This window comes from Equus caballus, chromosome X (assembly GCF_041296265.1).
Source record: "Equus caballus isolate H_3958 breed thoroughbred chromosome X, TB-T2T, whole genome shotgun sequence".
Lineage (NCBI taxonomy): Eukaryota > Metazoa > Chordata > Mammalia > Perissodactyla > Equidae > Equus > Equus caballus.
In genome coordinates this window covers 115,930,684-116,218,105 of record NC_091715.1, presented here as the reverse complement: position 1 = coordinate 116,218,105, position 287,422 = coordinate 115,930,684, and the positions used below count along the sequence as shown (strand labels likewise).

Below are 287,422 nucleotides of genomic sequence, written 5' to 3'. Positions count from 1 at the left end.
GAAAGCAACTCATAGATTTGGTCAATTCATTAAAAAAAAAAATAGTGATGAAGTGGTTGCTTCACTGAGCCAACTAGCCAAAGCCACCTCGTGGCCTTTGCTGGCTCCTCAGAGACCAGGCCCAGGCCCAGAGTGGGCCCCAAGCTTTCAGGCTTTCATTTTCAAAATGAACCCTGACTGACAAGCAGCTACTTCCGTTGCTCTGGAAACTCCCCTCCGCAACCCCAAATCTGTAAACACCAAACCGCACGCATGCACACACACTTCCAGAATATGCAAACAGCTGCAGCAGTATTTTTTTAAATCAAAATGCCAGCATGGAGAATGCAGGGTGGAAGAATGCTCGGACTATTAACTTACTTCGCCACTAAGCAGGCAATTCCCTTCCCCATAAGCACTGGTAATATCTCTTGTTCCAGTTCAAAGATGGCAAAGGCAGTCACCTGAGCAGCACCACAGACCCGTGACACACGCGCCCTTGCTTAACCGTTGCCGGAGACCAAAGCCACGGTGCCTCCCAGCAACGCGTTTCATCTTTACTTTAGCAAGTGCTTTCTGCTTTAGGTCACCAGCTGTACACACGGTTCCCCAGAACCACAGCACCCTTCTCTATTGCAGTAGAAAGGCTTTCTGAAATTTGATACCAGGGAGTGGAAAAGCAGAAGGGATAGTACCGACCCTCCTAAAATGAAGACGTCAGTCCCCGGAGGGGGCTGTCCCCCCTCCAAGAGAGTGCAGTGAAAACCCCTCAAGCCCTGGGAAGCTGCCTCCACAAAAGTTGGATGTTAGGTGAGTATTTGCCTTTTAAATGGTGATACCTGGTGTCTTTTCCCAATAGCAGCCTCTCTAATAATGTATTTACGGGTTTGTTTACAGGTCCTGGGCTATCCGAACTAGAAGAGATCTTAATGCTCCCCTGGTCCAGTGCCTTCATTTTCCAGATGAGGTTTGACCAACTGTCAGAGAGGACGGCAGGAGGCAGGGAAACTTAAAGCTGGAGTGTTAGGAGTACACTGAAAATCAATCTCCATGAAGAGAGAGTGGCTCAGAAATCTTATGGGAAGTCAGTGGGGAATCATAATTGATCTGTGAAGATTTAATTTACACGCAGCTTTTCAGGAACGTGCTCCTCGGGTGAAGCCAGAAGCACGTGTATCTTTGGTTCTCAATGGAGTCTGCCAGTGAGGCTTATGGATTCAGAAAAATCCAAGGATGCAAACCAGGCAAGAGGAAAATGTGTAGAATATGGGAAGTAGAATTCCTCAGGCTTCCATAACCCTTGCTGATGGAGAGAACAGGAAATACTCTTGAGGTTCTAGGTATAAAATGTTTTCTTTCTTCCAAAGACCTGTGCTGATATCATCACATGATTCTCAACGAGAAAGAAAGCCGGGAGAGAGAAGGCCCCTTTCCCACTGAGCGAAGGAGTATGTGGCTGTGCGAGCGTGTAAATGTGTGTGCACGAGTATATGTTTGAGTGCACGTGTGTGTGTGCACACACAATGCCAGATGTCACTGTCTCTGGTTGTCTGGTTTTCCTCTTTCCAAGTGTCAGGGCTTTACGTGAGGAGGCCCCTGTGAAAGGTTGAACATTCTGAATACCTTTACCTTATACTATAGAACAAATGCTATTTAGTAAACGCTTTAAAAATTCTTCCCTAGAACTTTGTAATTACTTTTCCCCACCAGTCTTTCAGGAAAGCGTGATGTCCTCATCAGAAAAAAACAGTTATGATCTTACTTTGGGAGCTGGGTGAGCTTGGAACAATAGAAGGTGGTAAGACCAAGTTGCCATCTGTGAACGATGAGACCAGGGTTTTTCCGAAATGACTGAGGAGAAAGGGGTGGGCAGGGAGCAGAAAGAAACCTTTAGGCCTGAGTGCAAGCAGGAAACCTACCTAAGACTTGGGCTGCAACTGCTTAACTTGGAGCCCAAGTGAGAAGCATGGGCCCTGAAGTGTGATGAGGAAAAAATTTCCATTACACGTTTTATTGATACTGCGATGAAAAGAATGTCACATCCTCGAAAAGACCTAAAGCATTACCATGTGGAGACACACGAGGGCACTCTAACCAACTAGTGATTAAGAAAACCAGAACGGTCGGTGGAGATCTCAACCTGGGAGGAAAGAGGCGTTGCAGGCCTTTTGTTGATGGGAATTCAGGTTCCTTACCCAGGATCAGGCTGCTCCCTCTTAGCCCTTAGGTAAATACAAGGAAGGAGATACTAGCATGGGGGGTTGTGGTGAGAAGGCCAGGGTGTCATAATGAAGAGAATGTGAACAATCTGGAGGAGAGGGAGGATGCTGAGCAGAACAAAGTGTTTCCTTACTTTGTTTGAGAAGAGTTGGCTTCTGTAATATGTAAAGCTTGGATTAATCCCTTATGGTTTTCAAAGTGCTTTCATATTTTTCGGTTATCACTTTGACCTAGGCAGTAAGCTTGTGAGGTATGTGGAAAAGACAGTATTTATATCCAATTCACACAGAAAGCTGAGAGAGGTTAAGTGACCTGCCCAGAGTCACACAACCCGAAAGTGGTAGAGGGGGCCAGCCTGGTGGTGTAGTAGTTAAGTTTGTGTGCTCCACTTCAGTGGCCTGGGGTTCCCAGGTTCGGATCCCAGACATGGACACACACACTGCTCCAGCCATGCTGTGGTGGTGTCCCACATTAAAAAAAAAAAAAAAAAAGAGGAAGATCGGCACAGGTGTTAGCTCAGGGACAATTTTTCTCAAGCAAAAAGAGGAAGATTGGCAACAGATGTTAGCTCAAGGCCTATCTTCCTCACCAAAAAAAATTAATAAGTGAAATGTATTAAAAAGAAAGTGGTAGAGCAGGGTCTGTGCTCATGCCCCTGTGCCATGCTGCCTTACTCGTTTGGGTATGGTGGGCACGGACAGTTCTCAGAAACATTGTGCAGAAAGTGAATGTTGTCCTTGGTGCCTTCCATCATCCATTTCTGACATCCAGACATCATGTGCCCCAAATCACCCAAGGTAACACTTCCTAATGATAAGGAAAACAGCTGCCTGCTGGTATGGAGCATTTGGGTGCCCGGTGGGCCCTGTGCTAAGCATTAAACATGCATTTCCATACACGAAAGTTCATAGCAGCTCTATTCACAATAGCTGAAAGGCAGAAACAACCCCAGTGTCCATCAGCAGATGAATGGATAAACAAAATGTGGTCTATCCACGGAATGAAATATTATTTGGTCATAAAAAGGAATTAAATAATGATACACGCTACGACATGGAGGAAGCTTGAAAGCATTATGCTAAGTGAAAGAAGCCAGACACAAAAGGCCACATATTGTCTGATTCCATTTATATGAAACGTCCAGAGTATGCAAATCCATGGACACAGAAAGTGGGTTAGTGGTTGCCTAGGCTGGAGACTAGGGTGAGTGAGGGAAAGAGCTAATGAAGAGTGACTGCTGATGGGTCCAGGTTTCTTTTTGGGCTGTCGAAAATGTTCTGGAGTTAGATAGTGGTGATGGTTGCATAACCATGTGAGTATACCAAAAACCACGGAGGTGTACATTTTGAAATGTTCAGTTATGTGGTCTTTGAATCATATTTCAATAAAGCTGTTACTAGAAAAGCACCTTCTGTCTCTTAATCCTTACAACAACTCTAAGAGATGGGGATAATGAGAAAGTGAGGCCCAGCGAAATTAACTTGGTCGTGTGCACTCAGCTAGTAAGGGGCAGGGGAACCCATCCACCTCTGCCTGCCTGCAAGGCCCCGGCTTTCCACCCGGAGTTTACACTGCCTCTAAGGCGTCCCTCATACAGAGGACGTTGTAAGAGCCAGCACTCGCTGAGGACTGATTACGTACCAAGCACACTACATTCAGGATCGTGTTCATACTTAAAACGAGGTGGATACTGTTAAAGCAGTGGTCTCTCAACTTTTATGATTGCACACCCTTCTAATAAAATTATTTTGAGCAGGTATTCTCAACATTTGAGTGTTTTCTAACTTCAAAATGATGTATGTGTATTACTCTGCTAATAATTATGTACATTTTAAAGCATCCATAAAAAAGAAATTTTAAAAGGATGAGACAAGGATGAAATAAACAATATTTTCAAATAATTTAAACCTTATAATACTTAGAGTACAAAAACCACTTTGACTCTCACTAAAATGTTATTAATACATTTTTCACAAGAGAACGTGTTTGCATATGCTTCATTTTTTAAAAATCTCAGGTTAATGCTACACGAAGGGGTGGGTCTAAGTGGCTGTCGTAGACGAGAACAACATCTCAAAAAGATACACAGCTCCCAGTGAAAGACAGATTCCATTGGTTGGGCTTACTCCGTCATGCTTCTCATTTTCCAGTTCCACCCACCGGTTATGCAACGATTTTTTATGAAATTCAGCTGGTGAACGGTCACCTTTCTGGGTGCTAATCATTTGTTCTTGCCAACCAATCAGCGCTTGTTGTACTTTTGTGTTTTAACAAACATGTTCAAAACCCACAAAAACTACATTTGAAAGATTTTAAACCAGGGTAGGCATTTTCAGCCTGGGTTTTTCAGTGTGCAGATATGAGAGGTTTCCTAGGTATGCCACTGACATCATTTTTGGCAATGAAATTACATAACGATGAAAACACAAATATCCGTTTTCTAAATGTTCTCTCCATGTATGAGTTTCCTACCAAAGCAGTTATTTTTTCACTCATTGTTAAAATATCAACTTAGGGGCCAGCCCCGTGGCCGAGTGGTTAAGTTCGTGCCCTCCGCTTCAGTGGCCCTGGGTTTCGCCAGTTCAGATCCTGGGTGCAGACATGGCACCGCTCATCAGGCCATGTTGAGGCGGCGTCCCACATAGGACAACTAGAAGGACCCACAACTAAAATATACAACTATGTACTGGGGGGGTTTGGGGAGAAAAAGCAAAAAAATATATATAAATATCAACTTAACCTTGAAGAGCTAGATCGACTGTGTTTATTATAATTGTTTTTTTAAAAATGTCTGCTGACTGCTACAGGACACTACGGAAAAGGTCAATAAATTTGAAACACATATCTTTTTGTGAAAGGAAAGTGTATCTTTTAGCTTGAACATTCTTTTTTTTTTTTGAGAAAGATCAGCCCTGAGCTAACATCTGCTGCCAATCCTCCTCTTTTTGTTGAGGAAGACTGGCCCTGAGCTAACATCCGTGCCCATCTTCCTCTACTTTATCCGTGGGACACCTACCACAGCATGGCTAGCCAAGCGGTGCCATGTCTGCACCCGGGATCCGAACCAGCAGGCCCCTGGCCGCCCAAGTGGAACATGCGCACTTAACCGCTGTGCCACCGGGCCGGCCCCTACTTGAACACCCTTTGAAGGACTTTGCCACAAAATTACTAGCCAACCCCTGTGTGGTACCAAAGTGACTGAGGGAGTGTTACTCCCTAGCTTGTTACAAAATAGAGTAGCATAAAGATTTTACTATCAAAAGTCTAGTTTCTACACCATATTGATGAATCCTATAATGCTGTGCACATTTCAGGCTTCTTTATCTCTGCTGTAATAGCTTGCCAACCTTCTCAAAAAACTTACCTTGAAATCCACCTCCATCTTAGAAAGAAATTCCTATCAAAGCAGCACTTCATCACTGTAAAAAACTGTTTCCAGTTTTTCTAGGAGACATTTAAAAAAAATTAAACCAGTCATTTTCTGTTCAGGCTATATCTTCTCCCTTACATTATTCCTTTAGTAGCCCACAAAAAAGTAATTCTTCATGGATTTCATTACTGAAGTAGAATCTAGCAAATACAAAGTTGAAAATGTTAGAAATAGTTTATCCAGCTGAACAGCAAACCTCCCACACTATATCATTTATTCTAATACTGTTTGTTCAAAACTTCAACAATGTTTCCGAGATGCATTCTGACAGTATTCGCTGACAAAGGAATGGATTTTAGTTTGTCACCATAATGCTTCACATGGATTTATTTTGACCATTTTTATCAAGATAGGAAAAACAAGTCTTTCCCCAAAGGGATCTGTGAACCGTCATTTTTCATTATTTAGCAAGAAACTTTAAATGAAGCTTCTAAACATGTATCTTTACATTTCGTGAGATTTAATAAAGTACTAGGTTGAAAATCACATGATGTTACACATCGCTGAAAAAATAGAGATTTATCTTTATGTTCTGGATGCCCAGTTTTTTAATGTAAACTTAAAAAAAAATTATGACATACATACAGGAAAGTGCACAAATCATAAGTGTACAGCTTGACAAATTTTTACAAATTGAACACACTTATGTAACCAGTACCCAGATCAACAAATAGCTCATCACAGCGCCCGGAAGTCCCCTTGGCACCCCCTCCCTTTTATTACCCCTCCAGTTCCTATTGCTCTGTAACAAATCACCCCAAAACTTAGTGGTGAAAATTAAACATTTTATTGTGTTCGTGGATTTTGTAGGTCAAGAATTCAGACAGAGCACATGAGGGTAGCTTGTTTCTGCTCCATGATGTCTGGGGCATTGGCTGGGAAGGCGTGATGGCTGAGCGTGACTCCATACCTGGGGGCTCCAGAATCGTCTGGAGATGTCTTTCCTCACACACCTGTCATTCCATGATGGCAGTTGGCTGGGACTTTACTTGGGGCTGCCGGCCAGAACACTTGCACCCGGCCTCTCCGTGCACTCTGCGATCTAGCTTTGGCAGGTGGGTAACATCACTTCTGCCATACTCTGTTGGTCGCTCAGATTCAGGGGTAGTGGACGTAGACTCCTCCTCTCCAAAGGAGGAGTGTCAAAGAATTTCCAGACGTGTTTCAAAACTGCCACAAAAAGGAACCACCATTAACGTCTACCAGCAAAGATCAGTTAAGCCCCCATTTTGGGAATGCTTAGATTTTAAAGATCTTGCTAATCATGATAGCCTCATATTATTATTAGCTGATATTTCAAGGCAAAGTACACACTTAAAGTGAGTTTGTTATTGACAAAGTTGATCTGAATCAGACTTTAAGTAGCTTTCTTTCTTTCTTTATATATATATATATATATATATATATATATATATATACACACACATATATATTTGGCTTATTTCTTATGAGAACCAGTGTGTTGGTTGTTGTTTTTGCTTTGTAATGGGGCCGAGGAAAAGCTCAGAGTACGAATGGGAGATGAATCAGTTCTCCCATTTTCCTATTGCCTGCTTGTATTCTTCACATTATCTTCATTCAGGCTGTGGTTTATTTGTAGGAATCTTTTCAAGCCAATTTTCCATTCGGGGAGGACTGGTTTAGTTAAAACCAGATGATATAATCTGTAAATTCACAACTTAACACCAAAGTTGCAGAACTTTGCTATAGGCTAAAAATAAAATGAAAGAGGGCAGGCAATGGGGCTGCCTAGTGATGTAGAAGTTAATTTCTCACGCTCTACTTCACCTGCCCAGGCTTTGCTGGTTCGGATCCTGGGCACAGACCTACGTACTGCTTATCAAGCCATGCTGTGGCGGTGTCCCTCATAAAATAGAGGAAGATGGGCACAGATGTTAGCTCAGGGCTAATCTTCCTCAAAACAAAAAAAGAAGGCAGGAGCCACCATCAACCCTTCTGTGTTGTGGAATTCCCGTTCCTCCTTCAGGAAATCCATCAGCGACCATCTTATAAATGGACCAAATGAGCGTGTGAGTGTCAACCCATGTCTTGTGTACATTACAGTTTAATTTCTCTTGTGTTTTTGTTACAAAATAAATTTAAATAGAAGTTCTAATATTTTCTTCCCACACCTCAATGAATCATCTTGCACATCCCACTTTGGAGGTAACTGGTTCATTGCCTTGGTTCCGTTTTACAAACGAGACAATTGAGGTACTGACTGGTAAAGAGATTTACTCAAGGATACACAGCTAGTATGTGATGGAGCCGGTTTTTAAACAAGTCTGTTTGACTCCAATGCCCATGCTCCTTCTATCACAAACAAAAGATTCCGGCTAGTTCAGTGACACACGGTTTCCGGTTTGAGACACCCAGAATGGGGGTGAATCTTATTCTCCCAGCTGGGTGCACAGTTTCCCTCTGAGTGGTCTATGGCAGAGTAAGGGTTAGGATTAGAGGGAGTATGTGGGCAAAATTGGAATCTAACTACCAGTCATCGGGCGCTTACTATATGCAAGATGCAGAGCTGAGCACTGAATGCTCCTCACACCCCTGTGAGGTAGCCTCTAGTGTTATCGCCGTTTTACAGATGACAAAATGGAGTAGGTGGCCATGCTGAAATTCCAAGCCAAAAATGGAATGACTCCTAAACCTGGGCTCTCGAGCAATACAGAGTGTTGCCTCTAGTCCATCTGCCTCATAGGCAATATTGTTATAGAAAGCACACAGGAAGAGTTAACAATATGCCAGGCACTGTGCCAACTGCTTTCCATGTATTCTATCTCCTTGAATTCTCACAACAGTCTCATGAGAATGGTACTCATTTTACAGATGCAGAAACTGAGGCTCAGAGAGATTAAGCAACTTGCACAAGGTCACGTGGCTGCCAGCAAGTGGCAGATCCTTTACCAGTCTGGCGTGCCTTCTGTCAGTGCTTTGGGTAGGGAATGGAGAGAATCTCAACAGAGCTAGCCTTTCTTAGGGAGTCCGCTATCCATGCTGTCAGCATCTCCTCGCTGAGCAAATGGAGTCCAGAGAGGCCTAGAATGGTGTGATCTGTGGACTGATGCCTGTCCAACAAGATAAGAAAAGAAATTGAGAGTTTAGAGACATTTATATAAATTCGATATTGCTGTGGCATCTCAGCACATGATTCATTTTATTTTTTATTTTACAAAAAGTATCTGCTTATTTATGACAGATTGAAAATTTTAAAAAAATAACCTACCTTTCACCACAGATAGCTTGAGAAGCACTGATAAAGACAAAACCTGTCCACTCTCCACCCCCATAGTCTGTCCTTTTGTGAGCAGGGGAAGTCAATTCCAAGCCAGAGGAGTGGTGAGCTGCCTGTAAATGGTTTCCAAAGGATGATGGGAATGACTTGACTCACCCCAAGTTGAACCTGATGCTGAGGGTTTGTGAAAGACAATAAAGATCTGATCTTATTTCTCTTGAGAGGTCTCCAAGAAGAATGAGGTGGTTGGCTTTAAATGATGATGATGCTAGCTTTAAAGATCCAGCATCATTTTTATTTCAAGTGTTCCCTCAGTAGTGCTCTAAGTGACCGTCCATCAACAGAGGGCATCGATGTGCCGTCCTCTGGATCCAGAGATGCTACTGCTGTCCTCAGTTTCGGTAGGCACTGCCATCTCTCCAGATACAGCTGGACATGACCGAGTTAACTGCTGTGGGACAGGACGGATGGTGAGGAGCTGGGCGCTGGAACTAGATTGTAAAGTGACTTTTAGGGGGCTAAGCTAAAGGTCTAGGTGGGTGATTAGACTCCAGCTTTCCCTCCTGCCTTCTGCCAGTGCAAATGCTGCCTAACCCAGCTCTTCTTCTACCAGGCAGCTCTGCTTGACTACTCCAATCTTAATCACTTTCCCCTTCACAGAATTCTTGCTGTCTGTACCAACCAACCCAACACTTTATCATATGTATAGTATCCTGAATGGTTCTCAAATGACTTATGTCTCAATTTCCCATCTAGGTTAAAGGTCCCCAAAGTAAGCACAGGGGAAAAGGCAAGGATTTAGCAACCACAATTGAGGCACGATGGAAGGGGGGCCTAGGCCTCAGGAGCAAGGGGACTGCTTAGTTATCAGAACTGAGGTCTGAAGTCAGGGCTGGCCCAGCAGTAGGGTGACCCCAGGCAGAGTCCCAGAGTGCTGGGCTGGAGCTGCTGATGTCCCTCTGGCCTAGAGCCTGGGGCAGGAGGCTGAGCTTCTACCTAGAGGACTGGTTGATCCTCAGAAAGCGGCTCCGGTCATTGGGAGGGGAGGAGCAGAGTCTGGGAACAGGCAGGAGCTGAGTGTGCATTGTTCCTTAGCCTGGCACGCAAAGCCCTTCATGATCTGACCCCATCCTAATGATAACAGTTAACACCCAGTGAGCACGTCCTACGTGCCAGCCGCTGCTCCAAGTTTACAAATACTAACTCACTGAATCCTCAGACTAACCTTATGCGTAGGTTCCTTTATTACCCCCATTTTACAGATGAGGAAATTGAGGCACAGAGAAGTTAAGAGGTTAAGTGACTGGCCCAAAATTGCACAGCGTGTGGTAGAGTTGGGATTGGAACCTAGTCAGTGTGGCTCAAGGGGTGGATGTTTAGTCAATAGCCTACAATTTGAAATATTTGCCTTGTGATAGGAGCCTTTGATGCCTTAAGCTGAAGGAGTGGCTCTAGTGGTAGACATCTCAGACGGGGGGTAGCCTGCTAGGGGAGAGAATTCTGGTCTTGGAGACCCTTCCTGGAGGCACACTCAACTCTGCCATCCGAGCCCTACGGTTCATGGCGGCTCCTCTGTGAGACCATACCTGCCTCTTGTGTGAAGTAAATGAGGGAAGATAGTCTCCTGCTTGGGCTTGTGGCATCTTTCTAAATGATCCAAGGCCTCCAAGCCTTGACTTCAACGTTTCAGTGGCCCTGGTACGGGCTGAGTTCACTTGAACATTGTTCCAACTCAAATGGGCAGAATCTGGTGAGACCTCAACTTGAAGCATCTTTGGTTGTATTTTGTATCCTACCTCATTATCATTCGTTCTGTTTCTGGAGATGGAGAAATGGAGTCTGTGCTTTTACTGCCACTGAGTCTGTCATTGTCATCTGCGCATTCTGTGGCCTTGGGGAAAGCACATTCTGTCTCTGTTTTCACCTATCAGTCAGGGCAGGTGTAGGCGGTCCCTCACCACTGATCTGCTAAGAGCACAGTCCCTTTGTCTGATGTGCTGAGGTGTTGGTCCAGGTTGGTAGAAGGGTCAAGCTGAGCGTGGGCTCTCAAGAGAAGACACTGTCCCTGGGTCAGCTCTTCCTGTGGGTGGCTAGTGATGTCTACAAACAGCAAGGAAAGGGAGGGGGAGAGAGCATTGCAGTTGGTCCCATGTTAATGGATTTGCACGCCATCTTTGGCCTGCATGCCACAGGTTGCCAACCCCTCAACCCCTGCCAGGACAGTTGAAGTATCAAGGTCTACTACCTGCTAGGTGCTCTAGGACCCTGAGGCCTACAGCTCAGCATTACCTATCCCGTAGTGGTTCCCATTCTTTTAGAAGTTTGGCTGCTCCCTTAAAGCACAAGGAAGAATTTGCTGCAGCTTGACCACCCCTTCCAGTTGGCCAGCTGGCATCATCAGGAGTTCTGTTCCTGGGGTCCCCTGGCAGCCAGTTTGGCAAGAGCAAGCTGGGAAGAATAGTCTCTTGATTTGTTTCCTGTCTGCCAGACGCTCAGAGCTGCTGGAAATCCATGCGGATGCAATAACTAGACATGGTTTCATTCATCGAGATCCAGAGGGAGGACACACTCCTTCCAAAGACAGAGAGGGCCCACACGCCTAATCTAGCAAGTGGGGTAGGTTTACACTTCTCCACACATTTCAAAGTATAATTAAACGTCGGGGCTGCCTCATGCATCTCCTTCTGTGCTCATATAACACTTGTTTCTCAAGGCTCCTGGGGACTGAAGATTTTGTAAACGAACAAAACAGACCAAACATATATGCAAATTATTCATATTTATGAGTGAAAAATGAGTAAGACGACAGATTGATGAGGCTTCCTTCCCAAGACAGTAGTTTGATTCCAGGCTGCGGGAATGGCTGGACAGCGTCCAGAGTGGAGGAGGTGGGGGCACAAGAAGGCTGCTCGGCATGGGACTGGCCAGGCCCCACCTGGAATATTGCGCTCAGTTTTTGGAGCCCATCTTTGGAGTGACCAGGAGTGAAGGGACTCCTGATGAGAAATGGTTGAAAGAATTGGGAATGTGTAGCTGGAGGAGGAGAAAACTCATAGGGAACATGACAGCTGCCTTTATAAAACGAAAGGGCTGGCCCGTGGGCGAGAGGGAGGGGACTCAAGGCAGAGTGGAGGAGTGGAAAGTGGGAGGTATGGACTCAGGAATCCCCAGCTGAATTAATGGCTCTGCAACTTACTAGATCTACTCTCTTTGGTAAGTCACTTAATCTGCTGAGCCTCAGTTTCTTTAGCAGTGCAACGGGGAGGATAATCCCTTCCTTGCTGTGCTGTCGTGAGGATTCAGCGAGAGGGAGTCTCTAAGAGTGCTTGAAATCTGCAAAACGCTTTGCAATGTATATTACTGTGAGTCTCTGTGATCCCAGAGCACAGAGCCTAGTCGAGCGGGTGAAAGTGACAGAGAGGCAGATTTGGGGGCGCTACAATTAAGAAGAGCTACCTAACAATTGTAGGGGTTGTAAAATGCAAATGGCTACTTTGGGAAAGAGCTAGTTCATCATCACTGGAGATGTTCCAGCCAAGGCTGTACCAGCATTTTCTGGGAGGCTCCATGAGAGAATTCCCACTTAGGGAAGAAAGTTAGAGTATGTCACTTCCAGGGTCTTTTCCAACATTTGGAGTTGAAGGTTCTATACAGAGTTTCTGCACAGTTCTGTTACTGAAACGAACTGTCCATGCCCCACTTCTGCAGTCCGTCCCATTTCCTCTCACCTACCCAAGACCTTGCGCCAGCAGTCGCCCTCTCTCTCAGATATCATCAGTTTTCCCCTCTTCACTGGATCTTTTCTCTGAGCACACAAATATGTTGTTTATTCTCCAACTGAAAAAAAAGGGAAAATGCTTTCCTCTAGCTATTGCCCCTTTTCTCTCCTTCCTTTTTTCTAAACCATTCGAAAGAGTGATCTGCATTTGCTGCCTCCTGTTTTTCTCCTCCAATCTTCTCTTTTACATAGTCCAATCTGTCTCTTGTCCCCACCACTCCACCAAAGTTGTTTTTTTAAGATCGTTGTGAGATAATAGGCGAAATATATATCAGTCTCTGCCTCTGGTCCCTGGCACAGAGCTCCCAAAACCCTTGTAATTTCCTACGTAATAAGAACACTAGGAGCATGTCTTGTTCTAATATTTGTCTTTGACCGTCTCCCCAAACCCCGCAGGACTCCCAAAACCATTGTAAATTCCTAAATGATAAGAGCACTAGGAACACCTTTTGTTGTACTGAGGTGACTCTGGGTGGGGTCCTGGATGGCTCCTGGACGGGGGCTGGTCACCAGAAAGACCGCTGTGATTAGAAGCTTGGGATTTTCAGCCCTGTCTCCATCCTCCAGAGAGGGGAGAGGGGCTGGAAATGGAGTCAATAACTTATCAGGCCTCTGTGAGGAAGCCTCCATAAAGGCCCAGTAGTAAAGGGTTCAGAGAGCTTCCAGGTGGGTGAACACATCCACACCGGGAGGGTGACGCACCCCAACTTCATGGGGGCAGAAGCTCCTGCTCTCGGGACCCTCCCAGACCTTGCCCTATGTATCTCTTCATCTGGCTGTTCATCTGTATCCTTTATCATATGCTTTAATGAACTGGTAAATGTAAGTAAGTGTTTCCCTAAGTTCTGTGAGCCGCTCTAGCAAATTCATCAAACCAAAGGAGGGGGTCATGGGAACCTGAAGCCTATAGCTGATTGGTCAGAAGCACAGATGACAACCTGGGCTCACTACTGGCCTCTGAAGTGGGGGGCAGTCTTGTGGGACTGGGCCCTTACCCTGTGGGATCTGATGCTATCTCTCAGTAGATAGATAGTGTCAAAATTGAGTTGAGGGGTCGCCTCCGTGGCGGAGTGGTTAAGTTCGCGCGCTCCGCTGCAGCGGCCCAGGGTTCGAATCCTGGGCGCGGACATGGCACTGCTCGTCAGGCCACGTTGAGGGGGCGTCCCACATCCCACAACTAGAAGGACCTGCAACTAAGATATACAACTGTGTACAGGGGGGTTTGGGGAGATAAAGCAGAAAAAAAAAAAAAAAGATTGGCAACAGTTGTTAGCCCAGGTGCCAGTCTAAGAAAAAAAAAATTGAGTTGAATTCTTGGACATCATGTTGGTGTCTGAGAATTGCTTGTTGGTGTGGGGAAAAACCTCCCAACATTTGGTGACCAGAAGTGTCAGAAGTAAAATGTTTTCTGTGAAGGTAAAGGAGACACACAGGGAAGAAACATACAGTGGGGAAGAACTGGGTTTTTTCCCTTCACAAGAAGGAAAAAATCCCTGAAGTTTTTCCCAATATGACCACCAACAACTTACATGCTGCCAAATCTAAGGATGAATTTTCTCCATCCTCCTCTGACTTGTTCCACCTAGGTAACTGACAAAGCTGACCTCTCCCTCCTCCCCCAGGGCACCATGCTCTCCTGGCTTTTCTCCTAACTCACTGGTTTTCAGTCTCCTTGGTGGGTCCTCCTCATCTCTTGACTTCTAAATGACGGAGTGTCCCAGGGCTGCACCCTCAGATCTCTTTTCTTTCCTAGTGTTTCCTAGTGGTCTCATCCAGACTGGTGGCTTTAAATAGATACTGGACATGGTTCTTGCGTCTATATACTAGACGACTCCCACATCCATTTCTCCAGCCAGGACCTGTGTCTTGAACTCTACCCCTGTATAACCAATGACCTCCTTGACACCACCATCTGAATGTCTAATTGCCACATCATATTTAGCAGGCTCAACACAAAATCCCTGATACTTTCCCCCAAAACCTGCTCCTTTCACAATTTTTCTCATTTCAGAAATGGCAACTCCACGCTTTTAGTCACTCGGGCCAAAAACCGTGGGGTCATCTTGCACCCCACATCCAATTCATCAGCAAATCCTGTCAGCCCTATCTTCAACAAGTATCCAGAACCCAGCCGCTTCTCACTTCTTAGTAAGACATAAATCAGATGACATCACTTTTCTTCTCAGGACTGCCCAACGGCTCCATATTACTGAAAGCAAAAGCCAAAGTCCTCGTCTCCAACCCTTTTCCCCATCACTCACCCTGCTCTGGGAATCAGCTGACCTCCTTGCCATTCCTCCGGTCTGCCAGCTAAGCTCCTGGCCTGGAATGCTCTTTCCCCAGACATCTGGCTGGCTTGCTTGCTCACCTCCTTCAGATCTTCTTGGTGAGGCCTTCCTTGATCCTCCGACTTAAAATTGCAGCCCCTCCTGCCATTCCCTCTCTCCCACTTTCCTTTCCTGGCTTTATTTTTTCTCCTTAAGTCTCATCACCACCTAGCATACTATGTGTTTTTACTCACTTATTTTGTTTGTTGTTGACCATCTCCTCCCATGAGAACATAAGCTCCATGAGGGCAGGGATTTTTGTGTTTACCCTGAGGTCTCTCCAGCTTCTAGATCAGTGCCTGCCACAGGGTAAGTGCTCGATAAAATGTTTGTTAGTCTCCCAGGCAGACTGGTGAGTGCCAAACGCAAGTTGCAGAACAACAAGAACTAGTGTGATCTAATTTATGTAAAAGAACACCCACAAAGCACCACTCTGTGTCTGTATATATCCATACATATGGATGGAAGTGCGTGGAATAGGCTCAAGAAGGATCTCAAAAGCTGTACCAGTGCTTATACACAGGGTTATCCCAGTGGGCTTGGGGGGTGGGGAGGGGGGTCAAACGAGACTTTAGTCATATCTGTAATATTTTCCTTTTTTTCCCAAGGAAGATGTATTCCTGTATTACTTTTGTGGGATTTAAAAGAAATAAAAATGAATCAATTAAAAATTATATGTTGCAACAGTTTCCGGAAAGTGAAGAGAAAGTGTGGAGGACTCTGTAAGTGCTAAGGGCCATTCTTAGGGCTGGGCCCCAGCACCGTGCTCTTCCTCCCCGCACCCTGCCCTGGTCCCCCATCACGCAGGATGTTTCTGTAGCATCATTTGCCCTGTGGTAGGCACTGTTCTAAGAGCTGGGGCTAGAGAGACAGAGGGAGCCCTTCTCCTCCCGGAGTTGGCTTTCTGGTGGGGGAGCAAGAGCACCCCAGCTGCCGAGCCCGGCCTCTGTAAGCGGAAGGTCTGGACTCTGCAGCAGCAGGAACAGTGTCCCAGAGGGCTGATGTCCAGGCCCAGGCTGCCTCCAGCCGTGTAAACTTGTCCTGGGGATTTTTCCTTCTAGAGCCCCAAAGGGGCTACCTCCTTCTCGCTTGGCTGGCGCTGGGGGATGGAATAACACGATCACACTAATCAGAGTTAACATATGTTGACAAGGGGTGTCTCTGGAATTTTCTCCTCCACCCCTGCCCCAGGCCCAGTCTTGGAGGAGGGGGGTCCATTCTGCTGCCTGAAGACAGCAGATCCAAGAGGATGCGACTTCTTGCCTCTGGCTGTCCTTCATCTCTTGTTCTCATCAGGAGAACCCCTAGCTTCTCTCCAACTCTCTCAGCTGGAGGCCTGGAGGCGACATTTCTCTGTTCAGTTCACAGTTACAAACGACAGGTACATGCACCATTTTCTCCAGAGACTGGACCGACTGCCCCCACTCTTGTCACTTCCCTCCTTCGGTCAGTACCTCAAACTGCCACTCTGGGCAGATGCTCCTTGATGGGGTCAATTGAAATGCTTTTAGCAGAGGCGAGGGCGGGAGTTATGTCTTGGTCTTCTCTCTGCCGCCAGCCTGGGCAGTCCCCAGCCCAGCCCTGCCCCTGTTTCCTCGTGCTGCCTGCTGGCTGCACTGGGCCCTGTCGAGGTCCCTTAGCTCAGTTCAGAGAATTGTACTCCCCTCCAACCCCCAGGTGAGAACAGGCTTCTTGTTAGCAGAGTGGTTTTAGAAGATGTAAAGGAAAAACTCAGCTTTTTCCTTCCTATCGAAGGGGAGCAAAATATACCACCCCAGAATATGCCTCTTTAGCATATTGATTATTTTAAGGTGACTATTTTTAAGAAACAGCAGACACAGGTGAAGCTCTGAAAACTGAGTAGAAGTTACCCTCTTGTAAGAAACATTTACTTTTATAAGAGAAATCTCCATTTGTAAAGGTGTCTCCCTCTCTGTACCAGGAAGAGAAGGATGACAATAAATCTCTAGAAACTCTTATCAGTGGAGAAGGCCATGACTCAAATCTGCAGAACAACCTTACCCTGGTTTGCTGTGCTTTTCCTGATAGCCTCCCATAACTGGCTACCTGCCGCCACCATCTTCTTTGGTCTTTAGCTGGAGATGGTTTTTAAGGCAATGACTTAGGCCATTTCAGAGAGTTACTCAGTTGTCCTGGGTCTCTCCCACGTATACAGGAGGCATACATGTTATTAAACTTCTGTTTGTTTTTCTCCTGTTAATCTGTCTTTTATTACAGGGCTGTCTCAGCCAAGAGCCTTAGAAGGGTAGAGGGAAAATTATTTTCCTCCCCCACGCTATGGAGGGAAAACCTCAGTTCTTCCCCGCTGTGTGTTTTTCTTCCCTGTGTGTCTCCTTCACTACTCACACAAAACACTTCACCTCTGGTCACCAAATGTGTGGACATTTTTCCCCACAACAAGCAATTTAATTCAATTCTGACATTACCATCTGGAGATAATGTCAGATCGCACAGGTTAAGGGCTCAGTCCCACAAGACTGCCCCCCCTTCAGACATCACTTGAAAGTCCAGGTTGTCACCTGTGCTTCTGACCAACTGGCTATAGATCGGAGGTTCCAGTGACCCCTCTTGGGTTTGATGAATTTGCTAGAGTGGCACACAGAACTCAGGAAACAGTTACTTACATTTACCAGTTTATTAAAGGATATGATAAAGGATGCAGATGAACAGCCAGATGAAGAGATACATAGGGCGAAGTCTAGGAGAATCCCAGGTGCTGGAGCTTCTGTCCCCATGGAGTCAGGATGTGTCACCCTCCTGGTGTGGATGTGTTTACTAGCCTGGAAGCTCTCCGAACCCCCTTCTACTGGGATTTTATGGAGGCTTGCTCGATCATTAATTCCCTTCTCAGCCCCTCTCTGGAGGCTGGGGCGGGGCTGAAAATCCCAAGCTTCTAATCATGGTTTGGTCTTTCTGGTGCCCAGCCCCCATCCAGGAGCCCTTGGACAGTTTGCAAAAACTGGGTGTGGGCCTCGTTCTACACCACTGAGTTCCTCATTTGGGAAGGAGGGTGATAACAATGATAATGCCTACTTTCAGGCTTGTAGTGACAATTAAATGGATACTTTGTTGCCTGGAAGAGCTCTTAGAACAATGTCTGGCACTAGTGGGTGATCAATACAAGGAGGCCGTTATTTTTACTCTCGTTAATATCGTATTTTATTTCATTTAATGCTTATAACAGCCCTGCAGGGGAGAATGAACAGAATGGGCTTTGGAGTCAGACAGACTTGGTCTGAATCTCAACTAGGAGACTGAACTCTGTGCCCTTTGTGAGGCACCGCACTGCTCTATGCCTCAGCTTCCTCATCTATAACGCGGAGGTTGTGATAATTACGTCTGCCTCCTGGGAGCCACGTAAGAATTGAAGTTGCTCTTCCAAAGACAGCACATAGCACAGTGCCTGGCATGTGGCAAGCCTCAGTTACTGGGAGCTGGGTTTGGTTTTATTTTACCATCCTGATTCGGCTGTGACCTCTCTGACTGGCCTTGGGCTCCTCTGCCCTCTCCCTCGAGCTCGTTTTCTTCGGCTGTTTTCAGAGCTACTGAGCCTCCCCACGACCCTTGCTCCTGCCTGATGGACTGTGACAGGTGCCCCGCGGGGCAGCTGCTGGCCCTGCCTGTCCTCTGGCCTCCTTTCTAGCATCCAGGCCACTCACCTCCTCCGGGGACGGGACTTTGGGGCTCCTGGTCTTGACTTTAGTGACTAAACATTGAGTGCCATGTCTATTTGTCACCAAGTTGTTGAGACGGCACAAGTCCAGCTACCTCACCCCGCAGCCCCAGCTCCTGACCGAGGAGGAGGCTGCAGCAGGATCACTATTGTGCCTCCCTGGCCACGTCCAGGCCCGCAAGTGACATTTCTCTGCTTAGTTCACTGTCACAAAGGAGGGGTCATGGGCTGTTTTCTCCAGAGCCTGGACTAACCCACTACCCCCTCCTGCCACTCAGCCCAGCTTGTCACTTCCCTCCTTCAACCAGCGCCTCAAACTGCCGTCCTGATACAGCCTCCACTCTACTGCCACTGCCCCAGGCAGTCTTCCATTTGCCCCCTCTGTCAGCTCCTGCTCAGCAGCCAAATGCAGGATTCTAGTGCTTTTTGAGGCAGCCCTCGCCTGTGGCTCTGTCTCCCCCAACAGCATTGTCTTGTCTGGGGCAGAAGCATGCCGCCTGAGCTTGTTGGATGCCATGTCCCTACAGTGCCCTTCACAGGGCTCTTGGCTCCGAGTGGGTCCTCTCCATGAGCCTGACTGGCTGCCAGCTGGCCCACTCTGAAGCCGACTCTGGGGAGGGAGTCCTGCCAAGGGCTGGCCTGGGTCACTGTTGTGAGAGAAGCAGACATCCCCCGCCCCCAGAGAGACATCGATTTCCACACCCGTGAGTGCACATGCCTCAGGAATTTGCTACCTCCACTCCTCACATTTGAAAGCTGGCTAAAATGGGCAGCCAAGGAGAGAGGGAAAGACCTTATTGTGCTTGGAGCCTTTGGTCTGCCAGCCACCAGCTGTGTGACCTTGTGCCATCACTTAACTTCTCTGAGCCTCTATTTTCTCATCTGAAAACTTGACATGAAAGGAATTACTTTATTGCTTCACAGGCCTTTTGTGAGGATCAAATGAGATCATGGATGTGGACACTCTTGATGACCAGAGATGCTGCTGCTGCTGTGTGTGCGATGTGGATGCAGCATTTCAGCTAAGACAGAAAATGCTGATTTGTTTTACACAAACAGATAAAATTTGCCATTGGTTCTACTCTGAAGTACTCAGGGACTTTGCTTGAGCAAGTGTCCTCTCCTGTTTCTGCATCGTTAACCCCCCAATGGAGCATTGCCACATTCAAGCGCACCGTACTGCTTCCTCTCTTTAAAAACACCACAACCTTCTTGACCCGATATCCCCATCTACCCACCGGCCCATTTCTGTGCCCTCCTCTACAGTAAGACTCCCTGGAATTCAAGTTGTCCTTTCTGGCAGTCTCTACTTCCTCACCTCATCTTGTCTTTTGAACATATTTCAATAAAATTCACCCCCCACCAAGCCTCAGAAGCCACACTTGCCAAGGCAGGACTGCTTCCACAGTTTTCAGGGCCAGCCAAACGTGAAAATGTGAGGCCCTTGTTCAAAAGTATTTATTTCCTAGAGTCATTGTAACAAGTTATCACAAACTAGGGCGCTTGAAACAACAGAAATTTATTCTCTCACTGTTCTGGAGGCTGCAAGTCCAAAATCAAGGTGTCAGCAGGGTGGGTTCCTTCTGGAGGCACTGAGGGAGAATCTGTTCCACGTCTCTCTCCTAGCTTCTTATGGTTACAGGCAATCCTTGGTGGTCCTTGTCTTGGAGATACACCACTCCAATCTCTGTCTCTGTCTTTGCATCACCTTCTCCATGTGTCTTTCCCCACTCTTCTCTCACGAGAACACTTGTCATTAGATTTAGGGCTCCCCCTAATCCAATAAGCTCTCATCTCAAAATCTGTACCTTAATTACACCTGCAAAGACCGTTTTTCCAAATAAGGTCACATTTCAGGTGGACATATCTTTTGGGAGAGGGGCCATCATTCAACTCACTGCAAAAAGTTATTTAAGAATTCAAGATGGTCACAGAAGAGCAGTAGATCAGGGCAGGACCCTGCTGCAAACAGGGCCCTGTCCGACCACACAGGCTACACGTCCACGAGGTGAGATTGTGCCAAGGCCCTCCATGGCTCTCCCTTCCTACTGTCACATCCAGTGGTGAGTTCTGAGTCCTCATCTTACTGGGCCTCTCAGCGGCATTTGACATGGTTGCGACCCTTTCTTGCCTTGGCTTCTGGGACACCAGGCTCTCCTGGTTTCCTTTGGTCTCACTAGCCAGTCAGTCAGTCCTCAGCGCCTTTTACTGGACTCTCCCTCCATCCTCTGGAGTCTGGAGGTTGGAGAGCCGCAGGGCTCAGGCCTTGGACTGCCTTTCTGTGCGTTCACTGCTTTGAGGATCTTCTCCGGACTCAGGTCTTTCACTGCCCCCTCTGCATGGGCACCTGCTGCTCTGATCCCTCCTCTGGGTTCCAGACAGACAGATGCAGCTGCCTCCTTGATCTCCCCGGGGAGGTCTCAGAGGCCTCTCAAACTTAGCCCGTCCAAACTGAAGTCCTCCTGAGCTTCCCCCAGGCTCCTCCGCAGCCCTCCATGGCATCTCCTTCCTTCAGCTGCATAGGGGAAACCTTGGGGTCATCCTAGCACCTCACTCTCCTCTCACACCCCAACATGCAGGCTCAGCAACACTTCCCATCCCACTTAGAGTGAGCTCTCCACTCCTTGCTGTAGCCCACAGGGCCCTACATGATCGGGTCCTCCTCTCCCTCACCCACCCCATCTCCTATCAACTTCACCCTCCACCCCCTCGTGCTGCTCCTGTCCTTCCCCACCCCACCTGCTTGTTCCCTGATCATGCCAAGCATGCTCCCACCCCAGGGCCTTTGCACCTGCCATGCCCTCTGCCTGGCATGAGCTTTCCCTGTTCATCCACAAGGCTTGCTCCCTCACTTCATTCAGTCCTGCTCAAATGTCGCTTGGTCAAGGAGGCCTTCTCTGACCACCCTGTCTAAAACAGCCCCTCTGGGCCCTCTCTCTTCCCATCCCCTGCTTTAATCATATCCCTTTGCTGTGTGTCGATCTCTCCACCCAGAATGTAAGCTCCATGGGTTTAGGGACTTGGCTTTTCCACTGCTGTCATCCCCACCACCTAGTGCAGTGTGTGGCACATATATATTGAGTCACAGAATGAATCAAACTGATCACGTTGTTCTCCCAGGTTAAAATCCTACAATGCCCCATGGCATCTCCATGCCTTTGCCCATGCTGTTCCCGCTACTTGGAAGGTGCTTCCTCCTCTTAGTCAGCCTGGAAAACTCTTACTCATCCCTCAAGACCCCACCCAACTGTCACCACCTTTGTGAAGCTCCCACGTCCCCAGGTAGTGTTAGCCAGGTGACCCTGCAGCATCCTGTACATGCCTCAGTTAATGCTTGACTCTCACGCAATTTATCTGTGTGTCTTCTTCAGTAAACTGTGAGCTTCCTGAGGGCAGGCGCTGTGTCTTCACATCCTGGATGCCCAGAGCCTAGTCCAGTGATTGCACAGCCTTAAGTAAGTATTCGGTCAAGTTTGCTGACTGACTGAATAAATGAACCAACAGATGAGGGCGGAAGGGAGTAGAAAGGAGGGAAAGAGGAAACCATCTCTTTCCCTGGAGATGTCCTCAGGGTGCCTGGGAGCCCCTTACCAGGGAACTTCTCCTGCTCCCCAGACTAATCCTGATACTCTGCCTCCTCATCCAAACTTTCTAGAGGCAGATGCTACCCTCTCTGCCACAATAACTTAGTTTCCAAACTCTAGAATTAGGACCCATGATCTGACAAGTTTGATCATGTGTTTCAGAGACAACATGACTGAATTTTTGAAATCTATTGCGTGCAGGGCCTACAGCTGCTCAGGTTTCTGTTAGGGTGAATGCACCCAGGAATCAGGGCTTATGGATCTAATGCATATTTACTGGAGAATATTTAGAAAATACAGGGAAAACCCATCTGCAGTCTTACATCCTGGACGCTAAAATTTGTTAACATTTTGACATAATTTTCTCTAGTGTGTACGTAGGCATCAATACATGTGCATGTGTGTACATGAATCATAATATATATCCATAACTGCATGTGTAAAGTACATGAGTGAAATCACTCTGTGCCTTTCATTTCATCCCAATGGCATCTTCATATTGTGGCAGACGCCTACCCACTATCTTAATTCCATGAGTGGCTGACAGTGGGTGTTCACACCAGACACCCTGGCAGGCCTGGCTCTGCCTAGGTCCCAATGCTGCCCTCATCCTCAAGCAGGGCCTCTAGGAGCGTTAAGGTGCCTGGAGGGCCAGGGCCAGGGCCAGGTGTGGGTAAACAGTGCCATGGTGGGCGGGACCAGGAGCTGGGCCAGCCCTCCCATCAGTCCCGCAGAGCCTGAAGGACCAGGGCCAGATTTCCTGGGAGCTGGGATTTGGGGATGGAGGGAGAAGATATTGTCACAGGGATGGAAACTGGGAGTCCTGCCTGGAGAAATCCAACAGTGGGGGCTCTGCAGCCTGAACTGACTGTCAGAACCCTCCACTTCAGCGTGGTCCGCGGCTGTGTTGCTCTTTTCCTGGGAGAAAGAGAGACATGCCTGGCGCACTACCCTCCTTGGTGTAAGAGACACTCATATTTTCTTCTCTATATTAAAAAAGGCAAGAAACCAATAACAAAAGTCAACTCCACTCATCTCTTTTCCTTGCCTCTCCCAAGGCAACACCTTTCTTAGATTACAGTAGTCCCCCCTTATCCAAGGTTTCAGTCTCGGCAGTTTCAATTACCTGCAATCAACCACAGTCTGAAAATACTAAATGGAAAATTCCAGAAATAAACAATTCATAAGCTTTAAATTGTGTGCTGTTCTGAGTAGCATGATGAAATCTCGCGCCGTCTTGCTCCGTCCCACCTGGGACGTGAATCCTCCTTTTGTCTAGTGTATCCACGCTGTGCACCCTACCGTCCCACTAGTCACTTAGTAGTCATCTGGGTTATCAGATAAGTTGTCATGGTGTTGCAGCACTTGTATTCAAGTCACCCTTATTTTACTTAATGATGGCCCCAAAGGCAAGAGGAGTGATGCTGGCAATTCAGATATGCCAAAGGGAAGCCATAAAGTGCTTCCTTTCAGTGAAAAGGTGAAAGTTCTCAACTTCATAAGGAAAGAAAAAAATCGTATGCTGAGGTTTCTAAGATCTATAGTAAGAACAAATCTTGTATCCACGAAATTGTGAAGAAGGAAAAAGAAATTCATGCTAGTTTTGCTGTTGCATGTCAAATATGTATGTATAGGAAAAAAATGTAGTGTATATAGGTTCAGTAGTATCCGTGGTTTCAGGCTCCACTGGGGGTCTTGGAGCATATCTCCTACAGATAACGGGGGACTTCGGTATTGTAATAGAAAAGACGATTAGTTTTTGTTTTATTTTGTTTTAATAAAGTAGAACCTGGAGGTAAGAACTTGGTGGGTCACAAGGGGGCAGCAAAGCGTTCCTACTCTTAGAGGAAGGCAAGAAAGCCTTTCTTCAGCAGCCGGTGAGGAGAAGCAGTCTTGAGCCATGGAAGCAATAAAGGATCAGCCAAAGAATTTACAAACGACTGGCCATCACCCACTCCAGCGTCAATATTTGAAAAAGAAATAGGAGTTTAAAATCTCAGCCCAGCCACTTAGTCTATGCCCTTGGGCCCGTCACAATCTATTTACCCTCAAGTTCCTCATCCGCAAGCTAGGGATTCCTGCTTCCCAATATCACTCCTTCCTCACGTGGTTGTCTTGATAATTAAGTGGGATAATTAACATAATAGGTAAAGTGCTCGGCATGTGGTAAGTGTTCATATGTTAAATATTATTATTACTGTATAAAGAACCAAGGGGACGGACAGTTATTGAAGACTTATTATGCGTCAGGCGCTTTGAATCCTTTGAACAATCAAGTGAGGAACAATGAGAAGTTAAATGAGAGGTTGAATCACAGAAGAGAGATTAAATGACACGGCCAAGGCCACATGGCTAGTGACAGTAATAGCAGCTAACACGTAGACAGCCATCCAAGATGGTTGTCTAACTGGTTCCCCTGCTTCCACTGACTCTTATCTAAAATACTCCAACGGTTCCTTTCCTCTTAAAATCAAGGTCACAATTCTTGGCACAGCCTCTGAGGTCCTGTGTAGTCTGGCTGTGCTCCCTCTTCAGCCACATCACCTCTAAGCTCCCCCTTGCTCTCGGGACTCTAGTTTCCCCTGCATGCTTTCGGTTCCTCGTGGAATGCCCCACTCCCTCCAACCGCAGGGCCTTTTCACATACGGTACCTCCCCCGTTTTTTTAAGTGAGGAAGATTGTTCCTGAGCTACCATCTGTGCCAATCTTCCTCTATTTTGTATGTGGGATGCCGCTACAGCATGGCTTGATGAGCAGTGTGTAGATCTGCACCCGGGATCCAAATCCACAAACCCCAGGCCACTGAAGTGGAGCACGTGAACTTAACCACTAGGCCACCAGGACCCCTCCTGACCCCTTTTTTTGAAACAAGCCTTCCCTCTATTCTTTGCCTAGTTAACACCCACTCATCCCTTTGATCTTGGCTCAATGATCAGTGCCTTAGAAAAGACCTGAGCATTCCTTGTATTGTGTGTTCTCAGCTAATTCTCCTTCCTGGACCTGACTATGGTTGCGATTTTACAAGTCTGTGTGTGATTCTTGATTGTTGACCTCTCCTAGACGGAGAGGAGGTGCACTTAAACCCAGTGTTGAAGAGTGAGTAAAATTTAGCCAGATGATCAGCGGTAGGGGACCATGAAAGAAGGCGCTGTGCTGGCTCTGGGGACACAGTGGTGACTAGGACTGACTCCCTTCTAGCAGGGAAGACAGACAAGCAGGAGATTACAGAACAGGAAGAGTCCCTGAGAGGTGTAAGCACTGGGGGCTGTGGGAGCACAGAGGAGGGACCCCTGACACAGCCTGGGGTGGAGGGGAGTTGCGCTTGAACCCAGTGTTGAAGAGTGAGTAGAATTTAACCAGGTGATCAGCAGTAGGGGGCCATGAAGGAAGGGTCTTCACAGCAGAAGGCACCACATGAGCAGAGGCACGGATGTGTGAGACTGCATGGAGTGTGGGGGAGCTGCGGGTAGTTCTGCTCGGCTGGGCAAGGTTGGCGGTGCCGGGAGAGGATGCTGGCGGGGTGAGACACGGTGAGGGGGGGAGGGCGCCACGGTGAGGCAATGAGGAGGTAAGGTTACTGTGGGCTTTTTCACAGAGGCTTGGCACGTTTGTGGTTTGGAAAGGTCCCTTGGCTGCTGTGTTGAGGACAGGCCGGAGCTGGACACACACAGGGAGGTGAACCTCAGCTGGACATTGGGGGCAGGGGCGAATCAGAGGGTGGCACTTCTGGGGAGCAGTCACGTATCCGGGAGACCTTTGGCCCGGCTATAAAGCACAGTCACATACCCTGGCAATAAGGTCTATACTGATTACTATTGGATTTTTCTAGAAACCTACAGTATTCAGGAGAGATTAACTCAGAGCAATAAAGAAAACTCAGGCCTCGCTTGCCCCCAAGGAGCACCCCTACCTCTCCGTCACAGGGCTGCCCCTCCCCTTCCCGGCCAGATGCCCACAAGGAGGGAAGGAGTCTCCAGAAGGCAATCATTTGTTTTACATTCAAATTTGTTTTATTTTGGAAATCAATTCATGCTTACGGGAAAGCCGCAAGATTCGTACAGAGGATCCCTGTCTAACTCCAGTTGAAAAAGTCTCTATTTCTCCAGGGCAGCTCCCGCCCTTTCTGAGCATGTCTGGCCACCTTCCTCTCAGCCACCACGGCCCTTGAGCAGTCAAGATAACACACTAGGTGGTGGACAGCAGCCAGTTGCACACAATCAGTAAGGCGGCAGGAAGATGGCGGCCCTCAACGGCCGTGCTAGGTCAGGAGGTGCTGCCCAGGGCTGAGGTCGCACTACTTAGCTCGGAGCCAGCCTGGGTGCTGTCTCACCTGACGCACTGAGACCTCCTTGGGGTTTGTTGGGTACACTCAGCCAGGCAGGGAGACAGCCAGAGTCACCTCAAAGAGAGGCCCAGGGGTCAGAGAGGTGTCATGCGGCCTCTAGAAGCCTCCTAGACTGTCAGTTGAAATGCATGCCCATCAGGCCTGGGACAGAGAAGGGACGGTCATTTTGTCCCCAGACCCCTGTGGGGATTAATGCAGTGTTTCATTTTGAAATGTTCTTGAATATGACCCACCCTGAGAAATGCATTTTTCATTACAACCCAGCACACACACACTCAAACACACAGACACACGACATTATTGCAAAAGTTTCAAGATAATACCCTTGTACATATGATATACTCTGATATTTTCTCTTCTCTTCTATTTTATCGAAAAGAAAATGCTTGATTTCAAAAGCCTCTAATGGGTTGCCACTTACAGTTTGAAGCACACTGAATTGGGGCTCTCAGGTTGCAGGCAAGAGAGACTCGCAGGAGCTGGTAACCCCCCCATTTATCTATGGTGCTACAGAGGTCGGAGGAGTGGTCACCTTTGGGAAAGATCTACTGGGAGAGGTCAGGAGGGAGGCTTCTGGGGTGCAGGAAATGTCCTACATCATGAATTGGATAAGTATACACAAGAGCAGGTAAAAATATGTAAAAATTCATTCATCTATACACTTGGGATGTGTGTACTTTATCATAGCGCCACAGGGATGTGTCCTGGAATCCAAGGACAAGAGTGTATCCTGGGCCTCAGGATGGGAAAGAGCCAGGGCAGCAATCTAGAACAAGCACCAGGAATACAGGACTGTGAATCCAGGCAGATTGGAAACTTTGCTCTGCTACTTAATAGCTGGGCAGCTTTGGGCAAGCAACTTAACCTTTCTGAGCCTCACTTTTCTCGTCTTTACAATGGGGGTAATATATGTTAACGTGATGCGATGAGCTGCCGGATGTAAAGCAGCTGCCCAGCCCCTTGCACATCCCCCGTAGTCGGTAAATGGGAATTGCCTAGACTATCAGCATTGCCTCCTCCCTGTCTCTCTGGGCATCTGCTTCCGTATTCCCTCTGCAGACTGGCTTTCTCTGCTTTTCTGGCCCACAGAGAAAAATAGCACTCTTCAGCTCACAGTTCATAAGGTGCAGTTCCAGCCACACCTGAGCTGGACATTATATCCGCCTGGGGAATGTTTTCCCCACCTACTATTGTAAAAGAGAAGGCATGTAAGTCCGCCCTTCAATCAATATTAACTGGACAAGCTAAATGGGAACCAGTAAGATTGCCTGAGCCCACATAGTGTAGAACAGAAGTTGGAGCGCTGGTAGGGACCAATTCTCTGTTCCATAGTCCTACGTGGAGCTTAGACTGGGGCTTATGGCAAGAGCCTGTGAGCGCCTCCTAGCGGCGACTGCTGGGACTTTGGACTAGAGAATTTCCATTTGAAGGGCATTCAGACATTAATTAAAGTTACCCAGATGACTGAAGGACATGAAATGATCCTGAAACCTGAAATACACACACTGTCTTGGGTGGTATTTAGAGAAATACTCTAATGGGGATGGCAGTGCCCAGAAGAATTCCATAATATAACGGAAATGGTTTATACAGGATCACGCCGCTTGGGGAATCCAAGGAGGTGATACTCACGAGCAAGGAGCCTTTTCTTCCCCTAGGACTGACTTTGGAACTGCAGGAGGAGCTGTTGGCTCCTATTGTTACCTGGACAGTGTCCTATAAGCAGCTCTCAACTGACCGACAGAGAGCTGCTTGGCTTGTGGACGGCAGCTCCATGGTAAACGGGCAACATCCCGTTTGGGTGACCACCACTCTGAACGAAGAAGGTAAAAACAAATCAGCTCAGTGGACTGAATTGTGCGCTGTTTTTAGCAGTGATGGAAGAACTGAACAGTGGTAAAAGCCCCAATGTTTGGGATTTTACTGACTCATGGGCAATGGCCAATGGCCTGGTCATACGGTCAGGCAGGAGGACAATGAAAATCTGGCCTACTAAAGGGATGCCCTTATGGGGCATGGCCCTATGGATATTTGAGGGGCGCATTAAAGTAGGACATGTCAATGCCCATCAGAAGAACCCCTTTCAGGTTTAGAAGGTGATTGGATCCCCGTGTGCTCGCTTGAAGGTGGCCATGTGGACCCATGAGGTGAGTGGACATGGGGGGGTCTGCAGCAATGCAGAGATGAGTTGAATCTAGTCATATTCCTCTTGTACCCTCTGAGGCACAAAATGCTAATAAGAACTGTTCTGTCTGCCAACAGGAGAGACAGAGACTGCAGATGGTTATGTGGCCAGTTCCCCGGTGGGAAGGCCCTGAACACAGCTGGGAAGTCAGACTGATGCTGGCGGCCCTGAGGGGCTACAAACGGGTCTTGACAGGAGTAGACACTGATTCTAGACTGGACTTTGCTTACCTGGTGGTAGACACAAATGCTCTGAGTGCTATAAAAGGACTAGGACAAAAGATATTGCACCAATTTGGACGACTGAGCATCATTTCTGCAGACCACGAGACTCGCTTTGCTGCCTATAATGTCCAACAGTGGGCACAAGACTGTCCTCCTCAGATAGTCTGATAGAGAATTGGAATGGGCAATTGAAATAGTGGTTGTCTAAAATAGGGCGCATGAAGGGCTAGCTTACGTGCCTTCACAAGTGTGTGCTCACACTCAACATGAACATGAGTGGGGCTAAAGGAGAGTCCCCTCTGCGTGGATCTCTGTTTTTCTGCTGGACCTGGGGAAGAGCAGCTGGGGAAGGATGCTGGTGTGACTATGCAGTTCTTGCCAAAGGAGGACACTGGTATAACGACTATACTTCGTCTTTTTCTTTCCCACATCGCCTCAACTTTTTCTTTCCCTACTTGATGTAGTGGTCCCAGGACCACGGCTGCGACTACAAGGGCTGGAAGCAGGGATGGTTCCTAAGCAAGAAACTAACTACTTAACCTTTATGCCAGACAGAATTCCTAAGGGCCTGATGGGGCAGACTGTGCCTTCACCTCATCTGGCAAAACTGAGATTAACAGCAAATGCAGCTCTGTGGCCTGGTCGTAAGGACAGCCCACTGGTTCTGCACCTGGGTCATCCTACCCTATGTGAACGGGAGTGGACTGAGGGGAGACACCTGCTAGACTAGTATTGCTGCCTGCGATCTAGACCAGTACGGCCGTCAAACCCAATGTCCCTTCCAAAGGTGGAAGAGTTTGGCTATAAATGGACAGAAGGAAAAATAGTAGCGGAGGGTAGGGGAATGAATAAATGGGTTACGTAATGAGGGAAATCCAATATTACATTAACACCTCCAAACAGGCTCAGAGCAAGAGATGATGCTTTCTCTTAGCTCAATTATACCAGATGCTTGAAAGGATGAAGGCATATGCTCGTCAAGACCACTCCTGTTTTTGGAACCTGACAAGATCGAATGGAAGGCTGCAAACCTGAGTGGCCTTGCCCTGGGAGACATTTTCATACAATATGATGATGGACTGAATAGTTATTAATGACTGCATGAGATTCTTAATGTGCCAGTATCCTTTGACTTGTTTATCATTTTGCCGTAAGGGGTCTGTGGCCAGAGACCAGGGGGTGGGCTGCGAGATAACAGAAAATAGATATATTGGTCTCTGCCCCCAGTCCCTGGCACAGAGCTCCTGAAACCCTCGTAATTTCCTAAGTGACAAGAGCACTAGGAACATCTCTTGTTCTAATATTTGATCTTTAACCCTGGTTCCTGACACAGGGCTCCTAAAACCCTAGTAATTACCTGGGTGATAGGAGTGTCTTTTGTTCTACTGAGGTGACTCTAGGTCGCCTCCTGGATGGCTCCTGGACAGATGGTCACCAGAAAGACCAAGCCATGGTTAGAAGCTTGGAATTTTCAGCCCTGCCCCCATTTGCTTGAGAAGGGAGAAGGGCTGAAAATGGAGCTAATGATCCATCACACGTACATGATGAAGCCTCCTTAAAATCCCAAAAGCATGGGGTTCTGAGAGTTTCCAGGCTGGTATAGCTGGGGGTGCGGGAAGAGTGGTGGGCCCAGAGACGGCATGGAAGCTCCGCACCTCTTCCCACATACCTCGCCCTCTGCATCTCTTCCATCTGGGTGTCTATCTGTATCCTTATCATATCCTTTAATAAACTAGTAAATGTTAGTGTTTCTCTGAATTCTATGAGTCGCTCTAACAAGTTAATCAAACCTGAGGAGGGGGTCATGGGAATCTCTGATTTATACATGATCGGTCAGAAGCACAGCTGGCAACATGGACTTTCGATTGGCATCTGAAGCGGGGGAGGGGCAGCCTGGTGAGACTGAACCCTTGACCTGTGGGAATCTGACACTATCAGATAGTGTCAGAATTGACTTGAATTCTCAGTCAATCTGCTGGTGTGTGAGGATTGCTTGTCGGTGTGGGGAAGCCCCCCACCTACACACACACTGGAATTGTGTCCAGAACCGAGATAATAGTTAATGAGGGTTTTTTAAAAAAATGTGGTCCCAAACTGTAAATACTGTTTTGCAATATATCTTTGAGTTCACTCCATGTCAGCGTACATATAGATCTACATGTAGAGAAAGTGCTTTAGAAGAACGTATGTCGAGCAGTGGTTACCACTAGGGAAGAGATTACATTTGGAGATGGCTGGTGAAGGGGAATTTTTACTTTTTTCTTAGCTTTTGGTGTCATTTTCTTTTTTTATGAGTGGATTCATGTATTATTTGTGCAATTAATAATAAATTTATATTTTAAGATTTGAACTCTAAAAGACTAACATTCAATGTTCCCACTCTGTTGTCCACATATCTTTTGCGCCTGCTTTCATTCAATTCATTCTTCCACTCAGCTATTATTGTGCACCTGCTACATGCATGGCATTGTGTTAGACGCTGAGGGTATATGATGAATTTAAAATATGGTTTGGTTTCTGTTGATTAGCAGCTTTAAATCTGTGTAGGAGAATTGCAGGACAATTCCTCCCTCAAAGTAATAAAATTAGCACATGATGGATATGATCAGATATTAAAAAGAACACTTTCAGGACAAAATATTTTCCAGGCCCAAAGCAGGAAGAGTAAGAAATTGATTGTAACTTAACGGAGAGTTATAAGCCAAGAAAGGATGTGTCCGTCGGAAGGAGAGCAGTCAACACTAGAAAGAGAAACAGGAATTAGAGAGAAAAAGAGTTGGCAGGGCCCACCCAGTGCTACTAAGTCTGAGCGCTTCACTCAGCTTATTGAAAAGTCAGGTGTATGTCTGAATCCTCATGCCCTGCCCCCATCTCAGGAGTGGGACAGGGAGTGGGAGGGTCCCCACTGGGGCTGTGCAGCTAGAGAAGCTTAGCAAGAAAAGTCAAGGAGCAAGTCCAAATTGAAATCCAGTAGGGAGAGGCTGCAAATTAAGCCTCAAGGAGACCAAGGGCGAATGCTAAAACAGAGGGTCAGACACCGGACCTCAAATGGATGTGATTGTGGACTTGAGAGCTACCGCCAGCCAGAGACACTGCCAGGTGAGGAGAAGCTGTGCACAAGAAGGGAGGGTCCAGTGCGACGGGATCAAACAATCTTGGGGTGCATTCTCGGGGCAGTAGGTGTGTTGGGCTGTTTTAAAGGCAGTTTATTCAGGGAAAGAAGTTTGTTACTGCAGTGGAGATGAATATATCAGGCTATCGTTGCTTGCAGTCTTTGGACATTACAGCCGTCCAGCTAAGTCCTTTGCTCTGGTTCTATGGTCACTAAGCAAACTTCTCCTTAAATGTGGCCCCCACATAGATCTGCCTACTGGGAGATAATGAGCTGGCTAGCCAGCATGCGTAGTCCTTCTCTCCTGGCCTCTATTTCTCATTGTAGTGTTTTTTCAAAATGAAATCTATTTTATGATGTTCTGTTATTACAGAAGTAATAGATGCTAATTATGAAAATATAAACAAGCAAAAATAGAGCATAAAGGTCACCCATAATCCCGCAGCCAAGAACAGTTACTCCTAACACTTTCCTATTATTAGTTCAGATCCTTTTTATATGTATATTTATCTAAAATGCATATACTCTTGGTCAAATATGCATATTTACCTTTGGTATTTTACCTTTATTTGTCTTTTATTTTGATTTGAAACCTCTTCAATTATGCAAGTGACACATAAGTTCATTTTCATAGAAGATTTTAACACGACATAGAACTCTATAGGGTAAAGCGTGAAAGACCTCAGAAGCAACTCATAGTAAATAGTTTCACATTTATGCTTGCAGTTCTTTTTCTATGAATTTAGATGTCTATATTACATACTATTAAGATAGAAAACCTAGGATCCTTCCATCAACTTGCTAGTAACTGCTTATTTTTACTAAAGAGTCTATCATGAACATCTTATCATGTCACTGAATACAATTTATATGATCATTTTTAACGGCTGCACAGTATTCCATTGTATGACTGCACCATGCTTCATTTAACTAATATCCTTTTTTTAGACTGACGCCTGAGCTAACACCTGTTGCCAATCTTCTTTTTTTTTCTTCTTCTTCTCCCCAAAGCCCCCCAACACACAGCTGTACACTCTAGGCGCAGGTTCCTCTAGCTGTGCCATGTGAGACAGTGTCCCAGCATGGCTTGATGAGCCGTGCCAGGTCTGTGTCCAGGATTCAAACTGGAGAAACCCAGGGCCAGTGAAGCAGAGTGCGTGAACCTAACCGCTCAACCACGGGGCCAGCCCCCCTTCTTTTTTTTTTTCTTCTTCTCCCCAAAGCCCCCCAGTACATAGTTGTACATTCTAGTTGTAGGCCCTTCTGGTTCTGCTATGTGGGACGCCGCCTCAGCACGGCCTGATGAGTGGTGCTAGGTCCACACCCAGGATCTGAACCGGCAAAATCCTGTGCTGCCGAAGCGGAGCGTGTGAACTTAACCACTGGGCCACGGGGCCGGTCCCCTAACTAGTATCCTATTGTTGAACACTTAGGTTGTTTTCAACCTTCTCCTGTTACAAACAGTGCTTCAATCAACATCCTCCTGTGTATACCATTATGCACATGAGTGATCATTTTCTTGGAATAAATTTTCATGGGTAGAATTGTGGGATCCAACAGTGTGAACACTTGAAGGTCCAATTGCCCTCCACAAAGGACACAGCAGTCTACACGCCCAGCACCCGGAGCACAAGAGTGCTCATTTTCCTCAACTCTTGCCCACGCTGGGTATTTTCAATCTTTTTAACCTTTGCCAATCTATGGGCACAATAGGGTAGATCATTGTTGCTTTAACTAGCATTTAAGATTGTTCCTGAGGTTTATTCATTTATTTAACAAATATAGTTCAGGACCTACTATGCGCCAAACACTGTATTAGGCACCAGAGAGATGATGGTGAACAAAAATGGCCACAAATGTTGATCTTATGGAGCTTACAATCTAATGAGAGTCAGACATTAATCAAATGATACCATAAATAAAGGTAAAACTGCAACTGTGATAAGGGTCATGAAGGAGAAGTACAAAGAGCTCTGAGAGCATAAAACAGGAGGCTCAGGAAGGCTTCCCTGAGGAAGTGATGATTAAGCTGGTAACTGAAGGGAGAGTTGGAGTCACCAGGGGAAGCAGGGAAGGAAGCATTCTGTAGAGGGAACAGCATGTGCAAAGATCCTGTGGTAGGAAGGAGCTTGATGAGGTACTTGAAAGCAGTTCAGTGGACTCAGAGCACAAAGAGTGAGGGACAGGTCAGGACCAGGACATTCAGGCTGGTCAAGTGGGTTAAGAATTTGGGTCTTTAACCTCCGTGCAAAGGGTAATCATTGAAGAGATTAAAGCATGAGGATGACCTGATGAGATGTGCCGGATAACAAGATCACTGTGGCTCCAGGGTAGAGGGTCGATTGGCAGGGAACACGAGTGGATGCAGGTCATCCAAGTGGGCAGTAATTGAGATGAGAGATGACGGTGGCTTGGAGCAGTGGAGCGGTGGGGTAGTTTTGTAGTTGGAGAGCAATGCACAGATACAAACTCTGGTAGAATCAGGACAGATACAGAGAATCAAGTCAAAAAAGAATCATCACTGGGGCCAGCCCCGTGGCTGAGTGGTTAGGTCGCACACTCAGCTTCGGCGGCCCAGGGTTTCGCCGATTCTGATCCTGGGTGCGGACATGGCACCGCTCATCAGGCCATGCTGAGGTGACATCCCACATGCCACAACTAGAAGGACCTGGAACTAGAATATACAACTATGTACCAAGGGGCTTTGGGGAGAAGAAGAAGAAGGAGAGAAAAAAAAAAAGAATGGCAACACATGTTAGTTCAGGTGTCAATCTTAAAAAAAACAACAAAAAACCCTGAATCATTGCCAAGTCCTGGACTATCTCCATCTGGAATCTCTCTTGAATCTAGTCCATAAACCTGGTTCCAGCTCAGGCCTCATCCTCTCCTGCCTGGACCATGCACCACTCACTTCTGTGGCCTCCAGTCTTGCGGCCTCCAATTTCTTTTCTGTACCTGTACCCACAGAGATTTTTCTTAGTAACAGTTTTATTGAGATATAATTCACATATCATACAATTCAGCTTTTTAAAAGTTACAAGTCAATGGCTTTTAGTATTTCGTGGATATGTGCAACCATCATCACTATCTAATTTTAGAACATTTTCATCACCTCAAAAACAAACCCCATAGCCATTAGCAGTCACTCCCCATTCCCTTCCAACCTTCCCAGATCTAGGCAAATGCTGATCTACTCTCTGTCTCTATAAATTTCCCTATCTGGACACTTCATAAAATTAGAATCATACATATATGGTCTTTGGTGACTGGCTTCTTTCACCTAACATCATGTTTTCAAAGTTAATCCATGTTGTAGCATGTATCAGAACTTTATTCCTTTTTATTGCAGAATAATATTCCATTGTATGGATATACTACATTTTATTTACCCATTCATCCATTGATGGACATTTGGGTTGTTTCCACTTTTTGGCTGTTATGATTAATTCTGTTATGAGCATTCACGTACAAGTTTTTGGGCGGACATGTGCTTTCATATCTCTTGTGTATATATCTAGGAATGGAATTGCTGGGTCATACGTTTAACATGGGTCATATGTTTAACATTTGAGGAACTACCAGAACTCTCACCAAAGCGGCTGCACCCTTATATAATACCACCAGCTGTGAATGAGGGTTTCAATTTCTCCACTTTCTTGCCAACACTTATTATATGTCTTTTTTATTGTAGCCATCTTTGTAGGTGTGAGGTAGGTGTATCTTGTGGTTTTGATTTGCATTTCTCTGAAGGCTAAAAATGCTGAGCATCTTTTCATAAACTTATTGGCCACTTGTCTACCTTCTTTGGAGAAATGTCTCTTCAGATTTTTGCCAATTTTTAAAGTATTTTATTGATTTTTTTATTGCAGTATAATTGACATATAACATATGAGCTTCAGGTGTACAACATAATAATTTGATATTTGTATATACAGTAGTCCCTCCTTATCCACAGTTTCACTTTCTGTGGTTTCAGTTACCTGTGACCTGAAAATATCAAATGGAACATTTTAGAAATAAACACTTCATAAGTTTTAAATTGCGCACCATTCTGAGTAGCACTGAAATCTCGCACTGTCCCGCTCCTTCCCACCAAGGGCATGAATCATTCCTTTGTCCAGCATATCCGTGCAGCATATGTTACCCTCCCATTAGTCGCGTAGTAGCCACCTTGGTTATCAGATCAACTGTTCCGGTATGGCAGTGCTTGTGTTCAGGTAATCCTTAGTGTACTTAATAATGGCCCCAAAGTGCCATTAATTTTTTACTGTGCCTAATTTATAAATTAAACTTTACCATAGGTATGTATGTATAGGAGAAAACATAGTATATATAAGATCGGTACTATCCGTGGCTTCCGGCATCCACTGAGTGTCTTGGAACATATCCCCGGTGGATAATGGGGGACTACTGTATGGTGTGTGGTAGAGATCCAGCTGCATTCTTCTGCGTGTGATATCCAGTTATTCCAGCATAATTTGTTGTTTTATTTTTTCCCAGTTTTATTGAGATATAATTGACATACATCACTGTATAAGTTTAAGGCATACAGCATAATGGTTTGATTTACATATATTGTGAAATGATTACCATAATAAGTTTAGTTAGCATCCATCATCTTGTGTAGATAAAATAAAAAGAAAAAGCAGAAAAAGAAAAACTTTTTTTCCTTGTGAAGAGAACTCTTAAAATTTACTCTCAACAACTTTCATATATATCACACAGCAGTGTCAGCTATAGTCATTGGGTTGTATGTATACCTTTAGGACTTATTTATCTTATAACTGGAAGTTTGTACCTTTTGACCACCTTCCTTTAATTCCTCCTCTGTCCACCTTTGCCTCTGATAGCCACAAATCTGAGCTCTTTTTCTACGATTTTGTTTTTCTTAGATTCCACACATAAGTGAGATCATACAGTATTTGTCTTTCTCTGATTTATTCACTTAGCATAATGCCATCAAGACCCATCCATGTTGTTGCAAATAGCAAGATTTCCTTGTTTTTTGTCAGCATCATTTGTTGAAAGGACTATCCTTTCCCCGTTAAGTTGTCTTGACACCCTTGTGGAAAATCAATTGACTCTGAATGGGAGGATTTATTTCTGGGCTCTCAAATCTATTCCATTGATCTATATGTCTATCCTTATACCAGCACCACACTGTGTTGATTACTGTAGCTTTGTAATAAGTTTTGAAACGGGGAAATGTGAGTCCTCCAACTTTGTTTTTCTTTTGAAAGACTATCCTGGCTATTCTGGATCCTTCAAATTTCCGTATGAATTTTAGGATCAGCTTATGAATTTCTGCAAAAAAAAAAAAAAAAAAAGGCAGCAGGGATTTTCCTAGAGACTTTGTTGAGTTAGTAGCTTAGTTTGGGGAGTATTGCCATCTGAACAATGTTGTTTTCCAATCCATGAACATGGATGTCTTTACATTTATTTAGGTCTTTGTTAATTTCTTACAATGTTTTGTAGTTTTGTTTTGTTTTTAAACATTGGCAGCTGGGCTAACAACTGTTGCCAATTTTTTTTTTCTGCTTTAGCTCCCCAAACCCCTCCTGTACACAGTTGTATATCTTGGTTGCACGTCCTTCTAGTTGTGGGATGTGGGATGCTGCCTCAACGTGGCCTGACGAGCGGTGCCATGTCCGCGCCCAGGATCTGAACCCTGGGCCGCCGCAGCGGAGCGCGCGAACTTAACCGCTCGGCCACGGAGCCGGCCCCTGTTTTGTAGTTTTAAGTGTATATATCTTGAACGTCTTTTGTTAATTTTGTTTCTAATTATTTTCTTCTTTTTGATGCTATTGTAAACGGAATTGTTTTCTTAATTTCATTTTTTGAATGCTCACTGCAAGTGTATAGAAACACAACAGATTTTTGGGTGTTCATCTTGTATCCTGTAACCTTGCTGAACTCATCTATTAGTTCTAATAGTTCCTAGCGGATTCCTTAGGATTCTCTGTATACGAGATCATGTCATCTGCAAATAGAGATAGTTCTATATTTTCCTTTCTAATCTGAATGTCTTTTATTTCTTTCCTTTTTTTTGCTTAATTGCCCTGGATAGAACTTCCAGTTCAATGTTAAATAGAAGTGGTAAAAGTGGACATCCTTGTCTTGCTCCCAATCTTTTGGGGAAAGCATGCAGCCTTTCACTATTAAGTATGACATTAGCTGTGCATTTCTTGTAAATGCCCTTTATCAGCGCATTGAGGGAGTTCGTCTATTCCTAGTTTATTGAGTGCTTTTATCATAAAGGAGTATTGAATTTTGTCAAATGCTTTTTCTGCATCTATTGAGATGATCTTTTTCTGTTTTTTATTCTATTGATATAGTGTATTATATCATTACTTTTCAGATATTAAACCGACCTTGCATCCCTGGGATAAATTCCACTTCGTCATGGAGTCGAATCCTTTTTAAATGTTACTGCATTCGATTTGCTATTATTTTGTTGAGGATTTTTTACATCTATATTCATAAGAGATATTGGTTTCCTTTTCTTATGATATCTTTGTCTGGTTTTGGTACCAAATAATACTTTATTAATGTGGTGTATTACGTTGACTGATTTTCATATGTTGAACCATTTTTGTATTCCAGGAATAAATCTCACTTGGTCATGCTGTATAATCAGTAAACTGTTGAGTTCAGTTTACTAGTATTTTGTTGAAGATTTTTGCATTAATATTCATAAGGGATATTATTCTGTAGTTTACTTTTCTTGTAGTGCCTTTATCTGACTTTGGTATCAGGATAATGCTGGCCTCACAGACTGGGTTTGGAAGTGTTCCCTTGTCTTCTATTTGAAAAGGTAGGATATTAATGCCTCTCTAAATTTTTGGTAGAATCCACCAGAGATGGCATCTAGTCCTGGGCTTTTCTGTGTTTGAAGTTGTTGGATTACTGATTCAAACTCTTTCCTTGTTAGATGTCTCTTCAGATTTTCCATTTCTTCTTGAGCCAATTTCTATAGTTTGTTCCTTTCTAGGAATTTTTCCATTTCATCTAAGTTATCTAATTTGTTGATGAACAGTTGTTCATAGTAGTTCCTTATAATCTTTTTTATTTCTGTAAAGTTGGGAGTAATGTCCTCTTTCATTCCTGATTTTGTAATTTGAGTGCTTTCTCTTTTGTGCTTAGTCAATCTAGTTAAATGCCAATTTTGTTGATATTTTCAAAGAACCAACTTTTGTTTTTTTAAAATTTTCTCTATTATTTTTCTGTTCTCTGTTTCATTAATTTCCACTCTAATCTTTATTAATCCTTCCTTTGATGGCTTTGGGTTTAATTTGCTCTTCTTTTTATAGTTTCTTAGGGTGGAAGTTTAGGTGATTGATTTGAGAGCTTTCTTCTCATTTAATGTAGGTGTTTACAGCTATATGTTTCCCTCTATGCATTGCTTTAGCTTCATCCCATAAGTTTTGGTATATTGTGCCATCATTTTCGTTCATCTTAAAGCATTTTATAATTTCTCCTGTTATTTCTTCTTTGACTCCTGGTTATATATGAATGTGTTGTTTAATTTCTATATATTTGTGAATTTTCCAAATATTTTCTGTTATTTATTTCCAATGTCACTCCACTGTGGTCAGAGAATATATTTTGTAAGATTTCAATCCTTTAAAATTTATTGAGGCTTGTTTTACGGCCTAGCATATGGGCTATGCTGGGGAATGTTCCATGGTCACTTGAGAAGAATGTGTGCTCTGCTGTTGTTGAGTGGAGTGTTCTATAGATATCTATTAGGTCTAGTTTATAGTGTTGTTCAAGCCTTATATTTCCTTTTTAAAATCTTTTCCTTATCCATTCTATCCATTTTAGGGATTTGTTATTAGGTACACGCAGAGACCTTTTTAATATCCAAATCTGATTTTGTCCTTCCTCTGGATCCTTTGGCGTCTCGCCTACCACAAGCTAGAGAAAGCGCTTCAATATGGCACTCAAGGCAAAGATCTGGCAACTGGCAATTCCCAGTCTCCTCAAATTCTGACTTTCAGTCTCATTGAATACCTTAGAGTTCCTTGAACACACAATGTTCTTTCTTCCTTCTGGTCTTTGTATGCACTACTGTTTTTTTTTGCCAAGACTATCTCTAATTCAACTCCCCCTTCCCCAGCTAACTCTTACTCATCCTTCAAGGCCTAAGGAGTCTTTCCAAACCCACATCTGATTAACTTGCTGCTCTTCTGTGGTCTCTCAGTATCCTGTGCTTACTGACCTGTGTTTACTGCACAGCACTTCTCTAAAAAACAATTGGAAGTTTGTCTGTTTCCTGTATCAGACTGGAAGCTCCTTGAGGACAAGAACAGATTGGGTCATCCCTATTTCTCCAGCATCCATCATAGGGCTGAGCAAAAAGGGAAATGTCAAATTTAATTGAATAAACAAACAAACAAGCATCCAGGCTCCACTACACAAGCCAGTAGGTTTGTGACACTATTACGTGAAAAGGCAAGAGAGGAGTTTGTATACATTGGTCATAGCTTTATAAAAACAGATGTGTGGGCTTCGAATATTTGAGAGACATTTAGGAGTTGAAATGGGCTGGTTTTGGCAATGGATTGACATGAGGGTTGAGGGAGAAGGACATGTCAAGGATGACTCTTATGATTTTGACCTGTGTGACAGGTGCCATTCTCTGAAAGGTGGAACACTAGATGAAAATCAGGTTGAAGGTCAAGAGGGGGGAGGAGATGATGTGTTTGTTCTTAGGTTTGTTGAGTTTGTTTCTTTTGAAACAGCCAGGTGGAGATGCCAGATGAGCAGCTGGATACACAAGGCTGGAGCTCAGAGAAGGGCTTCAGGCTGGAGATGCAAAATGTACTATATTGGATATTGTCCTCAACAATATATATGTACTTTTTTTTGAGGAAGATTAACCCTGAACTAACATCTGCTGCCAATTCTCTTTTTGCTGAGGAAGACTGGCCATGAGCTAACATCCGTGCCCATCTTCCTCTACTTTATATGTGGGACGCCTACCACAGCATGGCTTCCCAAGCGGTGCCATGTCGGCACCCGGGATCCAAACTGGCGAACCCCGGACTGCCAAAGCAGAAAGTGCGCACTTCACCGCTGAGCCACCTGGCCGGCCCCCCAACATTTTTTTGATAGTCATCAGAATAGCATTTCATATGGCTCTTTATTGTTGCGATCTTTGGGAAAAGGTGAAGGCATGGCATTAGAAGTAAAACTCAGGGAAGGTGATTCTGCAAGGGTGAGCAAATACACAAGTTTCCAGTGGCCTAATTTGACTGAAGAATAGAACTTAGAGTACCTAGGAGAGTGAGTGGACTGTATGTCCCTTATCCATTCAAACATGGCCTGGGAAAGGCAGAGAGGCTGCTTGTGACTGCCTGAGATTTTTAGCAAAAAATAACAAACATAATTTCCTTAATAACTAATACTTACAGCACTTATTATATACAAGTATTGTTTTAAGTATTTTACAAATTTAAACATATTTAATATTCGTAACAACCCCATAACATAGGTACTCATTATCATTATCTGAATTTTACAGGAAGAGAAGAAACTAAGGCACAAAGAGGTTAAGCATTTTGTCTAAGATCATGTAGCTAGCAAGAGGCATACTGAGATTTAAACCTAAGGGGTCTGGCTCCAGAGTTCATGCTTTTTTATGCCAACCCACATGAATTAGAGGTTCCAACCAGCTCAAAGTAAGGACTTTGAAAAGTTCTAACCACGGAAAAGTTCACTTGCTATACGTGGAGCATCTGCTTTGAAAGGCAAGCAAGACATAAGCAATGTATTCAAGCCAAGAGAAATTTGGTGGGCCCAGCTGTCATTGCCTTATGCTCCATGCCATGAATTTTGCAAGTCCGGTTCACCACATCATGTGATGGAAGAAGCCACAAAGATGATGAATTTTCTCTGTGCTCATGCCTTTAATCATGAACAGTTTACGAGCTATTTATAAGAGATGCATCCCAAGTATGGGGATTTACTGAGCTGCCATCTCCAATCAAGGACTTTTGGAATAAAAGAGTCCCCAAATCCAATTTGTCAGCCCTCCAGTGATTGACAAGATTATATTTTCCTATGGATGTGACAAGACATCTGAACACATTCAGCTTGAAATTGCAGGGGACAAACAAAAACTCTGTTGATTTGTTCAAAGAAATGCAGACTCCAACTGGACATGTGGATTGGGCAGATGGTCACTGGAAACTACTCATTTTCCTTTGTCGAGCAGCCTTGAGTTCAATGCACTCATAGATTTTGAAGAATGCTGCACTATATTTGGTGGAAAATAAGTCACAAGTGAGTGAGGATTCCCTTCCCTGGATGCAGGAGTAGGGGTGCGGAAAAGAATTTAGATTACAGGTTCCTGAGAGTCCAAGACTGAAGGAGAGAGTCTCTTAGCTTAGGCTAGACATGCAGAGCCAGGAATCTGCAAGCCAAAAAGACCAAAGCAATAACAGCAGGTCAGTGCCAACTCCCAAGCCTGGGCCATGCTTGGCAGGTGCCAGGCATGGTTGATTGTCCTGCACTTCATGTACCAGGCTCAATAGGGTGCAGAGAGCCCAGTTGAGTTAAGGTATGGTGATGGGATGGTCAGAGGGGCTTTATAGGTTTTGTTTTTTTCTAATATAACAGTTTCATTGAGATATAATTCACATACCACACAATTCATCTGGTTTGTAGGTTTTGACGAATACAGACAGTCCTTTATTTTCATAAACAAATGAAATATAATTTAAAAGACAGTTTTATGTTTGCCTTGGGAGTACAGATATTAGGTTGTCATTTATTTATTTATACGCTGCCTATGACTAAATTATCCAGCTCTCCTCTAGTGTGTGTCAACATTCAGCTCAGTGAACTGGATCCACCAAGAATTTTGCAGGTAAACATTATTTCAAGCTCTCAGGTTGGATGGCTGAGCTCTCGACAAGGTTAAGGTCTTTGTGATGCAGCTGAAAGTGTGTTCTATTTTTCAAAACTGCCAAATTTGAAGCCCCCACTGGGAATCTGTCTCTGGAGTGAGCATGAGACAGGCCCAGGCTGAATAGCACCCACTGTTCCAGTGCATTTTGTTCAATGTCAGTTTTCTACTTGATGGGGCTCAGGGCAGCCCACACCAAAATATGCCAAAGTGGCATACTGATTAGTTTGAATTAAAGTTACTTAAGAAACAGCTGGTTCAAGAAGGACACTCTGACCCTTCTCTCTGTCATCCTGAAAGCAGGAACTAAATCTCGCATGTGAAAGGTACCCTCCCTGTGCCAGGAGGTAGAGAGACATTCTCATCAGCGGAGATAGGGAATTCGGGGCTGAGAAGGCTGTGTAAACAAACTCTGCTTAGCTTTTTCACTCATTAGTACCTAAGTCTTCGCTAATTAGTACCTAAGCCTGAGTTTGTTTGTCTTGTCAGTTCTTCACAAATTTATTGTTTCTTTGTCTAAAAGGTATATCAACAGCCTGCTTTGGTCACTTCTTGGGTCCCATACCTATGAGACCTCTGTATGTATGAAATTAAATTTGTTTTTTTCCTGTTAATCTGTCTAGTGTCAATTTAATTATGAGACTAGCCAAAAGAACCAAGAGGGGGAGAAGGATATTTTCCCCTCCATGACTCTTCTTATTGAATCAATCAAAATTGACTAATGACCAGTAATTGGCCTATAAATGTGCACGTTTGAGTGAATGCAGTTGATTATACTTTTTTTGGATGCTTTTGTATTACTGTCCCTACAATCCATATTGTTGAATAGCCAACATGCCATATTTCACCATTACTATCAGTTTATGCCACCTGTATATATCTGCATCTTTTATCATGTGACCTATAATGGAAAAAATGGGAATGACCCGCTTTAAACAAACTTTCCTAAAATTTCAGTTCTCTTGTCTAGATTTGTGATCAGAACTACATAGCAGGTAATTTAAACCTGTGATCTCTGATAGGGGCTTAGAGAGCTAGTAGTTTATCTCTTTTGTTTACTGAGGGCTGATCCATTTATTTTGGACGTCAATAGAGGAGATGGTTGGTAGATATTCTGTTAAAAAAGTTGAGAAGCTTGACTTCTGGTCTCACCTAAATAGAAGGTCATAGGACCTCTGGAGGTGAGCCATGGAGCTACTTACAGTGAAGCCCGGACTTTCCTCAGAAAGCAGCTTTGGCTATTTGCCGACATGTCAAAAAGCACTCCACTGAGTCCCTGAGTTCCAGAATACGGAGCATGGCATTAACCAATAACATGCCTTGGTCGTAGAAAAACCTCAACGCTATTCCAGCTCCACAAAGGCCACATAGGCCCCCTTCAAAGAATGGAAGTGGGGTACACCATATGAAAGCAAGCTTCGATAAAGGGTGTTTGTCCTTTCTGACAAGATCCCACCTGAACTTGAGGTATGATTATTTTGGCTTTGCTTTTTTTTGAGGAAGATTGGCCCTGAGCTAACATCCACTGCCAATCTTACTCTTTTTGCTGAGGAAGACTGGCCCTGATCTAACATCCATGCCCATCTTCCTCCACTTTATATGTGGGACGCCTCCCACAGCATGACTTGCCAAGCGATGCCATGTCCGCACCCGGGATCCGAACCGGTGAACCCTGGGCCGCCGAAGTGGAACGTGCGAACTTAACCACTGTGCAACCGGGCCAACCCCTTGGCTTTGCTTTTTAGAGCTCTCTTCAAAGTCCCCATACCCCATGTCTCTGCAGGGACAACTAAAGGTTCTTAATTCTGGAACCTACCCCCACTCCCATCTATACAACCACGCTCATCCTCAGTTTCTGATGATGGACTCACAGCATTGGAATCTACCCCTGAGCGTTTGTTGACCATCTGGCATTTTTCAACTCATTTCTGGTTACTAGTGTTTTATTCTTAGACCTCATTCTGATAAGATGATCATTTCTTTTACCCTGTTCACTCAACCAACTCCTACTGCCATTCAGCCCTCAACTTAGTTATCACCACCTCTGGAAAGCCTTACTTAATTACCTGAATCTGATTAGGTACTCATTCCCAGAGCACTCCATTTTTCTCTTTATCACCCTGTATTATAACAGCCTGTATGTCTTTCTCTCCCTGCACTCCCACCTAGAATGTAAGTTTCACAATAGCACCTGTTCACTGCTGTATCCTCAGTGTTATGTACAGTGCCCAGCAGTGCTCCGTAAACCTTTAATGAATAAACAAATAAGTGAATTCATTCCACTGGCTCACTCATCCCTTTAAACCCTGGCTGTACCCTTCACTTGATCCCTCAGCTGGAGATCGGCTCTTCGGAACATCTGATTTTAAGTAAGAAGACTTCCCCATAAATTGGCTTGGTTGAATTAGCTGCAAGTCAATATGCCCCCAGGTGGCTGAACCTACTTTATAAAGTTATTTAATATTGACCAAGTGAGTACAGAAAATAAGTGCTAAAGTCAATGGTTACAATTTTATCTTAATTACTTCTAATAGGAGCAAAATACCACAACCGATTATCTTTTGAGGTACCTCTTGGCAGATGATGATAGAATCATGTCACCAGCTTACTAAGGGTCCCTGAATGACTATTTGTCATGGTAGGGAGAATTTCTGTCCAGAAGATTGAAATGTAGGTTCAAATCATTGGAGTAAAAATTTAAAAATAGGGGGCAGGCTCTTGGCAAGTACCTTCTGTCTTACCGTGATATTTGAAATAATTAATTGAAAAGATGAGGTTACAGGTGTCACCTGGCCACCAGGAGGACTCACAGGGTGGTAGTACCTTGGTGAGTTTACAAGATCCATAGTCTGTTCTTCACCTTTGCAATTTAAAACACCTCAGCTTCAGGAAAGCTAATTCATGGTGGCCAAATTCACATTAATCAAAGCAGAGTGCCAATTTACTAATTTGCAAGGAAACGCAGAACACTGGGGGAAAGTCATAAAGGGAAATATTGATAGATTTTGACTGTATAAATATTTTAAACTACTTTACAAGAAAATCCTCTATAAATAAAATTAACGACAAAAATTAATATCCATACTATATAGAGAAATCATATGAATTAAGAAGAAAAAGGAAAGTGTTTTAATATAAAAGCAGGCAAAGGACATGCACAGGAAATTCATAAAAGAAAAAATAGAGTTGGCTGATAACTGAACATTTCAATCCTTCTTCCTCCTGTCAGTGGTATGCTGGAACCTACTTGCAGGGCTTGAGACCTCAAATTGACAGCTCGAAATCAGTCATGGTGAGAGTATTTACACCATGGAAATCAGCAAATGCTGCATGTCCGGGTTGTTGTTTTTTTCTTGGATATCATAACCTATGATAAAGTTTAATTTATAAATTAGGCACAGTAAGAGATTAATGGCACTTTGGGGACATAGGTAAAATAAGTGTGACTTGAACACAAGCACTGCCACATGGAGACAGTAGATCTGATAACTGAGATGGCTACTAAGTGACTAATGGGTGGGCAGCATATATAGTGTGGATATGCTGGGCAAAGGGATGATTCATGTCCTAGATGAGACAGAGTGGGACAGCGCAAGATATCATCACGCTACTCAGAATGGTGCACAATTTAAAACTTATGAATTGTTTATTTCTGGAATTTTCCATTTAATATTTTCAGACCACAGTTGATGGCAGGTTACTGAAACCATGGAAAGCAAAAACTTGGATAAGGGGGGACTACTGTACTCATTTCTCAATCATTCCTCAACACACTTAAGCCGTTTTTTGCCACCAACATTCCCCTGAAACAGCTCTTGCTGAGATAAATGACCTCTGTGAACCCTAAATTCTATAGACAGTTCTCAGGTTCTTCTTCCCATTTCCCACCTCTCAATGTTGGGGTTTTCTAGGGATTAGCCTTGAGTCCTCTTCCCTTCTCTACTCTCTCCCTAAGTAGTCTCATCCATTCCCATCACTTTAACACTGCCTATACACCAATGACTTCTAGATTTATATCTCCAGCCCTGGCCTCTCCTCTGACCTCCAATTATCTACTTCACATCTTCCCCTTCAATGTCTCAAAGGCATCTCAAACTCAACATATCCCAAACTGGAACCAAAGACTTTCTCTCCCTTCTTCAAGCCAGAGTTTCTCCAGTGTTCCTCGTTTTAATAAAATGCACCACCATATAAGCCAAAAACTTAGGAGTCAACTCCGGCATCTCTGTCTTCGTCATCTCTCACACCATCAAATCTGGATTATCTTTCCCTGCTAAATGTCTCCCACATAAGTTCTCTTCTCTCCATCTCCACTTCCACCATCCTAGTACAAGCCTCCATGATCTTTCAGCTGGACTACTGCAATAGCCTCCTAACTGGTCTTCCTGCCTCCATTTTCCCCCCTTCAATACACTCTCCTCACTGAAGTCAAAGGGACTTTTCAAAACACGAGAGTGATCATGTCACACTCCTATCTTAAACCCCTCAGTGGCTTCCCATTGCTTAGGATTAAAATAACTCCTTACAAGCTGGCCCAGCAGCATAGTGGTTAAGTTTGTGTGCTCTGTTTTGGATCCCAGGCACAGACCTACACCATTCATCAGTCGTGCTGTGGCAGCGACTCACATACAAAATAGAGGAAGATTGCCACAGATGTTAGCTCAGGGCTAATCCTCCTCAAGAAAAAACCAAAATGACAAAAAAACTCCTTACGATGGCCCAGGGTCTTAAATTATCTCGCTCTATGCCCACATCTCCAGCCTCATTTCATACCACTCTCATCCCTCTATACTCCAAGCACAACAGTTTTCTTTCTGTTTCTTGAACAGAGGCTTCACACATGCTCTTCCTTTTGTCTGGAATACTCTTCCCACTCCTGTCCTCCCTTCACCTTGCTGACTCCTATTTAATCTTCAGATCTCAATTCAAACATCGCTTCCTCCATGAAGCCTCCTATGCTGACATGCTAGACTAAGTCAAATCTGCATCCCTCCCCTGTGCCCCACCTCCCCCAACCATTGTAGGTTCTCAGGGCATGATAAATCTCTCCTTAATGGCTTTAATTACAGTTTTTTTAAAGATTTCATTTTTCCTTTCTCTCCCCAAAGCCCGCCAGTACATAGTTGCATATTTTTAGTTGTGGGTCCTTCCAGTTGTGGCATGTGGGATGCCACCTCAGCGTGGCCTGATGAGTGGTGCCATGTCCGTGCCCAGGATCTGAACCAGCGAAATCCTGGGCCACTGAAGCAGAGCACACAAACTCAACCACTCGGCCATGGGGCCGGCCCCTACAGTTTTATTTTTGCATTTATGTGTGTGATTATTTGAGCATTGACTGTCTTGCCTACTAGACCATAAGCTCCATGAAGGCAAGGATCAAGTCTGTTTTTGCTTACCAGTGATCTCCAGCACCTACTCTAAGACTTGTCACACAGTAGGTACTCAATTAATATTCGTGGGATTAATGAATCACTTAGTGATCCTTGTGTATAGAAAATATACAAAACTAGCCCAACCAGTATTTCTCCTTTTATCATGGCTTCCAGGATGCTAAGAATCATATTTAAAGCTTGATCACAGCAATTATATCAACCTACTAGAAATAGCATATTTGACTTCTCTCTTTTGATCTTGATGTTCTATTCCTGGTTCCTCGACCCAGAAAATCTGTTTTGAAATAAGATGCTGGGTGTGTGTGTGTGTGTGTTGTGTGTGTATACATGCACACGAGCACACAAATACATGTGCACATGTGTATGGAAACAAAGATAAATCAGTACCTAAATGCAAGGTGTTGAGAGATTGATACAAACAAACACTTCATCTTAATCAATGATTAATGGTGGTGAGGGTGAAGCGAGTATCTCACCAAGGTGTCATTATCATCTTTTTTCCATCTCTGTCTTATTTCAATCCTTTCACAGTGCTGGTGGTTCATCTGTGGAGGACTGCAAGGTCACTGGATAGAGACCTTGTTTCTCTAGATTCTGTACCACGTCTATGGGCTGTTGATTAATGTCATTCAACTCACAGAACTTATTGTCTCTTTTACACTTTTTTATCTTGTGAAATGCAGCATATCCAAAAGAGTTCTTAAAGCATAAGGATACAGCAAAAATCAATGTTCATAAACCAAACATCCATATGACCACCATCAGGTTAAGAAATAGAGCATTGGTATTTCTTGTCTATACTGCATGTTGGATACTGCCTTATGGCACATTGATATACTACCTGACTTTTAGTGAATATATATCTGGTCTCCCCTCTTAGACAGTAACTTCTTTGAGAACAGAAGCCATACCTTATATTTCTTTATATCTCCCACAGTGCCAAGCGCAGTGCCCTAGATTTGGTAAGTGGGGAATGCATTTTACATGACTGTACATCCTTAGATTAACTCTGTGACTGGGAAGACCACTGAGGACTAATTTGGCCAAACAAGAATTGTTTGAGGAAATACAAAGTTGTATCATTTGTCTGAATCAGTATGTACAAATCAGGGTAGAAGGATAACGTATATCATGACGTGGGCAGTAAGCCCAGCCTTCTGTTGAGTTCTGGCTCTTGCCCAGTGGACAAAGCCAGCCTAGGACTATTGCAGTACAGTATATACTATATACACCATATACCATCATATACATATGTATATACGTACATACTGTACACATATACTATATACTATCGCAATCTAGTATATATGGTCTCCCTGTCTCTAGTTTTGTCCTCATTCAATCAGTTCTTCATGTGGTGATTCAAGTGATCTGTGTAAACATAGATGTCACTGCATCAGGCCACAGCTCAATCATCATTCACAGAGTGGTTCTCCAGCTGTGATGTACCTCAGAACCACCTAGAAAGTGTGTTAAAAGCTTATACCTCTCCCATACAAAGAGTCTGATTCAAGAGGTCCGAGGTGCCTCTGCATCCATAAGAAGCACTGCGGGTGATTCTGATGCAGCTGGTTCTGGTACCATCCATGAAGAAACACAGCTTCAAAGCCTCTTTATTCCCTAAAGGTTGAAACTTCAGCACCCTTAGCATGGCACACAAGGCCCTTAATGAGTGGCCCCTTTTAATGCTGACTCTGTTCCCTCCATGCCAATCTATCCCCATGTCACTGTCACCATCATTTCTTGCCTGAACTGCTGCCACAGTGTTCTGACTCCCAAGTCTTAACTGTTTTAATCGCACTGTGTTCCAATCTTTTCCCCAAGCTGGAGCCAGAGTGACCTTTCAAAACTGCAAATATATTCATATCACTCCCCTGCTCACAACCCTTCAGTGGCTCCTCACCATCTAAGGGATGGTTTCTCCAACTGGTTCAGGAGGCGCAGCATCTGGATGTCACAGTGTTCTTTCCAGAATGTCATGAAATAATTGATATATTAAATTGCACCATATGAAATAAAACACTTTTCAAAATAACACTTCTGGACTAGCAGAAAATATGTCTACATTATGTGTGTGCAATATAAAATCATAGCCACAAGCACAGATGCCCATGAAAAAATAAACTGTTGAATTAAGCATGATCAGTACTGGGATTGTCTGTTTAATATTCATTTGCTATTTGTTCATTCATTTCGTTGCTTGCTAGCAGATAAGCAGGAGCATCTGTCAAAGATTTAGGAAAAATTTATGGTTAAAAAAAGTTAAAATAGAGAAATTTCAATCCATTAACTGATTTTTTTCTTTCACTGTGAGCATCCTTCCCATTTGCACCGGGCATGCTTCCAGGCTGTGCAGGCATTGTCCCTGGAGAGCACAGCTTGAGAACCCCTATTCTGGAACAAAGGTCTAAGCTCTTTGGCATGACCAGTGATCTGACCTCATCTTATCTCTCAGCCTCATTTACAGCCAATGTCCCCTCCTCCACCAAGCCCTCTGGCCAAGACTTGGAATTCCCTAAGTGTTCTCCATCCTTTTCGTCTGTGATTTTATACATGCTGTTTTTCTACTGCCCCCAGGCCCCCACCTCCCACCCAGAAAAACTGCTACTCATTCTTCAAGATTCAATCCAAATGAATCTTCTTTGAGAGGCCTTCCCTCACCTCTCTGGGTCTTGCTCCTGACTGATTGTATCACTTACCACATTACTGGTTGTTTGTGGAGCTATCTGGCAACTGGCCTGGGAGCACTCTCAGGTCATAGAGTGGGTTCTTGTTATCCATTTTTTCTTGAGTCCTCTGGCGCTTATGACAGTGACTGATGAGTAGTGGGGACTCAGTGCGTATTTGTGGAATGAATGAGTAAAATTGCAAAGGAAGCAACGTCTGTCTTTAGAACCTTCCAGCTCCTTACAGGGGTCCCCTCTGCACCTTTTTTGGGACTCCTTCCTCGACCCTAGGCACTCAGTACCCTCATGCTGCCCACTGTAGAAATCCACCAAGATCTGCCATTGTTGCTACAGCCCAGGCTTCAAACATTTCCCTCAATATCCTACCAAGCCTTATCAGTCCTGTGTCCCATCCCTCTAGGGCTAGATTTCAGATAAAACAGTGGTTCTCAAACTTTAGCATAAATTAGAATCCCCTGGAGGACTTGTTCAAACACAGATTGCTGGGTCCCAGTCTTGCATTCTGATTCAGTAGATCCGGGGTGGGGCCTGAGAATTTGCATTTCTAATAACTTCTCAGGTGATGCTGCTGCTGCTGACAAAGCCCACATTTTGAGAACCACTGGAACAAACTAATGTAAAACCATGGCCAGCAGGTAATATTGCACAAAGGAATCCTTAGTTTATCTTGACTCAGCCCCTTAACTGAGTTTCTGAGTCTATCAGCACTGTCTGGATTTGGTTAATCCCACGTCACTTTCCCTCTGCTTCACTTTGTCCTCCTTTAACGTTCTGATCTTACTTTTCAGATTGTTCTTAGAGCTTCTCTACTTTAGACCAACTCTACTATCCTTCTCTTTCTCCTCTCATAAAGCCATGGTTTTAGGGCAAATCCCTTTCCTCAGCTCCATTTTGCTGCCCTCTTCCCCCTCTCTCTACCCCCCTGCTCCCCCATTCAGTCTTAGCATCCCTTACCCCAGCAGTCAGGGTGACCTTTCTAAAGCTTGGCTCCAATTAGGGCCCACTCCTATCTAGCAGCGGGAGCTATTTCCCCTTACTCAACAAACAGTGATTGAGCACCTGCCAGACACTGTACTGAGCCCAAGGACTCCACCAGGACACATCAAACATGAACACACGTTCATGGTCGTACCCGAGAGTCCACTGCACTTCTTCATGAAGAAGATATTTTGCCCCCACTCATCTACATGGGACAGACATTCAAGGAAGAAACTGACCACTCATGAATCCTCTTGCCTCAACCCTCCCATCTGCCCTGTGCCTGGGCAGATGACCTAGGACCAAAGACTGGGAGACACCAACCCAGTGAGTTTCCAAACCTCTTTGGTGAAATAAGCATTATAATCCACATTTTTCGGTTATTGGCCCACTGCATTGAGTGAAGTAAGGTATGTAAAGCCCAGAACATAGTGAGCTGAAACCTTACACACACACACACAAGCACACGACACATATACCAACACGTGTACATACTGACACACACACCAACACACAATACTGGCATACACACCTTTACATACATACCAACACACGCTGAAAATATACACTGACATGCACATTGATGCAGATCCAGACACACACTGAAACACATATAAGCTGGCAGACATACCAACAAATACAAACATAGGAGTAAACACATGCCAATACACACACACATTGACACATACTGAAACACACAGACACACAGCTGACACACACACTGACACGTACAAATGTAACCTACTCACACATCAACACCAACCCACACCCCACAGAAACCGGGAGGCCCAGGCCTCAGGAGGTGCTGCAGCCGCAGGCGGCGGTTCTTGCAGGGACCAAAGGGCTGCAGGAGACTTGAATTACACACTTGGTTCCAGTCTGCGAGGTCCACCCTTTTGGAGGGGGAGGCCTCTGAGAGGTTCTGAGGGTCTCTAGGGACAGGCCGGCCCAGTGGGGCGCGCTGGGCGGGTCCCCAAGGATTCTGCGCTCAAGCGCCCCAGGCTCCTTCGGGCCCAAATGCACAGAGCTTTGGTCAGCGCGGCGCGCTAGGCGGGGAGGGCAGCCCGCCGAGAGGCAGGCAGGATTCCCAGGGAGCCTCCGAGTCTGCCAGCCTACCTCCGCCAAGCCCTCCCCCGGGAACAAGCTCTCAGTTCTGGCTTCCAAATGCGCGCCTCTTCTCCCGTCACAACCCAAGCCCCACGTCCAGATCAGAGCTAGTGACCTCGAGCCCTTCCCGGTCCACCACCCCCAGCCTTTGCCGGGGAAGACCTGTCTCCCTCCCAGACACCCAACCAGGAAGCGGCCAGTCACCTCTGACTCCCCGCCCCCATCCGGTCTGGGCCCAGCTTTTACAGCGGTTCCTCATACAGAGCTCTGGTCCCGCGTGTCACTGCCACCCCAAACCAGGGCCTGGCACCTCTCCCAGGCCCTGCCCCGGGTCCTTGGCGGGCCTCGGAGACAAGGGCTGCCTCTCTTCCCTGCCACCACCGTCTGCCCTGCGGGCCTGAGCTCTGTCTACAGAACTCCCGTGTACCGGTTCCTGATTGTGCCAGGCTCTTCTCTTTCCGGGTCTCTGGGGTCTCCAGCACAATGATGGACACACAGTGGGCACCCCCAATGCTCGCCTCTTCATGACTGTCTCTACTGCTACCCCCTCGTTTCTCTTTTTTCTTCTACGCCCCTCTCCCGCCCCCCTCCCCCCAATCCAAATCCTCTGCCCTCCTGTTCAGGAACGCTTAGTTGGGCGCTTCCCCGGACTAGGCACTGGGGATGCATTTTGCGGAGTCCTTGTCCTCAAGGTACCCACCACACATAAGGAACTCCCTGAGACAGTAGAACACACATTGTGTCCACCTCGTTTCTCTGCCTTCCCTCCTTCTCCCCAGGCCCCGGCCTCTGGGTCGGGTCCCTTCTCCCTCTGGCTTCCTGGTTCCTGTTTTTCTTCTTTCCTCTCTCTCCTGCCTCCCCCTCAGCCTCTCCTGCGTTGGGCCGCTGCGGGGCCATCTCCCACGCGCCATCTCGGTCCCGTTGCAGGTTGCCGCCAGGCTTTTGCCCACGGGCTTGCCTCCTCCTGGGTCCCGGGCTCCACTAGAGGCTCTGGGTCCCTCTCCAAGACCAGGGCGCCTGCCCTTTTGAGGAGTGGAGTGGAGTGTCCCGCCAAGGTTCTGCCAGGGTTCACCTGTCACAGGGAGCTAGCAAGGGGCCACTCCTGGGAGACACAGTGGGAGGCGGCTGGGCTGGAGAGGTGGAAAGGTGTCGAGGGCGAGGGAGAAGACCTGCGGAGGCGGTTGGCCAAGAGGAAAAGGAAAGCAGCCGGGCACAGCCTCTGCCTTCAGAGGTTCCCGTTGCCCTCTCTGCGCACCGCCAGCCGCCTAGTCACCGGCTGACTGAAGGTTAAGAGGAAATCAGGGGGCGGGACGGAGCCGCCGGAGCCCGCTCCCCATCACTCCCCACTGTCCCGCTCGGCAGAGCTGGGGGCCTTCCCCCGCAAGCCCCTCCTCTGAGACTCCCCAGAGGTCCCGGCACCAGAAGTGGGTGGGTCGTCTGAGCCTCCGCTCACACGCTGAGCATCTAGGGCTTGGTGGGGAGAGGAGGCGCGGGGTTTCCCTGTACTAAGTACCCAAGGGCAGTGAGCTGGGTTCCACGAAATTACAGCCCGCAGCACCCGAGGATTGGAAATCCCAGGGCAGAAGGGGCGTTTCGTCTTAGGACCGCTGGACTCGGACTCGGCATGTCGCAGCTCAGTTGTGGGGCTGCAGTGCGGCTCCCCCCAACCGTCCGCTTTCTAAGCTCCACTGTGGAGCGGCAGGTGCCGCAGCTCCTCCCCTCCCGCCTCGGCGCACTCCCGGGTCATGGGGGCGGGGGGAGGGGAGGTGTGGTGAAGCATCTAGACTCAGCGGCGGGCGCTCCCATCCAAGCACCCTGAGATCTCGGTGTTGAGAAAGAGGGGGTACAGGAGGCGGGGAGGAGGGTGAGGAGGACTGCAGAGCTCAGGCGCTGAGCTGTGCACTGGAGGGGGGAGGGATGGGAGCTCCCTTCCAGCCTTGGGGGTCTGGGGACTCAGGGATGTAAGGCGAGAGCAGGGGGGGTGTGACAATTCAGCAGAGGTCGGGACGTACCACGGAGCCCAGTGGCGGGGGGGGGGCAGAGGACGTGGTCACCAAGGGGAGCCCCCGCCCGCCTTCGCAAAGGCCTACGCCTGAGGTTGCAGGGAGAACTGGAACTGGGCTCCCGGTAGGGGGAAGCGGTGTATTAAATCCGCCCCCTACTCATACCCCACTTCCGAGGGGGTGGACGATAGAGGGAGGTTGGGGTTGGAGCAGCGGCGAGGGGGCCCCTCCCTAGCACCTCCCCCCACCGGACTTGGTCGCGCCCGAAGTGTAACACTTTCTCTTTGTCGGAGGAGCTCCGCTGTTTCCTGTGCTGTAGATCCCGTTGCAGCGGCGCCCGTGGCAGCCCTGGCGGACGCAGGAGCGATGGCAGCGACCGATATAGCTCGCCAGGTGGTGAGTGCGGGGCTTGGGTGCCAGCGCCGGGGCCCGGGCTGGGGGCATGGGAAGGACCGAGGGGACCTGACCGCGAGGAGGGCAGTGGGCAGCATCCAGGAGCCAAGGCATGGCGAGACTTCTGCTCCCGGGATCAGCGGCTCAGTCCCGCAGCGTGTCTCCGAGAACGGTGGCGGCGGGGCGGGGTGGGGGCCTGGCCCAGGCTGCGGGCGGGCTGCTGAACTCGCCTTGCCCAGGAGCTGCAGTAAGCGCCGCCGCCTCCCTCGCTGCAGCTGCGGTCCCGTCGCTGGGGCGTTGCCGAATGAATGGCCGCGCGAGCCGCCGAGCCCTCCGGGTCCCCGGCACCCTGGCCTCGCTTCCTCAGACCGCGGGGCCGCGCCCCTGCGCACAGCTGCCTGCCCGGACCCGGGCCTCCTTAGGAAGAGGGGCGCGGGGCTCGGGTTAGCCTGGGGCAGGGGGCGGTGAGGGGGGAGGGGAGGTGACTGGCTGGGGTAGGGCTTCTCCATATGCATTACATATGTGACTGCGTCTGTGTATGTAGCACTGTGTTGCGTATGAGTGCACGCGCGCGCACTCGTGCCTCCCCGGACTGGCCGCGGCGCCCAGGTTGTCTGTGACCCTGGATGAGTGCGCCTGTTTCTCTGAGTGTGCTCACTTTCATGGTGTGTGTCCGTGTGTCTGCATGTGCTGTGTGCCTCTGGGTCCCATTTGTGCGTCTGTGTGGGGTGCAGTTGGCTGGCCAGTCGGTGGCTGGTTGCGTATTTTGGCATCTTTCTGAGTACTTGACTGGGGTTTTGCGGGCTTCTGGGGGTCTATCGCGGGTGCGTGTTCAGTGTAGCTGGGCTTGTGTGCCAAAACCTGTGGAGCTGGCTTCTTTCTATGAGGACTCAGGAAAATAAGTGTGAGGCTTGCAAAAGCGGTACCGTCTCTCTTTTTGTTGGCAACCGACTCTGGAAAAGAAAAATCTTCATTTAAAGAACTGAAGTTTTCCAGCCTGGGATGTGCAGAGAAATCATATTGAAGTGACCTAAGGCTCCATGTTTGTTTTTTTAGACCAGAAGTTCGATTGCAAAGGGAGGGGATGATTCCATTTGGGGGAACAATCTAGCCTTTCTATTCATCCATGGCTATCTGGGATTTTAAGAAGCCCACAATTACCAGCACCCTGAGATGAGGAAGGAGAGAAAAGCAGAGGTAGGTCAAATCACATGACACCACATACTACTTGATGAAAATCTCTGAGCCACACACAGGCGCACACAAACACACGCACACACTCAAAATGTCTTTAAACCTTGTGACTGACTTGTTTAGGGAAATAGTCCATGCAATGCAATTCCAGTGCAGAAAAAAACATAGCCTCTAGGTATATGGTGTAGTTGAAATTGATTTTTTTTTCAAAATCTGAGTTCAGAATCCGGCAGTGTTTTCTCTACAGGATATGTATGAATTTATTCCACCCTCTTGTCCCTGTTTGGAAGGGCAGGGTGATTTCTTTGGAAGCTCCCACACCCCCTGCAGACCCCAGCACAGAGCTCTTTATGCAGTCATGATATGGAACCAGCGGAAGGACCAGGAATAGATAGGAGACAATGCTGTGTGATAATGGAACTTGAGAGAATTATCTTCTCCCCAAGATTGGCACTGTAATATTTATTGCTTTAGTGTTTTGAGGGTTCCCAGAGTGCTTTTCTGCTCCTCGTTACTTGCATTTTAGAGATGGCAAGGCTTAAGTAGAGGAATTAGTCTCCTGGATTACACTTATTCCATCCTTAGTGACCACAAAGGATGTTAATGATTTTTTTGTCAGCTAATTAATTTGCGTCGACCTGTCCATAGTCTCTCACCAGTCCCCCTAGCCTTGATTAGGATTGCAGGGTGGATGTGGCAAAGAAGAACATTCCAAAAGGTTGTCTTTCACCTCAGGCACAAGTCGGGCAACCCAGAGATCCCCTTTGTTCTGCAGATGGAGGGGTGGGGGTGGTTTAGGGCCACTTGGTCTGCTTTGCATGGTTCCAGTTTGTTCTCTCTGGCCTTGCCACACTTTATGATGAAGAACATAATTGTACGCCAGATTCTGAAGCTGAAAGAGCGGCCCAAGCACTTGAGACCTTGTTACCATGATAAATGGGTTTCTGGGAAAACTGACGTCACTCTCCGTGCCCCCCTTCCCCAGCCAGTGAAGCTCTTGTTTATGTGTCATTTGTCTCTCTGCTCTCCTTTGTGTCTGCAAGAAGTTTTAATTCACCAGGGGAAGATGGAATTAACTCAGGAGACCTTGGATATCTGGTTGCTGTTTGTTTCTTCCAAGGAACGTGTATCCAGGGTTTGGGAAAACCAGACTGGAGAACACACCTAAGTGTGCCTAGCTTAGTTCTTTTTAATGAGCTCTGAGACATGCTACCATGCAAGTAGTGCTCTGGTGTGTGTGTGTTTTGGGGGGATGTCCTTTTCAGAGTCTGTTGAGGGTCACTCTGGCTAGTGAGGTAACATCATTAGTGACTAAAACAGGCTTTAGAGTTGTTGGGTAGGATCCTTATTTGGGCATGCATGCAACTTGGAAGTTCAGCTCTTGTGTACATAATACAGTCCTATCCCATTTGAATGAACACCACAAAGATTCTGCAGGACAAAACAAGTTTTTCATTGTGTCCATAAATATTTATTTGGTTGACCGATAAGTATCTGGCACTATTGCTAGCCCTGGTCAACTATACAAAAAAAAAAAGCAGTAGACATAGTTCCTGGCTTTTAAGCTTACAGTCTAGTTGGAGAGACAAATTTGGACACTGAAATAATTAGAGAACTATAGAAGATTCTTGGGATGTTCCCACCCACAGCCCGTGCTTGTGAGGTGGCTTGGATTGCTGTTAATATATACTCTTAGAGATTACATGACTTGTCCAAGGCAACCTAACAAGGCACAGTGCAGACCCCAGAGGCTGCATCTCCTGGTTCTTGCATTGAGCTGTTTCTTGAAATGTTGCATTTTGAGGTCCAGACCTTAAGTGCCATAAAAAGAACCACTCATTGATTTTGGCTTGAACCAACCCCATGAGGTGGACAATGATGCTTTCCTCCAGTGACAGCCAGGTCTTTCTCCCTGACGAAAGAGCTTGCAGGGGCTCACATAGTCCTAGCTGGGGTTTGCCTGGAGCAATTGTCTCAGGGCAACTGCCCACAGGTGGTTGCACTCCGGCCTTGCTATCAAATGGCACTCACTCTTGATTCCCCTTGAGGCTCCCCATCTCAGCCATCTCCCTCACCTCACACTAAAAGCAATATTACATCCCAAGCAGGGAGAGCAAAATCCCAGTATTCGCCCATGGCTCTACTGGGATGCAGCACTGAAGAAAACTTACATGACCCCAAATATTAAAAATTCTTGAATCAAAATCGAGGGTACGTGGATCATCATTGTACTATTTTCCAACTTTTCTGTGTGTTGGAGACTTTTCAAAATAAGAAATTGGGGAAACTATGACAACATCCCCCCCAATTGCACGTGGCCCCTTCCCTCAGGGAGTTTGTAATCTAGCAGTGGAGGCAAACACAAGTAATACTATAATTATCATTGTGTTAAGTGCCGCACGGTAGAGCTACTGCCTGCCGTGAGAATCCATCACGAGGGGACCTAATCCAGCAGTGGATGGGGGCGGTGGGTGACCCAGAGGCTTCCTGAAGGCTTCCACGGGGGGACAGGGTAGGTAGGAAGATGGGTGAGAGCTCACTTCTGCTGCTGGGCTGGAACATTTCACTTGTTAATTCACTTGCTTTTAGTTTCATTCATTCCTTCAACATGTGTTTATTGGGCACCGACTCTGCCAGTGTGCCAGGTGTTGGGGATATAGTGGTGACCAAGGCGCACGAGACTGCCCTCTCTGAGCTTCCAGAGGAGAGGTGGGAATAAGCCCCGCTTCCCCTTCATATCCTAAATCCTGGAAAGGCGAGTGTTGGCAGCGTTCTTATTACAAAACTGCATTATAGCTGAGCGATTTGTCTGTACAGTATAATGAGATTTTGATCTGCTGTCCTGTGCATAGCATTTACTTTGTGGAGTCTCTGCTGTAAATTTTCTGTTAATCGCTGGCTTTGCTACCCAGCACAGCCCCTCCCTTTGTGTGCTGTGAGGGAGCAAACCCGTTGCATTTGCCTGAGCAAAACTAATTAGAAAGATAAGTCCCCTGGAAAACGGTATTCCAAAACAAAATAAGGCTGATTTCTGGACTTGCCTGGGTTTCTGGAGTATCAGAGCTGTGGCTTCACATTAGCATGAACAATTGAGAGGGGCTTTTAATTGCATGTACATTAAAGCTACACTCAGAAAAGAAAGAGAGAGAGAAAAGAAAGAGAAAAAGAATGCCATGGATAAGTGTAACATGTTTCTTTCAGCTGTCTCAAAATGCTTCCATCTGTATGATTTCATTTTCCCCAACAGCTTCCTGGACAAGGGTTATTGTTCTCTTAATTTTATGGGCACAGGGAGACCAAGGGACTTAGTCCAACGTGTTATTGCTGGTCAGCAGACGAGACAATGAAACACCTACCAGATGACACAGATTCATATTTTTAAAAAACTTTGGCCTTTTCATGATGTTTCTAAGAAATATCAATCCTGCCCTGTCCCCTCTTACCCCTCTTTTCACTGTACTCCACCCCCACCAAGCACACTCATGGGGGTCAGAGAAAAATATACTCGGCTGCTTTGAAGACTGATGTTAAAATGATTCTCAGCTTAAATCCCAGAGAGCGCAGTCATGGCTTATGTGCGGAGTTTCTTTTTTTCCCCACATTGCTTTAAATAAAAATCTTGGAGCCAGCAGCCATGTAATGATGGATTATTTTAAGTAACAACTGGAGGAGGGGGCAGAATAAATTAGAAACACAGACCCTTCCTCCTCGGTTTGGCAGGATTTGGGATTTGAAACCGTGGGTTCCTCTGCTGCCTGCACAGAGGAAAGAGGCCACATGCTCCGGAGAGTGAGAAATCATGGTATCCTCTTCTTCAGTGTCTTCTCGTTAGAGGCAGCCGTCTGCTGAATTAGGCAGCCTGCTCTCGTCTGGCCCTGGAGTTGGGTCATCCGTTCCGTTCCCTTAAAGGTGACGGGGGAAAAGATTTGCAGGCCCTCTCAGGGACAGGACTCAAGGCTCCGGTTTCTCCTGCCAGGGCCCTCTCTGACCCCTGATGAAGGCCCTGGGGTAACAGGAGCAGAACTCTGCTTTCACGGCCTTGATGAGGTGTGAGGTAGTGTTGGGTTTCCTTTCACAGCGAGGCCCCCAGCTCTGAACACTGGCGCTGAGGCAGGAACTGGGTTTTTTCAGATCCCCTTTAAACAAGACCAGATGGAGGCAGAGGCAAACTCTGGCTCCCCAGAGGACAGTTGGGCATTCATCCAGAGGCCTGTGAGTAAACCTTTTTTCTTTTTTTTAACAGAGTGGAGATAACAATGGCCAGAACACTGAGAAAACTCTGTTTAAAGAGCCTGGCTTGAAGGGAATCTGTCTGGATTTTGTGGGAAAGTTGATCCACCCTGAGCAGGGTCGCCCCTGGCCTGAGGTGGAGGTATTTTACCTAGACTCTGGCTTATTGGGTTAGGCCACCCTGGGGATCTTGAGCAGAGCTAGGCAGCTGGCCAGGCGGAGGCTTAGGCCAGAGTCAGAAGAGAGGGAAGTGGGAGAGAGAACACAGAGGAAGGACACAAGCCCCTCCATGGCATCACTGCCTCAGTTGCCTTCCACGGGCCAGAGCCCCCTTGGTGAGCTCAAAGGCTTCTGGCTCATGTTCCGTGACTCTTCTCCCTCCAGCTGGCATCAAGCCACAAGCCTGATACCCCGGAATTCTAGCAGCATAAAGAAATATATCTGCCACTTGAGTCAGCATTTCCATTTGAGAGTGGCAGTCTGCTTGACAGGGCCTTGGATCCTAGCACCCCTGTCTGCCACTAAATCACTCTGTGACTCGGGACAAGTCACTTCCTCTCTTTGAGTCTCTGTTTCCCCTTTCGTAAAACGAGCGGGTTGGATTAAATGATCTTTAAGGGCGTTTCCAGCTCTAACGTACAGTTCTTCTGTTTCCTTATTCTCCAGCCTGATTTCTTTTAGGTCCGTGCCTGCTTCTGCTCCCGAATGAGGTGGCAGACTTTAACTCCACCCCTTCCCTGCTTTGACTTCTTGAGCTGGGTGGGGAGAGAGTTGTAGAGAAGGCAAGTCTGTGCTTTTAGCTCAGCAGGGGCTCTGTAAGTAGAAGAGAAACAACCCTTCAGATAGCGTCTGCTCCTGTAGGTGTATGCAGCTATTGTCTCCCTATAAAGGTACATGACAGCTGAATTTTTGTCTATTGAATCCCATTTTAAATGCACGAGGAGAGCTGGCTATTTAACGGAATCCTGCTGTGAATCCTTTTATAGAATGAAAAGCCACTCTGGAATTGATCTGGTGTATTAAAATCTGGAGTTTCATCCATTGGATTTGCCGAAAATGGGCCTTCTCCCTGTGCGGTGGCGATGGTCACTGCTGTGCTTCCCTGGGGTCCCTAATCTGCTCCCCCACCGAGGGCATTTCTGGGGCCCCTGAGGTGTGCTGCCAGCTTTTGCAGGCTTTCTTTCTCCTTGGAAAGGCCCCCAAGTTTCTCCCTCCCAGTTCAGGGCTCTGCCGCTGCTGTCAGTGTCTTCTTAGCCTGGCTTAATCAGCTCGAGGGAAAGCCTGACATTTGATGTGTTCGGCACATTGGAGGGTTTTATTTTTTAACCTCTGGGAATTTATCATCGCTTTTGTGGTCCTTAAGGCTGATAATACAGTGGCATCCACTCCCTTGACAACGCTGGAGGCAGCCGATAGGGCCGTCAGCCTCCTGATTGTTCCATCAAGACTCTGCTGCATATTTCAGGATATGTGATTTGAGTTCTGGTTCACATGAATCTTTATAATAATAAGTTACACTGTATAATAATAAGTTATGTATATATAATAATAATAATGTTATAATAAGGAGAATAATAGGGTTTTATTGTATTATTGGTAAAATAAATGTTTCATGTACAACAAAACTGCCTGAAAGCTGAATACTTAACCAAATTTTCTGATTATGTATGTAAAGCACCTTTTTGATTGTGGTTGAAGATTTTGCTAAAATATCTGAGGCCACTTTCCTGCCTAGGAGAGTACCATCCTAGAATCTTTTAAAACCATAACATTTTTATTCTGATTATAAAAGTGAAATATGCCTATTGTAGAAAATTCGGAAAATACAGAAAAGAAACAATACCTCCAGCCCCTCCAGCCAGAAGTCACCATTGTCTCCATTTTGGTGTATATTCTTGCAAACTTTTAAAAATGCGTATCTACTTTTTTCCCATGATTGGGATGATCCTGTATACACAGGGTTTTGTTTTGTTTAGTCTTTTGCCCAACAGTATTTGGTGATCATTTTCCTATGCCATGAAATATTCTTAGAAAATATTTTTCGCAGCTGCTTAATATCTATCATGCATCATGGAACTATTAATTGATTTTGATCATCCTGGAGATTTGCAGGGTCTATCAGAGATCAGTATCCAGGGCTGAGGATGGAGATGGAGAGAGGGAAGGAGAAAAGGAAAGAGAGATCAGCCCCACCAGTAAGTGACCCATGAGGCCACTGGAGAGACTCGTATTTCAGCGTTTCTGTCCTTTCTAGCCTCTATGTACAAAGGCCAGAGGAGAAAGTTTAGGGAAAGCCCAGTCATCGGCAGTGGGTTCCAGACATTTTGCTTTGGTCGCGTCCTTCAGAATGACAGCTAACTTAGCCACCTCAGTTTTAAACGGAGACAGGAAATTCTCCATTGACACAATGCACCCTCAGTTCCCGGAGGCCTCAAATACTGCTTGCTTACTATACCACAAAGGTTGGAAGAGGGGCGGGGGTGGGTAGCGGGGCACAGGGTTTGCCTACTTGGGTGCTTATGGGACTCTTTGTTTTCAGAATAACAGCAGTGGGAGAAAGATGCACAGCTGGAATGGCCATAACTGCGTTCTTCATAACATGAACCTTTGAATATTCAATTAAAAACCAAAATTGGTGTGTCCTCAGGGGAGGAGGCGGAAGAGAAAGAGAGTGGTGTTTCGGCCTGTGATATGAAATGTGGTGTAACGTATTTCAAAACCGCAGGTGACTGCAGATGAGGAGAAAACAGGAAATGTAATTGGGGAGGAGAGTGGGGGCTCTCCCAATTCTCAGGAGCACTGTTTGGTTTTGCCTTCCTTTTAGCTCCTCTCAGACTCTCTGCATCCTAATTACCTCTGCTGCAAAGCTGACTGAGCACTCTCTTTTCTTGTATTAAAATGTTTTTAAATTACACAGGTAATGTGTGAATACATTCATGTTGTAAAAGAATCAAACAATACAGAAGCATACTGCCTACCCCCCTGAGTAAGCCCCTATTTCCATTCCTCTCCCCTGAGGTGGCCACAGCTCTTGGTTTGGTGGATGTCTCTTCAGTCCCCTTTCTATGCACTCACATGAATTGATGTGCAAATACACATACAGAGGGCTTTTTTGCATATATGGGCTCATACTGTACTTACTGTCCTACAACTTCTTTTTTCTACATTATGATATGTCTTGGAGGTATTCACTTCAGTACATTTAGACCTACCACATTCTTCTGAATGGCTGCAGAATATTCCAGAATATTCATGTTCCATAATTTTGTCAATATTTTCCTATTCTCAGACATATAGGTTTTTTCCTAGTTTTTCAGTATTATAAACAATGCTGTAATGAATTTCCTTGTCCATGGATCCTCGTGCAAACGTGTGAGTTTCTGGAGAACAGATTGCGAGAGGAGGTTGCAGGGTTACGGGAGGTGGGCCATTTAACGTTTTGGGGACTGTGGCCTTTCTAGCATCTCAGTTCAAGCCTTGAATATGGCACCACCTGCTATTCAAGAGGATAACTTGAGTTTTTAGTGTGAAACGGCTGGGCAAAGTTGCCACTTCCGTCTCTTCTTGTGCACATTGTAATCCAGGGAACGTTCAATTATCTGCAATCAAAGTAATCAGGACCTCAATTAATCAGGCCACCTTAAGGATAAAGAGGAAAGAGATAAGATATCAGAGGTTTAGTGAGGGAGGGGGGAAGAAAATTCCAGAGATTGTCCTGGGGTCAGTGTACATTCAGTCCAATGTCCTATACTTTCTACCTCTACATATTTAGTCCCGAATAATGAGGACTGATATTCACAATAAGGACCTTGACATCTTATAAAATACATCAAAGCAAGAGTGAATGGTGCTTGCTAGACAGGATTTCCTAAGGCAGGAACTATATATACAAATGCATTTTTGAAGCTTTCTCAACTACAAGCCTTAAGACAAAAAGTTTGCTGCTTAAATCTTGGTTAGCGAGAAAAGCACATTAACCAGATCCCATGTCCTCTGTCGCCAAACCTTCCAGTTAATTTAGGCGTATTGGACACTGGGTGAAAATATACAGAAGAAATAAGGATTCTAGAAGTCATCCGCGACCTTCACCAAATCCCGATCAATGACTATTTCTCTGTAATTCTTCTTAACTTCAACCTTGGCCTCTGGCGATAGAAAACCATTGGGCCATCTCTTATTTTTGTGATCGTTTCTCCCTCTTGGAAGAATCCTCTTTGTCTTCCCATCCCTTACTTGTGGGCATTTCCTATATTCAATCTAGCTCTTTTCTCCGTGTACTTTCTCTTGGAGAACACATCCAGCTTCATACTCCTCACTCCTAAATTTATATCCCAGTCCTGAATTCTCCTTGAGCCTACAATCCCATATTGCTAAGTACTTATTGGATTTCTTATCCTGGATATCTCACCATAAAATCAAAACTAGCTTATTCAGAAGAGAAAGACAAACACCTATTATGGGCAAAGACATGAAAAGGAAGCTTACATATATGTATGAATATACACAGTACACATATATAGTTGAGCAATAAAAAATGTTCATTGGGGTCAGCCTGGTGGCATAGTGGTTAAGTTTGCATGTTCTGCTTTGGTGGCCCAGGGTTCGTGGGTTCGGATCACAGGCGTGGACCTATACACTGCTCATCAAGCCATGCTGTGGCAGGCATCCCACACATAAAATAGAGGAAGATGGGCACAGATGTTAGCTCAGGGCCAGTCTTCCTCAGCAAAAAGAGGAGGATTGGTGGCAGATGTTAGCTCAGGGCTAATCTTCCTCAAAAAAGAAAAAGTTCACCTTTACCAATAAAATGCAGATTTAGTAACACGATGCTATTTTTCAAAGATTCAATTCACAATGGTTAAAAAGCCTCAGAAACTCAGTGGTGCTCTGAGAATGGGTAAACAGACACTATCGCATATTGGTGGTGGAAACAGACATTTGTACTACTCTCTGTTGAGTGATTTCTCAATGTATATCAAAGTCTTTCGAATGTGTGTGCCTTTGGACCTGGTGGGCTTCAATTCTAAGAACTTAACTTAAGGAAATAATCAAAACACACACAAACCTGCAAGAATAAGAATTAATTGTTTGAAAACTTGGAAACATGCTAAATGTCTAGCAGTGGAAGATTGATTAAGAAAACATGGTAAATTCCTACAATGGAATGCTATGAGGCCAATAAAAATAATGTTTTAGAAGTATACTTAATTACTTAAGAAAATATCCTTATTATATTAAACATCAGGTTATAGAGCCAGGTTATGAAAAGGAATATACAGGATTATCCCTATTTTGTTATTAAAAAAAGGTATACAGACTGGAGGGAAATACGTAAATATTAACAGTGATTATCTCTAATATTTTTTATTTTCTCCTTTATAATTTTCCATATTTTCTAAAATTCCTACAGTGAACATTGATTACTTTTGTAAAATAAAAAGCCTGATAAATGTAATTTCTTTTAGTAATAGCTATTTAAAACCAGACCCCTCGACTTGCCAACTAAACAAGTTCCCTTTCCTGGCTTCCCTCTTTCTGTCCCTGGTGCCATCAGTCCAAGTCCCCAGGCTTAGACCTTGCAGCCTTAGACCTTTGATTGCTCCCCCACTCCCTCCGCCCAGTCACTCATTGAGTCTCGTCCCTTCTTTAGGAAGGCTCTCCAATTTGTTCCTCTCTCCTGAGTCCCAAGGCCGATCAGTTCACTTCAACCAGCATTTATTGTCACAGTACCTGGATGTCACTCTGCCAGTTCAACATTGTTGGAGTCATCTCCTAATATGTCTTCCTGCCCCTACTCTCTCCTCCAATCAAGTAAGCACCCTGCTTGTCTCATGGCCCTCCTTGCTGAAAACACTCAAAATCCCCTCAAAACCCATTGCCTAGGCAATAAAGCCCATACTCTTTCTTCTGCTATTTAGGGCTCTTTACAGCACTGTGCTAGGTGGGAGATAACAGTGTGCATATGGGAAATACTTGGTAAGCCTTTGACAATGAAGTAAATCTTCAAGAATAAAGTGTGGCCTTCTCCCCACTGCCCTCCACTGTCTTCAGTTTGAAAATTTCCCTTCTTCTCCTCTTGGCACTTGGACCAGAGGCTTTGGAGCACTTCAAGTTTCATGGTGCTGAATTTGGAGACAGGAAGAGGCAGCCACGGGTGATAAAATATGGCTCAGGAAACCTCAACTCTGTGTCCCTCCCAATTTCCGACGCCTGATACGTAGGAGGCTCCACTGAGAAAGCATATTGACTCTTAAATCTCCCCTGCAGTGTTGAGGACCAAGAATGAACAGTCGGACACATAATCTTTCTTTATTTGCTTTAATAAAAAGAAGGAGAAAGAGGGAAGGGGAAGCAGAAAGGAGTGACTATAGAACAAGCCCTGAGCGATGTGGGCCGCTCATGAAACCAAGCTGTCTTCAGATGTCCCTCTGGGGCTCAGAATACGCCCCCCCCCCCAGACTGAAGGATAGCATATGGTTGTGTGTCAAGAATACTCCACTGGGAGTGTGTGGGGTGAGATGTGTGAGGGTAATGAACTTGCCAGATGGCAGTCACTGGCACTAGCCTAGCCCTGTCACTCCCTCTTGGAGGATCTGATGACACCAATGGGAGTGGGATCCCCAAGCTGGGTGAAGCAGCTATCTGGGAACCAGTTCTGACAATGTCAGCTTCTGAGAGGCTCCCCCACCAACCCAGCCCGTCCCTCTCAGTGTGAAAGTATACCCTTATTATGGACCTAGTTGAAAAGTAGATCCAGTCCAGCCTAAGAGCTGCCTGCCAGTACAGCCTGGGATTCCAGCGCAGGCCTCCTGACATGCCCTTCCTGGATTGCTCTCGGCACCCTTCTGGTTACAGAAATCTTGGTGTAGCTCCATCCAACAGAAACTCAGGCTCCTTACATAGCCCACCCCTCTTGTCTAGCTCGGCTGTCTCCAGCTTCCCTTCTCCTCCCTTCTCCCCTCCCCTGTGGCCATTGGCAGTTAGCACATTTCTTGAGTACATGCAAGTCCCCTTGGGTTTCCCCCTTGGCTCCTTGGAAGCCCGCCTCAGTTTGAGGTTCTCCCTATTTTGTAAAACCATTAAGAATAAGAAGCTTTGGAACTTGCACCCGAAGGAAGAGTCCTCTGCTTTCCAGAGCTGTGAATGGCTTGGCTGACCCTGAGGGAGACAAGGGAACCAGAGGAAGCGTGGAGGCAGCTCTCTAGCTGGAAGGAGCCACAAGTGTTCCATGGTGTCACGTGCTATTTTGGGGGTCTGCGTGGAAGGGTAACCTCACAGTGCAATAAGAACAGCGGCTGCTGTTTGTGGCGTGCTTACCACATGCTAGGCACTGTGCTCAGTGCTTGAGCGGCATTATCCAGTCTAATCCTCACACCGGTACTATGAGGTAGTAAGCAGCTTCCGATTTTACAGATGGGGACATTTTGAGAAGTTTAATAAATTGTCCGAGGTCAGAAGGTAGAGGAGGTGGGGCCCTCAGACCTGCTTGATTTCAAGGCCTATTCTCTTAACCTCTGTGCTGTGCCACCTTTGTAGGTCCCCACAATGTCCTAGAGAGAGGAGTAATTGCTTTTCAAAGTTCCTGAACACTTATGCATGCACCAGGCATTGTGCTAAGCTCCTTACATGTGTTATTTCTTTTGAGTCTTCCAAGCACCTCTAAGATGGGTAATATTATCTCATATGATAGACGTGGAAGGAAACTGAGTCTCTGAGAGGTTACCCAGTGTGTAAGTGATTGAGTCAAGAGTTAACTCAAGTCTGTGAACCTCTGGGACCAGCGTTCTCATGCCCTGACCCCACCCTCCCACCCCTTGTAAGTCCTCTCTGTAGTTTGCTCTGTCTGGAACTATGACGACATTTATTATGGAGCCCCGAGAATGCCTGTACCCAAGAACCCATGATTTCTAAGCTGACGGCCATTTTCGATTTGGAGCAGGGAGTAGCTAAGGGAAGAAATGACACTGGGCCTGGGCGGGGGTTACTTCCCAGCATGGAGAGCATTTGGATGGAGAAGTGAGACTCGGATTGCTTTTAAGCACATTTCATTTTCTCCCCTCCCTCTCCTTCCAAATTAGGGTGAAGGTTGCCGAACTGTCCCCCTGGCTGGACATGTGGGGTTTGACAGCTTGCCCGACCAGCTGGTGAATAAGTCAGTCAGCCAGGGCTTCTGCTTCAACATCCTGTGCGTGGGTGAGTATTTCCATAGCAGGAAATTCTATTAAAGAATATGGATCCTTAATGACTGGATGTGGCTTTGCAGGTAATTAGGTTAAATAGTGTGTCATTCTGATCTATTTGCAGGTGTACCCCCCCTTCTTTTATCCCTCTGCTTGTTTTTCTAAGCAGCTGGCTGTGATTACATTTTTCCCTGGCCAGTCCAGAATATGAGGCCATACCTTGGGGGAACTGAGCTGTGTGACACCCAGTGGAAATTTTGTAAGGGAGCTGGCTGGCTCAGCTACTGCCGTCAAGCTCATTTTGGCTGCAGAAAATAGGAGCCAGGACAGAATTTGGAGGGAGGTGATGGCTGCGGAAAGATGCCTGCCCACCAGCTGTGGGCAGTGGATTGGGTCTGTCTGTTTCCTCTGCAGCCCTGCTGTGCTTGGTACAGTTTGAACTCAAGCGCAGGGCCCACACAGCTGTGTGCAAAGTTCTTTTATTCCTCTTAAGTATATCTCTGCCTGGACCTTTAGTCTCATCTAAGCCACATTTTAGTCACCTCTAATATGCTAATCACAGCAGAGTTCAATAATGTTTGTGAATGAATGAATGAGTTAGCCCCACAGGAACCACTCTTTATACTTCTTAAACACTTCCCTGTATTAGCAGTTTGGATCCTTACCAGGACTCTGTGAAGTGAGCAGAGCGAATAGCATCCGTAGCCTCATGGAACAGATGGAGACCCAGAGACGCGGGAGGATAAGGAACTTACCTGAGGCAACACGGAATACAAGGCAGAGCCACGACGGGGACCCGGGTCTGGCTGACCCGTTGTCCCTCCCACTACTTCTCTAACTGCTGCCAGCAACATCTCTTGAGAACACAAAAGCACTCTGGAAACTGTCACGCACCAAGCGAATATGAGGAAAGACAGTTCCTTGACGTTCTTTAAGAATCTCTCCTTAGACCCTAAGGAAAAATCCCGAATTTGCAAACGTGATCATAGTATCTAATTTTCACTCTGCAGTAAGGCATACCTGCATATTTTCAGTGATCCACGTCCAAAATTTAATGATTGTATAAATACTGTTATTATGACTTTATTAAGTCAGTTTTCACGCTGGCTAGAACACTCAAGCACTTGCTAATCGCCTTTTCTTATTTTTATATAGAGTGTGTGGGGAATCATTCATGTTGAGGATCTGAACAACCGAATTGGATATTTTTCTCTTTAATGTGGCCTAAAGTTTTGTTTTCTAAGTAAGGTCATTCATTTTCTTGGATTCTTTACTTTTTCTTCTCCTCCATCCCCAGCACTCTTTTTTTTTTTTCTGAAGAGGATTAGCCCTGAGCTAATATCTATTGCCAGTCTTCCTCTTTTTTTTTTTGGCTTGAGGAAGATTAGCCCTGAGCTAACATCTGTGCCAATCTTCCTCCTCTCTATATGTGAGTGGCTGCCACAGCATGGCTGACAAGTGGTGTAGCTCTGTGCTCAGGATCCAAACCTGTGAACCTGGGCCACCAAAGTGGAGTGCACCGAACTTAACCACTATGCCACGGGGCTGGCCCCCCCCCAACACTCTTTTCTAGATCACTTTCTGTAGGAGAAAAACTGCACACTCAAGTACGAGTAGAAAATAACAAAGCCACTTCTAAATATGGACTACAGGCAGTCAACTAGGCTCACTCACTAGCTAAATGACTCGCTCTCGCACACCAACTTTGGAACCTACGAAATGAAAATATATGCTTCACAGAATTATACATCATAGGCCTTAGAGTCCAGATCTAGGCTGTTAATTCTTCAAATGCCAAAAGTCTACTCATGGTTGTGATGAGGTGCTATTAGGAGAGTGATACAAAATAAATAGAAGTCATGGTGAGTGACATCAAGATCAAATGCTATCACATCCAATACTAGCACTGCCAAATCTCTCCAATCTTTGGCTGATGGCCAACTTATTTCACATAAGATTTGATTACCGAAACATTTCCGCAGAAACACATTGGATTCCCTTGGCATTCTTCCCACGACTCCGTATGACCTGTACTGGAGTTGAGGAGATGAGAAGTGAAATGACAGACCCACCCTAAGCAACCTTTCAACTAATTGAGTGGGCTAGTAAAGCTTTAGGAGGGAGGCCATGTAAATCAGAATGGCTGTCTGAGGGCAGAAGTGTAGGGAAATTGGACGCACAGACCACAGGCTTCCCTAGAGCCCAGAGGAAGATGAAGCCAAGCTCAAGGCAAAATAGGTGGGAGAAATAGTAACCCCCTATCTTTGAATTCCAACCCAGGCACTGCACAGCTACAACTGCTTCAAGTGTGCCCCTGCTGGGATGAATAATAGCTCAATTGCCCGGGGCAGACCACTCAAGAGGGGAGGGATAGAAAGAGAGAAGGCCCTTTCACCCCCAAGGAGTCACTGGCTCTCTTTCTTTCCCCACTTGTCAAGTTTCAGGAAATGGCTGCCCTAATATCTCCCCTCTTAGCCCTGTAGGTGCAACCGTTGGATGCACCAGCCTGGACCAGGTTAATTACATTCCCCATCCCTGATCCAAAAAAGCCTACAACTCGCATCCCGCTCTCTGGCTGTGCTCACACAGAGAACACACAATTTGGGCCAAGGTCATGAGTGATTTAGGGTTGCTCTGAGGCTGCAATCTCAGCCCAGCCATGGGGCTGGGTCCTGTTGCTGACTTAGCGGTGGGTCCATAGCTTGTCTGCTGAAGGTGATTTTTTCTCTCACAGGACTTTCAGTGACCACACTTTCATGCCTACCGCCTGTGCATAACTGTCAGGTTTGCTCCCTCAATGACTGTTACACAACAATCCTGTTTGTGCATAGAATATGTTCTTTTCTGATAGGGCGTTTTAAGTGTAAAGTTATGGTAGCACTTGCTTCGACTATTAACAGAGACCTAGGATATTTTTATCACACTATTGTTTGTCTTGGTGCTGGGCTGCTGATCATAGTCCCGAGCCCAGCAGAGTGAACACTCTACCTGCATTTGTGCATGTGTGCTTGTATGCATGTGTGTGTGTGGGGATTGGGAGAGAGAATTTTTACGAATCCAGAGTTCACCTTGTGTGTAAGGGTACCAAGAAATGGCACCTACAATGATTATTTTTAGAGGGTTAGGCACACGGGTGTGAGCATATTATGACTCCTCTCCAACAGATTCTCTAGGGTTGACAATAATTACTGAGTGGGGCGAGGTTCCCCTCCGCCCATAAAAAGCATCTACTAGTCCCTTAGCTTTGGGAATCGCTAGGATCTCATGATCCTAGATGCAGCACAGGAGACCTCAGAGGAACCACCAGAGCCAACAGTACAAATGTTCTGCTGGGAAAGAGCCCCACAGAGACTCAGCTCTCTGAATGTGCCAGCAACAGAAATGCCTGTGAAGAGCACAAAGGGTCATAATGATAATATTTACTTTGAAGCTGCTCAGGATTCCTGGGCTCTGGGCTCTGTTGAACTTGGAAAAAAATATACAAGAGACGCTGGATTGAGGCTCACTAAGGGAGAAGGGGAAGGGCAGCTAGCATTCGATCAAGGTCAGGGCTCAGTTGTCTCGTCCCCCCATCTCCGGGAAAGGCAGCTGTCCACCTGTCTAAGACACGCTGCCAGCAGTGGTGTGCTGGTCAGTGTCTCACAATCCTCTCTCAGGAGAAAACTCGCCATGCAGCAAACTAGCATTTGCCGATCTCCGTGGTGTCGTTACTTCCACCATAGCTGGTTTTAAGCTGCCAGCATGACGTCACCGCACATGGGCTTGAGAAGAGCTGCAGGAAGCAGGGCGAGCTGGCTCCAGCACACCACTGTTGGCCAGGCCTCTACAACATCAGGAAGGAGAAGAGGGCAAGGTCACAGAGCCAGACAGGACCCGTCCCTGTCCATAGGCTCCCTTGGCCAACTGGAGTTCCTGGAGAGTTTCCGTTTGGACACCTCCCTGTTGAACTGAGAGATGTTTCTCTTGGTTTATTCCAACATTTGGAGCCGCAAGAGACTTTAGCTCCATGCGATTGTGAGCTCCATGTGGCTATCTTGTTCATTGCTGTATCCCGGCCCCTAAAAGCGTGCCTGGCTCCTATTAGAGGCTTTGTAAATAGTTGTTGAATGACCGAATGAACCAACAGATCACACTTAATGGGATGCACCAGAGCATATTGGTGACAAGCATGGGCTCTAGCATCAGACTGCCTGGATTCAAATGCTAGCTCTGCCACTCACTACTTTGTGACCCTGGACCAGATACTTTGTCCACACTTTGTAGATGATGAAGGTAAGGTGCAGAGAGGCTGAGGAGCTGGGGCACATTCACACAGCTAGGAAGTGCTTTGGTTAACCCATCTGTAAATTAAGGACAAATAGTAGTTTCTCCCTCACAGGCTTATTGTGGGGAATAAATAAGGAAATATATGTGAAGTATTTACAGTGATGCCTGGCACATCGTAAGTGCTCCAGGAGCGATAGTTATTCTTATTACTCTAACCTGCTCACTTTGTGGAAAAGGAGACTGCGGCTCAGAGAGGGCAAAGAGCATGGCTCAGGTCACACAGTCATTTAGTGATAACCTGACTGAGACTTTGCATTTCATCACTTGCAAGAACTTAATTGCACAAGGTGCCAGAGGATGCTAATGTTAACAGCAAATGAGGAAAAGGACTAAGCTTTTCTTTCTTACAGTTGTGTTTATCTCAGAGTGGAGAGGTCAACACTGGACTATCCCAGGGAGTGTAGTTTGAAAAAGCATAATTCATGTTACATGTCTTAAAATGAAATTATTTTTTTAAAACTCTGATGTTTCCAGGGGCCAGCCCCGTGGCGGAGTGGTTAAGTTCATGCGCCCCGCTTCGGCCACCCAGGGTTTCGCTGGTTCGGATCCTGGGCCTGGACGTGGCACCGCTCGTCAGGCCATGCTGAGGTGGCGTCCCACATGCCACAACTAGAAGGGCCCGCAACTAAAAATAGACAACTGTGTACTGGGGGGCTTTGGGGAGAAAAAGGAAAAATAAAATCTTAAAAAAAAAAAAAAAAACCTCTGGTGTTTCCAGAATACTATCTACATTAAGCAAAGTGAGATGAAACCTTCTCGGCTGGTGGAGATGACTTTCAAAGGGTTAAGAAACCCCGCTGTCCACTATGAGGAGTGAAGAGAAGAGGGAAATTGACCCCTCGGGACTCCTCAGCTTTCCTAATTGCCAAGTCCCCACCTTCCTGCAGGGGTGTGGAATCTGCTGACCTGATTCGAGTTAGGCCACATGTGCTGCCCCCTCCCTCACCCCACCACCAACTCAATACTGGGCCCAAGGCAGCGTGAGAGGAGACAGCATCCTAGGTTCAGGCTGGGTCTGTGCCAGCTGTTGAGAGAGGTCACCCTCCGTCCCCCAGGCTCCACATTGATGGAAAACTGGAACGGGAGCCCTCGATAGCCACGGGAGGAGCCTGCTGGATTTTCTGCCCTCTTCTCGTGCTGCATTTATCACGATTCCCTAGACACCCACGGGTTCTTTCCTTCCAGACATTCATCATCGGGCATCTAATTTCCACAGCCCGTTTGTGCTGGCAGGCATCCGCGTGGTCATTTTTTCTGCTGCCTGGCCGTGCCCTGCCCTGATGCCTGGCCTCCATTTCTCCAGCTGTGCAAACAGGGCGGGGCCCCTCTCTCATAGTACGGCTCCTGAGGCCTCTGTGTGACCCTCGTGTTGGGCCCTCAGAGGAGCACAGAAAGATGCCCCATCCCCTGCTCTCTGAGAATTCTTAGGCTCAGGGAGGCAAGGAGCTAGCTCTGGGTGCCGCAGAGACAGCCCACCACTTTCTAGGAGCCACGGGGCATTGGGCAAGGAGCTCACAGAACAGAAGAGGGGGTGGTGGTGGGAATGTACTCGGAAAACTCCTTAGGCACATACAAAGGCAGGCCAAAATGTAGCCCGAACCTCAGCACCCAGAGGGAAGGTGAGTTAGGGTGAGGGGGCCACCCTTGTGCTCCCGCCTCAGCGGTGCTGGCCCCGTTTGCAGTCGAGCTGCCCTCCCACCGTGGGCGAGGGGAGGGTGATACATTCCCTCGCTCGGCCAAGTCTGCCACCTCCCACGGCAAAGGCCCTACCTCACCAAATTTTTCTTGGGACCCAAATACTTCCTGTTCCTTTAGGGAGGAAAATGGGGGCCTCTTCTGGGAGAATCTTTGCTGCTAATAGGTATAGCAGACCCTGGCTGGAAACATGATCTGTGTGAGGAGCCACTTCTCTGCGCCCTGGCAATCAACCATGTTAATCAGACCTGGCTATGAAATTGGGCAGGGGGTGGGGGGTGGGGGCGGGGAGTAGCCAGGCTGAGTTGAATGTTTTCCTTGTTCTCTCTCTCTCAGCAATCTCTCCATGCGCAGAAAGCTCTCATCATAGACAGATATTTTAAAAATCACCTTCTGCATCCATAGCTCATTATTCGGGATAAAAAAGGCATGGAAGATGCAAAGCCAGACACATCCAGAGGCTGGAGGGGAGACAGACTGTAGTAATGTGTTCTGCAGCTCTAACCTTAGCCCTGGATGCCTTGCCCGATGTGTGCTGTCGGTCACAAAGCGGGGTTTGCCAGGCCAGGATTTGCCCAGTGCCAACCCACTCCTGACTGGGAAGACATGTCAATGCTCACATCTCAAGGGTTGGGAGAGGGGAAGAGGGATGATGATAGCAGAACAGCAGGGTAGCCTCGGTCTTCAAAGGGCAGTCCAGGGTACTTAGCTTCTGAATCTTCTATTCCTGGTATTTCTGAATCACTTGGGGTGGGGGTGGGGACGAAATACAGTCTGGATCCAAGGAGATTATAAGCGTCTGTAGTGCTCAGCCCAGTTTGTGGCCTCATATCAGATTCTTGCTTGACTCCCATGCCACCAATTTCCCTCCCAAGTCTCATTCCCTGAAGACTCCTTGGCTCCTGGCAGTGGCTTGACATCCCTTGGGTCTCCCAGGAATAATCTCAAAAATCTTTACCAGTCCCTCACAGCCCTTCCTCCACTGTCTCCCCGGGGTGAAGGTCAATTTTCAAAATTCCAGTGGTTTAATTTATTAGTATCCTGTAGCCTGTTAGCTAAACAAACAAATGACCGGTTTGTTTGAAATTTAAGGGGAAGAGTAATTGGTGGCCTGCTAAATTCCCTCCTCATTAGCTAAAAATGGTCGCCCCACTGGGATGCGCATCCTGGCGTCTGCAGAGCTCTGTCTGGGCCTGGCAGGGAGTGAGGTGGGGATCAGAGGAGAGGATATTTATTTGACAGGGGGCCTGCTGTCCCTTTCTTTTAAAATTTAAAATAGCCCATTAATTTTTATTACAAAAGCTATGCATGTTCCTCGCAGAAAACTTGGAAAATACAGAAAAGCATAAAGAAATGATAACCCCACCGCCCAGAGACAACCAGAGATGCTGTGTTTCCTACCAGTCTTCTTCTAGGCATAACGCTGCCTCTCCGTCAGTGCCTGTAACGTAGTTTCTTTTCCTGACTATAAAAGCAATGCATACTCACTTTTCAAGTAACACAAAAAATATGAAGAATAAAAGGAAAATTGCCCCAATTCTACTATTCTGAGATGACTACTGCTAATACACGGGTGCAGTTCCTTTCGGTCTTTCTCACTTGACTGAGATGAAACAGTCCGGAGAGTTCTATACGCTCCTCACTTAGTGTCTTATCGTGTACGTTTTCCCATGTCAATAAATATGCACCTGAACTATGATGTGTGACAGCTGCATGGTGATTGTACGAATGGACCATAATTTATCTTTTTGCTTTTCAGGAGAGACAGGTTTGGGCAAGTCTACCCTCATGGACACCCTGTTCAACACCAAGTTTGAAGGGGAGCCGGCCACTCACACACAGCCGGGTGTCCAGCTCCGGTCCAATACCTATGACCTCCAAGAGAGCAACGTGGGGCTAAAGCTCACAATTGTTAGCACGGTGGGCTTTGGGGACCAGATCAACAAGGAGGACAGGTAAGGAAGGCAGCAGGGTAGAAAGGCTGGTGGGAGGCCACAGGGAGGGGCCCACCACGAGGGTCCTGCCTGGACCTCTTCTCAGAATGGTGTGGGCAGGCAGCAGATACCTCACAAGCCCCGCCTCCACCCAGGGCCCCTGTCTACAGCAACTGTCCTACTCCACATGCTTTGCCAAAAGAAGGCTGTCTTCCTGATATACAAGGGTGAGGTCTCCTTTCCACTGAGCTCCTGCCTTGTGCCAGGTACGCCTGTGCTCTGACAATCTACAAAGGAATGACTTTATCTCTGCCCTTGTGAAGACCGGTTTTAAGCAAATCAGTTCCATCAAGTGTGATATGCTCTGTAAAGGACAGGGTACAAAGAGGTAAAGGACAAGTTACAATGAGAATACGAAGGAGAGAACAGTCAGTTCCATGTGGGGAGGTCAGGGAGCCCTTCACAGAAGAGGTGTCCCCTGACCTGGCCCCTGCAGGATGAACTATTTTGCCAGACAGACAAGGGAAGGAAGGGAAGGGCGTTCCAGGCAGGAGAACCGCTGTGCAAAGGCAAAGAGATGTGGATGATTATGGTATGTTCTGGGGAACTGCAGCGTGCTCTCTCTGGCTAGTTCAGAGGCAGAGTTACTGTGAAGCTAACGAAGCTTAAGCTTCAGGGCTCTCACTTGCACAGGCCCCTTCCAAGGCCCTGTAACTAATTTTTAGTCATCATATTGAATTACCTATCTTGGAGGGCCTTCAAGTCACACACGCCTAAGGCCCCACAATACCTGGGTGTGCCCCTAGGCTAGTGCTTGGCATGAGTTAGGGGAAAAGTAGGGGAGATGAAGCTGAAGAGGTAAGCAGGAGCCAGATCGTGGAGGGATTGATAGAATGCGCAGATGTGGAGCCATTGAAAGGTTTTAAGAAGTAGACTGATGTCCGATTGGCCTTTGACGAAGATACTTTGAGATAGTATGGAGGTAGACTGGAGAATGGGAAGACCAATTAGGAGACTATTGGACCAGTTAGATCAAGGCCAGAGGTAAATCAGGTGTGGAGCTAGGGAAGAGGAGATAGATTTGATAAACATCGAGTAGGTAGAATCAACAGGACTTGGTAGAGACTTGGTGTGGGGATGTGAAGACAAAAGAATAATCTAGAATGAGGCCCAGATTTCTGGCTTTGGAGAGTGGACAGATGGTGGTGGCATTCAGTAAGAGAGGTAATGTAATAGAACCAACTTTTAGAGGAATCGCCTCTGTTTTGGACATGTTGAGTTTGAACTGTCTGTGAACCATTGAGAGACATGATGACCCTCAGTGGTAGGCAGCTGAATATACAGGGTTAGAGGTCAGGAGAGGTCTGGGCTGGAAATATAGATTTGGGTTATCAAGGTATAGGCGATATGTTCCAACCGTGGACATATGTAAGATTACCCGGGGATGGGAGTCGAGCGAGATGAACAAGGGGCTAAAGACAAAAACCTTGGGATGTGAAGTCGGCAGATGGAGGAAAGACATCCTGAAAAGAGACTGAGCAGGACTAAGCAGAGAGGTAGGAGGAGAGACCATGGGGGTTAGAGAATGTTGTGTGAGTGGAGAGCAGGGTGAGGCTCAGAGATGAGGATGTGATGGGGGCTGGGGCCAGGGAGGGGGTGGGGTCAGGCAGCATCTTCATTTAACTAGAAGTCACATGTTTGTCACACATGCCTGCTTGTCTCAGAAAAGGCCATTCATCATTTTGAGCGGTGTCTGCTCATCCTTTGAGGACTCTCCTACTTCTTAAATCAACTTCCAAATTCTCCTATTTCTCCCTTAAAGTTACTACAGCCATTCTCATTTCCCTATAATGAATAAATATATTGAACCTCTTAATAATGGAACTGGATTCTGCTTTCCATTTGGAATTCTAGATGAAGGACAACTCTGCTTTTTATTCGCTTGCTTATTGTGCTAATCTTGTTTGGTTGAGAATAATTAGACCCTGGGACAGGGGATGTTGGTCACAATATGAGTGCTTCATATCAGCTGCAGATTGCCTGAGATCTCCTCAATTAAATTCCTCCCGAGTCTCAGTAGCGTACATTCAACATATCTACCATTGGAAAATGCCTTGGTAATGGTGGTTTGGGAGGACTGAACTGATATGGCCCCTTAGAGGCTAATCTCCTTCCACTACATTTTTAATGTCTTTGTTGTTTTTCCTGATTATAAATATGATACATACTCATACAAAATCAAATAATACCAACTCAAATAAGCAGAAGTGAAAAGCCTCCCAGAAATTGGGTTGGAGAGCAGGGGTGGAGTAAGCTCTAGGGATCTGTAATAAAAAGCAGTGTTTTCTCCATACTGACAGGGCCATTTGGGCCTAGATATGTAGTGCAGCTGCCTTGAAATACCATCAGAATGCCCTGCTTTACCCAGGGTGCGTGGGTAAACGGGGAAGAGCAATGACTAAGGCTGTACCCTGGGAAAATCACCATTTAAAAGATGCTGGAGCAAGAAGAACCCAAGAAGGAGACTGAGAAGGACAGGCTAGAAAGGGCCGTGCTTGGGAACGTAGGCTTTGGCCTCAGACAGACCTGGGTTCAAATCCCATCTTGTCTACTTATTAGCCCAGGGATCTTGGACAAGTGTTTTGTGGTGGTCTTAGCCTATCGACAACCAATGTTGTGGCTGAACCAGCCCTTGTGGTTCTTATTGTAATTGCAAGATGCCCTCAGCAATAACCATCAGGAAACTCTGGGGAACAAAAGGTTTATTATTCACAGGTCCTGGAAAGCACATGGCCCGCCTGGGGCCACACAGCAAGGTCATGAGTAGAGAAAAAGAGAGAGCACATGGGCCTGGGGTTCTGCTTTTATTGGGGTTGAGTGTGGTGGCCTAGGGTTTCGCAGGCTCACTCTTTATTGATGAATTTAAAACATAAGAGCTGGAATTCAGAGTGTGGAAGGGAAAAAATCAGGGCCCAAATGGTCAGCTATGGAGATCAATCAAGATTTCTGAAACAAAGGAGCCTGAGGGGAGAATGTGGCCTGGCTCTTTGTCTTTGTGTGGCTGGTAATGGGTTTATTTGAGTTAGCCAGCTTTGAAGTGGGTGCCTCCATAACCAAAGCTTAAATCCGGCACTTGCATTATGAAAAAGAAAAACCAAGTGCCAGGGCTTACACTACAACAAGATACTTGAATTCTCTATGCTTCAGTTTTCTTACCTATAAAGTGGGGATGATGATAATACTAATATCTACCTTGGAGGATTGTGGTGGGGCATACTTGACATATGTGCGCTATGAAATGCTTCAACAGTGCCTGGCACAGAGTAACTAAGGAACAGAAGATATTGTTATGATCATGACTTTTATTGTTAGAAGAAATTCAAGGGAGTGTTGTCTCATGTAGCATATGGGAGGAAATGATAAATGGTGTCCAGGAAGATAAGAACTGAAAAATATCCATTGGGCTTGGCAACATGAAAGTCATTAATAATGCACTTAGGAATAATAATTCCAGGGAAATTGTGGGTGGAAGCTGGACTGCCATGAGGGAATCGGAGGTAAGTAAAGGCATCAGAATAGCAAAAAGAGCAATAGAACAGAAAAGTGAGCTCAAGATAAAATTCATATTTATATGGGAATTTAGCATTTGTAAGTCGGTGAGGGAAAGAATGAACTATTCAAGAAAATGTGCTGGGAAAATAGGCCATCCATTAGGAAAAAATAAAATGAGACCCTCCCACACGAACATCATTCACAAAAATAGATTCCAGTTGGATTAAAAACAAATTCTAAAAATATAAAGAGAAAATATATGAGAATATTTTTATAACTTGGGGGGCAGAGAAGCCTTTTGTAGTCATGACACAAAATCCAAAAGTCATAGAAGAAAACACAGATTTAAATTCATTAAAATAAAAAAAAGCTTTGTATATTGAAAGATACCATAAACAAAAGTAAAAACAAACTACAGATGGGGGGAAAATATTTGTAACCTATATAACAGACAAAGGATTTCTCTAAAATGTAAAAAGAGCTCCTACAATTGAATGAGAAATAGACAGGTAATTGACAGAAGGGGAAATAGGAATGGCCAAGCAATATATGAAATGATGCGCATTCAACTTCACCAGTGATTAGGGAAATGCAAAATGAAACAATGAAATATATTTTCATCCATCAGATTTGTAAAAATAAAAGATGAAAATATAACATCCACTAAGACCAGGTAATTTCATTCATGTCGCTGGGAGTGTAAATTGCTAAGAGATTTTTTAGAGGGCGAATTTGGTGGTATCTATTAAAATTGAAAATGTGGGTACCTTAGGATCCGGTGGTTCCACTTTTAGGTATACCGCCTAGAGAAACAATTGCATATGTTCATGAAAAGCATACGGAAGGGATGTTCATTGCAACTTTGGTTATGGAATAAAAAAAATTTTTAAACAGCCTAAATTTCTACCAACAGAGCAACTAAATGAGCTGCAGTACAGCCATACAATGGAATTGCATTTGGCAGTGTAAGAGAACGAGGCAGAGCTGTATGGGTTCACAAGGACATGTTGTTAAGTGAGAAAAAGAAGCTGTGGAGTGATCCACAGATCATGATGCCATCTCTGTAAATCTGCCCCTTCCCAATAAAACAATAAACATTTCTCCCCCTCTCTCGTTATTTGTATAAATGCACAGAAAAGGTCTGCAGCGAAAATCAGCAAACTGAAAATTCTAGTTCTTTCTGAGGAGGGGAGAATAAGTACATCTATTACTGGCATAATTAAAACTAAATTTTAAAAGAATGATGTTTTTAAAAAGGAAGCAGATAAAGTGGGTGTAGACTACTGACTTAAGAAGCTTTTCTGAGCTGGGAAAAAGAGAGAAAGCAGTGTCCAGAGGGAGGCAAGGAGGTCATGGGTGACGTTTTTGAACAAGGGGGAGATGATGGGGGCTTGAACAGGAATAGAAGCTTCGAGGATAGAGAGGAGGGGGCAGATGTCCGAGAAACAAAATCCACAAGTGATAGTAACCAGATTGACGTGGGGGATCTAGTCAAGTTTATAAATACTAAACGTCTGCTGTGTGCCAGGTACAGCATGAAGTGCCAGGGATACTAAGAAATAAGGCACGGTCTTTAGTTAAGGAGCTTGCAGTTTAGTGGAGGGGACAAATCCGTTTACAAATTCTAGGTAGTGCGGTAAGTACAATAACAGAGGCATGTGGAGGGGGACTGTGGGAAAAGGAAGGGTAGCAATCAGTCGAGCCTGGTGGTGGGAATGTAGGGTGGAGGTTATTGAAAGGGGAGAGGAGGTGATCAGGGACAGCTGTGCTAAGGCTTGTTGAAGTCTTGTAGGACGAGTAAAAGTTAGCCAGCTGGCATATAGCGGGTATTCAGTACACATTTGTTGAATGAATGAATGAATGAATGACATATACATTGATGGGAAAAATAAAATAAAGAAAATACCTCTAAGTTCTCATTCAAAACCAAAAGTATCCATTGCATGTGTTAACTACGATGCTTGTGAGGGTAGAAAAGAGTCTACAGTGTGTTGAGGAGTGAATGAGAAGTAAAAAATAAGTAGATAAATGAGTTGATTATTCTTTCAACAAAATCTCCATCCAGCCATTAAATATTTATTGAGCACCTATTACATGCCAGGCCCTGTGGTAGGTGCCGAAGACAAACTTCATTGCTAAGGGAAGAAAAGACATAGGGTAGTAGTTGGGGAGAAATGTGTGGTTGAGGAAGATTGGGTTGAGGAAAGCTCTCTTTTTTGAGACGAGGGAAGACTTACACATGCTTGCAGGTTAAGGGGAAGGAGTCTGCAGGAGGTGAGGAGCTGATAGAAGAAAGAGATTCTCAAAGAGCCTGAAAGGAATGAGATCAAGTGCCCAAGGGGCGATGGGCCTTGAACAGGATGAGGGACCCTTCATCCTCAGAGACTAGAGGGAAACAGAAGGGTTGATTCATTTTTTTTTTTTTTTTTAAGATTTTATTTTTTCCTTTTTCTCCCTAAAGCCCCCCGGTACATAGTTGTGTATTCTTCGTTGTGGGTTCTTCTAGTTGCGGCATGTGGGACGCTGCCTCAGCGTGGTCTGATGAGCAGTGCCATGTCCGCGCCCAGGATTCGAACCAACGAAACACTGGGCCGCCTGCTGCGGAGTGCGCAAACTTAACCACTCGGCCACGGGGCCAGCCCCGGGTTGATTCATTTTTAGAGGAGAGGGAGTGAGGCGGGAAGTTGGCGTGGTTGTGTTCAACTACAGTGTCTGTGGCCAGTCCTTGTCTTGAGAACCCTGACTAATGTATCAGGGAATAGATATTTTATTATCTGTTATAACTCTGTGGTTTCCTTGTCTCTAAATAGAAAGATAGAAAAGTCTTTGTAGGATGAAAAAATATATGGTTCATAAGTCCATGCCAGCAATATAAGAAAAAAATATTACTAATTAGTTTATTAATTGACTGATTAATAATTACAAGCTTAATGTGTGCTTGTGGGTTTCCAGCAAGAGAGCCTCTGATGGCTGTGTTTGCACAGAGGACTGGCACATGGGAGACGAAGGAGACTAGGATGACCTCCAGGGGTCCAGGAAGTGTGATAGGAAGACGGTGATAACTAAGGTGGTGAGAGTGAGTGAGACCGCTCAGGGATAATGCACCTGTAATGTGTAGGATGACAACAGAAGATGGTCCAGGATGGAACCTCAGAGCCCAGCCAAGAATTTAAGGTAAGGCAAGTGAGAAGGAAGAGTTATAGAGGTAGGAGATATTGGTGGCAGTGAAGCCAAAGGACAGTGTTTCAAGAAGGGACTGGTCAGCATGATCAAGAGAGATGACAATTGAAAAGTGTTTACTGAGACGTAAAATAATTATTTTTCTTTATTATGGCTGTTTAGGAAACCCAAAGTAATCAACTGGAAAACAATTTTAATGAATAATCCTTTGGGGGCTGGCCCTGTTGCCGAGTGGTTAAGTTCACCCACTCTGCTTCGGCGGCCCAGCGAGTCGCTGGTTCGGATCCTGGGTGCGGACATGGCACTGCTCATCAGGCCATGCTGAGGCGGCTCCCACATGCCACAACCAGAGGCACTCTCAACTAGAATATACAACTCTGTACTGGGGGGCTTTGGGGGGAAGAATAAGAAGATTGGCAACATGTTAGCTCAGGTGCCAGTCTTTAAGGAAAAAAAATATTTCGGTAAAGTGGCCAGTTTCAAAATAAACATGCAGAGAGCCATAGACTTCTTATCAACCAACAAGAACCAATTAGAAAACGGTATGGAACAGAGGACGCTATTCACAGTAAAAACCCCTTTATACCTTGCCCGCAAGACCCTACGTGATCTGTCCCCTGCTACCTCACTTGCTTCATCTCTTATTCTTGTTTTTATTGAGGTGAAATTCACGTAACATAAAATTAACTATTTTAAAGTGAACAATTCGGTGGCATTGAATACATTCACAATGTTGTGTGAACACCCCCTCTGTCTAGTTCCAAAACACTCTTATCACCCCAGAAGGAAACACATTAAACAGTAACTTCCAATTCCCCACTCCCTTCCGCCCCTGGTAACCACTATTCTGTATTCTTTCTCTATGACTTGACTATTCTAGGTACCTCATATAAGTGGGATCATACAATATTTATCCTTTCGTGTTTGGCTTCACTTATGGTGTTTTCAAAGTTCATCCACGTGGCAGCAAGTATCCAACTTTTCTTCCTTTTAATGACTGAGTAATATTCCACCTTTTGTTTATCCAGTCTCCAGTTGTCGGACATTTGGGTTGTTTCCAAATTTGGCAATTGTGGCTAGTTTATTGTTCTTCCTTCATTCACCAACTCCAAGCTCCCTTGCCTTGCTCCTAGTGCTCAAACTTGTCAAGCTCATTTCTGCCTCAGGACCATTACACTTGTTATTCCTCTGTCTGGAATTCTCTTCCCCCAGATTCTCCATGACTCTCATTCTTATCCTTGCAGCTCAAATGTCACATCCTCCGAGAAGCCTTCCCTCCCTGATCACTGTATTTAAAGTAGCTGAACTCTCAGTCACTTTTTATCCCATTATCCTATTTGATTGTCTTCATAGTATGTATCACTATCTGAAATGAATAGGAGGTAGTGTGTAGACCAGGGGTTGTATGCGCCTTTGGCCTCCTTAGCAATCTAGTGAGGCCTATGGGCTCATTCTCAGAATAAAATTTTTAAATGCCTAAAATACACCAATTATACTAAAAATACAGTTACAGAAATATTTTAAAATTGCTATTTAGCAATCCATGTCCTTCTCTATTAATTCCTAAAATAGTAATATTTATATGCAGGTCTAATAACTATCAAAATTTAGAAGTTGTGACAAGTAAATGATATTTTGAGATATTTGCAACAACTGTAATAGGAAATTACAAAAATATTGGTGATTTCTGTTGGTTGTGAAAGCACAGGTACTGCTAAAATTCCTGTAGATTGTTACCTATGTTCGTACCTGAAGAAACTGCTAAACCTCAGTTCAAGCTTAGTGAAAAAGATGTGGCTTTTTTCTATCCAAGTTCATGCGTCCTATGAGTTCTATCCATAGACCCCCTGGAGGTCCGTGGACCCCAGGTTAGGAACTCCTGCTCTGAAAAGTAAAAGATAAACAGTAGTGATGAGGAACGGGAGAGTATGCTGGAGCTGGGTTTTGTAGGAGATTTAAGAGATCATAGCAAGCCAGGGAATAATGAGCTAAGAAGAAAGTTGTCCTCCCTACCCCTCCATGGAACTCGGGTGTGAGAGATGTAGAAATTCCCAGTTGAGAAGGATATGAGGGAGAGTCAGATATCACTTAGAGGAAGGAGGCATTTTGTGAGAAGGTTGACTATAGGAGCAAGGGCTTTTGCTTATCGTGGACTGGAATCCAGCGAATGCAACAGAGTGTGGTGGAGGAGATGGCCACCGCGGGAAGATGAGCCATTGGGAGTGGGGGTGAAACTCTTACTGTATTCCAGATACCGTACTGGATACTGAGGACACAAAGATGAATAAGACAAAGATGACTCACCCATTTAGGATTAGTCTACATGAAATCCTGTTGGTTGATTGGCTGGTTTGGCTGGTCTGATCCATGCACCTCTTCAGAGACCCTAAGAGCCAGAGGCGGCAGCAGAAAGATAGGCCCAGGGTATCACTAGAGATTCAGGGGGGAACAAAAAGCTAAAAATGTCCTCTTCTCTTTCCTCCTTTGATTTCTTTTGCAGAACGAAAAATAAAGTAAAAAAGGTTGGGGCCGGCCTGGTGGTGTAGTAGTTCAGTTTGCACACTCCGCTTCAGTGGCCCAGGGTTTAAGGGTTTTGATCCCAGGTACGGACCTACATACCTCTCATTAAGCCATGCTGTGGCGGCATCCCACATACAAAAATAGAGGAAGATTGGCACAGATGTTAGCTCAGGAACAATCTTCCTCAAGCAAAAAGAGGAAGATTGGCCACAGATGTTAGCTCAGGGCCAATCTTCCTCACCAAGAAAAAAAAAGTTAAGTAATGGAGAAAAAAAATGAAGCAGTGCCTTGATTAGATAATTCAAATGAGCCAATCATCCAAAAATTAATTAGATTAACCTAAGAGATGCATCCTCCTCCCTCACTCCTAATTCTTCAGGAACCTTCTAAGGATCTCTGCAACCAAGAGATTATTTAATGCTATTACCCTTCAGAACAATATTTGGCTCAGAGGGATCAAAGAAAGAAAGAAAGGACCGTATTTTTGGATTTTTCTCTGGGGTTGCAGAGATACCCTGCACCTGGATCTCTCCTCTGTATGTAGGTCTCAGAATATAGGATTCTGTGATTCATTTTTTAAAAGCTATTTTCCCTTCTCTACTAGGGGGATCTTTCAAAAAGGCCTAAGTTGGGGGCTGCTGCAGGTGGGAGGCAGTGGCTGGGCCCTGCTCCTCTTTTGATCATCTTCCCTTCTGGCAGTGGTATCTGCAAACTCACGGCCCCTGGGCCAGATAATAAACCTCTTCTAGCTTGAAGGGAGGAAGCCCCGGATGGAGAGGCAGCGAACAGACAGGGAGGTGAGAACAGAGGCACGGCTGAAGCTAAACTGACCTAGTTAGAGCAGAAAGAAGCTGCAGGGGCGGCAAGAATGGCCGAGAAGAGAAGTTTCCCAGGACAGGGAGGAGCAGAGGACTGACTCTTGTTTAAGACGCCCTAGCAAGACTTGGGGCTGCAGAGGAGAGCTGGGCGTGGAGACTCAGAGAGCTGCGCTGCATGTGTACATGTGTACATGGACGGTGTAGGGGGAGTATCTTTACCAAATTTTGCCTGAATACTTAGATTTTAAAGTCACAACCTTGGAGGAAATGAGAACAGGAAAAATACCTGGACTTTGGAGGAGCCAAGTGAGGAGCGCCGTTGAACCCAGCAAGACTGAGCAGAACCCAGTGTTCTGACGAGATTCCCCAGCAGTGGGTCAAGAAGTCTTGGCCACCACTGGGTCCCCGGCTCCCATCCTAGGCACTGGGGACCCAGGAAGCAAAAAGACATGGGCCCGGACTGGAGGACAATCAGCCCGTGCACAGGTGCTGCCAGTGGGCTCCACACTGTATCGGGGCCCCAGGGGGAATAGAGAAGTGCCATTCACAGACCGTGCCCTGCAGAAGGATGCAGTTTATTTGAGGGAACACCAGTCCTTGTGAAGTGACAGTAAGCGATCCAATAGCATAATTCTTTTTTATGCTCCTGGGTCATAGAAAGGATTTCTGGCATAATTGGGGAAGGTCATATGGAGGAGGTAGGCATTCAACTGGGCCCTGAGGTCTGGGAGGGCAGGATTGGGATGAGAAGAGAGAAATGGACATCCCAGAGTGAAGGCGCACTGATTGGCATAAGTTTGGCTCATGTGGGGACCAAGGAGGTGGCCAGCCTGACAAGATTGGAGACTCACTGCGGGGAGATGGAGAAATCCAGCTGGATGGGGCAGAGTCAGATTACTGAGGGCATTTTAAACTTCTAAAAGGGACTGTATCAAAATCCCAGTTTTTGAAATGCTCTGGCCATTTCCACACTCTCCCCTTTAGCTACAAGCCCATCATGGAATTCATTGATGCCCAGTTCGAGGCCTACCTGCAGGAGGAGCTGAAGATCCGCAGGGTACTGCACACCTACCACGACTCCCGCATCCACGCCTGCTTGTATTTCATCGCCCCCACGGGTCATTCCCTGAAGTCTCTGGACCTAGTGACGATGAAGAAGCTGGACAGTAAGGTACAGAGGCGAGGGGGAGAGCGGGTGGGAGGCTGGGCAAGCTGGACGCACTCTTTCTGGTCTCTTGTGCAAAGGAGATGTCAGATTCCGGGAGAGCATTTGGGGCATCCTCATCCTCTCCTTCATTCCTTGGCCCTCCATAAGGATGGTGTTATTGAGCCAACACCTGCGTCAAACGTTTTGTTTTTCCAGCACCGGGCAAGGTTTTGCCCTGAGCTGGCTTTCTGCCCTGCTCCATCTTGGGAATAAGGGTGGATGCAATCAGGGTGGCTGTTCAGGTCTAGGCGCTCAGGCCTTGGCAATGGAAAGGTGTCTTTTCTTTGTTCCAATATTAACTGCTAGAATCAGGTGTGTAAACTTGACTTTGAAAGTTATTATTCTTATTATCAATAATAATTTTATGTGTGTATGTGTGAGGAAGATTGGCCTGAGCTAACATCTGTGCCCATCTTCTTTTTTGTATATGGGATGCTGCTACAGCATGGCTTGACTAGCAGTGCTAGGTCCGTGCTCAGCATCTGAACCTTCGAACCCCAGGCCACCAAAGCAGAGTGCATGAAGTTAACCACTATGCCACTGGGCTGACCCTAATATCAATGATAAATTTATTTTTAAGATTAGCACCTGAGCTAACATCTGTTGCCAATCTTCTCTTTTTTTTCTTCTTCTCCCCAAAGCCCCCCAGTACATAGTTGTATATTTTAGTTGTAGGTTCTTCTAGTTGTGGTATGTGGGACGCCTCCTCACATGGCCTGATGAGTAGTGCCATGTCCGCACCCAGGATCCGAACCCGTGAAACCCTGGGCTGCTGAAGAGGATCGCACAAACTTAACCACTTGGCCACAGGGCTGGCCCCAATAATAATTTTTGTAATAGCAGCTAACATTTGTTAAACTCTCACTATATGCCATCACTGTGCTAAACACTTCATGGAGTATCTCACTGAATCCTCACAGCAACCCCATAAGGCAAACACTATCATTATCTCCCATGTTACAGAACAGAAAACTGAGGCTCTGAGTGGTTAAGTGATTTGCCCGTTGTCATATAGCTAGCTACTGGCAGAGCCTAGATTCAAGCTCAGATCTGTGGCACCATGTTATATTGCCTCCATATCCAAGAAAGACGCCTGTGGGAACAGGCGTGTCCTGCTTTAAGAGAAACTGAAAAATCCAAGTCCCACACCAGATATAAATTTGATAATGATTCTTCATGTTAAAGGATTATTTGCTGTACAAAAGAATAGACCACAGAATTCTTTAAAAAGCCCAATTACTGAGCCAGCCCTGATGACCTAGCGGTTAAAGTTCAGCACCCTCCACTTCGGTGGCCCCGGTTCAGTTCCCAGGTATGGAACCACACCAGTCGTCTGTCAGTAGCCGTGCTGTGGCAGTGGCCCACGTAGAAGAACCAGAAGAACTTAGAACTATACACAGCTATGTACTGGGACTTTGTGGGGGGCTGGGGGAAGGAAGAAAAAGGGAGGAAGATTGGCAACAGATGTTAGCTTAGGGCAAATCTTCCCCTGCAAAAAAAAAAAAAAGCCCAATTATTAGTACATTTTTTCCCCTAACATTTTGTATGTGTCTGGCACTATGATGAGTCCTTTCTATGCATTATTTTGTTTCATCCTTCCAATAATGCAGTGTGGTGGATACTTTCATTATTACCATTTTACACATGAGGAAACTGAGGTGCAGGCAAGTAGCTTGCTCAAGGTCAGACCACTTGTAATGGATCTGGGATTTGGACTGAGCTCTTTGACTCCAACGTAGTTTACTTTACAAAAATCTAATTTATATGCAGTTATTTAGCAGCACATCCACTATAAAAACCGAATTTCAGCTATAGTCAAAATAGAAGGAATTTTTCATTTTTTGCAGCCCATGAGTAACGGCTGTTCTGGAAATGTTGCTGAGCCCTGCATGCCCTGTGTAGGGCGGCAGAGAGCCGTGTGGCTGGCAGCCTGGTAGGCGGGTTGAGTGAGGCACGCAGGCTTTGGCATATGTTTATAGTGTGCCAGTGGTAGGTACGTGGTGAAAAGCGACAAGGAGAATGGCCTCTGCCTGCTGCTCCACCTTGGCAAGGGCTTTGACCCCCACCCCACACAGACTTCAAGAGAGGTGACTCCAAGGTCCAGCCTTCATCTTTCTTTGACCTAGCACCTGAAGCTGAGAGGGCAGCCTTTAGAGGCACTCTTAAGGCAAAGCACGAAGGAGGTAGAATCTGTCTTCCAAGCCTGGAGCTCCTTTCAGGGCCCGAGCACCATCCACGCCACCCCGTTGCAGTCTGCTGGCAGGAGCAACTGTGCTCTCTGCGTGAACCCGAGCTTAGGTGTGCTCTGTCTCACTAAGCCCGTGCATTTCAAGTTTCTTTACCTTCTGGCAGTAAAAGCTTTGTCCCTTCTTGGAGGAATTTCAAGGATCAGGGTTCAGGTGGGGTTGAACTTTGGAGTGGCATTAGGCCTTTCTCCTGCTGGCTGAAATTGGACATTTATGGCTACTTTCTTTACGCAGAAATTCATCATGAGACTCAGGCAGTATAACTCTTTCTGCATAAGTCTCAGATCAAGTTGGTAAGTGAGAGGGTCTTCTTTGCCTAACTGGTTGGTTCATCAGTGTTTGCTGCCAGAAAGGGGACCAGGTGTGCATCTTCACCGAGCTCTGCCCTGCCTCCCCTCCCTCCATCGCCCATGTGGGTCCCTCTCACACTGGCTGGGGCGAGCCAGCACTGGATGGGTTGGGACAGTTTACTGTTAGCAAGGGGTGGCCACTTCTCCCCTTGTCAACCAAAGATTCCCAACTGTCATCTTTCCCCTTTGAATCACCCAAGCAGTGACCTTGATATTCAGATATCACACAGCTCATCAATTTGGGTCTGAGCTGGTAGACAGCTCATGGTTAAGACTATGGACTTAGGAATAAGGCCAAACTTGGATCCCGTTCTGCTGCTTACCTGATCTGTGGCCTTGGACAAGTTACTTAACCTCTTTGTGCCCCAATTTCTCATTGGTAAAACAGTGGCAATAATACCTCCTGGGAGGGTTGTTGTCAGAATTAATTGTGTTAATCCATGTAAAGCACTTAGTTCAGTGCCTAGCACATAGTAAGCACTCATTGTTTATTATATTGTTACTTGGCCACAGGGGTGGCCAGTCCTAGATCACTGGGTCGAGCTGCTCCCTCTGGCAGCTGGTGGAAGTCCTAGGTCATGCCGTTGTCAGTTGCAGATTACCAACAATGATCCCACTTTGCTCTTCCCTTCCCAGGTGAACATCATCCCTATCATTGCCAAATCCGATGCCATTTCGAAGAGCGAGCTAACAAAGTTTAAAATCAAAATCACCAGCGAGCTTGTCAGCAATGGGGTCCAGATCTACCAGTTCCCTACAGATGATGAGTCGGTGGCAGAGATCAACGGAACCATGAACGTGAGTGGGAGCACAGGGTTCAACTTTCTGACCATCTTAGTGTTGTCAACTCTTGGTTATCTGAGTCTCATCTACTTGTGAGAAAGAATCCAGAACCAAAACAGCTCCTCTCTCCTAGCGGTGGCTGCTCCAAAGCCTCGGAGGTACAGAGATGGATAGCCCGAGACTGAGGGAAGGAAAGGCTGACTCCGGAAGAGTCTGGAGCAGGGGATCCAGACCTCTCCTTCCACTCTTGTCTTTGATGCTGCTCTGGTCTGGGCCAGGCAGCCCCAAGGAACTGCTGGAGAGGCAAACAGTCTTTGTCTCTGACCAAAACAATGCTGTGACATTTACAGAGAACAAGCTGCCTGGCTTCGGAGACTCAAGGATAATCTGTACTCAGATAATCAAGCTCTCTGCCCCTGGGAAGAGAAATGACATATAGCCTCCAATTTTTCTGGTGATTAGAGAAACGTTATTTTTATGTTTCAGGGTTATGCTTTGCTTTATTAAGTGTGAATGAATCAAAAGAAAAAAAAGAAAACCAACTTGCCATCTTTCCTTTCCTCCCCCACATTCCCCAACTAGAGAAATGAGTAATGGAGAAGGCAGAGAGTCAAACAACTCCTCATGCTTCTTTACAATGTGTTGATGCTGTTGCTGTGAAATCTTCAATGTTGTGATTTCAAGGAGACAGCTAATAGCTTTCAGAAAGCCTCTGCTTTGGGAACAGATTTCTTTTTTTCTATTGAGAGACATCAGTTTTTCCTAATGACATAATGCCTGGGTATAGCCAAATTCAGGAAAGCCTTGTAATAAAAGCCATTTTTAGAAACCTTTCCTGCTGTCGCTGCCCCCTAAGTTATCATTATAGCATCAGCTGCCACCTCGTATGAATTGGCCAACAAATTCGCATAGCGGGGCAGCAAGTCATCGTCTCGCCTGACTTCCTGCCCATCAGACACCCGAGATCTGTTTGTTATTAGAAGCCCCTCATCATCTTTGACAAATCTGGCCCAGGAGTAAGGCTGTGTGGATTGTGGTAGGTGGAGTTATATCCTCTTTGACTCGTTGTAAGCATGAAAACAAAAAAGATTCTTGCTTATCCTCTCAAGCAGGCAGGGCGTTTTGATGGAAACCAGGCTTAGCCATGAGGAGAAAACCTGAAAGGGTGCCCAGCCTGCAGAAGAAGGGGAGCTGAGAGAGAAGTGATGTCTGGTATCACTGGTACTCATGTCTGGAAGCGCCTCGTCACCTCAGAACATTGGGCCCCATAGATCCCTTCCCAGCTCAATTCCCTAAGTCACCAGGCAGCCTCCAGGCTTGCGGTTTGCTTTGCTAAGAGTAAAGAGGGGCTTAGAGTCCTCAGCAATCCCAGATATCAGACAAAACTACCTCTCACTACCTTGTGGATCAAGAGTGACAATCACCCTGGCCTCCTGCTTGAGCCTAGGGCAGGCTCAGCCTCAAGCCTGGAAACTTCCTGTGCTATAATAAAGCAGCAGTTCTCAGCCACACTGATTTGTCTGTGAAGGGGTTCTTGGTCCTTTCTTACAACAGTCCAAAGTTTGCCAGTGTTTCACTTGGAAAAACTACATTTGAGTGGATTCAGGGTTTGCCCTGTAATAACGTCACTCAGCACTCACTCTCTGGCATTCCACCATGCTTTTCTGAGTGGGAAAGAGGGAGGTGGCCTCAGCTAGTGTGCCTGGAATTGGGTGTGCCCAGGGGAGGGGGGCATGCATGTGAATGCTGTGTGTTACGCATTGTTTTGGGGGAAATGTGGGGATTCGCTGCTATAAAATACACACACAGGATTGCTTAGCCTGCCTGCCACCAGAACAACTGTGTCGAAAGTCCCCAGAGTTTCCAGACAAGCTGTGGTGCATGAAGCTGCATCATCAGAGACCCAGGCTTGCGTGGTAGGAGGAATGGGTGCTGGCCTTTCAATTCTGAATTTGACTCCAGCCCCACAGCCTCAGCCACCTCAGCCGATTGTCATGGGAACTGGATTGGAAGAGGTGGAAGAAGCCTCTTGCCTAAGTGGAGGAGACCATACTGCCATCCCGCTGCCCCCCACTAGTGATTTTCATGGCAGAAAATGAGAGTGATGAGGTCTCAGTCTCCTCCTTGCCTTATGGCTGCCTCTGAGAAAACTTATTTCAGATTGAGGGTGCAGGAGGAGGGAGTGAGAGGTCTTGTTGCACGCTACTTCCACCCCATGCTCTGACAGCTCTCAAGGTTGTAGACTTGAATACTAAAACTGCTGTTCTTCAAATTGAATGTTGTTATTGGAATGGCTCAAACCATGACCAGGAACCAGGGCATAGGCCCAGTTACTCGACTCAGCTCAGTTGGTTGGCCATCTGCGAGGTCTTGGGTTTGGCTCCCACAAAGGCATTTTGGCCCAGTGAGAGCACACGGTGACCAGGAGGGTCACAAGAAGACCCACAGGCACAAGCCTGTCCCTTCTCCCGAGGGGGCAGTGCCATTTCCATTGTTTGCACATCCTTTTGCGGGAATCACCGAAGGCCGGCCTGAGAGAGGATCAGGTGATGCTCTTGCTCAGTGTCCAGTAGGAGCCTGAAATGGGAGGGAGCCTCGCCCCGTCAGGATGTTGTCAGAGGAGGAGTAGAGTCCTGACAGCCTCTGTTTTGCCGGGCTGAAGGGAGGTGTCGTCTAACCTCCCCAGTATAATGGATGTAGTGGGACCAGAATAGAATAATTCACGCCAGTTGGATTATCAAACACTTTAAAATGTACCAAGAGGAATTTAAGGCGCACACAAGACCGTAAAGGTAGTGAATCTGGGAACAAACTCCCAAGAGGAAGCTTAAGATTATCTCTTGCTGGAGTTTTCTGAGACTGGGACATCTGACATCTGAGGGCACCTCATCAGAGCTCTCCTGGCTGAGAGCTACACGGACTCCCCTTAGGGGCCTGTCTGTGTTTCAGCAGCAGCACTGTCCTGCATCCATCAGAGTCTCCTCCCTGGGCCCACATGTACAATTGTCACCCCTGGGAGTGTGGCTGGAGGGTTTGCCTTCTCCCTGCTCTGCTCGACACCCTTCTGGTTGTCATAGCCATCAGTCTCCCAAGAGCAGCAGAAAGAGGGCCAGAGCCTGGCCCCATGATTTCCTGCCCTTCATGGTTGGCTGGCTTCCAGCAGATGCCATTTACCCAGGAGGCAGAGCGCAGGCTGCCTCGGGGGGCTGGGGGAGGCTGGCAGCCACAGCGCTGTGTCCTCCCTGCTCCCTAGGAAGATTTGGACATGGAGTTAGGGACCTGGGTGACTTGTTTAACCTTTCTGTATGTCAATTCCTCCAAAGCACGAATGGGGTCTATAATAACCGCCCTTTAAGGCTGTTGTGAGAATCAAATGCAGTCTGTCGGGGAGCACTTGGAAATGTTATCCTTGCATATACTTATCAGAACAGACTTTGATGCCAGTTGCAAAGGAGTGCACTGTGGGAGGTCCCGGGAGCCCTCTGAAGCTGGCTTGGCAGGGGCTGTGTGTTTTAGAGCGGGGAGGGATAAAATGACAACAGTTTAAGGAAGAGGGGAAGCAAGTGACCCTGTCATTCTAACTAACACCGTCTTTTGGAGATAAAAATAACAGACTCATGGGAATACTGACATTTTTTATGCCTTTATTCTCTTGGGTTTTTTTCTCCTCTCCTCTTGAGCCTAGAGAAGTACTTCCCACTTCACACACCCTCCTCCTCCATCACTTCCAGCTGGGAGCCCAGGATGCGCGGGAATGATATAACACGCTTTCTCTTTCCCACCTCCTCCCTCGGTCTAGCCCTCTGCCATCACTGCCCCTTGGCTCTTTTGTGTCATGTGGCCAAACTTTGGGATCTCTGTAGGAGGAGCAACATTTTCCCAGAAAGTGTTTGGGGGTGGATTTGAGGCTCCCGACATGTCTTGGGTCCCTGAGTGGGAATGAATTGTGCCCAGATGATCCCCCTACAAAGCCGGCTGGCAGAGGTCAGAGATACTCCAGCCCTTGGGCAGGGTTCTCAGGACTTCAGTGCCCCCTATTGTCCCATGTGGCGCATGCCCAGTGACCCTTTTGATCATTGCCCACTGGAACTGATGAAACATTTCCCACCTCCACCCCTCACTCCCTTCCATATCCGTAATCTCCTCTTTCTCGCTTTCCTATGTCCCTATTTCAGGGACAGTCAGCAGAGGGGGAAGGGGTGGAGGGAATACTTGAGATGATACTCTGAGAGCAGCTGGCGGGGGGAGAGAGAGCCACTTCAGCTGGGCGGCCAAGCACCTCGGGGGCTTAGCGGACCTCCTAGAGCTGAGCTCCTGATTAAGTCTTGTGTTTTTCCACTCTGAAGAACATTCTTGGGGCGCAGAGCTAGAAGAGAATGGAGAGGAACTGGCTGTGAGATCAGTGTGCAGATTAGACAAACAAAAGACATTTGCTGTGCGTCTCCCAGAATTGAGCTGCCTCTTATAATCCAGCCTTGCACAACCAGTTCACCCCAGGGTGTAGAGTGCTCCCCTCATCTGCTTCTTAGACCCCTAAATGGGAGTGGCACACCAGCAGGGGTGGGCTTTGAAGTCAAAGAGACCTGATTCCATGCCTAGCTCTGCCCTCTTTACTACTGTGTGCCTGCTGGCAAGTCACTTGGTCCTTCTGAACCTCAGTGTCCTCGTCTAGAACATGAGGATAATGAGAATAGCTATCTCGTAGCATTGCTGTAAAGATTCAGTGAGATCATGCAATGTAGAGCACCTGGTACATAGGACATAGAGCTGAACAAATTGCTGCTGCTAATGCCAGTTCTATAGTTTCCAATACTGTTAGTACGACTGCACTTACCTACTCTGTGAAGCCTGCTTGGCTTCCCACAAAGTTAGCTGCGCCCTCCTCTGTGTTCCTCCAGCCCTCGAGCCTCTGTTTATAGTCTGGGTCTTACTGTATTATCATCATGGGCATGTGTCTCCCCTAGCAGACTGTGCGCTTTCCAGGGGTAGGCCCTGAGCTTCTTCAGCGTTGTATTCTTCTTAATGCCTAGCACACAGTGGGAGCTCAGTAAATACTTGTAGAATGGATGAATGAGCAAATGGGCCAAAATATCTGCAATCGAGGTCTGTTTCTTCAAGCAGCCCAGTGGACTTTTACTTGTCCGTGTAAAGTCCTTTTGAGCAAAGCCCCGCCCAGATTGCCTGGTTTATAGACAGTATTTATTCAGTGGTTCCATTCGGCCAGCGCTCACTCAGCACTTACCACCTGGCCAGCTCCCTGCGGAACGGGGCTCTGTGAGTGTTTCCCAGGCCCCATGTGACCAACTGGAAGCAGCTGCCACTTCTCTGACCCACAAAGCCTTCATCGGCCAGGCCTAGCTCCTCATCCCCCCCCAAGCACCAAGCTCACACCCTGTTTGTACATTGCCTTTCTTTCCTCTCTACTATTCCCATGGCCCTGCCACTGCCGTTCAAGGAGTATTTAGTAAGCACCTACTATGTGTGGGGCACCAGACCATTTGAGCCCTTGGTCATAGTCTGTCTTTTATGATATTGAGTATGTAATTCAGGCTTCCTCCCCAAGACTATAAGCTCCTAGAGGGTGAGGGAGTGTGTCTGCTGCTTCTTTTGTCCCCCTTACAGCACCTAAAATAGAACCCATCACAGTAGTGGGCAGGTGGCTCAGAACTTTACTTCTGGGCTTGAGAGTTCAGTGTGAGTTCTTGCTCCAGGGGAGGATGAGAACAAGGAGAGCACAGCTCAGTCAGCCGTGTGGTTTCAGTATGTACCCATCCTTGGGGCTCTCACACTCTGGGGAGGGGGAGGGCCAGTGATCCCAGCCCCCTCGGTTCTCTCTATCCACACTTAGCCCCGCATCCCACTCACCCGCCTTCCAAAGGCTCCTCCCCTCAGCAACTGTGAATACCGACTGGCTAGCTAACCTGTGCATCCGCTTCTTATTCTGCTGAGTTTCTGCCTCTCTTCCCTATGCATTCAGCCAGGTCATTGCTACCTTCTATTGCGAATTTCTGAACAGTGGAAGCTTGGATTGGGCTTCTTATCCCCACATAGCTCGGGAACGTAAGAAATGCCTCTTGATGATGACGACAGTGAGGGACATTGCAGCATGAGGGTCCGAGGCCCGAGGGCTGAGCAGCAGTTGTATCGTGGGGCACTCAGTGCCTTTCCCTGGAGTTCTGAGCTTTTGTTTGCCTTTTGTTTCAGGCCCACCTGCCGTTTGCTGTCATTGGCAGCACAGAAGAACTGAAGATAGGTAACAAGATGATGAAGGCGCGACAGTATCCTTGGGGCACGGTGCAGGGTGAGTGAATCTCCTGGAGACAAGGAGAAGGGAGCCCCTTCTGTCTGTCTCTTTGCCTGGCTCCAGCCACTGTGTGACCCGTCCCTAACTTGTCCCCAGTCTACTCATTTGGCTTGGGCCACAAACAGCCACAGACATCACCAGCAGGCAGACTCTGGCTTCATACCTGGATTCTCTGCCGTGAGTAGGCTCTCTTTTGTCTCTGATGGAGAAAGCATTCCTAAAACCAAACAAACGCACCTGGAGCAAGGCAGGCAGGCGGGTGCTAGAAAGCATGTGTACTTGCCCGAGTGCACCAGGAGACCCACGAGAATGTTCACAGCAGTGGTGTTCATAATAGCAAATAAGTAGAAACAACCCAGACACCATTAAAAATAAATTGGCTGAATTGCAAAATGCTCATATGATGGAATATTATGCAGCAGTGAAAATGAGTGGACTATAGTTACATCTCCATGAATGCATCTCAGAAACATAATGTTGGGCTAAATAAATCATAGTAGAATACATGCTGTATGATTCCATTTATATGAACCCCAAAAGTAGACAAAACTAAACAAGATATATATTTTTAAAAATTCATATGTAAGTGGTAAAACTATAAAGAAAAACAAAGGAATGATAACCCAAAAGTCAGTATAGTGTTTAAGTCTCATTGTGGGGAAGGAGGGGTGTGAGATGAGAAAAGGACACAAAGGGACTTCTAAGGTATAGTAATGTTTCACCTGGGGCATGGATACATTGGTATTCTTCTTTTTTTAATTCTTTAACTTGCACATGTACATTTCATGCACTCTTGCATGTATGATTATTTCTCAATGTAAAAGTGTATTTAAAGATGTACATACACTCAGGAAAGTTCCTTTTGTGGTCTGCCTGACGTGTGTTGTTAGCCTCGGTGCCATCAGTGCAGTGGCTAAAACAAGGCCTAGGACACTGCCATGGGTGGAGGAGGCGTCTGGTCCTCCGAGTCTCCAGCTGTAAGCGAGGTCTCGGAGCACAGGGTCGCGGTGTGTGAGAGCGCGGCTGTCCACTGTAAACTCAGCCCCACCACTGAGCAAGCAAGTGAAAGCGGGGGTGAGGGGGTGAGCATCACACCCGAAGACCTGCATATCTTAGGGCACGCCAGAGACCTCTGGCCATAGCTGGATTTTTCCATAGGTAGGACAAGACTGTCATCAGAGCTCTGCTAGGTTTTGGTCTTCTCTGCCATTTGGGGCTGGCGATGCTCCACCAGGAACATTTACAAATGCTTTCTGGACCAACAGTCCCACCCTGGGAATGAATTTGTGTTCTCAGAGGCAGGAACCTGAGGTGAAATGAGGAGAAGCCAGCAGACGGGGTTCCAATGACTTCCTCCAATTTAGATCACCCCGCACCTACCCAACAAAGGGATTTTTGAACACTTTTCTTGCAAGTCGTGGTTCACTGTTCTTTTAGAGTGAGGAAGAAGCTGCGGATTGTCTGCACAGCCTGCAGGGGTCTTGGAGTCACTCCTTCCAACTGACCACCGGGGACCACTGCCTGGAGATGGAGAAGGAGATGGTCCTGCGAAGTCACCTGACTGATTTGACTTTTAATATCACCTTCTCTTCTATGACAGCAAGGGCCTTTATCCCAAAGGCAATGGGTCTTTTTTTTTTTTTTTTTTGATGAGGGAGATTGTCACTGAGCTAACGTCTGTTGCCAATCTTCCTCTTTTTGCTTGAGAAAGATTAGTCCTGATCTAACATCTGTGCCAATCTTCCTCTGTTTTGTATGTGGGGTGCTGCCACAGCATGGCTTGTTGGGCGGTGTGTAGGTCTGCACCCAGGATCCAAACCTGCAAACCCCGGGCTGCCAAAGCGGAACATGAGAACTTAACCACTACACCACAGGGCCAGCCCTGGCAATGGGTCTTAAGCAAAGGGGTTATGGGAGCTGATTTGGGCTTTGGAAAGATTATTCTGATGACCACAAGGCAGTCTGCTGCAACTATACCCCACTCTGTCATCACAGGCCCCCGCCCTGCCCCCACTACCCTCTCGCAGACCTCGCAAGACAGAATCTGGGGTGACTGTGCCTGTTCATCATCTCAGACACCACAGTCCCCTCTCCACAGTGGAGCCATGCCTGCAGACACGCGCCAAGGCACTGCTCACAGCCTTGTGTTCCATCCAGAAGTCCATTTTGCTATGGTCCACATCTCTGCCCTTCTGGGCCACTGCCCCAAATGCAGAGCTTTGCTGCACTCTTCAGAGGAGGGGGCCTGCTCACTCAAGCTGGAAAGTGGGGTCCACTTTGTCATTGTCACCATTGCTGCTGTCAGGCCATTATCCACCCTCCAAAAAGCTTTGAAGCTTCTACCATCCAGATGGGCCCCACCTGTGGTCCATACCTCTCCTTGTCACTGGGTCTGTTGATGTCCTAATTCTTCCCCCTTATTCTTTGGAAACTTTGGCCCCTGGTCATAGCCTTTGCCTCTCCTCTGCTTAGATTGCCTGGATTTAATAGTTTTGTGTTTTGTTTTGTTTTTTTTAAGATTTTATTTTTTTCCTTTTTCTCCCCAAAGCCCCCCGGTACATAGTTGTATGTTCTTCATTGTGGGTCCTTCTAGTTGTGGCATGTGGGACGCTGCCTCAGCGTGGTTTGATGAGCAGTGCCATGTCTGCACCTAGGATTCGAACCAACCAAACACTGGGCCGCCTGCAGCAGAGCGCGCGAACTTAACCACTCGGCCACGGGGCCAGCCCCTAGATTGCCTGGACTTAAATCCTAACACTGCAACTTACGAGCTGTGTAACCTTGCCTAACCTCCTCAAGACCTTGCAAGGACTATTCCCCTATCTGCCTGATAAATTCCTAGTCTTCTTTCAAGAGATATCTAGGGGTTACCTCTTCGGAGAAGCCTGCACTCTCCCAGGAGGTGTTAGGCCCCCTCTTCTGGGCTTTCATTGCACGTTGTCTATCTACCTCCATTTTGGTAATTTTTGCATGATATTATATTTGTCTATTTGCATCTCTTCTTCCATGAAACCGTAAGCTCCTAAGGGCAAGACTCCATGACTTCGTTTCTGAATTCTCAGTGCCTCATACAATACCAGGAACAGAGGTTCTGCAAATATTTATTGGGCGGATGGCTGAATGTGATGGCCACTGTCCTAAAAGTGGTGCAGAGCAAACATTCCTGGAAGAGTCTGAGTGGCAAATTTGAGTTGAGGTGCTACTGAATGTCTTCGTAGATTTTTTTTTATGGTATTGCAGTTTTCCATTCCTGTCATTCTTGTAACTTTTCATTTGCCTTTTCAGTAGAAAAGTGAATTAGGAGGCAAATTCGCAGGCTCAATATACACGGATTGAAAGGCAATGTGGCTTTTAGACATTTCACCTCTCATTTTGTCCATTTCTCCTTCTTCTGGCTTTCCTTTCCATATACTTTCCCAACCCCTGCTGTGCAGTTGAAAACGAGGCCCACTGCGACTTTGTGAAGCTGCGGGAGATGCTGATTCGGATCAACATGGAGGATCTACGGGAGCAGACGCACAGCCGGCACTATGAGTTGTACCGCCGCTGCAAGCTGGAGGAGATGGGCTTCAAGGACACCGACCCCGATAGCAAACCCTTCAGGTACCTCTCCTGTGAGCCCAGCCCAGCTCAGCTCAGCCCACCCAGGAAGTGTGCAAGCCTTGCCCTGGAGAATTCACAGGGGAGGCGAGACACAGGTGCCGAGACCCAGTGCAGCAGAGCTAAGGCCCTTGCCAGTTCCACTTGCCTGTTCCCTCTCTGCCTCTGCACACCTGCCAGGGGAGCTGTGGCAGGGCGGGCTTGGTAAGCACTGGGCCAGGGAGGAGGCCCAGAGGACCAGCAAGGCCGATGGTCTCACGGCCAAAAGCACACACATGGCAGCTGCTGTCAGCTGTGCTGGAGGGGAACCCTGAGCTGCCGCCTTGTTCTGCCACGTGGCAATTTATGCGTGTCCTCTGCCTGCCTAGCTTCATCAGGCTCCTGCTACTCTGGTAGGTTTCCAGTCTGTTCCTTACCCTCCTCCCCATTATCAAAATCAGGCGGGACCAGGCAGCAGTCACCGCACAGGTATTGATGAACTTGAGCCTCTTCATTCACTGGCCTTAGTGTTTGCATTCAAGTGCGAGCTTTGTTTTGACCACAGGATGTTAATAATCACTGACATACTTCTCAAGTCAGAATCTAAGGTGCTTTCCGAGAAGAAGAAGGTTTCTGAAAGCAGTTTACTGTGCTGATATGGGCGGTACGCCAGGTATAAGTGTCTGATTTGTATGCCTGAAGTGTGACATAAGCCCACATTTTAAAGCACCATGTGGCGCACTTTGTTGCCGCTCAATCTCCTTTCAGGGAATGTTAGGCTTCGATAAGCAAGTGAGGAGGACGCTTGTGGGCTAAGAAGGCTTTCAAAAGGCCTCTGAGATCCCACAGTTCCTGTTCACAGCAGAAAGCCAGCCTGAGGGCAGAGCATAGCCAGTCCTCTGGGGCTGCCTGGTTCCAGAGGGGCAGACTCGTTTCCCTTCATAGACAGGCAGGGACGGGGCCACTGGAGCTCCTGAGGCTGGAGGAGGGCATGCTTGCCTTTCTGGTGGGCACTCCCTTAGCTTTGTCCTTCCCCTCCGACAGCTTTAATCTGCATCTGTGGAGGAAGAGGTGTGCCTCTACTGTTCATCTAGTCCCCTCCCCTCCTCCTGCTCCATCCCTGAAAACCTCCGTTACCTGCGTCTTCACCCTCTGCGCGCCTCTGCTGGCTCCTTTCCATATTGCGTGCAAACATTCTCATCCTAAAGAAACTCTCCCTTAACTGCTCCTCCTCGCCAGCCTATCCCTGTCCAGAAGTTTGGCTCTGACGGGAAGGAGAAAGAGTTGTTGTGTATTTACTGGCTTCTGCCCCCACCACTCCACTGAAACACCTCTGTCCAAGCTCAGCAATCACACACTCAAAGCCAATCGCAGTGTGCCTTCTGAGTCCCATCTTTTTTGATCTCAGCGTTTGATGGTCTTCCCCGCTGCCTGTTCCCTGAAGTTCTCTCTGCCTTTGGCTTTTCTGACACTGGTCTGGCTGGTTTTACTCCTATCTCTCTCAGTGCTGCTTCTCAGCCTCATTGGCAGGCTCATTTCCTTCAGCGTACTCCTTTGAATGTTGATATGCCCCAGGATTCTTTCCTAGGGCCCTGCTCCTTTCCCTCTCTCTTCTCTTCACACTGGTTCTTTCTACTCTCACAGCTCTAATACCACCTAGATGACTCCCAAGCTAAAATCTTACGTTTGACCTCTGACCCCATTGATCCAACTGCATACTGGATACTTGCACTCAGACCTCCCAGAGAGGACGTACCTGAACTCAGGCTGTCTAAAATTTAAGTCATCTTCTTCCTTCTTAAACAGACTCTTTCTCCAGTGTTCCCTGTCACGGTTCATGGTACCGCCATCCACCTGGTTACCCAAGCCAAAAACCAGGCATCATCTTTGACTCCTCCCAAGTCCTGGGAGTTCTGCCTCCCTTAGTATTCTCCCACATTCCCTGTCCCCCATTTCCTTAACATTAAAAGTAAGACCCTGTCATTTCTTACTTGGATTGTTGCAAAGTCTGTCCTTCACGCAACAGCCAGAGTGGCCTTGCTCATTTTCAAATTGGATCAAGTCAGTCCTTCTACTTAGAACCCTGCAGTGGATAAACTCATCTCCCACTACTCCACAGCCTACACGACACTCTCCAGCCATGTCGGACTGTGCCTGCCTCCCCAGGCATGCCATTCTCTCTTCACACGCGCCTTTCCACCTGCTCCCCTCATCGGAGCACAGTTCCTCCTCTTCACCAGGCCAACTCCTATTTCTCTAAAACTAAGTTCAGGCTGGGGGTACAGAGACTTAGCCCAGGCATCTCCCAGGAGACTGTGAATGCCTTGATGGCAGGCACAGTGGCTGTTGGCTCTAGATGTTGAGAAACTAGCACAGTGTCACTTAGTCCTGTGCCTAGCACATGGTGGAGTCTAATCAAGTGTTTATTGAAATAGTTCATTCATTAACGTGATCAGTTTCAGAGCCAGGAACTGGCAGCACAGTGCAGTGGGAGGACCCAGATTAAGAGACAAGCGATCCAGTTTCTTGTCCCCGCTCTGCCTCTAACTAGCTGTGTGGTCTTGAGCAAGTCACCTCACCTCTCTGGACCTATGGCTTCATCTGTAAAAAGAGGGTATAGAAGCAGATGTCCTAAGCCACTCCCAGTTCCAAATATTTCTCCATTTCACCAGGGCCACCCCATCCCCTTCAAGTAGCCCCATGACCCTGCTGTCACATGCCAAGCCAGCTGCCCACAGCTTTGTGGTTCTGTTTTTGCACCTCTCCCAGAATTGGGGAAGGGAGGATGGGGGAACACAGGGAGCATCATTGGGGCCAGTTTTCATCAAATGGGAGCCATTCTGAAGGCAGGGGAAGTAACCTGACCATGTTCGCAGTTTACAGGAGACGTATGAGGCTAAAAGGAATGAGTTCCTAGGAGAGCTCCAGAAAAAAGAAGAGGAGATGAGACAGATGTTCGTCCAGAGAGTCAAAGAGAAAGAAGCTGAACTCAAAGAGGCAGAGAAAGAGGTAAGAGAGGGGGGCTTCTGGGCTGGAGTCTTGCAGCCTCCAGGCAGGAATGGGCACCGCATGTGAAGCCCTGCCTTGGCTGGCACAGAGGGCTTCCAGATCTGTGACTTCTTGCTCCCTCATTCCTCAGTGCCAGGATGTTTTCTCTTTCTGTTACTTAATTCTCTGGAGCTGCGCTGTCCCCTTTGGTAGCCACTAGCTCATGTGACTATTTAAATTTAAATTAATTAAATTTAAATAAGATTTAAAACTCAGTTCCTCAGTTGCATCAGCCACATTTCAAATACTCAATCCTCGTGTGACTAGTGGCTATCGGACACTGTGCCTATTGGACAGCACAGATATAGAACATTTCCATCGCCAAAGAAATTTCTATTGGCAGTGCTGCTCAAAAGTCAAGACCTGACACAGCCCCTCGAGGTCAGGTGCAGGCTAATTCTTTTCCCTCTTCCTGGGAGTTCGGAGCTCAGTAGGGACAGTTGATCACTTTCTTGGCTGTCCTGCCCCATCCTCCCTTCTGTGATGGCCACGGAGAAAGATGGTCCCAGACAGTCTTGGGGACCTTGCTGAAACCTAAGCCAGTGACAGCTGGAGCATTTCTCCATTCACTTGGATATTCTGTTCCATTTCATTTTATCCTTAAAGAAACAGCTGTGTGGCTCTAGCAAGTTTTTAAACTAAGGTTTGATGGTCTGTCTGGGGTTTTCATTACTTGAGCCATGTCTCATCAAGTGCAGTTGGTCCTCTAACCATCGCCTTGGCTCCCGGGTACCCCTACCAGTTTGCTCACTGCTGCCCAATTAAGTGGCCTCAGCTACAGTTTGGTCACGTCAACAACTGCTTCACCTCTCTAGGCCTTGAAACCCATAAGAAGGGAAGCACTTCATTTCCCGTCTCTTCCTCCTTCGGTCTGCTATGACTCTCTAGGGTTATCACCAAAGCCTGTGGTGACGGTATTGGTTTTACTTCAGTTTCACTTTTCAAAAGAAAAATGTCACCCAGGACTTTTAGGAGGAGAGCTGAGGGGATCTCAAACATAAATGAATGAAAGGCCAATGAAGGGAAGCCAGGTTAAAGCAAGTGACCGGCCGAGCTCCCACCACCCTGCCCCAAGTGACTAGTTACAGCTGGTTTCCACAGCAAGTCTGTCACACACCACTCCCTACTAAGTGACAGTCCCAAATCCCTATAGGACCCGGAGACCTGATCTCCTTCATGGTGCACTGCAAGGGCTGCGGAATCCTAAGCTCCCTCGTGAGTCCCCAAAAGAGAGTGAAATTATGCTTGTCTGCTCTTACTATTCAGGCTAGTTTATCACCACCTATAGACCCCTTGCTCTCTGATCCCTTACCACGATGGCATGCCAGAATATTCTTGCTGTTCTCCTTTGGGTCTCTGGCTCTCTTCATGGCTAGCTCAGCCTCCCTTTGGCCAAGGTGTCTGCACTCATTCCATTGTATGGAATTCTCTTCTCTCCTTCTGTGTCCAGGGACAAGTATTTTCTTTGACCGGCTTTGGCATTGCTGAAGTTTGCTCTGTGATCCATAGTGAGCCTTCCTGATTGGAGGGGATAAGAAAAGGCAGGTGCTCCTTTCATATTGGGAGATTTCATTATAGAATCTTCTAAAGAATGGATTGACCTTGGGCAAATTCCTTAACTTCTCTGACCTTCTGTTTCCTCATAAAGTGAAGATAATAACAGAACCTACCTCATAGGATTGTTGTGACAATTAAATGAGTTCATACCTATAAACTGCTTATAAAAGTCAGTGCCTGGCCTAAAATAAGCACTCAATAAACGTTATGCTATTGTCATCGATATTACTGTGAACCATGTGTGGTACCTCTTTTAAATAAAACATTTGATGAAGCAGAATGCACGGTGCCATGACCATATTCAGTAACAGGAACTTGGAAATAAAATGGCAGGAGAAGAGAACTATCCAGAACTTGGTGCCCTTTGATGCCGTCGTAACTGTCCCTGGCAGAAATGTCCCCTAAGGTCCCAGGGTCCTGCAGGGTTACGACCCTGCCAGTCCCCACCCGCCCTGGGCTCGGCTCAGCTGGGAGCTGCTCGCGAGGACCTCTCCTCAAACTCCTTGTGCTTCCCTGCCAGCTGCATGAGAAGTTTGACCGTCTGAAGAAACTACACCAGGACGAGAAGAAGAAGCTGGAGGATAAGAAGAAATCCCTGGATGATGAAGTGAATGCTTTCAAACAGAGAAAGACAGCAGCCGAGCTGCTCCAGTCCCAGGGCTCCCAGGCCGGAGGCTCACAGACTCTGAAAAGAGACAAAGAGAAGAAAAAGTAAGTGGTAGGCTGCTCTGGGGTAGCGGCTTCCTCCTCCTGCTCATCCCCTCAGGGCAGGGCCTGGAGGCTAAGGGCCGGGGACCAGAGGTGAGCTGCGGGCTGATAGACTCATTTGGCTACCTATAACTGGTCTCAGCAGCCCCATGAGACCTTCGGATTCCCTGAGTTGGGGAAACTGAGAGTAGGGGAGGGGTGTGGTCCCAGAGGCCTAGCCCCTCTGTTCCGCCACTTAGGAATGTCCTGCAACCTTGAGATAGGAGAGGAAGGGAAAGGAGAGGGAAAGCAAAAGAAGTGTGAGAGTAGGAAGAAGAAGGGAGGAAACAATGAGAAGCTGCAGTTACAAGAAAGAGATGAACAAAAAGAAGGGCAGATAGAGAGTAGTGGGAGAAAGAGAGAACCTTAGCAGAAGCCTCTGGGCGCCCTCTTTCTCCTGGAGAGGTTGGGGCTGACCCGGCTTACAGGCCTGCTTGCTCATCCTATAACTGGGGTGTTCACCTCTGTGCCTGGAGGCCAACCGTCATCCTGCCTCAGTTCTCACTAGTGGCATCCAACAGATGCTGAAGGCTGCAGCCCAGTCCTGACCTCCCACCTCTTCTCTGTCCCTCCTTCTTGGCTGCTTAGTTGTCCTGGGCCTGGAGTGCTGAGAACTTGGTGGGGAACCCTCAGATGCTAGAACAGCTGGCCCTCCATATCCACGGGTTCCACATTTGCGGATCGTGCGAGATTAGTTGAATCTGAGGATTCCAAACCCACGGATACGGAGAGCAGACTAAGGGACTTGAGCGTCCCCGGAGTTTTGTATCCGCAGGGGTTGGGTGGGAAGGTCCTGAAACCAATCCCTCCGCAGATACTGAGGAATGACTGTATACTCCGTGTGCCCCATTCTCAACCTAGGGTTTACAATCCATCTGTGTCCTCTGGTATTTGGTAAGGCAAGATAGCATGGCTCCTGGTTACCATGTAGGTCAATAACCCCAATCTAAACCCAGGCTTTGCTTGCTGACGTTACCCATTCCTCATCCTAGAACCAGAGCAGAGAAAAGCATTTCCGATGAGACCTATACAACACCAGGAAAACATCCCATGGTCCCCTGTGCTCTATAGTGGTTTGAGCAGTGTGACTCGAGGAGCCCTCAGGTGGAGTGTTAGGCAATGTCCTTATTAAAGGGGCCTGAGGACCCAAAAGATGTCCATGGTCAATGCCTTCTGCTCTTAGCCGCTTGTTCCTGGACTCAAGTATTGGATATTTGCCAGAAGGAGGAAATATCTTCCTTTCCTCTGTGTCTGGCTTATCACTTAGGAATAAAATAGTGACTTTTGTACAATATTAAAATATTTTATATTTGAAGGCACTCAGTTTTGCAATCCGATTATTCTTTATTCAAAAGTACAATTTGAACATTTCCACCAATTAGTTCAGAGATTTTTGTTACGGAATCCTAACACTATAGTATGTCAAATTCACTGACTAATTAACTTTTTTGGGTATTACTTGATGGATAAAGTTCAACTAGCCAGAAAAAAAGCCCCTTTGGACACACTGTATGTTAACCAATCTGTCATGATGTGTTAGTTGCACCAGCAGAAATGGATTTTCTTTCTTTTTTTTTTGTGAGGAAGATTGGCCTTGAGCTAACATCTGTTGCCAATCCTTCTCTTTTTGCTTGAGGAAGATTGTTGCTGAGCTAACATCTGTGCCAATCTTCCCATATTTTGTATGTGAGATGCCACCACAGCATGGCTTGATAAGCGGTGTGCAGGTCTGCACCCGGATCTGAACCAGCAAACCCCGGGCCGCCAAAGCAGAGTGCACATGAACCTAAACACTACACCACCAGGCCAGCCCTGGATTCCTATTTTTAAGATTAGAAAAATCTAAATTTGTCTTCTAGCTCTAACCCGCTGCCTTCATAGTCCTGTGGTATTTGTTAACTCAATCCCCAGGGAAGTTTCACAGCCTTGCTTGAGATTCATTTGTTCAGAGCCCACTGACACTGAACTATAAATATGCCCCCTTCAGATGTTCAGTGGAAGTTCCTCTCAGATCAGGCTTTCTCCTAGTTGCCTCAAATTAACTGACCCTCCCCCGTCACCCCAGGCAGAAGACCCTACATAAGGAGACACCTCTCTCCAGTCTCCAGGGTTATTTGGGATTGGCGATGACACCCTTTCCCAATTCTGAGATGGGCGAAAACTTTGCTGGCATGTGGCACCTCATGTGAGCAATAAGGGCCTGACAAAATAGACTGTCCTCTTCCATACTTCCAGATGTATAAGTGGCTCCAGGCCTGGGCTTTTTATGTAATTCCACAAACGGTTAGCTAACTTCTGGAAACCCCATCATTAGATCTGTGCCACTCTGCTCCCATAGTGATGATGGTGGTGGTGGGTTTTGAGGGTAGAAGTGGTGACAGTAGCATTCCTTCTTAAGAGATGACGATTGGATCTAATAGAGTCACACAGTCAGAATGTCCTTTGGCTGCCCTTCAAGAGGTTAAGAAGGAGTACCAGTGTTCTAGGGGGTCCCTCTAGCCCATCTCGCCCTCTTCCCCTCCCCACTCCTCCTAATCTCCTTTGACCTCTAACTCTTCATTGTTTGTGTCAACTCATAACATTTGATTTCTCCTCAAGCTCGCTCCATCTTCATCAGCTCTTACTGTTTTACAGTTAACTCTGCTGTTTGCTGCATGCTGCATGAGACCCAGGGTCCTGGTAAGCTTTATTAACTCTAAATAGAACTGGCAGTGGCTTTAGAACACCTCTCCCCAAACCCTGCCCCCTCCCCTGCCAACACACATATCTAATCATACAAGAAGCTGCTTTGTGGTCCCAACTGGTTTCCTCTTGTGACTTACAATATTAAGAAATAGTCTGGTGTGGTTTCCAGTGTACATGTGGAACGTTTGCCTGCCTGATTAAAAGGGGGGTGTTTTTAGACTTGCTGCCAGAACAGCTGGGTAGCATAGCCGGATCCTGTGATCAGTATTGGAGCTTTCAGTTTTGACCATTTTTTCCTTAAAGAGCCTTAATCATTACTTTCAAAATTAATTAAACAGTAGTGATTAGGGAAGTTGTTGGGGTTACAAGCCCTGTCTTGCAATGTCTCAGTCAATATGACCCCCAGGTTTGAGAATGTTCTGAGCCAACAGAAACTTGCTTCCCTGTTTACCTCTGGTGGCTGTTTCTTATCTGAGGGGTTCAAGTCTCAAATTTCCTTTGGCTATGTAACCCCCCAAACCCATCATAAACGTGAGAGAAAACGAAGAGCTCTCAGATATTATAGAGAATTCCTTACATTTAATTCTACGAGTATCAGCTTTATGAACACCTTTGAGAAGGAGATAAGCAGGTCACCTTTGGTAAAATGGATTCCTGAGGGCTAGGTGTTGTGTCTAGAGAAGTGAAGAAAGCAGCCCCTGACGTCACATAGTTTATAGGTTGATTAGAGCAATGACCGAGCACCTTCTTTTCTGTTTTTTTAAAGATTGGCCTTGAGCTAACATCTGTTGCCAATCTTTTTTCTTCTTCTTCTCCTCAAAGGCCCCCAGTACATACTTGTATATTCTAGTTGTGGGTCCTTCTGGTTGTGCTATGTGGGACGCTGCCTCAGCATGGCCTCATGAGTGGTGCTGGGTCCGCGCCCAGGATCCGAACCAGTGAAACGCTGGGACTCCAAAGCAGAGCGTGTGAACTTAACCATTTGGCCACAGGGCGGCCCCCTAAGCACCTTCTATTTATTCTGCTAGACCCAGGTGGTGGGTGGAGAAGGAACATAAATATTTTTAATTTAACATAATTAGGCTTATTACTATTTTAAAAACTTTACCATAGAAACTTTCAAACCGGAACAAAAGAGGAGAGTCTAGCAACAATGCAGCCCCGTGGACCCACAACCCAGCCCCCAAACAACTATCAACATATGGCCAATCCTGTTTCGTCTATTACCCCAAACCTGCTGGATTATTGTAGAGCAAAACCCCTATCATTTCATCTGTAAACACTTTAGCATGTATCTCTAAGAGATAATGACTCTTAAAAAAATTGTAATCACAATGCCACCATTATCACACCTACAAAATTAACAATTCGTTAACATAAAATTTCTAGTTGGTGTTCAGAATACCCCTGTTGTCTCATAAATGCCTTTTACATTTGGTTTGTTTGGATCAGGGAATATAAAATATTAAGATGACTTCTCTCCACTCACCAATGTAGTTTATGATTTAAATGGAAAGCCTGCTGTTAATCAGCGAACTGATTGCTCCAGCGATTGCACTGGGGACCTTGGGCAGCTGGCAAAACATCCTACTTTCAAGCAAATCCCGAGGAGGAAGTCCGTAGAGGCTTCTGAAACATAAGGCCCGTGAAATTGAGCCAAAGGAAACAACCCTAAAAGAACAATGAAATGATTTATTGTCTGGCTTCAAGGCAAGTCTTGGAGCCCCTGTTCATTGACTTGAATCGAACAGCAGATTTCCATTTGGGAAGACTGAATTCCCAGTGTCTGCCCACTGCTGTAGTCCCAGCGCCTGGCAAAGTTTCTGACACCTGTCTGAGCTCAGTTCATGTGTGTTTTCTTTGTTCTCCCATTTTCAGTGAGGAGAGCAAGACAGATGTATCCTGGTAAGTTAGATTTCAGTTAGTTAATTCAGGTGTCAGTGCACGTAGTTTGACACAATTTGGTTCAGGTTTCCCTGAGTAAATCATTGTTAGTGGCCGTTACTAAAATGAATTCTGGCAAAACTGTAATTAAAGCCATACTTTACAAGCGAGAGGCAATTGGCAAACAGCGGGAACAGCCAACCTCAGCCCCAAGGAGGTTGGGTTTTCCTGGCAGGCTTCTCCCCAGCAGACCACAAAAGCAGTTCCAAACCAAACAGAGGAGGGAGGCCCTGGCTCCCGGGGATCTGAAAGCAGCAAAAACAACCCGTCCCCTCCGCAAAGCCCTCATTCCAGGGGTGGATCACAAAGGCCACCCCTCATTAACCGGAGAGCAGGCGGAGCCAGGCTTGCTGCTCCTCACTGGTTTGAAATTGCTCGAGGCACTACTGGCAGCTGTGTGCAGTTGTAAGAGAAATTCCTCTGTGACCTGTACATAGTTGCAGATACCATATCTTAATGGTTACTGGTCCCTTGACCCTTGGAGGGCTGCACAGTATACACATAACAAAATATATGAGCCCCCCATGAAGCCCAGAACATAGGCTGGTGCACTGTTGGTCAGGTCTCTTCCCCAAACAAGTAGACAAAGCATAAAATAAGAGGTGAGCATTTGTATAACATTTGACTACGCTTCAAAGCAGTTTTCCATATGATACCTCATTTTCACCTTACAACAGTCCTGTGAGGTAGAGAAGGAGAGAATACTCTTCAGTTTTTAAGATGAGTAAATGGAGGAGCAGGGAATTTCAGAGACTTACCAAGGATCACCCAGTGAGTTAGTGGCAGAATTGGAACAAGAACGCAGAACTCCTGATTCCTGGTATAAATTGCTATTCACATGATTGTGTGTGTGTGTGTGTGTAGGTGTGTGGATGTATTCACTCTGAGGAAGTGACTGTACAAACATACTCACATATGCATGTGCTTTTAATTATCCCTCCCAAATATCTAATAGTCTTTATTTAATGAGATAAATATATTCTTCAGGTAAAAAACAGGGGCTAAGATCCACAGGCAAGGAGTTCTCAGGGACACTGCGGGGTGATGGAAAGAGTCTCAATTAAACAGCCAAGGGATGTGGGTTCTGATCCTGGCTGCGACTCTTTCTTTGTGACCATGGGCAAGTCAGTTGGCTTCTCTGTGCTTCTCAGTCGAATGGGAATGGATAACTACTTGCCCTATTTGTATCCCAGGCGTGAAGTTTAAATGGGAGAAGGGTCAAAGTGCTACGTGACTGCAAACCAATAGCGGATTTCCATAGTTCAGATTTTCATGTAGCTGTGGTCTGGACCCTAGTGCGGAGCCCAGCAACCATCCCCAGGCCCTTCTCACGCAGATCTTGCTTCAGGATACCATTAGGTGATTGGGACTGCTCCAGGGCTACCTGAAGTAAAACCTCAGCCCCCTCCGCTTTCCCTATGGGACAAGGCAATCAGTGGCTGAGAGCCTGGCACTCTATCCAGTGGCCTGAGGCCACCTGGAGATTTGTTGAAGGTGATCCTCCACAAAGCGTCTGGATAGGGGAATGTTAGAAAGGACCTAGTAATTAAGAAGAGAGGAAAAGTATTCTTGTGGCTGTTGATTAGTTTGCTAGCTGATGCCACCACTGCTACCACTCAGAGGTGTGTGTGGGCGTATGAGAGAAAAAGCATGTTCCCAGCAGCCAATGCGATAAGACCTTAGACCATCTAACATGGCTGTATTCTAATTTACCCATTAGTCATCACTACTTAAACAATTTTCTTCTAACCTTTTTTTTTTTTTGTACATTAATCCATCCATTCATTAACCCAACTTCTCTTTTCATTTTCAGTTTGGGCTTCCTGTAGACACCCTTTTCCTGCGCAACAGAGCCGGGCCTCCCTTTCTCTAATTCCCCTTTAACACGTGTGGGGGGCACACAACCCGTGTCCTCCTGTCTCTTCCTGCCAAGGTTTATAGAAGCCTGAGAGTCTGAGGATGGCGCCTGGCCTCTGGTCAAGAAGCCAGCAGCCACATGGTTTGGAGATGCATTGTGCATCCCAGTTCCCCTCCCAGCACCCCCAGCCACTGCCCCCCATCTTTGCCAGACTGTAAGACATTCAGGGCTCCCATCTGCTACTTGCCACCACCAGCTTGCCCGTTTGAACCCTTATTGCTGCTTGTCTCCCTAAGGTATCTGCATCCACCACGGCTGGGTAAGCACCAGTCGGCAGGGCTTTCCCCTTCAGGCTCCTGCACCCGGGCACGGGGCTTCCCTGACAGCACTCCCCCGGACAGGAGCCGCAGCCCCTTCTCAGAGGGCTCAAAAGGAGATCCTGTGGTAACTTTTCCTTCGGGACACCCATCCCAGCCCTTTCCAGTTTTGATTCACTCAAAGTAGCTGCACTCAAGCTGTGTTAAAAATCTGGAATGAGTTTATTTACTCCAAGCCCTTCCCAGAAGATACCACTGCTGAAGAAAATGGCATAAGTTTCCCCTCTTTATAATTCTGGGTACCCCACAGATTCAGAAGGGAGAATAAACCTGACTGTTATTACCAGCCTAGTGTCTTGAATGGTAGACTTCTGGAAATCTTCTGAGATGTCTCGGCATCTCCTCTGTAATTTCTCTTTGGGCTCCACACCATCCCAGTGAGGCAGGGCCAACAGCAGGTGTGATAATCCCACGTCATAAACTGCCCCACTGAGCAGTCAAAGAGTCGGTGTTTTCAGTTTTGCTCTGATGAGCCTTCCAGTCTGTTTAATTGGTAAATGTGATGATGAGTTTTCATCTGCATTTTGCACGTGTCCGCCAGTAAGAAGAGGTGAGAGCATCAGCTGGAGAGGAGAAACAAGGTGTTGTACCTTGAAAGGTCCCCACCTTTACCTCCAGGCTGAGGATTTGATATTTTAAAAATCTTCCAGCCCTAGTTTTTATAATGGGGCCCATTCGATAGTGGCTTTGGGAACCCCTTTGAAGTAGAGAGCCCCCCATTGTCAGGGCCACGAGGCACAGTGGCCTGTGGTGTTTGGCCAGTAGAGAGGGAGAGCTGGAGGTGACCTGGCGATGATCTGTGGCTAACATGCCGTTTCTCTGCCCTTCCTTTGCAGTAATCCATGGCTGTGTACTGAATAGTATTCCCCGCTACAGCTGGACTGGACTCCACTTAGCCTTTTAAGCCAAGGTTCTTATTTTAACCGACAGCTTTCCTTTGGGGTGCCAGGCAGCCGAGCCCCCAGCCCCTGCCACATACTTTCCCTTCAAGCCCCACTTCTTTTGAGTTCTGCCTCCCAGTCCCACTGGCGCTGACCATGAGCTTCTTCTTTTTTATTTCTTTGAGGTTTTTTTGGTCACTTTCTTTCAAAACGCACCAACGAGGCTAAGCCAAATTTTCAGGCCTTTTTGAAGCATTGAGAATGGGGAGGGGGTTTCTCTCTTCAACAATAGATAATAATAGGAAGCGAAAAGTATAAAGAATGCACAGCAGACATGCACACACTTTATCTTTTCTTGTTGGCAAAGCAAGAGGGCAGTTTTGATGAGATATATTGTTTGGGGAGTCGCTGATTGGTTAACGGCCAGAAGCAAGTGATGCTGCCGAAGCACAAGCTAGTTTCTTGAGAAAATCCAAGTCTCAGAGTGCAGCATTTTAGGAGACCCTGTGCTTGGAGGTTTAAAAAACAAACATGGCTACTCAGCTAGTAGCTCAGAAAGATGCTAAGTTTGGGCTGTCAGGTCTCCTTGAGCAAGGCATCTTATTTGCAGTTTTGATGTTTCTATGGCCAGTTTCTCTGCTGCTTCCCAAGAATCCCAAACTTAAACAACCAACTGGTCTCCATCCCCCCCCCCCCCGAATAATTATTAGCATTACAATTAGGCCCCCTCATTTGCATTTGTTTGCAGATTAACTACTTGAGGCTTGAGGCGCTCTGTAAACTTCAAAAGAATGAGAGCCACCAGCCTTCGAGAGACCTTCAGGGACTAGGCAGGAATTTTGTATTAAGGGAGAAATTTGGTCTGTAGAACAGATATGACCCACTTTTTTCGGAAGAGGAAATTGAAGCCCAGAGAAGTGAAGGGACTTGCCGGAAGTCCCCGTGCTGTTTTGTGGCAAAAGCCAGGTTAGGTTCACGAAGTCTGTCCTACTCCGATCTATTTCACAAATGGATCCAATCTGTGCATATATGTTCCTGGAGACAAGGTCTTTTGATGGTCGGAGAAAGAGAGTAGTTAGTATTAGAGGGCCTTTGAGGGGTTTGTTCCTATAGAAAAATACCTGGGAATGAGTGGGGAGGGGCGGGCACAGCCGAAGACTCCAGGCCAGCTCCTGAACTGAGCGTTTCTGCTGACGATAGGAGTCACCAGGCACCTGTTAGCCCGTCAGCTTTCCTGGAAGTCTGGAATGGGGCCCAGGCATGCATATGTTTAACAGTGTCCTAGAGGAGCCTTGTAATCAAGGAAGTTTGGTAGACAAAAATCTAACCTGTGAGTGAACATGAGATCCTTAGAAAGTCAACCAAGGCTATTAAAAGAATTGAAATGCTTATTTTATTGGGTGGCTTTCCTCAGTGTAGACAGAAAGATTTTTCTCCTTCAGTGAAAAGGCTTTTTAATTAGTACAATTGTTACTATTTTTAAAAAATATCCTAAGTACTCTGTTTACTTCCGGTGAAACAAAACCAGTCATTAGAAATGGTCTGTGCTTTTATTTTCCCAAACTGGAATAGAACGGCTTTCCTGAAAAATCCCCATGTGTACACACACACACACACACACACACACACACACACACACACACAGAGCCCCCATTTCTCTTAAGCCAAGAAGTTTGCTGTTCCCAGCTGCAGGGCAGATCACTTTTGTTTTTGTTTTTGTTTCTTTGTCTTAATCATTTGGCATTTACCCGTGGCTGTTAATATGTGCTTGTTTTTAATTAAAACAAGAAGCTTTAAACCTGTGTGTCGTGTTCTTAAAACCTTCTCCGCAGATTTCCCAATGGTGATGGTCGTCAGTGAGCCCATTTCTAACCTGTCTTCTGCAAGTATAGTCTTTGCTACCTCACACTGCCCACTCCCCTTGCCCTGTCTTCCTTTGAATGTCCTTTCTCTTTGGCTAATTTCATGTTTTCTTTCTCTTTCTCTCTCCCTCTCCAGCTTTTTTTAATCTTGTCTTCAGCAGCTGCACTAAGTCTAAAGGAGAAGACTGCCATTATAGAAGAGTTAGGGTTCCATATTGTCTCAAACCAGAAATCAACCAATCCCCTCCCCCCCAACTGCGTGCACACACACACACACACACACACCACATACTCAACAAGTTTTCATGTGTCCCTGTGTCCAGGCAAGAAGCTCTCTCCTGACTTACATGGTATTTTAAATAGAAGTGTCTTGTCCTAACCTAACAAGGCAGGAAAAGAACCGTCAGAGCTGGAGAATGGACCAAATGTAACCTCAGAGAGACAACTGCAGGACGACTCACCCGAGTGTAAGTGACTGGGGCAGGAGACCTCAGCTGTGGGTGTGGAAGTGCTGTTCACAAGTTTTCGTTTGAGTTTTCTGTTTTTCTTTTTAAACACCAATTCTCCGGTTCACTGGGTTGACTGTCTACGGCCACTATTAAACATTTCTGAATTTGGAAGAGAAAGTCAAGTGACGTTTGTATCTTCAGAATTCACAGACCTCCTGCAGAACCCCAGCAAGGGGAAAACGGATCCACTAACACTCAGGTGGAGAAGGGAGAGACGAGAGGGGGGTTTAAGCTTAGTGAGAGCAAAGTTACTCCGTGCAACCTTCCGAGGCCAGTTGGGGTTTTGAGAGAAGTTTCTGCTCAACCTGGGATTTGGAGGGAGAGCTTTGATGTTGATAAATCTGCCTTGAATTCACTGGTTTAACTTGCATCAAAATACCATATGAGTGTGTCCATTCCCATATATCCTTATGAACATCGCCATTCCACTGTCCAGTCTCTTGAGAGAGCCTCTTTGCATGTTTTCCAGAATCTGTGTTTGTTTTTCCTTTCTTCTCCTTTGTTCTTTTTGCTCAAAGGTGTGACCAGTCACTGGCCCTTCGGGGCTTTCATTCGCCAGGAGAAACATCCCGAAACCAGCACTGTTTCGCTTGATACCTTTCTAATGTCCATGTCAATTTTCAATAAAATTCAAAGAAATGCTCAATGGCTGTGTGATCTGATCTTAAATCATTAGGTGATCCTCAGGGTTTGCCGTAGGAGGAGTGGGTGGTTGCCTTCCAAGTGGGTGACTTGAGGGGCTCAGGAGGGTGCGATCAGCCCATATGCAATCTTCCCAGGTGTGCTGCGGTGCCCTCCCCCTTCCTCCATCTGGGTCTGAAATTCCCATGGGGCGGGCTGGAGGGTGGACAGGAAGTCCTCTGCTTTTCTTCTATTAGCATAGATTTAACTGATCCCTTGAGCTCATTATCATCTAAGATAATAGTTGGAGGAAGTGGAGTGCCAGATCCTACAGAACAAGATTTGGGTGAGTTTTAAATTCCGAGAGAAAAAGAGCTCTATGCTGCGTGTCTTCTCTCATTTAATCCTGTGGTGTGAGCATCGCGAAAATTCATTGATACAACTGTTCTTTATGACTCGAAAAGCATTCTACAGATAGCAAATAGTATTTTGTGTCCTGGGTCTGCCAGAAAGGGAAGCCTCCTGCCCCGCCCCAGCCCCCAGCATTAAAGTGGACAAGAGGGAGTGTGATCAGTTTTCATAATTATAGTTGCGGTCAAGGTGGGGTTTCCTTCCCTCGGCTTCATTTCCCGAATGGCCAGATGCTGGAGACAGGAGAGTGGTCCGTATCCTCTGCGTACGGAGGCCTGGAGGCCTCTGAAAAAGTCCCAGAGAAACAACTCTGGCCTGCATCTGCGCAGCTCGAACACTAGGGGGCAGCCGAGCGAGCCAACCATCGCCTGTGACGTCACTGAGCAGCGGTAGGCACTGAGGTGCGGAAAAATACAGGCTCAGAACGCAGAGAGTCTTACTAGGCGTGTGTGTTGTGGGGCAAGTTGAGTTAAAAACTTCTCTGTAAAAAGAGAATATCAGTAACTCCCTTGCAGGGTGATTGTGAAGGCTACATGAGCTAACGTAAATTAAAGAGCTGGGTGCTCAACAAACAGTATCGCTTATTAAGGATGAAACTTCCCCTTTACTAGAAGTATCTTAGATTCCTCTAATTCACGGTTGGTTTCCCAACTTCAGCACTACTGACATTTGAAGCCAGATAATTTTTTGTTTTGGAGGTTGGCCTGTGCATTGGTTCATCTCTACCCACTAGATGTCAGTAGCACACCACCCCAATTGTAACAACCAAAAATGACTCCAGACATTGCCAAAAGTCTCCTGGAGGGCAAAATCGCCCCATGTTGAGCACCATTGCTCTAGGCCAGGGGTCAGAAATTTTTTTCTGTAAAGGGCAAGCTGGTAAATATTTTAGGCTTTGTGGGCCATATAGTTTCTGCAACTATTCAACTCTTACTATAGCACAAAAGCAGCCATAGGTAATATGTAAAAGCATGAGAGTGGTTGTGTGCCAATAAACCTTTATTTATGGACACTGAGATTTGAAAATCATATGTGAATTTCATTTTCACATGTCTTGAATGATTATTCTTTTGGTTTTTTTCAACCATTAAAAAAATGTAAAAACCATTCTTAGCATGAAGGGTCACACAAATACAGGCGGTGGGACGAGATTTGGCCTGAGGGCCAGATTTGGCCTGAGGGCCATAGTTTGCTGACCCTACCTCTGATGCATTTTAGTGCTGGTGGATGCATCATCGAGACTAAAGGTGTTAGAACTGACTGGCCGATCAAAAGAAATCAGAAATGAAGACAAATGTCTGAAGTTTTAATGCAAATTAGGGGGGAGAATGGGTTTGATTAAAATTTGCATACAGTTTCGCTAGAGCGTATGTGGGGGCAGGGGCCTGCTGTGGCGGTGAAAGCCTGCTCCTGGGGCCTTGCTGAGAAGGTGAGAGAATACCAACTGCTTCTAGGGAGAGAGCTGGGCCTCTGATACCTTCAAAAAGGCCAAGCAACCGGGGCTCCCATTGTCAGCACTGAGGTAAAGCAGTGTCCTCTCCTTTTTGAAAGGTCCTCATTCAGGAGATTCATCTTTTGCGATAAGCGCAGCTTTCTTGCAAGGCCATTGTGTTAAAATGTGGCCACCCCTGGAAAGAGTTCCGCATTAGAACAGTAATACTTCACAGTCGCTTTGCCACCTGGACCTACCTTCCATCGGTGTCCATCCAGGTCCTGCGCTACCTCTCAAAGTCCCTGCCCTGGGCTCAATACCTATAAAAATTATACGTATATCTGTTATGTATAGGATTAGGGACAAACTCCTTATCTTGGTTTTGGGCTTAAATTATGTTTCCTTAATCAAATGATAAGGGTATATTTAACACTTCCCGTGGGTTTGGCCCAGTGCCCTGTGCTATGGGAGACACTATTGCATGAGATCTACTTAGACACTGCTCTTGAGGAACTTACACACTGGCCCTATCTTATCTACTCAACCATATTTTCCAATACTTCCTAATAACCAGTCTCTGTTCCAGTCCCTTCAGTCTCTGCACAGGCCTCTCCCTGAGTTACACAAACTACTTATTGACATTGTCCAAAATATCCTCTACTGATTTAAACCCTGACTTCCAGGCTCAGGATGCACCTTCTCCCTGAAGCCTATCTTGACTCCATCCACCTATCCTGATCTCTTCTCCATTTTTGAACTTCCTAGTTGAACTTTTATATTATTTTCTGCTTCCCTCCTCAAGAGATGTAAAGCTTTCTAAGGGTAGGAACATCATTCACAGCCCTCCAGGGAGTCCGGGAAAGTGCTGGACACACAAGAAAAAGTGATTAAGAGATCGCTAGATTGAGATTCTTCACCAATGTAGGGAGCTATTGCACTTTTCAAACATTTAATTTTGAAATTAAGTTATAAGAATTGTACAAAGTATACCCACATGCTCTTGACTCAGATTCACCAATTGATAACATTTTGCCCCATTCAGGCCCTTTCTCTGTGTGTGTGTGTGTGTGTATACACAGATAGACAGACATAGTTTTTCTAAATCATTTGAAGGTAATTTGCATGTATCATGGCCCTTTACCTATAAATATTCCAGTGGGTATTTCCTATAATAAGGCTGTTCTCTTACATAACCACAGACAGTTAACTTCTGTAAATTTAACATTGTTAGAATACTTTAACCTATTGGATAATATGCTTTATTGCATTTTTTTCTTGCCGTTTAAGATTTGCTCTAGGATCACATTGTATCCTGTCTCTTTAGTCTCCTTTAATCTGGAACAGCCTTTCTTTGTCTTTTATGACATTGATATTTTTGAAGTCCCATTTAAAAAATAGATTGTTTTCGGGGCTGGCTCAGTGGCCGAGTGGTTAAGTTTGCGCACTCCGCTGCGGCGGTCCAGGGTTTCTCTGGTTCGTATCCTGGGCGCGGACATGGCTCATCAGGCCACGCTGAGGTAGTGTCCCACGTGCCACAACTAGAAGGACCCACAACTAAAATATACAACTATGTACTGGGGGATTTGGGGAGAAAAAGCAGAAAGAAAAGAAAAAGAAGATTGACAACAGTTGTTAGCTCAGGTGCCAATCTTTAAAAAAAAATAGATTGTTTTCATTTTAGGTCAAGGTCTTGCCCAATTTCTCCACTACATAATTGCTGGAGGCTTTTTTCTTCTTTGTTACTAATAAACAATCTGTGGGGAGAAACTATAAGTCCTTGCAAATATCCTACTCCTCATCAAAAATTTCCCCTAGATTTAACATCTATTTATAATTCTTGCCGGAACCAATTTACAAAATGATGATTTTCCAACTCCAGCAGTCCCTTCGTATTTACCAGTCAGCACATCGTATTCTTTTGTAAGCAAAGGCCCTCCCTTCTCCCTGATTATTTCCTTATCTACTTAGTGTCACTGTGGACTTATGGCTTCCTATTTTTTCAGTAGTTCATTATCGTTCTAATAATTTTGGTGCTAAAATTACCAAGATTTGGCCAGTGGGAGCTCCTAGCTACTGCTTTTAAATCCACTAGTAAACATTCCTCAAGAGGATATTGTAGTGCAGAGCAGTCTGGCCAAGAACTTTTGGTGATCTAATTTCTGGGATAGTTTATGGGGGTGGTGCTTAGCCAGGCTGCAGGTTTTCCTCCTTTCATCACTCATTGACTCCCCAGTAAGAAAAGGCAGAGAAGGAAGCTCAGAGCTGTCAGCGTGTGTGTGTGTGTGTGTGTGTGTGTGTGTGTGTGTGTGTGTAGTGTAAAGGCAGTGGCAAGAGCCTGTGTTAGAATAGAGAAAGATGATGGAGGGGAGGAGGATGGAGACTACAGGAGGTTTCTGGATTGTTTTAGGGTTACAATGGCCACCTTTATCATCACTCCCTCCTCCACTTCTCTTCAACCATTATTCAGATAATCTACTTCTGCTTAGCGGTTTCAATTCCTGCTCACTGAGAAATCATCTGTGACTTCTGAGCAGGGAATGGGGTGAGAGAGGTTGGCTGAGGGATTTTTCAATCAGAAGGATTACCAGGGAAAGAAGGTCATGGAGAATCATGCAAATTTTTGTTTTGTTTTCTAGAGGTGAAACTCTTTATTCCATAGTGGGAGTTACAAATGGAATCCAGTTATGGCTGTTACAGAGCAAATGGCCTGACTTTCATTTTGTAACCCAAGTTCAAAAGTCAGGTTGCAATTTTTTGTTCCTATGTGATGGAAAAATTTCCATCTAAGCTGAGGGGAAGTAGTTTTTATTTTCTCAAATATTTTTCTAGGAAAGATGTGTATTGATTACAATGCAGATTTCCATGAAGGTTGGCAGCTTAGGCTGAAATTAATCCAACAGTATAACAAATCAGCTTAAAATGTAGGCTCCAAGAAAATGAATTTCACAAGGTTGGGACAATGGGAAGAGACTGCATCGATTCAATCATTTATTTAATTCAACAAGTACCTATGGACTGCCTACAGGAGCCAGGTGTAGGTACTAAAAGCAAGATACATGTGTTCCCTGTTCTCATGGAGCTGACACTTGGGGGGGGCAAAGTATAAAAAAAAGTTCAAAAGGTGATACATGCTGTGAAGAAAATAAATAAAACAGGGCAATACGGCGGCAAATGACTGGGGGAGCACTGGATGAAGAGCCAGGGGACCCGCAGTCTAATCTCAGCTTTGCCACAAACAGTCTCCACAGCCTTCAGCAAGGCACTTCACCTCTCCGGACTTATTTTTCTCACTCATACAATGATGACTTTATGATCTCTAGGCTTCCTTCCTACTATCGTGTTCTTTGATGTGACAGTTCAAAGACTACCATTACTTCAATAAACATGAATGCCTACCATCTCTAGAGTCAAAGACAAAGCACACCCGGTGTAATGGGAGAGAGGAAATAAATCATTAGGAAACGGTGTGAAAAGTGCTGTTATCTTCTGCTCTTCTCAGTCCAATACACCCCTACACATAAGATGTGCCATATAAAGAGAAATATGTCATTAAAGAGTGAAAGAGGGCAGTGGGTCAAAGTCACCTCATCCAATGGTCCTGCTGCCGGTGGGACATTGAGTTCTATGCAGGACTATTTCTCTCACCAAGATTATAATCAGTTCTGGGACAATAGAGAAGACCCAGTTTCTTTTTCCTTTGTATCCTTACTATACTGAGCAAACAATAGGTGCCGTGTAAATTCCCGCTGACAGACACTCATTGATCAGCTATTTTTAACAGCATAGGCTGGCAGATAGGGGTTGAGCGAAGTGGCTGGAGCAGATCCACCGCTGGAGCTAAAGAGTGATTTAGCCATTTGCTGCTATGCAGCTTTTAACCCTCTTTTGGGCGCCCCTTTTGTATTTTATAATATTTTGCATGTTTTAAATTGATTGACAGGAAATACAGAAGTATTTGCAATCGTGATCAGAACTGTGTAAGTATGGTGTCTGTATTTGTCAGTAATTGGAATGGAGTAAGGACGATAAAAGTGGTTGACTTGAGAAGTGGTCCTGTGCATGATTTTCTTTGCAAGTCATTCATTTTTCCTATGTTTTCACAATAAAATACAAAGCTAATGATGCACGACGCACAGAGCTTTTCACGCTACTCTCTGAAGAATAGGCGCCTTGGAGAGCCGAAATTTTTTTAAAAAGTATAAAATCCATTCCAAACTTAAGTCCCGCCCAAAGAACACGGTCCCACCGTCGCACAGCTCAGAAACCCAGTAAGAAGCGTCAGGCCAGCCCTTGCTGCCAACGATCATCTGAGGGCGCCTTCCAGGGATTTAACGGAATCAAGTTCCCGAACCTCAGAGAACCTTCCAAAATTCCCTTCCCGGAGTCCCCGCCCTCCGCTTGTGACCGTAGTGCGTCAAACGCCCGTCGTCGGCAGAAGAGAGAAAATGTAGGTCTCGCGAGATTCGGCGACGGGATTTCGAAGTTAGGGAACAGGCGCGGCGCACGCGCACTGGCCTCACAACCTCGGGGCCGCACGCGGGTAGGTAGGCTAGCGCCCAGAGGAGGGGGAGCCCAGCGTGCCGGTGTCTTTTTCTTCTTCTCTCCCCGCGCAGTGCGTGGGGCTGCAGGTCGCTGGGGGCGCGGCGTGCGGGGCCCGGCCCGGCCTCCCCGGCGCGCGTGGGACTGCGGCGGGCGCCCTCCTCCTGTTCCTCCACGAGTTGGAGGAGTGCAGCGGGCGTGCTCCCCGGCGTCGGGACCGAGCTAGTGCTCGCCCTTCCCTTCTGCCGCTCGCCCCTCACGCACACACGCCGGTCCCCTGAGAGTTGGTCCTTGCGCCTTGGCGCGCCCCTCCTCACCCGGCCCCTCCCACCGACCCCCGTTCCCGCTCGCTCCTGGTCAGTAGTTGGCTTCATCCCTGGGGTCCCTGCTTGGGGGCGGAGAAGATGGCTGGCGGACGTCTGCTGTTGGGGGGCGACTTCCTGTCGCCGCCGCCGCTGCCCCCCCTCCCGCCGCCGCCGCTGCCGCCCCTCCCGCCGCCCCCGCCCGAGCCAGTGCTGGAGCAGTGGCGCTATAGCCACGAAAGTGACTGGCAGTGGGCTCTGCGGCGCAGCTTCATCTGTCGGCACCTGCACAGCTATCCCGGGGCTGCCCTCGACCAGCTCCTCGCGCTCTCCGCCGCCTGGACCAACCACGTTTTCCTGGGCTGCAGGTGAGGAAGATGGGAAGGTCCGGGTAGGGACCGGGGTAGGGGATGGGGATGGGGGCGGGGTACGGATGAGGGCTCAGAGGCTGGGGATTTGGAGATGTTGGAGGACACCAGAGGGCTCACTATTGGCCTGGGGGCTGGGGGGTTGGCCAAGCGAGGTGGCAGGGGGTGACAGAAGAGCAAGAAGGGTGCAGGGATCGCGGGAGCGGCCCCTCCAGGACCAGGGATGGAGATAAAGCAGCGCCTGGAAGAGGATTGTTGAGAGCTGGTCATTGTGGTGATGGTTTTGGAAGGCGTGGGAAATGACGAATAGCAGAACCTCGGACCTGCGTAGGACCTTCCAAGGATGCGGTATCCGCAGAGAATATTCGACAGTCGGGTCTGCGAGGGTCTGCGAGGGGAGGGGAGGGGACCCTGCGGTTCTAATCCTAGTCTCCTCCTGACCACTCTCTTTCTGTCCCCATTAAATAAAACACCACCAGTCTCCCTAGCTGGGTTTTACTGTCTTCTCCTGGGGAGGCGGTTTGTATGAGGTCTCTCGGCGCAGGGTCCGCCTTGCTTGTAGATTTGCGCATAATGTGTCTGGGCGCAAACAAAGAAATGGATATATCTGCTGTGAAAATGGATTGCCCTCCTCTCACCTTAAATGTGATCAGAAGGGTTAACATTTGGCCTCTGGGTGAGGTTTCAGGTGTGTGTGTGTGTTTTTCCCCTCTTTCCCAGAACCTGGTGTGCATTCTGAACAGGCCTCTTGGAAAGCTCCTTGCATTCAATGGAGACTGCAGTATGGTTCCAACGCATTCTTTTTTTCAAAAAACAGACTACTTGGACTTCTGTCCTTCAGAACCCCCAAATCGGTCCTATACTACACTAATCATTCCTTTAACAGACTGAGAGGCTTCTTTTTTTGACACTCCTGCCTCATGGTGAATTCTTTATTAGGAAGAATGAGAAATTCTGGAAAACGATCAGGTCAAATTCAGCCAATTCGGTTCCAGGAATGAGTGTAACAGATACAGAAAAATAAGATTGGCCACTCCTACTCATATTTATTGAACACAGCATGCAGTGTGATACTTTGCTTTGCTCTCATCACAAATTTTTTTCCCTATCTTCTCTAGTGTAATTTCTGCCTCCAGAGATAAGGATTATTTCACTGGAGGAACTGGTTACAACTGGGGAAACCTCAGTTATTAATCAAGTCAGATAAATCTAATCGACCTTCACTTAACAATATTGTTCTTGCAGTTGAAAAGGTAACTTTATCCTATAATCATAGGTCTCCTTAATATCACATAAGGAATATCCATGGGGAATCTGAATCCTAAAAAAAATCTTACATGGGGGAGAATAACCATCCTTTGTGTTAATAAATCTTACCTTCCCACTAGAATGTAAACTCCTTTGGGAAAAAGGTTTTTGCTTTCTTGTTCACACTTTTATCCTCAGTGCCTAGAAGAGAGCCTTCTGCATAATAGCCACTCAGTAAATATGTGTGGAGTGAACGCATGAATATAGCTTTTTGGTGTACAAAAGTGTATCTCACTTAATACACCACCCTTGGGAATTAGGTGGTGTCTCATTTTTACAGCTAAATCAATGGAGGCCAAGAAGTTAAGTGACTTTTCCAAGGTCCCACAGTTAGGGCTAGGACCCAGGTCTTCTAATGCTCTTTCCACTGAGACACAGCTGCTATATTTGGGAAGGATGGACCAGGAGTGAAAGCAAGTAACTAACACAAGCCACATCATTATTATATCTCAGGATTTCATTCCAAGAACAGCAGCCTTGTACATAACTAGGGCATTAAAACACACAAAGCAGGCCAGTGGTGGTCAGTGTTAAAAGCTCAACCATCCAGGGCATTTTGTGTGTGTGTGCACTCATCCAAGCACATCTGTGTATAGTGTGTGTGTGTGTGTGTGTGTGTGTGTATGTATAGTCATCATGTTACGTTGTAGTTAAGTCAGTTCAGTCAATACAAGAATTGCTGAAAGTCACTTATCAAATAGCGTAACTGAAAAGTACTGTTTGCATTATATCTGATAACTTAGATACAGGAGAAAGAGAAAAGGCGATAAAGAATCTTGGAAGCTAGGGACCAAGTGCACTCTTCCACTTTAGGCAGACTTTGTGTAGCTGTCATCTTCAGGTGGGTAAAATCTATATTCCCGTACTTCTTTTTTTTTTTAGAGATTTTATTTTTCCTTTTTCTCCCCAAAGGCCCCCGGTACATAGTTGCACATTTTTAGTTGTGGGTCCTTCTAGTTGTGGCATGTGGAATGCCACCTCAGCGTGGCCTGATGAGCGGTGCCATGTCCGCACCCAGGATCCGAACCGACGAAACCCTGGGCCGCTGAAGCGGGGCACGCGAACCTAACCACTTGGCCACGGGGCCAGCCCCTCCAGTACTTCTTAACGTTGATGCTGGCAGAGCTCGTGTTCTCTGGCTGTGACAAAAGACCCTTCTTTTCTCTCATGGGAACTGCAGAATACATGGTGAAACAGTCCATTCTAAACTTAAGTTATTAACTTGTTGCTCAAGGCTCATCTTTTGACTTTTAGAAGAAATTGTGAATGATAGCAAGAAGGGAACTCTGCACTTTTTTCCCCACTAGCAGGACTTGCTGTGTGCTCTTTTAGTTGGGATTGCAATAACTCCTAGGTCAAGGATGTCTTTGAAAACTCCTTGATCATAAGACCAAGCCAGGAGGAGCTCAGATGTGCAGGGAGGCAAACCACACATTTCATTCCTTGTGACAATGGCCATTTTCACGGAACAAGTTTGAATATCTTCTGGACTTCAAACAGTGGTTCTCAAACTTAAGCAAGCATCAGAATCACCTGTTAGGCTTGTTAAAACACAGATTGCTGGGCTGCACTCCCAGGGTTTCTGATTCAGTAGGTCTGAGGTGGGACCCCAGAATTTGCATTTCTGACAAGTTCCCAGGTGATTATGATGATCAGGTCATGCTGCTCCAGGGTCTACACTATGAGAACCGTTGCTTTATGGGATCGAATAAAGCAGTGTTGTCCAATCTGCTTTCTCATCATTTTTTTCCCTCACAGTCTAGGCAACCAGAAAACTCAAATAGCTGAAATTATTTCTCTTCACTTTTGATTTGTCTATTTCACAAAAGTAAACTACCTGTCAAGAATTTTTTTCCGCAAGCCATTTCTAAGATATATCTTGTGGCTAATGAAAAGTTAGTATCGTCTTCTAATCAACTACATCTATAGCACTTACATAATTGTTCACACGAATGCCCAGGGGACTGTGCAATTTTTACTTAAAAATTGTAGATATATTGGGGGCTGGCCCCGTGGCCGAGTGGTTAAGTTTGTGCGCTCTGCTGTGGCGGCCCAGGGTTTCGCCAGTTTGGATCCTGGGCGCTGACATGGCACTGCTCGTCAGGCCACGTTGAGGTGGCGTCCCACATGCCACAACTAGAAGGACCTGCAACTAAGATATACAACTATGTACCAGGGGGATTTGGGGAGATAAAGCGGGAAAAAAAAAAAGATTGGCAATAGTTGTTAGCTCAGGTGCCAATCTTTAAAAAAAAAAATTGTAGATATATTTAATAAAGCAGAATGTTTGGTTAACTGGAGCATTGAGTTTTCCAGTCATTCTTCATCAATAGGATTAGAAGCAGAATCCTGGCCTCTTGATCTTTGATGACATAGTAGTTAATCGGGAAAATATATCTTAAGATGAAACCAGCTTTGCCACCGTGATTATTTGCCCCTTCTCTTCCTTGTTGACGTGAGACTGGTGTTTGGAAGGTAGGTGCCGGCTGGGCTCACGCTGTGCAACCGTCTTTGCACACAGTAGGTAGAGTGCATCAGTCACCAGCTCATGAATGATGTACTTTACATCATGCTTCTCCATAAGGTAGATACTGTACAGCCATTGAATTTCATGTGGTAATGACATGGAGAAAAAGCTTATGATATAGTAAATTAAAAACCAAAAAAACCTCCACCAGATTACAAATCAACATTGATGATCCAATGGTGATTTTTGGGGGGAGGGTGGGATATGGAAAGCATAGTAAAAGGCAAACCCCAAAATGTTACTGAGGTTATCAGTGGTGGGATTTGTGGGTGCTTTTCCTGGAGGAGTCTCTAAAATTTCTGGAGTAAAGCTTACTTTTAAATCCAGTACGAAAAACCACAGTACAGAAGACTGAGCAATGAAAGCTTTACTGCCTTGGCTTAATTCAAAAATGTGGAACCACTTCTTTATCGCTCGATTGCTGTTCTCTGGAGAATTTTAGAATTTTGAATGAAATCCTAATGATCTTATTAAAGATTCTAGATTATACTATTTGCATTGTTCTTTGAATAGTCAAGCGTTGGGTGCTGTACGGTCTTTTCCCTTATTGTTTGAGCTGGTTGGACTTCTTCAGTATTAATACTTCCTAATAAAGGACTGAGAAGCTGACTGTGCTGGCAACCTACGCAAAGGTTTATTTTTATAGCCTATGGGTGATGCTGAATTTTGTCGCAGATGTAATGAATGGAGAACAGTACGTAGGTATAATCATTACTAATGCTGGAAGAAACCTGGGAGAAAAGTGAGTATGAATGGAGTGAACCCCAAATGCCTCATTCACACACACTGTATGTCTGACATACATGCCATTTACAGTTGTACACCATATTTGGAATCAGGCTGTAATTGAAGGTCTGGAGAATTTTGACAGGAATTAAGGTTGAGTGGCTTGGTTGTAGTACCAATTTTGGTAGCAAGAGTGGCATCGCCAGTTTAAGATTTGTAGAGTTCATCTCATTTTCATAATCTTGTTTTCATCTTATGCTTGGAGATGGGACACCCAAATCTGAATGGAAGTGATATATAGAATGTATGATGTTTTAGGCTACACCTTCTGATGTTTAGATAAGAGTAAATGAAAATAAAATTACTCTTGGAGTTTAAATACTGGTGTCAGCGGCAGCAGTAGCAATTATCAGTGGGGAGCGCAGGTTCCAACCAGGCTCGGTAACCTGCAATGAAGGCTACCATGTCTTGACTTCTTTGCTTTGTAAGGAAAGACATCTGATGGGTGTGGAATCTACTGTGCCCAAAATGGAAAGTGTTACCCTCCTTCAAGTTCAGAACCTATTCATGTAAAGGTATGATAGTTACTCATTTTCAGAACTTTCTTCCCAAGTGCCACCAGGAGTCTCTTTCTTGGTCATAGGCCGGGAAAGGCTCTGAAGGTAGGAAGGGTGAGTACATCCCCATGATAACAAAAACTTCACTTGAGCCCATATTTTTGTTTCCCTGTAGTAAAACGCTCTCTCTCAAGCAACCAATCTACTTCATAAGGAGCCCTTTTTAAAATTGTATGTTTTAAAGCTTTTTATTATGGAAAAATCAAACACACACAAAAGTAGAAGGGTTTCATGAACACCCTTGTACCCATCACTTGACTTCAGCAGTTACCAACAGTCTGTCATGCTACGCTTCTCGTTTCATCTATTCTGCCCCCCAGTTTTTTGTGGGACGTAGTGTGGAGTATATTAAAGTCTTGACTTCATTTCACCTGTGAATACTTCAGTATGTATCTGTACCAGACAAAAATTTTAAAAAACAGTCATGGGGGCTGGCCCCGTGGCTGAGTGGTTAAGTTCGCGCCCTCAGCTTCGGCGGCCCAGGGTTTCGCTGGTTTGGATCCTGGGTGCGGACATGGCCCCACTCATCAAGCCATGCTGGGGCGGTGTCCCACATGCCACAACTAGAAGGACCCACAACTAAATTATGCAGCTATGTACTGGGCGGCTTTGGGGAGAAGAAGGAAAAATAAAATCTTAAGAAAAAAGTCATAATACCTTTATTCACATTTAACAAAATTAGTAATTTCATCCAATGCCTAGTCCATGTTCAGTTTTCTCCATTTGTTTCAAGATGTCTTTTTACAGTTGGTTTGTTTGATTTATGATCCAAACAAGGTCCACACGTTGCATTTGATTGGTCTGTCTCCTTTAACCTGTAACTGTTCCCCTCTCCTTTGATTTCCATGCTATTTATTGGGTAAAGAAATTGGGCTGTCACACAGTGTTTCCTTCATTCTGGATTTGGCTAGCTATATTCTTGTGGTGGTTAACATTCTGGGAGTTAGCGGCTCAGGTTCAGGTTCAGTTATTTGGAGGGCAAGAATACTAGTGCTTTGTATGTCCTGTATGACATCAGGGGGCATATGTCTGGTTGTCCCATTTTTGGTGATAGTATAAGATTATATAAAGTTCCCCATCATCATTTTTTTTTAAAGATTTTATTTTTTCCTTTTTTCTCCCCAAAGCCCCCCGGTACATGGTTGTATATTCTTCGTTGTGGGTCCTTCTAGTTGTGGCATGTGGGACGCTGCCTCAGCGTGGTTTGATGAGCAGTGCCATGTCCGCGCCCAGGATTCGAACCAACGAAACACTGGGCCGCCTGCAGCAGAGCGCGCGAACTTAACCACTCGGCCACGGGGCCAGCCCCTCCCCATCATCTTTTTTAATAGAAATTTTTATTGAGATAATTGTAGAGTCACGTGCAGTTGTAGGAAATAATACAAAGAGACATCCTGTACTCTTTACCCAGTTCCCTCATGATGACATTTTGTAAAATTGTGTAATATCATAACCAGGATAATGACATTGTTACAATCCCTTGGTTATATTCACATTCCCCCGGTTTTACTAGTGCTTATTAGGGGTGTGTGTGTGTGTGTGTGTGTGTGTGCGCGCGCGCGCGCGTGTGCGTTCTATACAATTTATCACGTGTAGCTTGTGTGCCCACTACTACAGTCAAGATATTGAACAGTTTCAGTACCACAAGGATCCTTCACATTGTTCTTTTAAAACCACATCCATTTCCCTCCCACTCATACGCAGTACTGCACATATCAGTAGTTTATGCCTTTTTATTGCTGAGTAGTGTTCCGTGGTGTGTATGTACCAGGGTTTGACCATTCACCTGTTGAAGGACATCTGGGCTGATTGCAGTTTGGGACTGATACAAATAAAGCTGCTGTGAACATTCGTATACAGGTTTCTGTATGAACATAAGTTTTCATTTCTCTGAAATAAACGCCCAAAGGTGCAATTGCCGGGTCATGTGGTAATTGCGTGTTTAATTTTATAAGAAGCTTCCAAGTTGTTTTCCAGAGTGGCCATACCATTTTATATTGCCCCCAGCAATATGTGAGTGATCCAGTTTCTCCACACCCTCCCCAGCATTTGGTGTTGTCACTGCTTTTTGTTTTAGCTGTTCTGAGGGTGTGTAGTGATATCTCATTCTGGTTTTAAATTGCATTTCTCTGGTAGCTAATGACGTTGAACATCTTTTCATGTGCTTATTTGCAATTTGTATATCCTCGTTGGTGAAATGTTCTGTTCATGTCTTTTGTTCATTTCTTAATATGATACATTTTTTTTTGAGGAAGATTAGCCCTGAGCTAACATCCACCACCAATCCTCCTTTTTTTTTAATTTTTATTTTTTGCTGAGGAAGATTGGCCCTGAGCTAAAATCTGTGCCCATCTTCTACTTTATATATGGGATGTCTGCCACCGCATGGTTGATAAGCGGTGCACAGGTCCATGCCCGGGATCCGAACTGGTGAAGCCTGGGCCGCCGAAGCAGAGCATGTGAACTTAACCAGCTACACCACCAGGCCGGCCCCTAATGATACACCTTTTTACTCTTGTGTTTTGAGAGATCTTTATACTAGATACTAGTTTTTGTCAGGTATGTGGTTTGCAAACATTTCTCCTAGTTTGTAGCTTGTCTTTTCTTCCTTTTCACAAGGTCTTTTGAGAGGAAAAGTTTTAATTTCGATGAAGTCCATTTTATCAATTTTTTTTATAGGTCATGTTTTGGTGTTGAGTATAAAAATTATTTGCCTAGTCCTAGATCCTGAAGATTTTCTCCTGTTTTTTTGTAAAAGTTTTATAGTTTTACATTTAGGTCCATGGTGCATTTTGAATTCAGTTTTGTATGAGGTTTAGGTTGGAGGGGCTGGTTTGTGGTGTTTTTTTTTTTTGCCTGTGGATGCCCACTTGCTCCAGCACCGTTTCTTGAAGAGGGTGTCCTTCCTCCATTGAATTGCTTTTGCAGCTCTGTCAGCAATCAGTTGAGCATGTTTGTGTGGGTCTGTTTCTGGGCTCTTCCCCATCAACTTTTCACCTGATAGGCTTGGCAGCCATTGATGATCATTTATTATCTCTTATGGGTTGCAAAATGGTAGTAGTCTATCATTCCTTCATTTATTACTTGGAATGCTTCTGTAAAAGAGATTTTTCCTCATCAGCTCTTTAGTTGCTCTCAGCTACAATTTGTACAGAAAAATTCCAGATAAATGCTTACTTTCTTCTTTTAATATTCCCTTTTTTGGAATAATGACTCCCTACCATCCTCCAAAGGTGACCAATAATGAGTTTGTAAGTATCGTTATAAACCACTGGGTTTTTAATGTATTTGATGTGTCTCAATCCACTGCAGTTACTGTTCTTATTGATACTCAAGTTGGCTCACTTTGCCAGTAGGAGTCTATTCAGATTGGGTTCTGAGTCCATTTGACACAACTCCTGAAGTCTTTGACAGCTTCCTTGTTTCCGGGCACAAGAATGTCTCCTGGGTTCATCTTATGCATTTCCTGCTCCAGACTTGGAATCAGCCATTTCTCTAAGGACTCTGATTGCTTTTCACAAAAAATGATGGAGACCACAATCTGGACGTTAACAACCCAGCAGCTCTTAACACTCTTAGTACTTTTATGAATATATAAATGTAATTAGTTACCTATAGTATGCATATACTACAGGAAAATATATCACGAGTTTATACAGCTACTTTCAATTCAAATTAAAGATAAAGTCTTCACTTACATTTCTTGATTTTATGTTTGTATGTCTTCTAGTGACTGTAACATGATTACTCATTTGATAGCTGAGTATCTTAGGGCGGATTCTTCAGCTTTATAGCCAAGACACTCTGTTGATAACATCCTATGGGAGCAATTATAAGATTGGTTCATTTAGAAGCTTTTGTTAAAACTACATTCTTATCTGTTTTAACTGTAGGTTATATTAATTTTAAATAGGTACAGCCCACGCTTGATGGAAAAGATTCTCCAAATGGCTGAAGGTATTGATATTGGGGAGATGCCTTCCTATGACCTGATGCTGTCCAAACCTTCCAAGGGTCAGAAACGCCACCTCTCCACATGCGATGGTGAGTATACTTGTTTCTGGAAGGTGGAATTTGAAGAAACAACGCGGCTTTTTTTTTTTAACGATTTGAGTGTCGTATATGATTTTAAATAACATTGGTAACATTGGATCTTACACAGATGTAGAAGAGTTTTAACTTTTAGTTATGTATGATTTTTTTTTTTTGAGGATGCTAAATAGAACTGAAAACTAAGGTTATTGCAGTCACACTATAATGCCGTCCTTGAAGTCCATGCCATGGAACCTCCCTCTAAATAGAACAGCCTTATACTCTGATCATTTGCACATCTAAGTGACTAAATCCTCTTGGATGGGTCCAAGGTGGACCAGCTTTCTACTGACCAGTGTTAGAGGGAGGAAGCTCTAGTGTCGGCCATAGTCTTGACAGAGAGTTCTTCCAAAGCTTTAAGTTTGATGTCCTCCATAAATCATTAGTTTCCAGCTGTTGTTTGTTCTAGAAATAAAATATAGCAAACACGTTTTGTGCAGAATAGGTCAGAGCTAAGATTTGGAAGTTGAAAACCTTTGGGATCTTTTGATAATTACTTTTATTTGATTTTTAGTCGCAACTATACATAGCACCAGCACAGAGTCACTCACCTCTGATACAAAAGAGAGCAACTTTGTAAATGCCTCTGGTTATCATCTCTGTTGCGTTAGAGCCATCTCTTCCATTTGCAATCCTTAAGAAGGGAGCTCTTCAGCACAGGTGGTAAGAGATTGTACTGGAACAACCTCTTACTCGGTACACTTCACCTGTGCTTATAACTCATTAGATACGAAAGCACCTACCAGTCATGTGTGGTGGTGACCTGCATACTTGATGCAATGGCATGATTTCTATCAGGTCTCTTCCCTTACACACGGAAGGACAGGGAGCATCCCGTCTTATGCTGGAATCTTACATTGATAGTGAGTCCCTTCACCCAAATGACCTGACGTTTTTGTGATGGGAAGTATCTTGTACCAACAATGCAGCTTGCAAATAATATGGTTGGTACTATTTTCCTGCTTGGTTCTTTTGAAATATTCCCTTTTTAATGAATTGTAAATTTCACTCATTCTATAGGTCAAAATCCTCCTAAAAAGCAAGCCGGTTCCAAATTCCATGCGAGACCTCGTTTTGAGCCTGTGCATTTTGTAGCTAGTAGTTCAAAAGATGAAAGACAGGAAGATCCTTATGGCCCTCAAACAAAAGAGGCAAATGAACAAACACATTTTGCCAGCATGCCGAGAGACATCTACCAAGATTACACTCAAGACTCTTTCAGTGTACAAGATGGGAATTCTCAATATTGTGATTCATCAGGATTTATTTTCACAAAAGACCAGCCTGTGACAGCCAACATGTATTTTGACAGTGGGAACCCTGCCCCCAGCAGCACATCACAGCAGGCAAACTCTCAGTCAGCTCCTGAGCCTCCACCATCACAGACATTTCCTGAGTCAGTGGTAGCTGAGAAGCAGTATTTTATTGAAAAATTAACAGCGACTATCTGGAAGAACCTTTCTAATCCAGAGATGACTTCTGGTTCTGATAAGATTAATTATACATATATGTTAACTCGTTGTATTCAGGCATGTAAGACAAATCCTGAGTATATATATGCTCCTTTAAAAGAAATTCCTCCTGCTGACATCCCCAAAAATAAAAAACTTCTAACAGATGGTTATGCTTGTGAAGTTAGATGCCAAAATATCTACTTAACTACAGGTTATGCTGGCAGCAAGAATGGGTCCAGGGATCGAGCTACTGAGCTAGCCGTAAAACTCTTGCAGAAACGTATTGAAGTGAGGGTTGTCCGACGGAAATTCAAGCACACAATTGGAGAGGACCTTGTGGTGTGTCAGATTGGCATGCCTTCATATGAATTTCCTCCAGCTCTGAAACCACCAGAAGAGCTGGTGGTGCTAGCTAAAGATGCTTCTGGGCAGCCGATTTTTAATGCTTCCGCCAAACACTGGACCAATTTTGTTCTTACAGAAAATGCAAATGATGCAATTGGTATCCTTAACAATTCTGCCTCATACAACAAAATGTCAGTTGAATACAAATATGAGATGATGCCAAATCGCACATGGCGTTGTCGAGTGTTTTTGCAAGATCACTGCTTAGCTGAAGGTTACGGAACCAAAAAAACGAGTAAACATGCAGCTGCTGATGAGGCTTTGAAAATCCTTCAAAAAACACAACCCACTTACCCATCTGTCAAAAGTTCACAGTGCCAAACAGGCTCTTCACCCAGGGGATCTGGAAAGAAGAAAGATATTAAGGATCTTGTCGTTTATGAGAATTCTTCAAATCCTGTCTGCACGCTGAACGACACAGCTCAGTTTAACCGAATGACAGTTGAATACGTCTATGAAAGGATGACAGGCCTCCGATGGAAATGCAAGGTGATTCTAGAGAGTGAAGTAATTGCAGAAGCAGTTGGGGTAAAGAAAACTGTCAAATATGAAGCTGCTGGGGAAGCTGTAAAAACTCTCAAAAAGACCCAGCCGACTGTCATTAACAACTTGAAGAAAGGAGCTATTGAAGATGTGATTTCAAGAAATGAAATTCAGGGCCGCTCAGCAGAGGAGGCTTACAAACAACAAATCAAAGAAGATAACATAGGAAATCAGCTGCTGAGAAAGATGGGTTGGACGGGTGGCGGTTTAGGTAAATCTGGCGAGGGTATCCGGGAGCCCATCTCCGTGAAAGAGCAACATAAGCGGGAAGGGCTTGGTCTTGATGTAGAGAGGGTAAATAAAATTGCCAAGAGAGATATTGAACAGATTATCAGAAACTACGCCCGCTCCGAGAGCCACACGGATTTGACTTTCTCTACAGAGCTGACTAATGATGAGCGGAAGCAGATACATCAGATTGCCCAGAAGTATGGTCTTAAGAGTAAGTCTCATGGGGTAGGCCATGACAGGTACCTGGTAGTAGGTAGAAAAAGACGGAAGGAAGACCTGCTAGATCAGCTCAAACAGGAAGGCCAAGTGGGGCATTACGAGCTTGTGATGCCTCAAGCAAATTGAGATCTTACTAATTTATTTTGTAAATGCCTAATGAGGCAGATTTGTGAATTGATGAAATGCTACATGTTCTGGTTGCAGAGTATATTCATTCTTAAGATGTTTCACCTTGTTCATTTCATATAGTGCTTTATTAGGTATTGGAACCTGAAGAATTCTGTCCACTTGTATTAGCTTAATCCAGCAGATGATATTGTGCAGTTACTGTTTGTGTCTTTGATATGCTGTGTCCCTCGAATTTTAGTAGTGTGTACAAAGCAGGAACACATATCCAAACGGGATTTCACCCCGAGAAAGGAATTCCCATTTTAAAGGGCACAGCACAGCAATCTGCAACAATATGTAAGGTTGACATTGACGACAATAAAACTGCAGTCTTAATTCCAGACTTACCGAAAATGTCAGATCATTTTGTATTACCTATTTTCATCTTTGTGTGAAGCCAGTTATAGAATGTTTAACAGTAAATTGTGCTGTATGTGTACATGTCCTTACCAACTAAATGATGTAAAACTTTCTTAAAGTAATTTTAGTGTTCATTTATTTATAACTTCTACCATGTGGTTTCCAGAATATTGGAAGTGACTTACTGTATCTTGTGATATACGAGTTTTAACAAATCCTAGTCTTCATGCTGAGAGAGCACTACTTGAGAGAGCAATTGAAAAGTTTCAGAAACTTTGATTCAATCTGAAGAAAGGAAGCTGGAACCGTTTGTTCTTGGTGCCTTGCAGAGAGGCTGACAGCAACTCTCCATTATAGCTTTCACACGGTTTGGATGTCCAGCACATCCTAGACGGCCACAGCTGTGGTAGAGCTTGGTAAAAGACTGAAGCTACATTGGTGCTTTGAGGAGAAGGTCAGTTGGCTGGTCCCTCTCTCAAAAAGCTTATTAGGCCCCAAAAGCCAACTTTGTAACATATTTAAAACTGCTATTTTCACTTATTTCTGGAATGTAAAAAAAAAAAATGTATAAAAAGAATTAGTGTTTGCTTCCTGAATAAAAAGGAGCCGAAGTTGATCAAAACGGTGGTGTGCTTTTTCTGGGCCGTAGCCTAATAGCAACACTTTGGGTCTCTGGAGAGGGGAGGTGGTGTTTGTACAAAATATTTCAACACCAGAGCACATCTGGGTGAACACAATGACTTGGCAGATAGGAACAGCTAAGCAGTCACCCATCCCATTTTTCCTGTGGACCAACATGCTGGCTGGAACCAAATCTCAGGCTCTTTACTTTTCCATGATTTTGTTTGTGTTGGTCAGATAAATCAAGTATTAATATTCACAGATGAATATTAATATTGATAGTTAAATACTGCCAGTGAAATATTTAGAACAATTAGATTGTTTACAGTGTCTTAAAGCATTTAGCACCACGCTTCATGTAATTGGCCCACAATAAACAGTAATTTCCTTTCCCCTTTTTTATATTTTACATTAAGAAGCTGTCCATTGTAGTGAAATAGATATTTTAAAAATTTAGAGGTTAACTTTTACACCTGGATCTGTGTAAATTTTAGTCACCTACAGTGATTAACACAGTGTGTGGTATTTGCTTTCCACTAACCATCTTTCTTCCTAGTGTGTGTGGCCTTTCCTAATGTTGGTGGGAGGAGAAATGAGGTGTGTATTTTATTTTGGCACTTAATGTTTTAACACTGGCAAAGAGAACTAAGCTAAAATGTTTCTAGATTTTATAGGATTTTTTTTTGTCGCTTACAAGGGTCATGCCAACCTTGAGAAGCTATGGTTCAATTAGTGAGTTAGAAAAGCCAGCCTTCGATTCTGTTGGGTGAGAGTGGCTTTGGGGATTAAGGGGTATGAAAACTCATTTCTCTCTCTACATTTCTCTTCTCTTCCCCAAATAGTTTTTTTTGGCGGGGCGAGGAGTAGGGAAATGTTACATGTAAATGCTTAAGTAAGTTCAACAGAACAGAATATTAATGTGCTTAAGTGAAGACTCCCAAATAATTGGGCCAAGTATACACCAATTTGGTTCCTGGATTTGAGGGTCCAGATTTCCTAACTTCTTAGATTAGCTTTGGTATTGATGTGGAATTAGGGCAAAGCCACTTAAGTCTAGTCGACAGTAAAATATGTTGAGAAATGGGTTCAGCAAGAATAAGCTGCTGACAACGTTGCTGTTTTATTTTGTCCCCTTTTTGTTGGGTCCTCTATTTTCCCTCTCTTTGAAATAGCAGTCATTTTTGACCCGGTAACCTTGCTATGAAACCTGTACAGGTACGTGAGCAGTTTCATTTGAATGACTTAAGTATGTTATGCTGAGGAATTTCCTCTGCTTTCAGTTACAGACATAGCATTGAGTCTCACAGATCTGCTTTTTAGATTTTTCCCTCCTCTGATTGCAAAATGAATGGAAATTTCATGCATTCTGTTGGGCTTCTTTTTTTAGTAGTATGCAATGTGTTCACTTCGCTATGAGTAACCCCTGAAGCTGGAGATGGGTCCTAAATAAAGGACTCTAATTGCAGCTTTGGTCCCGTCATGCCCCCTTCCCCACATCAGCAGGTGCAGAATTGAAGACTCAAGTTCAAATCTGACTGCCATTTGAAAAGGGACCTCGCAAATCTGTTTTAGTTAACTTTATAATTATTGCTATAATTCTATGTGGGCAGCCTGTGCCATTTGTAAAAAAACTGTAAAAAAAAAAAAAAGGCAAATTAGCATTAAACAGTCGAATGGTTTGTGGTGCCTTTGACATGGGTGTGATGCTTTGGGAGGTCAGCTTGTTGACTCTTGTAAGGTTTTAAAAGGATTATCTCATGAAAGAGATTGGGAGTAGTGTTTCTCAGGAGGTGTACAGAAGAAAAAAATGATTAAATCTGCACATACCTGATCTCACCTTAAATTTTTTCAAGTATGATCAGCAGTGTCACTAAGGGACCCAGCCACAGTAGGATGAAAAAGTTACTGTAAAACTAACCTACCAAATAAAGACCAGTTGAGTGTGGTTCTACTTTGACGCAGACATGGACTTGAGGGAAAATATTAAGCACATTTAAAGGTGTTGCTCCTAGGTGAAACAAACCAATTAATGTGGTGGTCAGTGTAGAATGAACTCCCCTGCACTGAGGCTCCTTCCAGTGGCATGTCTTAAAGGGTGAGGGGGTACGTACACCTTAAGGACTTAGTTTCATTTCATTTAGACCCCAAACAAGTAAAGAGGTGCGAGTTTCCACAAAGTCACTGTCCTTGTCTCTTTAAAGTGAGATAGGTTTCTCCTGAGAAGAGTTTTGTTTAAACAAGATAAGATTGAGGATACCTGTACTTTCAAACTTTACATGGATCTAAAAATACCATTTTATAGTAGCTTGGTGCTCTTTGTTTTTAAGCTAGGGCTTTAAGAGATGGAATTTCAGGATCACCAAGTTAGATCTTAGGCTCTGAGGGTGCTGGTAAATATCCACGTTTGTCTATTCTCTCCCCTTACCACAATTTCATTCCCTTGATTGACCATAATATGTGCTGAAGTAACTTTGTTTTACTGAATACTTTACATTCTGTTAAAATGTAAAAAAAAAAACTAACACTTATGACTGAAAAGAAAAAAATGTCCTCTCCAACAGTATCTACTCTTCTCTTTTCCCTCTTCCAGAATCTGTATTTTTGCTTTTACCATAATGTTTAAGGGAGGAATTGAATAGATGAGATTCTAGTAAGCTAATACTAAAAGTTCATACTGAGCTAAAATATAATTATACCTTGACTACAAACTTTTAAGGTTATTTTTATTTACAAGTTTTGAAAAATGTACATTTTTTACATGGGTTACTTGTGCAAAGTTAGATTTAGAAGAGTGATAAATGCACAAAAGTTGACAATGGAACATCAGACAAAACATTTACAAGCTTGTCCCACTCTGCTACTTAAAGGTACTGTCTATCTAACGTATAGATAGCCAAAGAAAGATTGCAAACGTTGACTGTAAGGTTCTTATAATACTGAAAGTGAAGGAAAAACTAAAGCATGCAGCATTAACTCAGGATTTGAGTGGAAAAGAGTTTCCCACAGATAGGCTCCCTTCCGTGAGTTAATTAAAACTCTAAAAACCAATGGGGGATTGTAAGTTTATCTAGGGTAGCACTGCTCCTTTAAAAAGATTAAAGGATCTCCAACCTTCCCTAGCTTAAAAACTAATGATTGTTTCCATTCCTCTGCTCCCACACCTCTTTAAAAAGTAAAAACCCAGAAGCCTTAGGTATTCTGAAACTTAGCGTGGGTGTGCCCAGTGACTCTTGCAAGGAGAGGATGTGTTGGTTACTACAATTGCTGCACTCCTTTGGCCGAGTCCTTTAACAGTCTCCTTCCTACCAGTAACAACCGTCTTGTAATTCATATTGGTTAGATCTTAGTATCATAGCATTTTTAGCTCCATTGCTCTTCCAAAATAGATGTTTATATGGATTTGTTTCCCTGTTTTCTATAGGCCATATTCCAAACATTCACTGCTCACTCCAACACAAGTGAAGAACCAGCCAGGATGAAACACTTCAGCAGTCATTTTGTTAAAAATAACATCCTGGTCATCAAGCTACGCATAAGCACCACTTGTCTAACAATTCATTTTAAAAGCTCAGTGTGAAGTACAGTAACACAATACTGCCCTAAAACTGGAGGTGAGAGACAACAGAAAAGGAATTAAGCATTAGGAATTTTTGCACGTAACCCAGGTACAGTACATTTGATCTCATAGAGGGTGTTTTCTGATGTTCAAGGAGAGGGGAGAAGGGGTAGGGAAAGCTTGGGAAGGGAAGATGGAAACAGCACAACAGCTATTTTGCTTTTAATAAAGTAAATGTAATGACACTGAGGAATAGGAAGGTGACAAACACATCAATATATATTTTTCTTGTGACCAGCCTCTTCTTTTGCTGCACCCGGGTCAACAATCACGCCAGCTCTGTTCTACTATCGCAGAAACACGTTTTTCATATTCCCGCTTGTTCTCCTGGTACAGCTGAGCAGCCTGGCTGTTTGCTGGACTATTGGGATTGGGTTCATCCAATAGAGACTATAGAGACAATTTGTAAAAGGTCAGTTCCTCAATGCAATATATATATATATTCAAAACACAATTGAATTGTCCTAAGAAACAGCTAAATTTGCTCTTGGCATACTAACTTAGAGTTACATTAATCTGCTAGGGGTTAGGCAAATACATATGTTTTCTGGGGGTTTGGGTCGTAATGACTGGCCTTTTACCTTAAGTTATGACTTTCAAAAACAATTCAATTGCTAATATAAACATATCAAAGGCCACAGTTAGTCACATTAAGGAATATTCACCTGTATGGATGTTAAAATGGAAGACACATCATAGGTTGGACTCCAACGGTTCTGAAGTATGTCCAGACATATACTACCATCTGCATAGACTAAGAGCAAAGAAGAAGGCATGTTAAACATAACAAAACCATTAAGATGTTAACATCGTAGTCAAGACAAATATAGTCAAGAATACTTTGGCTTTGAGGTTTGAAAAGATTCCTAAGCTGCTTCTCAGTTCCCTTCCTAAAACGAAGAGTCATAATCATTACTAGTGACAGAATCAGGATGATCAGAGAATGTCAAATGTAATCGGTATAAAACTGGAAGATACTTAGTGCTCATTCTTCTGAAAAGACTGATGTATTATCCAGGAAATCATACACGTTTCCTAACAGAGTCCCTACCCATCCAAAGACTTGTGGGAAATTCATTCCACCAAATTTGTGAACTATATCTCCTATCTGAAGTAACAAAAGATAGCTCAGAGTTCACAAGGTTTCATTTTGGCATGAAGCTAAAAATACCCGAGACCCTGGAAAATACTTTATTAACCTGAATAAAAGGCAAGCTGTCCTAGGCTTACTACTAGGAAAAAAAAGCAAAATGTAAGTTAGAATCACCTGTGGCACTTTTCCAATACACTATACACTTGGCCCTCAACCACAGAATCTGACATTCAGTAGGTCTGGAGTGGGGCCAGGACATCTATATTTTTAAAATGTTCCATAGTAATTCTGATCTGCATCCAAAGTTGAAAATGACTGTTCTAAACGCTAGTGAAAATAATTACAACACAAGACTACCCCAATCTGGCCTAACATTAAAAGGAAAGAAACCTAAAGAGCATCCTTATTTTTGTTTAATAAGTAAATGGTAAAAATCATGAAAAGCAGGAGGCTCTCAGACTCCCAGCAAAGGGGGACCTTCACTGCTTCAGTTCTAGGACTAAAGATCGAGACAGCAATGGACTACCAGGAACAAGTTCAGTTTCCAGGAAACAGCAAGATGCCTAAGCAAATACTCAGGTACTGCAGACAGATAAATGGGAAATGTGGAATACCTCCATAATAAAAAGTATAATCGTTTAAAATACCACGTTCAAAGTGATACTTGCCATTTGGATGAAACATCTTGGAGACAAATCTAACCGTAGGTGGTTTATTTGGATATTCTTCAGTGAATTCTATTGTCAGCTTAAATGTTCCTGTAGTTAGAAAAGAAAGGTTTAAGAAAATATAGTTATCACTGTTCAGCAGCACTTTGTTTTTAATGCTACATGACTTTTTTCAAGTATTAAAAGACAGAATGTAAAGATAGAGGGTAGAGAGGAAAGTGAGACCAGGTAAGAGACAGAGCTCCAGGAGCTGCTCTAAAAATGGACAGAACTGTAAGAACCAGCACCTGAGGGGATTTGTTTTTTTTTTTTGCCATTATTCTCCCTCAAACTTAAACACAGCCACCTGAAACTCAAAATTACTGCCTGCAGGATAACTTTAGCCACTGTACATTGTGAAGACATTCCTAAAATCACAAAAAACTAGAGCCAAAATTTGGCCTTCTCTTTTAGAAGACTGAAAGACCTTAAAGGCCTATTTTAATCAGCTGCCATCTTAAACTCTCCAGTGATCTTTAAATGGACTAGAAAAATGAGAGTACAAAGGTTCAAAAGCCAATGCTAGAAATACAAATGAATAATCAAATTCTTTTTAAAATAGAAGGGAATAAGTATAAAAGTGTTCAATGGTTCCTTTTCATGTAAAACTCACTCCATAACGAAAACAACTGAATGTAAGCCAGAAAAAACTTCATAGTCCCTCTCAAAAACCCTTAAGTATGACTCACAAGCTAATTCACTATAAAATCAACTCAATTATTCACACTAATGGAGGGAATTAATGGCAGAAATAATTTAAAAATCACATTAGATTGCATTCATGTCTCCAGCAAATTTATCTTTTTAATGATGTTTGTTTAGGCTACTATTGAAATGGATTTATTTTACTTGAATACGTGTCAACTAAGGTATTGGGAGGCCCTAAAGCATACTAGGTTATAGACTTATCTACAAGGAATGGACACACTGGATCTCACTCAACAACTGTAGGATGTGATTTGGGGAGATTATTTCCTTCAAAATGTTATTTTTAATTGGGTTTAATAAATTCAAGAAAACAATTGGGCGACTGTCTTTTCCTGACTGAAATCTCTTCAAGTAAACTTATGGGATCAGTTACTAACTGGTATAAGGGGATGCATGTTCCACTGTATTACTCTGGTCCGTTTAAATTACTTATTCTAATAGACCACGCTTCAGATAGAGTATCATTTGCTACTGATTCCTTCAGAGTTAGCAATTTATTTCCTCCTTGCTTCCTTTAATAGGTTTATCACCACTTAAGAAAAACAGAGAAGATTACAATCGTTCTACAGCTAGATCTATTATATATAACACCACCAAAAAGTCTGTTTCCCACCAGCGCGCTCACAAGAACAAGTCACTAACAAAGTTGCCCTTGGTGTGAACATGTGTCACAAAGTTTCAGAATAAATTAAAATTCAACATATAGAGAAATATTCCCAAACTAGTGTTACTCCCTGAACTCTTTGAAAGCCAGATCTGAACTAGGTATTTTATAACTAAGGACAAACAGTAAAATATTTGGAATGGACAAACATGCTATAGTCCGTCAGAACAAACTTCACCTTTACCACCACCTGGTCATAAACCCTCCTCTTTTTGAGGGAGAAAGCATAGTTCTTCCTTTTCAGTACTACTGATATTCTAATACGCAAGAGAAAGTGGGAATGAGTGTTAGGTCAAAACTCTGAGCTTCCTCATGTATCTCAAGTGTAAACACTTGGCTCAATGTTGAAATCTGATATCATCAAGGAATTGCTCCCAAATTGGGCAGATGTAAGAGTACACAGAGAGCCTAGGTACTTTAAATGAAAACCGTCATTAAATATGATCCCTAAAGGTGGTGAAGCCACACATGAGCCAGGCCTAAGGGGGAGCAGGGCAGCGGAGTGGCAATGGGCACGGGCTCTGCAGTCAGACCGAGCTGGGCTCACATCCTTGCTTTGCTCTTTACTAGTTGTGAAACCTCAGGGAAGCTGCTCAACTTGAGTAAACCTCAAGTTCCTCGTCTGTAAAATGGGGTTGACAATAGGACCCACCACATAACACTGTTGTGAGGTTGTGACACAAAGTAAGTGCTCCACAAATATTCTAGCTACAATAATCCTAAAATTTCACATCTCTAGACCCAGCTGATGGAGGTAAAACCCAAAAAGCCAAACTTCCCTATCAGTAAGAAACACGCAGTTAATGAACTCATATGTTCAATAGTATTTTCTTTCTCATCTACATCCAACAGTCACAGTTGAATGCAAGTTGGGTACATGTGCTGGTGGCTCACAAAGCCCTCCATGTGAGCTTTCGGCCTAATACCTGCCCAGAAGTTCAACAAGGTGGTTACCTGGCCACCAAGGAAGTTAATCGGGTCTGTTAAAACAGCTCATTTAATGTCTTGAGAAGTGAAACAACCTGCTTATGTCTACCTGAATGTAACTTAGGACCTACCCAAATCTTATTCAAAGTACACATCTAAAAGGGGGTATTTCATACTTTTAGCTACATTCAACAATCAGAACCTCTTCAGTACAACCCTCAATGCACTTTCTGAGATCCCAAACAAATGTTACGGAAATTTAAAATCCTATCATTAATATCACACAATTGAGACTAGAGTTTATCCTCTGAAAATTTAGAAGACTAGGCTTTAAAATTACTGAAAACTTAAGCCTCACCAGTGTTGTACACAATCTGTACTGATTTTTTTCATCTTCCTGAGGAGGCCACAACATTGTAAGGAAAGTATCAATCCATCTATACATAGGAACCAGGAAAATTAAATAAAAGTGTTCACTGGCTGGTGTATGGCAATAGGTAGTGATATGGTTAAACTAGACAGTGTATTTTCCACCTAAAGATATTCACAAATTCAAATTTTTAGAATATTGCGTTGGCAAAGAAAACACCTGTAGGTTTTTTTTGCCATTTGGCCACGAGTTTGTGACCCCTGAGGAGAAAGCAAAGATCACGTACTTAAAAATTGTTTGGATGACTGAAAATTCGGATTTTAAGATAAAACCAAAATACTCTTCGTCATAGGATTTATTTACCTTAAAACACCCTTAGTAGATTTTAAGTGTTTCCTTTTTAAAAAGACACCAAATTCTTAAGAAGGCACCTATTATAAAAAGCAAATACTAGTATCTTACTGTGTCTATTAACAATTTTTAGATGATGTGATGGAGAATAGTTTATTCCATAGCCTTTGTATTCAGCATCCATACCAACCCCCCAATGTTCTGTTTATAGTGTAAGCTCTCAGGAACATACTCGTCTTACTTCAAGTGTGTGAAGTTAAAATACGTTTAAGACTTCCTTTTCTTAAGATTTCATCTCTTTAGCTAGGGCCTGGCTGTTCCAGAAGCTTTCATGACAAAAGGTTTACAAGGAAGCAGAAAAAGTAGTTTTGGGGCTGTCAATATATACGATAGATTGGAAAGAGCAAAATCAACTATGCCACTTATCCCTAATCAGTCTTTTCCAGTAAATTCCCTAACTGTAAATAAGAGGTATTTTCGAATGGTCAAAGATATTATTTTGTAGCCACGGTCAGTGTTCTAGACACCTGAAGAAGCATCTATGGATAGCACACTGCTCAACCAAATGAATCAGAAAAGGGTACTCTCATTTAGCCCGAGTAATTCCTTTCAGTAATGCCAGGATGGAGATACACATCATCAAAAATAGAGCCAGTAATGTCAAGGGGGAAGGTCCAGGTAGATAATGGATTCCATAAGTACCTTTTCAATTCATACCACTTAAAACAACAGAAGCACCCTTGAAATATTTAAGTAGCCAACCTCCAGCAAAGTGATGTACTGTGAATAAAGCTGTGCCCGGGGTGAGGCAGTCTGAATAAAACCAGGAGGAAACAAAGAAGCCAACGAAAACAAAGTCTGTGAAAGCTAAAGCAAATACACAGTTAATCTGCACACAAAGCTCAGGGAGGAAGAACTAGCAGCAATCTAGGGGGGGAGAATTAAGTCTAGCTAGCTCCTGCTATGGATCAGTTCATATGCTTAACTGCACCAAAGTGGTATGTCTTTAGAATCACTCTCTCCTGCTGTCATGCCTTTTTACGGCAGCAATGAAGAGCACTGATCTTTACTCACGGAGTGAAGGTAGAGAGGAAGCTAAAAGTATTGAGGTGACTGTCTGTAGTGTCCTAGGAAAATCTGAGTATTGGAGACAAATTGTATAATTGGTTGATATTGACCTATCTCACTACATCTTGTGGGCTGGTAGCATCAAAAAGCAATCTGACTCCACCACCTAAGGATGTACTGGTAGTTTGCAGAAATGTTTTTGTTCCCACCTTCAAACTGAGTTATGTGCATGTGCGTGTATCAAATATTATGTGACCAAAGGAATATGTCATTGATTAAAAAAAAAAAACAACAGAAAGATCCTCTCCTTTTAAAAAAGTCTTAAATATTAAAGATGTCAATCAGTAGTTCAAATACTTTTAATCATCTTTTAAATGTATTAAACTTTCAAAAACAACTACACACACACACAATTGAATGCACATAAACTCCATCAGTGTCCATTTCCTGGTTGTGATATTGTAGTATAGTCATTCAAGAAGTTACCAATGGAGAGGGGGAGTGGGGGGAAGGGTATGCAGGGTCTCTATTATTATTATTATTTATTACAATTGCACATGACACTATAATTACCTCAAAATAGAAAGTTTAAAAAAATCCTTAAAAAGCAATTAACGTGTGTGTTTTTAAAAGTCTAACCTAAATCCATTGAAAAATCACGCAGCCATAGATACATGTAGTACCTTCAAGTAGGTTGGACACTGGCCAAGAGAATACATACATTAAAGCTACCCTCAATTCTGAAGCTGTTTTGAGATTACTGACCATGAAGTCTTGATAAAAGCACACACTGAAAACTCATTTAAAAAGAAGAAACAATATTATACTCAAACTGGCCAGTAAAGGTGCCATTAAAGACCATCTTAGAGCAGTGAGGCTGACAGGCATTCGATGCCAAATTGTAGAAACCAGATAGTGTGAGCAAGGGATTCTGGCATCCATTCAACATCCAACAAACACACATTAAGCACCTGCTGAACACAGTTTCCACCTTTGTGGTAGAATTCTGAACCAGATGGTCTCCGGGATCTCTGAGTCTATCAGCAAGTGGTTGGGTGGATATTAACTCAGTATCTTGATGAGGGGGCTGAATTTAGCAGGATCACAGCCCAAACCTCAAAATCCGTTAACATCAGTGCTATGATGTGCCTTTTAAAACGTGATTGCCTTACCCAGATTTTTTTTTTAAAAAGAAGCAAGCAAGAAAAAAGATGCAGTTGTAGGCAAGCGGACAATCGCCAGAACAACCTGCCACATATTGGATTCCACTCAAGCCTTTAGTAGGCAGAGGCTAGGGAGAAGCTGGTTCCTAAGTAGGAGGCAGTTCCAGGAGGACTGAGAACCCTTTCCCCAGCTGATCAGGCTCCTGAAAGGTGGGTAAAGAAATTCTCTTACCATCCTCAAACGGGGTCCCTTCAGGCCTGCAACACAGAGAAAAAAAGAGTCAATTCCTGCTTAAGGGGCTTCCATCTCCCTGGTTCATCTTAGGAGATGGCTATTCCAAGCTCAGCCAACTCCACCCTCTCCTGGGTCGCAAAGCCACGACAAATAGATGTTTCGGGCTCAGGCACACAGTACAGGCCGCCGCGCCTAAACGCCACCACTCCCCGCCCCGCCCCCCTAAGAACCCCAAACGGTTCCCCTGGCAGCGGGAACTGAGCTAATCGAGGCACAGGCTCCGGGGAGGCGCCTAGGCCCTGCCAGACTCAAACACCTCCCCTCGGCCCTCCGCCTTCGCCAGGGGCCCGTCCCGGAGGGCACACGGAGCCAGCCCGCCGCCCCATCCCTCGGCCCCACCCGGAACGCAGACTCACCCGAAAATGACCGCGTTCCAAACCATTATGTTGTTCTCGGACGGGGCCCCGCTGACTCCGGCCGGAGGATCCTCCTGCAACCTTCGGAGACACAGACAGGGGACCCGCCATCCGGCACTCGCGGCCGCGCCCCCCCGCCCGCCCCGCCCGCCCCGGCCGGCAGCCCCGGCCTCGGCGCCGGCCCTGTCAGTTACCTCTTGAAGTCCCGCATAAGGCGCCGCCGAGCCGGGGTGGACATAGCTCTAGCGGGGTCAGGAGTGGGGCATACACCGAGGTCTCGGCTCCCCGCGGTGGCTGAGGAGGCCGAGGAGGCTGAAGAAGCCGAAGAAGCCGACGAGGAAGCTCCCAGAGGAACGGCACTGCCTCTCCGAAGTCGAGGGTCGGTCTGGCGCCGGCTAAGCACCACCCCGGAGTAGACCGGGGCTGAACCAACCTGGAAGGAAGGGTGGGGGGAGCCGGACCGGCCGTACCAAGACGGGGGGGGGGTGGGGGAGGAAAGTTGCTGAGGTCATTAAACCCCAGCGGGAGGCGGCGAGCGCCGGGCGGTCCTGGGGTGAGAGGCAAGCGGCGGGGCGAACAAAAGCCTGTAATTCACTAGGATTTCGTGGTGGAAGGGGTCCATCTCCACCTGCCAAGTCGAAGACGAACCCTGGGAAGCTTTCTTCTGTTTTCTTTTTCTATCTTTTTTTTTGAGACCAGATCACTTATTAAAGGGCGCACTGTGGATGGTGGGAGTAGGATGAAGTTCCAAACTAGAGGAGGAGGGAGTGGGCGGAGGCAAAACCGATTATCAAAAAGCGGGAACTCTAGGATGCACACCTCCTGCGGACACAGGAGACTGGGGAGGAGTGTGTGTGACTGGGTAAAATCACTGAAGATCGGAAGAACAAATCGGCCTCGACTACGAAAGTGGGCTGTGAATCCCTTTTCCAGAGCATGAAGATGCGGGATTCGGGTCCTAACATTTAGGCCAATTGATCACCCCAAAGCAGAATACAATGGTGTTGTGTGTCCTGGGGGAAGGGGATGAGAGCTTAAGGCGGACAGAATGAGGTTTTAGCTCTGGGCACTCACAATTTGGCTCTGGAACCACATTTCCCCTTGGCAGTTCAACAAGCCAAGCGGCTACTATATGTTCAGAAGAATCCAAGGTATGAGAATATCCGACTGCAGAGAACTGAAGGGGCGGTGAGTCTGAAGGAAAAGCAACAGTAAGATGCGCGTGAAAAAGCTGCGGGCTGCGGGGAAGAGTCTCAGTTAGTACGTGGACCTGCAAAAGCCATAACAGTTTTGAAGAATAATTTTTAAAGCTCAACCCAAAACAACCTAGAAGGGAGGCAACATACTCATTTAAGAATTTTTGAAAATATGAGAAAAGTAGGTCTGAGTTAAGTCCTGGAGAGTTTTGAATGCCAAGCTAATGGATTCCTTGGAAGGTGGTTGAGCAGAGAAGCAACATGATTAGAGCTGTGCTAATCGGAGATGGGCTCCAGGAGAGCAGCCAGGAGACTCTTGAAGTATTCTAAGCGAGAGATCCTGAACCAGGCAGTGATGATAAAAATGGAGAGGAGGGGATGAATGGGGAGGACTTGGCAACAGTTGAATGGGGAGGGGGGGGCAAGAGAGAGGAAGGAATCAACCATAATTGGGGTTTGAAGATAACTGGGGGCTTGAAGTGCCATTAAGAGAATTAGGGAATAGAGGGGGAGGGACAATTTTGGCAGATGAAATTTGGGGACTTACTGAGTTCATGGGACTGGTGAGACACCCGGGTGAAGATGTCCAGAAGATATCAGACGTGCAGAGATTTGTTTCTAACATGGGAGCAGGAGGCATTTGACAATGGTAGTAATTCTAGCTGCTGCTTAACAACAGGTACCTCCATGGGCAAGGATTTATATCTCCTATTAACTCCAACATATCAGTTAAGGCAAGTCTCCCTAATAGTATCACATTATGGCCATGGTGGAAAGGGCATACAAAAATATGTGAAAACCTCCTTTTCCTCTCATCTAGGAACTTGCAGTCACTAGTACACACATATGAAATCAATAAAAGCAAGATCTACCAAAGCAAGTGCATTAGTTTTCTTTTGCTGCTTCACAAATTACCGCAAGTTGTTGGCCAAGTTTAGCTCCTTGTGGTTGTAGGACTCAGGCCCCCATTTCCTCACTGGCTGTCCACAAGGGATCATTCTCAGATCCTAAATGTCACCCACATTACTTGCCACATGGCCTACTCCATCTTCAAAGCCAGCAGCAGAAAATTTCTCTCCCATCAAATCCCTTTTATGCTTTGAATCTCTTTCTTTAGCAAGAGCCACGTTCACTTTAAGGGCTTATCTGATTAGGTCAGGCCCATCCCAGTTCTCTCCTTATCTTAAAATCATCTGATTTGGGACCTTAATTACATCTGCAAAATTCCTCCACAGTAGAACCTAGGTTAGTGTTTGATTGAATAACAGGAAAAAGGGGTGTGTACATCAGACCAGGAATCTTGAGGAAGGGGTATCATCTTAGAATTCTGCCTACCAGAGCAGCAGCAAGATACATAGCAGAAGCCTGTGAAGCCGCAAACACTGAGGGACTGCATGGCAGGGGAATCATCAGTCTGGTGGGTTCAGAACAAGCTTCCTGGAATGGGCCTATTTCAGCTTTGTTTCAAAAAGGATGAAAGCAGGGCTTGGGAGAGAAGAACTCAAGGAGTTTCTGTGAGGGCAACAGCACAAACAAGGACATGGAGCTAAAGCATGTTCTGGGCACAGTAAGCAGATTAGTGTGGCTAATGGGAAATGATGAGACCTCTGCTTAGAAAAGGGAAGGTGACAGAAGATGCCCTCAAGTGCAAGGATGAGGAATGGAGGCTTGATAGGCAACTTTTATAGGTGATTAATCCTGAGAAATGTACTGAAAACATCCTACTGAGGAGCAGCATGTACTGCACTGGAGAGTGGGGAAGAGACTGGGAAGCTCCTGCCACTGGATGTAAATATTTGAAATTGATTGAAGGCTGGAAATGTCTGTGAGTTTATTGTAGGCTTGTCTGCTTTCTGAATCTACTTTGCTCTCCCTTCCTTGGACTACCTAATCAAGAAAACTCAGGAACATGAACCCAGCAGTCTGGAAGCCCCACGACACTAGGCTATGAGGAGAGCGTTCCCTGACTGCACAATGGAATTGCACTGCAGGAACGCTGGGCCCCCTCATTCCTCATCACAAGCAGGGTTGTCATAGCAAGATGCAACACAGAAGATTGTTCTCCAGCACAGATGATTATCAGGCTAGAACACACTAACTATAGCAGAGTTGGCCAAGCATTCCTTCCACCCCCTTTTCACCTTGACATCTTGAAGAAATACCCTCTTCATAGCCAAGCATCCCGCCTCCCACCACCAAGAGCAGGGGTCAAGAAACTAGAAGTCTTTTTCAATTTAAAGAAAAGTGTGCTAGCGATGCAGCTGCAGGGAAGATAAAAAATTCCAAATTGTCCACAGGCAAGGATTTGAGAATTTTCCTAAAAGGGAGGACTGTGAAATATGGGAATATATGACTAGAAAAATTGTGGGATTTCATTCATGAAGATTTCAAAATTCAGAAGACATTGTGATTTTCTTGAACTGTTTTTGGGTTAGAGGGAGAGACTAAATAAACGATCATTTCCTACCTTATCAGCTTGTGAGGCTGTATTTCTGTTGGAGGCAAAGGAATTTTATTTTCCTATATAGTTTCCACTTCTACTGATAAAATTTAGTACAAACATCAACTAAGAAACAGCAGAAAACAAAATCAAAAGTTTTTTCTTGACTCCAATAATCTCAGAAGACAAGTCAAGAGAATCACTTATGGAAAACAATAGTTGTCACAGTGCGTGCTTTTGGCAATAAAAGCAGTAGTATGCTGTCCATCTATAGCCCCTAGGACAGAAGGAGAGAATGGGGGGGGGGGTGGAGATGAAAAAGTAGAAGGAGGAGGAGGAGAGAGAAGGGAAAAATAGTGAAGGGCAGAGAAATGGGGAAATGAGGGCCACAAACATAGGATTTCACTACTGGCTGAATTGCTGAAGCAAGGGAAACCAAGACATGGCATGATAGGCTAAATAGTGCTCTCGAGTCTTCTCTCCACCACCAAAATCTCCATGTCCTAATCTCTGGAACCTGTGAATATGTTTCCTTATATGGCAGAAGGGACTTTGCAGGTGTGGTTAAATTAAGAATCTTGAAATGGGAAGAGTATCCAGGATTAAATGGGTAGGCCTGATGTAATCATAGTCCTTTATAAGAGGGAAGGAGGAGCCCAAGTTCAAAGAGAAGGCCAAGAAATGATGGAAACAGAGACCGGAGTGATACACCACCAGCCAAGGAGCCAAGGGATGCTGGCAGTTTCTAGAAGCTAGAAGAGGCAAGGAATGGATTTGCCCCTGGAGCCTCTAGGAGCGACCAGCCCTAGACATCTTGACTTTAGACCAGTGAGATTGATTTTGGATTTCTGACCTCCAGCACTGTAAGATAATAAATTTGTGTTTTCTTAAGCCACTAAACTTGTGGTAATTTGTTACAGCAGCAATAGGAAGCTAATAGACATGGCAACAGTGTTACACATGGGAATTCAATCAAACCATCCACATCTTCCAGCAAACTACAACCAAATCCAACCTGACATCTTTTTTTCCTGTGGCCTGCAAGCTAAGAATGGTTTTCTATATTTTTAAGTGGCTCAAAAACTCAAAAGAAGAATAATATCTAGTAATATTTCGTGATGCATGAAGACAATATGAAATTCAAATTTCAATGTCTATAAATAAAGTTTCACTGGGACACAGCCACATGCTTTCAGTTATGTATTGTCTGTGGCTGCTTTTGTGCTACAATGGTAGAGTTGAGTAGCCGTGACATAGACCACATGTGGCGCTCTCATCACTTCACACTGTTGGTCAGTGCGCTACAAATCGCAGTGGTTTATGACTTGACAGTGTTTTGAGTGCCACGTGTATCACCATATTGTGATATCTTGGTTTTTTTTTTATTACAAGTGCATAGCTGTTATGTTAAAACAAGAAAATAAAAGTGGATTTTGAATATCATGCTTTTAAGGCACAGTGGAGTGTAAATTACTTGGTTATCAAATAGATGTCAAATCATCGTGTTTATTACAACATGACACTGTAGCATTGCTAAAAGGACACAATATACATCAACATTAACAAACTACATGCTAATCACAGTGTCCCAACTCGCAGGAAAGCAATGGATGGAAGAATTGGAAAGTTTAAAATGGAACATCTTATCAAAGTAGAACTCTTCACAAAAATAAAAATGAAAATGAGGCTGCAGCCAGAGTTTCTGAGTGGCTCATTTGTTAGCCAAGCAAGGAAAACCATTTACTGATGGTGAGTTAATTAAACCGTGTTTGATTGCAGAAGCCAAAGAAATATGTCCAGGAAAATAAACTTTTTAAAGACGATTAGCCTTTCAGTGAGAATAGTGGCTCAAAGAGTTGAGAACATTGGAAGCAACATCAATAGTCATTTAAAAAACAGGGCAAATGATTTCAGGGTTTTCCTTGGCTCTTGATGAGTTGACAGATGTTACAAATATTTCTGTGTTGTTGTGGTTTACTCAAAGAGTTAATGCTGAGCTTAAAGTGATGGAAGAATTGGCCTGTATGGATGGCTGTGTGGAACAACTGCAGATGAGAATATTTTCAAAGAAGTCGAGAAAATACTAACTCAATACAAGCTGAAGTAGAATCTGCCAAGAGGCATTACAAACATGTGTGAAGCAGAAACAGGCTAGTTGGACAAATGTTCAAAGCTTGTGAAAATGTAAGTTGTTTAAATCCTATGGTTATTCACCGTGTTATTAAACAGCAGGTACTTTGCAGGAAAATATTTGAATCTATCTTGTGTCTTTCAACAATTAGTGTTAACAGTGAACTTCATTCACTCTCACAGACTAAAACCATTGTCAGTTTCATGAATTTTTGTCAGAAATAGAAGCTGAATATTCTAACTTGCTCTACTGACAGCACTTGAATAGTTTAGCAGTGGTAAAGTTTATTGAGGTTTTTTTCTTTGAGCTCAGGGCTGAGACGGAAAAATTTCTAAACTAGAAGAACCACCCTCAACCACTATTATTGAACACTGAATGGTTTTTGAAATTAGCTTTTGCTATAGACTTGATAATGTTGCTTAATGAAGTTAACCCAAAATTACAAGGCAAAACACTGCTTACGTGGGAAACTTATACTGCAGTGAAGTCATTTTGATAACAACTAACATTGTTTGAATCACAAGTAATGTCAAGTTACTTTAATTGCTTGGGTGCTGTCAAAAGTTAAGACAAAAATCAAGATTTGCATTGCCACACAAATTTGCAGTGGATATGCTTTCTGAGTTCAAATTACAGTTCCAGTGGCATTTTTTTAATTTTACTTTTCATTTTTCTCCCCAAAGCCCCCCAGTACATAGTTGTGTATTTTTAGTTGTGGGTCCTTCTATTTGTGGCATGTGGGACGCCACCCCAGCATGGCTTGATGAGCGGTGCCATGTCCACACCCAGGATTCCAACTGGAGAAACCCTGGGCCACCGAAGTGGAGCGCACAAACTTAACCACTTGGCCACGGGGCCAGCCCCTCCAATGGCATCTTTTTTTTTTTTTTTTTTAAAGATTTTATTTTTTCCTTTTTCTCCCCAAAGCCCCCCGGTACATAGTTGTGTATTCTTCGTTGTGGGTTCTTCTACTTGTGGCATGTGGGACGCTGCCTCAGCGTGGTCTGATGAGCAGTGCCATGTCCGCGCCCAGGATTCGAACTAACGAAACACTGGGCTGCCTGCAGTGGAGCGCGCGAACTTAACCACTCGGCCACGGGGCCAGCCCCTCCAATGGCATCTTTTGAACCTCAGTGCAAAGTGCAAAGGAAATTTCTATATTCAAAATCAATTTAACTGTGCAATCGAGGAGCTTCCACCTAGACTTCATTTGGAAGTGATTATTCAGCAATGTAATGGCATGCTAAAGGCAAATATCAAGAGAAGAATCTAATTGAATTCTATAAATGCATTCTAAGAGATGAATATGCTCAATTAAAATCGGATGCTTGTGGATTGATATCAGTATTTGGCAGCACTTATCTGTGTTAAAAAAATTTTCAAAGATGAAATACATAAAATCTCATTACAGATAAGCATTTACAGATGAATATTTGCAACTGAGTTTTTATTAAGAGCTTTATTAACAGTCACTTGCAGTTTGTTGATTCTTTTGAAAAAATCAAGTTGTAAACTTTTATTACAAATTAAAAATGAGGCTCTTACAAATCTGAACTTGAACAGATATGAACAATTTAAAAACCTTTAAAGGTGTATTAAGATTGCAACTGATTTTGATGATAGGGAACACTCACTCTGAACCCTAATTAAGTGAAATATTATCCCTCTCTATAAAAGAATGCCATTCTTCTCATGAGTAGACCTGTATTACAAAAAATTATATTCAATTATTAATTATATTTTGAATTTCATTAAGAAAACATTTGTGGAAATTTGTTTTCTCTCTTGTTATATGAGTACCTACATAATGTCCTTGATTTTTCCTCTTGGCCCTCAAAGCCTAAAATATTTACTCTCTAGCCCTTTACACAAAAAGTTTACCCAACTCTGCACTAGACTAAGCCACACGAGGGGAGTGAGACTATTTATAATTGATCACTATACAACCAATATATAGCACAGTGCTTGACACACAGTAGAGGATCAATACATACTGAATAACATAGGAACTTAGGGATGACATTGGACTAAGACCTAAGGAGCAGGGGCTGGCCCAGTGGCATAGTGGTTAAGTTTGTGTGCTCTGCTTTGGTGGCCGGGGGTTCACTGGTTAAGATCCTGGGTGCAGACCTACACACCACTCATTAAGCCATGCTGTGGCGGCATCCCACATAGAAGAACTAGAAGGACCTACAACTATGATATACAACTATGTACTGGGGTTTTGGAGAGGGGAAAAAAAAAGACAAGATTGGCAACAGATGTTAGTTTAGGGCTAATCTTCCTCACCAAAAAAAAAAAAAAAAAAAAAAAAACCCAAAAAACAAAAAAACCAAAGACCTAAGGAGCAAACACTGTGATTCTTTAAGACTTGAATTGATATTTCTTTTACACTTTATTTAACTCATGTTCATTCAAGGGCTAGCATATTGCTTTGAATTCTCATTGGTTTACATCTTGTGTCTCTTGAACACTATACTTCTTCCAGCCAACCTGTCAATTTTCTAGTCACAAGCTCCTGCTATCTTCAGTAATTTCTCTGTTAAAAATCTACTATTCTGGTGTCATCATTTGGATTATTGAAGTTATCCAATGTAAACTGTCTCAGTGTTTTTATTCTGGATTGCTCCAGGCTCCTGCTGTTCTCCACAAAGAGCATCTGGGAGAGTCACTGGGTTGGGGAAGGAAGGGTGGAAGATGTTCCCTTGTACCTGGGGCAAACAGGGTCATTAAGAGGCCTCGATCTGGAAATCATTTACATGATTAGAGTCTAGTATCCAGAATATATAACAAACTCTCACAATTCAACAGTAAAATGACAATCCAATTAAAAATGGGCAAAGGATTTGAATAGACATTTTCTCCAAAGAAGATATATAAATGACCAACAAGCATGTGAAAAGGTGCTCAACATCATTAGCCGTCGGGGAAGGCAAATAAAAACCACAATGAGCTACCACTTCACACTCACCAGGATGGCTATAATAAAAAGACAGACAAAGATGATTACTGGTGAGGACGTGAAGAAATCAGAATCTCCCCTCCCATACTTTCCTGATGGGAATGTAAAATGGTAGAGCCACTTTGGAAAACACTCTTGGCAGTTCCTCAAAAGGTTAAACATAAAGTTCCCGCATAACCCAGCAATTCCACTCCTAAGTATACACCCAAGAGAACTAAAAACATATGTCCTCACAAAAGCTTGTACACCAATGTTCACAGTAGCATTAGTCATTATATCCAAAAAGTGGAAACAATCCAGTGCCCATAAACTGATGAATGTATAAACAAAATGTGGTATATTCATACAACAGAATATTATTCAGCCATAAAAAGGAATGAAGTTCCTTTTAACTGATTCATTACTAATTCTTACAGATTCACACTACAACATGGATGAACCTTGAAAATACTGTGCTAAATGAAAGAAGCCAGACACCACCAACCACATATTGTATGATTTCATTCATATGAAATGTCCAGAAGAGGCAAAACTGTAGAGATAGAAAGTAGATTAGTGACTGCCAAAAGCTGGAAACAAGGTGAGGAGTGACTGCTAACAATGTGGAATTTCTTTCTGGGATGATGAAAATGTTCTGGAATTAGATAGTGGTGATGGTTGCACAACTTTGTGAGTATACTAAAAAACCACTGAATTATACACTTTATTTTTAATTTTAATTTTTTTTTGGGTGAGGAGGAGTGGCCCTAAGCTAACATCCATTGCCAATCTTCCTCTTTTTGCTTGAGGAAGATTGCCACTGAGCTAACATCTGTGCCAGTCTTCCTCTATTTTGTATGTGGGTCACCGCCACAGCATGGCTTAACAACGAGTGTGTCGGTCCATGTCTGTGATCTGAACCTGCCAGCCCCTGGCTGCCAAAGCCGAGGGCATGAACTTAACCACTTAACCAGCCCTGAATTATACACTTTAAAAGGGTGAATTTTATGTTATGTGAATTATATCTCAACTTTAAAAAGATGCCTCTACTTCATTAGGTACTCATCCTGAATACAGCCATTAAAATCAAAATCATATTTAGAGGCACACCTAAAATCTGTATTATGCATATAATGTGTAAATACAGTCTTTTGTTATATCCGGTTTATATATATGTATATAAATGCATATACTTAGGCATACGTGTATAGAAATATAAACAAATAATTTAAATAATATTAAGAGCGTCCCAAGTAAAGCGGTCCTGGCTAACCTAGGCCAAATCAAAGGAGGTTCTGGTCGGCTCAGGGCGGCCCCCGCGCATCTTAGCCTAATGGGACAGCCCGGAAGTCCACGTGCCTACTACTGACACGTGACCAGAGTTACGTAGGGGAAGGGCCCGACGCACGTCTATGACGTCATTTCTGCCTGACCCTTAGTTTTGCTGTGAGTTTTCCGGCTGCTCCTCTGAACTATGCCTAAGGTAGTGTCCCGGTCGGTAGTCTGCTCCGACACCCGGGACCGGGAGGAATATGATGATGGCGAGAAGCCCCTCCACGTCTACTACTGTTTGTGCGGCCAGATGGTCCTCGTGCTGGGTGAGTAGTCGGGAACTGCGGGGTGTCTGCAAGGAGCGAAACTGCGCGTTCTCCGGGGCGAATTTCCTCGGGCTGTGATCTGGGAGCCGCGTCTCTGAAGATTGGTGGGCTTTCCCTCTCCGTCAAAATGCTCCCCACACGTCAACGCCCCACTCCAGGGAAGCTTTTCTGGTTTCTGTTTAGCCTTGTGATTACGTATCCAGCCTCCCGCCAAAAGAAATGCCTCCTTCAGAAAAAAAAACGCTGTATCTCCCTCTCCTCCGACTCCGCCTCTGGAAACTTTGTAACCTTCTGCTGGATGCAAGGATGCTGTAAAGCTCTTGTCTTGGATGAAAATGAAACCCTCCCTGATCCTACATTCTCTTCCAGCTATAACCCCATTTCTTTGCTTTTTTTTGTTTAAAGATTTTATTTTTCCTTTTTCTCCCCCAACCCCCCCCCCCCCCGGTACATTGTTGTGTATTTCTTTTTAGTTGTGGATCCTTCTAGTTGTGGCATGTGGGATGCTGCCTCAGCATGGCTTGATGAGCGGTGCCATGTCCCCACAGGATCCAAACTGGCGAAACCCTGGGCCGCCAAAGCGGAGCGCGCAAACTTAACCACTCGGCCATGGGGCCGGCCCCTTCTTTGCTTCTTTTATAGCAAAATTTCTATGAAGAGTTACCTATATTGGCTGTCTCTGCATCCTCACTTCCCATTCCCCCTTGACCTCACTTCAGACAGACTTTCCTTCTTACCTCACCATCTAAACCATATTTGTCAAGATTACTAACTGAATATGTTACCAGTTCCAGTGGTCAATTATCAATGCTCATTTTAATCCCCCTCTCAGTGGCATTTGACAGATCATCACTCTATCCTTGAAACACTTTCATTTACATCCCAGACTCCACACTCTCCTGATTTTCCTCCTACCCCGATTTTGCCCCTTCTCATTGTCTGGCTCGTTTTTCTGTTGCAGACTTTAAGGCAGTGCATGGCCTTAGCGCTCAATCCTCTCACCCATGCTCAATCTGTCCTCATTCCCTAGGTGATCTCAACCATTCCCGAGCTGTAAATACCATCTACGTGCTGATGGCTCCCAAGTGTGTTCATATTTAACCTACACCTCTCCTCAAATGCCAGCTACCTATCCAGCCTCTCCACTTGGATGTCTAAAAGGCCTCTCAAGGAGATCATATTCAAAATTAACTTCGTGAGCCCCTCTTCCCTGCTCTCACCATTCTCCTCAGTCTGACCTATTGAAGTCAGTAGTACCAGTATCAGTCAGTATCTCAGAATCAGTCCTGACTTCTCCATCCATTCCATCAACAAATTCTGCAGCTGCTTCCTTGAAAATCTATCCTGACTCTGACTGCTTCTTACCACCTCCATTCTGCCACTCTAGTCCAAGCCACCAGCGTCCCTCATCTGAACTGCCACAGTAGTTTCTTGCTCTCCACTCTTTACCCCCACTGGTCTATTTCCACACGGCAGCCAGAATTCTGTTGCAAACCAGTGTTTTCCTATAATGTCAAGAATAAAACCAAAGTCCATACCAAGACCCTGCATGATCAGACCCCGGCTACCTCTCAGACTTCATCTTTTAACACTCTTCCTCTTGTTCACTTCATTCGAGCTACAGTGGCCTTCTTGATTTTTCTCCATCATGTTAAAATGTGCCTGCCTGCAGGGCCTTTGGGATTGGTATTTCTTCTGCCTCGAACACTCTTCCTTCAGTGCTTCCTTATTTCATTCAGGTCTCTGCTGAAATGTCACTTCCTTAGAAAACTTCCCTGACTGCCTTATCTCCAGGGGCATCCCTGTCACTCTCTGTCCTCTTACCCTGTCTGAGTTTTCTTGGGAGCACTTATCACGAACTGAATCATTGTTCATCCTCTTTTTTTTAAATTTTTTTTTAAGATTTTATTTTTTCCTTTTTCTCCCCAAAGCCCCCCGGTACATAGTTGTGTATTCTTCGTTGTGGGTCCTTCTAGTTGTGGCATGTGGGACGCTGCCTCAGCGTGGTCTGATGAGCAGTGCCATGTCCGCGCCCAGGATTCGAACCAACGAAACACTGGGCCGCCTGCAGCGGAGCGCGCGAACCTAACCACTCGGCCACGGGGCCAGCCCCTCATTGTTCATCCTCTTAACATCCTAATTTTTTTATTGGCACTTGTCATTATCTAAGATCATATTATATAATTATTATTTTTAAATTTTCTGTCTCCTCCACTAAACTGTAAACCTCATCAGGTCACGGACTTTGTTTTGTTCTTTGCTGAATCCCCAGCACAGCGTTCAAACTGCGTCTGGTACATGGAGGGCCCTCTCATATTTGTGGGCAAATGAATTCTTTTTGATCACCGAGGGTTGGATGTGAATTCTTGTTCTGCTTCTTATTAAATGTGTGGCAGATCTCCCACCCTTCCCTTCCTAAGCCTCAATGTCCTCATCTTTAACTAGGAATAATAAATGTCTACTCCACTAGGTCGTTGGGAAGAGTAATGAGCTAATGTGCCAACTGCCTGCTATTCTCTAGCTCCCTCTGCACCTCCCCCATTAATCCAGTCACTCTGATCACTTGACTTCTCTGTGATCCTTTAGGTACTTAATTTGCATTATATCAGTTTTCCATCTGCTTTATAACTGTAGCTAATTTATTTCCTGTATGTTTTTATTGTTTTCAGCTTAAAACGCCTCTGAGTGGGATGGATCATTTGCATACCGTGTGTAGCATACCGCCTACCCTCTCTCTCCTTTTGTAAGCATTTATCCACTTTCCCAACACCTTTCTCATGGGCGTCACAGGGCACTGGATTGTCTCTTCTGATTCTAAGGCATTATAACACAACCCAAGTGTGCCACGATCACAGAAATGCTCATAGAAAGCTTGAATTGCAGTGCTGGCAAGGACTTTTGAGATAATATAATCTATTCATCCTTCAAATAAGGAAAAATACCCCAAAAGAGGAAGTGATTTGCCAAAGATGGCCAGAGTAGTAATAGAGCTGGAACTAAAATCCAGGTCTCCTGACCCCAAGTCATTTTCAGTTGGAAAATTCAATAATAGGCTTCAGTAAGCATAGTAATTATAGTAAAAATTACAGTGCTAAGGGCCCCACTGAAAACTTCTGATTGCCTCAGGGTATTTTTCAGTGCCTCTATTGACCAAATCTTTCTCCATTCCTTCAGACTGTCAGTTAGAGAAATTGCCCATGAGGCCCCGGGATCGGTCCCGTGTGATTGATGCTGCCAAACACGCCCACAAGTTTTGTAACACAGAAGATGAGGAGACTATGTATCTTCGGAGGTAAGAGGTTGATCTTCTCTGTCTGAGATTTCTTTATTACATTGGGGTCTAGTTCTAGGGAATATAAATAGCCCATCTACTGTCAAACAGGTCAGCCATGTGGGCCCGATACTTTGATGTTTGTGGTAGTTCTCTAACTTCTCTTAATACAGCAATATCTTTATTGTGCTTTGTTGAAGTGGTGCTGAGATGTGATTCTATTGCCATCTGATAGCTGTAATGTGGGTTTTTTTGTGAGTAGAATGGGTTCATTCAACCTGTAATCTCTTGGAGTATACCGTGGGCCAGACGCTGAGCTAGGAAGTGGATCTGTGAAGATGAATAACGTACTGTCCTTACCATTAAAGAGCTCATGGCTCAGTGAGGGAACGGGCTCCCCATTGTGATATGATAAAATACTGGCGTGGTGAAGAGAAGGCCATGGGAAAACAGATGGGAGTGGGTCATCCTGCCTGAATGGTGGTCAGGAAAGGCACCAAGAGATGGTGACATTTGGGTTTGGTCTTGAACTAGTATTTCACCAAGTAGGTGAGGGGGAATGAAGAGCATTCCAGGTGGAGGGTATATGGAAGCATTAAAAGCATCAAATGCCGTGTGCTTGGGAAATTTGAATAGTCCTTTGTGACTAGAGCCCAGGTTACTTTCCAGGAAGGGGTTCATGCATCCTGGGGTGAGACGGAGTAAAATGCTGAAGTAGACAAGTTTGGACTTTATCTGTAGGCAATAGCCATCTCCTTTTTTTAAGCAGAGGAGTAACATGGTTAGATCTGTTTTAGATTTGGGAAGCCTTGGTGTATATGGGGAATTGAAAGATGGGAAGATAAATTACATAGAAAGAGTGTGGAACAAGAAGAAGAGAGGACTGAAAATATAGTTCTGGGAAACATTGACATTTAAAAAGCGGACAAAATAATTGGAACAGAACCAGGAGAACCTGGTGATGTGGAAAACAGGAGAGGAGAGAGTTTCAAGAAGTATGTGTATGGTGGGGGAGGGTAGTCATCAATAGGTGCCAAATGCCACAGAGAGGTCAGTCCTAGGGAATTAAAAAGTCCATCCATTCATTCTTCAAATATTTCACTTATTGAGCTCCTACTACGTGCCAGGTACTGTCCTAGAAGCCTGGGATATACTAGTGTATTAGTTTGCTGCGGCTGCTATAAGAAAGTACCACAGACTGGGTGGCTTGAACAATAGAACTTAATTGTCTCACGGTTCTGGAGGCCAGAAGTCTGAAGTCAAGGTGTCCATGAGGGGAGGATCCTTCCTTGCCCCTTTCTAGCTTCTGGTGTTTGCCGGCAATCCTTGGCATTTCTTGGCTTGTAGATGCCTCACTCTCATCTCTGTCTGCATCATCATATGGCCTTCTCCCTATGTCTCTGTTGCTGTGTTTCTTCTCTTCTTCTTGTAAGGACACCAGTCATAATAGATTAAGGGCACAGTCTACTCATCTACATGACCTCATCTTAACTAATTATACCTGAAACGACCCTCTTTTCAAAACCACATTCTGAGGTTCCCATAAGGACATGACTTTATAAGGGACCCTCTCTAACCCAGTACAACCAGGAAACAAGCAAAGAACCCTGCCCTTATGGAGCTGATAGTCTACTGTTGAACCAGAAAGAGGTACAGGCTGACATGTAACTGTGTTTATTTAAGAAACCAAACTGTTATCAGCCCACACTAGTGAAGAGTTAGAAACTGCTGCTAGGTGACATTCAGTCGCAAATCAGGCATCAAGCACCATTGTGACAACTGGGCTTCTGGAATTGTGCAGTTGAAGAGAAAATTGGTTATGTACAAGATACAGCCAAGGGTGCAGATTATAAAACTTACGAAATTCACAAAGGAAGGCCCTTCAGGAAGCATCGGGGAAGCACTCCATGATGGGACATAGGAAGGTTTAGAAATAATGTGCCCTCTCTGAAGCTAATCCATTCTCTTGTGCTTTTTCTCCTTTCATTAACCTTTATTTAGGTTTCTGATTTTGAAAATTATCAACTATCTTTAGGCACACTAAAATATTTATTATATATTGTTGTATACATTATGTAACTATATATAACATGTATAATAGTATTATATATTACATATATTAAATGAACATATGTTGTTCAGTTAATACAGAAAGTAATCTAACAACACAACCAGGCCACAGGCTTCTATGGCACTGTAAGACAGATGCCCTCACCTCTAGGCCAGAAAACTGGGTGGCCCTAGGCTGAAGTAGAAACCCTGGAATCTAATTAGCCTGATCCTGGAAGTGAGCCAGCTTCAGGCCCAGCCTGAAGGCCGGATGTTGCCTAGGCCAGTGGCCTCTGGCCAGGTAACTCTCGTGGGCCACAGCGTTCCTAGTTTACCAACAAGGCATGGTGAACTTCCCCTTTGGTTGACACAGTTCCTGCTCTAATCGTGAACAGGCTTTCCAAGGGCCCACTCTAGTGTGCTCCCGTGCTGGCCAGGGTGGAATTTTGGTCTGCTCTTACCCTTCCTCTTTAGCCAGCTGAGTGTGGGAACACCAGTTACTGAAAATATAGCAGTCTACCCAACACATGCCCTGGAGCCCATCACTTTGCACCTCTAAAGTACCTCCATTCTATTCTAAATTCTATTTATTTCCATTCTAAAGTGCCTCTCCTTTGGCACTGTCATTTCCTAGTACTCTCTTGCCCTCATGCACCACTCCCCCAGTTGCTACTCCAGCGGGGGCTTTTCTCTGCCTGTCTTTGTTGACCACGCCTCCCTTGATACTGTCTCCTTCCTTGATTTCTGTGAAGCTACTCTTGTGATTCTCCTTCCACTTCTTTGGCTTTCTCAGTCTTCTGGATTCTTCTTCTGCCTGCCCCTTAAATGTTGGTATTCTCCAGGGATTTTGATTTTGACCTTGATTTTATGCCCTCTCTCTTTATACTCTCCTTGGACATTCTTACCACCTTTCATGGCATCAGTTACACTTATATGCTGATGACTCACAAAATCTAGATCTGCCTACATTTCTCTCCTGTGCAGGAGCTGTATGTCTGACTGCCTCCTCTACCTCTTCACCTGATGTTCTACCTCAGATCCAGCAGGACTAGGGCCAAACTCATCATTTCTCTAATGTGGAAAGCACAGCAGATTGGTTCACTGAGCACCACTTCAACACTCTTCTATTATACCTGCCTGTATACTGGTGTCTGTAAAGTTAGGGCACGTGTTCCAGCTTCCCTCCCCAAAAAAACCCCCTAAGATTCTGAGTGGGACTTAGCTTTTGCCAAGTAAAAGGGATGGAAGTAGAAGTTGTTGGGTGGGGCTTCTAAGGAAGGCCCTTTTGACTTTTCTGTCCTTATTCCTTCCTGCATTTTGGAAAATGGACATGATAATTGGGGCACCAGCAGCCATCCTGGGACTGGGAAGGAAAAGCCACAGGACTTGCAGAGCTTTTGCCATGCTGTCCTTGGGTCTTAGCCATTGCCAGGCACCACCTTCCTCTAGACTTCTTTTACGTGAGCAAACTCTCGTGTTGAAGCCACTGCAGTCGGGTCTCTGTAACTATCAGCCAAACACGATTCTTTTTCCTCCTTCTACGATGACACCACCGTTCATGCAGTGGCCCAAAGCAGAAATCTGGGAGCCAGTCCTCTCCTCATCTCATCCATCCCCGCCCCCACCATCCCCTACACATCCAGTCGCTCACCGTTTACTGTCAATTCTACCTTCTAATCTTTCTCGTGGCTGTTCAGCCCTGCTACACTGCCATCATTCTGGTACCCAACATCACTTGCTTGGGCTGTTGAAGTGGGCTCTTACCTGGTCTTTTTGCCTCTAGTTTTGCTCTCCTCCAGTCTGTTGTCTACTACCTGAATGATCTCAAATGCACATTATATCAGTCTCTTGCTTTCCATGACTCTTCATTACCTATAGCAGTGCCTTTCAAACACTTTTAGACAGCGAATCCTTTCTTTAAATGAAATTCTTACCAGAAATATAGAAGCGGGAAGCTTCTCTGATTGGGGAAGAATGGAGCCCAATCCATTAAGGACTCCTCCCCTTCCCCTATCCGATTTCATTTAGGGGTCATTGTGGGGCACAATTTAAAAAATCCTGATTAGCAGGGTAAAATCCAAGCCTGAAGGCTCTCTCTGATCTGCCCTTGGTCTACCTGTTCATCCTCATCTGCTGCTACTCCTTTGATTTTTTTTTTTTAAACTACAAACGTTTATCATCTCACATGGTTTCTGTGGGTCAGGAATTCAAGAGCAGCTTAGCTGGGCGGTTCTGGTCTCTCGTGAGGCCGTGGTTAAGAGGTCAACCGTGGGTGCAGTCATTTGAAGTCTTGATTAGGGCTGGAGGCTCCACTTCCAAGGTGACTCACTCGCATGATTGGCAGCTGAGTGCTCACTGTTGGGGAGAAGCCTCAGTTCCTCCCCACCAGGATCTTCCATAGGGCTGCTTGAGTATCCTTGTGACATGGCAGCTGGCTTCCCACAGCGTGGGTAATCCAAGAGAAAAGAAGGCAGAAGCCACAATGTCTTTTATGACCAAGACTCAGAAGTCATACACCATCATTTCTACAGTGTCCTATTGGTGTCACAGGTCAGCCCTATTCATTGTGGGAGGGGACTATACAAGGGTGCCAATCTCAGGGGGCAAGGATCATTGGGGGCCACCTTAGAGGCTGGCTACCACAACCAGGGGGAATGTTTTGTTTTGTTTTTGGCCATCCCTATCTCATTTTCCTAGAGATTAAGGGTAGGAAAAAAAACCAAGGTCAGTTAGTCGAAATATCTAGCTCATATTCATCACTGCTTTATAATCATACCACTTAAAAGCCTTGTCTCATTTGCATTAGAGTCTCAGTATCTCAAGATGATGAACTTTTCGAGGGCAATAACCCTGCCTTATACTTCTGAAGCCCTTAGGACATCTGGCCTGATTCTCGGCACATAGTTAGGAATAGATACATTTTTCTAAACTTTACAAAATCCCATTTGTCATTGGTATTTGAAGATTAACTCATTGGGAAATATACAGCCCCCTTTATTTGATATTCCTGTGCTTTGAAAGCTTGGGTTTATGAGATTGGCTGACTTCAGGATTCTAGAAGTCAGTTGTCTGGTGAGTCTCTCCCTTCAGGCTGAGGTTGGATTTAGAGTCCCAGTAGAAACCAGATGTGGTACACAGAACCGAAAATATTGCTAGTGCCCTAGTCCAGTGATGTTAGCGAATTGAGCACGTTTGACATAAGTGATATTTGTAAGTGGAGAGGCAGAAGGTTAAAGATGGTGGAGAGCACAGACTTTGGAGTTACAGTTCAAGCAGTGCCACTTTGTGACTTTAGGCAAGTCACCCAACCTTTTTGGGCTCCCGTTTCCTTATCCCTCAACTGGGAAAATAATAACCATGTGTTGTCAAAGAGCAATTGGAAGCCTCCTACAGTACCAGAAGGACCATAAACAGTTATAATGACTTTGGAAAGCACTTTGGCAACATCCAGTATAGCTAAAGATGCACATAATGTATGTCTCAGCAATTCTATTCTTCAGTGTACCCTGGCGAAATGATTCTCCAGCCTGGCTGTGTTAGAACCATCTGGAAGAGTTTTTTAAAAACTCCCGATGCCTCAGCTCCACCCTCAGAGATTTAATATTTTTAGTTGAGATATAATTCATATACCATAAAACTCACCATTTTAAAGTATATAATTCAGTGGTTTTAGTATATTTGTAAGGTTGTGCAGTCATCATCACTATTTAATTCCAGAACTTTTCATCACCTCCCCCCCACCCCGGAACAAACCTTGTACCGGTTAGCAGTCACTTCCTATTTCCTTCTCCGCCAGCCCCTGGCAACCACTAATCTACTTTCTATCTCTATGGATTGGCCTATTCTAGATATTGCATTAAAATGGAACCATAAATATGTAGCTTTTTGTATCTGACATCTTTCATTTACTATGTTTTCAAGGTTCACCCATGTTGTAGAATGACTCCATACTTTATTCCTTTTTGTGGCTGAATGATATTCCATTGTATGGATGCACCACATTTTGTTTATCCGTTCATCAATTGATGGACATTTGAGCCGTTTCTATTTTCTTTTTACTATTATGAGTAATGCTGCTGTCAACCTTTGTGTACAACTATGTGTGTGAACATGTTTTCAGCTGTCATGGGTGTATACTTATGAATTGCTGGGTCATATGGTAACTATGTTTAACCTTTTGAGGAATTGATCGAGTGTTTTCAAAAGTGATTGCACCATTTTACATTCTTGCTAGTAATGTATGAGGGTTCTAATTTCTCTGCATTCTTGCCAATAATTGTTATTGTCTGTCTTTTTGAGCATATCTATCCTAGTGTGTATGAAGTGGTATCTCATTGTGGTTTTGATTTGCATTTCCCAGATGGCTAATAATGTTCAGTATCTTTTCATATGCTTATTGGTCATTTGTATATCTTCTTTGGAGAAATGTCTGTTTAAATTCTTTGCCCATTTGTTTTTTAAAGATTTTATTTTTCCTTTTTCTCCCAAAGCTCCCCGGTACATAGTTGTGTATTTTTAGTTGTGGGTCCTTCCAGTTGTGGCATGTGGGATGCCGCCTCAGCGTGGCCTGATGAGCGGTGCCATGTCTGCGCCCAGGATCCGAACCAGTGAAACCATGGGCCGCTGCAGCGGAGCGCACGAACTTAACCACTCGGCCCTGGGGCCAGCCCCCTTTGCCCATTTTTTAATTGGAGTATTTGTCTTTTTTACTGTTGAGTTGTAAGAATTCTTTATATGTTATGGATAGTAGTCCCTTATTAGATATGTGATTTGCAAGAATTTTCTCCCATTCTTTGGGTTGCCTTTTCACTTTCTTGATGGTATTCCTGGAAGCACAAAAGTTTTAAATTTTAATCAAATCTCATTTATTTTTTCTTTGATTGCTTGTGAGTTAGTGTCATATCTAAGAAACCATTGCCTCAAGTCTTAAAGATTAACGCCTATGTTTTGTTCTAAGAGTTTTATAGTTTTAGTTCTTACACCTAAGTCTTTCATCCATTTTGAGTTAATGTTTGTATATGGTGTGAGGCAGGTATCTAAATTCATCATTTTACATGTGGCTATCCAGTTGTCCCAGTGCCATTTATTGAAAGACTATTCTTTCCCCATTAAGTGGTCTTGGCACCCTTGTCAAAATTAATTAACCATATATGTATAGGTTTATTGTGGACTCTCAGTTCTATTCCGTTGATCTATATGTCTATCCTTATGCCAGTACCACCGTGTCTTGATTACTGTACCTTTGCGGTAAGTTTTGAAATCGGGAAGTGTGACTCCTCCAACTTTGTTCTTCTTTTTCAAGATTGCTTTTGCTGTTCTGGATTTGTAATTCCATGTGAATTTTCAGATCAGCTTGTCAGTTTCTGCAAAAAACCCAGCTGGAATTTTGATAGGAATTGTGTTGAAGCTGTAGATTCATTTGAGGAGTATTGCCGTCTTAATAATATTGTCTTCAATCTATGAACATGGGATGTTGTTCCATTTATTTAGGTGTTCTTTAATTTCTTTCAGCCGTGTTTTGTAGTTTTCAGTACACAAGTCTTGCACTTCTTTTGTTAAATTTATTCCTAAATATTTTATTCTTTTTGATGCTATTATAACTGGAATTGTTTACTTAGCTTTGTTTTTGGATTGTTCACATCTAGTGTATAGGACTACCATTAGTTTTCGTATATCGATCTTGTATCCTGCAGCCTTGCTAAACTCGTTTATTAGTTCTAATAGTTTGTGTGTGTGTGTGTGTGGATGCTTTAGGGTTACCAAATATAAGATCATGTCATCTGCAAATAGAGATGGTTTTACTTTTTCCCTTCTAATCTGAATGCCTTTTATTTCTTTTTCTTGCCTAATTACCCTAGCCAGAACTGTCAGTACAACGTTGAATAGAAGTGTTGAGAGTGAATATCCTTGTCTTGTTCCTGATCTTAGGGGGAAAGCTTTCAGTCTTTCACCATTAAGTATGACGTTAGTTTATGTCAGTTAGCAGATGTGGATTTTTCATAGATGTTCTTTATCAGGTAGAGGAAGTTCCTTCTATTCCTAGTATGTTGAAAGAGCTTTGAATTTTGTCAAAAGCTTCATTGCATCTATTGAGATGATCGTGTTTTTTTTCTCTTTTATTCTATGATATGGTGTATTGTATTGATTCAACTTTTTGAATGTTACACCAATCTTGCATTCCTGGGATAAATTCCACTTGGTCATGTTGTATAATCCTTTTTATATGCTGCTGGACTTGGTTTGCCAGGTTCTTTTTGAGGATTTTTGCCTGTGTATTCTTAAGCAATATTCATCTCGAGTCTGTTGTTGTTGTGATATCTTTGTCTGGTTTTGGTATCAGGGTAATGCTGGCCTCATAGGATGAGTTGGAATGTGTTCCTTCTTCTTTTGAAAAGTTTGTGAAGCATTAGTATTCATTCTTTGAACTTTTGCTAGAATTCACAGTGAAGCCACTGGTCCTGGGCTTCTCTTTGTGCAAAGTGTTTTGATTACTAATTTAATCTCTTTACTTGTTATAGACTATTCAGATTTTCTATTTCTTTTCCAGTGAGTTTTGGTAGTTTGTGTCATTCTGTCGTTCTAGGCATTTGTTTCATCTAGGTTATTTAATTTGTTGGTGTACAGTTGTTCATAGTATAATCTGATAATCATTTTTATGTCTATAAGATCGCTAGTACTCCCTTGATTTTCCAAGTCCTAATAACATTAGACAATTTGTAATTCTCTGAATATGAATATGCTGTGCTGTTTTGCCTTTGCACATGGTATTCCCTCTGCCTGAAATACCATTTTCAATCAGGACCGTTGGTTTGAACATCACCTCCTCATGAAGCCTTCCACGACTGCCTCAGACTGACTTGGTGCTTCCACCTCTGTGTTCCCATTACACCGTATACATTCATCCATTTAAGATCTTACCTCTGCGATTACAATTTTCCTCACTAAACTGAAATTCTTTTAAGAATTCATTCAGCCAACATTTATGGCATGTCTACTTTGTTTCCAGTACTTTGCTCAGCTCTGGGGATAGAGTGGTGAGACAGACAGGCGTGGTCTCTGCTGATCTCTGATCTCATGGACCTTACAGTCTACTGGGATGACAGAAAAATAAAGTAATTATGATTATGGAAAGTCGTATGAATGAAACAAAAGGCTCATAGAGAATCACATGAGAACCTCCTCGCAAAGGTGGTCAGGGAAGGCCTCTATGACTAGGTGATATTTGAACTGAGATCATGAAAGATGAGAATAGGACACCCTTGGCAAGGTGGTGAGAAGAGTATTCCAGGCAAAGAGAAGAGCGTGTGTGAAAGGCCAGAGGTGGGCAAGCACTAATGTGTTCAAAGAACGGAAGGATGACCCGTGTGGCTAGTGCGTGGTGAGGCAGGGAGGGGACGTGTGCGGTGAGGCGGGGGCCCAGTGCTGTGCTCAGTCAGTGCCGGGAAGGCCATGGTAAGGAGTTTGGATTTTACTCTAGCTGTGTTGGTAAGCCACTCTTGCCTCTGTTTAGAGAATGATTTGGAGTGAGAGAGTAGCAGAAGCAGATTCCAGAGTAAGCAATTAGAATTTTTATTTTAGATATGGATTTAGAGGGAGGGAGGCCTAAGGATCATACCCACAAACACGATTGATTTGGCCACAGGAAATCTAAAATTTTCACATGGTGAGAAAAGTCAAAGACAAACGTCAAACTAGGGAAGAAATATTTGCAAGGCCCCTTAACATTTGCAAGTCTCCTTAATAGAAAATAGACAACTCATTAGATAAAGAGTCTGAACTGACAGTTCACCAAAAAAGAAAATACAAATACCTATTAAATATATAAAAAGATACCTATCTTCACTCTTTAAAAAAAGAAGCGCAAGTTATGAGATCACATTTTTCGCGTGCCAAATTGGCAGTAATGCATTTTCATACCATACTGTGTTGTTGAGACCATAAGGAAACAAGAACTCTCATTGGCAGTGGGAGTGTAAATTGGTTCAAATTCTCTAGAGAGTGGTTTGGCGATATCTATCGGAATTTAAGTGGATACTTCTAGGAATTTATCCAACGGATAAAAGACATTTTGGTTCATCCATACAAAGGAATACGATGCAGCCCTTATGAAAAATGAAGCAACTCTTTGTGAATTGATTGGGAAAGATCATGCATATATATTTTAACCAAGGTACATTTTTAAGTGAACAAAAAAGTAGTATAAGTTATACTTCATTTGTCTAAATAGGAAAAGAAAAAAATATATCTTTTCTTTATATACCAGTAAGAATTCTTTGTATATACACCAGCTATCTCTGAGATGAACAGAAGAAGCCAGAAACAGTATTTGCCTCTGGGGAAGAGAAGTGGGTGGATGGAGGATGAGTGGGGAAGATAGTTACTTTTCATTTTATAGTCTTATGTATACTGTGTGCATATATCACTTATTAAAAAAGTGAAACAAACAAGGGGAGAGGAAGTGAGGAGACCAGTCAGAAAGTTGTCCAGGGACTGCTGTCGTAGTCCAGGGAAGAGATGCTGGTGGCCTGGGCCAAGATGGTGGCAGGAAGTGGAGAAAAGTAGACATGCTCAAGATCTTTTATTTTTTTTAAAGATTTTTTTTTCCTTTTTCTCCCAAAGCCCCCCAGTACATAGTTGTATATTTTTTAGTTGTGGGTCCTTCTAGTTGTGGCATGTCGGATGCCGCCCCAGCATGGCTTGATGAGCGGTACCATGTCCGTGCCCAGGATCTGAACCAGCAAAACCCCGGGCCGCCGAAGCGGAGCGTGGGAATTTAACCACTCAGCCACGGGGCCGGCCCCTAAAGATTTTTATTTTTTCTTTTTCTCCCCAAAGCCCCCCGGTACATAGTTGTATATGTTTCGTTGTGGGTCCTTCTAGTTGTGGCATGTGGGATGCCACCTCAGCATGGCCTGATGAGTGGTGCCATGTCCGTGCCCAGGATCCGAACCAGCGAAACCCTGGGCTGCCGAAGTGGAGCATGCAAACTTAGCCACTCGGCCACAGGGCTGGCCCCTGAAGATATTTTTTTAGAGATAAAACCCCCAGGATTTGCTGATGAAGTAGGTGTGGGAGATGAGGGAAAGAGAAGAATCAGGACGAGTCCCAGGTTTCCATTAAGCAACTGGAATGGTGGAAGAGTCTTTTTATCTCTGGGTAGCTTATCTAAGGTTGTGTGGGCTCTTGAGCTTGAATTCAACCTGTTCTGCTTCCTAACTCTTTGACCTTGGGCAAATCATGTAATAGCTTTGTACTTAGGAGCCATCATCTTTAAAATGAGAATGATAATCTGACCTACCTCACAGCGTTGTTGTAAGAATTAATCAGTTAATACATGTTCACTTTAGAACAGCTCCTGGCACATAATACAAGCTATACAAGTGCTTGCCACTGTTATTATTGTTGTTGATGTCATTGTTATTACTGTGACCATAACTACTGCTGCTCCTCCTGCTCTGTCAGGGAGGTGCCTGACCCATGTTAGGGGCTCAGTAAATGCTTATAGAAAGAAGGAATGCTTTAAAATTAATACATGTTCAAACTAATGAGTTAATCTATGAAATGAAAACCTTGAAAGGCCATTTTTAGCATTTGAAGAAAAGAGAGAATGAGGTTGGTGATTTATGAGATTTGTTCATATCTATTTTTTACCTTCTGTTTTCTGTGCAGGCCTGAAGGCATTGAACGACAGTACAGGAAAAAGTGTGCAAAGTAAGTATTAACAGTGTAGGTTTCTCCGAGCATAAGCAAGTAGAGGCAGAAATGTGTTAGGGAAAGAATTATTTGGATATGATTCTCTGTTATGTCTTTATTCTTATAATCTCAACTGCCTTCAAACTTCAACTACACAAATATCGATATGCTGCTCGAAGAGAATAGTGAACGTTACGTCTCTGACCAGCTGGCACCCAAAATGGTTTTTTTTAACATAGTATAATTTTTTAAATTGAGATGTAATTTAGATATAATAAAATTTGCCCTTCTTAACTGTACAATTTGATGAGTTTTGACAGAAGCATACAGTCATTCACACCAGCCCTCCCATGATACAGAACATTTCCAGTACCCCGTGTGTCCTTTGCAGTCTGTCCCCTTCCTCACCCCTGGCAATCGCTCATCTGCCTTCTGTCACTATGGCTTTGCCTTTCCTAAAATTTTATGTAAATCCTGCACTGTGTGCTCTGCTACATACAGTATGTATCTTTTACGTTCTTTTACGTCTGGTTTCTTAGCATAATGCTTTTGGGCTTCATCCAAGTTGTTATGTTTCTCAATTGTTTGTTCCTCTTTATTGCTGAGTAGTTGTCCATTGCGCCACAGTTTGTTGAACTGTGAACTGTGAAAGGCATTTGAGTTATTTCCGGTTTGGGCTGTTATACGGAAAGCTGCTGTGAACGTTCTAGTATAAATCTTGGTGGGAACTTGTGTTCTCTCTTGGAGTGGCATTGCTGGGTCGTCTGGTCCATGTAACCTAGCGTGATTTCATCCAGACCTCTTTATAAAGCCTATTATAGGACCACAGACCCAAGAAATTTAGTGTTGTTTAAAGCAATTTATATATATATATAATATATATTTTTATATATATTTCTAGCTTTAGGTTGTTAATAGTGAGACTATTAAGCTATAGTAAATTTAATCTTATTGATGTAACTACAGCTGTGTCTTAGCCCTCAGAAGACTCAGACTGGGAGAATTAAAGCAGGGAAATGGCTAAGAATGCATTTTAGTTCACAGCCACACTGGATTCATTCTGTTACTTTTATCGTATCTTATAGGTCTACTTCATTTAGCTGAAAACGATAGTAAAAATGACCAAGCAGAGAAACTATGGCGATTACCACAGGGTGTAGTTTGCTGACCCCCTGCAGCGGAGTCTTTACACTGCCTCTTGACACTGCCAAAACAAAACCAAACAAAACCCCCAAACCAGTTACCCAGACTTCTGGGAAGAACGGCAGCAGTTTTAAGTGGAAAGCAGGAGCCAGCATTTCTCAAACTTGCCTAACAGTAAGAATCACTTGGGGTGCTGAGGAAAAGGACGGATTATTCCCAGGCCTCACCTCCGAGATTTGCTGAGTCAGGGTCTTCTTAGGGAGGGACCTAGCAATCTGATCAGCAATTTCAACAAGCACCCTCAGTGATTCTTATCAAGTAATTTTGGGAAACACTGGGAAGAGCTAATCATCCGTTTGTGCCACAAACACAAAGATGCCCAGAGCCCGAGCACGCTTTGCGAGTCACTGTTTTGGGGATTTGGAGTCTGAGGCCTCCCGGAGACTGAGTCTGCTGTTTGCAGGTGTGGACTGCCACTCTTCTACCAGTCCCAGCCGAAGAATGCTCCCGTGACCTTCATTGTGGATGGAGCAGTAGTCAAGTTTGGCCAGGGTTTTGGGAAAACAAATATATATACTCAGAAACAAGAGCCTCCTAAGAAGGTAATTATCATCGAAGGAGACAGACTGGTTAACATAGCTACAGATTTAGCCTGAAATTTTTAAGTAGGATTATAGTGCATGAGAAACTGCCCTTTATGCACGCATTCTTCCTTAAGAGAATGCCATTTTGTGTATAAGCAGATGTTACAGAATCGTAACATCTATTATGTGTTCTTTTTTCTTTCCTACAGCTGTCCTATGAGTAAAGCTAGAAATTGTATGGTTTTGGGGCTGGCCCCGTGGCCGAGTGGTTAAGTTCGCACGCTTCTCTTTGGCGGCCCAGGGTTTTTGTTGGTTTGGATCTTGGGTGCGGACCTAGCACTGCTCATCAGGCCATGCTGTGGCAGTGTCCCACATAGCAGCACTAGAAAGACCTACAGCTAGAATATACAACTATGTACTGGGGGGCTTTTGGGAGAAGAAGGAAAAAAAAAGATTTACAACAGATGTTAGCTCAGAACCAATCTTGAAAAAAAAAAAAAGAAATTGTATGGTTTTTATTCACATTTATTTCCTTTGAAATTTCTTTTTTTTCCAGCATGACCAATTAAAAAGAATGAATCAGGCTAATTTTTAAATATACTTTAAAAACTCTTGATGACAAATGTTAGAAAAATATAATGCAAATAAAAACATTGGCATTTTTAGATATGCCAGCCTGTCTCAAAGAGGGGATGTCCCTTCCAACAGCCCCTCCCCACCCCCCGACACCCGGGCAAGTGCATTCACGTCCCCCCAGCACACGCACCCCCACGACTCCCAGAGCCTCTTGTGCTGAACTAGTCTGATTCCTCTTCCTGCGACTCCAGGTGATGATGACCAAACGGACTAAAGATATGGGCAAGTTCAGCTCTGTCACTGTGTCTACTATCGATGAAGAGGAAGAGGAGATCGAGGCTGTAAGTGCTTCTGCTCTCAAGGGGATTGGATTGGGGGGTGGCAAAAGGAAAGGGCACTGTAGAACTGAGCATCTGAGTAGCAGAATAATGAGAAACTTTGCTCGCAGGCCTTGCTCTTGCTCTGCTAGTAAGAAACTCTGTGACACGGGGCTAGTTCCTGTTTCCCTGGATCTCAGGGACAACTGTAAAATGAGGACCAGGGAGTTGGACTAGATCCGTGATTTTTTTCATACTGTTTTTCCAGATGCCTTAGGGAGCAAATCCCTCACCCCTCTTCAGGTTAAAAACTACTGGACTCGACGATTTCAGGTCCCTTCCAGTCCAGCTCTGATGGTTTGTGAGTCTGTCCTTAGCACTAGCAGCAATTACCTTTATGGTACTTCACGATAATGATGTCTACAGAGAGGTGTTATCTGTTATTTTAAAAATGGTTTCGGTTGGAACCTGAACTCTCCTGGATTATTGAAAAGCTGAAGAATTGAATGGGAACAGAGGCCTGCCGTTTTAGTAATAATTTCATAGTTGAGTTGTATAAATTGCCACTTAAGGTCTGTTGTTATTCAGTGGTGAGACTGCTGGTTTAAGGACACTTTTTTTTCCCCTCAGAGGGAAGTTGCTGACTCGTATGCACAGAACGCCAAAGTTATTGAAAAACAGCTGGAGCGCAAAGGCATGAGCAAAAGGCGGCTGCAAGAGCTGGTGAGTGGCCTGGGGTGGCAAGGTGCGGGGCTTGACTATTTGGATTTCTTGGTCTGAAAGACCCGCCGGCCGTCTGGAAAATCCTGTGGGAGTTCTGTCGGGGGTTACTGTTGTAGTTTGCTGCCAGGCATCTAACCCTGGGCTGTGACTGTTGTTATACCCTGCTCCGGAGTAGTGCTCATAGGATGTGGGCCCTAAATTATAGTACTTGTTTAGCTAGTCCTAACTAGAATCATATTTAAATCTGCTACTTGTGGTCCAAGATCAGGAGTTAAAGATTCGGATTCATGGACACTGTCCCAGGAGGTGATGGCGTACGATAGTGCTACATTGGCAGGACCAGGACTGGGGCTGGTCATTGCCTCTTAAAGCACTGGTACCACCACCAATTTCTGCGTTATTCATGGGCTCATCGTAGAGTCTGCACATCTGTATATGATGGTGCCTGCATTTTTGTTTTCTTGATGATAATTTACTTAGGATATTTCTTGAATATCAGACATCACTGCCTTGGTGCCTCATCAAAAGGGATACCAGTCTATTCTGGTGACTGTGGAGGACTTTTCCCTGACAGAGGTGGTGGGTCTGGGGAGCTGCTTTACCCTGCCATAGTGGTCTAGAGCCGTGCTTATCAAATTTTCTGAGATGAAGGACCAGTGCTTTCTTTTTTCTTTAAATTTCCTATTTGTCAAGAACAGATTTGTAATTTATAAAATGCAGTAAAAATGAATTTGCCTCAATTCTTCTTATTAAATTATTTAATTGTTACTCTGTCAAATTGCTATAAAAATTCCTAAAAGCTTACTCTCAATTTTTGTGCATATCTTGCATAGTCCACAGAACTTGGAATAGCACTGTTCTAGAACAGTGTTTACTTCCTATTCTGCCAGACTAGGATACTGGTGTCTCACGATGTTGAGTCCCTTGGCCCGTCAGGGGTCTTGGGGCCGCAGAATCGCCTTAGGCCACAGCCTTGTGTATTTACCCCGTTTTGCCGTACAGATAATGTCATTTTCTGTGTGTGCCATAACATCGGAAAGATTGGAAAGCAGTGGCTAGAGATTCATAACGATTTTAGAGCCACTATTCTAGTTTGTATACTAAATAAGCATTAAGGGATAGTGTTTGGACAGTTAGAATAAAGAAGGAAAATGAGAATTTTGTGTCATGTATTGGAACATATACTTTTCTTCCTCTCCAGGCTGAACTGGAAGCCAAAAAAGCGAAAATGAAGGGGACCTTGATTGACAACCAGTTCAAATGATCAGGACCTTTCTCGGAATCCAGACTGGAGGCAAGCATTTAGATCAGGAGGAAAAGTAACTTTTTTCTTGACTACATGGACTGGTTCCTACCTTTATGTCCCAGCAGAAGGCTTTACGTTGCTTCCCATTGATTTTTCTACATTCAGTGAGGTCTTTGAGTCCATCTGACCTGCTTTCTAGAGGTGGATTTTTCTAAATCTTTCTGCATATAGGTCTTCTGTACTATTTTTTGTCCATTTGATGTAAACTTCTTCAGCTGTGTATAAACCCTATGAATAGGTCAGTGCTTGAGTATCTCTAGTTTCTAAAGTAGCTTTTCTTATTCCTTTTTCAAAGTTAATAAAATGTTTAAAGATTTTTGAAAAAAATATTATGATGTGTCACAGAAAAAAAGCACCCTGAATTATATTTAAAGTTACAGCAAGTCAGATCCTTTTAAGTGACTCTGTCTTTATTCTTAGACTACCAGGTATTGGCTATGGTTTGAATCTCTCTACAGTCAGAGAAAATCCATAAAAAGCCAGAATCTGCATAAAGCTTCCTTTACTTCAAATATTAAAGCTATAGGTGAGCCAGTAAGATAGCTCAGTTCTGAATGAAAATGGGGTCTCAATAAGCAACCCAAGGGAGCTGTCATCCTGTCAGGCAGCTAAGAGTGCTGCTTCCATGTGTGGGTGCATGGGGGGGACATCATAGAGTAAGAAATGAGACTGAGATAAAAGTGTCTGTTGGGTATCTGTTATTCACATTTGCTACTTGTGGAGGAGTGTTATATATAAATATTTGAGTGCCATGCTGCGTCAGTGAGATCAGTATGGAGTGTTTGCATCCATGTTTTTATCTGTCCAGCTGTGTGACAAGGTATTGGGGCAGAAAGGATGTTTTAACCTCCTTGTATTATATACAGTGGGTTGTACTTATTAGGTGCCCAAGGCGTGTATGTGAGGTGCTGTTGTGAAATAGCAGCATGTTTTTCTTGGCTTTTTTCCTGATTTCCTTATTTGGAAGGAAAAGTAGGTTGGAGTTGGGGTAGATGTGAGCTAGTGAGAACTGGAAGAAAGAGGGGTGGGGGTCCTGGGAAAGCCTGGGGTGGGACTGTGTTACCATCTTCCCGGTTATTCTCCTGCATCCCATGAGGTCTTTGCAACTGAGTCTTCCTCTCCACCTCGTTTTCTCTCCTCCTTCAGAGAGAGAATTTGGCATCATGTGGGTAACCAACCATAACCTCCTCATGATTCCTTGACCTCAACTCCAAACAAGGGCCTTCACAAACTTCACTCCACTTTAGCCACAAACTCCCCTGACCACAGCCTGGATGTTGTCTCCACCACCTCTGAAACCCAATATTCTATTCTCTGACCACAACCTCCTATCAAAGCTACTTTCATACACTCACTTCCACTAAACCTGTTTTGTTTTTAGATTTGAAGGGTGATTATTTTATTAGTGGTAATAATAAAAAATAGTAGTATTGATAATGATAATTATACTAGTTACTTTTTATTGAGTACTTACTGTGTGTCAGGTGCCATGAGAAGCACTTTACAGGTGTTATCTTACTCTAAACAAGACGATAATCCTATAAAATAGGTTTACCTATTATCATTCTCATTTGACAAATGACTACTCCGAGACTGAGAGTTTCATAAATTTCCCAAGATCCCATAGCCAGTAAGTGATAAAGCCAGAAATCTGACTGTAGAATTATGCTGAACTGCTTCTCCTGTGGGATTTTTGAAAATATATTATTGAGAACAGACCACAATTTCATTTTGAGAAACCAAATAAAGCGCAATGTAAAGACACTTGCCTAGAGGACCCGCTGTAGCAAATGTATGGTTATTTGTCTGCATATTTTCTGAAATATCTGTCCTTAGACGCTATTCCTGAACCATTTCAACATCTGGTTCAAATTATGCATTTTGCTTCATCGTTAAGACTGCAAATCATTATGTCATTAGCACCAAGCAAGCATATACTCTTCGTTATGTTTTATTCTTTTGCTGAAATAGTTATTAAACTAACATGACATAGCGTCTCTATTCTCTGTATTTACTTACAGTATTTTAGCCACAAGTACAGTGTTTTAATGTTAGTAGAAAGAGGCGTATTGAAATTTTGGAGAGTCTTATTCTATTTTTTGATGGTTTTTGCAAATTATCAACTGTGATAAAATAGCAAAATGTTTCCACTGTAATAATTGGTGATATTTGGAATTGTCATTATTAAGACAAATTAAAAAGCTTTTTAAAAACTAGCTTGTGTTGACCATTCTAGGAGCCTTACCACTGTGGACTACTTCCTTTCCTTATGGAAAAATCTTCCCTTTTTCATTTCTCTGATGTGTTATTCTGCTGCTTCTTCACCTGCCTCCTCCTCTTTTGCGCTCAGTTTCAGCAAAGTACAGTCCATTACACTTGAGCTTTTAATATTCTATATTCCTCCAGGAAAACAAAAAGCATCACTTACGCTACGGTAAGCTAACCCTGTTTTAAATGTCGTGGAGCCTTGATCCTCCGTTTTCTCCCAGTGTTGGGGTTCTACCACCATCTCTCTTCCTTTTGACTCAAGCTGACCCTGTGATTGATGGTCTGAATTCCTCTCACCAGCACCTTTAACTCTTCCTACCTTGATTTTTCTATAAACTTTAAAAAAATCTTTTCAATAATTCATATTTATAGAAAAGTTCCAAAGATGGTACAGAGAGTTCCTATATGCGCTTCGCTCTGGTTCCTGTAATGTTAACATCTTATGTAATGCTGTGGGCTGAACAGTGGCCCCCTCCAAAATTCCTGTGTGGAAGCCCTAACCCCCAATGTAGTGGTATCGGGAGACGGGCCTTGGGGGGTAATTAGGTTTAGATAAGGTCGTGAGGGTGGGACCCTCATAATGGGATAGTGCCCTTGTAAGAAGAGACCAGAGAGCTTGCACTTTCTCTTTCTTTCCCTCCATCATGTGGAGGTACAGCAAGAAGGTGGCCATCTGCAAGCCAGGAAGAGAGCTCTCACCAGGAACCGAATCAGCCAGCACTTTGATTTTAGACTTCCTAGTCTCTGGAACTGTGAGAAATAAATGTCTACTGTTTAAGCCACCCAGTATATGGTATTTTGTTTTAGCAGCCATAGCAGACTAAAATCTGTATAAAAGCGGAGGACATTGGTCAAAACTAAGAAATTAACATTGGTACAATAACATTAAACTACAGGCTTCATTTGGATGTCACCATTTTTTCCACTAGGTCCTCTTTCTGCTCCAGGATCCTGCATTGCCTTCAGCTGTCACGTCTCTTTAGTCTCCTTTGATCTATGACAGTTTCTCAGTAGTATCTTATGCTTTTAATTTGCATTTCCCTAATGACAGATGATGTTGAACATATTTTTCTTCTTTTTTTATTATGGTAAAAAAACACATAACATAAAATTTACCATCTTAGCCATTTTTAAATGCACAGTTCAGTAGTGTTAAGTATGTTCACAGTGTTGTGAAACAGATCTCTGGAACTTTTTCACCTTGTAAGTCTGAAACTCTATACCCATTAAACAACAACTGCCCCTTTCACCCTCGCTCCAGCCCCTGGTAACCACCATTCTCCTTTGTTTCTGTGGATTTTACTACTTTAGATACCTCATATAAGAGGAATCATACAGTATTTGTGTTTTTGTGTCTGGCTTATTTCACTTAGAATAATGTTCTCAAGGTTCATCCGTGTTGTAGCATGTGACAGAATTTCTTTCTTTTTTAGGGCTGAATAATATTCCATTGTATGGATATATCACAGTTTGTTTATCCATTCATCTGTCAGTGGATATTCAGGTTGCTTCCACCTCTTGGCTGTTGTGAACATGAGAGTATGAATATCTCTTTAAGGTCCTGCTTTTAACTCTTTGGAGTGTATACCTGGAAATGGGATTGCCGGATCACATGGTCATTCTATGTTGAATCTTTTGAGGAACCACCATACTGTTTTCCACAGCAGCTGCACCATTTTGCATTCCCATCAGTAATGTACAGGGCTCCAGTTTCTCCACACCCTCATCAAATGCTTCCTATTCTTTTTTTTTTTTTATAGTAGGCATCCTAATAGATATGAGGTGATATTTCGTGGTTTTGATTTGCATCTCTCTAAGATTAGTGATGTTGAGCAACTTTTCATATGCTTGTTGGCCATTTGTATATTATCTTTGGAGAAGCGTCTATTGGAGAAGAGTCCTTTGCCCATTTTTTAATTGGCTTATTTGATTTTGTTGTTGTGAACATATTTTTGCTTGCTAATTTTCAACCTGTATATCTTCCTTGGTGAAGGGTCTGTTCAGATCTTTTGCCCATTTTTAAACTGGGTTTTTGTTTATTGTTGAGTTTTTTTTTTTTTTTTTTGAGGAAGATTAGCCCTGAGCTAACTATTGCCAATCTTCCTCTTTTTGCTGAGGAAGACTGGCCCTGAGCTAACATCCGTGCCCATGTTCCTCTACTTTATATGTGGGACACCTGCCACAGCATGGCTTTTGCCAAGCGGTGCCATGTCTGTACCTGGGATCTGAACCAGCAAACCCTGGGCCGCCAAGAAGTGGAATGTGCGCACTTAACTGCTGTGCCACTGGGCCAGCTCCTATTGTTGAGTTTTAACAGCTCTTTATATAGTCTAAATATATCTTTTATCAGATACGTGATTTGCAACATCTCCCAGTCTGTGGATTGTCTTTTCATTCTCTTAATAGTGTAGTGCCTTTCATGACCCAGGGCCATGCAGGTTTTCTTTTAGAAGTTTCATATTTTATATTTAGCTCTATGATCCATTCTGAATTAACTTTTGTATAAGGTGTGAGGCATGTGTTGAGGTTCATTTTTTTGTGTACAGATGTCCAGTTTTTCCAGCACCATTTGTTGAAAAGACTTTCCTTTCTCCATTCAGTTGCCTTTGTACCTTTGTCAAAAATCAGTTGACTATATTTTTGGACTTTCTCTTCTGTACATTGTCTATCCTTGCACCAAGACCACACTATCTTGATTTGATTATTGTAGCTTCATAGTAAGTCTTGAAATCAGGTAGTATGATTCTTCTAACTTGGCTCTTTTTTTTTTTTTTAAAGATTTTATTTTTTCCTTTTTCTCCCCAAAGCCCCCCAGTACATAGTTGTATATTCTTGGTTGTGGGTCCTTCTAGTTGTGGCATATGGGACGCTGCCTCAGCGTGGTTTGATGAGCAGTGCCATGTCCGCGCCCAGGATTTGAACCAACGAAACACTGGGCCGCCTACAGCAGAGCACGCGAACTTAACCACTCGACCACGGGGCCAGCCCCTAACTTGGCTCTTTTTTTAGAATTGTTTTGGTTATTCTAGTTCCTTTGCCTTTCCATATAAATTTTAGAATCAACTTCTGTTGGTATCTCCAAAATTCTTGCTGAGATTTTAATTGGAATTGTGTAAAATCTAAAGGTCAAGTTGGAGAGAATTGACATCTTAATGATATTGCATCTTTCAACTCATGAAATGGTAGATCTCTCCATTTATTTAGATCTTTGATTTCTCTCATCAGTGTTTTGTAGTTTTTCATGTACAGATCCTGCAAATATTTTGCTTAAATTTATACCTAAGTACTTCATTTTTTTCTGGTGCTATTGTAAACATTATCTTCTTTTAAACAAGGAAAATAATCTCAGAGTATATTTGCAAACTCACTAGGCCTATTCTGATATGAACTCCGGCTGAAATTCCGTTCATCTCTGATCTCATGCCCTGAGCCCCCAGTCTGACTTGTCTCACAGTGGCATTCTGGCTCCCCAGAGCCAGTGCCTGAGTATTGCTTTTTTTTTGGTTGACAGTAACTCTGGTAAATAGCTGCAAGACTTTTTGGGCCATAAAGAAACTTCATATTACATACTTGGCAATGTTAAGGAGACGCATTATCTCTTGGTTCAAAGGTCTCTAGGTAAACCAGTCCGGAATTGCAGCAGGTCTGGGAAGTGGGTGGAGAGGCAACAACACTTCATTAAAGTGATGACGATTACAGTTAGGTGTACACAGGCCAGACCTATAGTTCTTTTGAAAAAAATTTTTACACAAATCTGTAGGATAATAGCCTTCTGCCCAAATATTTTAAGCCACTGCCAATGATTCCTAATTATCAAATTTTTTTTTAAGATTTTATTTTTCCTTTTTTCTCCCCAAAGCCCCCCACTACATAGTTGTGTATTTTTTAGTTGTGGGTCCTTCTAGTTGTGGCATGTGGGACGCCGCCTCAGCATGGCCTGGTGAGCAGTGCCATGTCCGCGCCCAGGATCCAAACCGGTGAAACCCTGAGCCGCCGAAGTGGAGCACACAAACTTAACCACTGGGCCATGGGGCTGGCCCTCAAACATTTTGATTAACACTCTGGACTTGATTTCTATTACAGCAACCATGCTTAATTGAAAAAATAAATAGATAAATCCTACTTCCTTTTAATATCATCACATTTGCCGTGCAAGCTCGCAATTTAGAATCAGTCCTACAGTCTGCTTTCTCTGATCTTTTACTGAAATAGATGAGTGTCCATATCTTATAAATGAATGGAGTTTGACATGAATTTATGGTTCCAATATCAGATGGGTTCTCACTACAGCTAGTCAGTCCTTCTGTTATGTATTTTGGGTCAGCAACTCTCCTGTTTCCCTCAGGAACAGTTTAGAGCCTTTACCACTTTCCCAAACCTCTCCGCCTGCAAGCCCTCTCTCTCAGCAGATAACTGCCCTCCCCCACTGAGCACCAAGAACATAGGGGCATGCTTAGTTGCATCTGCTCCCATCCTTTTCTCTTTTTAGTCTCAGAGGAAGAGGTGGCATTCTTCCTGCTTAAGGCTAATCCACAAGCTTTTATTCATTCAACTGATACATATTAGGTATCTATTATGTGGTAGATAATGCCCTAAGAGCTGGGGACATAGTGGAGAACAAAGCAGCTGCCATTCTGGGGATGGGGTGACAGACAAACAAGTGAAAAGAACATGACCAGTTAAAATAGTGTGATTTGATAGAGAATGATGGGTGGTCAGGGATGGACTCTGAGGAGGAGCCATTTCAGTCATTTAAGACCTGAAGGATGAGAATGAGTCAGCCAGGTAAAGATTGGAGGAAAGCATTCCAGATCGTGGCAATAAAATAGACAAGGGCCCTATGAAGGGGTAGGCTTAGCATGTTGGAGGAACGGAAAGAAGGCCAATGTGACTAGATTGTATTGAGCAAGAGAGAATGAACAAGCCTCAAGAGGTGAGGTCAGAAGAGTGAGCAGAAGCCAGACCATGTATGGCCTTGCAGGTCCAAATAAGGATTTTGGATCATTAAAGTACAGTGGGAAGTTATTGGAGACTTTTAAGCAGAGGAGAATGATTTATGTTTTAAAATCATTCTCGCTGCTCCATGGAGAACGGCTTGTTGGGAGGCAAGAATGGAAGCAGGGAGACCAGTTAGGAGATGTTGCAGTAGTCCGGGTGAGAGATGAGAGTGGCTGGACCGGGGCAGTAAAGGAAGAGTTGGAGAAAGTAAAGGGAGATGTGTTTTGGAGGTTTTATTATTAGGACTAGCTGATAGATTGGCTGTGGGAAGTGAGGGCAAGAGGGAAATCAAGGACAACTTCTCAATTTGTGACTAGAATAACTGAGTGAATTGAAGTGCTATTTACCGAGATGGGGAGGAACAGCTTTTGGGGGAAAGCCAAGTGCTCTGTTTTGGACAGGTTATGTTTGAAATGCCTATTGGCTATCAAAGTGGAGATGTCAGGTAGATAGTTGGATAGGTAGTCTGGAGCTCAATGGGGAAGGTCCAGCTAGAGAGATAAATTGGGGAGTTTTCAGTATATAGTTGTTATTCAAAGCCATGAGACAGGATGAGATTCCCAAATATGTAAGTGTAAATAACAAAGAGGACAGGTCCAAGGATTGAATCCTGGGGCACTCCATCATTTAATCGTCAAGAGATGAGGAGAAATCAGCAAAGACGATTGAGTAGAAATGGCTGGTAAGGTTGGAAGAAAACAGTGAAATATCCTGAAAGCTAAGAGAAGTGAATGTTTTGTATCAGTGGCCAATTAGAAAACAGAAACCACGTTCAGAATTTTAAACAGAAAGAATTTAACATGAGGCATTGGTTACTCAGGTGAGAGCTGTTCTCAGGAAGAGCTGAGAAACCAAAGAGAGGATGGTTACCCAGAAATTTAGCAACAGCAGGAAGCTGCTTCTCCTCTAGGGATTCTGGCTGTTTCACCTCTGCTGGAGGTAAAAGTAGAAGTTTTATTGGAGGTAAAACTTGGGCCCCTGACCCAAGTCCAGGATCAGGGACCACCTAGCAAAAGCAGGAAGGCTGGCCCGGCAGGAGCTTGGTCCATGGAGGGAGGGCCTATCCAGTGGGAGCCATAGAGGAGACACGGCCACTGCTAGAGATGACACTCAAAACAGTGGGAAAGGAAGGGGAATACCCTGGCTTCTCCTGCTGTCTAGTCTTCAGCCAATGATTCCCATTGGCCAAACCTATCAGGAAGTCAGAGAGGAAAGCTGCCTGGGAAATGTAGTTGTCTGCTCTACACAGCAGAGCAGAAAAAGAGGAGGAATGGCTCCGAGGGCAAATAGGCAAATGAGCAACACATTTAAGTGAGATGAGGACTTTAGAAATGACTATTGCATTTAGCAATGTGGAAGTCTTTGGTGACCTTGACAAGAGCAGTTCAATAGAGTGGTGTGAGCAAAAGCCTGACAGGAGTGAGTTCGAGAGAAAATGGGAGAAGAGGAATTGGAAGCAGTGAATACAGACAACTTTTCTTTTTGGAGTTTTACTGTAAAAGGAAAGGAGAGAAATGAAGTGGTATGGGGGGTGGGAAGTAAGATTGACAGTAGGTATTTTCAAGGTGGGAGAAATAACGGCATATTTGAACACTGATGGGGAAAAAGCCAAGAAAGAGGGAAGAATTGGTAATGCAGGAGAGAGAGGAGGATTACTGGAGCAATGTACTTGAGTAGGCAGGAAAGGATGAGATCTGGTGCAGAAGTGGTACAGTAATAGGATTTGTAGAAAGTCAGTCATAGAATCTTCATCATTCAAGTTTGGAAAAGACCTTAAAAATCATATGCTCTAACTTCTCATATGCAGGAATTCCCTGTGCAGCCTCCCAGACACATATTGGTCCAGCCTTTGCTTGAAAGTCTCCAGTGATGGTAAACTTACAATTTTCCAAAGCAGCCATTTCCATTTTAAGACAGGTATAATTGTTAAAAAATTTTTCCTTTTCAGAACAACCAGATGCAATTAGTGCCTTCTTCAGGATTGGGTTATGATTTGGACAAACCAACTATAAGGGTCATTTTGGGGTCAGTTGGGAAAATATAAACATGGTATTAGACAAGATGAAAATTTATTAAAATGGTAGAGATTGTTCACTGAAAAAAGCAGTTTGCAGAATAGTATGTATAGTGATTTCATTTGGTGATTATATATATGTACACACACACATACAAACACACACAGAGATCTGAAAGGATATGCATTAAGATATTAACAGTGATGATCTCTAGGCAACGAGAATGTGGCATTGAGTTCTAGCAGAACTTCAATGAACAGATAGTTCTTAAACTGTTTTAAAGAATAGAAAAAGATAACTTCCTCCCTAATTCTTTATGTGAAAATAGGATAACTGATGCCAAACCTGGCAGTGATAGCAGGAAACAGAAATATATGGACCAATTTCACTTACAAATATAGACATAAAAATCCTGAATATAGATGTAAAAGTTCTAAATCAAATATTAGTGAATAGAATCCAGATGAAATTCTAGGGGCATTTTCATTAATGTCAGGAACAAGACTAGGATGCTTGCCATCGTGACTGTTACTCAATATTATTCTGGAAGTTCTACCTTACTGAATAAAATAAGAAAATTGAGAGGTATAAATATTTAAAAGAAAATGAAAAAATTATTGCTTTCATTAGGCTCTTTTGGGATGTTAGGAACAGACTCAAGTTATCTTAAGTGATAGAGATTTATTGTAAGGATACACATGGGAATTAGGAATAGAAGAAAATTCTTAATTATGATAAAAGATATCTATTAAAAAATCCTATAGCAAGTATCATACTTAAAAGCTTGCCTGCTAAAATTGGAAATGAGATAAGGATTCCCTCTATTACCATTGTATTGGAAATCCTAGCAAGTGCAATAAGAGAAGATAAAGAAAAATTTTAAAGATTTGGAAAGGAAGAAATAACACTGTCATTATTTGTGGAAAACACAATTGTGTACATAGGATATCCAAAATAATTGAAGGATAAACATTTTAATTGAAAAATGAATTTAGAAAGGTTGCTGGGGGCCGGCTCAGTGGTGCAGCAGTTAATTGCGCACATTCCGCTTCGGTGGCCCAGGGTTCTCCGGTTTGGATCCCGGTTGCAGATGTGGCACCACTTGGCAAGCCATGCTGTGGTAGACATCCCACATATAAAGTAGAGGAAGATGGGCATGGATGTTAGCTCAGGGCCAGCCTTCATCAGCAAAAAGAGGAGGACTGGCAGTAGTTAGCTCAGGGCTAATCTTCCTCAAACAACAACAACAAAAATAACTAAATGATTCCCAATACCAACAGCAATGGATTTCAAAGAATAAATAAATTTTAAAAAAAGGTTGCTGGACATGTGATCAATATTGAAAATCAATTGTATTTCTGTATATAAACAACAAGCAGTTGGAAACAAAATGTATAACTATTAAGTCATTGCAATAGTATAAAAATACCTAGAGATAAATCTAGGAAAACATGTGCAAGGCCTTTATGTAGAAAACTATAAAATATTATTGAGACATTTAAACCTAAATAAATGGAGTGGTATACTATGTTCATGGATTGGAAGACTCAATAGCTTTAAGGTGTCAATTCTTCACAAACTGATTTATAGATTCAATGAGACCACAATAAAAATCCCAACAGTCGTGTCTGTGTGGGGAGACGACCAGCTAATTTAAGTTATATAGAAATGAAAAAGTCCAAGAGTAGTTAAGGCATTCTTGAAGAACTAGGTGGGAAGACTTGTTCTACTAGATATTGTCTTATTATATAATGAGAGTAATTAAAACAATGTGATATTGGCCCAATGATAGACAAATAGACCAATGAAACAGAACAGAGAGTCCAGAAACAGATGCACACAGGTGTAACAGACATACAACAAAGGTGCCATTGCTCTTCAGTGGGGAAAGGATTTTTTTTTCAATAAACTTTGGTAGGACAAAAATCAATTCCAGGTAAATCATAGCTCTAAATGTGCAAGGTAAAATAATAAAACTTCTAGAAAAAATAATATAGCAAAGTATTTTTATTATTTTTGGGAAGTGAAAGGCCTTTTAATCAAAACACAAAAGCACTACCATAAAAGAAAAGATGGATACATTTGACTACATTAAAATTAAGAGCTTCTGTTCATCAAAAGACACTAATAAGAGAATGAAAAAGCAAGCCACAGAGTGGGCAAAGATATTTATAATACTGAAAATTATAAAGCTCATATCCAAAATATCTACAGAACTACAAATCATCTTTTAGATAACAGGGGCTTTCACTTTGGATTCTGTGGGGACAGTGCAGGCCATAGGACTCAGACACGAGGATCCCAAAAGGAGGGCAGGGTCACTTAATTCTTTTTGCCTCTGAAGGTAGAGCCAGTATGCAGGACAGAGATGGGAAAGTGGGATTTTGAAAGAGAATTTGCTGTCTAATGACCCTAATTGAAAGTTTTTTCTCTCAGAAGGACCAGAGGGAACAGGTAGCCACAGCCCATCGTGGCCTCAATCATAGTATCTCAAAGGTCAAGTGAGTGAAATACATACTCTCTGGAGGTAGAAGGATGGACTGTGTAAAGGTCAATTCGTAATCTCAGTTTGCTCCTGCCAGCTCAGCCCTAATCCCAGACTGAGGAGGAGGGGGAGATTCAAGGAAGCACCAGCCTGTCCTCCCAGGCGGCCAGTGGTTGGGGGTGGAGTGGAGAATCCAATCACGAAAATCCACTCATGCCTTTGGAATGGAGCTGGAGAGAGAGTGAGTTACTAAAAGACGCTCCTGTGGGGCCTCCCTCTCCTTCCCTCATGAGTCCCAGCAGGATTTGGAGGGCGTCCAGGCTGTGGAACTGGTTTGGTTCCCTTGCTTCAAGGCACCAGACACAATCTCCACTACTTATTCATTCATTCTGGCCTCAACTTCTACTATGATCCCCCTCAGCTCCCTCTCATCCAGCCACAGTGGTCTCCTCCCTGGCCCTCAAACACACCAGGCACATTCCTGCCCTGAGGCCTTTGCATTTGCTGTTCCCTCTGCCTGGAACACTCTTCCCTCAGGTATCTCCATGGCCTGCTCCCTCGTGTGCTTCAGGTCTTGCCTTAAATGTCATTTTCTCAGAGAGATCTTGGCTGTCCCTTCTGTCTTAAATTGCATCACCTCCTTGTATTTCCTATCCTCCTTCCTTGCTTCAGTTTTCCCCTGAGACCCTATATATTTTTGTTGCTCATTTGTTTATTGTCTGGCACTCCCACTGTAATGTAAGCTCAGTGAGGACAGGAATTTTCTTTTTGGTCACTCTTGTATCCCAGAGCCTAGCAGAGTTCCTGGTAACATAGTAGATACTCAATAAATATTGGTTGACTGAATTAATTAAATAAACATTTACTGAGTACTGACTAGGTGCCAGCCCGTGCTGGGCGCTGAGGGTATGATGGAGAAAGACACAGGCCTAGGTCTTGCCCTCAGGGAGCTTGCAGGGAGAAAGTGACGAGGAAACAGGGCTGTAGGGATCCCTTGTTCTGATACCGTAGACGGGAGTGAGGACAGTTGCTTGGTTCCTGTGCTCCTGCAGTTCCTGGTGGGAGCCTCGCTCACAGCTGTTTGGTTTCTAGGCTTCAGAGTGGGAGCCGAACAGGAGGCCTCACAACCAGAAATGGCTCCCCTCCTTCTCTTTGGCTCCTTTGATCCTGGGCCTAAGAAAGGAGTCCCTGCAACCTATTGGTTGCTGCTCTGGAGTCTGGATCCTTGGCCTGCTCTGAAGCATGGTCGCAGCCTCCCCGCCCTGACCGAGGAACTCATCATCATGTGCCTGTTGACCACTCTGGGGCCAGGCTAGAGCGTAAGCCCCTTGAAAGCAGGGACCATGGCTGCGCTGCAAACTGCTCCATTGCCAGTCACTAGCCCAGTGCTGGAGCATTCTCTGCAGACCATGGTGGTGCAGAGCATGGGCGCCGCAGGCCCGGCTGCCTGAGTCCGAATCCTAGCTCTGCCAATTACTGGCTGGATAACTTCAGGCAAGTCACTTACTCTTTCTTGTGCCCCAGGTTCCCCATCTGTAAAATGGAGACGATAGTAGTACCCATCTCATTGTGCTGTCATGAGAATTAAGTGAGTTAGTATTTGTGAAGTGCTTAGAACAGTGCCTGGCATATAAGTGCCTGGTAGATAAACAAATGCGAAATACTGTCTGTGACTTGAACGGATGAAATGCAAATGTGCTTGCCCCCACCTGTCCTGAGCTCAGGTGTGAAGCTCACGTCTCTTTGCTGCAGAGCCCTTTGAGTTCTGGGACAGCGCAAATCTACTGCATTTCTGGGGGTTGAGGCCAAACCGCAGCACCCACCCTCGATGCCGTCAGAGCAAGTTTCCATCTGTGTCTTCTTGTGTCCTTTCCTGACTCTAATTCTGACCTGGAGCAGTGCTCGGGGTACCCTGGGCATCAGAGTTTTCATTTGCTCTCTCAGGGAGCTTGATTTCCCTCCCTCTTGGTCTTGCAGTTGGAGCAGCATGCCCTGGTCTCTGTAAAAAGTCACAGGGCTTTCTTATCTTCCCTTGGTCCGGGCTGGGCTAGCCCACAGAAACGTCATCCTGGTGCAGCAGGAAACAGCACAGGCAAGGCAGGCTGGGGAAAATGTGAGCTCCCAAGTGTCAGGTTACAAAGCCAGAGCATTCTGAATGGCAGCTGTGATAGCAGCCCCAAAGCAGCGGAAGCAGACGAGAGCTCTCCCAGAAGCAGCTGGGGGCACCATGAGCCAGGAGGGGTCCAGGCCAAGCTGCTTCCTGGGAGTGGACTAGCCTCCAACAGAGCTTCTTAATCTGGGCTCCACAGGGTTCAGGTTGAGTTTCAGGGAGTCCCTAAACCCCTTGAAATTAAATATGTTTTGTGTGTGTGTGGTAGATGGGCATTTTTCTGCGAAGAGGATTCATTGATTTCACCAGCTTTTCAGAGGGGCTCGTGAAGAAAGAATGGTTAGGAATCGTTGATCTGGTCCTCAGAATGTGGGCGGCATCATAGCTTTATGTGAAACGCACAACCTTGCCATCAGATTGCCCACGTTTCTGTGCCGGCTCTGTCACATACTGCCTGTGATCTTGGGCAAGTGTCTTCACCTCTTTGTACGTCAGTGTCCTCATCTCTAAAGTGGGGATAACAGCAGGACCTACTTAGAGGGTTCTTGAGAGGGAAAAATGAGGAAATGAGTCAAAGCCCTTAATAGACTGGAACACGGTAAAGCAGACATTATCAATGGAGATTCAGAAGATCACCTGTACTTTGTGTGTGTGTTTCTGAGATTAGGTGGTAAGGGATGGGGACAGTAGTTGGAGCTCCTGGAATTCGTGCCTAGTGGTCTGGCAAGCTGGTGGAAAGAGCTATAAGATGATATTTGCTGGGAGCGATCCACTCCTGGAAGCTGTGGGGAACCCCATCTCTCCTTTAAGGCACAGCTGGAAGTAGGCCTGACTCACCTTGTATTTAGAATGATTTTAGGATGCAGCCTAATGCCTCTTAAATAGCTCCCCTACAGATCTGCCATTCTCCATGTCCTAAAATTTCAACAATTGGAGTCACTCACAGCTTGAGCAACAAAGCCTTTGTTAAAATGTACGCTCAGCGGCAGATCCGTGCAGGGAAGCTGGGTGAGGCCCCATCACAAATGTTGACTTGGTTCTAGAATTGGATATTTTGGTTTTTTCCTAGGAACCATATTGCTACTGTCAGTTATAAAAAGTTATTGCTACTTTCTCATAGTTACTCATGGACGTCAAGCTGGTTTCCTGAGCGAGGCACAGTTGGCTGGCTGGCCCCCCGCTTTAAGCCTCTAGAGTTCCTATTCAACCCGCTCCCGGTCATGCAGGGCCCCTTTCTTCTCAGAACAGCAAGGCATTGTGTTTGAATGATCATCCATAAAATTCCTGTGTGGATTAAAAAAGCTTCTTTAATTGGGCAGTGTACTTCTCTTTTGTCACTCTAGTACCTGGTAAGCCACCTGTTTTCTACTTCTCATTATAGCAGTGGTTTTTCCTTTGTAGCTTTGTAATTAGTTTTCCTTTGTAAATTTCTACATTCTGTATTTGCCACTAATTAGGTGTAATCCTGACTCCTGTAATTTTTATTCGTCTGCTCGTAAATAAGTGTTTATTTTCTTTATTGTCAACTCTGCAATAGTTTTCTGATTGGTGCATAATGTTTAATATCCACACAGTTTTATTTGTTAGTAGCCAGATTGTCGCCATTAGCATAAGTAACTATTGTCATAACAAAAATAATGGTTATCTACTGAAGTCCTTGAATTTAGGTCTTGTTTAGGAAATAGTTTAGGTAAAAGTTTGGGAATTTAAGGACATGGTGTTGTAAAACGTTCTTCTCTGAATAATATAGACATTTCCTTGTACAAACTAACTAAATCCTAGGGAGGGAGGACAGATCCCCGTGGCCAAGCATGAGGGACCTTGAAATCTGAACACTATTTGGGCCTGCGAAAATGATTCATTCTCTAGTTTCAACTAAGACCCCAATACCACTTGGCAGTCCTATCGTACGTCCCTGGTTAGCTCCTCCTCAGTGTCCTGAAGCAGCCATCCCACGGCCATTCCACTTTCCTCCAGCCCCCAACCCCGACCAGCTCCCCTTTTCACCAGAAGGACATGTTTCCATTGTCGCAGAGCAAAAATCAGGCCGACAGTGTGAACTCCTTCAGCCTTACACCCACTGGCACAGATTCAACTCAAGTGCAATAGCGCCCCCTTCCTCTCTGTAGTGGGCACTGTGTGTGCCTCCCTGACCCCCTTCAGGACTGAGGACTCAGTGCCTACAGCAGATCGCTCTCAGCTGTCAGACCCCTTTGGGGACTGCCTCAGCTGAAGAGAGCTGCTTTGCCCAAGGGTATGCCGCCTTCCCAGGGCAGCCCACATCCAGTGAATAACTGATGCCAGAGTATAAAGGCCTGGCCCCTTGGTCCCAACTCCTAGCTTCAGAGGTTCCCAGGGGGCCGGCTGAGGTCTTCGACAAACCTGCATTGCAGTCCAATGTCTCCCTCTTCCAATCCTGCTTCCATTCCTTCCCTTCCGTGGGTGGAGATCCCAAGAGCACTCGCTAATAAACCTCCTGCATGCTGATCTCCATCTCAGAGTCGGCTTCTCAGCAAACACAACCTGCCCCTCTTCTCCTACCCCCAACCCCCCCTCCCACCCAAGGCTGAGACCCACCTGCCCCGTGTGTTCAGGCCCAGTCCCCTCACTCCTCTTACTCCATCTCTTATTTCCTCTCTTTCCTGTAGCTTCAGCCTCTCCTTCTCTCTCCATCTCTTCCTCTCAGCATGGAAATTTGAACAAATACCTTCAACAAAAACCTCCTTTGACCCAGAGCCCCCCTCTAGCTTCTGTTGTTTCTTCTCCTTCACAGTCTAAGCTTCTGGAAACAGCCCACTGCAGTCTGGCTTCTGCCTCCCCCACTCTGCTGAAATGTCTCTCCGCCTGTTTCTGCCCTATCTTACTTGACTTCTCTGGTGTACGGCTCTGATGGCCATTCTCTCCTCCCTTCATTTCTAGGACACTTGGCTCTCTCCCACTTTCTTTACATTCCTTAAATGCTTGTGATCTCCAGAGCTCCATGCTCACCACTCCTTTCTTCTTATCCAACATCTCATTCATGACCATGGCTTCAATTACCCCATCTGCTGAAGATGCCCCAATTCCATATCTCCAGGCCAGACCTCCTCTGCTGAGTGATAATGCTTTTATATCCAAGTGGCGATTAGACAGCCCCACCTCAGTGTCCCACGAGTATCTCAAACCCAACATATCCACAATGGCTCTCTGAGTCCTGCCCCAGCCTAGGTCCTTCCTCCCTGTGGTCCTGATTTCAGTGAATGGCGCCATCACATACCCAGTTCCTCAAGCCAGAAAGCTGCCACTTCTCTTGGCATGACCTCTCTCCCTTATCACCTACTTCCCCACAACCACCATGTTCTGTTGATTCTGCATATTTAAGGTTCTCAAATCCCTCCTTTTCACCCCCCGACAGTGTCCTAGTGTGAGCTCTGAACCCATATAACCCATATAGCCTCCTCAGCTGCCTCCCTGCCTTGACACCCTGCCCTGACCTCCGCTGCCAGAGAAGTGTCTCTGAGTGATTGGGATCCCGGTGCTCTCTGTTCACAATGCCCCCATGGCCTTTAGAATGAAGTACAAACTCCTTTAATTGGCACCCCTCTGATCTTCCTCTTGCCTGCCTGGCTCGTCCCCTCCCCCCACCCCAATCCAGTGCTTTCTATTCTAGCACAACTGGACTACTTGAAGTGCTTTGAACATGCCTCATTCTCCCACATTTCAATGCCTACTTTGTCCCTGTCCTTCTCTCTGGAAAGCTGCCTTGTTACTCCTGGTTACTCTTCCCTCCCCCACCCTCTATTTACTCTTCAAGTGTCCTTGCAAACTTTCCCGACTCTCTGAGGTTGTCTTGGGCCCTCGCCCTTCCCCTCCTCTTTGCAGGCCTCCACTGAACTTATTGCACCTTACTCAGTGCTTCTCTTTCCAGGTCTTTCTTTCTACCAGACTGAGTTTCTTGAAGCCGACAGTTCCATCCTGTAATCCCAGTACCTGGCATGGGGTTTGGCACTTGGTTGCCACTCATTAAGGGCTTTTAGGATGAGTCCATGAGGTGTGAGTGGGTAGCAGGAGGAGAAAAGAGAACAAGACACTTGAGGGAAGACAGAAGGCAGATGCCCCGTCCCACAATTTTGTTCTGCTAGACACCCTGTCTTTGGGCTCTGACAGACCCAGATTATCCCCAAATGCAATCTGCTTTTGCCCAGAGGTCTGGGGGTGGCTGTGATCACTTCACCTCTCTGCATTCGGAAAGGAGCACGAGTGAGGCAGCACCTGCTGAACTCCGCCGTGCGGCCGGGGCCAGGCATATGGGCCCTTGCCCACTGCGCAGTGACCTTTCCCACCTGTGTCTGTGGGCACTGCAGGTCTCTGAGAGGCAGGGTCCCCCATCCGAACCCTTTGCTGATGAAAGGGGGAAAGAGAATCCTGACAAGGCTCGCCACTGCTTCTATGACTACTTTTAGATACCGCAGGGCGTGCCACCCCAGGTACTGCAGAAGGATTCCAGGAATTCTGAGATGTTGATGTGCTCAGACTTTGGGGTCCCTGGGCTGAGCCTGGGGCAGCTCTGGTCACAAGGTGCCTCTTCCGTTTTATCCCAGTGTGCTAGACAAATATTTTCTGTGTGTGACATGCATAAGGTTGAACATTGTTAAATAATATCTAATACTTCTGGTCAGGGGCCAAGAATTTCATGAGTGCTCCCGTGGGGCCTTTGCATCTTGAATTTATCTACAAGTCCCCCCCCCCCCCAATTAAAGCTTATTCTCGTGTTTTAAAGTATGGCAGGGGTGTTTGTTTATCCCTATTTGACAGGTGAAGAAACGGAGGCGCAGCAAGACTTTTCTGCTACAGCACTGTCAGAGGCAAATCAAACCTGGCAAGGGTAGCTGGCTTCCAACGAATAGGAAGATGTGGGAGCACAACGTTCAGAAGGGCCGCTGGCTGAGGGCCCGGGCCCTCTGAGGCTCCCTGGCCACAGCGCATTTATCCTCTGCCCACAAGAGGTCAGTAGGTTCCGTAGGAACAGAGTTGGGTACCTGGCCATGGCCCCCACAGTGGAAGCTGGAGCTGTCCTCCGTGATAGCAGCCCTGGTTTCTGGCTGCATAGCAGCTCCCTAAAAGGAAATCCTTCTATCACCAGAACTTCCAGGAAGTGCCTCCTCCAGTGACACAGCAGAGGTTGTGACTGGCCAAGGGTGTGCTTATCCTGGGAAGGCTGTGGAAGTTCCCAGGGGCAGCTGCCTTATTATATGGCGAATCTTCTGGGTATAATGAGCCATTTGTGGCAGGCAGTGCCTGTGGATGGGGCAGCTGGCATATGTGCCCTCTGTCTGGAAGGCTGTAGCCATCTCCACAGGAATAACTGGGATCAAAACCTATCACAAGGCTGTGTCTGCTAGGCCAGAACCTTCCCGGGTGAAGGAGGTTGAGGGTGGGGGACACTTGAAGAGCCATATATATAGCATCCTCAGGATTTAGAATCAGACGGACCTGGGTTTGAATCCTGACTCTTCCTCTTGTTAACTGTGACCCTGAGCAAGTTACTTAACTTCCCTAAAGCCTCAGTCTCCTGACTGGTGGAACGACGAGTAATAACACCTGCTCTTCAGGGTTGTTCTGAGGATGTATTCACTCATTCGTTTGACAAATAGCGGAGGGCCTAGCGCAGACTTGGTACTAGGTTCAGGGGATACACGCTTAGATTCAATGCCTGGCGCATAGTAAGTGCCGAATGAATGAGAACTTTTCTTTGAAGGTCAGGCCATGAATTTGGACTCAAAATGGCAGGCGGTTGGAGGCATTCTGAACAGAAGAATAGCAGGAGGGAAACACTGTTAGGGAAGGCTCCCCCACATCTGCAGTGTGGAGGCAGGATTGAGAAAGGCCAGCCTTCCCATTGCCACGGGGCTATTCTGAGCTTCATAACATACAGGCCGAGCAAGAGGCCTAGGACGAACAGTCGTCAGGAGTGGAGCCCGCAGTGCAGTTGGGGACGGGGAGGAGCAAGGGGGGGAGGGCTGTGGAGAAGCCTCCTGTCTGCTCTCTGGGAGCTGCTGGGCTTCATTGCGCAGATCCCCTCGCCTGTCTTGGGCAGTGGCTTCGGGATGTGGGAAGAAGGCGTGGGCGTGCTTGTGCAGCACCGAGGACTTGGGCCAGGACATTTGATGGACGTGAGAACACAAGAGTATAAAATGCCACCCTGTGGGACCCGACCCCTCTGACTCAGAGAAGGGCATCATGGGATTCGAAGTCCCAAACATCCTCCTTGAGTCCTTTAGTAAACTATCAGCCATGAATTTATCTGAGCCTTTTGGAAGCTGCAATATTTCCTTTCAGCCTGCCTCACCAGCTGGGATGCTTTCCACACATTTTGCTTCCTCCTCCAGAGAAATTCTTTCCTTAAAAGCACACCTCTCCCAGGCTTCAGGTGATGCCCTTCTTCTGGTATATCAGAATTCTCTCCCCCCCTCAGCCTGCAGGTGTAAGCATCAGCAGTAGCCCCCAACACCAGCAAAGCCGGTGAAGGACATCTTCTAGAATAGTTCCTTTAGGTCATTTTCTACATAAGCAGACTGAGGATCAGAGAGGTAAAGTGACTTGTCGATGATCTCACAGCTACTAAGTGGTAGGTAGAACTAGAAATCTCCATAGGGTTCTAGTCCAAAGACTACTCTGTGCTTTTTTCCCCAAGCCAAATGGCTTCCCGTTTGCGCTGTACTCTTCTGGACTTCCTCATTGCCTCTACTCTCCCTCTCCCACCTCCCAATTTCTTTTCATTCTGTCCATACAGTCATAGTTGGCAGCGAGACCAAAGCAGTTTGTCAGGTGGTAGAGGAGCCAAGCTAGCCTAGGCCAACTTCTGGAGAGCCAGCGTCCAGAAAGTAAAGCAGCGGGCCTTCCTGTTGGGCACCAACGTGACATGCTGGAGCGGGGGTCCTTTCAGAGCCCGCCTGAGGGTGAAACCAGGAACCTGCCGAGGGGGCATTTCTAGCCTGAGGAGTACGGGCCTACGTCTCCAGTCAGGGCCGCCTCTGGGGGACATTGTGAGGAAGTTAGATCAAAGTTAGTTGGCATAGAAGAACCATTCAGGGGCCGGCCTGGTGGTGCAGCGGTTAAGTGCGCACGTTCCACTTCGGCGGCCCGGGGTTCACTGGTTCGGATCCCGGGTGCGGATGTGGCACTCTTGGCATGCCATGCTGTGGTAGGCGTCCCACGTATAAAGCAGAGGAAGATGGGCACGGATGTTAGCTCAGGGCTAGTCTTCCTCAGCAAAAAGAGGAGGATTGGCGGCAGATGTTAGCTCAGGGCTAATCTTCCTCAAAAAAAAAGAAAAGAAGAAGAACCATTCATTTTTTTCAAGAGGAGTTGACTGAGCACCTTCTACATGCCAGGCGCTGACTAGGCACCAAGGATACCACTGTGAATGAGAGGCCAAGGCCCTGCCTCCACAGAGTTCACAGCCTAGTGAGATCCAAAACAGGCTTTTATTGCTTTGCTTCTTTTGTCAAACACACAAATTTTTTGAGTCACGAGACTGTCCTCTACCAGGTTTTGGTCAGGGTTGCAGTACCTCTTGGACCTTTGAGCCTTGTGTTTCTGGTGCCAAAGTAGTTCTGAGCTTGGGCTTAACCAGTGGAGTGCTGGTAAATGTTTAATGACCAGCTCTCTAGGAGGAAGTGTATGCATGTGTATATGTACAGAAGTCAATTCTCAATTTTACTGATATAAAGTGTGTATGCCACATAAATTACATATAACAATACAATGTACAATATTAATAAATAATATTACTTATTAATCAGTAACCAACTGATTCTCACAGAATACTTTCATTTTTGCCAGACCCTTGCATCTGTAGCCAACCTGTGGTTGCAATTGATGAAAAATATAGTTCTGACATGACTGTTGGTTGTTTTCTTTCTTTTTTTTTTTGAGGAAGATTAGCCCTGAGCTAACATCTACCGTCAATCCTCTTTTTGCTGAGGAAGCCTGGCCCTGAGCTAACATCCGTGCCCATCTTCCTCTCCTTCATATGTGGGATGCCTACCACAGCATGGCTTGCCAAGCGGTGCCATGTCCGCACCTGGGATCCGAACCCCCCGGGCCGCTGAAGCAGAACTTGCGAACTTGACCACTGTGTCGGCCCCTGATATTTTCATTGTGTGTGAAACAACAAAGACGTATGTCAGAACTCCTTTAAATCCTAAATACTGTGAGTGACTTCTTTGCTGAAGAGGATAGTGGTTTTGAAACACTGGAAGATTATGTCCTCATTTTTTAGTATTTTTCAGAATGTAACAGCTACAGACATGGCTCACACTTGAGTTTCATCTGCCCTGTTAACAATTTTCCCTCACTTTTTTAAGTCTAGATAATCAACAAAACGAGAAATCAAACCCTAATTTATAACAGTTACTGATTTCGAACTCCCACTGTGGGTGATTTCAAGCTGCCAACTTCTCTGTGATGTTGGAAAGAGATGTGCGATTGCACGCCATTGTACAGGATTTCAACCATACAGATGTTATACGTAATAAGCTCAAGTGCACAGACAATAGTATAATACAGTAAAATGATTAGGAAGTGATGAGTTTTGGGGTATTTATTACTTTAGTTTTTAATAGGATTTATGTCATAAGTATATATATATTTTTAAACAATAGCTCTGTTTAATAATCAGCTCACATTGGTGAAAATGTAGCATTTGGCTTCCACGGGGCAGAAGGAGCCGGCCCCAGCACAGCCCTGGTGCTAACTATATTTCCAGGGCCTCAACCACCCCCATCACTACTCCGTCTCCCCTTTGCCATTGATTCAGGACCCCACAGCCCACCGCCCTGGATGGCAAGCTCCTGGATTCTAGAGCTAATCTTAGCTGCCACCTTGAATGGGGGCCCGGAGGACAGATTGACAACAATGGCTTTTCCGTGGGTGGGTGGCCTCTTTCTGCCTGAAAAAAGCAGGGGCGGAAGAGGGCCAGGGACGCTTGCAGTGCCTCTGAAAGGCACCTCTGGTGAGCACTCCAGACTAAGGGAAAGAGGAAGGAGTGGGGGCAGGGGAGCTCTGGCACAGCCCTTCCGCCACTTGGCCTTGCTCCTGGCTGGGCTGTAATTTATTGTTGAAGGCTTTCCAGAAAGGCTGGTGACACCAGAGACTGTTGGTTGGGGAGGGGGGCCAAATGCTTCTCCTCCGCCCCTAGGATGTTGGCCAGAGTCCTGGAAGCTACTCCTGAGGGCAGCCCAGTGTTTGTCTTTGGAGTCTACATTTGGGGCCCTGTTTCCTTCTCAGCAGAAAGAGAGAGTGGCAGTGGGACTTTGGGTCTGTGGTTGGGCCTCTTGCCCACTGGCTCAGTCTGCTTTAGAATATGACCCTCTCTGGTGGAAAGCCTGCCCAGCGTTCTGGGCCATCCTCTGCGAACAGGCCGCGAATGAACCCTGTCTCCCTCTGGGCCACATGCGCTTATCTCCGCTCCTCAGGTCACCTCCAGGCAACTTATCAGGCACAACTGCGCTGATACAGTTGGGACCGTGTTGGGATATACCGCTCCGATGTCACTGCACGAATGAATGTTCTGTGTCTGCACCTAGGCTGGCAGCTCTCCAAGGCCACAGTCCCCAGCCCCACCCCACCCAGCACTCGGTACAAAGACCAGCCCTCACTGACTGAATGAATCAATGAGTACAAGTCTGGCTGCCATTCAAGACTTCTTCCTGGTGAAACAGAAGCCCAGTGTGGAGTCCTGTGTGGGAGCTCTCAGCTTGTCAGCTTGTGCGAGGAGTGGCCTTTATTATTGCTAACACTTGGGGGGAGGGGAAACTCCCCAATCCCCACCCCCATGCACACGCAGGTTTTTACTAGCCAGATGTTCTATAACCAGGAAGTTCAGATGCTGATTGGTTTTCTCCCAACTTACGAGAAAAGTCACCTCTGCCTCCCACCCCCAGGCACACTGCCCCACCCCACCCATGCCTCCTGAGGCTGGCGGAAGTACTGAAGGGGAGCGATTTGCTCTTGGCGTCGCCTGAGAACATCCTGTGCAGCTGAGAGGGCAGCGTAGTACACGGGATGGGATTGACCAGGGTGAGGATGCAGACACTAAGGGCTCAATACGCTCTGAAAGGGCAGGGACGAAACTCGTCAGATTTCCAAGAGCTCCACTTCCTGCCAAGCCGCCACGCCCCGCCCAGCACACACACCAGCATTCCCACACATCCTCCAGCAAATGCCTTCCGACAATACCATTCACAGGAGTTTGGAAAAGACCGGGGCGTACTATGAAGTCTGCAGAGAGGCGTGACTGTGGAGTTTCAGGAGTAAAATGTCTCCAGACCCAGATTACTGTTGTCCTTGTGATTATGCATAATGACTGTTGAGGAGGCATCGTAAAAGCACTGTGTGGGAACTTTCTACACCTTCTGTCAACAGGCCCTGGGCTGAATGACCCTGTGTGTGTACCAAGTTGGAAGTTCTGGTGTCTGTGTGTGTGTGTGTGTGTGTGTGTGTTAGGATATTAAAAGTTTTGCTTCTAGGCCACATTTTGTTCCTGTGCTCCAGACCCCCCCCCCCACCCCCAATCCAAATGCCTCCTGGACAGCCCCACTTGGATGTCCCACAGGCAACTCAAATTTAATATACCCAACCACACTTATCATCCTTTCCTTCCCCCTCAAACCCGCAATCTGTCCTGCCTGATGATCCCTTTCTCAATAAATGGCACTGCCACTCACCTACTTGGCCAAGTAGGAAACCTGGGCACTCCCACATTTCACATCTGCTCACAGCCAGTCACCAGGTCAGGCCTGTCCTACCCTTCATATTTGTGCTTCGTCAACCTAACCCTGCATGTCCTGGCAAGATTTTAGGCCAGGCCACCATCTTGAAGTACAGCAACAGTCTCTTGATGTGCTGTCTTGCCTCTAGTTCCCCCACCATCCCTACCCCCCCAACTCCATTCTAAACCCCGTCCATAAGCCAGTCCCAAATAACGTGCCCAACGCAGCAGGAAGAACGCCCACCTCACCGAACATGTCTTCCTCTCCAAGTTGTAGGTGCCTAACATTCCCCTTATTTCCGTCAATTCTGGGAGCGCGTGCTGTGGTATAAGCTAGCTCACTCTTGAGCAGAACCCAGCTTATCCGATTTATCTTACCGGCATCAAATTTTCCTAGGCAGAATGGAAGGAATGGGAAATGAAAAGGAAGTTTTGACACCAATGAGGAAGTCAGGGAAAGGCCCAGAGTAGGATAGTGCGAGTGTCCACAGAGCCAGAGGGGATTTCCAGGATTTGGGGGAAGTGGCTTCCAGAAAAGGAGTCAGCTGGGTCCTGAAGGAACCGCCCAGGAGAAAGACTGCACTGGGGAAGGTGCCACCCTGGAGGAGGGAGAGGTCTCAGCCGGCCAGCTCCCGCGGTGACTGGGTGACCGCTGACTGGGCTTCCCTCCCAGGGTCTCTCTTGGGTGGGAGCCAGCCAAGATTTCTCAGAGGGAGAGTGCTAAGATCTCCCAGAATGTGGTCTGGGCTTCCTTCCAGAAGGGAGGGAGAAACTGGGGAGAGGAAATTGGGAATGGGGCTGGAGAAGCAGCTCCTATTCTCTGCTGGGACCTCTGGCCTGAAGAGGTGACAGAGCCCCACATTTCTGCTCTGGGTGGGTGGGTCCCGTCCCTCCTAAGAGTTTGAGGAAGGCTTGTCTCCTTGTGTGGTCATTCTTCACAAAACACAAGACTCTCTTCCCAAATCCCCATCCTCTGGAGAGATAGCCCCCGATAGCTACAGCTCCAACCAGCCCCTGACCGTCCTGCAAGGCCAGGCTGAAGCCTAAGACTCTCACGGCTGCCTCTGACAAAACCAGGACACTACCCCATCAATCCTGCAGGATGGTGACACCACCAGATTTCTTGGGAAGGGACTACTGTCTCATTCATCTTTGTATCTTTAGTGTGAAATGTCACCCAACATAACAGGCACTCAGAAAATGACCCCTATGCCTCTCTCTGCTCAGCCTGCAACATGCTCATCTTTTCTCCTCCCAGGCCAATGCCTTTCCCTGCACTCTGTTGACAACACACCTGTTACTGCCCCCTCCCAGCCCTGTAATAGACTGTATGTGACAGTGGTCCCAAATCTGTAAACTATCAAAAGGCACAAATTAGAAAACAAAACGAGTCAGCCTTGTGGTGCAAGGTCTTTTTTCTAAATATCTCTGTGGCGTCTCTCTCATTGTCCTCAGGATAAAGTCCAGATTCTGACCGCGATGTGGAAGTCTCTTCAAGGTCTGGCCGCTGCTAAATGGGAGATGCTGGTCAAGGGTACAAACTTCCAGCTATAAGATGAGTAAGTTCTGGTGTACAGCATGCTGATTACAGTTATTAATATTGTATTATATACTTGAAAGCTGCCAAGAGAGTAGATCTTAAATGTTCTCAACGCAAACAAGAAATAATTATGTGAGGTGATGGATGTGATGGTCATTATGTGACGTAGTTCACAGTACGGTCATAATCATTTTGCCATATATAAACGGGTCAAATCACCACATGGTGCGACTTAAACTGACACAACGTTGTATGTCCACTGTATCTCTGGAAGGCTGGAAAAAAAAAGATATGGCTGCTGCTGTCATTTCTCACCACTCGCCCCCAATCCTTTGTACCAGACACCTGGTCATCATTTTTTAACTTTTTATTTGGAAATAATTTCAAAATTATAAAATGTTGCAAAAATAAAAATAGTACTGGGAACATTTGTATACCCTTTGCCCAGAGTCACCTATTGTTAACCTTTTATCCCATTTCCTTTATCATTTGGGTTCTCTCTCTCTACACACACACACATACACACGCACATACGCGTATGCACACTTTACGTATAGACCTTACATATACACACACATATATTCACACGTTATATACCCACACATCCACACTTTTTTCTGAGCCATTTGAGAGTAGGTGGTATGCATCATGAGCCCTTACACCCGCACGGCAGGGAATATTTCCCAAGCGTAGAGCAGGCCTCTTCCGTGGCCACAGGCCAGCTCTCCGTCTCCTAAACTGAACCCTGTTGCAATACTTTAATCTACTGTCCACACTGCAGCTTCATCAGTTGACACACCGAAGTCCTTTAGAACATTTCTTCCCCTCCAGTACAGGAGCTACTCTAGGGTCAGGTAGTGCATTGAGTTGTTCTTTCTATTTAGCCTTCATTAATCTGGAACATTCCATAGCATTTTTTGGGTCTTTGCCATGACCCTGCCATTTTTGAAGAACACATGCCCCTTCTTGCTAACACTTTTAACAGAATGCTGCTCGTGTTGTGTTTGCCCGATGTTTCCCCATGATTTGATCAGGGCTATGCTCCTCTGCTGGTGCACTGCACAGGTAATACGGTCTCTCAAGGCAATGTTAATTTTGATCACCAGTTCAAGGTGGTGCCAAATTTCTCTACTCCATAGCTACTTTTTTTCTCCCTTGCACATAATAAGCAGTCTGTAGGGGTACACTTTAAGACCATGCAAATATCTTGCTTCTCACTAAAATCTCCACTAGATTTAGCATCCATTGATAATTTTTGTGTGATCCAATCTTTACAGTGATACTTGCAAAGTGATGAGGTTCCAACTCCCACACCCCCTCCATCCACATTCACCAGTTGGCCCTTGAACTCTAACCATTTTGAGCTACCTTCCGTTTGCCACGCCTTCTGAGTACTCTTGGCTAACTCCTATACCTCCTTCAGCCTGGGCTGCCACCAATGGTGGCGTCCAACTCCAGGAGGCGCCAGTCATGTTGTAGCCGTGCCATGTGGCAGCCGTGGGTCTTGGTTTAGCTGGAACTTCCTCTCGGAAGCTTTCCCAGATTCCCCAAGTGTCAGTTAGGCATTCCTGCTCTTTGGTCCCGAAGCTATGTCTGCTGACCCCTAGCAGCACCTTGTTACACTATATTGTGATTGTCGTCTTACTTCTCTGTGTCCCTCAGTGGGACATAAGCTCCATAAGGGAGGACTTTTTTTCTCTTCTCTGCTGTGTATCCCCACATCTAGTGTAGTGCCCCACCCAGAGTGTGTGTTCAGCAAATGTCAAGCCAGTGGATGAATTTGGTCTTATATTATAGCTAGTTATATATGTGGCTCGCTTCTCTGGTAGAGGACAAAGTCCTCAAGGACAAGGGCCACGCTTAATTTGTTTTCGTATCCTCTTCCCCTCCCCTCAGTACTTGGCACAGGGCCTTGTTCATAACAGACACTCAACAAGGGTTTGCTGACTGAGTCTGTGTGTGTATACTGGTTGTCAAGGATACGCTTTTTTTCCCTTTCCACAGAACTGCATTAAACTCTGTGCGGGCAACCCTGGGAACCAGGTGGCGTGCCCTTTGAACCCCTGCTGTTCTGGCACAGCTGGGCCCAGCCCTGCCTGAACACAAGGCACAGGGAATGCAGGTGCATGTGGTCAGGATCATTAGGTTTCTCGTCACTGAGAGAATGCCAAACCCTGAGTGAGTCTCCAAGGGTGACTCAGGGCTGTCCAGGAGGCATCCTGAGGCTGTGAAGCCTTCCTAGATGACAGAGCCTGGCTCCTCCCCTGGAACCTCCCAAGGAGCCCCCGGCCTAGTAGATGCGTGGCCTGGCTGAGCTGACTTCAGAAGTCTTTCTGGTGCTAGGTCCCTTGGAAGGCACACTGCCTGTGTCAGAATAACTTAGAAAGAGGAGAGGCCTGGAGAGAAGGCCTAATAGGAGCTGGGTGGACAACCCAGCCCTTTGAAAGGCACAGGACACCTCTGTTGTCTGGAGCACAGCCTGCCAATCTGGCAGAAGGACTTCTGATGACCACCGGGACCTGGACCTGGTTTCCAGGCTGGTGTCTTGCTCTGCAGCCTGCAGGGCACAGGCCCATTGCCACAGCCCCATACATATCTTTGGGGAGGCTGAGCACTTCTCCCGGCTCAGCAGTCAAAGCAATACTTCCCAGAAGGTGTTGGCTGGGGAGCCTCTGAGGAGGGCTCTCCTCAGCCCTCTGGAGGTAGAGTAGGGCCCCAAGAGCAGCCCCAGGCAAAGGTCAGTGTAGTGCCTCACTGGGTTTGCAAGTCTCGTGAGAGCAGAGCAGGACAAGGGGCAACCCTCATACTCCTCCCTTTCCTTTCTCCCGTAGGCTCTTTTATGTCGCTCAAGTGCAGGAGTCCCGCCTGTCCCCTAGTCACCTGGGGGGAGGGGGAGAGAATGAGTGAGAATGAGGGCGCTGTCTGGATGCTTGGATGCTTCTGGGAAAGCCAGCTCTGGCAGAGGCTGAGGCATACCGCAGTGGTTCAGAACCTTCTGCATTTTGTTTTCTGGGCCCAAATTCTGAGCTGAGTGTGCTTAGAAACTCCCCAAGATGAGCATGGCATCGAAATCTCTTTAACCCCAGCTTCAGGCAACAACCACCCAACAGCTAAGCTTTGGCTGGACGCTGAGCAGAGCAGGGAAGAATAGGAGGGCATCAGGGTGCTGTTCCGGGTTCTATTGTGAAAGATAATGAGTTGTTTACAGTAAGCAAGGCCCCAGTGGCCTCTTTGTAAATCTCAGCCCTGGGAAAGTACCGCTGAGCTGCAAGCGCAGACAGGTAACATTTTGATCCACCTGTGGAAATTTCAAGACGATGATGCAGCCGCCCGGGGCTGGGACGAGAGCAACAAATTTTGGAGCAAACATTCGACCAACAAACTTGTTCTGAAGGTCAGTGTGTTTGGCACTCTGCTAGGCACTGGGAATCCAAACATGAATAAGAATGCTACCATTCCTGCTAACAGAATACCGCTTGCATATGCATAGGTTACTTCCGGGAGGGAGGAGCAGAATGTGGTAACAGAGATTGCCTGCGGGTGGTTAGGGAATGGCGGTGGGAGGGAGACTGAGGTGTCCCTGCAAACCCTTTGTGCCTTGTGAATTTGGTGGCAGAGCACATATTCCCTATATATTATCTAGGCAAAAAGAAATGAGGTAAGAGGGAGAGACAAGTATGCAGATGTGTAGCTGGAAGAAGTAGACAGCAGGATAAGAGCTCACAAGGACGTGTTCCAAGTGCTAGGGTTGTTGACAGAGATGGAGGAACCAGGATCAGAAAGATGGAATTTACCAATTTGTCTTCCTGGCTTGTGACAGAGTTCAGGCCTTAGCCACGACAGTTATTTCCAAGAGGTCTTTTCACCATATCCTGGCTAGAAAAAGCATGCGTTTTTTAGTCTTTGTTCCAAAGACATCACAAAGGAAATTGATAAACTGACAAGAATGCGGAGGCAGGCGAGCCCTGCCCCAGGCAGAAGGGATGTCATCCTTCCACAGGCTTTGGCCTCCTCTCACCCCCCCCCACCCCCCACCCCCCCCCACCCCCCCCCCCCCCCCCCCCCCCCCCCCCCGCTTCATGGACAGAGGTGGCTGTGTGGTAACAACCATTCACTTTGTAAACATACACCTGTCCCCAGCTGGGCCTGCCTCCTGGCGCAGAAAGTGTTTCCTGACAGGCTGTGTGTCCAGCTGGTCGCAGGCCAGCGCCACCTGCTCCCTCTAGCCCAGACCTGCTGAGAACCAGCGCGAGCTTCAGCCCAAGGCGGAGAAAGCTGGTTCTGGCGGTTTTCAGGAGAAGGAGCGGACAAGTCAATGTTCTGGCATGGACTGTTTGTTCCGGATTGTATACTGGCCATCTTTTATCCTGGGCTGACTTTCCCTCGGGGCCTCTCCCCCCAGGCTACCTTCAGGCTTCCTTTCTCCAAAGCCCAGCACGTCTGCTGGCGAAATAGTAATAACGTGATGATCGTTAACCACCCTTTATGGAATGCCCACATGGGCCAGGCATGGGGCTCAGTGCTCACACGCAGTGGATTTCCTGCCGTCCTCACGAGCACCCAATGGGAAAGGTCCGCTGGCTATCCTCGTTTTACAGGTGAAGAAACTCAGCCTCGGAGTGCTCAGCAGCTAGTAAGCGATGGTGATTGGATTGGAAACCCGACTGTGTGGTTATGAGCCCATAACCGCTGTGCTATTAGGCTTTTAACCACTCTGCTACACTGCCTCTCATAAAGATAATTTTAATATTAGTCTAATCCAACCCTATTTAGGAAGGGAAATGCGCTGCCAAAAAATCACTTACGAGATCTTAAAGCTAAATATAAAAGGCTTCTCTATTATCTCTTGTTTGGGGCTATTTAGGCCAAGGCTTCCCTCCAAAGGCTTGCGTAAGCAGAGGTCATATGGGCTCATATGCTTAGGGCAGACAGGAAATGAGCCCAGCTCTGCTGGCCCTGAGTCAGGGCCCTAAAAAGATCTGCTAACAGGGAAAGTGCAACCTACGAAATCAGCATGGAAATGAAAACCTTAGACCAGGCCCTGGGCTTAAAAATGTCAAGAACCTCCCTCCAGTTTACTGCCTCTGGGCTGGGGGTGGGGAGGGCACTGGACTGGGGTGAGTATTTGCAGCTGATAGCTGAGGCCTTTGTGGGTCGAAGCTGACTTCTAGGTCCCACTGGGTATCATCTTGGAATTCTAGATACTAGTATGGAGCCCAGAACAAAGAAACTTTCAGACTCCCTTATTCCATGTTCTCAGTTTACTCCCTCTGGGCTTACACCTGCAGAGAGAGCACTGGGCCTCTTATCTTCCTTAGCTTGCTGTGATGATTAATTTTTTGTGTCAACTAAGGTAAGGGATGTCCAGATAGCTGGTAAAGCATCATTTCTGGGTGTGTCCATGAGGATGTCTCGAGAAGAGATTAGCATTTGAATCGGTAGACTGAGTAAAGCGGATCACCCTCGCCAATGCAGGTGGGCATCATCCAACCTGTTGAGGGTGCCATTAGAACAAAAAGGTGGAGGAAAGGCGAATTTGCTTTTCTGGCTTGAGCTGGGTCACCCGTCTTCTCCTGCCCTCGGACATCGGCGCTCTTGGTTCTCAGGCCTTCTGACTCAGACTGAGTTACACCACCAGTTTTCCTGGGTCTCCAGCCTGCAGATGGCAGATCTGGGGACTTTTTGACCTCCATAATCGCATGAGCCAATTCGTATAATAAGCCTACTCTCTCTCCTATTGGTTCTGTTTCCCTGGAGAACTTTGACTAATACACTTGTTCTCATGAGATGCTTTTTCCCTCACATCACTTTCCTAGCTTTTTTTGTGTGTGTGTGTGTGTGAGGAAGATTGGGCCTAACCTAACATCTGTGCAAACCTTCCTCTACTTTATGTGAGATGCCGCTACAGCGTGGCTTGATGAGCAATGCTGGGTCCTAGCACGGCGCCCAAGATCTGAACCTGCAAACCCCGGGCTACCAAGGTGGAGAGTGTGAACTTAACCACTACACCAGCAGGCCAGCTCCCTTCCCCAGCTTCTTAATGCTGAGATGAGGAGCTGAGCAGCCTCCCGTGCCTGGCCTGGCAGGGCCTACAGCCCCTTAGCCCTCTTGCAGCAACAGACGGAGGTAGACCCAGCGGGCCAGCCAAGTGAAGTCACCTGGCAACCCTGAAGCCGTCCCCTCTCTCCCTCTGCCTGGAATGCCCTCCCCACTCTGCTCTCACAACTCCAGCCTCTTCACCTTCAACAACTCAGGGTAAAACCTACCTCCTTCTCACCTGCCACTGAGTCTTCCAAGTTTTTTCTATATTCAATATTGCTTTATTGTTACTACTAACAATATCAAGGATTCCAGCTACCATTTATTGAGTTCTGTTTGCTGGTCACTGTCTTATTTACATATTACCTCATTTTTTTTTTTTTGACATACAGCATTCTAATTTAATGATTTTAAGGAGAAAAACATACATATTACCTCATATTTTTTTGAGGAAGGTTAGCCCTGAGCTAACGTCTGCCACCAATCCTCCTCTTTTTTGCTGAGGAAGACTGGCCCTGAGCTAACATCCGTGCCCATCTTCCTCTACTTTATACGTGGGACGCCTGCCACAGCATGGCTTGCCAAGTGGTGCATAGGTCTGCACCCGGGATCTGAACTGGCAAACCCCGGGCTGCCAAAGCGGAACATGTGAACTTAACTGCTGCGCCACTGGGCCAGCCCCACATATTACCTCATTGAAACTCCACAACCCCGCTGTGAGGTGGGTGCTGTTATTACTTTTCCCATGTTCTAGAGGAGGAAATTGAGGCTTGGGGAGGTTAAATGGCTTCCCTAGGACATAGAGCTAAGAAGTGGTAGAGCTGGGATCTGAACCAGGTCTTCCTGATCCCAGAGCCACTCTCTCAACCAGTGTGGGTTTGCCTTTTCTCTTCCACAAGATTCAGTTCCTTAAAGGAACCTTCGATTTCTTCTGGATTTCCACTTCCTGACACCCAATCCTGGGCTCCGCTTGGAGTGGGCACATGCCTGTTTGATCTCAGTTTGCAGGACGTCTGCTCGCACCATCAGGCCCGCTGGGCATCAGACTCCTTGCTCCTGCTTGGCCCTGCTAGGGAGATGCAAATGGCGAGGAGGCCAGGAGTTGGAAGCAGGAGGCAGCGCCAAGTTTGAGCCATAACCCATGTCCCCTGTAGTCAGGCATGGGCTCTGCAGCTCCCTAGTGCTCACCTTGTGGCCACATCACAACTCACACACCTCTGGCAGCGCAGCTCCTGCTAATGAGCCAAGGGAAATGAATGACGCCGACATCCTGTTCGTGCTCGTTTGGACAGCTGGAGCATCTATGAGGGAAGATTGCCTTTTAATATCACTGCATTTCCATCGAAATTGGACTCTGGCAGGTATCATCTGCCCCCTTGTGGATTGTGCTTTTCTGACATTTTGGGAGAAGAGAAGAAGAAAGTACACACAGTCTCTAAAATTCCTGGAAAAATACCATTGCCTGAAAATCTTACAGGGTCTGGCACTTGGCCACTGTAACTTTCATTGACCAGGGACAGCAGAAGCCCCTGTGTCTTCTGGGTCCCTCTGCTCTTTGACTGAGGGCTCCACATGGGGTTCAGCTCCTTGCTCTTTGGCAGTAACACCCGCTCTGCATCTTGCTGGGCTCAGACCTAGCCTCTCTTTCCTTGCATTCCCCTCCCAGCGGTCTCCTTTTGAAAACAAGTCCCCTTGCTTCTCCTTTTCCCATTATCCCTTTCTTTCCATCTCCACTGCCGTCGTCCTAGCCTATCCTAATCCCCTCACAGTGATGACAGCCTCCACACCTGCACCTCCTCCCCTCCTCGCCTGTAGCCTGCGCCCCACACCACGTCCACGCTAATCAGCCAACACCCCACTTTGCCTGTGAGCCTCCTCGTTGCCTACAGGAGAAAAAGTTCAAGGCCCCCAACCTTCCTCTCAGCCAGAAATACCGACTGACGGCCTACTGTATACAAAGCACTCCTCAGAAATCTGCTCCAGCCGAAGGGATGTGATCACAATGGCGACCAAGTGTCCTTGCAGGTTGCAGCAGGCACTTGATACACATTATGTCATTGTCTCTTCAGGACACCCCTGAGAGGTGGGTATTAATGTCAGAAGGGAAAATGAGGCTCAGAGATGTTGGGCAACTTGCCCGAGGTCACCCAGGCAATGACTGGCCAAACCAGGACTCAAACTCAGGGCTGTCTGACCCCACAGTCCATGCCTTTTCTGCAATGCCACATTCATCCGCTCACTCACTCCTGCAGCCAATATTTCTAGAGCTTTTTCTATGTGCTGGTTACTGTTCTTGGTGCTAAGGATACAGGGATGAAAAAGCCAGGCACGGCTCTGTCTCCCCTTCTTGGAGCTTCCAATCTAGTGGGGAGACGATGTTTTTGCTTCAGACATCTGTGTCCTGCTAGTTTCTGTTTGTCTGCTTGTCCTGACTCTCGTGAGTTCTGGGAAGTTTTGATTTCAACTTGGCCAAATTCGTTCATTCGCTTGTTCCTTCCTTCCATGAAAACGTCCTGAAGACCTACTACATGCCAAGGACTGTGCTAGTCACTGGGGCTACAATAGTGAGCAAAAGCAGAGGTCTTCCCTCCAGCACTTGCAGTTCCTGACCATTCACACCTTCCTGGCTCTGCACCTTCCGCCGTGCGTTCCCTCTGGCTAGATGGCCTGCCCCAGGCCTCTTTACCCGGATCCCAGCCAGCCCTCAAGCTCCTCTCGAGTCTCGCCTCCACCACCCGCCGTGATTGCTCTCGTTTCTGAGTTCATTCAACATTTGCCATCTGGACAACTCAAGTGTCTGGACAAGTCATTTGGCACATGTCAGATGTTCTTGCATCTTTAACTTTCCCATTTATACATGGATCCTGTCACCTTAACTTGACTGTTCACCTCACCACCCAGGAAACATTTTCATTCTCCTCAAGAAGCATTTACCAAACGCCTACTATTTTAGCAATGGAAAAAGTGACGAACCTTTGTGGAGTCTCTCTCAGTTAACAAAGAGCTTTCATAAATGTTTTATCATCGGATTGTCACAAAATGCTGTCACTTCCATTTTGTTTTTCAACTTTAAAATATAATTTAAAATACTTAATAGATAAATATATCCTCACGAAAGTGAAAACATTATAGATCTGGCTCCACTATTCTTTGGCCGCTGCCCCCTCACCCCCCTCAGAGATAGGGATGAGGAAACTGAGGCTCAGAGAAGTGACATGGTGTGCTCAAGTTCGCACAGCTAGTGCGTGTGGGAATTTTCTGACTCTAAATCTCTTCTTTCCATTTTTCTACGCTGCCTCCCATGAGGGAGAGGACCCCGTTTATGTCTCTCTGTGTCCCGGCTGCCCAGCACAGGACTCTGCACTGAAGCTGGGGCTCAGCACATGGTCCCATATCGCCGAACTTCCCTACAGACAGGTTTCCTCTGCACCACGGCATTGCCTCCTGAGTGGGCTATTACCCATCCCACCTGGTTAGTAAACGCTCAAAGTGGCAACTGAGGTCATGCAGGCATCCTGCTAGGTGCCCCTTCTGCCACTCCTGGGCTCTGTGACATCAGGGACCCTGAGGGTTTCCTTTGGGAGTCACTACAGCGAGACCTCATAGAGGCAAGTCAAGTGTTTGCGGGGCATCCGCTATGTGGCTACCAGTGTGCCAGAGGCCCTGCGTGACGGGGGGAGAAACACAAGGTATTATCGATAATGTGGAGCCAAGACTTGTCCAATACATCCACACACACAGCGAACCAGCCAGCACACATCCAAGTTCTAAATTACGCAAGCGCAGATGATGTCTTGGGGAATCAGGGGAGGAAGAGTGTGGCTGCAGTGGTCAGAGGAGGCTTCTTGGAGGAGGTGGGTTGGCCCGAGATAGGCGGCGAGCAGCTGAAGAGATAGGTGGCGTGCAGGTCGCCGCGCTCCCAGCCGAGCCCAGGCCGAGGCGAGGAGGAGCGCGCCCTCTGCAGGCAGCTGCGAGAAGGCGCCTGGAGCCGGACGCTGAGCGCGGCGCGCGCGGGGTCGCCCTCGGCTGCTGCGGCGGCTGCTGCGCTGCGGCTTCCTCAGCCTGCCTCTCTCCTCCAGCAGGGCACTCCAGCCGCTGGAATCGCCATTAGGCCCACAACAGCTGCATTTGGCCCCTCGGGGCGTGCCCAACCCTCCTCTCTCCTAGTTAGCTGTCTTCAGTTCCCCCGGTGGCGGGCGGGGGCATCTCCCTCCGCTACTCCGCCCATTCGCGGCAAAGACTATTGTAGCCAACACGCTGAGAGTGGCCCCTCCGAAGTTTCCCTTGAAAAGACTGGCACCTAAAGGGAAGAGGCTGGCCTCCGAGAGAGCCCGGCGGTCGCTTAACACTTAAGCACGTATTCTGTGCCAAACTCTGTTGCCTGCGCCTCGCAAATACTAACTCATTTCATCTACACTGTAGTACTGTTCTTGATCCCATTTTACAGCTGAGCAAGCTGAGGCACTGAGAGCTTAGTACCTTGCCCAGGGTCTCACAGCTGGAAAGCGGCAGAGTCATGCTCTTAACCACTACACCAAGCGCCTCTCCTGACGCTGTTGATGTTGGGTCAGTCCCCATACAGGCCGATGGTTCCCAGCCTGAACCACTCCCCTTCCTGGGGGCTCCCTGGTCATTTTCCAGGCACCACACCATCCTGCTCTGCTTCCTGGCCCTCTCTAAGTGGGGGGGCCTCTGGTTTCAGCAGCAGGTGCTATAAGTGGCTTGCCCGGTGCCTCAGTTATCCTTACCTGGAAAATGGTCATCATTGCACCTGCATCATAAACTTGCTGAAGGGATTAAATGAGAGAATCCATACACATTAGAAGAGTGCCTAACCCATAGGAAATGCTCAAGAAATGACAATGGGTGAGCAGTAAGAGACCAAGCCCCTGGCGTACCCCTAGGGGCTTCCCACCCACCTGTGAGTGAGAGAGAGAGAGAGAAAACAAACTCACTTGCTTTCAGAGCAAGTCAAAGAGGGTCCCATTCACTCTAGGGTTCTCACGGGCTTTCACTGGCCCCAGCTGTCTTAGCAGCTGGGAACATTAGGCCCAGGTACAGGAGTATGTCTGGTCTAATCAGCCCTAATAAGTCACGTGGGTGTGCAATTGGTACAGCTCTGATGGCAGCGTCCTCAGGTGCCCCAGTAACATGCCTGTTCCTCTCCCTTTGGAGTAGCCTGAGTCATCTTGTGTGACAGGCAGTGTTCAGCATTGTCACCATCATAACCAGATCCCCATCAAGTACTTACTACATAGAGGGCTCCATGTTGGGGGTTCATGATCAAATGGGCAGCATACGTTTACAGGATGGTGGGAGCACTTGATATGGAGTCATACCTGTTTTTCACATGGATTTGGGGGGGAGGTGTCCCAAGGCCCTGGCCCTCTAGTTCTCTAGCATGGACCACAGAGCAGAAGTACCAGAGCCAGGTGATTTCCAAACCCCTGCTGTATCCAGATCCTTCCTCTAAGCCCACGGGCTGGGCAAGCAACAGACGAAAGTCAGGAAGGCCCTGTGCAGAACTGGTCCCAGGTGACAAGGGGCTGGATCCAGCCAGATTCATTCAGGCCAACTGATAACCAAAGGAACAAATTCTACATGTCGTCCATTCATTCCTTCTCTTACTAATTTCTCCCTCCAATGGCCAGTTAGCACACATTGACTATGGGTTAGGTTCTGTGCTCAGTGTTAGGAAGGTAAAGAGGGACGAGACACAGCCCCTAATGGAGGCAGACAAGTAAACAGTTACCATACTGTGAAATAAACATTATAATTCATTCACTTAACAATGACTTCTTGAATACCTACTATATGCCAGGCACTGTTCTAGGCACTGGCGATACAACTATGAATTAAACAGACAAAATCCTTATGCTCCTAGAGCGGACATGAATAGACTACCCTAGCACTTTGGAGGAGGTGGCAGCGAGTGCTGGCTGGTGGAGTTTGGGAAGGCTCACAGAGGAGCTGTGACCTCAGCTGGGTCTTGAAGGACCATGCCCTGGCAGAGAGGCAGGGAAGGGCAGGCTGGGGGGTGTAATAGTACAACAAAGCTTAGAACTATGATAGTGACTGGCATGGCTTGGGAATGACAAGTGGCTTGGTTTGGGACTGTGGAGCATGCGCGGAAGGAGTAGCAGGTTACATGAGGTGCATGTTATTGTCTCTCCATATAAGGTGCAACCAGATAAGGCAGACCAAAGCCCAGGTCTCAGCATTTTTCTGAGACTCCTAACCCTGGCGAGAGATGAGGGGGCGCCAAACACCGCCTGGTCATGTGGTTGTGTGTTGGTCTGGCCCTTACCCAATGGCCCAATAACCCCACCTCAGCATGTAACCTTAGAGGGGGCTCAGCATTCCTTGCTAAGAGCCTTCATGTAAAAGGAAGGTGTGTCCTGAAAAAAGCTAACGAAACTTGGATAAAATCAAATTTAACTCTAGAGCTTTAGGTTCAAGGAAGTTTTTACAACAATAATTCTTAAATTGCCTGAAAATAGAAAATAACCCATGCTCTAAAAATGGACTCTGTAAACAGTGCTTTGGTTATGACAAATTCTATTTAATATTTGTCAAGTGGATTTTGTCTGTTGGTACTGAAACTAGCCAGCTTCCATATTTTAATATATTTCACGACCCAAAATCAATAGTTGGTCGGGATCACCTTGAAGTTCTCTTTGAAGCCTCCTGTCAAGTCAGACAGCTCAGAGTACATCACCTCACCTCTCTAAGCCTCAGCTGTAAGATGGAGTCAATAATAATACCCACCTCTCAGGGCTGTTGTGCGGATGAGGAGCTAATCTATGCAAAGTGTTTAGCACAGTACCTGGCATTCAGGAGGTGAAAATAATGAGCTATGATCCTGATTCTGTAGTTTTAGAGCAATCACTAGTACTTGGTTGCATGGATTGTTTCATGAGCAGAAGCAGGTTTAATTTAATCTAATCTGTCTAGCTCTCGAAATTCTGAAAAGAGATACAGCCCCTATTAGAAGATTTAGAAACTAATATTGTAACTCAGACGAGAAAAGTTGATTTCCAGTTTTCCTGGTGGACAAACTGAGGCATTAACCCATCATGAGGCGTGATGTGACCCAAGCCAGACAGAGAAGCATGGAGCCGGGGTGGGAATACCGCTGCAGTGGCCAGATTCCCAGCTTTCTATCCTAATTGGCAAACAGCGTGTTTTTACCCAGAAGCCCAAGCACCTTACCCCTGACCTTCACTTCTAAGGTAAGCCCACTATAAAACTCAATGTTTATAATAATAAATGGCCTCTTGAACCCTGAGCTTAATTACAAAAGGAAAGGAGATCCTTTGTTTCCAAAGGTCTCCTCCGTCCGAAGCCTCTTCCAGCAGCTTCTTTCCCTGGGGAGCGAAGTCATGGGGTTGGGTAATCAGGCTGGGGCCTCACGGATTCCTTGAAATACTACAGGAACAGAGGGAGGCCTGAGGATCACACAGTGTCCCTGGGCCATCAGGGCTGTGAGGGCTGGGTGTGAGGCAGGACAGATTTCCTTTTGGCCTTTGCTCCCTTTCATAATCAGAGTTGTAAAGTAAGTGCTCTGAGTTCAAGCTCAGGATCGTCACTATAACCACATGTTGCTATTCGGCCCATTCCAAAAGAGTCCTTTTCTTTCTTTCTGTGTGGGATGCGTTCTCTACAGTACATGTGGCATTTTCTTGAGACCGTTTTAGAAAATCTGTAGGTCAGGGATAAATCCATTACACCAATCTCCCATGAATGAAATGAAAATAATTGAAAGCATTCCAATAAAACAATAATATTCATAATAATAGCAAAGTTGTGTAAAGCAGGTGCCTGGCATTATTCTAAGCACTTTACACATATTATAAACCCCTTTAATCTTCACACTATTGCTACGAGGTAGGTCCTATTGTTATCCATATATGCCAGATGGGGAAACTGAGGCACAAGGCAGGTAAGTCAAAGTTGCACAGTTGTCAAGTGAGAAAGTTAGGTCATTGAAAATGAGACCTCTGGCCCCAAAGATTCTCATGAGCGAATCCTGAGTGGGAAGATGGGGCGCAGTGGCAACATCCGGTGATGAGGAGGTCCCAGACCTAGGTCCCACCTCTGCTCTGATGTATGGGGCTGGCTCCAAATTCCGTTTATAGAATTTTGGTGCCCTCTTTAAAAAAAACGCAAACATATCTTACTTTTGAAAATTTTACAAAACCATATGAGCAAATGAATACGTTGCTACAGCACCTCCGAGGGCTGGGAAGGCACCCGTGCCAGGGGTGGCTCTGAAGCTGGAGCATCGTCAGCTTCACAGTCCATCTGCCTCTGCCCGTTAGATGTCTCTGCTCGTCGCCGAGCAGGGCACTGGAAGCTCATTTAGACAGAAGAGTTTTCCGTTTCACTCCCAAATACGAAGCCCTTGGAAGTCGACCTGTTGATGGTGATTTAGCGCAGACCTTGCTCTGGTTATGTCTTTAGGGCCGCAAGCATCTCCGTACTGGGAGTGAAAACATTAGAGGTGGTGAAACGTGTCACGTGATCAGATTCAGCATGTTCTCTTAAATCTCGAGAGTGTTAAATTTCCTCCCTACAAAAGTTGCCCAGGGAAATGAAACCCCCGGATGGATGCTCATCATCAAGACCGCTCTTCCACTGTCTCCTTCATTGACAGTCACGGATTAACGGACTTCTTTAATTTCACTCAGTTTTGTCTCCGAAGAGGGTCCAGTGAAAACAAGCACCCAATCTGTCACTTGAACATTGTTTATATTTGTTGCCGGGATACCAAGGGCTCTTTTAAACCTTTGGCTAAGAAGAGCACTGTGCGTCTGAACTTGTTCACCTGCACATAAAGCAAATAATGGCTGAAATAATGGGGGAGCTCCTCCAAACATTTTGAGTGGAACACAAGGCATGTTTTGTGTCCAGAAATTGCAGCATCCAATATTTGTTGCTCAAATAAATCTCCACCTGCATACCGAAGTGCACATTATACATAATAAGATGAGGCTTTGAAAAGACAGATGTTAATTTTTTTGAGATAAATCAGATCACCTTTGACCCAAACTCTGAGCTGTAATTTTGTCGCTCAGCTTCTTGGTCCCGAAATTAATGTAAATCTTTACAGTTGTAAATTTCATTTGCCAATGCCAACCCACCCACACAGCCTGCAAATGACTGCTCTGAGTCAGACTATTCATTTACGACTGTGTTGGATATTTAAAAATGTTCTCTGGAAGGATTAAACCACCTAATCCCGGTCCTTTCACCGATTCTGCTTTATGTAAAAACGATGGAGCCAGAGAGCAGCTAAACTGGAAGGGACTTAGAGAAGAAACTACGGCTCTGACATTAGACGTGTCTTGCCCCCAGGTCACTCAGTGACCAAAGCTAAAACCCGAGACGAAAGTACTGGTTTAGGGTTTTAAGAAAGGGTCACACTTAGAAATCCTCACTCAGAGTCCAGAAGCTACCCCTTCCCCACCCTCCTGCCTCCAAGAGCGTCTGCGTCTGATGCCCCACAGTCTGACACTGGGCTAAGAGAATCATGCCATTTTGAATCCAAGCGATCAGAATATGATGCAGATAAAAACAAATGTGCTACGATTACAACAATAGGCATTCATTCTTGTTGGATGGCTATACAAGACACGGGTCCTAACGGTTGCTTTTGAGGAGGGGGACTAGGGATGGGAGAGGTAGGACAGGGGGACATTTGCGTTTCATTTTATATCTTTTCTTTACTATTTGACAGATTACCATGTACCGATGTTAATTGTGCTATAAATCTAAAAAACAAATTAGAAATACTATGCTCACAAACTTCACAGGAGAAATGAAATTTCTCCCAGTAACACTGACACTCGAAAATCTATTACCTAGTCCAGCAGTACTTTTACAAATTTTCTACCGAAGTATCCGTAATGGCAGAGGAGGCTGAATGGGTTCCCCCCGGGGTCTGGGGGCAGTGCCAGAAATGGTCCTCTGTAGACAAGAATTCTCTTTGCGGCTTGTTTATAAAATGCATTCAAATGGTGCAATAGGCTCTCTAACATATCTGCATTTCTTTTAATATGAAAATAATGGCTTAAATGACTTACCATCCACGACAACAGCCCCTGTGGGGAGATACCCCCGGTTTCTTTCACCGGCGGGCCGGAGCACCCGCAGCACACTGCCTCCAGTGACCGAGTGGAGAGGCCCCTGGAATGGAGAGAGCGGCTGTGCGCAAGCTGACCTGTATTCTGGCTCTCTCACCTGGAATCGGCTTCACGGATCCTGTTATGCATTGAATAGTAACAAAACAACGGCATAAATTAGGGTGTTGCTAAGATTGTGCACCATCAATGTTCGCATGAGCATAATGGACATAATGAATTCTATAGCACTATCCTGCACAGCTTGGAGAGATTAAAACCACTTTGTCTTTAAATTAAATTTCAAAAATCATTGAACAACAAGAATAGAAAGAACAAAAAAAAAAAAAAAACACCTCATCTATGTCAGCCACCCAATTGTAGGAGGCACCATTTCTTGCTTTCTAATCATTAATGCCTGGGCCTAGGTTTCTTTTAATAGCTGCCAGCTCAGTGAGTCCACATCCATTGTAGTAACCATAAAGGGGGCTCAGGTTCTCTTGTATTGTGGTTTGCAGCCCTGAGTGGGCAACCTCTTAGCCCCTTTCAGTATCAAAATCTATAGCTGAAAAAGACCTAAGCTGAAGTTTATTGTCCATAAATCCTACACAATATAATATGTCTAGGCTGTTACAGAAGAATAAAAGTGGGCTTGAGTTCCTTCTTAAGTAGTGCTCTGCTTGGGCAAATCTCCAACAAAATGGATGCCTCATTATGGAAAAACTCATATTGGCGTGCTTGCTAGATGCCAGGCGTCATACTTATTGCTCTACATGCTTTACGTGACTTAACCCTCACAATATCCCTGGGAAACGTGGTTAGCGCTGATATCCCCACTTTACAGATGGGGAGACTGAGCGATTAAGTGACTTGCCCAAGGTCAAGGTCATACAGCTAAGTAAGCAGCAGAGCTAGGATTCAAATCCAGGTCCTTGTTTCTGGAGCCCCCAAAATCTTAACTGCCTCTTAATAATGAGCATAGTTACCATCCACAGAGTGCTTATTATGCATGTTCTATGGTAGATGCTTTGCATAAATTAATCCTTGCAACAACCCCCTGAGACAGGTATTATTATCTTCATTTTATAGATGAGGCAAACTGAAGCGTAGAGAAATTAAGTAACTTGCCTGACAGCACAATTAAGTGGCAGAATCCAGGCCTCTCTGATACCAGAACAGTTTTGGTTTTTTAAACTTTATTAAGATATCTTTAACATATAAAAATTATATATATTATACAACTCAATGTTTTGACATGTGTATACATTGTGAAAAGAGTTCTTAACAACTAAGCTATACTATGATTCAGGTGCTTGGCCAGGGGGCACGCAAGAAAAACCTCTAGGATCCCTGGGCATTAATGCAGGCTGCGCACGGCCGTCTGTGAGCAGCCCTTAGACACGCCAGTGTGCGAGGCTCCTCTGGAATGGGTTGCAGTTGTGCACGTGGATCACCTATTCTGTCATTTTCTACTTTGAATGTTGTGGCTTGACAGCCCTGGTGCTTTATTCGTCATACAAATCTCGTGTTACAGGCAAAGTCCACTGGATTTCTGAGACCTAATCGAGAGCTACAGAAATTGCACATTCTCACCTGGATCCCAAATCAGGGCTTATCCAAAAGAAACATAAATGTCCTCCATGGACTGGGCTAACATGTTAGGCAAAATGCAGATGCTCGGTTCCTTCTAAAAGGAATTTTGAAGTTGTGGCAGTTGTCTGGCTCTCTCCATAATCTTTACCAGCACTGCATTCTCAGCACTGCGCCAGCTCTAAGCCTCTGCTTGGAACGGGATTAAATTAAAACGGCCTGAGCCAGGTAAAGATGGATGAGGGAAGGAAACAGGACAAACACTGTAACTATTAGTACCTTCTATTTTACAACTTGTTTAAATGGGATGAAATTCACATAACAAACCGTTTTAAATTCAGCTTATCTTTCTTAATTAATAACCACAGGAAAGGTGGGTACATAGAACCTTTTGGGGAAAGCTCATTCGGCTATGACCGCCCACAGCCAATGGACCTATGGTTTTGGATGCACCGGGCCTGAATTTCAAAGCTATTCTTTGATAAGTGGATGGCTGAAGATGGGTTTTAAAAGAAAGCTCTTCACTTCAGGAGATATTACATTTATTGAATGTAGTATTTACTCAAATGCAGCACTCACTACATTACAAAATTTCTTTTTACATGAAAATAAACCACAAACAAAATTCTATTTCAGATGTTTTATTTCTTCAAATTTCTTATTTATCAGGAGTGACTGAAATAAAAAATATAATTGAGTCCCATCATCATCATGGAAATGGCTTTAAGAGAAACCTGGTCAGATGAATATTATTGCTTCCCATTTTCAACCAGTAAATAGTTGCCATTGATAAATAGACAGCCAACAGTCTGTCAAGAATGCTCAAGATATGTTACATAATAAAACATGCCTGCTCACGGCGGGGAGCGGAGTAGGAAATAACTTATGTGAACTTCTTGATTTCATCATACAAGACAAGCACAAAAGCACCACCCATGCCTCTGAGAACATTGGACCATGCACCCTTGAAAAAAGCTTTGGCTCCTTCATCACGAGCAATCTTCCTCCAGCAGTCGAGCGTGCCTGTGTACATGATATCAGCTGCAAAGAATAAAGACATGGAGTTGGTGACGGAAGGCTGATGAAAGTCCTAAGATTTGCTAGACTAAACCAGAGCCCCACCCCTAAGAGCTAATGTCGGTTTTTAAAAACCCAACACATACACATTAGCGTGGCCAATACTGAAATATTAATGCTGTGACTAGACAACAACAGGGATATGCAGACTCCCCATCAGCCTTACCCTCTAATGCCATTTAAGCACCCTCATTCATAGGCATGCAAAGGGTCCGCTCAAAGGCAACTGTGCAGCAGACCAACCAGCTCATCCTGCGCTCTGAACAGGCTGCCGTTGTTAAAGTCAGGCATTGCCAGTTTGTGCCCATGCCCCATGCACACATCTTTACCTTCTGCTCAAGTGGAACTTACTTCCTTTGCGCCCTGACTGCATCATCATTCGGCGACGAACAGTGTCAAATGGATAGGAAGTCAACCCAGCAACCACCGTGACGGACTGTGCGATCATCCAGCTGATGAAGATGTGAGTATTCTTGGGATCTGGAAGCATTCCTGAGAATAGGAAAGAGATACTTTTACCAGAAAGCAGAAGTGAACTGACCTCTTGTTTTCTACCTCCCTTCAAATTGCATCTATACACAAGGGTTGTACGGGATGACCTGGGCTTTCCTTAGCAATTACAAAAAATCTCTGGCTCCTAGAAAATTAGGATAGCATGATGATCTTTTAAATTGTCTCATAAGAACACGGTTTCAAAGCACAGAGCAAACTTACCCTTTGCAGTGTCATAGACACCGAAGTAGGCAGCTCGGTAGATGATAATACCCTGCACAGACACATTAAAGCCTTGGTACAGGCCCCTAATCCCGTCAGATTTGTAGATCTTAACCAGGCAGTCACCGAGGCCTCTGAATTCCCTTTCAGCTCCAGCTTTGCCCACATCAGCCGCTAGACGGGTACGGGCAAAATCAAGAGGATACACAAAACACAAGGAGGTGGCCCCAGCGGCACCACCCGATGCCAGATTCCCTGCAAAGTAGCGCCAAAACTGGGTCTTCTTGTCCACACCGCCCAGGAAGATCTGCTTGTATTTATCTTTGAAGGCAAAGTTGAGCGCCTGGGTGGGGAAGTATCTGATGACGTTGGCCAGGTTACCACGCCAGAAGGACAGGACTCCCTGCTCCTTGGGGATCCGAACCACACAGTCTATAATGCCCTTGTATTGCTTATCTGCGGTGATTTGCTTGCTGGCATGCTGCACCTGACAGACAAGAAGGAAGCCACCAGGGAGAGTTACAACCATGGAGAAGGGAAAAGGAAAGAGACTGTATCATCTCAATTAACGCTCCCCCCCTCCCCAAATCTAGTCTTCTCTAGCACACGGGCTGGACCCTCCTAGCCTTGTCACGGGTGATCTACACCCTTAGAGGCATTAAGCCTCCATCCCTTTGGGTGCGGAGGGGGCACCTTCGCATGGACCCATGACCTTTAGACCTGGGAGAAAGGTCACTACCTTAGACTCAGGTGCAGAAGCATTAGGGCAAGTCCCATGTAGGGCACGGTCACCTTGGCGACAGTGGCCTCCGCCTCAGGTCTCCGAAGCTGTTTCCCTCCTGCTCCGCCCCCACCACTTTCCCAGAGGTGACCCGTGGGCCACCACGCCGACGCCCGTGCGGGCGCGCCCTCTAGAGCCGGAGCCGGGCAACGCGCCGCCCAGGCGGGTGGCGGGCGCCGGGCGGGCTGGCCGGCCGCGCGGGGGCGGCCGCAGAGGCGCACGCGCTTCCCGGCGCCGGCTTCCGGCCCGGCGAGGTTTAAGCGCGTCCGCCGGCTGCGTGGCCGCTCGACCGGCCGCATGGCCTCCGCAAGGCTGTTATCTCCTTGCCGCGACCTTGAGGTCGTCGGTAAGGACAGGTGTTCCTCCTCCTAGCGCCGGCTTTCAGGCTTCGCCCTTGATCCCATGGCTCGGGAGACAGCCACTCCCGGAGCGCCCCATCCGAGTTTGCTGCCTCCGGGATGCCAAGGCCCTGGTCCGCCTCACCTCCCGCATCCCCCGACTCCTTCCTAGATCCAGAACTCCAGGGCACTAAAGCATCTCCCTCAGGTCTGCCTTTTGGTCCCACTCTGCGGCCACCCCTGCCCCCAAGCTGCCACTTCTCTGGACATGTCCAAAGGATTCGATCTCCTCCATCCCTGGGGCACCCATTTCTGCGCGCCCCCCTCCCCCCACTTCCTGGTCGGTCTCTCTGATCCCGAGACGTACCTGCAGCAGCAGCTTTACCCGCTCAATGGGCGCGACCGCGGTCTTGGAGATGGCCGCGGCCACTCCACCTGCCAGGAAGTCCTTGGCGAAAGACACAGCGGCATCTGTCATGTTGGAAGGAAAGAGGAGGCGAGCGACCACGGGACAGAACTAGAAACCGGTTTGCACTCCGGGGCTCTGGGGCGGAGCGAAGCAAATGGCCGATTTATATACGGGGAGCCGGCGCCAGGGCGGCCGGCGTTGGGGGCGGGGCGGGCCGGGGCGGGCGCCGAGCCCGAGCGCGCGGGGCGGAGAGGCGGCTGAGTGGCTGAGCGCGCGGTGGGAGGAGCCGCGGGGTTGCGCCGGGCCGCCCTCCGCGCCCCTGCGGCTCGCACGCAGCACCTGACCTGGCCCGGGGAAGGGGCGGCGACAGGGAATACCCAGGACCCGGCCGCGGGATCTTGGGAGAGCCTGGGAGCGGGGAGGAAGGGAGAGGTCACGGTGTGCCTGCATAAAACCCTCTGGAGCAGGGCCAGGACAAGGGTGAGGCGCAGGATTTAAGGGAAAGCCAACAAACCCTCGGTAATCAAATAAGGAATATTTAATACAACGTTCAAAAAAATTCATATAGGCAAACTACGGCCAGCTGGCCCGTCGCCTGTTTTTGTAAGTAAAGTTGAATTGGAGCCCCAGGGCTGGGGCAAGTGAGGCAGGGTCATTCAAGTGCAGGGTGGGATCCTGTCGTTATTTTAAATGTTGATAGTTTGTTCATCACGAGTTTTTGCATTACTTTTGATTTTTTAAAATAGCGCATTATAAAATCATTTATTTTGATTACCAAATTATTTAGCTCCCCCTTAAATTTTGGGCCAAGGCAAGTGCGTCACTCTCCTCACCCTAGACCTGGCACGGCCCTGGAGCTTCCCCGTGATGCCAGAGGAAATCGGAGGAACAGCAGAGCTGGGACAGTGTCAGCGGGCTCCAGACTCGGGTTTACAATTTAACAAAATACTAAAAAAATAGAATGTAACAAAGATCTTGCATGGGATTGGCACAGGAGAGTCCAAAGGACTCAGCTGGGGTTGGGGGAATTATTTCACCCAGAAGCCAAATATAGAAGTTGTACCCGGAAGGTTCAGAGACTGTGTGAACTAGGTTGGCATTTGGCTCCCTGGACCCCAGGTAAAGTGCTCTTGGATTGAGTAGATTCCTGAACTCCAGAAACGGTTAGGTTAGAGGAATCAATAGAGTTAGATTGACAGCCATTGTGTCAATGGACAAGTGCTTACTGAGCCCCTTAATCCCTGTCCTGGGTGAGCATTTGCCACACAGGTTCTTTAAAACCTGCTTGTTAGCTTTAGCGCACTCCCTCAGGTTCAGAACAGGAGCCAAGAGTGTAATCACAAGTTCTATGTCTGAGTAATCACAACAATGTTTATAAAACTAAGGGTAACTGTTGAAAACTGCAATTGCAGCTGGACCCTAGGTGCCCAGCATGCTGAAGACATGGGGGACATATCCCTCATTTTACTTTCTTGCCTTCTCCCACCTTCTGCCTGTTGTTGTTAGTGCCCTCAAGTGGATTCCGACTCCTAGGGACCCTGTGTACAGCAGAGCGGAACCCTGCTTGGCCTTTCTGTGCCGTCTTCTCACCTTTCGGCCCTATATCAGACAGTGCTCTGCTGCTATTCATAGGGTTTTCACGGACGATTTTTTGGAAGTGGGTGGCCAGGTCCTTCTTCCTAGTCTGTCTTGGTCTGGAAGTTCTGCTGAAACCTGTTCACCATGGGTGACACTGCTGGTATTTGAAATCCCAGTGGCATAGCTTTCCGCATCACAGCAACACTCAGCCACCACAATATGACAACCGACAGATGGGTGGTGTGGTTCCCTGACTGGGAAACCAGCCCGGGCCGTGGCGGTAAGAGCAGCGAATCTTAACCACTAGACCACCGGGGCTGTCAGATCAGCCTGTTAAAGGACCCAGTTCTAGGGTTCCTCCAGGATTGTCAGCCTTCCGCTCAGTATACTTTGCGATTTGTTAAGTCTTCCCAACAACCCCAGCAATCCAAAGTGCTAAGCACACCCCGCAAGCATTCAAAGAGCAATTTTGAATCCAGCTTTGTTGATCCTGGGTGCTATCTTCGACCTGTGTTAATGAGAGGCTGCAACTTTGCTCATTAGCTGATTATAACAGAGATGCAGCAGGATACAGAAATGACCTTGCGTACAGTTTCAGAGAATGGTAGAGTATATTCTCTGAAAATGATAGTCACTCCTCTCCCTCTACTAGTGAGAGAATTAACAACTAAAGCAAAAATCTAGAGCATTTTATTTAGAGAGAGGTGGTTTTTAGAATGCATTTCAAAATAAAATGAAAAACCATTCTAGTTTGAACTCGACATTCTCATTAATGTATTTTTATTCAAATGTTAATTTCTCTTTGATACGCCTGGCCAGCACTTATGTACCCTTTTTCTACCTTTCACTGGCCACATCTGCTACTCCCTTTGAGCATGCTGTCCCTATTCCAAAACTCTTTTACTGTTTCAAGCACTTCTGCGTTTACTGTTCTGTCAGATTTCTGTCTCTCCACAAAAAGATGATCAAATAATTACATAGAATCTGTCCCTTCTCAGTCTTTGGGTCCCTAAGTGTAGTTTTATTGAAGATGAAATAAGAGATGGGTCATTTCAAAGCAACTTCATGCCATGACTTGGTATTTTGCTAAATCCGCTGTGAGCTGGAGCTCTCCTCCTTGCCTATCACCAGGTACAATTCAAGGAGTCAGATGTTCTCAAAAGTGTCAAAGTCGTGAAAGACAAAGAAAGACTGAGGAACTGTCACAGTTTAAAGGAGACTAAGGAGAATGACAACTTAATGCAATGTGTGATCCTGGATTAGATCCCGGACCAGAAAAAGGACATCGGTGGTATTATTGGTGAAATCGGAATATTTGGAGATTAGTGAATAGTATTCTACCAGTGCTATTCTTAGTTACAGTGGTTTTGTCAGATGTTAACATTTGGAGAAGCTGAGTGAAGGATATATGGAAATTCTTTATACTGGTTTTTTTGGACAACTTTTTTATGTCTGAAAGTTAAAAAAAAAAAAAAGAAGAAAAGAAACTAGGAGCAAGAGCCCAGGAAAATAGAGACTAATATTGACAATGATGATGATGTTGATGATGATACATGGCTGGTCAATTTATTGAAAATGAATTTCTCCTGCAAGACATAGTGGGGGCTCTGTGTTAGTAACTACTGTGTTCCTGGAAACTATGTACAATACATGTATAATTAAGAAAGAGGAACTAAAGCTAAGGCATTGCTTAGTAATTCTCAAGAAAAAACAAGGAAGAAGGTCAGAAATGATAGTTAAGGCCTCAGTTATCTATGTACCAACACACCCAGAATATGGGTAATAAAGTGAATGTAAAATGTTAATACAAGTATGAAGACACGATTTTATAGATATCATTCAAACTTAGTAGAATGGGACTTCTGACTGGCATCTGGAAAAGGAAGGGTAGACCTGGTTCAGAGAGCTACCATCTAGGAGGAGAGCAGAATAGTAACATATCAAGAAGGTATAACCAGTAATTCATTGGCCAGGGCGTGAAAAGCATTCAGTGAAAATGAAAGTGACTGTAGTTGTGGAAGTATACAAGAGACTTCCTGGATAGATAAAAGCTAAGAATAGTACTTCATAAAACCGTCACATAGGCAAGCCATGGCAATCAGAGACATGAACTATCTGAATAACTGCTGGAAGTTTCATTATTCTGATAGCAACGCACTGGATAAATTCTTGACTCTCTTGCTGATAATTCCAGTTCTCAGAAGACTGAAGAAGCAGTGGGGTAAATTGCTAACCTGGGCTTCATTCTGACAATAAATAAGGAAGATCTGGTTAGCAAAGTGAAAGTGACAAGAATCTTGGGGAAGCTGACCATGCCATCTGCATCAAGTTAACTAATGTGTGTGTGTGGTAAACTGCAAAAGGACCAGAGAAAAGGTAAGTATGATCTCCTGGCCAAACACTAAACGAGAAAGATCACTCAAGAGGGCAAGAGATTGCAAAGATAAATTCAAACCCATACAACTTGGAAAGATTCCAATGAGAAATTACAAGGGGAGAGATATTTAATAAAGTGTCTTTACAGATTATTCTCTGATGAGCTCAGATTTTATATAGATGACAAGAGGGCTTGGCTTCCCAGGACAAAGACCAAAGAGCATCACAAACCTGTAGGAACTGAATCAGAAGGGCTAAAGTCCAGAATAAACCCAGGCTTATGCAATGGGAAGGAGCACAATAAAGGGTTCTAATGCTTGTTTAGTGCAGGGCATTTAAGGATGAGGAGCTAGAGCTCAACGGTAGCATGTGTGAAAAAGAACTGGGGGTCTTAGTTGACTGTGAGTTGGCAATGCCAAAAAATGCTAATGAGTCTTCAGTGGGACCAAGAATATGGTGAGGAACAGATCAGGGGGACTTTCAGTGCCACTTGGGCCACTATGGGCTGGCCAACCCATAGAGCTGTATGTTCACTTCTACATGCCATGTTTAAGAGGATGTGAACAGAGTGGAACATATTCAAAGAAGGCAGTCAGGAAAGTGAAGTGCCTGTTAATCATGTCATCTGAGAAATGGCTGAATGAGTGAGAGAGATTTCACTGGGAAAGAGCTTTGGGTGAAGGAGGGACATCGTACCTGTCTTCATAATTGAAGGACTTTCGGGTAGAAGAGAATTAGATATTCTATATGGGATCAACACCAGCTGGTAGAAGTTTCATGAAGGTGGACTTCAGTTGAACAAGAAATAGCTTTCTAAAATATGAGCTACTTAAAGATGGAATGGGTTGCTTTTTGATGTGGGGAACTTCCTGTCACTGGAAACGTTAAGAGTTGAGGCAGAATAGTCACCTGTTAGGGACACTGTTGCGGAGATTGCTTTCTTGGCCCAGAAGAGAGTTCTACACCCTTCTAATTCTCAGATTCTATGGCTTAATGCGTTTGTATGTATAAGATTGAATGGATTTGAGCGTCTGAGTTTGGGAAGCTGGGACAAAACAGGCAGAGAGAGGTAATTTAGCTCAGTGTTCGAGAGGGTGGGCTCTGGAGCCAGACTGCTTGAGTTCAAACACTGGCTTTGCCACTTGCTGTAAGGCCTTGGGTAAGTTGCTTAACCTCTCCAAACTTCAATGTCTTCAGGTGTAAAGTGGGAATAATAACAGTATGTATACCTCCAAGGACTGTAGGGACAATTAAATGAGATAATGTATGCATGAACATTCTGGTACATAGTAAACATTTTAATATGTTAGATTTTATTAATACTAAGAAAAATACTAACTTAGTTTGACCAACTCTGGGTTTTTTTGTTGTTGTTTTCGGTGAGGAAGATTGGCCCCAAGCTAACATCTGTTGCCAATCTTCCTCTTTTTGCTGAGGAAGATTGTCCCTGAGCTAACATCTGTGCCCATCTTCCTCTATCTTACATGTGGGATGCCACCACAGCATGGCTTGACAAGTGGTGTGTAGGTCTGCACCCGGGATCTGAACCTGTGAACCCCAGGCCACCAAAGCGGAGCATGTGAACTTAACCACTAGGCAACTGGGCTAGCCCCCCGCCTCTGAGTTTTAATGAACAAATCACTCTATCCCCGCTTAAGTAGGATGGTAAGCCAGTTCTCCATCCCAGCTAAGGACCCTAACTATAGTTTGGTAACCATATCAGAGACCATATAAGCAGGATTCGAGTCTCTAAGAGGTACCCAGAACAAGCACTCTCGGTTTTCAGCCCTGGCTTACATTTGCAATATGGAAGACTGTAACGTCACACTTGTGTCTGCACTGTCATTACTGAGGAGAAGCCAATTCTCATCATTTGTGGGCCAATCTCCTGTCTCTAGTCTCTCATTACTGATTCAGCTTCTAGAATAATCTTGCTCACATCCAGTTTTTATCACATCATCGATGTTGCTGAAGAAACCAGTGACTCCTTTTCGCTTAGTGGGGCAGAACTAAAGTCCTCAGTGTAGTATTGAAGCCCTTCTCTCTCCCCCACAAGGATTTTATTTCCGGCCCCTTTGGGCGGGCTTAGAGAGCATCTGATGGATTCCAGCCCTGGGGTAACTGCTTACAATAAAACAAAACAAAACAACCTCCTATTACTCTATAATTATCATACAACAAAACTGTACCTATTTAAAGTGAACAGTTTGATAAGTTTTTCACATATGTATACACCTATGAAACCATCACAATTAAGATAGTGAATGTATCTATCACTTTACTAAATTTTCTTGTGTCCCATTGTAATCCCTCCCTCTCTCCCCAGACAACCACTAATCTGCTTTCTGTCACCATAGATTAGTTTGCATTTGCCAGAATTTCATATAAATGGAATCATATAGTATGTACCTTTTGGGGGCGGTGTCTGGCTTCTCTTACTTGATATATATATATATATATATATATATATATATTTTGAAATTCATTCATGCTTTTTTGTGTACAGTCAATTCCTTTCTGTTGCTAAGTAGTTCCATTGTGTGGATATGTCACATTTTGTTTATCCATTCATCACTTGATAGACATTTGGCTCATTTCCACTTTGATGCTGCTATAAACATTCCTGTACAACTTTTTATGTAGACATGTTTTCATTTCTCTGGGGTATATACCTAGGAGTGGAATTGCTGGGTCCTTTGGTAACTCTGTGTTGAACTATTTGAGGAATTGCCAGACAGTTTTCCAAAATGATGCGCCATGTTACATCCCCAACAGCAAGGTACAAGAGTTCCAGTTCTTCTACATCTTGAGGCCTTTTCTTCAGCCACTGTCTCCTCAACGTCATTTTTTGTTGCTTCCAGCTCCTCCAGGAATTGCTTCCCATCCACTCCTTTGGTGTTCTCATTCAGTCTCTTGGCTTTAAACATCATCTATCTGCTGATGACACACAAATTTCTATCTCCAGCCACCATTCTCCCCTGAACTCTAGATTTGTCCTGGTTTGCCCAGAAGTGTCCTGGCTTATGCTTATTGTCCCGACATGATAGTGTTCTGGTGTATTAGTTTCCTATCGCTGCTGCAAAAATTACTGCAAACTTGGCGGTTTAAGCAACACAAATGCATCATCTTACAGTTGTGGAGGTCAAAAGTGTGATGTGGGTCTCAACTGTGCTAAAATCAAGGTGTCTAGTAGGACACTTTCTGAATGATCGGATATAAACAGGTCCCTTCCTGGGGGCTGTAGGAGAAAGTCCGTTTCCTGGCTCATTCAGGTTGTTGGTTAAATTCAATTCCTTGTGGTTGTAGTACTGAAGTTCCCATTTTCTTGCTGGCAGTCAGCTGAGGTTATTCTCAGCTTCTAGAGGCCACCTCCATTCTTTGGCTCCTGGGCACCCTTGTCTTCAAAGCCAGCCGCAATGAGTCAAGTCCTTCTCACGCCCCATTTCTTCTGCCTTTTGTGCTGTCCTTGAGTCTCTCTGACCCACTCTTCCAGCTTCGTCTTCTACTTATACGGAGTTGTGTGATTAGATTGGGCCCACCCGTATAAGCCATGATAACCTCTCCATCTCAGTGTCCTTAACCTTAGTCACATCTGCAAAGTCTCTTTTGCCATTTAAGGTAAATATTCACAGGTTCTAGGGACTACGGTGTGGACACCCTTGGAGGGGGCATTATTCCGTCTACCACAGCTGGTTTGGACAATCACACAGACAGCCTATGCTCCAGTGAAGTCTACTTGACTTCTCCACTTGGATGTCTCACAGGGATTTTGAAGTTAACATGTCCAAAAGAGAACTTTTAATTCCTTCCCTTCCAAAACTCTGGCCCTCACCAGTCTTCCCCACATCAGCAAATGTTACTCAAGTCAAAAGCCAAAAACCTAGGTGCCATCCTTGAGTCCTTCCTTTTATTCCCTACATTCAATTGCTCAGCAAATCCTGCTGAGTCCAACTCCAAAATATGTCTTGAACCCGTTTACTCATCTCTGTCTTTATTGCCACCATTCTAGCCCAAGCCATCATTTCTTACTTGGACTTTGTAATAGTCTCTTAGCTCATCTTCCCACTCACAGCCTTGCTTCCCTCCAATCTATTATCCACACAGCAACCAGAGGGATATTTTAAAAATGAAAATCAGATTATGTCACTTCTCTGCATAAAAACCTTCAGTGACTCCCCACTGCATTTAGAATGAAATCTAACTTCTTGCTACAGCCCAAATGGCCGTCTGATCTGGCCCTCTGTCCGCCCTTGTCTCCTACACCCTCTCAGTCACTCACCACAGTCTGGCTACACTCACCTCTTTGCTGTTCACCAAGTCTTCCCCACCACCAGTACCACTTCACTTTCTGCCAGGAATGCTCTTCTCCCTAGTTCTTTGCATGGTTGGCTCATTCTCATCTTTCAGGACTCATCTCAAATGTCACCTCTCAGAGTGGCCTTCCCTGGCTCCCTGCTCTAAAATATTTCCCTCATCCCCACATAATTCTCTAGTAAAGCACCCAGTTTATTCCCTTCATAACATTACAATATATAACTACCTAGCTTATTGATTAGTTTACTTTTGTATTGACTGCCCTCACTAGAATGTAAGCTCCATGAGGGCAAGGACCTTACCTACCTCATGTTCCATTGTGTCCAGAGTGCCCAGCCCTTGTTGAATAAATGCACAAAGCCAGTCTTCTTACTCTGTTCCAATCACCTTTTGCTTGCTTCCATCTCTGTGACACTGCATATGCCCTGCCTTCAACCTGCAATGCCCTCCAACCTATTCTTGACCAACTAACATCCTCTCACTTCCTTCCAAACTCAGTTCAAGACTCATTACCTCCAAAACTCCCTGCTCGTTTCTGGCCCCCTCACCTGTTATGATCCCCTTAATCACTGACTCAGTAACTATATACATTGAGGCCCTTGGCAATCTTGTGAACAGTGGCTACCACATTATCATGCTCGTGTTTGCTTTGTAATCATAGTCATTTCATGTATGTAGGTATGTTTTGTTCCTTGAGACTGTAAGTGACTCCAGGGTCAATATTGCCTCACACTTCTTTATAATCCTCCTAAAGTACTTAGTCCAGTTTGGTGCACGCTGCCAGCCGTAAAGCAGAAAAGCAGAACACTCCCTTCATACCTCGGAGAAAATGAGCATAGCTGGGAGTTTATTTTAGGAACAGAGCTGGAGTTTTAAAGAGTTGTTCTGAAATTAGAAAAATGAGGCATATTCTTTCCCCCATTTAACTTATTGAAAGAAATAAAAATGCAGCTCAGAAAACACTCTTGTGTGGCAGCAGCAAGAGCGTAGCTATCTATTTCCTAATACTTGTGGAAGAATATACAGACGATATTAACATGATAACCTGAGGTTAGGATTTAGATTTAATAAAAAAAAAAAATTTTTTTTTTGCAGATTTCGGAACTTTTTAATAAGCTGTCCACCTCAAGGAAAACAGTAACAAATGTGAACTATTCACTCTGGGTAAAGAAGTTGCCACCCTCCAAACACTAACAGATTGGGCTACAGATGATGTTTGCGTGTGTGTATTAACTGCTATTCCCCATGAATCAGTCTGCTACAGCAGCTGGAAAAATGAGTGATTTGGGTATATTTCAACAGGACAAAGTTGTGAGACTTCAAAGATTTTGGCCAGTATATATTTAACCATAGTTTTATAACTCAGATTAGTAATAAATGACCAACTCATCATTTTTCTTTGGAAAATAAATTTAATAGGGAAAAATACTTTCAACATATTGAAAGCCTCTGTGTGTGTGTATATATATATATATAAATTAACAACTTAATATTAGATACTTTTTTAATGCATAGATAGGCACTATTCAAAAGTACAGTTATATAAACTTGACATAGAATCCTCAAGGTGGAACAATCTAAAATTTGATCTTTTAAAAAATCTGGTAGAGTTGATTAGCCTGAATGAAGTGTTTTCGTTCAGTTACATTATTTTTTGGTATGTGTCAAATGTTCTATTTGATCCTTTCTAGGCAACTGGGATATCTTGTGAGAATAACTCAAGTTGACTGAATAATTTATTTTCAGGGTAGGCTTGCAAAGCAAGTTAAAAAGGCAGAGGATTCAGGCCACTTGAACTGTACATGACTTCAACTGGGACAAGGTCTTTTGGAGCATAATTAAGCTGTCATGGAAAAAACTCGCTTCCAGAAACACAAGATTCTAAGGCTGGGATGTTCCAGATTTAAATAAAGAAGGATGGTTCTACGATGATAGTGATAACTTTTAAATGTTAAGTGTTTTCATTTAGTTTCTGACAAGCCGTAATTTACACTGTGGTGTGTACTCAGAAGTCAGGAAAGATTATGAGTTCTAGCACGGCTGTATTGGGAAGTCTCAGGTCAAACTGAGTGAAACTAGGCTGACGTGGGATAGTGCAAGCTGTGACCCGGTGGCTGAGCTCCTCACGTGGTATCTGCTCAGCCATTTCAATGACATGCTGCTTTGAGGTGTCATGGCAATGCCCTTTCTTTGGTGCAGTGTAAATTGCACGTTTATAGTCAGAGTGTAAATTGCACATTTCATTACTGCCATAAAATCTGTTATAAAATCTGGTGGATGCCATCCTGAGACAGTCATGTTGGGAAATCTCTCCATGCTGCAGGTGTTCACAGGGACTGAGTTTGCTCCGAGATGGTGCATGGCCGAATCTTCTCATCCTAAGAGCAGCAGATAGAGGTAACCTCTTGTTGCGGCAGGCCTGCGCGGTTATGAGGCTATTTATCCGTGATTACAACATGCCTTCAGTCAGTGCACTTCTAGTTCCATTCAGTTTTAAAGAGTTGGTTTTTTAGACTTTAGTTGTCCAGTTTTGAAGAACTTCTTTAATTCCCGTAATTCCTGGGGCTTCAAACTTTGATCCACCCCTGGGGTCAATTTATAGCTCAGAGGAGACACAATGTAACCATTTTGGTAAAGACAGATTCTCTTGCAGAACTCAAAGGTGCCAAACATAACTCCAAAATATGGACCTATCTATTTAGAAAGAAAATGAAAATCATGTTAAAATCTTAAAAAGAAAATGTCAATGTGTCTGCAATCAACTTGGATGAGGGTAAACTAAGATAAAGGCTGGGGACAATACAACATAATTATTTTTGGAATTGGGGAAGATGGCAGAATGGAAGCTGGCACAGTGTGGGTTGGGGGAGAGGAATGGCCAAGTGCTTGAAGGGCATGCCCTGGGGAAGCAGGGGTCTGGATTAAGATGCACGTAGACAATCTCATACTGCCTGTCAACATATGCTTGTCTTGAGTGGAATCATTCATGTGTCAACTAGTGCAAGGTTAGTCTAGAGTTCTTAACCTTTTCTTTTGGTCCTGGAGTTCTTTGGGAATATGATGAAAGCTATGGATCCTCTCCCCAGAGAGAAGCACATATGCACATATATACACATTTTTTAATACAATTTTAAGATGGGGGGTTAGGTTCCCCTTAGGAGTCCATGAACCCTCCATGTTAGGAAACTCCACACTAAATGCTCAGCTCCTCTGGGATGGGGTATCAGAGGCCAAACACTGCACAGGGTCCCCTCTCTTCAGGGCTGACTGCCAGTCTGTAGTCATGGGCCTTGTGCTACCATCAGTGCTAGAGGGGGCATTTCCATGCAAACTGTAGGGGGGACCGGCATAGGAACAGGTAGAAGTGGAAGAGGCAGAGAAGCAGGAGAGACTGACCACCCCTTTCACCTTGAGTAAGTTGGCTGTCAATCCATTCCAGAGCCCCAGTACCCCTTGGGCCTTCACTATCTGCCGGAAGCAGTCCACTGCTCCTGAGAAATGGACATCTACTCCTCCACAGTGCGGAAGGTAGGGGCTCTGAGCCTGGCAGGAAATAGAAGATGGGATGAGATGATTTAGTCACCAGAAAATAAATGTTCTAGTCAAAGTAGCCATGGTCTCAAGTCTGGACTCCAGATGCAACGTCCTGGCCAAGAAGATGGCTAAGAATGGCTGCCACAGGGCTCTTCTTGTTCCATGGGTTCAGAATGAACATTAACATGGAGTAAAGTCATGACACTCTGTTCACATACTTGTGGTTTGCTTTGCTTGGAAGGAAGCAGCCATTTGGGACAGAGTCAACTTCACACTTAGCTTGCTTTCCAAGCTATGACCTCTGGACATGATAAACACACTCCCATGCTCTTAACTTTTTTTTTGAGGAAGATTGGCCCTGAGCTAACATCTGTGCCCATTTTCCTCTACTTTATACGTGAGGTGCTGCCATAGCATGGCTTGATGAGCGGTGAGTAGGTCTGTGCCTAGGATCCAAACCACAAACCCTGGGCTGCTGCAGTGGAGTGCGCAAACTTAACTGCCACACCACGGGGCCGGCCGCCCCTTAACCTTTTTAAAATGCCCTCCTGCTTCCTTGTCTTTACTGATCCCTTCTCTGTGAAGCTCTCAAGTGGGGGCTTCTGATTTCCCCACATCACTGATGTCCCAGGGTGGGGAGCAGAGTGATGGTGGCATTCTTCTAGCTCCCTCTTGCTGTTCCCACACTCTGACTCCTTCACTCTCATGCCAGAAGTTCTCAGCTGCGGCTCATGTCACTGAACCAAAGTCTTTGTTGCTGCTCTCATCTACTGACCTCCTGGCCACCCTTCCACATTCACTGAAGACTGTGACAACCGGTGGATCCTCCTCCCGTAGCTTCACCACCATCTTAGGGAATGCGGGCATCTATAAAGACAACCCATCCCATATGCAGTTTCCGGACCTTGACTTCAGTGATCCTCCCCTCTACACCTCTTTGGCCATCCCCAGGTACTTCATCACCACGCCCAGAACTATCCTGACTGATCACCAAAATGCCCCATATCTGAAAGTAACTTCTTTGTCCTTTAGAAAAACAATTTTATGATCAGATGAAATGACTTTTCCATAACCATCCATATACAAGATTGACACTACTCGTCCACTAGGAGGGGGACAGGCACTCATAGCTAGCTTTCAGAAATCGTCTTGGGTTTACATTAAACTAGGCACATCCTTTGGGTTGTTTCTGAGATGTCTAGTTGCAGTGGAACCAAGATATTGTATGTGGGAGAGGCAGTATAGTGTAACAGCCAGAAGAGCACTCACTCTCGAGTCGGACAGGTCGGGTTCTAGGCCTGGCTGCTTCACTTACTAGCCATGTGACCCTGGGCAACTTACCTAACCTTCTTGAGCCTCAGTTTCCTTATTTAGAAAACAGGAATAATACCTGCTTCATGGGACTGTTGTGAGAATTAAATGGGATGTGCATGTAAAGCGCTCCGCAGTGTCAGGCACGTAGTCAGGACCAGTGAACGTGAGCCAGCATTGCTAGTACTATTATGGAGAAAGTAGTCTAAATATCAACCAAATTCCTTACCTAACTGATGAGTCCTCCACATCCATTTCTGAAATCTTACACCTCAGAACTCCTCGGACCAGTGTCCTCATCCATCTAGCTCCCTACTCCCTGACTCCCTGATTCCTGTTACTCATAATCCTCCAGATCATTAACCCCTCTAGTTACTTGTCCTCCTCTCCTTTACCTCCCAGGCCACCGGTTCCCTACTGGCTTCACGGTCCTCCTTTTTTGTGCTTGCAGCTCTTTTTTTTTTTTCTTGCTCCTACTCTCAAAATCCTTGCCCCTTGTCTTTCAGCTGATCCCCCCCCGCCAATAAACCCCTTCTCTGCTCCAAGCCACTGAAGACGAATTCACAAAGGGGCAGATCGGGACCACGGAAGCTTTGAGGTCTCCAGCCTCGGCTAGACCCTCATACTGTGAAGCAAGCCTCCAAAGCATCCTTTTTCATTCCTCACACTGGCTCTTCCAAACCTTACCACAGCCCTCGACACCCAGAACTGCACACCCATTTCCTCCACTCTAGGTGGGTGACCTCACCTCCTAGTTCGTAGTGAAAAGAGATTATACAGGGCCTCAACTTTTGCTTCTTTGCATAAACATCTTTTCTTCCTACCAGTGCTCTGGGTCTCACACCTTTGAACTCCTCTTGGGCACCTTTCCCAAGAGACCTGAATTTCCCCCTTAGCACATAAATAAACTCAAGTCCCTCACATCTTGAAAACAACTCCTGGGGCCGGTCTGGTGGTGCAGAGGTCAAGTTCGCACATTCCGCTTCTCAGCATCCCGGGGTTCACCAGTTCGGATCCCGGGTGCGGACATGGCACCACTTGGCACGCCACGCTGTGGTAGGTGTCCCACGTATAAAGTAGAGGAAGATGGGCACGGATGTTAGCTCAGGGCCAGTCTTCCTCAGCAAAAGGAGGAGGATTGGCAGCAGATGTTAGCTCAGGGCTAATCTTCCTCAAAAATACAAAAAAACAACTCCTTCCTCCAATCTTTTTTTTAAGATTTTATTTTTCCTGTTTCTCCCCAAAGCCCCCGGGTTCGTAGTTATATATATTTCTTTTTTAGTTGTGGGTCCTAGTTGTGGCATGTGGGACGCTGCCTCAGCATGGCCTGATGAGTGGTGCTGTGTCGGCGCCCAGGATCAGAATTGGCAAAACCCTGGGCTGCCGAAGCGGAGCGCGTGAACTTAACCACTCGGCCACGGGGCTGGCCCCCTTCCTTCAATCTTAACTTTGCACTTCAGATACTGCCCAATCTCTCATTCCCAAATTAACATACAGTAAAATTACCTTGTTTCGGTGTAGAGTTCTAACACATATATAGATCTTGTGTGACCACCACCACAATCAGGATACAGAAGTGCTCCATCAGCCCCCAGAATTCTGTGCTGCCCCTTTGTAGCCATGGCCTCCTCCACCCTGAGCCCGGGGCAGCTACTGATCTGTTCTCTGTCCCTATAGTTTTGCCATTTGAAATGTCATATAAATGGGAACATATAGCATGTAACCTTTTGAGACTGGCTGCTTTCACGCAGCGTAATGCCTTTGACATTCATCCATGTTGCTGTGTTCATTAACAGTTTCTTCCTTTTTATTGCCGAGTAGTAGTCATTGTATGGATGTACCACAACTTGGTTATCCCCTCTCCTGCTGATGGAAATCTCTTTCTCTTTTCATTTGCACTTCTTGAAATAGCTGTCTACTCTGGCTGACTCCACTTCTTCCCTCCTCGCTCACTGCTCTGCTCATTGCCATCTGGCATCTGTCTCCATTACTCTGCTTCACTGATTCTAGCCGGGCCTCTATCTTTTCCATGCCTTTATTTTCTTCAGAGTACTCATTGCCTTTTAATAGTTGGTATAATTATTTATTTTCTTTATTTGTCTGCTCCTACCCCTGACTAGAATTTCAGCTCTGTGGGAAAAGGGATTTTTGTCCTCCATCCAGTAAAGGGTAAACTTTTGGGTTGGGCCTTCCCTTTGAGGCACAGTAACAACGAGGCACAGATTAGAGTATCAGAAACAGAACCCAAAATGGAAAGGGCAGTCTCCAGCCTGGAGTTACAGGAGCCTTTGGTGAATCTCTTACTTAAAGGGTTTACCTTAGCACTGTTCCAACTCCGCCTCCTTTCTTACCCTCTTGATAAAGAACTGTCGCCAAACAGACATTAAGCCCCCTTTGCCCTTAGAAAGAATCTCCCTAACCACAAAACTTGAAGTTCCTCCTGCTACTCTAGGCCTGAAATATTGAAAAGAGGAGATTATGTTCATGCAGGAAATTAACCCTCTTATTCTGCTATGAGATAATATTGATTATCTTCTGCTGGTTTCCGATAAAACTGCAAAAAGCCCCGAGTCATGACTCAAGGTAATCATTTTGCAATCTGGTGCCCCCCACCACAACCAAAACAAAAAGACACTAACTGAGTTACACGAGTTATATAACAGGTCAATTATAATCAACTTGTGATGAATCAAGGGCCATTTATATTCAATCTTAGGATCTTCACAATCTTCCAAATGTCTTTACTTCATCGCCAAGCTCCCATCATTGCTCACACGAACTGTCACAGCACCTCCCTTAGTAGTCTCCTTGGGACATATATAGTTTGAGACTCCTTGCCTTCTTCCTCTACCGTCCACTCTCTACAGATTGGCGGGGGTGATAAAAAAAATCAGATCTTTTTACTCACCTGCTTAAAATATTTTAATGGGTTTATATAACACTTAGAATAAAACCTAGGGGGCTGGCCCCGTGGCTGAGTGGTTAAGTTCGCGGGCTCCGCTTCGGCGGCCCAGGGTTTCGCCGGTTCAGATCCTGGGTGTGGACATGGCACCGTTCATCAAGCCATGCTGAGGTGGCATCCCACATGGCACAACTAGAAGGACCCACAACTAAGAATACACAACTATGTACCTGGAGGCTTTGGGAGGAAAAGGAAAAATAAAATCTTTAAAAAAAAAGAAAAAAAAGAATAAAATCTAAACTTCTTACTGTTGCCTATAAGTTGTACTGGTAATGTAGTGGTAAATATTTAACAACTGGTTCTCTGGGGAAAAAAAAAGCCCTGAGTTGTAGCACTTGCTGATTTCAATGGTACGAATACTCCCACCATGGCTGATTTCAAGCTTCCAACTGTGAGCTCCCAACTTTCCTGCAATTTCACAATCGGCTCTCCTGAGCCAGCAAGAGCTGGGTCCAGCACACCACTCAAAGGCTATGGGCCCTACGTGATCTGCCCCTGCACACCTTTCCAACTTCATCTTGTGTCACTCTTGCTCATATGCCACACTTCAACTGCACTGGTCTTTTTTCTGTTCTCCCCTGCCTGATGATTTCCAAATTTCTATCTCCAGCCCCAATCTCTCCTTTGAGCCACAGGATTGCGTAAACAACTCCCTACTTGACATCTCCACCAGAAAGCTAATAAACATCTCAAGCTTTGTACTGCCCCCCAACCCTGACTGTCCTCTAGTTGTTCTCATGTCAGTAAATGGCACTGCCATTGACCTAGTTGCTCAGGCCAAAAACCTTTAGTCACCCTTTAGTCCTCTCTGTCCCTCACCTTCTATTATCTTACCTATCACCAACTGGCTCCAGTGCCTCCAAACATGCCCCAGATCTGTCCACTTTTCTTTCTTTCCACTATTATCATCGTAGTCAAAGCCACCATCATCTTTCACTTTCACTACGACTGCGTCTAGCTGGTCTACCTGCCCGTGTTCCCCACATAGCAGTCAGAATGATCTGATCAGGTTACTCCCTTGACTGCAGCTCTTCAACGGGTCCCCATTACCCTCAGGATAAAGTCCAGTCTCTTTCTTCTGGCTTACCAGGCCCTCCATGACCTGGCCTCTGCCTACTTTTCAGTCTGGTCCCTTGATACTTCCTGCCTTGTATTCTATGCTTCAGATACTTTTCAGTTCCACTGCCAGTACCTTATATCATCTCTCCCTTGAGTGGGGATCACAGTTTCCTTATCCAGCCCCTCACCTATAGTCCCTGCCCTTTCCAACCCATCCTCCACGTTGCAGGCAAGTACCATTCCAAATTCAACAGATACTCTCATTGCTTTGCTCAGAAACCTTCACCAACTCCCAATCTTCTGAAGAAAAACTTTTAGAAGAAAAGTTTTCCAAAGAAAAACATAACAGGGGTCCGGCCCCGTGGCCCAGTGGTTAAGTTCACACGTCCTGCTTGGGCGGCCCAGGGTTTCACTGGTTTGGATCCTGGGCGTGGACATGGCACCACTCGTCAGGCCATGCTGAGGCGGCGTCCCATATGCCACAACTAGAAGGACCCACAATTAAAAATATACAACTGTGTACTGGGGGACTTTGGGGGGAAAACGGAAAAATAAAATCTTTAAAAGAAAGAAAGAAAAACTTAGAATTCAAAACCCTCTACAATTTGGCACCCACCTGTCGTTCTCAGTATTTTCTCCCATTAACCACCCTGTGATGGTTAATTTCATGTGTCAACTTGGCTAGGCCACGATACCCAGATATTTGGTCAGATATCAGTCTAAATGTTACTGTAAAGGTATTTTAAAGATGAGGTTAACATTTAAATCACTAGATTTTGAGTAAAGCAAATTACCTTTTATAATGTGGGTGGGCCTCATCAAATCAGTTGAAGGCTTTAAGAGAAAAAAGATTGAGGTCCCCTGGGGAAGAGGGAATTCTGCCAGTAGTCAGCCTGTGGACTTGAACTGCAACATCGACTTGAACTGCAACATCTCCAGCCTACCAGCCTACCCTGCAGATTTCAGATGTGCCAGCCCTCATAACTGTGTGAGCCAATTCCTTAAAATAAATCTCTTTCTCTCTACATATATACAGTCGGCCCTCAATATCTGCGCGTTCAGCATCCCACATCCAACCAACCACAGAAAAAAGGCCTACGATGGTTGTGTCTGTACTGAACGTGTACAGACTTTTTTTTCTTGTCATTATTCCCTAAACAATACAGTATAACAACTATTTACATAACATTTGCATTGTGGTTGGTATTATAAACAGTCTAGAGATGATTAAAGTATACGGGAGGATGTGCGTAGGTTATATGCAAACACTATGCCATTTTATATACGGGACTTGAGCATCTGCAGATTTTGGTACCTGCAGGGATCCTGGAACCAATCTCCCGCGGATACCGAGAGATGACCGTATACATCCTATGGGCTCTGTGTCTCTGAAGAACCTGACTACCACCCATCCCCACCCCAGGAACCCTACATCCAGTCATGATTATTATGTCTTGAACATAATGTATACTTTTTCTGATGGGCAAAATCCTTGTCCTTCAGGGCCAGGTCAGATGCCACGTCATCTTGAAGCTTTTATTGATTCTCTAATTGAACCTGCCTATTTCCTTGTTCCCTGTTCCCTTCTCTCCCTCCTTCCTCCCTCTCTCTCTTCTTTTCTTAAAATTTCTCTCTCTCTCGCTCTTTAAAATTCTTTCATTGTGGAAAATTTTAAACATATACAAAAGTAGAGAGGATAGTAAAGAGAACACAAATTTCCATCACCCAGCTTCTACAATTAGCAATACATGGTCAGTCTTTTTTCATCTCTACCCCCACAGCATTTCAACTCTTCTGTAAATATTTAATTATGTTTCTCTAAAATAGAATGGCTTCCTTTCTAAAATATAAAATATATTATATATTAAAAATATATAATACCATTTAGCACATCTAAAAATTTATAATTCCTTAATATCATCATGTATCCAGTCAGTGCTCACATTTCCTTGATTGCCTTATAATTATTTTATGGCTTCTTTGTTTGAATCAAGGTTCCTCCCCTGTCTGGTGCTCCCTGATCTATTTGTCCATACCTCTATTAGGCACAGTCTATCTGGTGTGAGTTATCTGGGGGCAATATCTGGGCTGGCAGCCCGCAAGCTGATGGGAGCAGGCACTAAGGTTTCCTCATTGTCCTAGCTCTTCAGGGTCTAACACCCTTCATGACACACAACAGGAACTCATTCACTGTCAAACCAAATTCCCCTCAGTATCAGTGTGACTAGTAGCTTTTCCCAACACAACTGTTTACTTGGGGCCAGGTTCAAATAAGCCACATGGACGGTCATGAAGTAAAAAATGGCCAATATTTACTGGGTGCTAGGTGTTAGGCATTACACTGAGTACTTTCCATATGCCATCTCATTGAATCCTCACAAAAGCCTCATGAAATACATAGTGCAGATGGTGCCTGACTTACGATGGTTTGACTTAGGATTTTTTGACTTTGTGATGGTGCAAAAGCAATATGCATTCAGTGGAAACTGTACTTCGAATTCTGAAGTTTATTCTTTTCCTGGGCTAGTGATATGTATACGATCCTCTCTCGTGATGCTGGGCAGCGACAGTGAGCACAGCTGCCAGCGAGCCATGCGGTCAAGAGAGTAAACTACTGATAGATACCCTGACAGCCATTCCGGACCCAGACAGCCCTTCTGTTTTTCACTTTCAGTACAGTACTCAATAAATTGCATGAGATATTCAACACTTTATTATAAAACAGGCTTTGTGTTGGATGCTTTTGCCTCACTACAGGCTAATGTAAGTGTTGCGAGCACGTTTAAGGTAGGCTAGGCTAAGATATGGTGTTCCGTAGCTTAGATGTAGTAGATACATTTTCTTTTTGTTTTATTTAAGATTTTACTTTTCCTTTTTCTCCCCAAATTCCCCCAGCACATAGTTGTATAGTTTTAGTTGTCAGTCCTTCTAGTTGTGGCATGTGGGACGCCACCTCAGCATGGCCTGATGAGCGGTGCCATCTCTGCGCCCAGGATTCGAACCAGTGAAACCCTGGGCCGCCGTAGCGGAGCGTGCAAACTTAACCACTCGGCCACGGGGCAGGCCTTGAGATACATTTTTGACTTATGATACTTTCAGCTTAGGATGAGTTTATCGGGACGTAACCCCATCATAAGTCAAGGAAGATCTGTATTATCTTATTAGCCCTATTTTATAGATGACCAAATGGAGTCTGTGAAAGGATAAATGTCCAAAATCACAGAACATAAGAGACAAAACATCAACTTGAACCTGGGTCTGTTTGACTCAGAATCAAGCTCTGCCCCACTAAACTACGCTGTCTCCTCCTGATGCCCAGGGCTGAGAATACTATCTTAGCCCTTGACAGACTTGTTAGCACACATCGTCACTGAATGTGGCTGCCACAGCATGTATGCTGAATGAATTCTTTATGTGAGGGCTGGAGCTCGTGGTGTGGTATGAATAAACGCCTTTCCAAGTGTCATACTAAACAGATATCCAGAACGCAAAGGCAAGCACATATTGCTGATTGCCCCCTGCTATGGACTGAATGTTTGTGTGCCCCCAAAATTCACGTTGAAACCCTAACCCCCAGTGTATGGTATTTGGAGGTGATTAGGTCATGATGGTGGAGCCCTCATGAATGGGATTAGTGCCCTTATAAGGAAAGATGCACCAGAGAGATGATCTCTCTCACTCCACCATGTGAGGAGGCAAGAAGGTGGCTGTTTGCAAACCAGGAAGCAGGCGCTCACCAGACACCGAATCTGCTGGCACCCTGATCTTGCCTTCCCAGCCTCCAGAACTGTGAGAAATAAGCGTTTGCTGTTTAAGCCCCGCAGTCTGTGGCAGTCTGTTCTAGCAGCCTGAACTAAGATATACCCAAAGGAAGAAGGAATGGTAAGGCTATATACCAGTGCTTCTCAACTCTTAGCTGCATGTTAGACTAACCAGGGAAGCTTTTCCGAACCATCAATAATTGGGATCTACCCCTAGAGATCATGATTTAACTGACTCAGGGTGAGGTCCGCATGCCAGCATTTTCGGCAAGCTCCTCAAGTGATTCTGCTGTGCAGACGGGGTTGAGGATCACCGGTGAAGGCCCTTCACAGCACAGAGCAGCTCAGGGCTCAGACCTAAGTCCACCGGCCTGCTGCTGACGCTGGGAGTGCCTGGGGAAAGCACGTGGGTCCTGAAGCCAGACTGCTTGGACTGAGTCCCCACTCTGCCACTCACTAGCTCTGTGACCTTGAGCAAATGCCTTGACCTTTCTGAGCTTCAATTTCATCATCTGTAAAATGGGGTAATAATACTACTTACCTTATAGTATTGTTGTCAAAATTAAATGAAATCCATGTAAAGTGCTTAGAACAGCATTTGACATATAGCAAGCACTATATAAGTAATCACTATTATTAATATCATTATTATTTATTATCTAAACTTAGAGAAGAGACAAGTCTGCTGAAGACTAAACCAACACACTAGACTGGAATGCTAGACTACCATTTGCCCAAACTGTATCTTACTAGTAAAGAGAAGGCCATCAATCACAAGGACCTGAACATACATCCTCCCTCCACACAAACCCAGGCAACCATCCCGTAGCTGTCTAGTTCAGATCCACAGCTCCCAGGATGGTTATGCTGCATTTTACAGCATGGCATCATCTGAAAAAAGCCAGAGGAGCCAGGTCCTAGTCCTGGCTCTGCCGCTATCTGTATAACCTTGACCAAGTCCTTTAGTTCTTTGAACCTGAGTTTCCTCACGTGTCAAGTGAGGAGACTGGAACTTAACTGACCTTGAAGGCCCTTTCTTGCTCCTATAATCCAGGCTGCTGGTCCTACTCCATGCTCCTTCCCGCCTCTAGGACTTCAAACTTGCCTAGCTAGTTCTCTCTTAGTGATCAGAATAAACATCACTTCCTCAAGAAGTCCTCTCCGATCCCCAGACTAAGTCAGGAGCCTAATAAACACTTTCGGTCACCCTGTGCTTCTCCTTCATGGCACGTGACGCAGTTTGTAATGATCTAATGTATAATTATGTGTACTCCCCCGACACACCCCACCTCCCGGACTGTAAATACCATGAGGGTAGTGACCATGTCTGTCTTGTTTGTGGTTTTACCCCCAAAGCCTACCAACATGCCTGTATGGGCTTAGTATGTATTGAAGGAAAGAAGGAATAAACTTGCAGGAAGCGAAAATGAAAGACAAATACTTCAAAGCAAAGCACTTGATTGTTTCCTTGATAAACTCCACACAGGCCTTCCAACAGAGGTGACATTTTAGGTTATTCATTCTTTCCATGAGGACTGAAATAATTAAACAATATGTATAAAGATGTAAAACTCCTATACCCTTTGGCCAAAGAAATCCTACTTCTAGGAATTTATTCTACAGATTGATTTGCCCATGTGGGAAATGATGTATGTTCTAAGAATTTTTGTTGCAGCATTGTTAGTAACAGCAGACAATTGAAAATAATCTAAATGTCCACCAATAGGGGGCTAAAGACATCATACATCGTACTATGGAAGACCGTGTCAGTATTGAGAAATATGTGGCAGCTCCATCTGGGCTGATATGGTGCCATCTCCAAGGTACATTTTTAGATGAAGAAAAGGTGCTAAGAGTATACGTAGTATGTGCTGATTATCTAAACACAAAAAGAACGTAAATGCATGTTTATGCGTATCTTTGCATAGATCATCTTTGGAAAGATACAGGTGAGGAACTGGAAACAGTGTTGTCCCTGCAGAACTGGGAGGCCAAGGGACAAAGGTTGGAGAAGACTTACTTTTCAACACATATACTCTGCACATTTTGGCTGTTGTATCATGTGCATGTGTTATCTATGCAAAAGGTAGACTATTTAATTTTAAAAGAGTGTTAATCAAGAAAATGAGAAGAAAAGCCAGAGACTGGGAGAATGTTTGCTAAAGACACGTCTGATGAAGGACCATTATTCAAAATATACAAAGAACTCTGAAAACTCAATAATAAGAAAACAAACAACCTTATTAAAAAATGGGCCAAAGACATTAACAGACACCTCACCAAAGAAGATATACAGGTGGCAAATAAACATGAAAAGATGCTCCACATCATATGTTATCCGGGACATGACACACCTATTAGAATGGGTAAAATCCAGAACACTGACAACACCAAATGCTGATGAGGATGAGGAGCAACAGGAACTCTTATCCATTCCTGGTGGGAATGCAAAATGGTACAGCCATGTTGGAAAACAGTTTAGCAGTTTCTTACAAAACTAGATATACTATTACCATATGATCCAGCAACTCTGCTTGTTGGTATTTACCCAAAGGAGTTGAGAACTTATGTCCACACAAAAACCTGCACACGGATGTTTACAACAGCTTTGTTCATAATTGCCAAAACCTGGAAGCAACCAAGATATCCTTCAGTAGGTGAATGGATAAATAAACTGGTACATCCAGACAATGCAATATTATTCAGCGCTAAAAAGAAATGAGCTATCAAGCCATGAAAAAACATGGAGGACTCTTTTAATGCATATTTTTAAGTGAAAGAAGCCAATCTGAAAAGCCTACATACTGTATGATTCCAACTATATGACATTCTGGAAAAGGCAAAACTGTGGAGACAGTGAAAGGATCAGTGGTTGCCAGGGGTTGGCGGAGGGGGAGAGAATGAACATGCGGAGCACAGAGGATTCTTAGGGCAGTGAAAATGCTCTGTATGATATTGTAATGATGGACACACGTCATTATACGTTTGTGCAAACCCATAGAATATAAACACCAAGAGCAAACCGTAAGGTAACCTATGGACTTTGGGTAATTACGATGTGTCAATGTAGGTTCATCAATTGTTAACAACTGTACCACTCTGGTGGGGGGTGTTCATAGTGGGGAATATGGGAGTGTGGGGGCCGGGGGTATATGGGAAATCTCTGTATCTTCCTCTCAATTTTGCTGTGAACCTAACACTGCCCGAAAAATAAAGTCTTAATTTAAAAAGGAGCATTTAAAAGGAGAGAAAAGAAAGAAAAGGAAAAAAAAAAAGAGTCTGCTAGTTGGAGCAAAGAGGAGCTTAGAACCTTTCACTTGTAATTTGGAAACAACTTTTATCTTCTATAGATTATATAGGACACAACCTGAAGACAAAGCTGTCCAATTCCCAAGCCACCCGAGGACATATACGCGTGGAAGGCAGTTGTAGTGATGAGGATCAAGGCTGCCCCAGGGAGGGAAGCCCAAGATGACCTGCCCTACATACCCACACCGATCTATATCATCCTCTGGGAAGCATAGGATGTCCTGACCTGATCTGATCTGATTCTTATCTGAAGTTATAGGACCACCCAATAACCAGACCCCACCCACCTGCACTGATACCATTTTAATGATTTTTTTCATGATATTTCCTTTGTCTTGTAAAGAAATAACTCACACACCTATGCCTTATAAATTTAGCTCTAACCCTCAACACATTGCAGCTCTTACTGCCCATGGGTCCTGTCCCCATGCCTGCAGCTCTTCACTGCCCATGGGTCCTGTCCCCATGCTATTCCATGTTATCCTCTGAATAAAAGAGCACTACTGCCAGAACTTGAGAGTCCAAGAAACCTTTCTTTCAACTCCTTGACTCACCGAGCCCACATCAGTAGTACGAGGTTTTTGTTTTTTGGCAAATCCCCAATAATCAAACAAAAAAAAGCCAATGGTATTGGAGTAAAAAGACTTTTATATCCTGTGAACCCCATGGCCCAAGTTTCTCTTGGCAGAGCCAGGTCCTCAAGAGCCCGTCCTCATACAGCTGGGGAGCACCCCGACTATGCAGTGGGGATGTCCGCACAAGTGGGGGTAGGCAGCTGCCCCCAGCATGGCACGCCTACAAGCTACCCTCCATCCCGGCCGCAGTGCATGCCTCACGTTTCAGCAGCCGGACAGGGGATCAACTAGCTGCTCAGAAAGCCTGCGATAACAGTGGGGGAAGCGAGCACATGGACAGCAGGTTAGTATTCTGCTTGGAAAGAGAGAAGAAAAACAGTCAGTTCCTGTGTGCCGATTGGGGGTGGGGTGGGAGTGGGGAAACCAAAGTGCAGCTGGGCCAGACTAGAGAAAGCAATTGAGATGCAAGTGAGCGGAGCTGCTGAGGCGGGGGCCATGTGAGCGCATGCAGAGCAGCAGCAGCCGGAAGAGCCAACTTTTAGTCACCTTGATTGGGAGTGAGAGTAGGTAGGAAGGGTGAGGAAAAAGATTTGGAAGATGACAATTTTCAGAAAGCTAGAAATATACAGATATAAATGCAGTACTTGCATATGGTGGCCTCTAGGTAAATGCTTGTTAAACTAGCCCAACAAATGAATAATTAACTCTCCTACCATCCCTGCTTACCATTATCTATAGAGATCAAGGGTCTTTTGAGGTTTTGTGATGCTAGCTCATTTGTGTGTTTATAGCAATCATAGGAAACAGAGAAACACACCTGGACTGGCTTTTATAGTTCTAATCAGGCCTTCGATGCCTTGCATAGATTCTGAAGAGATGCTTCAAGAACAATAAAAACAGCACCTCGCCTTTATTGAGCATCATGTGCCTGGCTCCGTATCTGCATTAACCCAATGCAATTTTCTATACGGGTACGTGAGCTAGGCACTGTGCTTGTCCCCAGGTTTGACAGATGAGGAAGATGAGGCTCGGAGAGGTTCATGCAGACTTAAGGGGCAAGGCTGGCGCCCAAAGCCCACACTTTGACCACTGAGCTGGTCTGCCCACTAAAGCTTTAAGATGAACACAGCTGTCAAAAACAAGCAAGCCACAGTTATGTGGGAAAAAGGTGACAATTGGTGGTGTGTTTCTACAGCTGGCTGGAGGCCAGCGGAGGGGGTGAGCCAACTCCAGTCTTCATCGTCTCCTGACAGCAGGAGCTGCAGGTGACTGCTCCCAGTGGTGCGTCTTTCCTGGCTGACAGCAGGCCTTTTCTGGAACGTTCCTTTCCCTTTCCCTACTCTCTCTTCACCCCCACTCTGGAGGTGAGGTGGGCATGGGGAGGGGGGAGCTCCTCTCTTAGCTCCTGTTACTGTTTAGCTGGAGCTCAAAGAAGCCTGCTTAGCACAGGGTGGCCATTTTGATTCCCAGACTTATCTCTGCAAAGGAGTAAGCCGGCTCAGGCCAGGAGAGAAGGGCAGAGCGATTTTACAATGAGTGGAATTAGGAAGGCTCCTCCCTACTCCCTCCTTGCCTGCCCTCCAGGGACAGGACGTCTTGTTTCCATGATCAACAACTGCCATCCCTAAAGAATTCAGGGCACTCTATAGCTTTGAAAAAACAAAGGGGAGAGTTTTCTGTTCCTACACCTCAACAACGATGCTCAGACAAAGCCCCCTCACCTAAGGGATGTCCAGACATCTACCTGGATCCAAAGGCGTCCTTTTTCCTCAGACTGCCAAGGCAATGCTACTGACTTAGGCAGAAGAAGTTAGTCCCCAAGGGGGCCAGACCCCAAAGTAAGACGACAGAAAGCAGCGAGTTGACAATGCAACAAACTAAAGGTAACGTTCCCGTCTTCTCCCGCTACCCTGAGAGCTTAGAACTCAGCAGTGTTTGGACTTCAGGACAGGTAAGCTGGCTCTGTGGGAAAACAGAGCTCTGTTCCTACCGAGAGTCGCCACTATGTCATCCAAGAAATGTTGAACTAGGCAGGAAACCGGAACTCTGTTTGCAGTTCCTAGCCGGTGTGGTGATGACAACTTACTTTCGCCTCCTGGGGCTTTGTGCCTGCTCTCCTGGGGCCCAGAGAGCCAGTGGGGCTTTCTTCCCAATGCCTCTGAGCAGCAGTGGCCAGGCTGTGGTCAGCTGATGGCCGGCCAAAGGTCTGTGGCTGCCCAGTGATCTATGCTCCTCATTCCAATCGGCTGGCTTCAAGTCTTCCATTGCTAGGATGCCAGGGACTAAAGCGAGCCCCCGGACAGCCTGGCTTTCCAAAGATTTCTTTCCCCTGGCCAAAGCCAGGGCTTTGCCTGTCTGTTTCTCAGCTTGCACACTATTGTTTTGTCGACTGCTCTTGCTCTGAGACTGTGAGCTCCCAATTCCCAAGGTTACGTCTCCCTCTCCCTCAACCTCTACTCCCACACGGGGGGCAAGGGAACTGACAAAACAAATTAACCATTACCTAGCATCTGGGAGCAAGCCCCTGTACTCGCGGAGGATAAAGCATGGGCCTGAAGAAGGTGAGACCTGGGGTCAGTCACAGCCCCAGCACTGGCTAGCCATGCGACTGCTGGGCAAGTTACTTACCCTCTCTGTGCCTCATTTACTCCTCTAGAAAATAGGAATAATAACAGTGCTTGTTTCCTAGGGTCGATAAAAAGGATGAAATGGGAAAATAAACGACCTTGTCCATGTTAAATGACCAATAAATGGTAACTATTATTATATTATTACAATTTCTTAATTCCTGGGAAGGCTTTCCTTTCGTTACCTCCTCCTGACATATTTTGTCCCCACCCTGACCCCTGACAAAAGCCTCCCCACCAAAGGAGAGCACAGATTTAGACCCGTTTATTTACATCAGTCACATTTACGGAATTCAACAATCTAACAAATACAAATTCTATGACACTCCGATTTGTCAAGCACTTCCAGGCACCATACAAAGTGGTGAGAGGTTGCAATGAAGCGGGGGTGCACACCAAAACCGTGTCAAGGCCGTTAGACTCTGCCTTTCAGCATATTTGCTTATCTTGAAATGGTGACAGCCATTTGCACCGAGATACCCAGAACCCAACTGCTAAGGTAGGAGATGGAAGATAGTGCATTATCGGATCGAGGATTAGAGGCCTCTGTAGATAGGGGGCGCACAGAGGTTTCCTTAGGGCAGGCTCTTCTTCCCTTCAGCATGGGTAAGGACAAGCACAGACTTGGAGCTCACCCACTGGCAGTTAAGGTTCAATTCTGTACTCACAGTGAGATCTCATAAGGTGGGCCTGAACTTCATTCATTTCTTAACAAGTATCACGTGCCTGCTACACGAGGCTACACGCTGTGGGGATGTACGAATGTGTAGTACATGCATCCCAAAGGCAGAGAGCTCGCAGGCTAGAGGAAATAATGGACACAGAAGATTATAACACAAGGAAGCATGTGACACGGGCATAAGAGAGCTACAGCGAGAGTGAGCCAAGGACCTTGAGAACAGGAAGACTCCTGCTGGAGGAGGCGGGAGAAGACTTCAGGAGGTGGCTTTGACAGGGTGGAGATGCAGAGCAACGGTACAGAGATGGGAGAAGGTGGGGCAGGGAGAGAAATGCAATGGAAAATAAACTGGCTGGATCAGCCGGCACACATAGGCTAACAGCACCATTTAAAAGGGGTTATTCACCCACAAAGCTCTTGGAACAAAATAACTATGCCCTTGGAGGCGGGGTGGGGGTGACAGTGAAAACATCGCATCTGCAATTATTGACAGAGAACATGTTAGTTAATATGGATTCTCCTGCGCAGAATCAACTCCGAAGGGGTCTGGAACACCCCCACTGTGGTTCTACAAAGGTGAAACACCCGCCTTCATCCACCAAGATGCGTTAGGTGTTTTAGGGTTGGGAAAAGCCAACCTATTTACCAAACAAAAGCAGCAGATATGTGCTATTGTAGGTCAGAAGAGACAGCCACCACTGAGGCAAATCTCAGTTGAGCCTTTAAGGAGATGGAGATAGACGCTCCAGGCCGGAGGTGACTGGAATGGGAAATACCTTACTCTTTAGGGGAATGGGGGCGGGGGACTGAGAAGATCATTTTGATTGATTTGGAGGCTTGAATAGAGCAGAGGTGAAAAAACAGGCGTGTTTTGTTCAGTCCAGGCAGGATTTAACAATTTTTATTTGCCGACTTTGAAAAATTGGGAGATTTTACATAAAATCTGGATTTTAGGCTCCCTTGAAAGCTGGGCCCACGTTTCTAAATAGTACCCATCCTTCGCAGAGGATGAACTTGCCACAGCCTCCACTGGCTCACTTTATTCCTTTCTGCTATTCCTATTGAGATGCTGATCACATTTTGTAAGCACAGTGCTGTTAGTTCTCCAGAATGCTTTTGAAAGCCGTGATGGCTCAGAATGCATTTGAAAGCTTTTGCTTTAGGGGATGAGTGTATGTTATCTGGGTTTCCCTACTTTCTCTTTTTTGTGTTACTTCCAAGTTCCTGCTGGCATTTGAGTTTGCAACTCCTGATACACAGGGTCCCTGTGCAACAAGAGCGGCAAAGTCGGGAAGGGCAGCATGCCAGGCCAAGGGGCTCAGCCTTTATTCTCTAAGGGCAATAAAGGACACACACAGGCAGACTTTAAGAAAATTAATCTGGCAGAAGCCCATGGGCCTGGCTGAAGGGAACCGAAATGAATATTGACCCTGGAGATAAGCTACCAAATTTTAAATCTCAGCTCAGGTCTTGGGCAAGCTACAGAATCTTTCAGTGCCTTGTTTTTCTCATCTGTAAAATGGGCTTGATGAGAACGGTACCTACCTTGTAGGGCTGTTGTAAGGATCACATGAGATAACGAGCACAAAGCCCTTAGCACAGCGCCTGGTACATCAGTGCTCAATGCTGATGATCATTTTTAGAGTGAATCCTGGAGACTACTTAGAGGATTATTGCTATAGTAGCCTAGGTCTGAGCTGATAAGGTCCCAGATTAGGGCAGGGACAATGACAAAAAGATGAATGTAGGGTCCTTAGGAATGAAGAACCAAATGGGCTCAAGGTTGACTGGGGGAAGAGGAAGAGTCAAAGCCAACTTCTGGATTTCCAGCCTGAGTACCTGCGAGACGGATGATATTGAAATGGAGGCCTCAGGGATGAAAGTTTCAGGGGAAAGAGAATTCAGTTTGATATATATTAAGTCAGAGGTGACAGTGGAGAGGTGATAGCCAAATGGTAATGTCTAGCAGGCAATGAGAAGTCTGGGACCAGGGCTCGGGAAATGTGGGTCAGGGCTGAAGATGTGGATTTGAGCAGGAGAAACCTCGAGAGCGGAGGGGGGCTCTGGGAGGGAGGGCATGAAGCAACAGTGTCCAGTTCAGCAAAGGCAGCCCGAGGTGTTCAGCATCTCTGTTTGAACAGGCTGGGGCCCCTCTTCCCTCACGGACTAACCGTGTGTATTCTGCTCAGTCAGCTGTGCCACCTGGATACACCTTTGTCCTTCATCTTCTGTGCTTTCAGTTCCAATGCTGACCTGGCCTGATCCTGCTTGCCTTGTGAGCCTTGATGGGGTCAAAGTCCCCTGGGGTATAAAGCAACAGGCTGGCACTTGGTTTTATATTTGATGAAATGGAGATACGTAATATGGGCAACAGAGGAGGGTGTCAGGTAGAGTTGTGGGGGGACCAAGCTTGCGCCTGGTGCCTCTCTCCTCATCCTCTCAGAAGGCCCACTAGGTTCCAAGGCTCCCACGTTCTCAGCTGCTCCCTGGATTTCCAGGGCAGCTTATTTCCCTCTCTCTTCCACATGCACCTGTCCAGAGACCCATTTGCTCAGGAGTCCCTGGTCCTTTTTAGGGGCCCACAGATGAATCAGACAAATTAATCTCCATCAATATTTTACCTTTCCTACTTGTTCTCTCAATACACTCAGTGCTGCCAGCTTCTTCGGGCCCAGGCTCTGGAACAGGTGTGGGAGATGGATACAAAGGTGAAAAGGCCAGGCCGTGCCTGGAAGAGCTTGAGCTAAAAACTCACTGAAGTGGGGCACTGGGGATTTCAGGCAGGGTAGTCTTGGTGTCCGTGAAAGTGCACCAGGTGGGGGGCACCTCATGCCCTTTGTGCAGAGAGCTGACCCATCCCCCTTCCCACCAGAAACCTTTCCATCAAAACATGCACATGCATAATTTATTTACCTCTCCATTCTCTAGCATGCCAGCCAGGAGCCAGGGCAAGAAAGAGAGAAAGGAATAAAATGAGTGTAAGCACGGTGAAGGAAGGGCTCAGCTGGTTAAACAAGACTTCTGGTTATTATCATTAGCGTTCAAGAGAGTTCCAACCTGATGTGGCATTAAATGGGCAGATTGTGTGTGTGTGTGTCTGGATAAAAGCATATTAGGAGAACAAGACATTCAAAGTGGCCAGCCAGTGTGGGCGTTGAGAAAACTCCCTGTCCAGCTGGTTATCTAACAGATACCCGACGTTGATTTGCTTCCTGACATGCAATGCCCCAAAGGAAAGCCAAGGGAATGCAAATAGTACCATTAAGTGTGTCCAGGTCAGAGCAGCCTGGCTGCCCTGCAAGGCTCCCTCATTGCAAATTCTGCTGGTGAACCTCGTCTGCTCCCAGGGGAGGAGACTATTAGGACTCTCCTTGGAGAATTTGGATTGTGTGCTTTGTAGGAAAAAGCAACAACTACAACAGAATTTAGGTTAGCCTATTGTTTCTAGGCTCCTTGTCCTCCAAACTGAAGACGTATTTTGAGTATGGATTAGTAGGTCGTTAACCAGACAGAGATCACTAGCTGCAAGGCTCTGATACCCTCAGCTAGAGCTCAGATACCCTCCATTTACCGCAGCGACATCTAATGGCCAAAGAAAGCAATGCATGCTTGCATTTAAAAGCAGTCTGTGGTTCTCTGTTGGGGGATAATTTTTTTTTAAGTAGGATGGACAAGGTGTTACTATGTTTATTAACCCCTGTAAAATAATACTTTGACGGAAACTCTAAGAATTTACTTCCTATATCTTTGGATGACATTTATGATGTTATTCATAACTGGACGCTGATCACATTTTATGAAACCCACACAATTACCTCTTTGGATTTTGTTTTTACAACCGTCATGACTTTGAATTCATTTTAAAGCTTCTTGTTGAAGCTCTGTGTATGCATTATCCAGAAGCTTTCCAGACAAGGGAGATTATCAAGTTTACCCCCAAATATCTACTTCTAGTGTATCCGACCCCGGTTTATAGTAGAATGTTGTGATAAGTATATATTCTAGAGCAGAAGGCTGTGATGGATAGATTCCCCCAGAGGAGGTCATTGTGCTAGCTCTCAAGTGGAGAAAGGAAAGCTAAAAGTTTATGGAAAGGACTAAAACCCCCACTCTCACAGTTAGATGTCATTGAATTTCATCTGAAACCCTTTGTGATTTATAATAAGAAATATATATTTGGTCTTTGCCCCCATTTCTGGCAAGGAAAACACTTAGAATTTCCTAAGTGATAAGAGTGATAAAGCTGTCTTGATATTCATAACAAACCCTTGCCAATCACACCCGAGTTTACATTAATACGATGACCTTTGGAAAGCACTTAAGGGTGGAGCTGGTTGCCAGGGGAACCAACCATGCCTTTGGAGGGTTGGAACTTTCAGTCCTACCTTCTATAAAGACCCAAAATTTTGCACAAGGTTCAAACAGCTTCCAGGTTGGTGAACCAGAACGCATCCGTGTACCACAATCCTGGGTCCCAAACTCCATGGGGCAGAAGCTCCTTTGTTTGGGACTTTGCCCTATGTATCTCTTCACCTGGCTGTTGATTCATATCCTTTAATATCCTTTGTAGTAAGACTCTTTGTAATAAAATGGTAATCTAGTGAGTAAACTAATTTCCTGAGTTCCATGAGCTGCTCTAGCAAATTAGTCGAACCTGAGGAGGGGGTTGTGGGAACCTTTGATTTATAGCCAGTTGGTCAGAAGCACAGGTAACAACCTAGACATTTTTTTTTTTGGTGAGGAAGATTGTCCCTGAGCTAACATCCGTGCCAATCTTCCTCTATTTTGTATATGGGATGCTGCCAAATGATGACCGGTGTGTAGGTCCATGCCCAGGATCTGAACCCACAAACCCTGGGCAGCTGAAGTGCAGCACACGAGCTTAACCACTACACCACTGGGTTGGCCCCACAACCTGGACTTTTTGATTGGCATCTGAAGTGGGGGGCAGTCTTGTGGGACTGAGCCCTTAACCCGTGGGATCTGATGCTATCTCCCAGTAGGTAGTGTCAGAATTGAGTTGAATTGTAGGACACTCAGCTGGTGTTGAAGAATTGCTTGGTGTGAAACCCAATTGCATGGTGAAAGCCACACATCAGAATTGGTCCCAGAATCTTACGCTTTGTCACTGGCTACCCCTACCCCCAGGCTCAAGGCCCTGGTTTTGGGCAGGCCCACTATGGGGAGGAAGCTGAGCTCACCAAACCCTGAACTATGTATAAGGAACACTAAGTTATAGAAGGTGCCAGAAAGTGCTGGAGAGATGCCTCTAGCTCTGTTTCAAAAAGTGAGCCTCGAAGCATGGAAGCCAGTGATCTAAGGAGCCTTTGTTTCATCCATCATCTGAGGATCAAGTGAGAGCCTATTCTCACTCCTGACAGTAAGGGGAACTCTTAGGGTGCGGATTTCAAAAAGTGAATAAAAAGCTTATAGTATATCGTACCTCCTTCCCACTCAACCTCTCCTTGACTTTTTTTTAAAGCCATATTTTTAAGAAAGAGCATAATCACCATACAAAGAAAGAAATCAACTTTTCTAAGGGTTGAACCATATGAAGTTGCCGTTTGAGTATGTCAAAAGGACATATATAGAATACTGGCAATTTCATACGGTTCTTCTTCAAGAAGGCTACTGAAAGTAAGGGTGAGATATACTGCATTCCTGAACGAAAGACAGAATATTTTACATAGATTAGCCCGAGTTTATAGGTTTAACATAATTATATACCTAATTCTAATCCTAATCACAAGGTAATTCTCAAGTTCATCAGGAAGAACAAATGACTGAGAATAATCAAGGAAATGTTGAAAAGAAGAGGAATGAGGAAGGAGATGCCTTGCCACATATGAAAAGCAATCATTAAGCCCTAGGGATTGAAATAGTGTGGTATCAGCACAAGAACAGATGGACAGATAACAGAACAGAATACACAGCCCCAAGATAGACCCTAGAACATGTAAACATCTAGGAGGTGGTAAGAGTTGCATCACAAAGCAGTGGGGAAAAGAAAGAGGACTCCAACATTAATGCTTAAACAATTGGTAAACTAGTGTTTTAAAAAAGTGAGATGATCACCTCACATCATACCCCAGGTAAATTCTAAATATATGCAAGTGTTAAGTGTAAAAATTATAACAAAAAAGTATTTAAAGAACTATCTAAGTGAATAGTCATAGGATTGTCGGATGGGGCAGGCCTTTTACTCCAGAAAAAGTTAGAAACAAAAAAATAGTAATAGGTATAATTGCAGAAAATTTAAAAAATATGTACAACAAAAATAACAACACATAAACAGCATTAGAAGGCAAGTGTCAAACTGGGAAAAATATATGCAGTGTCCGACAGAGGGGTAATACCTTTAACATATAAAGACTTCTTACCAATCAGTAGAAAAAGCTGAACACCATAGAAAAATAGGCAGTGGGCATAAATAGAAAATTTACAAGGAAACAGAGGGCCAATTGATATATGAGAAATGTGCAATTTGCTTACAATCAACGAAATTCAAATGAAAGAAATATGGTAGCATTTGTCAGCTAAGCGATAGTAACTGCTGTTGATGAGACTGACGAGATGAACCACTCTCACGGCTGGCACAAGTGTAAGCTTACCACCTTTCCAGGGTGCCAACTTCACTAAGAGCCTTAGAACTATTTTTATCTTGTGGCTTCTAAGTTGATTTCTTGGAATACAGCTGAAGGGTGTCATCACAGATGTGAAAAAATACGAGAGTCTTCACTGCAATGTTATCATTACCGAAGAATTAGAAACAGCCTAAATATTCAAAAACGGAGCGATTGTTATTTATGGCACGATGGAGGCAGAGACTGAAGTGATGCTTACACAAACCAAGGAACGAGGAGGGCTGCTAGAAGCGGAAGAGACAAGGAAGGGGCATCCCCAAGAGCCTTCAAAAGGGGCACAGCCCTGCCGACACCTTGAGATTAAACCTCTAGCCTCTAGAACTTTCAGAGAATAAATCTTTGTTGTTTTTAAAAAAATATTTATGGCACATCCATATGGTAGAATATTATGTGATAATTTAAAAAATTTTCTTGAGCCAGCCCTGATGGCCCAGGGATTAAAGTTTGGTGCTCTCACCACTTCAGCGGCCCAGGTTTGGTTCCTAGGTGCGAAACCACGCCACTCCTCTGTCAGTTGCCATCCTGTGGTGGTGGTTCACATAGAAGAACTAGAAGGACCTACAACTAGAATATACAGCTATGTACTGGGGCTTTGGGAAGGAGAAAAAAAGAGAGGAAGATTGGTAGCAGATGTTAGCTCAGGGAGACACTTCTCCAGGAACAACAAAAAGATGTCCTCAATACTTGATGGCCTGGGGCAATATCCATTATATAGTAAGTGAAAAAAGCAGGATACTAACTTTTATTTTTTTATTTTTGAGGAAGATTAGCCCTGAGCTAACATCTATTGCCAAGCCTCCTTTTTTTTTTTTGCTGAGGAAGACTGGCCCTGAGCTAACATCCGTGCCCATCTTCCTCTACTTTATATGCGGGACGCCTACCACAGCATGGCTTGCCAAGCAGTGCCATATCTGCACCCGGGATCCGAACTGGCGAACCCCAGGCCGCAGAAGTGGAATTTGCAAACTTAACTGCTGTGCCACCGGGCCACCCTGACACTAACTTTTATATACAACAGGAACACAATTTTGTAAAAAATAACCTTCTGCATATATGTGTTATATATATTTGTATTTATGCACACACATATACATACATGCATACACATACGAACATACACAGAAGAAAAACTTTTAATCCCTATAGTGCATAGGTATTGGGTTTATAGGTCATTTTTTTTGTACTTTTCTGTATTTCCCAAATTTTCTATAATCTATGTTGCATTACTTTTTTTACTTTGGTAAAACATACATAACATAAAATTGACCACTTTAACCATTTTTTTTTTAAGATTGGCACTTGAGCTAACAACTGTTGCCAATCTTCTCTCTTTTTTTTCCTTTTTCTCCCCAAATCCCCCCAGTACATAGTTGTATATTTTAGTTGTGGGTCCTTCTAGTTGTGGCATGTGGGACGCCGCCTCAGCGTGCCCTGATGAGTGGTGCCATGTCCACGCCCAGGATCCAAACGGGCGAAACCCTGGGCCGCCAAAGCAGAGCGCGCAAACTTAACCACTTGGCCACCAGGCCGGCCCCCCTTTTTAACCATTTTTAAGTGTATATGCATTACTTTTCAAAATTAGGAATAATGGTTTTTATAAATTAGCATGCACTAAGTAGGTTCTAAACCTGCATGTAAATTACAATTACAACAATGTGACAATTACTTGTTTGTTTGGCTGAAGGACAGGAAAGAACACAACCTAGACAGATGAAAAGTCTGATGGATTAGAGCAGGAGAATCGGGTGTAATCCTGATGTCTATTGCTCTGAAGGCAGCTTTTCTTCACAGGTTGAGATAAGTACAGTCGTCCCTCAGTATCCATGGGGGACGGGTTCCAGAGGAAAGGAAAATCCACAGACACTCAAGTTATTTATTCTATCAATGAAACGGCATAGTATTTGCATATAACCTATGCACATCCTCCCGTATAATTTAAATCATCTGTAGATTACTTATAATACCGAATACTATGTAAATGCTATATAGCTGTTATACTGTATTGTTTCCGGAATCATGACAAGAAAAAAGAGTTTGTACAAGTTCAGGACATATACAATTATGGTAGGCCTTTCCATCTGCCGTTGGTTGAATCTGCGGATGCAGAAACCAGGCTGTCGAACCCCCAGTTACAGAGGGCCAGACTGTACTTTCCTGATTTTTAGTGCTGAGGTAAGTGAGGCCCAGCCCAGCCAAGAAAGCCACAGAGAGAAACCCGGGGGCGACTGAGCAGCAGAGGGACAAGTTAGAGACACGCAGAAAAACAAACTCAGCTGGGACTGATCATTGAAAATTGGATTCAACCGACCCCAAAATAATATCCAAGCAGCTCGTCAGGAATATATCAGTTGTATACACTAAGATTTGCCCAGCGGAGGCCAGGAGGCAGGCGTGCCTCTGGCTGTGGAGTTTTCAGGGAGGCCAGCGGACAGGGAGCAGGACTCGGGGGATGCGAAGCCTCAGCCCTAGGTGATTCGGAGCCCGCCCCCACTGTGCAGACCTGCCTGTCACCCCCAACCTTACTTGGACCACTCTGACTTTATTTTGATCAAAATTGGCTGATTCTAGGTTAAGCCAATTACTCACTTCGGGACCTCTGATAGCAGGCTTTTGCCTCTATGGTCTATAAAGAAAATGTGAGTTTTCCCAGGTGACAATTAGGAAAATGCAGGGCCAATCCGACTGAGACACCGACCCATTTCAAATGCAGTTATTTCCTCAGCAAGGGAGTCAGGCACTACTGGACCATTGTTGTCGATAGTTCCCAGCTTATTTGGGTTCTTTCCAGCCTGTTTCGCTGAGGTAAGGAGCGGCTATGAAGGCAAAAAAGTGCCGTGTCCTCGCTGCAGAAGCTGCAGGGAGAGCAGGCGTTAAGAGGCTGCACTGATGTACCAGGCGGTGGCAGCTATGAGGAAGAGAGGAAAGAAAGCTGGGCCTCATGTGGAAGCTTCATAAATGACCTAAAAAAGCGGAGTATGGGAATGGGAGGTGGTTTGGGCTTGAGCCCATAGCCTGGAGGTCAGCAGCAGAAATGCCGTGGAGCGGGGGTTTGTGTAGTATTTGTGTGAGCAGTCACGAGCTCCCTGGAAACCCGGCGTCACTCAGGGTGGGTGTTCTTTGCTGTTGTTACCTGCCCACAAACACTTCAAGCATCATCCCCCCAACCCGATCCGCCCCCCCCCAACATAACTCCTCACCTGCATCTTTCTCTTCACCGTGTCGAAGGGAAAGGAGAGGGTTTGGGTCACGGCAGCAGCCAGGCAGACATTGGCAAAGTTCTGGAGGAGAGAGAACCGATCTCGGGGTCCGTTCCAGATTTTCTCCAGGTTCATGTACACTAGCAGGGAGCCAGCAGAGAACGGGAGAGCGCCTGCAAAACAAGACCGGGAAAGGATGCTGCTGTCTCAGGAAACACGGGCTTGAGAACATCAATGCCCATGGGGAACCCAGGAAAGTAAACAGGGCCGGCTCTGGGCTTGTAAAACTAACTCCAACCGAAGCAGCGGGAAAGAACTTTCTCAGGCGATGATAATGTGCTAGACTTTGATAGGGGTTGTGTCATTTGACAAAATGCATCAAATGGTTCCCTAAAGCTTTATGCACTTTACTGTATGTAAATTTTACTTCAAAAAGAACCATAAACATGGGCCAGCCCAGGGTGTAGTGGTTAAGTTTGTGTGCTCTGCTTCAACCGCCTGAGGTTCACAGGTTCAGATCCCAGGCACAGACCTACCTACTGCTCATCAAGCCATGCTGTGGTAGCATCCCACATACAAAAGAGAGGAAGATTGGCACAGATGTTAGCTCAAGGACAATCTTCCTCAAGCAAAAAGAGGAAGATTGGCAATGGATGTTAGCTCAGGGCCAATCTTCCTCACCAAAAAAAAAAGGGGGGGATAACACAAGTGGGATCCCTCATCTTTAGAAAAATATAACATTTAAAAAAACAGTTTTATTATAATATTTATAATAATGTTTATTTTAAATAAATTTTTATATAGTATTTACATAATAATAATAAATAATATTTATTTAAAAATGATGCACCAACCTCTCATTTACCTTCACTCAGAAAATGCTTATGGAGCTCATGCTATGTGCTGGGCCCTATGTCAGGTGCCAGGACTACAAAGAGGAGTAGACTAATTCCTGGAGATGCTCACTATCTAATGGAGGAGACAGCTGATATGTGCTATCATGGGGGGCTATCCAAAGTGCTTTAGGTGCACAAGGATCAGAGAGATTAATTTTGCCTGGGGGAATCAGGAAGGACTTCATAGAAATCTTTTCAACTGGGTCTTGAGGGATGAGTAGGAGTTCATCAGACATTGAGAGAGTGGACAGGCAGAGGGAACAGTATGTACAAAGGGAGTGGTATTTCCAGGAAATGCAAGGATTTCTGTATGGATGGAGCATGAGTACAGGCGGAGGAGTGGCAGGAGATGAAGTACGACGGGCTGGGGCCAGGTCTGAAGGATCTGGTACGCCATTAGGAAGTGGGGCTTTTCCCTGTAGCTCAGGAGTCAGTGAAGGCTGTTAAGGAGGGCAGTGGAATGAGGGTGGTGAAATGATCAACCTGCGTTTAGAAAGATCACCACATCCTGGCAACAGTACACAGGGTGGACTGGAACAGGAGTGACCCAAGACTGGGACCAGGCAGGAGCCTCTGGTAAGTGTCTGTGGGAAAGATGATGAGAACAGGATCTAGGACAGAGGAGGTGGGGCTGGAGAAGGGGGAAAGACTTGAGAGTTGAGGTCAAATTGACAGCACTTGGTGACTGAAGTGGAAGTGGCGTGAGAGGAGGCGGTGAAGGGAGTCTAGGTTTCTTCTGGCTTGGGCCACTGGGTGAAAGGAAGGCAGTCTCATTCATTAGGGAACGCAGGAGGAGAGCAGATGTGACACTAATGAGGACATCAGGTTTAGTCTTGAGTTTGATGCGTCAAGGGAGCAAGAGGTGAAGCGTCCAATAGCAGGTATTCGTTATGCCGCTGGGAATTGGTGGCAGTCAGTGGTTAAGAGAGAGAGGGCTCTGGGGTTACATTGCTAGGCTCTTTCACTTTCTATCTATGTGAACTTGGGCAAGTCACTTAGCTTCCCGAAGCATCTATTTCCTCATCTTGTAAAATGAGGCTTAAATGAGAAACTGTATGCTAAGCATTTAGCACAGTGCCTGGCACATAGTAAGCACCAATAAATGTTAGTTGTTGTTCTTATAGAGATGAGTTTGGGAGTAGCAGAGAATAATGATGCTTGTTTAAGCCACTAGCTTAGATGAGGCCACCTAGGGAGGGTCTGGAAGGTGAAAAGAAAGCTAAAGGAGCCTGGGGAATAGCGATAGGTAGGGGGCTGGCAGTGTCAGATGAACCAGATGAGTCACATAAGAAAGAGCTGCCAGAAAGGTGGGAAAGGCAGCCAGGAGACTATGGGATCCTAGAAGCCAAGTTTCCAGATGAAGGGGTGATCAAGCTCATCAAATGCAGGAACAAAGGTCAGCTAAAGGGCGAAAGTCTATTGGATTTGGCAACTGGGGGTCCCAGGTAACCTGGGGGTGTGTAGTTCCGGCAGAGGTTACAAAGACCAGAGAAGACACGGTTGCTACCTTGGTTGTGCTCAAACGCATATGTATGCACACCGAGACTCCTTCCCGCAGTCCGACGGGGAGTGAGCGGGATTGTCTTCCTATCAGTTTGCGCTGAGCCACTTCCACTCTCTGTCCTACTCCCCTCCCTGGGATGTGACAGGCCAAGGTCAGAAGTGAGGCGCACGGCTATGGAATAGAATGAAGCTAACTGGCTCTTTATGGATTTAATCCATATGACTTTGACCTTGACTGCAAAACAGACTTAACTGGTTACAAACGAAGGTATACGATACATTCATGCATTTCAAAGAACACAGCCTTTTCTTGGACAAGGTGAAAAGTTCCATCTTACCTAAAACAGTAAGGGAAACCCCTCGATAAAGGGCCAGGAACCCTTCCTGTTGATAAACAGTAGAAAAAGCATGGAGGATACCCCTGTAAGACGGTTCCAGCATGTTCTGCACAATCAAGCGGGTTTTGATGAGGTCTGTAGGATATGTCACAATGGTAGAAACCATGCCTGCGAGACTCCCAGCCATGATGGAGCTCCACTGGGAAATATGGCCCAGGTCATCCGTGAACAACACGACAAACCTGGGAGAAAACAGGGGGAAAAGCCCAAGGGAATCAGCCAGGGGTTGTGCTAGAGTGCTCCACACTACTTCTCACAACGCTTTCCGGGATTCGGAAAGGCTTTACAAGTGAAAATTACTATCCTCATGTGTTAGGATTAATGAGTCACACAGTCATTTCTACTATATTTATATAATTCTAGTTAGCTCTACGGAAGAGAGGCTCAACCCTCTTATTTTTATCTGCCCTTCTCTCTTCATTTTAAGCATTTTTCCCCTTTCATCTGCGTAACTGTCAAGCCTGGCTTGCCTGGGGGGTGTAAATGAACAGAAGTACTTGGTAAATACAGAACTGAAATGTGCTCCTTTGGTTTTGTTAAAACTTAAACGCAATTGCTTGAAATGATGACTTTGACCATCCCCAGTAATTGAGTTTTAAAAATATATTGGTTTAATAATTATAGGAGAAGATGCACCACCCCACTAGTTGTCAGGAAATAAAATAAAAACAATAACACGATACCATGTCTCACCTAGCAATTGGCAAAGATTAAAAAGTCTGATAATATCAAGCGATCGTGAGGACGTGTGGAAACGGGAACTCTCACCACTGTGGGCAGAAGTATAAATTGGTACGGCCACTTGGCAGTACCTAGTAAAATCGAAAGAATGCCTGCTTTCACCCCAGCAATTCCATCTTGCACGCGTACATATGAAGACACACATAGCATTGTTTCTAAGTGTGAAAAAGTGGAACAACCTAAATATTCATTGGCAGGGGAATGGATAAATTATAGTACATTCATACAACGGTTACTATAGTTAAAATGAAAGAGCTTAGAAATATGCATTAACATGGATAAATCATAAAAGCATAAAGTTGAGTGAAAAAAGTTGCAGTGACCTATAGTGTATGATAACCATCTATTTAAATTAAGAAACACACCCACAAAACCATACCTTATATTATTCATGGATAGATACAGATACATGCTAAAAAGTGTAAAATGGACCTTCAGGAGGTAGAGAATAGGTGGGACTGGGAATGAGAATGAAGAGGACTTCAGCTTTATCTGCAATATTTTATTCCTTGTATTAAAAAAAGATACTTGGGGGCTGGCCTGGTGGCGCAGCGGTTAAGTGTGCACGTTCCGCTTCGGCGGCCCGGGGTTCGCCAGTTCGGATCCCAGGTGCGGACATGACCCCCCTTGGCAAGCCATGCTGTGGTAGGCATCCCACATATAAAGTAGAGGAAGGTGGGCACAGATGTTAGCTCAGGGCCAGTCTTCCTCAGCAAAAAGAGGAGGACTGGCAGATGTTAGCTTAGGGCTAATCTTCCTCAAAAAGAAAATAAATAAATAAAAATAAAAAATAAAAAAAGATACTCGAAGTATCTTTTATATTATTATCTTTCATGTCAGTTCTGGATGGTGGATATATGAGTATTTGCTAGATTATTCTTTGCGTTTCTCTGCAATTTTACAATTTAGCAAAAAATGGCTTTGAGTGGACTTTTCCAAAGCGAAATAGAAGGCCACTCTGTGACACCCTTCCTTTTGGAAGCGGTGCACCCCCAATCATGAGGGCCTCAGACGTTGTTATTAGGGGACTTTTACACGGTACCCATTCCCTGGCCAGGAATTTTACTCCTTCTTGCTGATGAGGGAAAAATCAAAAAGGGCTTGGAAACAAGGAAAAATAATATTTTCTGCCAGAGAGTGGGGTAGGGAAAGAGGGAGAGCGATAGCAAGGGTTTGAATAAAAGAAAAGTGAACAGAGCTAGGCTAAAATAGAAGTATTACATCTTTTTAAAAATGAGAACATCCCCAGTTCTTTGGCTTTCAAACTGCCAGTGAAGAGCTGTGTTTCCTGCTTCTTCAGTTTGGCAGCAGGCTGGGGCCCTCTGTGCAATACATAAGAAAAGTGGGTGTTCAGATGAAAGCATTTAAGGGGTTCTAGAACAGCTCCTCTGCTCCGGAGTAAACAGTCATTGATTAAAAACATCCCCTTCAGGGGCGGGCCCCGCGGCCGACTGGTTAAGTTCTCGCACTCCGCTGCGGTGGCCCAGGGTTTCACCCGTTCGGATTCTGGCTGTGGACATGGCACCGCTCATCAGGCCATGACTTCATTTTGTCAACCCACCTTAACTGCACCAACTGAAACAGTCGTTTGAGTTAACCAGTTACATTTTAAAGGCGCAGGTAACTAAAGCAGGCATTCACCAACGGGCCATTCGCCTCAGTTTCACTGCCTGCACACTTCCTCGTTCCTCCTCCTCGCTCCCCTAGCTAATCAAGTTGGAGGGGAACCTTAGGAGAGACCGGGGAGACAGAGGGGGTGGACATGCTTGACTGGAGGGGTGGTCTGCAGCAAGCTGGAACAATCTAGAAGAAAATGGAGTTTGAAATGCCAAAAGAAACACCATTCATCCTCATCGCCTCACTCATTCCCCATCCCACTTTGCCAGTTCCAGGGCATCAATTAATTAATTCCCCATTCATCGAACCTCTACAATGTGCTAGACACTGTGCTAGCACTCACATAGATCATAAGAGAGTTCACAGTCCTGCCAAGGAAATGACTGGAGGGCCAATAGGACAGCAGGTAGGCCCTCGGTTCACTGAAGGACTCGAACTAGGAAGAGGAACCCTGTCCTATATCAGATTGTTCTATAAAATAGGGTCTAACTATCAGATATACATAATTAAAAAGAAGAACCAAAATAAATCCTTTTTTCTCAGACTCTTACCATCTGATACAGAGACAAGGACCACCAATCCTTCCCCTTAGAATCACAGAGTCAAGGCAGGCTACCCTAATAGGCCAACAATGGTGTCATTCTGGTCCCCACATCTTAAGCTCCTGTCTGATTGGCTGTGACAGCACTGTTCCCCTTCTGCTCTTCCTCCCACCCCCACATGCACAAAAGCTTTTTCTAGAGAGCCTGGATAGGATGGTGAACAGCACTAACCCCTTCCTTTCAGCCACACGGATATTACACACACCCTGGATACTTGTAATTAGAACTGCCAACACTTCAACCTAACATGTTAGCAGCCAAACACAAGCTCATGAAGTGGTTACACAATAAGGAAATGGCATCGGTTATGAACAACCTCAGAGCTGCAGGCACCCAAACCAATGTTTATACAGCTAGGCAAGCAGTCGTGGGGTAAAGGCGGGTGAGGGCCTACTTTTGATGCATTTGAAAGCCATCCATTGTGTTAGGTATTATTTGTTTATTACAAGAACCTAGCTCCTAATTAACTCTACTGAGTGGACTCTTTTGATCGTAAATACACAGACATTTCAGCTGTGCGATGGTGGGGGCAGAGCCCTGGACTAAGGAGCCAGAAGACCTGGTTTCAAGCTCCAGCTCTACCAATGTGTTTGTGGACAAGTCATGTAACCACTCCATTCCCTGAACGTTCTGGATGTGTATGCTTTGTTCAAACCCACGATCATAGGCTGTGCCATTAGCCCCAGCCAACTGTTTTGCAAATTCATGGTCAGGAAAGACTAGAGATGAATCAGTATAATGATGGACCAAAGGTATCGTCTTTACGTAGCAAGGATGGCTCCATGCTTAATCAACCTCTTTGCTTTCTATGTCTAGCCATTCACTGAAATGCTGCCTCTTAGTTTCCAGAAAGAAAATAACCTTGCAGCAAAAAATTATTAGCAAACCTAGCCTGTGTAACTATCTGTTCTTCCTCTCCCACACGTCCCCTCTTCTCCGCTGCCACTGTTGCCAGCCAATTTCAGGTGCCCTCAGTTGCCACATGGACCAGTGAAACAGGTTCCTAACTGGTCCTGCCACCCCTAGTCTTCCTCCTCTCTGGTTGGACTGCCCTGCCACCACCAATAATTGCTGTCGAATTGCTTTAATCACAGCACTCCCCCACCCAATCTCCCACAGCTATCCTTGCATACTAAGTAAAGTTCAAACTCCTTAACCCGGCCCTCCAAGATCTCATTCGAACCTGCTTTTCTGGCTGTATTTCCCATTACCACTGTAGACACACGTTATGCTCCAGTCATGCTGCATGCCTTCCTGCCTCTGTTTCTTTGCTCGTGACGTTAACTTGCAGTATCTTTCTCCCCATCTTTGCCCAGTGAACTCCTACTCATTCTCTCAAGACCAAACTCAGATGGTTTTTCTCCTCTGTGAAGTCTTCACATATCCTCCTCCTTATGCCTCATCCAAAGTGTGAATTTCTATAGCACTTTATCTCTGGCAATCACTTGCTACGGACACACTGATCTTATTCTTCTCTTACTCTGTAAGCTCTTGGGGCACAGGGACCAGGCCCCTTTCATCCTTGCACCGTCCCCAGCATCATGCACACAGCGGGTACTTAATGAAGCCTCACTAAATTAACGTCAAATGAATGCAGAGAGAAAGGCAGTGTGACGTAACAGAGTATGGGATCTGGAGTCAGAAGGCCAGGTGGTGGAGCTCAGCTCTGTCACTGACGAGCAGTGAGGCTGGTGTGAGCCCAGTTCTGCATCTGTAAAATGGGCATAATACTTCCTGCCCTGTGGACCTTCCAGGGCAGGAGGCAAGAGTTGTAAAAGTCCAATGATGTACACACATACACAAATTGACAATTACATAGAGGTGATGGATATGTTAATTAGCTTGATTGTGGTGATCATTTCAAAACATCAAGTTGTACACCTTAAATATATACAATTTTTATATGTCAATGATACCTCAATAAAGCTGTCCAAAAAAGCCAATGATGTATATATACTAGGTGGTTAGCAGAAATGCCACAAGACTTATACCAGCCTTTGAAGTTCTCCCTCCTTCCCCTTGGTACACATTCCAAAGGAAGATTTCCACACCACTTTGTGGAGAATACAGTGGAGTGAGGAGAAAGTGAGTCCTTAAAACTCAAAGGAGAACTGTTTACAGGCTGCAGGCCAGATGTTGCTGAGGGCAACGGGGGCTGGGAGAAAAGAGAGACTCGACAGAAATGCCCCCGATCTCACTACCTTCCCTCCCCAAAGGAAGACAAGGTAACTCTACGCTCAGGCATGGGCGAAATGAGTGCTGGTCTAGAGGACTCAGTAATGAGGATGATGACATCCAGTTTGTCAGCTGCCAAGTGAACCTTCCAGCTGTGGCCTCCCAGAGCCAAAGGCAAATTCCTTTGCTAGCCTTCAAGGCTGAAGTAGGTAGGTGGTCAAGCCTGGGCTGTTTGACTAGTTCAGAGCCATGGCCATTCTCCAGAGCTGGCGCCGTACCCACCGAATGAGGAACACAGGAACCATCCCCCCAAACAGAAACGTCTCTTCCTGAAACTCCATCACTACCATTCCATTCTTTTAGGTGTTGTTTTCAGTTCAAATGCAAATATCTCTGAGCTCTGAGAAAGCTTTAAGACTCATGCATCATTTACATCTTTAGATCGTTTCCTAAGAAGCTGCTGTTGTTGTTAGAGAAGGTGGAAAAAGCCCAAATTCTGAGGTCAGTGGGCGGCGAGAGTGGGGTGAGTCAGTGGGCTGGGGGGACGGGTTGCAGCTCGGGGAGGGGAAGCTGCGGCATCTCCTGGACTCTAAAGGCAAGCTTCATTTAGGTGTGGGGGTGGGGTGTAGAAATCTGTGGCCTTTTTGTGGCAATGGATTGGGTCCTCTCCCCCTGCCAGACACTTTCTTCTCGGGGCTGTGGTCACACAGACACACTCGCATACCCACACCTTCAAAAGGGTCTCTCTCCTAAACCAGCCAAGGCAAAATTTGCCAAGTTGGTGGACGGTGGGAATGGTTAGGAGCCATCTCTCTGGAGATCTCTTCACTCCTTCCCCCCAAATGTCCTTCTGCCCCATTCCATCTCCTTGCTCGTCCAACCTCGAGGCCGACCCTTTCCGGGCCAGGGCTGCGCCCCACGGAACTGCACCTGGCAGGGCAGGAATCCCAAGAGAAAGTGAAAATCATGGGGACCGCGCCTTTGGGCCAAACTGCCCCGAGGGGCACCCACGCGATCCGGAGAAGGGCTGGGGCCCAGGCAGGGCCCCGATCGCGGGCCCCTGGGCGGGTCGGAACCCCCGCGGACCCGCCCCCCGCCCCCCGCCCGGGGGCCGCCCGCCCGCTCTTACTTGCGGTAGGCGGCGAGTTGCACGGCGCTGCAGGGGAAGAGGCGCAGGCACGCCAGCGCGTTCCCCTTCCACAGGGCGCGGGGCCCCTCGGCCCGCCACGCGCGCAGCCCCGCGGCCCACGGCCCCCGCGCTCCGTTGACCTGCGCCAGCACGGTGGCGAGCTCCAGCGGCGCGGTGACGCTGAGGCTGAGCGCCCCCGCCAGCCCGGCGCACAGCAGCCGCTGGCCGCCCGTCAGCCGGCCGTCCCGCCGCCAAGTCGCCATCGCACCCCGCCCGCCCGGCCCCGGAGCCCGCGTGGCTCGGCCTGGGGCTCCCGGGCTCCCGGGCTCCCGGCTGCGGGGCCCCGCCCGGCGTGGGGCGTCCCCGCGGGCCGGCCGGGAAGCCGGCTCCGCCCCAGGCGGCCTCGGAGCCGGGGTGGGGTCGAGGAGGCGGTCCCGGGACGAGGCCTCGCCGATTTCTGTCTGCTCTGCAGTTGGCAAGTTTCTGTTTGCAGTTGAGAAAGAGTCACCACGTTGTCTCAAGGCCTAGCCAGCTAGACTTTTTTTGGTTTTTCTTAAGTTCCCGCTTTGCTTTTCCAAGGGCACCTTTTTTTTTTTTTTTTTTTTTAAAGATTGGCCCTGAGCTAACATCTGTCGCCAGTCTTCTTCTCCCCAAAGGCCCCCGGTACATAGTTGCGTATCCTAGTTGTGAGTGCCTCTGGTTGTGGCACGTGGGACACCGCCTCAGCATGGCCTGATGAGCGGTGCCATGTCTGCGCCCAGGATCCAAACCAGCGAAACCCTGGACGGCGGAAGCGGAGCGTGTGAACTTAACCACTCAGCCATGGGGTCTGTCGCCCAGCTAGACTTCTTGTTTCCAAGCGGTCAGTGCTGCCTCTGCCTCGCTTCCTGTTTACCCCTTTTCTCCCTTTCCACCTTCCACCTCGCCCTTTTCCCCCTCCCGCCTCGGTTCTCTTCTCTCCAACCTCTGTTTTTTCTGCCCAAGAAAAAGCCTTGCAGACTTCCCAGTGCAGAAGGAAAACCTTCTATAATATAAACAGCTGTTACCTATCAGGCCCTTGTCAAGTATTGGGCTTTACAGACATCATCTCATTTAATCCTCAAAACAGTCCTGAGGAGGTGGGTCCTCATTATTGCCCTGATTTGGAGAGGTTGTGGGTGTGGGGGTTAGAGCTTGGACTTTGGAACCTGCTTTAGAATCTTGGCTCTGCAGCTTACCAGCTGTGTGACCTTGGGGAAGTCACTCAGCCTCTCTGTGCCTCAGTTGCTTCATCTATAGTTTCTTCCTCTAGGGCTTGTTGTAAGGATTAAAGGAACAATGAGACAGGTAAGCACTATGTATGTGTTAGCTATGATTAGATATTTTACACAGGAGAGAACCAAGACAGAAAGATCAACTTGCTCAAGGTCACACAACTACTACCAGGCAGTCACGATTCAAATCTAGGTCGGTTTTATCCACTAACATCCACTAACAGCTACAGTAGCATCCACTATGACTGCAGAGTGTAACTGGAGTAGGGACACTTTCAGTGTCTCTGTTAGCTAAGAGGACAGTAGAGACAAAGAAGGGCTAAGAGTGATTTGGCCAGAATCCAAGAAGGAATTTGATAAGTTAAAAAAAATTTCAAATTTCTCCTTGTCTCTCTTTTTAAAAAGCCACATCAGGGGCTGGCCCCGTGGCCAAATGGTTAAGTTCGCGCGCTCCGCTGCAGGCGGCCCAGTGTTTCGTTGGTTCGAATCCTGGGCGCGGACATGGCACTGCTCACCAAGCCACGCTGAGGCAGCATCCCACGTGCCACAACTAGAAGGACCCACAACGAAGAATATACAACTATGTACCGGGGGGCATTGGGGAGAAAAAGGAAAAAGAAAAAAGCCACATCAATAATAATAATGAAATGAAAGGGGCAGTCAGCAGTCTGTTAGTATAAGACATCCCAGGCACGCGGTTGCTTTCAGGCTTCTTAAGTTATTTTATACCCTTACTGACACACATGATGATGAAGCTGTTCTAAATGGCATCGCAGGCTTTAGACTGAGAGGACTTGTTGTAGTCACAGAAGCCTGGCTCTGCTCTTGACAACTGGGGAATGCTTATTTTTCATGTTTTGTGAATCCTCCTGTGTTGCTCTCAGCTAATTTCGTGGCTGGGAGAGGTTGGAGAAAGCAGGTTGGAGACGCTGAAGACCAGAGGACACTGGACTTTAAGAGAGCTTGAACTGGAACTTGGGGGCTACAGTAAGGAAATCTTCAGGTACCAGTTCTGTCCTAAAGCACTCCGTTGGCCAGCAGGACTAGATCCTAGAGCCCCGTCAGGGAGCTCTGCCCCGGGGATGGAACAGTTGATGCAATAACCCAGTTGGAGCCAAAGGAGATCAGCTCAACTGAGTTGTATTGTTTTTGTTTCATTTTAAGGCCACTTCTGTGAGAGCTTCAGCTGCACCCACCTTGGGAACCAGCTATGCCCTTTTCCTTAGCACTGCCCTTCTTTTTGTCTTCAGCGAGAATCAGATGTTCAAGTAGCCAGAGGCGGGAAGTGCCATTTTAGTCTCCCTAGCAGTGGGCCTGGAGAGATCATGAGCTGACGGTCTATTTTAACCTCGAAAGTAAAAATGTATATTTTTTCACTGCAGGTACGTTGAACAGTAAGAGTAACAGCAAAGGATATATTTGCTTCCTTCTGTCTTTTCCTGATAATGTACTAACATAACAAGGTGTGTTAATATTTTACTCAGCCAGAGTCCCATTCATTTGCTAAGCATTGGGAACTTTCTGTATATTGACCTTAAACATAAAGCAGTTCCCCAGGGTGTCCTATATTGTGACTTGTAGACTCAAGCTAAGCTTACTGCCTCTTTTGCACGCTTGTTGAAAAGTCTGTAAAGAACACAGCAGGTTAAGGGTCTCCAACTTTGGAAAATGCACGTGATGTGAAACTGGGATGCTATGTTAAAAATAAACGTATGCAGACACGTGAAACGATGTTCAACATGGCTCATTAATAAGGAAATGCGAATCAAAACTACAATGAGATATCACCTTACACTGGTCTGAATGGCTGTAACCACCAAGACAAAAATCAACAAATGTTGGAGAGGATGTAGAGAAAAGGGAACCCTCATACACTGCTGGTAGGAATGCAAACTGGTGCAGCCACTATGGAAAACAGTATGGAGATTTCTCAAAAAATTAAAAATAGAACTACCGTATGATCCAGCTGTCCCACTACTGGGTATTTATCCAAAGAACTTGATGTCAGTGATCCAAAGAGACTTATGCACCCCTATGTTCATTGCAGCATTATTCACAATAGCCAAGATGTGGAAGCAACCCAAGTACCCTTCTACAGATGAATGGATAAAGAAGATGAGGTATGTACACACAATGGAATACGACTCAGTCATTAAAAAAGACAGAATCGTCTCATTTGCAACAACATGGATGGGCCTTGAGGGTATGATGTTAAGTGAAATAAGCCAGACAAAGACAAACACTGCATGATTTCACTCATATGTGGAAGATAAACTAACACATGGACAAAGAGAACAGATTAGTGGTTACCAGAGGAGAAGGGAGTTGGGGGGTGGGCAAAAGGGATAAAGGGGCACTTATGTATGGTGATGGATGAAAATTGGAGTACTGGGGGTGAGCACAATGAAGTGTATTCAGAAACTGATAGATAATAATGTGCACCTGAAGTTACACAATGTTATAAACCATTAAGATCTCAATAAAATTACTTGAAAAAAATTAAAAAAAAAATGTATCACGAGCTAGCCCTGATTGCCTAGCAGTTAAAGTTTGGCGTGCTCCACTTTAGTGGCCTGGGTTCAGTCTCCGGACGAGGAACCTCACCACTGGTCTGTCAGTAGCCATGCTGTGGTGGTGGCTCACATAGGAGAACTTACAATTAGAATATACAACTATGTACTGGGGCTTTGGGGAGGAAAAAAATGAAAAAAAGTTAAATAAATATATGATAATTAAAATTAAAAGGAAAGGGGCAGACAGTAAAAAAAAATCTTAGAAGTAGTATTGTAACATAAGGAGAAAGGTGACTGGCTTATTCAAGCAAGTAAGCAGCCTCCTGTCACCCTAGTCAGGTCCTGGAAGATGCTAACAGTTTTTAATTCTCCAACTCTCGTTTGCAGTTTCTCTTCTCCCTGAGTGAAATCTTCTCTCAGTCCATTACCTTAGTTGGACTTGCTGATGTTTCTCAGATTATAGTTTATCTTGCTGTATTTATACCGATGTTGGTTGATTCCTGCTCTCTTAATTTGTCTTTTATTCTTTAACCTTATGGAATTTTATAAATTACGAAAGTACTGTATACCTGTCGTACCAAGACAAACAGTACAGAAGTGTATTAAAGTTCAGTCCCCCTGCATACGCTCTGAGGTGACCCACGGTAAGAGCTTGGGGTGTGTGTGTACATCCTTCCTTGCATTTTTTCATGCTCAAATAAATATTCATTTATATGGGTTTTTTCTTTTCTCCCTCTTCCTTCCTCCCTCCCTCTCTCTCCCTTCCCTCCCTACCTTCCTTTCTTCCTTCCCTCTTTCATTCCTGCCAGCCTTTCTTTTAAATAAAAATGAGATAATTCCTCTAGAAGGATATCCAAAAAAAACTGATAAGCAGTTATTTCTAGGGAAGGGAACTGGGAGATTGGGAACAGAGGTGGAAGGGGGTTGACTTTTGACTATGTACTCTTTTGTACTGTTTGCTGTCCCCCTCTTTTCTCTTTACCATGGGTGTGTATTATCAATTAAAAACAATCTCTCCTGGGGCCAGCCTGGTGGGGCAACAGTTAAGTTCGCATGTTCCACTTTGGCGGCCCGGGTTCGCTGGCCTGGATCCTGGGTGTGGACCTACGCACCACTTGTCAAGCCCTGCTACGGCAGGCATCCCACATATAAAGTAGAGGAAGATGGGCAGGGATGTTACCTCAGGGCCAATCTTCCTCAGCAAAAAGATGAGGATTGGCAGCAGATGTTAGCTCAGGCCTAATCTTCCTTAAAAAAAAACAACACAATCTCTCCTCCATCGTCAATTTTCTCTGAAGCATCCCATTAGGTGCAGTATTTTCTGTGACATGGCCTTGCCATCGGGGAGGTGTTGGTTTTGAAATGTCCAGCAACTCTTGCTGAAGTTCTAAATGAGACAACATAAAATCCACCTTCTGTTTACGTGGTACTTGCATTCCTGGGAAATTCCGTGTACATAAAGACTGCGCAAAAGATGTTTTGTCTTTTTGAGTAAAGCAGAGTTAAGTTCTCGACTCTGATAATCATAAACAGCTTTCCACCGACATGGATGTCTGGTGAGATCTTTTTTTTTTTTAAGATTTTGATTTTTTTTTTAAAGATTTTATTTTTTTCCTTTTTCTCCCCAAAGCCCCCCAGTACATAGTTGTATATTCTTCGCTGTGAGTCCTTCTAGTTGCGGCATGCGGGACGCTGCCTCAGCGTGGTTTGATGAGCAGTGCCATGTCCGCACCCAGGATTCGAACCAACGAAACACTGGGCCGCCTGCAGTGGAGTGCGCGAACTTAACCACTCGGCCCCGGGGCCAGCCCCTGGTGAGATCTTTGAAAGCCATGAAAGATGTGAGACAGTCTTGTGCATTGCAGATGTGCAGCATCCCTGGCCCTTGCCCATTAAATGCCGGTAGAGTCCCCTAATCATTGCAGCACCCCCGTCCCCCAATTTCCAAAATGCCTCCTAGGAGGCAGTGCCATTCCTTTCCAGAACCACTGCTCTAGCTGCTCTCTCTGCTTGGAAAATTCTTTCCTCAGATATTTGCAGAGCTGGTTCCTTCCTGTCATTCAGAGCTCAACTGAAATGTTATCTCCTTTCGAAGGGCTGGCCTGACCACCCAATCTACAGAGCCCCCATTCACTCTAAATATGGCCCCATTTCAGTTCTCTGTATAGCGTGTATCCCTATCTGCTATTTTTCTTTTGCTGGTTTACTGTTTGCTTCCACTTACCAGAATGTAAGATCCATGAGGGAAGGGATCTTGTCTCTTGTTCATAGCTGTGTCTCCTGTGCCTGGAACACTGGCTGGCACACAGTGCTCAGTAATCATTTGTTAGATGAATGAAGGAAGGATAGAAGGAAGAAAGGAAAGAAAGAAGAAAGAAAAGATGGAAGGAAAGGAGGAAAGGAGGAAGGAAGGAAATCTCTTCTCCAGTTGTACTAGTTGAAAAAGATTAATGGAACATAACATCTTCATGAAATTATTTATTTAGGTCATATATGATAAATAGCAAAAGATTAGCTCAAAGCACAAGACTGGTGGATTCACAGTGAATAATATCAGCCTTCTCAGAAATTGGATGTTTTCCATTTTTGTTGTTGTTTTTCAATAAACTTAATTAAAAAATATTTTATTGAGGTCATGTTCGTTCATAACATTGTGTAATTTCAGGCATACATCATTATGTGTCAGCGTCTGTATAGACTGCATCGTGCTCACTACCAATAGTCTAGTTTTTATCCATCACCATACACATGTGCCCCTTTACCCCTTTCACCCGCCTCCCACCCCCTTCCCCTCTGGTAACCACCAATCTGTTCTCCATTGGATCTGTGCCGTTTTAAGTTTCTAGCACATCTCTAATTCTAAAGTGAGCTGTGATATTTGACAGAGATGCTTGCTTTCTTCCCAATCATCATTTTCACCATGTCTTTAGCAGCAGTTGTGGCAAGTGTGTCAACAATGACTTCAGCAGCTCTAACCTTTGCGGTTAAATATGACACTATAAAGAGTGGCTTCCACAGCTTTTGCATTTTTATCCCCTGGCACACTGTATTAACTTTAGGCGATGCTTGAGTGTCCCTCCATTGTGCTTCAAAACTTTTGATGATGTTTGAATCAGGAAGGTTTCATATCGAAATGTGTGAGCCTTTTCATTCATTCACTCACTCACTCACTCACTCATTTATTCATTCCGCAAATGTTTATTGGATACTTACTCTATATTAGGAACTATGCTGGGGATACATATGTCACATAATGGAGTTGAATTTGCTCCTGTTTACCTGGCCAGGGTAATCCAAATTTCAGTGGTTTTTCATGGTAATCACATACTTTTAGTTTCTTGGTTGCTGATATTTTTAGAACACTAAGAGATGGACCAGAGGATGGAATGATACATTTCTGATACCTATCTGAAGACCTACGACTAAACTTGTCACATTTTGATTACTCTACCACTACACTTTTTGCAATTTATGTACAGTAGAATTACCTTGTTTTGGTGTAGAGTTCTATGAGTTTTAACATGTGTATTGATCTGTGTGCTCGCCACCACGATCAGGGTACAGAACAGCTCTATCAGCCCCCAGAATTCTCATGTGCTGCCCTTTTGTAGTCAAGGTCTCCCCAGCCTCCAGCCCTGGGCAAACACTAATCTGTTCTCTGTCCCTATAGTTTTGCCCTTTGAAATGTCATATAAATGGAAACATATAGAAGGTAACCTTTTGAGACTGGCTTCTTTTGCTCAGTGTAATGCCTTTGAGATTCATCATGTTGTTGTGTTCATCAACAATTTCTTCTTTTTTATTGCTGAGTAGTATTCCATTGTTTGGATGTACCACAGTTTGGTTATCCCTTCATCTGTTGGTGGACATTTGGACTGATTCCAGTTTTTGGCTATTATGAATTAAGCTGCTATAAACATTTGTGTATAAGTGTTTGTATGAAAATATCTCCCTTTCTTTGTTGCCTAAAAGGTGACAGTCTATAGATATATCTTTGGTACTTTGTTTTTTCCACTGTGTGCTATATCCTGGGAGTTACTGCAACTCATTTCACAGAGATTTTTCTCACTCTTCTTTGCAGCCATATAGTACTCTACTGTATGAATGTACCATAGTTTATTCAACCACATTCCCACATGTGGACATTTAAATTGTTTCCAATATTTTGTAGTTATAAACAATGTTGTAATGAATAACCTTGTGCATATGTATTTTTGTATTGTTGGGGGTTTATCTTCATCCACTGTTAAACTTTGTAATCACTGACCTATGTTGAATTCAACAGAAAAGAATGAAGCACAGGCCTAATTCCTAATAAAAATTATACATGCTTTTATGTACTTCCTGTACTAAAGGCTTGTCAACTTCTGGAAATGGTATGTTGATGTACTAATGAAAAGAACTCATTGATGTACATGGACCTTCAAGATACAAGGCCCCATACTGGTGCTCTGAGTTGTGAAATGCTTCCCCAAATGGCAGTGATCATTGGCAATGGGCAGATTGAGGAAACAAGAGGCCAGGGTGCTGGGTGGTTGGCCATGTGAATGTTGAAATCACTGAGAAGGACTGGAGAAGTTGGGACGAAGAGGACAGAAAGTGAATCAAGAACTAAAGCCTTTATGAAAGAGAGCTGTGACCAGGATGGTGACAGAAGACTACCACCAGGATGGGGAGAGGATGAAATAACAGGATGGTGTGAGCCAAGGAGGAGCCAGAGGTTTCTCAAGAGTAGGGAGAAGCAAATATCAGAAAGTGGCCTTGGGGAGCAAAGAGAGCTCCAACTCCACCTCTTGGCACTCTCTAAGGCATTCAGCTGTGGGGAGATGAGCGAATAAAGAGCTAGCACTTTAGAGGGGCCAGCAGACAGCGAAGGTTTCAGTTACAGCAGAATGTGGAGGGAACATCTGAGAAGTTTGAGGCAACTGGGACTTAGCCCATCACAGGCAAGGAGTTCTAACCTTAACCCAACTCTAACCCTAACTTAACCCTCATCCTCAGCCTACCCTGCTGGTAAGGTCCAGCTGTTGTAGTGTAAGTGTTCCTTTACTTCTGGTCAGCTGGTGTTGGCAGCTGCAATGAAAGTAGCAGCAGCCGGCTGCAAGCCCTTTGCTACTGGGGCACTGGGAATGGTTTTCAGTGTCTCTTCTGGATGTTCTCCAAGATTGGGCATGAAGGCCTGGTTGGAGCTCACAGGGCTGAGCTCCTCTTGCAAGTGTGGCATGTATAGTTCTGGTGTTTAATATCCCGAACCAGAGACTAGCCATAACTACCACAATATTGCCATGCTGCTGCTATTTTGCATAGAATTTGCAGGAGGTTTGTTGCATTTGAGAGATCTCAAAGGGAAAGTCTGACTGACTACTTAGCCAGACTTCACAAGATAGCAGGACTTTGGTGGGGGCCGCTGCTATCTATTCCTTAGCTTCATGCATCCAGAAATTCAGCTTTATCAGTATAGCCTGCAGCGAGCTGGTTCAGGAGGCTGACTCTTGATAACTATTGATCGCTCCTTCTCAGTCTCCTTTGCTAGGTCCTCCTCATCTCCACAGCCTCTAAATATTGGAGTGCTCCAGGCTCGGTCCTTGAGCCTCTTCTCTGTTTAAACTGATCTCCATGGTGGTCTCATCTAGTCTTGAGGCTGTAAATACCATCTATGTCCTGATGACTCTCAAATATGTATCTCCATCCCAGATTTCTCCCCTGAACTCCAGATTCTCATACCCAGATGCCTCCTTAATAGCTCCACTTGGACATCTAATGGGCATCTCAAGCCTAATGTGTCTCAAACCAAACTCCTAGTCTTCTCCACCACATCTGCCCCTCTCCTAGTCTTCCCCATCTCAGTAAGTGGAAACTTGGTTCTTTTGGTAACTCAGGCCAAAAATCTTGTAGTCATGCCTGACACCAATTTTTCTCTTTAAAATTTGTCGTCTATCACCTACATTATTGGAATTTCCTCCTAACAGGTCTTTCTGCTTCCATCATTGCTTCCTTCCCTGTTTTGTTTTTCTCTGTAGAATTTATCACTATCTGACATACTATATATTTTCCTTAAAAAAACCTGTCTCTCTTTAGCCCACTAGAATATAAGCTCCACGAGGGCAGGGGTTTTGTCTGTCTTGTAGGCTTCTATATTTCTGGCACTTAGAACAGTGTCATAGCACGTAGTAGGCTAGTAGGCACTCAGTATTTGTTGAATATGAATCAATGAATGGTCCAGCTCATAAGGTACTAATATATGAATCAGAATGTCTGTTTATTTATTGACTGTGAGAAATATGATTGCTAAGCAGACCTGAATACTCACATTGGATATTCAGGGCACCCTCTTCCTTTTAGGGGAGTCTTAATGGGCTATCACACTACAATGAGAAATTAGGGAAATATTGGGATTCTCTTAAAAAGTAACGCTATCAACCCATCTTCATTGTAGGAATATGCCTTCCTATTGGACTGTGATATTCCTGGGGGCTGCTTTGGAATCACCCTGCATTGGGCTCTTTGGCTCTCTCTTTTCTAGTTTCCATGTAGGGGAAACAAGGATAACTTCTAAATTTTGGATTTGAGTAAATGGGTGAATGGTGACACAATTAACCAAGATAGGGAAGAACTTTAAGTTTATTGATGACTTTATGAGAATAATTTCAACTGAAAGTCATGAACAAGGATAAGGTATGAAGGATGGTAAAGCTGTGGTAAATTCAAGTTGAGGGCTTGTTTCACGTACTCAAGTAGTTACACCAAAAACAAAGCCTATTATGGCAGAGACCATATACCAATATCCATGTGCTACTCTGTGTTTCCCGGCTTTCCTTTGAGCCAAGTGAGGCCATGTGGTTTTGTTCTGGCCATAGAAGTGGGTGGGATTCATCACTGCCACTTCCAGGCCTGCCCCATACAATAGCCCTCATAATTTTTATGCTGAATCTCTCTGCTGTTGGTGTAGCCGGAAGCGAGGGACTCTGAGGGCAGAGTGCAATGCAGGGAACCTGGATCGCTGAGTTCACCACTTAGAGGAAACCTTTCTAGGAGAGTTGTTCAGACAGGAAACGTCTCATAGGACTTTGTGTGAGTGAGAAATAAACCTTTGTGTTAAGCCACTGAAATCTCAGGGTTTATTTGTTACCACAAAAGAGTCTAACCTACCCTGACTAACACATCTACTCACTGTTGTCTAGAGGAAAGCCCTTTCCATCAGAGCTATACATGAAGATTTAAGATTTAACATAACTTGTCAGTTATGTTAAGGATTTTTTTCTCAGTTTTATGAAGAGGTGGGCAATGACTATAAATAACTACTTTTGCTTAAGAAAATCACTGACTGTCTTAAGGAAAAGTCATCACTTGACTATTTGACTTTCAAGAAAAATGTGTCTTTCTGAAAAGAAAAAGCCCTTCAATCTGAATAATCATAAGCATGACTAGGATTGCCTTTGAACAACCCAAATTTATGCTTTTATGATAAGTTTCATCAGTGTTGTGCCATGCAAGAGGAACTGAATGCAAAGATTGCAAAAACTGTAGCTGCAGCACATATGCCTTGATGAAGATTGGAGTTTGGGGTATTAAATGGTTTTCATTGTCTGACTTACCTAGTTGTGAATTCAACTGAGGAACTTGCTGAAAACATTTTGATCATAATGAAGAGACTCTCGAAATGCTTGATTAAGTGTCTTCTGCAGAATTTCTCCAAAGTGGATAGCAGTGGTGAGTGGCTAATTGTGCCAATTTGGGTCCTCCAGGAAGCAGATGCTAATATGGAGTTAGAAATGCAAGATGTTGATTGGGGATAAAGCCTGTGAAGGATAAAAGGGCAGGGAGCAAGATTGGGCAGGGAAAGCCCTTAGATCATAATGTGGTCTGACACATGTGAAGGCGGGGTGGGGAGGAAGGGGAATTGGACAGAATTGCCTTAGACTGTGAGGCAGATGGGACAAAGTCTTGGTCAACCCATTGGGGAGTTCTGGGTAAAGACGACCTGTTAGAAGAGTCCCATGTTGGGCAGAAATGGCCGGGCCCTAGTATTGCCACCATGCTCAGTCATTGGTTGGAGTCTTCGAAAGGAAAGCATGGCCTTGTCAAGAGTGCTGCAGCTCGTCTTGGAAGGTGCTGCAGTTGGAGGCTCTCAGCTAACTGCACTCCTTACAGATATATGGCAAATTTTTTCCTGAAGGGAGATCTAAGTTGTGTACCTCCACGCCTGCCACAGTCCACTGTTTGTGCTGCATGGATTCATTTCTCCAAACCTGGTCAGCGTTCCTGTGGACCTCTCTTCCTGAGGGGAAATGTGGAAGAGGAGGTTAGTGGGAAGAAGTTTGCTGCATTTGGTCTCAGGGCAACCACTGGTTGGCTCTCGTCTTCTTCCTTCTCCGCTATCCATTCTATGTTTGTACTGATTTTTTACCTGCTTGATCCATCAGTTATTGACAAAGGGGTCTTGAAATCTCCAATTATAATAGTGGGTGTATCTATTTTTCCCTGCAGTTCTATCAGTTTTTGCCTCACTTATTTTGATGCTCTGTTGTTAGGTACATATGCATTTAGGATTGTTATGTCTTCTTGAGAATTGACCCCTTTATCGTTATGTAATGCTCCTCCTTATTCTTGATAGTATTCATTATTCTAAAGCCTACTTTGTCTGGTAGAAATATAGCTACTCCAGCTCTCTTTTGGTTAGTGTTTTCTTGGTATATTTGTGTCTATCCTTTTTATTTTTAACCTACCTGTGTCTTTATATTTAAATTGGGTTTCTTATAGGCAACATATAGTTGGGTCTTGTTTTTTTAATCTACTCCAACAATCTCAGTCTTTTAATTGGTGCATTTAGTCCATTTAATCACTGGTGAATTTAATCATTTAAAGTGATTAGTATCTACCATTTTTGTAACTGTTTCCTATTTGTTTCATTTGTTCTTTGTTTCCTCTCCACCCTCTTTTTCTGTCTTTTGTAGTTTTAATTGACCTTTTTATATGATTCCATTTTATTTCCTCTCTTAGTATATCAATCATAGTGGTTGCCTTAAAGTTTATAATTTACATTTTTAACTAATCTAAATCCACCTTCAAAAAATACTATACTGCTTCATGTGTAGTGCAGGTACCTTATAACAGAGCGTTTCCTGTTCCTACACCCTATCTCTCGGGCCTCCAAAGTGCTCTGGTGGCAGCTATAGTTTATAGTTCAATGGGATTCTTGCTGTGCCCCTGGCAAGAGTGTGCCCCCTTTGGGAGCAAGTACCTCTTTCACTGCAGAGCTCAAAATTTTGGAGATTGAAAGCACAATGTCTCCCTATAATTGGGTTGTTGGGAATGATGGTGTATGGGGTCACTCCTGCTTCCACCCCTTGGTTCCTGCACTCATGTATGTTTCCTCTTGAGCTGGTACTTCAGCTACACCTTCAGCAGGCAATTCCATTGCTTTATCAAGCCAACTACATCTGAATGGTGTGGAATGTGACACGCATCGGGGATCCTATGGTCATGGGTACACTCCCACACTTCCTTTGCTTTGAAGTCAGTCCTCTGGTCAGATGCTATGCTGTTTCAGATTCCATGGTATGGATCAGGCACTCATTAAGTCCCTGGATAGTGGTGCTAGCTGAGGTTCAATAGGCAGGAAAGGCAAAACCACACCCAGAATAAATGTCCATTTCTATGAGAATGAATTGCTGGCCCTTTCAGGATGCAAGAGGCCCTATCATCCCCATTGCTGGTTATGAGCCCAGCTCTGTGATTGCTCCTCCTACTCTCTGCCCTGGCCTGAAGAGGAGAGCCACATGAACTTCTTGGTGATGCTGGTCCCCCTCTCACCAGCATAGTCCTCATGGCCTTGGTGAACAGCGTGTTCCCTGGGCCCTTCTGTGCAACATAATCCTCCAGTGGATCTTCTGGCCTCATGTAACATATCCACTCCAGCATGCCCACCTCTCTGAGCCTTCTAATCCAGTCTGTCAAGGCAATTCAGGCATTTCTATCCAACTTAGTGTCAGCCAACATGTTTTCCACGCTTCTAGGATCCATCCTACCAGGGTGTTTGCACCATT

General features: G+C 45.2%; 6 protein-coding genes across 39 annotated transcripts; 3 read left to right on the top strand and 3 right to left on the bottom strand.

Annotated features, from left to right (window-relative positions):
- The first annotated feature begins 54,938 nt into the window (after window positions 1-54,938).
- SEPTIN6 (septin 6) lies at window positions 54,939-117,801 on the top strand. Of its 30 annotated transcripts, XM_070258319.1 has the most exons (13): window positions 54,967-55,057; window positions 55,490-55,592; window positions 56,646-56,786; window positions 69,092-69,206; window positions 76,974-77,169; window positions 88,203-88,389; window positions 91,658-91,819; window positions 98,009-98,105; window positions 101,543-101,711; window positions 104,564-104,696; window positions 106,813-107,003; window positions 109,674-109,718; window positions 113,482-116,582. In XM_070258319.1, exons 3-12 carry the CDS (start codon window positions 56,763-56,765, stop codon window positions 109,675-109,677), a joined length of 1,278 nt encoding a protein of 425 aa, XP_070114420.1. In that variant the 5' UTR covers window positions 54,967-55,057; window positions 55,490-55,592; window positions 56,646-56,762; the 3' UTR covers window positions 109,678-109,718; window positions 113,482-116,582. The 30 variants fall into 30 exon arrangements, with proteins under 30 accessions (XP_070114417.1, XP_070114415.1, XP_070114411.1 ...); XM_070258316.1 differs by lacking the exon at window positions 56,646-56,786 and having other exon boundaries at window positions 54,939-55,057; window positions 55,493-55,592; XM_070258317.1 differs by lacking the exons at window positions 56,646-56,786; window positions 113,482-116,582 and adding an exon at window positions 116,783-117,801 and having other exon boundaries at window positions 54,950-55,057.
- Window positions 117,802-124,052: 6,251 nt separating this feature from the next.
- NKRF (NFKB repressing factor) lies at window positions 124,053-138,100 on the top strand. Its single transcript, XM_001491762.6, has 3 exons — window positions 124,053-124,828; window positions 133,920-134,050; window positions 135,119-138,100. Exons 1-3 carry the CDS (start codon window positions 124,563-124,565, stop codon window positions 137,074-137,076), a joined length of 2,355 nt encoding a protein of 784 aa, XP_001491812.3. The 5' UTR covers window positions 124,053-124,562; the 3' UTR covers window positions 137,077-138,100.
- Window positions 138,101-140,805: 2,705 nt separating this feature from the next.
- UBE2A (ubiquitin conjugating enzyme E2 A) lies at window positions 140,806-221,843 on the bottom strand. The gene is made up of 8 exons (XM_001492266.7): window positions 221,679-221,843; window positions 150,492-150,611; window positions 149,612-149,850; window positions 149,418-149,498; window positions 148,999-149,024; window positions 143,477-143,566; window positions 142,381-142,469; window positions 140,806-142,105 (listed from the first exon to the last, which is right to left on the bottom strand). The coding sequence occupies exons 2-8, from the start codon at window positions 150,510-150,512 to the stop codon at window positions 141,977-141,979; spliced, it is 675 nt and encodes a 224-aa protein (XP_001492316.2). The 5' UTR covers window positions 150,513-150,611; window positions 221,679-221,843; the 3' UTR covers window positions 140,806-141,976.
- Window positions 159,505-214,724, top strand: STEEP1 (STING1 ER exit protein 1). Of its 4 annotated transcripts, none has more exons than XM_070258299.1 (9): window positions 159,525-159,723; window positions 162,393-162,466; window positions 162,898-163,015; window positions 174,713-174,754; window positions 176,343-176,481; window positions 177,291-177,380; window positions 177,987-178,079; window positions 179,281-179,373; window positions 205,470-205,988. In XM_070258299.1, exons 3-8 carry the CDS (start codon window positions 162,921-162,923, stop codon window positions 179,341-179,343), a joined length of 522 nt encoding a protein of 173 aa, XP_070114400.1. In that variant the 5' UTR covers window positions 159,525-159,723; window positions 162,393-162,466; window positions 162,898-162,920; the 3' UTR covers window positions 179,344-179,373; window positions 205,470-205,988. The 4 variants fall into 4 exon arrangements, 3 of the variants coding, with proteins under 3 accessions (XP_014584619.1, XP_001914774.1, XP_070114400.1); XR_011435026.1 differs by lacking the exon at window positions 162,393-162,466 and adding an exon at window positions 212,493-214,724 and having other exon boundaries at window positions 159,533-159,723; window positions 205,470-205,573; XM_001914739.6 differs by lacking the exon at window positions 162,393-162,466 and having other exon boundaries at window positions 159,514-159,723.
- A 2,018-nt stretch (window positions 221,844-223,861) lies between the features above and the next one.
- Window positions 223,862-226,760, bottom strand: SLC25A5 (solute carrier family 25 member 5). Its single transcript, NM_001309413.2, has 4 exons — window positions 226,582-226,760; window positions 225,096-225,582; window positions 224,733-224,873; window positions 223,862-224,345 (listed from the first exon to the last, which is right to left on the bottom strand). The coding sequence occupies exons 1-4, from the start codon at window positions 226,690-226,692 to the stop codon at window positions 224,188-224,190; spliced, it is 897 nt and encodes a 298-aa protein (NP_001296342.1). The 5' UTR covers window positions 226,693-226,760; the 3' UTR covers window positions 223,862-224,187.
- A 9,523-nt stretch (window positions 226,761-236,283) lies between these two features.
- On the bottom strand, window positions 236,284-273,958 carry SLC25A43 (solute carrier family 25 member 43). Of its 2 annotated transcripts, none has more exons than XM_023634376.2 (5): window positions 273,611-273,958; window positions 267,287-267,528; window positions 264,550-264,722; window positions 238,300-238,434; window positions 236,284-237,585 (listed from the first exon to the last, which is right to left on the bottom strand). In XM_023634376.2, exons 1-5 carry the CDS (start codon window positions 273,871-273,873, stop codon window positions 237,385-237,387), a joined length of 1,014 nt encoding a protein of 337 aa, XP_023490144.1. In that variant the 5' UTR covers window positions 273,874-273,958; the 3' UTR covers window positions 236,284-237,384. The 2 variants fall into 2 exon arrangements, with proteins under 2 accessions (XP_023490144.1, XP_023490145.1); XM_023634377.2 differs by having other exon boundaries at window positions 267,368-267,528; window positions 273,611-273,951.
- Between the last annotated feature and the right edge of the window lie 13,464 nt (window positions 273,959-287,422).

What these genes read in the sequence shown, in the direction of transcription:
- SEPTIN6 (XM_070258300.1), top strand. Translation starts at nt 60,936, where the DNA reads ATGGAGGCAGAGGCAAACTCTGGCTCCCCAGAGGACAGTTGGGCATTC. An exon ending in CTTCAACATCCTGTGCGTGG is followed by an intron (nt 69,207 to 76,973) that starts GTGAGTATTTCC and finishes TTTGCTTTTCAG; the next exon opens with GAGAGACAGGTTTGGGCAAG. An exon ending in TCAAAGAGGCAGAGAAAGAG is followed by an intron (nt 104,697 to 106,812) that starts GTAAGAGAGGGG and finishes CTTCCCTGCCAG; the next exon opens with CTGCATGAGAAGTTTGACCG.
- NKRF (XM_001491762.6), top strand. Translation starts at nt 124,563, where the DNA reads ATGGCTGGCGGACGTCTGCTGTTGGGGGGCGACTTCCTGTCGCCGCCG. An exon ending in CACGTTTTCCTGGGCTGCAG is followed by an intron (nt 124,829 to 133,919) that starts GTGAGGAAGATG and finishes AATTTTAAATAG; the next exon opens with GTACAGCCCACGCTTGATGG. An exon ending in CCACCTCTCCACATGCGATG is followed by an intron (nt 134,051 to 135,118) that starts GTGAGTATACTT and finishes CTCATTCTATAG; the next exon opens with GTCAAAATCCTCCTAAAAAG.
- UBE2A (XM_001492266.7), bottom strand. Translation starts at nt 150,512, where the DNA reads ATGTGGTTCCAGAGCCAAATT. An exon ending in TGTGGTTCCAGAGCCAAATT is followed by an intron (nt 149,851 to 150,491) that starts GTGAGTGCCCAG and finishes CCTTCCTTCCAG; the next exon opens with GTTGGTTCAGCCCCGGTCTA. An exon ending in CCATTTTAACATCCATACAG is followed by an intron (nt 142,106 to 142,380) that starts GTGAATATTCCT and finishes TTGTCTCTATAG; the next exon opens with TCTCTATTGGATGAACCCAA.
- STEEP1 (XM_001914739.6), top strand. Translation starts at nt 159,600, where the DNA reads ATGCCTAAGGTAGTGTCCCGGTCGGTAGTCTGCTCCGACACCCGGGAC. An exon ending in TACAGGAAAAAGTGTGCAAA is followed by an intron (nt 174,755 to 176,342) that starts GTAAGTATTAAC and finishes TGCTGTTTGCAG; the next exon opens with GTGTGGACTGCCACTCTTCT. An exon ending in AACAAGAGCCTCCTAAGAAG is followed by an intron (nt 176,482 to 177,290) that starts GTAATTATCATC and finishes CTGCGACTCCAG; the next exon opens with GTGATGATGACCAAACGGAC.
- SLC25A5 (NM_001309413.2), bottom strand. Translation starts at nt 226,692, where the DNA reads ATGACAGATGCCGCTGTGTCTTTCGCCAAGGACTTCCTGGCAGGTGGA. An exon ending in GGGTAAAGCTGCTGCTGCAG is followed by an intron (nt 225,583 to 226,581) that starts GTACGTCTCGGG and finishes CTTGTCTGTCAG; the next exon opens with GTGCAGCATGCCAGCAAGCA. An exon ending in TGTCTATGACACTGCAAAGG is followed by an intron (nt 224,874 to 225,095) that starts GTAAGTTTGCTC and finishes TCCTATTCTCAG; the next exon opens with GAATGCTTCCAGATCCCAAG.
- SLC25A43 (XM_023634376.2), bottom strand. Translation starts at nt 273,873, where the DNA reads ATGGCGACTTGGCGGCGGGACGGCCGGCTGACGGGCGGCCAGCGGCTG. An exon ending in CAACTCGCCGCCTACCGCAA is followed by an intron (nt 267,529 to 273,610) that starts GTAAGAGCGGGC and finishes GTTTTCTCCCAG; the next exon opens with GTTTGTCGTGTTGTTCACGG. An exon ending in GGTTTCCCTTACTGTTTTAG is followed by an intron (nt 264,723 to 267,286) that starts GTAAGATGGAAC and finishes CTTGTTTTGCAG; the next exon opens with GCGCTCTCCCGTTCTCTGCT.